We start from the raw sequence: 288358 nt of genomic DNA, 5'->3' as shown, positions 1-288358 counted from the left end.
TACATCTCCCAGCAATGAAGCTTGTAATCACTTTTCTTTCTTTTTCATGTCGATTAGTAAGTGAACAAAGTCAAGCAAGGAGAGGGCTCCACAGGAAGACTCTGGCCAGTCTACCATAAGGCAGAGACTGGATTTAGACTTTGCGTTCATGTATTACATTTTAGCTCTCTAATGTCACATGAGATTATGGATCATAATATATATGTGCACATTCCCACCTTCTCATAAGGATTTAGATATTTCAGGAAAACATCATATTCGCACATTGATTAAAAAATATGCTTATAGTTCAGAATGATATCATGTTTACACATTGATTGAAAAAATATGTTAAAAAGAGATTCCTATATTGAGTTTGATATGTCAAGTAAAGATGCTTTTTTCTCTCAAGAAATGAAGAGTATTTTCATAGCAAAGGGTGATACTGCTTTAAGAATCATTTCATATTTCTCTCCCTTCCCATCTGGGTGCAAGAGTTCATAAATGTTTATTAGGCATGAAAACATATGATATTTCATAGGAGGCTTATACTATGTGGTATACCAGAATGTCTATATTTTAAAGAGATTCATTTTGAATGCTAGTTTATTTGTTCTCTTTAATAAGCTTCACTTTTTAAGATAGATTTCTGTTCATCTAGTTCTGTTTTCAAGAAAATTTTAACCTTCATCCTGTATAAACTTATCTAGTAGGTATCCCTACCACCAATATTTCATTAGAAGCTTAACTCTTTCTGAGGAATATCCAGGGCCTTTCTGAAAACTAACAATACAATAAATGAGGAAAAGAAATATTTTAGGAGTTTTAAATCTGTTTTAGGAGTGCTGTCAAGCCAGCAATGAAACTAACACTACCTAAAATCCACAAGTTAATATATTTGCATGGTGACTCATATATAGGAGGATATTGTCCCTCATTAAACATGTATGGATCCCAAGATTTTCTTTCCTAACACTGATACCAGCTCTCTGGATGTAAAAGGCTGCATGTGTTTTGTTAAACAAAATCATTGAATTATCAGAAAAATAGGATGATTTCTCTAAAAATATAAATACATGTTATGTCTGTATTAAAGATGGGAAAAAAAAACTTGTGGTGGTTTGAAAGAGATTGGCCCTCAAAGGGAATGTCATTATTAGGAGGTATGGCTTTGTTGGAGTAGCTGTGGTCTTGTTGGAGAAAGTGTGGTACTCTGGGGCGAACTTTGAGGTCTCTTTTCTCAGGCTTCCCTCAATGTGATTGTCAGTAGATTTCCTGTTACCTGTAAGATATAGCAGTCTAAGCTCCAGCACCCTGTCTGCCTCCACGCCTGCATGCTCCCTGCCATGACAATAATTGGCTGGACCTTCAAAACTGTAAGTAATCTTCCTTAATTAAATGTTTTCTTTATAAGAGTTACCCTGGTCATGGTGTCTCTTCACAACAATAAAAACCCAAACTAAGACAGAACTGTGGGGGGCTCATTAAGAGATTTTACAGGAGAAGAATTTTAGTATGCTGTCTAGAGATTGTTCTTGTGATATTTTGGTGAAGAAAGTGGCTGCCTTTTGACCTTGTCCAAAGAGTCTGCCTGAGGTGAAGTGAAGAGCTTTGGATTAATTCTGCTGGCAGAAGAAATCTCAAAACAGTCTAGTGTAGATTCCGTCATATCATATGGTTTTTAGTGGTAATTCTAATGAAGATTTATAATTCTAATGAAGATTTGTAATAAGCAAGCTGAGCAAAGTAAAAGACAAAATGTAAATTTTGAGGAGAAAAAGAGGAGCAGGAAGTGAAATGGAGCTAAATCCAAGGAGATAAACAGGTTAAGAAAGGAATACAGGGAGTGGTGGCCTCAGGGAAAGGTCCAACCTAGCTAAGTTCCCAACTTGTGAGAAGGAACTGAAGGAAAGCTTAGATCTCTGTGTGGTGGGACACAACTTTAATCACAGCATTGGGAAAGCAGAGACTTGGAGATCTTTGAGTTTGAGGCTAGCCTGGTCTACAGAGAAAGTTTCAGGATGGCCAAGCTTAGGCAGTAAAGGACAGAAAGCTGGTGAAGATGTAATTGAATGAGGAGGCCATGTTCCAGTCCCAGTAAGCAGCAGAACTTGGCAGCGTCAGCCACATGGTTCTGACTTTACAGTTGAGCATAACAGAAAGTGGCCATAAAATTTGCCCCTAAGGAAAGCTGCTAAGACCAGGCAGGTATCAGGGTTTCCCTGAATGGAGACCTAATAAAGAGGCCATTGTGTGAAACTATGAAGTTGAAGTCTGGATTGCCATGGAGAACCCAAGATGTTAGAGATGCCAGAGTCATGGGATACTTGTCTAGAAGAGCTGCTAGCAGGGAGTGGAACCAGCCCAAAAGAAAGAAGTGTGTTGCAGTAAACCAAGCTAAACAGAGGTGGAGATTTGAAGAGTGTTTTGACATCAGATGTGGAGATGCACAGTTAGGAGTTTGCCTAAATGGTTTTTGGTCTTGTTTTGGTCCAGTATTTTATTGCTGTGTTCCCTTCCCTGTGTTTTGGAATGGTAATGTATATCCTGTGCCATTATATGTTGGAAGTATGTGATCTGCTTTGTGATTTTGATTTTTACAGGTGATTAAAGTTAAGAGATTTATATGCATATCAGAAGAGACTTTGGACTTTAAAAAAAGTTTGAGACTGTTATGGACTTATGGGGACTTTTGAAGTTGGACTGAATGCATTTTTACATTATGATATAGTTATAAGCCTTTGGGGGTCAGAGAGTGGAATGTAATGGTTTGAAAGAAAATGCCCCCCAAAGAGAGTAGCATTACTAGGAGGTGTGGCCTTATTGGAGTAGATGTGGTCTTATTGAAGGAAGTGTGTCACTGTGGGGGTGGGCTGAGGTCTCTTTCCTCAAGCTTCAGTCAGTCAACTTCCTGTTGCTTCTGAGTAAAGATATAGGACTCTCAGCTCCAGCACCACATCTGCCTGCCTGTCACCATGCTCTCTGTCATGATGATAATGAACTGGACTCTGAAACTGTAAGGGAGCCCCCCCAATTAAATGTTTTCATTTATAAGAGTTGCCATGGTCATGTTGTCCCTTCATAGCAATTAAAACCCTAACTAAGAAAACTAAGAAGGGAAAACTGCCAGGGAGGAAACAGGAAGCCATTTAAAAGAGCACTGTGTACTCAGCATGAGGATGAAGTACTTCTGGAAAAGGAAAAAAAAAATCACAGAAGTGGACAGACTTCACAGTCTTCAAGGACTGGCTTGAAAGGCCAAGGTGAATGGGTAGCTGGTGATTTTGTAGCATATGTTGGATCTCCTGGAACATGAATGTTCATCATAGATAAGAATTTGTCAGAAACACAAAACTGTTCCATTGCATGCATCGGCACTTTGAGGGATGAGGTGATTTGATGTATGTGAGGAAGTAGAAAGTTCCTTGAGCAGCATTTCCACGCAAGAAAGAGCTAAGCAGTATCAAAGTAGCAAGCAAAGAGGCGAGGAAGGGAGGAGACTCTGGAATAAGTATGAGCACTGATAGAAGTCAAGTTAAACAGGTGGTGTCAGAACACGGATTTAATATTTTAACAGATAATTTAATCATAATACAGAAAACTAGGATTACTAAGAAAAGAGAACTATTAGAAGACTCAAATTAGAATGATTCCACATCTACAATGAAGTCAGTGAGATACGTTGACTGTATAAGAAGTGTAGAGAAAAGTTATGGGAAAAAAAACTGATTACAAAGACTGTTGACAATACAACAGCCTATCAACATGACACTTGATGATCAACTCTCTCCTCTCTCTCTCTCTCTCTCTCTCTCTCTCTCTCTCTCTCTCTCTCTCTCTCAATCTCTATGCAACCAAAAGAGCAACCCTAAATTAACCACACAAAATATTACATAGAGATACTTGAAGATTGATTTTGATACATTTAGGTGATAAAACATGAGATTTTTAAGGGTTCAGATAATCTGTTTTCTGAAATGGCTGAACACAAGTAGGGTGTGTGACTCCACGAAGGTTCTAAACAGGTGAGCAAGTCAAGTGAATGAAACATAGAGGAGCTGTGCTAATAAAATTCTGATTAGAGATTGTGGCAGAAGTGAGCAGTGTATAAAGGAAAATGCCAACTAAGATTCAGAAATATGAATGGGTAGTCCAAGTTCTTTGTCTTTTTAATAATCTGTAGGTGCAGAGGCAAGATGTGCTGAATGGATGTAAATAAATGAAGTTCTGAGGCAGATCATGGATTTTGCCATTGAAGAAAATTGGGTTTTACTTTTGTTGTTGTTGTTGTTTTGTTTTGTTTTTCAAGACAGGGTTTCTCTGTGTAGCTTTGTGCCTTTCCTGGAACTCACTTTGTAGACCAGACTGGCCTCAAACTCACAGAGATTCGCCTGCCTCTGCCTCCCAAGTGCTGGGATTAAAGGCGTGTGCCACCACTGTCCAGTGGGTTTTACTTTTAAAGGAACTTTTTGGAGTAGCAAAACTACATCATAACATGCTAACATTTAAAATGTATTCAAGAAATGAGATTAAATGGAGGTGCCAGCCTAGAAAGGCAGGTAGATAATGCAGAGTGCAATAAAGGTACTAAAGAAGAGAGTGATTAGGAACAGGCCTATGAACAGAGGAAAAATGGTAACAATAATATGCAGCTCTACTATTGGAAGTCCTTCACATTTAACTTTTCTCAGTGTTGTATCTTAAAATAAATGAGGATCAAGTATGACTATAAAATTTTACTTTATTTTGAGTTTTGATCAAGGACAAATAATGACAGACTCATATTCAATGCCCTGACAAAAGAAACTTAAACAGGTTTACGTTGGCTCACAGTTTAGAGGTTACAGTCTATCATGGCAGGAAGTCATAGCCACAGAAGCTTGTCGTATTGCATTCACAGTCAAGAAGCAAAGCACAATGACAGCTAGTGCCTGGCTCAATTTCTCCTTTTTATACAGTTCAGAATCCCAAGCCAGGAAAAGATGCCTCAATTGATCTAATCTAACTATTCCTTCTGAGGAATGCCAAGAGGACTGTCTCTAGGTAATTCTAGATTTCATCAAGTTGAAAATTAAGATTAACCATGGCAAAAGGAGTGTACAGATCTACATTTGTAGGTGCTCCTGTGGAGGCCACAGGTAATCCTCCCCTCCTAGGGTGTCATTGTGAATTGTCATTTCTCAGATTCTGCTTACCTGATTGTTGAGAAATATGATTTTGAAAACAAATTTGAAAATTGAGGTTTTATTTTACTTAGTAAGTATAATGGGTCGAAAGTTCACTGAAACCAGGTTGATGAGTTCTTCTTTCTCTTTAAAGAGAATATGTAGAGTACATTGTAAGTAGTGTGTGTGCCGGGTGCAGTCTTGCATAAAGTGGACAGTTTACCTCTACTCTGGATTGGCAAATTTTGTCAACAGATCAGGAGATATTAGACAGCTTTCATAGTTCTTGCTTGACTTTGGCCCAAACCAATGAATCTGAATAGATTCATTGCTATCTCCCGTAATTCTTGATATATCCACAAAACACTTCCATCACTATTATGAATGATGGAGTCAGAAAAATGATAGTTTGAACATGGCAAAATCATGAAAAATAGAGGTAGGTAAGATCCAAACCATGGAAGAGCAATAGGCTCTCCCCAACTCTCACCAAAAGAATTTTCCAAATAAGTGGTTGGAATCAGAAGGTTACACAAAGATGTCACAGAATTAAAACATTGTTGCCTGGAAGAATTCAACCATTAACTGATGAGATCTTCAGATCTCACACTGAAAGTAAATATTCAACCACAGTGTACCTGCAGATGTTTTTGAAGTCTAATTGCATATCTCTATATGTAATCATATACCTCATTTGTTCAGTGTTGAAAAATCAGTTCTAGGTTGGCAATAAGTAGTAGGTCAAAATTAAAGCCATCATTAAAAAAAATCAGTGTATAGTATAGAAAAATATTTGAATGATAATGTTTTGAGCCACTTTTATCTATGAAATTTGAAATTATTTAGCCAAACTTTCTAGTATCAAATATATATTTGCTTTCAATGGGCATATGATTGACAAGAAAAGCAACCATCAATAATCCCTAACTGTCAATATGATAAACACCAAAAAGCACAAATGTATAGAAGGGGAACTTTAAGTGAAAATATCTATCATTTTCCTATAAAATTGATAAAAATACAGTGTGCCACTGTGCCTAAAGCTAATGCACTTTATATTGTTATGACAAATATTTATATTGTTTGCTTTAACCTACAAAGAGTCAGAGATTGCTTTTATACTTAGAGTCAGTATAGAAAATTTCTGAAAAAAAATGATGAATGGAACTCTACTTATAAAATTCATCACTTAATGGTGATATACTAAAGGAGCACAGATATTTATCTGCAGTTCAGTATTAGATACATATTTATACAATTACTATAGTTTTATATTTTTTCAAAATAGTTAAAGCTGAAAATTATTTTAATGTGCTTGGGCTCTTATGAAAAGATATCATTGGGCCAGGCGGTAGTGGTACACACCTTTAATCCCAGCACTTGGGAGGCAGAGCCAGGCAGATCTCTGTGAGTTTGAGGCCAACCTGATCTACAGAGCAAGTTCCAGGATAGGCTTCAAAAGCTACGCAGAGAAACCTTGTCTTGAAAAAAACAAAAAACAAACAAACAAATAAACAAAAGATAACCATTGACTGTGGATCTTATAAACAACAGAGATATATTTCTTAGAACTCTGAGACTGGTATATCCAAGATCAAATAGGTTGTTTTCAACACCTAGAGAGAACCTGCTTCCTGCACTATACACAGTTCCCTTAGGAGATGGAGAATGGAGATTTCTGGAGAAGCTTTAATAACTTCATGATCTGATTCAGGTGAATGATCTTCATGAGCTGATCATTTCCCAATGGTCCCACCTCCTCTCATCGTTAACTAGACTGCAGTGTGTGGATTCTGGGAAGACACAAACATTGAAACTGTATCAAAGAATAATCATGTGGATATTTGGAATATATTCAAGCATGCTTTTTCTTAATCCTTATATTTCATAGGCAGTACATTTATAAGCCTTAGAGTAACTCTTTCCAGCAGGATAAATACATTCTGGCAAAAGATAAGAATTCAAAAGAGAAAAAAGAGGGTCAATTAACTCAGTATCACTTTTCAAAAAAACTAAACTTCAAAATAAGATCTCAATTATTGCTCTACACTTCAATTTTGTTTTTATTTGAAAGTGCATAAAGGTCACTGTGCTAATGCTTCTGCCTTATAAGGAACCACAAGGCTTTTCAGTTACCATCACTTGTCTACGGATGTATAGATAAATTTTACGGTACCATAAATTCCAAAATATAAACTCAATAAAGGAGTAGAGGGCATGCACTCTGAGAACATCTGTCTTCTAATCTATATTGCTTCTATAGTCAGAAAAAAAAGACTGTTTAGCCTTCATTTTAAACAATACTAATTATTTTGACACAAATCTTTGGTTTATAACACAGTCTTTTCCTGCCCTGTATAGAGAAAATCTCTGTAGCCTAAGTTTTCAATTCCAAAACTAGAAAATTGGGTTTCTCTTGGCTGTAGCTATTTTCTCAGCAAACTGTGAGTTCCAAATCCTTTTATTACCATACACAAAATCTGAAAAAAAGCTCTCTGGAGTCTCTTCACATTTACAAAATCAGAGGAAATTTCTCTATCATTTATTCTTCAATCCATAGTCAAGCAAAGAAAGAGGGGTTATCAAGTATACATTAACTGTGCCATTCTATAGAAATGAAAATAATTTGCATTAAAATGTATATACTGCATTGTTTTGGAATTAACTAAAAAAGGCTTCGAATGATTACAAATTTCATCTGTGCCATAAAGTTACCATTGAAACTAAACTCATTCATAAAAAAGCAGCCTTTTTGTTTAACAAACTGTCATATAAACTCAAATGAGTAAATAATATTTACAGGACAGTGAATAAAATATATGAAACCCATGGAATTTAAGACAGTACTGTAACAAAGAATTTAAAAACATATTTGCAGAAAAATATGAAATTATGGAAGTGAGGAGCTGAAGGAGTCTTTTGATCACTTAATAATGGGTTTGTGACAAAGAAACAACAACTATGAAGTGGAAATAAATTGCTCCTTTCTAGTGGAAATTAGTGCAACATGGTAGCTTTTTAGCCCAATGCAGGTGCATAAGATGGTGTGCCACGAAATTTGCATTGTATTCATTCAGTGTAGAAAGCTTTCTAAAGAATATCATTACCTTAAAAATGAAGTTTATAATATGGAAAAGTGAACTTTGTTTTACTCCTTTAACAATTCAAAATAATATTAAAGATATAAAATATGCTGGTGCAGCATGCCCACATTTGGTTTAAGACTACTTACACAAAGAAATGAATTAATAAAACATTAGTGGATTAACAGCTGCCATTCTCTGTGCTTTCAACAGTACTCTTTTATTTATTTATTTATTTATTTATTTATTTATTTATTTATTTATTTATTTTTACTTCCTATCTTACAGTCTTCACAGTATCTTTACGTCCCATTTTTGGTCAAAGGATACATGAAAGCTTAAACACAAAGTAGCTATTAAATGTATACTTAATAACCTATGTACTGGGTGTCAATAAAACCATGAGCAAATGGGCTTGGTCCAACCATGACTTTCACTCATAGTAAATTACCGAGGCTCACAAAGGTTTCCTAGTGAGATCTGAACTTTCTTTAACCAGCAGAGCTGCATTAGAGGATTGCTTGACCACATGCGTGGTTATCAGGTGTTTGGAAGTGTCTGCACTTGGCTGTGCAGTATGCTTTGATCTAGCAAGGGGAGATCTTTTGCCCTGCCCCTTGGCATTCCTTTAAAAAGTCCTTTATAAGAGACAGAAGGTGCTGGTGGACAAGGATCTAGGCCCTCCCAAGCTATCCTGTGTTTCTATCTGTCTCTCTCCCCTCTATATTGCTATCTAAATATTTCTCACTTCTCCCTCCTCAAGAGTACCCTGGGGTAAAAGTGGGAGCAGATCTCCCACAGTAAATATAATTAAAAATTAAAAACTATTAATGACTAAAAAGCAAACAATTTCACACATATTTATCTTTTAGTCATCATGTTTGACTAGGATGCATACTTGCAAACGAATCCTTTAACATCTTTAGTATTGCAATTGTCTGCACATCAGTCCTTTGTGTAAAAAAAAAGTAACAAATCTCTATTGGATAATGTTGTTCATAATAAAAATAGTCCTATTTCATGGTGAACCAGATAGAAATTTATCATTTTCTTTGGAACAACTTAATATTACTTCACTGTATTTGTATACTCAATTTATAAATTCATTTATATTGCTTCAGTTTTTGTCTCATAAGTTTAACATTAAAATGAACATTCTTGGATGTATATCAGTAACATATTATAGGGCTAATGGTTTAGAAAGATTGTTGAGAAATATATACTGTAGTAGAATATTATTTTAAGATGTGTTACTTTTGCTTATATTGCATTTGTTTAACTCTGTGAAGCTTTGTTACTGTGCCTGTCTAAATCACCTGATGGTCTAATAAAGAACTGGCCAATAGCAAGGCAGGAAAAAGGATAGGTGGGGCTGGCAGGCAGAGAGAATAAATAGAAGGAGAAATCTGGGAGGGATAAAAGTCCATCTTGTCAAGGAGGCAGAGCAGGAGAAAGGATGATGGGGCTGGCAGGCAGAGAGGATATATAGAAGGGGAAATCTGGGAGGAGGGAGAGATATAGGAGCCAGAGAAGGAGGAGGGCACTAGGGGCCAGGAACCCATCTACGCAACCAGCAAGTCATGGAGTAAGAGTAAGACTTACAGAAGTAACAGGAAAAGCCTAGAGGCTAAAGGTAGATTGGATAATTTAAAGTTAAGGAAAGCTGGCTAGAAACTAAGCCAAGCTAAGGCCGGGCATTCATAATTAAGAATAAGCCTCCATGTGTGATTTATTTGGGAGCTGGGTGGCAGGCCCCCTGAAAAGATGAAAATACCAACAACAACAAACTGGCGTACCAACTTGGGGCTCAAATATCAATCTGGAGCGTAAGAAAGCTGAACAACAAAAAAGGGGCGTGTCTCCTTTAAGTTTCTGCCTGTCAGTGAGCCCTTGAGCAGCTAGTAGGAAGTAAGTAAAAAGTCCTGCCACAGTGCAAGCATTGGCACTCCAGAGCTCTAGAAAGGTTCAATGCAGTTCCTAGTTAGACAAACCTCCAAAGCCAGGAGTTTCATGCTTGGCTTTCCTGACCCAAGAGGTGGGCGGAGCCAGCTGAAAGCTGTGTGCTGAGGATTCAGGTGTAGGTTAGCAGTTCAAAGGTTTGCTCACACAGTCAAAAAGGGCAGAAGATACACAATAAAAGAAGTCAAGATGGAAAAACCTCTAAGCAGGTTACAGTGTGTTTAACAATGTGAGTAGACTTAAGAAAAGGAAAAGAATAGAGTCATAGAAAAAATGAATAGTTTATAAAGTCTTTAGAGAGAGTAAAAGAAAAAAGCTGCATAAATGGAAAATATACAGGTAGTTTGGATCCTGTATGTTGTGTTGATTGTGAATTTTTTGATTGTTGAAAAGCAAAGGACAGCTGCAAAGAGATCTGGAATTGAAGGAGGGACTGTTGACATAAACCAGCCTATATACTTTATGAATGCCTTAAATTTTTTAAAAAAATCAAAAAATGTATTTGTTAAATGGAAATCAAAATGCTTTGGAGTTTTGTTCCCACAAAAGATGAGAGGCTGTGGATTACTTCAGGGTTAATATAGGTCAGATTTGATGAGGTGAAGCTTCCTGAAACTTGACAGGTGATATCCATCAGCAAAGGTTACTGCTGGTCTTCCCAGGACTTGGTCAATGTCTCATAATTTTCTTTCTGGAACCCTAAAGATACTTTGTCCACAGACAGCAGGAAAAAGTATGGAGAAATCTATGCCCACATTCCCAAGAGTTGGGGGGTGTGGGTGTTTTTTGGTTATTTGGTGGGTTATAGATGTTTGTTATCATTTAGGGGAATATGGAATATTGACACAAATTTAAAGTTATTTTTGTTATACTGTATATATATTTCTACTCTTGTTTCAAGGATTTTTTTGTATATTGATAAAAATTTAAGGTTATTTTTGTTACAACATATTTTATATATATACATATATATACATATATATATGTTTCTATTCTTGTTTAAGGTATTGTACCTATACAGTTCATTTAAAAATGTAAGGTAAAGTTCTCATTTTTGAAAGCTATTTTTATAAACTATATAGGATAATCAGGAAACATAGGTTAGTGATTAGTCATTTATAACAATCAAAATTGTAGATATGTTAAGTATATTTTCTAGGTTAAATAGATCTATTTTAGATAGTCTTCAAGTACTTCAAAGACCTATAGAATATGGCATTTAAAAAATTTTGTTAATTTCAAATTTTTCATGACAATGAGACACATCTGCTCCTGGCAGCGCCAATTTACTTCAGAGAAATAGAGTGATGGTCTAAAAATTATAGTCTGTAATATGCTTCATTTTTGTTCTTTCTTAAGATACAGTTTGCTTATGTATGTGTGTTGTACATGTGTGTAAGCATGTTCCTGTGGGGGGAGTGTGTGTGTGTGTGTGTGTGTGTGTGTGTGTGTGTGTGTGTGTGTGCATGTGCTCATGTACCCATGGACCTTATGGAGCTGACATCAGTGTCTTCTCTGATCACTCTCCATCTTATATATTGAAGCACAGTCTTCTTCAGACTGCTCTGGGGATTCCCTGTCTGCTTCCCATGTCTTGGGCCACCACACCCACATGGTTTTTACATGTGTTTGGGTATTTATACTCCAGTACTCACCCACTAAGTCTGTTCCTAGCAGTTCATTCACTCTTATTCTTAAATAATATTTCCCATTTTAGAAATCTTGACAGTTTAAGCAATTGGTATAGAAACTATATGAGGAAAATGATAGATTCTTTGAAAATAAAATCAATCAATAAAAATAAAACCATAGAAGAAAAGAATAATTATTGAATGAATAAGTATCTGCAGTTAGTGAGTGGTCACACTCATAGAATGTCTATTTATAAGTGACATTCAGTTCTGGAATCCGTAGAACTTGATGTTCACTAATCTAATATTTAACACTTTACAGTATTTTGATACTTCACAAATAAATTTCATGTAGTTTTACAAGCCAGATTTATCACCCCAGGGAAAATGCAAATCACGAACTATTCTAATTAGTTTTTCAGTAGCTTTGATAAAAATACTATGATCAAAAGCAACTTATAGAAAGAGGAGTTTATTCGGTTTACAGTTTCAGTGGGATAAGAGTCCATCATGTCAAGGAGGCAGAGCAGGGAGGATTAAGCATGGGGACAGAGCAGGAAGCTGAAAGCTCAAAGCCTCAAACTCAAGCATGACACAGAGAAAGCAAACTGGAAATAAGGCAAGGCTGGATAATGCAAATCCTACCATCAGTGGTATACTTCCGTCAGCAAGGCTACCACCTAAACCTCCTCAAACAGCGCCACCAACCAGAAAAACCTGTTCAAATGCCAAAGCCTATGGGGACATTTCTCACTGAAACCACCACACAAACTGTAAGTAGGATTAGATAAGGACGATTACTGAGACTTTACAAGTGAGGAAAGTCAGGCTCAGGGAAGCTCAGAAATGTATACAAGGCCTGATAACCAACAAGTTACAGCATAAAGCTATACATAATGTATGATTCTATAAGCCACAGTGTTGTGTTCTTTCGTCATTAGTACTTTCTATTCTTTCTTTCATACACATTCAAACATGTGTTGAAAAGGCTTTAATGACTGACCATTCTGCTAACATATGTAAGAAAATAAATGAAAAAGGTACAGTTCTTCTGACTTATGGAGGAGTATAGTGTTGATGCATGAATGGACATACTAGAAGGTTAGCAACTATTCTCACAGAATTTGGTGCAGGGAACACAGAAAGCTCATGTATTCTGGAGAATACTGGAGAAAATATTTAAGGAGCGTGACATTAAAGGAACTATAATTATTACCCAGGTCAACAAAGGACAGACTGTTTAAAACAATCCTGGTCACATTATAATTTCCAAAAATGTAGAAGATGATACTTTCTGTATGAGAATGAAGAATACAGATACACAAACACAAACTAATTACACTGATATGCCCATCTTTAAACTTCTATTCTGTTTTACCTCTGTGATGATATTTATATTTATACAGATTATTCATTCACACATAAATTCATTTCCATAGAACAGATACTGAAAACCAATAAGTTTACATTGTACCTCCAATCACATCACAAAATTCTCTCCTTCTCTTTTTTTTGCATCATCCCCCAGGAGGCTGTATCAACAAGTACATGCATACCTGTGTTCTGCATCACCTTAAACACTTAGGACTGAGTCATTCAGAAACAAAGGAAAGGAAAGAAGAGGGAAGGGAAGGAAAAGAAAGGGAAAGGGAAGGGAAATTAGAAAAAGAGAAGAAAGTCCACAATTCATAAGAACACAACCTCCTATGTATTGCATGGAATGATCAAGAATAATGATTCTCAAACACAAAGGGAACTACAAAATTTGGTGGTTTTGAAATCATAGGCAATATACAGTTTTATGTTTGGAAAAGGAAGAAAATTGTTGTTTTAAAGATACAAACTATTCTAAAATAAGTTTTTCAAAACCTCTTGGATGAGATGTGGGCCTTGTTGTTGTGAAGAATGAATGACACATTTCATAATTACAGAAGTGGAGCATGGCTTTCAAATGCTGCCATAGAGGATGAGTACTTTGGCTTATACAGTCTACCTCTTTAGCTGACTTTGTTTATGAAATTTGTAGGATGAAAATAAATGACCTGTTCTGGTAAAAGGGGAGATGAGACATAAATAAATCAAAACAAGGACACTTCCTGTTTCCTTAAATTCTAAAATGTATTTGTTATAATAAGTACATGGGCATGTATGCATGGATACACAAATACACTCACACACATGTATATCTATAAAGATAGATACTATATATAATATATATTACAAATGTATATATACATATGTAATTGCAAAATCTCTCATACCAAGTAAGCACTAGGATACTTATATTAAAAAAATCTATGATTTAGCTCTTAGTAATTTTTTGTTATTGCCTTATCATTTTTTCAAAGTATGTTTTGAAGCATTTGAATATGCCAGAAATGCATAAAGTGAGTGGTAACAATACATTCCTTGTGAAGGCATATATTAATGCTTGCAAAGAACACATGCAGTACTGGGTTCAATTCTTATTAACACAAAAAAATGAAAAAAAATATACATAGTAAAAGTACATTAAATAATACTTAAGAGAAAACACCATAAAGTCATAGCATACTAGTTAATTTCCATTAATCAATAGTTAACAAAGATATTTAAGAACTGTGATGACCCTTTGAACAATGAATTTGTTTTTCTTTGTTTTTTGAGATAGGTTCTCACTATGTAGCTCTATCTGGCCTAAACTCACTAAATGGACCAGGTTGGCTTTGAACTCACAGAGATCACCTGCCTCTACCACCCACATGCTAGAATGTATCACCATAACTGGATCAAGAATTAAAAAGATGTTTCTTTTTTTTGGATTACAGTTTAAATACATAATTTCCCCTTGTCCTTGCCTCTCATCAAGGAAACTTCTCTTTGCAAATGATGTAGACAGTTACAAAAAGGCACAGCCAATCAACGAGCAGAGGAACGGGCTCGTTCCAATGAGGCATCTACACTATCATGCCTGTCCAAGGCTCAGGGACACAGTAGGAAAGAGAGCAGAGTGACTGTGGGAGCCAGAGGTTCAGGGAACTTTCCTTGAATGTGCTTCCTAGGAATGACAGAAGCTACATTTATAAAGTCATATAGCTACAAAATGAGGACCTAGAAATCACCCAATATTTAACCAAACAGGATTGAAAATTCATTATTTTTCAACCATAAAGTGAGGTCTAATATGATTGTTTAAATTATTTGAAGTCAATGTTGCTTATGAACCGTTAATTTAAAAAAATCTATTATATAGTAGTAAATGTGAACAAAATTTTATATTTTGAAAAAAAGAGTATATGTATATGTATATGTGTATGTGTATATATATATATATATATATATATATATATATATATATACACACACACCTTGGTAAAAATTAAACTTAATTAAAATATCATGTGTTATGGATTACAATTTATTCAATGTTTCCCTTTTAATGTTTCCTAAAAAACTATTCTTTTATTTTTCTCCATTTCTACAATAAGTGTTTATTAATTCTGTATTTTTATATGCTCAAAGGTCAAAATTTGCTTAAATAAAAGGCAATTCAACACCTTAGTAATCTGTCTACATAAGCACATATCTCATCCTTTCTTATTTATAATTGTTCAAAAGTCACCTGGAAAAACATCCTTGGACATGCTCAGTTATACTGAGGGTGGAGGAAGTCACGGAAATACTAAAATTTAGCACAAAGTAAATCTCTTAAATTTGACCTTTCAAATAAGAAAATTCAAGAGAAATAATAATGGTAGAAATTTTATCTTTGAGCAAATTAAAAGTCTTTGTTCAAGAAATTGTGGAATGTGTGAGTTTAAATTGAAGGAACATGGTGAATCCCTTTTGTCATTACATTCAAACCAAAGGGATTAAAAATGCCTGAAAGCACTGTGTCCTGATTTTAAGCATGACATTTTCCAATGTCTAGTAAAGTATTATATTACTTCTTAGTTCAACTCAAAACATATTGGACCAGATTGACTACATCTGTTTCTACATTTACTCTATATTATCAAGAAGATTGATTTGAAATGTGTAATGATTACTAAATAGTAGCATGGCTGGTGGTTACAGATAAATTGTTGCATTTTACTATTTCTTGTAGTTACAGAAAAGTTCAAAACGAATAGCCACATTATGCAACATTTCTTTCCTATCAGTTGTCTTAAGTATCTATTTTATCAACAGTCTCAGCAATGGTAAGAGATGTTGATATTGCAGTCCCTGGAAGACTGAGGAGAGCAACATGAAAAACAGCTCTGTCTTTCCTGTTCAGCTCTGGAACACTGAGCTGCCAGACAAGAACAGGACAGGACAGGTATCAGTGATATTCCCATTTCTTTCTAAATTTAGAAAATGTTCAATAAATAGTGCTTAGTAGTTAAAGAATTATTTTCCCTAATGTAAATAAACATTGATTTGAGATCTTATTTAAATTAGTATCATTTCTTTCTTATTGTTAGACATCTTAGTTAGGGTTTCTGTTGTTGTGACGAAACCCCATGACCAAAAAGCAAGTTGAGGAGGAAAGGGCTTGTTTGGCTTACACTTCGGCATTGCTGTTCATCACTGAAGGAAGTCAGGACAGGAACTCAAACGGCAGGATTCTGAAGGCAGGAGCTGATTCAGAGGACATGGAGGGGTGCTGCTTACTAGCTTGCTTCCCTTGGCTTGCTCAACCTGCTTTCTTATAGAACTGAGGACCATCAGCCCAGGGATGGCACCATCCACCATAAGCTGGGCCATTCCCCATTGATCACTAATTAGAAAATGCCTTACAGCTGGAACTCATGGAGGCATTTCCTCAACTGAGGCTCTTTCCTCTCTGATGAGTCCAGCTCTGTCAAGTTGACACACAAAATCAATCAGTATATTTGATTATGATAAAATAGATTTTTGCAAACATTTCTCTATTTCATAAGGTATAAGCACGGCATTATCTAGCTAGATTTTTGTGTATCTAACAAAAAAACATGACATCTCCTTGGCAAATATTATTTTTCCACAGTAGTAAAATATTATGCTGTTTATGATATTACAGCTCAAGCCTAGCAAGCTTTAAAGTCATCTTGACTGATATCCACAGAGGATGCAAGAGCCCTTTTCAACTTTACTTTTTTTTTGCTTGACATGAATTCAGTGTATATGCCCTGCCTATCCTGCTTTGGAGCAACACTGAATGTCCAGAGTAGACCGGAAGAGACTCCACTCCGCTCTGCCATTTCTGTAATGCTTATAAAGTATCTCACAGGGAGATAAGTTTTCCCTCAGACTGGGAAACATACACAATCATTTCCTTTATTTATTGCTTGGAGCAGTGATGGGTTGAAGATGCAAATGTGTGTATATAATGAGCTGCAACTGAGTCTATGTGAGATCTGGTCTGATGTAACTCTTGGCTTTGTTATCCTGCTATGTATTTTCACAGCAAAGAAGTGTCTTTCATAAAAATTGCTAGTTCCAGGAAGAAACTGAAAATTTTAAATATAAAGTAATAAATTTCATTACAGTTGTAGTTTCGTTGTATCTAAGCATACACAGAAAATACAAGTATTTTAGAAAATGTGTTACTACACAGCCTTATGAATGTCAAATCTGCTACATCCCCTAGGAAGCAGCTTTTAGAGTAACAAAAAGTCAAAACTCAAGATGAGGGAAACACTTTGCTTATGTGGTCTTACAGGAGGATGAATAGCGGTCTGCCAGAATCAGTCATTTTCCCATTTACCATGCATGTAGTGGGATCATGGTAAAGTGGCATCCACTTCATCATATCTGTACAAGACTACTTAGCTAGTTTGTCCTAATGCAACACAAGCAGAGTAGATGTGTGCTATTTATGGGCAAAAGCATTTAAAGAGAGTGGGCCATTATCACTTCCCTTCTACCAGATGTATGCCTTGATCTGTAAGCTTTAGCAGGCCCAAAAGGAGCCACAGAGAAAAGAAGCCTGATGGTTCAAATATCCAAGTAGCATGAAGCTTCTCATGGACCACAATGATATATCAAACTGACATGCTGATAGAAATTAATTATATTAAGGCAAATAAATTTCATGATTATTTTAAAATTATTGTTAATATAGTGTTAAACATGGTAGAGGAAAGGGTACGTGCAGCACAGAGAAGAAAAAGGATGAAGACGATGTCCTTGAATTTTTGCTAACTTGTCAACAAAATGATCCATTAAACAATGACCTCGTATGTGCTGAATGAGATGCTAATCCATATGCGTATTTTTATTCCACATCCAGCACTGCCACTTTAGGCAATTTCTCTGTTATTTGAGATTTTCTGTTCTGAAAATTTTTTCTCATTTTTCTCTCTGAAAAATAAGAATGCCCTTTATACTAATTTCATGGTTACTGCCTGTCATAGCACCCCCATTTTATATTTCCACTCACACAAGCAGTAATGTTTTCTAAGTTGTAAGGTGAACTAGGATTTGTCTGAAGGAAAAATTTGTGCTATGGAAAAAATATAGAGGTTGTGAGTTTTCCAGCAGGATTTTAGGGGTTTTTCCTTAATGCCTGCAAGATCGTGGAAAGGTGATTTAAGTTTCTCTGGCCAGGTGCTATATATATATATATATATATATATATATATATATATATATATATATATATATATATAATAAAAGTAAGGGTGAAATACTTCTTTGTGCTGCATTCTGCAACTGGCTGTGGCTAGCATGTCTAGCGGAAATGGAAAACAGTGCAATAGTGAGCTTCTGAGTGGAGAGAATAGCTTCTTCACAAAGTATTATCAAGAATCTGAGCAAAAATGTTGACACATAAATAACTTTTAATAGGCCATGACATTTCCCCATTCTTTCCTCGCTTATCAGTTTAGTCCAAAAACAATTGCCCCGATGCGTGGCAAGCACAGCAGGAGCACAATTTATATGAGACCTACTCCCCTGCCAGGGTCACATTCCTTGCTGATGATGAACTCACCAGGCAATGTCTCTATAAGAGACCAGTGCACCTTCCCTTTTGAAAACCAGATAAGGAAGGATTGTTTCACAATGATGAGCCCACAGCGAAAAGAGGAAAAGCTCAAGTTTTCAGAAATCAATCAGTTCTGTTGGTGCTTTCATAATGGCTCATATACTCCACACAGATGAAACAAAACCCAACTTTTAAAGAACTCTTATAGGAAAGACAGAAAGCCAAAGAAAAAACAAAAATGTGTGCATTATTGTAGTCATATATGTTAATATATTTATTAAAATTGATTGGCATGATTAGTTTCCTGTCACCAGTTTATCTTATGCTATTTTCTCATTAAGGTATTTAAAAGGGATTTCATTTAAATACAACATCAAATTTGTCAAAAACACAAATGCATGAAGATGTTCAGAACCTTAGAAGGTGAGAGTTATGGCAAGTAAAAGTTTCTAAGAGGTAAGGGCCTTCGGAATTTATTTTAACTTTCAGGGTGTGTACTCCAAGCTGGGGGTGTGTATTAAGATATTTGGATTGGTAATGTACACATTTCCAGAACAGACACCTATATCTGATTAGGAATGTATCAACCACTTCAATTTCACTTAAATGTTGCCCGATGTGTCATGTGCAAAGGTTACTATGTTTGCCTGGATGGATCGCCTTCAGAAAAGACTTTCTTTAGTGTTAGTAACCTGTATGTGATAAGTTGAAGTGGCACCAGATAACCCAGGTTGAAATCTTGTAATTATAAACTTTAGTTGATCAGGAAAATGTGACATTAAATCAATGCTATTATTTTTTCACATTTTTGTTCTATTTATAGGACTGATCCCTAACTTTATTTTAATCAGTATATATACTTCATGTGGAAGACTATTACATACTTATTTTTCATTTATATGAATTACTCAGTGTCATAACCATTGGCACTGGAAAACGGCAAATGAGAACATCTTGACAGTCATATACGATAGCATTATAGTTTCAGGAACATGGGCTTTGATGTCAGAGAGAATTTGAAGTCAAATCCTGTCATTATGAGACCAATAGCATTTTCTCAAATATTGCTTTTCTCAGCTGTAAGGTTTGAGTAAATTTAACCTTTAAAACATGCAGTTTCTTCAAACAGTGCAGTATTTTTTGAATTTTGTTTCCTATAGTCTGCATTTTAGTTAGCAAGTTAACCATTTTCTCTACTGGGTGGTTTTTTTACTAATTTTTTTTTTTCTAACACAGGCTTCTACTGTCCCAAATGAAGTTGCATAGTATGCATAGTACAACAACAGGTAGTCGACACATGGACTCAGGCCTCCTTCCCTAATGACTCAATAATATCCATGCTGGTTTTGTCTGTTTCTGTGCTGGGGTCATGACATTGGAGCATATTTCTGCCTGAGAGGATCTGAGGCCAAGGCCTCTGCTCTCCCCTGCCACTTTTACACCTGACCCTGACCCTTATTTACAAAAAGAACTTCAGTTTGCGGCCTGACTTCTACATTACCCTAGCCCACTTTTCTCTTGACTTCTTTGCCCTTGTGGCCTGGGTAACACTTCTCTACAGTTGGGTCCTGACCTTTCTAACCTGAACCAAATGATTGTAGCATGACTTTAAAGGATCACTCAGGTTGGACCCAAGAAGAAAAGAGACCTCTTTTTATTTTTTTGTTAACACTGTTTTAACCAAAAATTCTATCTCCATTTTAGGAAGAATTGAAACATGAATTTTACATTGCTAGTCCTTTTATAGACTTTATTAAGCTCACATGTCTATTATTTTAAGAGAAATATTATTGCTTTAATTTTACAATAAATAACATGATTTCATCATTTTTCTAAAGTTATAAACACAGTTAGAAAGGTATAGAATGCAGATTGTAGTCTCAGGATTTTTAAGTTTAGAAGCTATTGTTTTTATTCTCCCAATAATTATATTATGGATATCAGCTACTTGTATAATATGCATCAAAATAGGGAGAGACAGGATACCATTGAAGAAACTTGTTTCTTTTGCGGGGAAGAAATATCATCAGAAATAAAATACTGACAAAATGAACATACTGTTGTGGAATATAATATTGTTTAGAGAGAAAAATTATAGACACTAAAATTCCTTTATGTATTTTTATGGAAATGTTTTTGGGCTGATTGTTGACACAGGCCAAAGAACCAGTGTCAGTAAAAGTGAACTGTTTAGGTACACTGTCCCAACATATGGCACCCAGACCTGCCTGAGAGAAGGGGGACAAAACGTCAATTGTTAATGTAAAGAACACAATGCCTGAAAAATATGGTGAAATAAAGTTTAATATTTATACTGAAACCGAGGAAGATATACTTTGCATTGGAGAACTTGACAGTTTCTTTTTTTTTTTTTTTTGGATTTTTTTTTAATTTATTTTAATTTATTTTGCAATACAATTCAGTTCTACATATCAGCCACGGATTCCCTTGTTCTCCCCCCTCCCGTCCCCCTCACCTTCCCCCCACCCCCACCCCCATTCCCATCTCCTCCAGGGCAAAGCCTTCCCCACAGACTGAGGTCAACCTGGTAGACTCAGTCCAGGTAGGTCTAGTCCCCTTCTTAAAGACATATCAAAACTATTGTTTAACCTGATTGATTTGACAGTTCCTGTCAACAAAACTGAATTGATATTTATCCTATGAGCGTTAATGTGATGGAGACTTTCAGCATGCTTCTTATTTATGTTTGGATAATCTATAACTCAAATAACTTTACAATTATTTTTTATTGATTTTCTTCAGAATTTTTACTTGGAGTCATTAGAGCTCATTGTTAGGTGAAATTTAAAATATTGTGTATTTAATCAGTCTACACCTGCTCTATTTAGAAGCAGCCATGATGAGCTTTTTCCTGATACATTTCACTACACTATCCTAGGTATGCACAGGACAAGAACTTTAACAAATTCACCCCTTGTTTGCTACCACCAGTATGAGAACATAGGACATAGGAAGAGATTGCTTAATAGTTAAGAACACTTGCTACTCTTTCAGAAAATAGGAGTTCAATTCCAACATCCATGCTGGAGGGCTCTCTACCACTCTCATTCCAGTTCCAAAGGTTCTTCTGCTTGACAGCCAATTGCATATATGTACACACACACACACACACACACACACACACACACAAACACACACACAGGGGGTGAGAGAGAGAGAGAGAGAGAGAGAGAGAGAGAGAGAGAGAGAGAGAGAGAGAGAGAGAGATAAATCATTATTAAAATAAATCTATTTTAAATGAGATCTACAGTAAACCTTGCTTATGAAGTGAAAAAAATATTGCAAAGTGTGCTCACAGACAATTCGAAAATCTATATTTTCTGCTTGACAATCATAAACCTAATTGTAAGAGAGAACCTAGATGTGTTTCACGAAAGCTATTCCCCAGGAAAGATAGCACAGCACAGGCAGGATCTCATGGTGATTTCTAGGACCTACAACACTCCCTCTACACTCTTTACTACAGTCTAAGTCATGCTTTTGTGTGGCAGCAACTTTTCTGCACTTATTTCTAATTTTTCATTGGGTTAAGCACCCAAAACATTTATTTCAACTCCTTGAATTATTACCTGTCTTTAATCTCCTATTTCTATTGTTAAACTAGATATAAACAGTTCTCTTCCATTTTATTGTTTTTAGGACTATATATTACTGTTACAAATGCATAAAAGGTACCTAGGGAACACTTGAAGAATAAATGAATGGATATTTTGGACTAGCCTAGTAATATGCATATGAAACTATTAACTAGTGGTAATTTATACAGGGTTAAAATAAATATTAGTTTGGGCTCAAGTTTTTGGTGTTTACCTAGTCATCTGTTATACCATTACAGCTGCAAGTACAGATAGCAGCAAGGCAGTAAAGAAATCATACACAAATTGTGTAATGCTTTGGAATGCATCCATTGCATACTTTATATAACTTTATAACCTCATTAAACTTTCAAGGCTAAATAATTATGGCTCTATTTTTGCATTACAAATAAGATAGTGAACATCTGAATAGGATGGTTGGGTCTAAGCAGTGCACTAAGAAATGTAAGTAGATTATTGGACTTAAGGACCAGAGAGACTTGAGTAAATCTAAGTTTGCTGAAGCCTGAAGCTGATGTAATGAGGTAGAGGATTTTAAGTGTGCAAAGTGGAGGAAGTCTTGAATGAGTAAAGTCCTGAGTGAATGTGTGTTGTTGACAAGGTCACAACCATGTCAAGGACCCTAGCTTCAGACCCATGAAAGATAGAAAGCCTTCCCCCTGCTAGGGAAATGGTAAGGCTTTCCTCTGACCCATGTGTGAATGTCCATAGTCTGTGCAGAAAATTCTCCTTTAGACCCCTCCCCCAGCCCAGTTATTTACTGCCTTGGAGACTGCTCCCGACAGAGATTGCTCCTAATGAGATTAGCTGAACCTGCCCCTTTGATCCACCTGTATATCTGCCTTCTTATTTATCTTTGTGTAATAACCCCGTTTCTCTGTTCAACTGTGTATTATAAAAGTACTGAGCTCCCAAGGTGCTAGAGTTTTTCTGTCAGGTATCCCACTCTATATGATCCTTGCTTTTCTGTGTGTTCATGAGTCTGTCAGTCTGTCTGTCTGCCTGTTCTTCCTTCTCTCGCTGCCCCAGTCACGTTCAACTCCCTGGAGTGATGCCTGATGTGGAAGCTAAGAAAAGTAATTCAATATTGTGATTAAGAAACTAACTCTGGCCGGGCGGTGGTGGCGCACGCCTTTAATCCCAGCACTCGGGAGGCAGAGGCAGGCGGATCTCTGTGAGTTCAAGGCCAGCCTGGGCTACCAAGTGAGTTCCAGGAAAAGGCGCAAAGCTACACAGAGAAACCCTGTCTCGAAAAAAACCAAAAAAAAAGAAATTAACTCTGGTTAAATACTGCAGTGGTGAGGTGCTCCGTTAGAAAGAGTCCTCGCTGCACAAGCGTGGGGACTGGGGTTTGGATACCTAGTACTCATTTAAAAGCACAGAACAGCGATGTGTACCTGCAATCCTGGTGCTTGGGAGGGGAGACAGGAGGATCCCTAGGGCTCACTGGACAGCCAGTCCAACCAACAGTCCAGTTTGCACCCTTTCTCAAAACTTAAGATAAATTGATTGAGGAGAAAACCAATATCAACTTCTGGTCACCAGACACATGTGCACACACATCCACATATATATGCGCACACACACATGAATATGCACACACAAAAATGAAATGTTCTTAATGAGAGAAGAAATACCAATACATTGCATTTGTTGGGAATAACCAAATGCTGAGTTTTAAAACAGAAAAAAGTAACATTTTGTTTGACACTAGAACTTTTTACACCCAACTTAGTCTAACTGAATTGTAGCTAGAGTTTTCCTGCCTGGCCCACAGTCAGGACAAATCTCTCTCACCTGCCAGTCCCACAGCCGCTCAGACCCGACCAAGTAAACACAGAGACTTATATTGGTTACAAACTGTATGGCCATGGCAGGCTTCTTGCTAACTGTTCTTACAGCTTAAATTAATCCATTTCCATTAATCTATACCTTGCCACATGGCTCGTGGCTTACCGGCATCTTCACATGCTGTTTGTCATCATGGTGGCTGGCAGTGTCTCTCTGACTCAGCCTTCTACTTCCCAGCTTTATTCTCCTCCTTGTCCCACCTATACTTCCTGCCTAGCCACTGGCCAATCCGTGATTTATTTATTGACCAATCAGCAACACATTTGCCATACAGAACATCCCACAGCACTGAATAGATATTAGCACTGAGAAAATCAAAAGCACTAAAACTACTAATGTCTTAGCATGAATGCAGACAGATCAGAGATCAAACTACTAGGATTCAGTGTTTGTTACTACCAGGTACTTAAAATAAATTTGTTGTATTTCAACCTTTGGACACACGTCTTTTTAGCATATACTGCGATGAACGGTAAGCATTTATGTACAATGACCTAAACAAGGAAACACAATGGTTTCCTTGAGAAAAACGCTCATACTGTGGCACAGGCTGAACTAATGCCTTTTCAGTCAAAACATGATTTGTACATGGAAGAACAAATGATGGACACGTGATGCTCCCTCAGGGCCTTAGCTGATGATGTCTCAGACTAAAGGAAGATTTTTCCCTCAATATCTAGTCACTGGTAAGCTAGAACTCCCAACAAAAATGACTAAATCTTGCATCTACAGTGCAATCAACACTTAGGACTTCTCTAAGGAAATTTGTGATTAGTGATAAACATAATTATTTGCTATTGTGTAATAAAATAGATTTACCTTTCAAAGATTTTAAATAACTAAACAAACCAATATTTTCAAACAAAAATAAAATAGCATGTGATAGAAGATTCGAACAGAAACATATACCAAAGGTTTCTACTTCCCCATTGTGAGCAACATTTATGGAATTATTATCTAAAGTTTTAGGTTTAATCTCAAAGAAAATTTTCCATAATTATCTGTAAAGGCTATTAAAATTTGCAGATATGTAAGGTAGTCATAGTCTTATAACCAAATTTCTTTCTTTCTTTCTTTTGAGAAGAAAACGATTTATTCAATGTGGAAAAAACTTGAGTAACAATTAAGGGGTCTAATGGCTGCCCTAGTCTATCATCTGAGTCCTAACATGAGGTTTTGGTTTGAACGGAGGCTAGAGGTATGCATAGCTAAGCAGTCCTGTGGAGGGTGTTCCTACCCATCCCTGACCCGTACTAGGATAAGCCTGGTCTGCCCTGCCCCTTTCAGAGCTGTGTGGAATTTCTTCTTGTAAAACAAGCTCTTTCTTGGGCTAGCACCAGGTCTTGCACTTTTCCTTCTCTCAGCAGGCATTCCTGGGGAAATTTTCTTTCTCTGGAATCTATTGTTTCAATGGTCAGCCGAGGTGAGGAGCACAAGTGTGTCTTAGAATATCTCTTTAACAGAGTAGTTTTGGTTAACCTCTGTTTGTTTTCAGACCTCAGTCTTGAGGGATTTAGGCTTATATGGTCTCCTTCGTGTAAAAATTCCTGAAATAACCATGTTCCTGAAGTAAATACTTTAAGTAAAGTATGAGAAGCCCAAGTTAGAAGACTTTGAATAAATGTCCAGTCACCATGCACGAGAGCCATTTCAGCGTGCCGCATTGCTTCTCCATGGTAAACAGAACTCTTAGAACCAAAAGCTAGTGGAATCTTCAGTAAAATTTTTTTTAAGTATAAAGGCTCCTTAGACAAAAAGTTTGAGAACCACTACTATGAGGAAGACAGTGAGGGAGGAACCTGGTGTCAGTTATCTTTCCTTTTCTCTGATGCCAATATTCTTCTTTTGAGGAGCCAAATAGTGAGATACAAATGCCTTCGAGTGGGACTACATAAGAATGAAAACTGTTCCAGATCACTGTGTGACCATAATTGGTGTTTATAGTCCCCAGTGTTCCACTAACACACAAGTAACAACACCTATTCTGTAGACTCAGAAGTGAATATAAACCAAGTGCCTCAAACATTAAAGCTCTTAAGTATCGGGGAGTTTGAAAAATTCATAGAATTTCCCATACATTAGAGCATCATCCAAAATTTTATTTGATCTTAGAAAGTTACATCTCAGGACCTTTTGTAAGATATAAAAGATAAATAGAAATCTTAGCTAATCTTTATAAGGAGAAATTGAATTGTTTCTGTTCTTTCCATAGGAAATTCTACAAAAATTTTATGCAAAGAGCCAAAATATCCCAAGAATTGTATAAATATACATATTCTGACCAGTCCTTGAAATGTTTGTTATTGAGTTGATATGTAGAAACCATCTTTTAACTTATCATTTTAAGAGTTAGAAAATAGGATATCTGACACTCTTTTAAGTCCATCCAACTAAAAATAAGTAGCAAGTTTCTATTGAGTACTCTTGTTTGTTCTGTACCCTGACAACTGATACTAGAGACATCACCCTAAGAACCATTAATAACACTGTGCAAACATTGTATTATAGTCTGTGCAAAGTAAAAGTATATTTTCCAATGACGATAATGTTGGAATGTGCAAGAGATCTATGGTGCTATCATTTTGCAACACTGAATTCATGATTTTACTCTAAAGGGTGGATCATGTTTGTTGGATAAAGAAAGTGCCAACTAACCAAAACAATATGTGTATTCTATTACTCTTCCATTTGATGTTTAACAAAATGAAATGGTACCTACCCAAACCAAAATATCAGGTTATGTATCCAAGTGGATTTTGTTTATTTGAATCAATATACAGGATTGTGCACGTTTGTGGGTTTATATTGCCATAGCCACAGATGGTAGCCACTGAATATATGACATTTTTATATAGATGCACATGTTTTCAATGATGCTAAGCTTAATAATTTATGTATTTTTATATAGCCCATGAGACTGAAAGGCAGCCAAACAGAGCCACATCTAGAAATGTTGCTGATGTAAACTAAATTAACTTTAGCATAATACTGTACAAACAAAATGAGAATTAAAAATAAAACCAATGTATCCAATGCATCTGAAGTACTAGTCACATTCTGTGGGTCACTGAGGTGAAAAACTTCACACTTTTCCATTAAGGAAGTTTAAGCCTAGGGCTTCTGATGAATGCCCTAGTATACTCATGTTTCTAGCCCTAATGAAAAACCCTACAACCTCAAAAGAACTCTGCTGAACCACCAGTAGGGAACTATACTGTGGCAGAAGCAGAACTACAGCTACACTGAATGTTCAGAGTCCCTTAAAGATGTAAAATTTAAGTTAAAAATACATTATCTATAATTCTACTAACAAAGTACTTGCTAGAAACAAACAAAACACACTGTTTGACTTAAAATTTATATTTAGCTGATGTAATAATTTATATGGAAAAAGTAAAGAATATAATTATGGATCCCAAATGTATGTATTTTAAATCAATTTCTAATATTAAAGCTTAGGAGTACTTCAGATATATTTGGCATTTTTAAAAATTATATAAACATAGCAAAATCTTTTCACATGCTCCTAATCCCAAAAGAAAATATGTTTAAATCTTTATATGTACCTATAAGTTATGCATTATGTCATTAATACTGCTTCCTGACAAAATATGTCATAAGATAATGATGTTATCACTGTGTTTAAAATCATGACAATTACATTTTACGAAAACTGGAACTACAATTGCTTGATGTCTGAGTAGACTGCTCTGGTCATATGGAATCCCTACATTCATTCTAATATAGATTGTTATGAACTGTGCTTTTTAAAGTTGTAGAATAAGCCTATTATATTAAGGTATTCTTTTAATATTAGACAAAATAAATTTTGTTATGACAATATATTAGCCAAAAGAATCATCTGTTTAATGATCTATACAAAATATTATTTTATTAGGGTTCATTTAAAAATGCATCACCCACGTGGTATAAATTGATATAAAATTGCTAAAATTTGAATTGAAAAATAATTTTTAGAAAGCAACAAATAATGTGTATTTTGAAAGTATTAGTAGAGGTTTTAAAAGTGTGAGATTTTCATACCAAAAGAATATTCATTTATAATTAAACAAAAGTTCGTGGTTTTTTTTTTTAGATTTTTTTTTTTTAATTTTATGTGCATGGGTATTTTGCCTGCAGGCGTGTGTGTGTGTGTGTGTGTGTGTGTGTGTGTGTGTGTGTGTGTGTGTGTATACCAAATGCATGCTTGGTGCCATGGATCCCCTGGAACTGGAGTTACAGAAAGTTGTGGGCTGCCATGTGGGTGCTGGGAATTGAACCCAGGTCCTTTAGAGTGCTCCTAACCACTGGGGCATTTCTCCAACCCCCAGAAGTTTGTTTTAGTAATATAACATTCTAGTAAAAATATGTTCTTAAGTCTAATAGTGCAAATATTACACAAGAGTATGCACACACACTTATTTACAGTTTTTTTTTCACCCATTTAACCTAAGTTCATGTCAAAGCAGGAAGAGGAGACATGCGGCTATGATATTCCTATGCAGAGAAGCAATAACCACTGAGCATGGCTCCAGGTGGAACACTGGCTGGCAGGTGCCTACCACTGTCGGGATGCTGCAGCATTTCCTAGGAAGAGATAGCAGGTTCATTGCAGAAACTGGCACCAGAGACAACAGCAGTAGCAGATCGTAAATTTCAGGAACTACGTTCTTTCACCTTCAGACTCCTTTCTACGTGAAAGCAGATCATTAGACCTTGATTTGAGAAGTACCCTGCTTACAGAATAAGGAAAAAAAGAAAGAAAGAAACAACAACAATAAAACCACTGTACCTCTTAAGACACAGTATTCAGGAGAATATGAAGTAACTGGTCCTGTCATGTCTCATCCCACCCTCAATTTAGAGCCATTAGATCATGTTCCATTTGATTGAGTGTGCTGCTCCATCACTGTGTACTTCCTTCATCCTACCTAATCCTAAAAATACATGTTTCTCTTTTTCATTAAGCCATCATTCCTGAAAGCTCCTGTGACAAGCTCCTTATTGAAGTACATTTGTGTATTTTCCTCTTGTTATCCTGGCTTTTTTTAAAGGTGCATAGCTACAAACCTAGTAATGGGTGAAGGAAAGAACATTTGCCTCTCTATAAACGCATACGGGTCTTCCTACCCCCTCTGGGGGACTGCTCTTACATTCATGCTGCAAATGCTGCCCTAAAAGTTATTCGTGTCTTATACTTTATCTATGGAAAAATTCAGAAAAAGGATCCAGAAAACATAATTGCCATCACCAAGGATCACTGGGGGAATCAGAGAACAGAAACAGAAACAGGCTGTGGAACTGGGTCCCATTTATTTTTTGTATTTTTTTTTTAATCTAAGCTTAGTAAACAATTTATCTTTAGAAATATTTGGAAATCCCTTAAGAGGTTTTTTAATGTTGTTGTTATTAATCACATTTATTCATCTTTTTAGTTAAACAGCATTGATGACTGCTCTGTGAGACACTGAATTGTAGAGAAAATGGAACACAGTTTTGAAATTACTCATAGCATTATGTACCTTACTTTATAATGTTCATAACAGCTCTGATTTGACTTCATTGTGAGTTAACATGAAAATACCCAGTTCTTCAATAAACAATGAGTTGAAAGATTATTTTTTCTTACCACTTTAACTCTGACACTTACAACATTGTTTGATTCATAGTAGGTATTCAGTGTTATTCAATGACAGAATAAATGAAAACAGAGGTATTATTCTGAGTCCTGTTGAATACTATAGTAATTGTTTAGTCTAGTAAAGATAATAGCATTGGTTAAATTTTATAGTAGTTTCAGAAAAAACAAATTATATAAAGTAGATTTGGAATAGACTAGCTATATTTTTTTGATTTATTGCTCTTTGTTACATTAAATAGAAAAAATAGTTTCTACTTATAATTCTAAATAATAATCATTTGAATATAATATTCTTCTCTACTGTTGAATGTTTTATATTATTTGTGAAGGTACTAATATAAAATAAAATAGGACAATGGTATATGTATATATATATATATATATATATATATATATATTCCATTTCTAGTCTATGCTAGTTAGCTAGAATCACCACTGCTTGTGATTTTCCCATGGGAAATCTGACTACCCTAAAATGTCTGTGCACATATGGATGTTTTTCAATAGACTTCAGAATGTCAAATGGTGGTCACTCATAGAATCCATTAAAAGTATTAGCTAAATAAGAAGGAGAAATTGTACTTTATATAAACAAGATAGTTTAATAGAGGATTTTCCATTTAAAACATTTATGCTAAGACTACATAATGATTAACCAGTTTTAATAGAAGAAAAAGGCAAAATAATCAATAGTTAATCTTGCCAAGTGTAGAGACCCATATTTTGTGATCACAAAGGAGGTTTGTGGTGGGAATGACTTCAGTGTCTAATAGAATTTGCACAAAATAGATGTTCCTCAGAATACCCCATTAGCAAATGTGACCTTTGGCAAACAATGCTGACCCTCAGAGTTTTCATCAGTAGCTGAAAAGATTGGATCAATAAACTTCAAACCCAAAGCTCCACAGTGTTCCCTGATGCTTCCAGGCTTCCCACTCCAATATTGACATTCTCATATATTTTTGAATGGTAAACTTGAATCCATTGTAAATATTTGCAATATTTAAGAATAACACAGACAAATTTGATAATTGAAGCATAGAATTTTTTTTTAGTTTTTTAAGAATATATTTAGTTGATATCCATAAGAATGACTATGTCTACAATGCATGTAAAATGATCTGAGATTAAAAAAATACTAATTAATTATTATCTTAATATATTACACTAAACAGTTTGAATTTTACATACTATGATGGATGACAGTTTTATATAAAATATATTCAGTAATAAAATATGAATAAAAAGAAAGGTAGAATGAGGAGAATAAGACAAGGAGCTAATCAATGAAGAATACTAAATAAGTTTGCTCTTAAAAGCTTTGGGTGATTGATTGATGAGATCCACATGAGTAGATTTTGCACTGATGGTTTCTCAACTATTGTTACCATCCCTTAAGAGGCCAACTCCATAGTCACAGATGCCTGACTATGATCTGTTTATGGACTAGATGATGTCTGAAATCTGCAATAACTATAATTTACCAACTTAAGGTACTATCACATCACCAGTGGCAAATATATATGAAAGGGTTGGGGAATGGAAACAGCAATCTGAATATATTTTATGGAAAAAAATTATTTTGAAGAAGAGAAAAAAAGAAGTGGTGAGCTCATTACATATAAGACATTCAATGCTGAAACAATGCTGCCTGCTAATCACAACTAATCTATCCTGTGCTACTCATCATTATATTGGTAAGTTGGCTGTATGCAATGTTGCAGCTTTAATCCGGGGTTGCATGTGTCTTAAAGTGTGTAAAATTGTACTTGTCTTATGCTTAGCTCATAGTGCATGCTGTCTTCCTATACTAGTCTGATGCAGTTGCTCTCCTTCAACTGAAGTACCTACAGTTTTGTAATGATGTGTTGATTTGTCTCTGCTTAAAGCTCTACTTAAATAAACATACGTGTGAGGAAGAGAAGGATTTTGCCAACCGTCTTTGACTTGCTCATGTCTTCCCTTCTCACATTTCCCAGTGGCAGTGCGGGGAGAGACCTGATGGAGGAGGTGAGCATGAGGAAGCTTATCATCTTCTGCAAGTTAGCACCGTGGCTTCTCCAGGCTCCAATTTCCAGTTTGGGGATTTTTGAGAAAAGGACTTGCAGAACTCATGTTTTGGAAAAATGCCAAATGAACAAGTAATAACATCAAAATTTAACCCCAGGCTGAATTCAAATCTCACTTTCACAATATCAACCTCAGGAAAAACAAAAAAAAAAAACTTTTATAAAGCTTTACTTGAAGAAAAATTCAGAGAAGTTTGGTTTTCTTTATGTTTCATATAATAATATGCTAATTTCTTGATGATTCTTATAGCACCTCTGTTCTTATAAGGTTTTTTTAATCAAACTTGTTGATTTCTATGATAGATCTTGAGATACATTTTATTTTTCATAATTTAGTGAGAAATAGGGTAAAAGCATATCCATTTGTTTTGGCATAAATACAAAAAATTTTAAGTTAAACAATATTTTACAATTTACCTGGCAAATGTAATTATGTAAATTAAATGCTTGTGATACTTGCATTTGATAAAAAACATGAGTGAACTTTATTTCATGATACATATGAGATTTGAATCTGAGTAAACTATCACTTTACACAAGTGAAATTCAAATTTTGAATAACAGAGACTATCTCCTGAAGTCAGGGAAAGAAACGAGCTTTCCTCATCTAATTCTCGGTGGGCACTACAGTTAACGATTCTATGACTAATCTATTTTTCTTTCCAGGTAAACAATAAAAATAAAGGGTTTGTCTTCATGCTAGCTCCAGAAATTAAACTCTTACAGGGATCAGTAGATGATAATTAACACAGAGGCCCGCAACTGAACAATGTGAAAAGAATGAAGGACTTTGGGGCACCGAATCCCAAATGAATGTCTTTATGAAGCCCCTCCCCTCAAGGCCCAGGGATCTATTCGAGGAAGGGCAAAAAATTTGAAAGAGTCAGAGGTGGCAGATGATTCTGGAAACAGCATCATCCAGACACCACAGGACTGATACACATATGAACTCAGACAAGAAATGCTGTGCAGGGTCAAACCAAACAAAATCCCAGCACTGAGGAGGGAAATGGACATGGCCTCCCACACCTAAATAAGAAGTTATTTGCAATTGATATCTACTAGAGAAGGGGAAATCACTTTTCTCCAGTGGAGTATCACCAATATGTCAACCACACTCTAGGAGGCCCCATGCCAGGAGTAGTTAGTCAATACAGACTTAACTCTATGGGTTTTGTGTGGAAGGGATGTCAGATTTTTGTTTTGTTTCATTTTTTGTTTGTTTGTTTGTTTGTTTTTGTTTTGTGTGTGTGTGTGTGTGTGTGTGTGTGTGTGTTTTCAGCTTTTTAAGTTTGCTTGTTTTGATTTTTGTATTTGGTTTTTTTTGTTAAGTTTTTGCTTTTTACAGATAGGGAGAGAGATCATGAAGTTGGATAGGCAGATGGGGAAGATCTGGAGGAGTCATGGGGGAGAAATATATTGTATGAAAAAAATTTTTAAAATAAAACAAAAAATTTAAGTTATAAGTATGTATACAAAAACCTGTCAAAGCTGATATCCAATTGGAGCACTCTCCACTTGTTAATGATAAAAAGTGTAATTAATATTTTTTACAATATTAATATAATTGCTCTTTTAATTTATAATTGTGAGCACTGACAAGTATGAAATATCACTTAGGGAAAATAGCCTTAATCCTTGGATCCAGATATATGGTAACAGAGTAAAAGGATGGAGATACAGAGTGAGATCCAGGACAGCCAGAGATACACAGAGAAACCCTCTCTTGAAAACAACAACAACAGCAATAGTAATTGCACCTAGACCTTCAATTTTATTTGATATACATTTTTTCAATATCTCTTCAGAAGTAGAATGATTAGCAGCCTTCTCAGCTGATATCCCCAGAAACATTTATAGTCTAAAGATATATAATGTTGGTTTCTCCTACAGCTGGTTTTAGCTAACTGCTTTCTCTCCAGTGAACCATGGAATACCATTATCCGTTAACTGAAAATACTACATTGACATTGGGATATTTGTTGTGGAGCCTTTTTCAACATGGCAGTTGCTATTATACCTTCTTGACACTCTTGCACACACAGATGGCCAAGCAATTCTAAATCCAGCCCTCCTTTATGGTGTCTTGCTGAAAGAGAAGATGAAGAGCTAGTCACTAGTTAGCCTGAGCTAATGGCTGAGCAGTTTTAACTAATATAAGCCTCTGTGTGTTTACTTGGGGGATGCAAGAGAGAGAGATTTGTCCTGACCGCTGGCTGGCCGGCAGGACACAGAAAATCTTCTGACTATACAAAACACTCCCTAACTATCTGGGTATGATCCACTTTCTAAATGTAAATCAGAGAAAGTGAAACAATTGAGAGTCTAATTTCTAAAGGAAGTATAACCTTTACTGTATTTGTCCTACTGTTTGTGATTAGTATATAGCAGTGACTGATTTCCATTCCATAAATAATTCTTGTTCCGTTTAGACATGATCAAGTAACCTGTCATTAAGGAACTGTAGCAGAAATGGGATGTGCTGGGTATGATGGCAGTCTATCAGCCATGAAATAATGGATGACTGTGTAGATGCATCTGAAAAACAGGGTGCAGCAAACACGGAGATGGAGTCCATGTCACAGTCAGACTGTCCTCTTCCAGGACAGAATCAAGACATGTGCACATTTATGTAAGGAAATGTGCTGTCGATAATCTCTTCACCGTCTTCCAACCAGGGAAATGATCTTAAGCATCTGGGATTCACGCTTTAATCTCTGGAGCTTAAATCACACCATAGGCGCTTATGCATATTTAACAAGGATGAAGTCTTTAAGCATTAAATGGGTTTTTATTATACCCTCAGTTTAAGAGAAGACTCTACTTCATCCATCCCTCTGTCTCTCCTTATTCATGCATGCCATGACTGCACCCAGGGAGGAAGGAACAATTATTCTGAATGGCAGTGGTTTGGGACTTTCAGAACCAGTAATAGCCTGGGTGATGGGAGTGGTCCCAGTCTCCTTTAGAGCAACTGATACTGGTACTGGTAGTCATCATAGTGATGCTCCACGACTTCATTTTCTCTCCACAGTTACACCAAAGCACAGCTCTGCACCATCTCAGTGGAAGATCCATGCTCCCAGCCTGTAATTGATCCCATTACTACCATCACACAGTTACCGTCCACCTAGGAGACCACTGCCTCCAGCAGGCCTTCTGTCAGGCTTCTAGCATGGAGTTCAGACTTACGTTTTCTTTCTTTCCAAGGACTTCTTGGGTTCCTTGTTGATTTCCTTAATGTCCTTTAACATCATACCACCCACTAAGGAAGGCCTCAGTTAATGCAGTTAGCTCCTATATCTGGGAAAGTGATTGCCTTAGATACACATTTTGGATCATGGGGACTTTTCATACGCTCCACACTCTGTAGCCCTGTCCATTCTAGTGCTGTGGAACAATCCTTTTCTACACTATGAATATATATTATGCTCATCTGCTATTAAAATGCTGATTGGCCAGTAGCCAGGCAGGAAGTATAGGCTGGGCGACCAAATGAAGGATGATGGGAAGGAGAAGAGCCGAGTCAGGAATCACCAGTCAGATGCAGAGGGAGCAGGAGATGAAAGTGCCATGCTAATAAAGGTACCATCACATGGCAAAGTGTAAATAAAGAATACAGGTTAACTTAAAATGTAAGAACTAGTTAGTAATAAGCCTAAGCAATTGGTCGAGCATTTATAATTTATATTAGGCCTCTGAGACAATTATTTGGGAAGAGGCAGTATTTGGGAACAGGCGGGTGGCAGAGAAACGTCTGACTACATTCCAGTTTTGATGAACTCTTTCTCACCGGTGCAGGCACCTGCAGTCTTCCAGGTCCTCTATCCACTTTGTGATAGGAGGGCAAAAGAAGCCAAGTGAAATCTTCACAATGGCAGCTATTGCTGGCTGAGAAACACCATCTTCAAGATCTGCAATCTTGTCCTACTTCTGTCTGGATAAGGCTAAGTTTTTAAAATCTCTTCCTCTGCTTCCCTTTCATCTTTGTGATCCCTTGAGATGGCCAATACCTGTGTTATGAAGTTCTCAAATATTTTTCAGATATAATTTATAAATAAGTAACCTGACGCATTTAATTTTTAAGAATAAGAATTTTGGCAAGTGTTTTGATGCAAGATTTTCCTAACAGAGAGCTCTGTTTCTTCCTACATCCTTTAACATGTTGAGACTCAAGCTTGGTTGGATGGATAGAGAGGCTTCAGCAAGGACATTTAGAAATACAAGGTAGAGAAACATTGGTTTTCAGACAATGAAGATTAGGAAAGAGATGTCTCTGGGCCACCCAGCTACTGGTTCCTATCCAGGGAGTGTCAGACATGTGCTCGCTTTCATGGCTTGGGCCTCAGGTTAGACCAGTCTAGGGTAGAACCAAAGATGACTGTCCCAAATAAATGAATAAATAAATAGAAAAAATAAAATTAATAAAGTCAATGAAATGATTCCTAATGATATTCTGCAATACTCATAGATCAGTGCCTTGTCCAGACATCATCAAAAAAGCATCATCCAGCAGCTGATGGGAGCAGTGGAAGAGATCCATAGCCAAGCATTAGGTGAAGCTCAGGCAGCCTCCAGGACAGAGGGGGAGGAAGGATTGTAGGGGCCAGAGGGGTTGAGGACACCAGGAGAACATGGCCCACCGAATGAACTCAGCAAGGAGACTGAAACAGCAACCAAGGAACCTCCATGGGTTTATGCTAGATCCTCTGCATACACTCTGTGCTTGTTTAGCTTGGGTTTTTTGTTGGACTAAAGATATTCTGAGTATGTGTATTGGAGGGGGGGAGTGTCTCTGACTCTTTTGTCTGCTCTTGGGGCCCTTTTCCTCTGACTGGGTTTCTTCATCCAGGCTTGATATGAGGGTTTGTGCCTAGTCTTATTATAACTTGTTATGTCATGTTTGGTTGGTATCCTTAGGAGTCCTGCTCTATTCTGGAGAGAAACAGAACAGTGGATCTGAGGGAGACTGAAGGTTTGGGGAGGGATGTACTGTTTGAGAGAAGAATGAAGAGGAAAGAAAAGAGAAAGAGTGAGAGATAAATGGGGGAGGGAGGGAGGGATAGAGGAAGGAAGGAAGGAAGGAAGGAAGGAAGGAAGGAAGGAAGGAGATGTAATGAAAGTGAAAGAAACAGTTAAACTCATTCCAATTTAGACTTAAGGAAAGAAAAGTCTACCAAGTACGTCAGTGTGTAAAGAGGTTCTGTGCAGGAGGCTCTGCTCCACTCTGTATACCCCAGCTCACTTGATGCAGCTTGCTGCTTGTCTGAGTGAGTTCTGAGATCATACTTGCCCAGAACCATGGATTCCATAGACCTCCACAAGGAGTATAGAGACTGAAAAGACTCCTAAATAGCTCAAAATTCATGAATTCATGGTAAGAAGCTACGGATGAACCCCAGGATTTTCATATGCTTCTTCTGCTGTAGCCTGTACAAATACTATGACATTATGAAGAAAAGGGGGTAATAATTGTCTAGAGTTTCCTCTTTTCTTTTCTTTCTTTCTTTCTTTCTTTCTTTCTTTCTTTCTTTCTTTCCTTTCTTCCTTTTCTTTTCTTTTTTTCTTTTTTCTTTTTTTTCTGCCTAAAAGAAAAAGTTAAAGAATTATTAAGGTAACTCAAGGAAAAGAAGGTAGAAAGGGTGGTCTAAAAAGAAGAAAATAAAAATGGAAAATAATAAAGAAAAGAGAAGGAGGTGCCATTTTAAATAATAAATCATAATTACAGATATCTGTGAAATAGTTATATATATATATATATATATATATATATATACTTTTTGGATTGATTGAGTAAGCTGATTAATAAATCTATTATATCACCTATTTACCCTGTTTTCTTGTGAAAACACTCAAATATCTGTAAGTTAGGGATGTCTGTTTAGGTCAGTTGCATGTATTTAATTGGGTTATTGAGTTTCTCTCTTTCCTTTTCCCATCCCCTAGGAAATCATATTACTCTATCAATGTGCAGTGTGAATTTTTTCCATATCATGTAGGTTATCTCTATTCTTTTTACCTCATGGTGAAAACAGTTATTATATTCTACATAAATACCATTCCTAATATAAACATATTTTATCTCATAGGTTTTTAACTTTACAATGATGTAAAAACTACACACATTCGGTAGAACCCTTCCTTAAATTATGAACCCATTATCACATGCCCTTGATATGCTGGACTGCAATGGTATAGTCGGTATTCAGTCCACCTTGGGGTACCAGGCCCCTAGGGCGTGGCCTCTTGGCTAGTTTAAGACCTGGGTAGCATGTATGCAGGTCCCTTCTCTGTTTTGTGCATGCTCTTGGAGGGTAGAAACTGAATCAGGTTGTATGAAGCTGTGTGGGACCAGTTCTTAGCCTTCCAGGACTCTGTGACTGAATTTGCCATATCCTGCCTGCATTAATGAGTTGTTCCCCCCCAATATGATCCTTTAATAAAGAGTTCCTTTATCAGTAATCTGAGTATTGTACTTTCTGCATTACATCAGTGAGCACAGCTTCTGGCTGTAATGAATTAATGATCAACAAATAGGAGGGGGAATTCTCAATAATTTTAATTATGAGGAAAATACAATTGAAGGCATTGATGTAGCTAACACCTCATACTATAGCAGCTGTCACCAACAGGAAGCTGTTCAGGTTAATCACTCTCTCTGGCTCCTGATATTGTCAATCATTGAACTATTTCAAAATGTCTGTGCTATTTTAAGACCTAGAGACCACCAAGAAAAGCTATAATTGTGTGTTAAAAGTCTTAATGAGTTCAGAATAACAGCACGTAGGACTAATGTTAGAAAAAAAAAGTTGCATGAAGGCCACTTTCCGAGGCTAGAGGAATTAATAATGAGTCAGATAAAAAAACTTTTCTTTCCATGGTCTCTTTACTTCCAAAAGTTTCTACTCAGGCTACAGAGGCACCCTCTTAGTCTTATTAGCAAGGAAGAAGCTTAGCTTTGGGGTGGTCATGATGAGTAGTAACATGGCTGGAGCTTTCCTCTCATCACCACACCCTGAAAAACATAAGCATGCTGACTCCATAGCAATTCGACTACATAAATTTGGGTTGGGAAGGACTAGCCTTAGTTGTGGAAGTGTAACCAGCAGGTAAAAACTAGTTCATGGAAAAAATGATCTCTAAGTCCAATTAAATAAATAAATGACACTAAAAAGCTATTTGTAACTGGCCAACAGTGTTTTTCTACATTAAATTAATAGCTGTAATTTAAAGCATCTCTCTCTCTGTTGAAGCACTTTGGGGTGATACTCAGTCAATTTCAAATATTACTAGCCAGCTGGAAATGTCACTAGTTTGGGAGGAGTTAATCAGAGGTCAGTTAAATTACAGTCTATTTTGGTCTGGCAATAATCTATTCCCTGCTGATGCCAAACTATGAATTCAGTTTCTTAGGAGCCTGGATGTTTTAAAGTGTTCTTTATTATTCGTCATAAAAATGTATTTATTTTGAAAATTTACTTCTATTTTAAATCTAGACTGCACAGGATATGTAATTCTTAACTATCCCTCATACCTAGCTGAACCCCCCCCCCATTTTGTGAATAACTACTTATGCTCACATCCCTGTATTGTAGACTAGTTTAATACTAACTACTTATGCTCACATCCCTGTATTGTAGACTAGTTTAATACTAACTACTTATGCTCACATCCCTGTATTGTAGACTAGTTTAATACTAACTGCTTATGCTCACATCCCTGTATTGTCGACTAGTTTATACTAACTACTTATGCTCACATCCCTGTATTGTAGACTAGTTTATACTAACTACTTATGCTCACATCCCTGTATTGTAGACTAGTTTATACTAACTACTTATGCTCACATCCCTGTATTGTAGACTAGTTTATACTTCCTAGGAGGGACATTTTTGACTGAGTCATCCTGCAGTTCTGCACTGTTTGATAGTCCCCAGGGACTTGACACCACTGTCGTGCTCACATTTATTATTTTCTCTCCAATGCCTTTTTCCTGTTCAGTTTGTGAAGTCCTGTTTTCTGCCATCTACAAATTGCATGCTCTTTCGCATGCTCCTTTACTGGGGTTTACTTATGGAGACGCTTATTTCAGAAAAACTGAGAATCCCCATATTGCTCATAGCACACTGCCTATAGTCCTGCTTCAGTACTTTACATAATTCAGGTGCTCTGCTCATGAAGTAGTCTCACCTCCCAAACCTTCCCACCTACTCCTTACCTTTCTAGGTGCTTGCAGACTGCACATCCTGCCGGATCTTGATCAAACCCATGTTATTGCATTCAACCTATATACTTCCCAGTGCTCTCTTGGTGCTACACCAGTTATGCACCATTGTTTCTGCTCAGCAGCAACACTTCGTGTTTGCTTTTCCCTGAAATACTCATTTTTTCCTTTAGCACAAATCACAAAATGCTGTGGGATGTTCTGTATGCTGTGAATGTGTTGCTATGATTGGTTGATAAATAAAAAGCTGATTGGCCAGTAGCCCGGCAGGAAGTATAGGCAGGATAAACAGACAAGGAGAATTCTGGGAACTGGAATATTGAGTCAGGAGAAGCCAGCCTGCCATCCAGGGAGCAGCATGTAATGGCACATAGGTGGCAACATATAGATTAACAGAAATGGGCTGAGTTTAAGTGTAAGAGCTAGGCAGTAGTTAGCCTGAGCTAAAGGCCGAGCAGTTTTAATTAATATAAGCCTGTGTGTTAACTTGGGTCTGAGCAGCTGTGGACCAGGTGGGACACAGAAAAACTTCAACAGCAACAACAAAACTATAATTGCAGTTAATTCTAGTGTTCTTTCCAATTCGTGTCTGAAAAGAGATGGAACATGTATGATGCACAGATATATCCGTATTTCCAAAATAAATGAATATAGAAGCATGGAATGATTGTGGCTCTCTGAGTACCACATTCACATCTTTCTCCCTGTGTATATTACACTGTTTTCTCTCTCTGCATTATACTCTACACTCCTCACATAAGGTATGAACCATTGTTCTACATTCCTGGGGAAAAGATACAATAAAAGATTTTCACAAGTTATGTAGAATTATCTACACTTCAACCTACCTCTCAGTTCCCTAATTCTGTCCTCCTTCATTTTACTACAGGCGAACTGGCTCACTCTCAATAAGAGCAACTTCGGTACAGGACCTCTCTTTTCTATCATCCAGAAGGTCTCATCCAACTCTTCAGAATTATATTCTTTAGAATTTATAATTTTTAATCACTCATATAACTGATTTCTGGAGGTGGGAAGAAAGATGGTCATGTTCTCATTAGTTGGTGAACACCTCCATTGAACTCTCTCTATACAGCTTCTAATAACCAATGTAGAATAAATATTCCTGAACTCATCTTTTGCTTATAACTACAGGGGATGGAAAAGGCAATGCAAGTGAACAAACATATATTCTGAATAAGTAGGCCAGACCTAGAATACACTCGAGGGTTAATAATGCAATGGATATTGAATAGAAAGGCAGAAGAGATAGAGGCTATGCAAGACAGCAACAGTGTGGTTTTAATAAGTTCTCCAAGAAATTCACAATAAAATATGATGTCCAATGTAATGATGAAAGGTGCTACAGGACTTTTAAGGGATGATCAACCCATGGAGGTAGTGCTTTCATGAGTGGATTAACGGTGCTTTTTTGGCCATGTTAATTCTCCAAATAGTGAGGGTGAGTGATCCTTTTGAGTATAATATTTGTATTAATTCTTTGAAAACCTTATATATGAATACAAAGCATTTTGATAACATTCAACCCACACTCATTTCCTAACTCCTCCCATATCTACCCACATCCCCTCACTGAGTCTAATTCATGATGCTAATATGCCCATGAGAGTGGGGCCGTCCAACGGAACACAGGTGATCTTTCAGAGACCTCATCCTTCAATAAAACTTGCCCTCCCAAAGCAGCCATCATCTGACAATGCATTGTCAGTTAGGGATGGGGACCTTGAGCTCTTCCCCTCGCCGCGTTGATAGGTTTGCTGGCTTGGTCTTAGGCAGGTCCCATGTGGGCAATGACAGCTGCTATGAGTTCATAATTTCAGAGGGTCTATCATATTCAGAAGACAATGTTTTAGTCTGTTCCTCTCAGAGTCTAGATTTTACAGTCTTTATGTCCTCTATTTTGAGATGGTTCCTTAGGCTTTGAGGAAGAGAGTGTAGTATAGATGTCCTGTTTAGGGTTGAACATTCCATAGACATTTATTTTTGACTAGTTATGAGTTTCTCCATTAACTGCTGTACACTGATAGTCTCCTTGCATGCATAGATTAGATACAGTGAGAACTGGTTGTGTAAAAGAAGAACTTCCTCTAGAATTTCTCTCTCCTACATGTGTCTGCTTACTTTTCCTTGTTTCTATGTGATGAGGAATGCTAAACTATTGCAAGGTCATTCCCATTCAAACTCAACAACTTCAAAATGTAGAAAATGTCAAGGGCAAAACAAAAGAAAACCAGCCTACATAAGGAAAAAATTATTGTAATATTATACATGCAGAACGCACACATGAATGACTGAGGTTTGTCAAATACATCAGTCATATTCAATGTAATGGGTTTAAGCCACCTATTAAAAGATAAACATTTTTAAACTGGCTTACAGGAAAGCTTAATTTTATGCTGAATGCACAAAACAAACCTAAAACAATGTGACCTTGATAGGCTAGAAAAAAAGGGACAAAGAGATGTATATCAGAGAAAGATAACAAAGAAAGTACAGGTTGAAATCCTGTTGACAGAAAAGTAGAATAGGTTAAAAGACACTGAAGGTATAATTTATAGTGCTAAACACTCAAATATCTAATAAAATACGAAATTCATATGAACTAGTGAACAACTAACTCTAAATAGGAAGGACATGTATTAAATACCAAAGAGAAAGAAAAACCACTAAGACTGGGGGAGTTGAGCTCTATATTATCAGTGAACTAGAAATTAGGTAGACATATATGTATGGGTACACACACACAGAGACACACAGACACAAACACACACACACACACACACACACACACACACACACACACACACACACAAAATTCAATGCAAGTAATTCAGTCTCAAGTACACAAATGTCATAGTAACCAAACTCATATTTAATCAGTCAAGTGCCCCAAATTGATTTGAAATAATATACCCAGTATGACTTAATGTGAGTATGATAGATTGTAAAGATAACACAATTTAAAATGAAAGATGGCAAAAGAAAAATAAAAAAAAAAACCTTTTATTCAGAGAACTCTTTTTTTTTTAATAACAGGGCTAAAGGGAGGTTAAGTTGCTACCTTTTTTTTTTTTACATTCACTTATTATTTTGGAAGTAGCATGTATGTGAAGGTCTAAAGACAATTGGCAGGGGTCTGCTCTCTCCTTCCACCGTGTAGTTTCAGAGGATTATCCACTCAGCAACCTATCCGGACCCTCTCTTGAGATTTAAGATTTGTCCGTATCTTTTGGAATGTGTAGAAGAAATTAGGAAGTAACGCTGCAAAGTTTCTGTGAAATGATAATTTAAGCACTATGCGTCAGACACAAATCCCTGAAGTTAATGATGGAAGAGGAAACTGCACAGATACATAATTTTATATTGCCTTCTTAAATTTTTGTTGCATTTTACTTTATTTATTTGAGGGGCTTGTGAACATGTGGAGGTAAAAGCACACTTTCTTGGAACTGGTCCATTTCTCCCAGCACATGGGTCCAAGAGATTAACTACAAATCGGGAGGCTTGTTGGCAAGCACTTTACCCCTGAGCCCTCTCATGAGCCCTACACTATCGCCTTTAACATGATTTTGCCCACCTTTTCGACTTTTCTACTTCCTTTAGCAACTATATCCTCTCCTAAGAAGTGCAACTATAATAAAGTTAAATACAAGTTTCTCACTGCATGGATTACGATAGGCCTTTAAAGTAGATGTTTCTCTGACAGGATCAAAAGTAATATCTGGGAATAGACACTTTAGCTCAGAGAATGATAATTTTAATGAAGTATCAATTAAAAGAGAATAAGATTTGTGAGTAGTATTATAATGATTCATTATTATTCATTTAAAAGCAATCCTTAACTATTTTGTTAACATTCTGTGCAAATGGTAATTCAAGTGGATGCACATCTGTTTAATGAAACTAGATAGAAGAAATAATTTCATGATTACATGTGGCTTAGAAAAGCAACAGTGCTTCCAAACATTAAATTGATACTCTAAAAAATTGCCTTTATTAATTCATATCAGTAAGATCTAGGTGATTTCAGCAGGACTTTTCCAAAGCAAGGATGTAGATTAGGCATGCCCAGTGGCCCACTATTACACAAAGCAAATCCAGTCAACTGGTGCGATTTTAAATTACTTTAGTTTCCTGAATAATGATAACGCTGTCAATAATAAGTTACTTTTATAGATTGGACTAGGGATTGGGGAATCTGGCCTGGTCTGTACCCAGCACATTCACTTACTTACTAAATTACTCTATCACAGTGTGTGTACAGTCTGTTCTTTTGAACAGCTGAGGCCTTGCGGTGTGGTTGTCGGATGTCCCCCTAAGGCTCCTGTACTAAGGGCTTGTAGCTACTCAGCCCCTGACCATATCAGAGGCAGTGAAAGTTTTAAAAAGCACAGAATTGTGGGAAGCCTTTCAGTGCTTGGGGCCGTGTCCTTAAGGGTATTGTGAGACTGCCTTTTCAGTTCCTAGCCACAAAGTGGTAGGAACTAGGAAACAAATTAGCCAGGTTTCTGAAAAACAATGGTAATTTAAGCATAACATACTAAACACTAGGGGCTAAACTTGAAGTAGTAATAAGAAGTAAAACTAACTAAGCTCATGAGTTGGTTCTATCGCACACTCCTGCGGCACGTGGTGCCTGTTCACAGGCCCCAGCGAGGCAGAGGAGCAGAGGCAATTAATCACAGATGGGGCCTCCCAATCTAGGAGATAAAGTATTCCCCTTATCTCAGGTGTTTTGTTAAAGTGAAAGAAAACTTAACTAACACAGGCACCGTTTTCTATTAACTGTGTCCTTTTCTCTCTCTTTGAAATGGGATGGGTAGTCTTCTGTGTGATATTATAAAATATGATATATGATATTTTATATGATGTATTATAAAATAAAATATATGATACTTTAGAATCAGGGACTATAACACACTTGTTACATCCTTATTTAAGAATAAACTAGTGGGAAAAAAGGAAAGAAGGCAGAGAATGAGAATCACCACTCTCGTAATTGGTTTATTATATATTGTAGCGTTTTAATGAAAAAATAAGCATGGTTTCAGAGTTGAAGAAATAGTAGCAGCACAAACACAGTAGTGAAGGAAATCATGGATTGTCTCCTATTTGTGGAAACTGATGGTTCAACTTGGTCCAAGACAAACCTCACTGTATAAAGAGAGAAATTCTATCTAATACACTTATGTGGAAGGCATTTTGATCATATCTGTACAAATCTGGGGTTATTTTGGAAAATCATCCCATGTTTTCGTGGATACTGATTTCTTTGTGGTTGAGCAGCTGCTCATGACCTTAAACAAAGCAGAAGTTGTGGAACGCCGGCCTGCTGTCTGCGCAGACTTGCCAGTTAATGCACAAAGGAATAGTTTCATTCCGCTTGGGGTACAGGTATGTTTGGGTTTGGGAAATAACAGAGCTTTGTCCTTTAGTCTTGAACCAGAACAAATAAGCCACAAGAGGGCATATTTTTCTTCATTTTATCACCCTTGTACAAATAAGGATTACTTCAATTAGGTATCATATGGAGCCATCTCCACCACTGGCCTCAGATAGACTCTAAGTGCAAAAGAGTGATAAAATGGGAAGTAAAGCAGACGTGAAGGTATTTCTTTGCAAGTGGTATATAGAGAAATTATATTTTCTTAAACTCCTTCCTTGGGGATTGTTTATTGATATAAGTACCTCATTGCAAATAAAAACAAGGAATCATTTATCTAACTTCAAAATCCCTCCTTCTACAACATCCCACATCAAGTGTGGAAAACCTTTCCAGCTTCTGGTGAATTTCAAAGTCAAGGAGGTTTTTCTTTTCTGAGGTCTCAGGATTTGTGCCAAAGGGGCTGGGCTGTGTTTTTATTTTTATTTTGAAACACATTCCTGCTGAATTTAATTATTCACCACACCCCAACCCAGCTAAGTAAATATAACCCTAAGTTTCTGGCCTGGAAAGTCTTGAAAAATAGTTGATTTATTTTTTAAGGCCCTATAGCATAGTGAGACATTCTAGACAGGACCTTGGGGCAGGAACCTGAAGGAGCTGGATGCTCACTTGATTTCTCTTGGCCCTGGTCTCAGCGGAAGAGTTCTCACTAGGTGGTCTCTAAGATTGCTGCTCACTGTGATTGTTTATGATTACTCATGTTATAGAACAGTTCAGAGTGAGGACTTAAAGTGAGCTTCAGGCAGATTTACATTCCAATTAACTAACCATAAGTTATCTACTGTCCTTATCTGGTGAAGAGAAGCAGTTGTGTATGTATAATTAGTATGCAAAAGATAAAAGTTAGGTATGCTCTTCCTAACTACTAGCTAAATATATCCAATGATTTGATGATGTGAAAATCTCATGAACTGATAATGAGTGAATTTCTATGATCAAGGAAATTGTGTGTGTGTGTGTGTGTGTGTGTGTGTGTGTGTGTGTGTTTGTGTGTGTGTGTGTATTGGGGTGCTTGATGCTTACTAAGGAGAAATACTCTACAGAAGATAAAGTAGATGAGTCACTTTCAGCTTATGCCATCACTTGTTCTAATTAAACATAAATTATCATATGCCCCAGTTTCAGTCTTATCTTTCTGTGTTGACATGTTAATATGTGAAAGAACATCCATAAATTAGTGTTTATTATAATGTTTTATGTATGATCACGTTAGAACAAGTTTTATATACATGAGTACTAAATGACTTGGTTTTACACTCCATTTTCTATTAATTGTCTCTCGGCATAAATTTTCCAGTATCCTTTTCATGCCTTTTTCTTTTAAAAATCACTGAAGTTCCACTTGTTTTGGGGAGTACTTCTAGAGACAGTATATTTGATAAAAAAAAAAAATCACAATCTAGCCGCTTCTGAGAACAAGTCCAAATTATGAGATTCTGTTAGGTTGACATTATGAACCCAGTAATTATCTTCTGCATGTCACTGTACAGAGGGATTCTCCATATACAATTACTTAAACTGTTTTTTAAACACCTGAAAAATAAGTGTTTTTTTTTACCCTATATTTTCCCTTCAGCCTGAAGCAGAGCAGACACACTAGCAACAATTAGATAGTTCTAAATGATGATATACATTTTTCCACTGTATTTAAGGACTGTTTGTTGAATTCTGAATAGTAATCCCTAGACTCAAGCTAAACTGCACTATGAACCTTATATTTTTGCAAAACAATGTAAGTGACTCCCCTATCCTAAGTGTTATTGCAAAGATTCATTCAGATGGTGTATAACTCCATAGGACAAGGAGCCAGTGTCTTTTGATGACAGTAATCTCAGAATCTTGGAGCTTTTAACGCCATGCTGTTGGGATGCAGTACAGCTAACACACATTTTGGTGGAAAAAGTTCAACAATATTCATCTGCACTGTCCTCTTCAGTGCATCCGTACCCACAGATTAGCTGAGCACCTAGCAGGTTCAGGATACTCTAGGAAGAACTTGAAAGCTTAGTAAGCCACACAGCTGAAACCATTCACCATTATTTGGGACTCTGCAGTTGGTTCTGCCTGCTTCGTGATCAGAGTAATTAAAAGGCAAGAAAGCACAGCACCCAAGTCCCAGATGTTCTTTTCTCGTGATACATTCAGGAGGCTATAGTGTAGTATTTGACCTAAATTTTAAGTGAGGGTACTTCAAACTAAAACAGTTCAATGCTAATTCATGGGCATTGTATTAGGGTCTAGGGAAATAAACACACAAACAGCCAACATGTTGTGTTGCACGCAGGCACATGCCTAACTAATTATGATATAACATGAAAAGGGTTTCTCATAATACTGAAATCAAAGTGCTTTGGGAAAACAGGAGGGAATAATTAATGCTGTAGGAGCTTTGTGGAAAGAGTTGAAATGGTAGCAATGAGGAAGTGTCCTTTAGTGTAAGGACATCGAACTGAATGATTTAGACAGGAGGGAAAGGGGGAAATCCAGAGTTAATGGCAGTTCTAGTTAGACATAATATTTCAGCCAGTAAACCAACAAAGATATTCAAGAATTAATTAATAATTCTTAAGTAGAGAACTATTTACCATGAGTCCTCCAAGTGAAAAAGCACAGCTATGCTGTGGGAGTTATGAAGAGGTATTGGAGTTTTGATGAATAGTTAATGATGTAAACAGATAAAACAACACAAAACTAGAGTTTAAAGCGAGAAACACACTAAGGCTATGGTTAATTATGAAGGGAATGGCACGCTGACAAGGAAATTTCAGAAAGAAGTTGCTGTGGGTTGAAAGTCTGTGAAGATTTCAATTTTCCTATATGCAAAGAGAAAAATTATTGGTTTGGCTGGTGACAGGCAAAGTCAAAGTTCCAGAGACAGGCAGCATGGGACACAGTACAGAGCCTTGGTCAGAGTGAGGAAACCTAAGCCCCTCATTAGGCTGACTCTGCCACCAGCCACCTACAATGTGAAGTGACTCACTTAGATTCTGTGGTCCCCTGTTTTCTGCTGCTGGTAGGAGGCTGAATTAAGAGTTCTTTCATGCCCTTCATTTCTTCCATCACATTGCTTTCGTCTCCAGACCTTCCCCAACTAACACACAGGCCCCTTGTCATTTGCTAAGGTTGCACAGAAACCTTGCAGCGCCTATATTTAAACTCGGCACACAGGCGGGAACCGCCGGTTGTTTGGTTTCTATGGGACTACTTCAAGGGAGCTCTATGTGGCAACTAAGGTCATGGTTAGAAGTGGCATTCTATTCATGGTAGGATTTGTCATGTCGCTGTCTACAAGACTCAGTTGTACAGGCCCTTCCCATGTCCTTGTGGATGACTAGACACTAGCCTTTGCTTTTTAAGAATTTCATCAAAGTAAGCTATCTATACAAGATTTTCTTGGGATTTCACCTCTAAATTGGGGAGTTTTAGTTTCCACAAAACATATGCCCAGGGTTTGTGCTTGTATTCCTCCAAATTATTCTTGTTGTGTGATCAAGGTTTGCAAAACTGTACAAAAGAACAGGGAAAGGGGAGGTGGTGGAGGGGAGCAGCACATGCACCCCTCCACCTCAGGCCAGTTGGGAGGAAAAGGTGAAGATTCCATGTTGCAAAGCTTCCACGTGTTCCTTCAGGGGTGTCAGTCACCGAGGAGGACTAGCTCGCTCAACCCTTCAGGGCCACTGAATGAAGGCGGTAGTTTTACAAAGAAACACCTGTACTCTTCCCAGGTGGCTGGAATTTTTAGGGCGTCCTTTGTGGTCAACCATTGCCCCTGTGGCTTCTGCCTGAAGTCCTCAGGGTACTTTCTGAAAGAGAAGGGAATACGGGGCTCTCTAAATCACCCAGACCCAGACTGAGACGACACGGGCTGTTTTACTGACTGACAGAATCCTCCATCCTCCCTCAAAACACTCCTAGATCCGGCCGGAACTACCTCCAAACCCACCCTGGACTGCCTGGGGCAGACAGGGAAGGCCTGCGAGCGCTGGAGGGATTGCCAGCACATCGGAAGGGGCCCGGAGCTGGGGGAGGAGATTGGAGGGAGAGGTAATCCCTGGCGTTTAGAGCATCCCCTTTTTAGAAAGACGGAGTCTCTCCCAGGACAGCTGCTGCGGTCACACCACAAACTTAAAAGCCGCCCTCCTGCCTGGAGCGTGCCTTTCCTCACCACGCTCCCCGGCCCCAGCGCCAACTGGTGGGTCGCTGTCCGCGGGAGAGGCGGACGCTCGCTCGCCGGCTCGCCCGCCCGCCCGGGGGACAGGAGCGCCCCCTGCCTTCCCGGCCCGCGGTGGCCGCCGCCTCCGCTCGCCAGGGCCGCCCGCGCTGCGCGGCTCAGCCTGGGCTGCGGCTCCAAAGAACCCGCGCCGGTGCCCGGGGTCCCCGTCCTCTCGGCCCTCGCCGGCTGGCCCTCCTCTCCCCTGAAACAGCGTCAGAGGGAAGGGAAAAAGCGACGAGAGGTGCCAGCACGAAGGTGAGTCTGGGCTCGGGTCACCTGCTACTCCAGTGGGAGGGTGCTCTGGCGACTTAATGTTAAGCAGGGATGGTGGGATGAGAGAGTGATGACCGTGGATCCTAAGGGGTACCCCTCAGCGACGGGGGTGTGGGGACCTGTGCCGAGTCTGGGAAGGCTCCGGAGAGCGCACCCGCAGCAGCAGCGCCGCGGGACCGACTGGGGAGCCCAGGAGCTCCGCTTGCTTCAGAGATAGTGCGACGACTGGGGCGCAGTGCCACCACGCCGCCGAGCTTCAGGATCTCACCCCAAGCTCTGCCAGCCGCCGCCGCTCAAAGTTTGCTTCCCGGGGCGCCGCTCCGGAGAAATGCGCCCTCTTCCTGGATATCCCCTCCTGGGTCCCCTCCCTAGGCTGGACAGTCAAAGAAATTTAGGGACGTGCTTCCCGACTCCCCACTATTACAGGTTCATTCGCAGCCGCGTGGGTAGGGGCGGTCCCGGGGTGAATTAAGCAAAGTGCAACTGCGCCCAACTCGCCCCTTTTCCTTTTAGCCTGGGGGACACAGAAGATGAGAGCAAGCTGGCTGTTTCGGTTATGGCACATTGGGGAAGGGAGATACAACGCCTTTTTTTTTTTCTTTCAAAAAATTGCGACTGGCAGTCTGTTGGAAGTGCGCATCCCTTTTGCTAGCGCGGGGTGGGGTAGGAGGATTTGAAGCCAGATACCATTCACTAAGCTTGCTGGCTGTGAAATGAGGTTATGGTAAATGTTCTGCAGCCAGGGAAGCCTCTGTGGCCCCAGACGTGACCCCTATTGGGCATTTAACCCCGAGGGCACTACCTAGGCTCGCTCAGATTAGCTAACTGCTCTGGCAGCCTCGCGGGCTGTTTTATGAACCGATATTCCTTTCTGATGACTTGTGCTCAACCTCATGGGCTGAGTTGCTTTGCTTAAGTCCCGGCCTTTGGAGGAACTTGACAGGAGGAGGAGACACCCCTGTCTCTGGCAGGGCTATCTGGAATGTGGGGACTGGATTGGAGACGCATGCCTGGCAACTGGGGCTGCTGACCTCAGCCATTAAGTATTAAGGATGTCGGAGTTAAATTGGCAAACTTTGAACCATTTAGTGTCAAACCCTAATACAATGCAGTATCCCTACGTGGACTCTTCTTTCTCCACCCAAACGCTTTGCTCCACACCCCACCTCTAGCTGGGAGTTCCTATTTGCACCAGACAAAGAAGCAGCAAGTCCCAGGGACAGGAAAGGACCTAAAGTCTCAAGTTCCAAGAAAAAAGGATCTCTTGAATACGTGCACAAGCGTTGGGAAGATGGAGAACTCAATCTGGAGAAAGGAGTTTACCTGATAAGAGACCCCTGTCCCGGAGTGTCTCTGCTGCTTTTGTGTAACCCAGGGCAACTGCAAGAGCAATCAGAGTTGTCTCCATTGGTCATGTGGGAAGAAAAATGTGAAGAAGAAGGAAGGGAGGGAGGTTTATGCCATCACTCTGTGGAAGCCTTTCACCCTCGCTCTCTTTCTAAAGCCAGAAGATGTGCAGGAAGGATGAAAATTGGGAGTGATCAGCCACAGCTGACAGTTGCTTTAGCCCCCTGGAGTCCTGGGCTTTCATGACAGAAAACTAAGTGATGGCCTGGCCGGGGTTAAGAGATGGGAACAGACCTTGGCCCTTAAAAAGAACAGCCAGGAAATGATGTGCAATGAGATAAGGAAAGGATCAAGAGGTAGCTGAGAGACAATGAAATGGGACCGACATGGACTGCCAAAATTTCACATGGAATTTACCCACTTATGAAATGGAAAATTTCTGGAGAAGGGAAGTGACATTTATCAAACATCCATTGTGTCCATGTGCTCTGTACAGTGTTTTAATACTCTCAATACTGTGTAAATGGCCTCTTGATGATTAAAAAAGAAAAATTAATATTGTTCCATTTGGCTTTTATGTTGTTAATAAATAAGCATACTTTTAAAAATTACATTGATAGGAGAATGCACTAAATCCTCACTCTGTTCATTTTAGAGGCGACAATAATGAGCCCAAATGGTATTGATTTGTGTGATCAAGTATACCTTGGTAAGGCTCATCTGTTTGGGTGTGGGTAGATCTTCTTTCAGGAACCTGAGATAGCTTCCCGTGTCTCCACTGCAGGAAAGTCTTTTCCAAGGTCTGTGTGAGTAACCATATATGTGAAGAGCACGAAAGAAGTTGGTTGAAGATGAGACCAGAACAGCTCACCTACAGACCTATAATGCTTATAATATTAAAATTCCAAGTGTATGCACATAGCATATTCTAGAAATTATAATGGCTTTAACTGTGTTTTTGAAAGAAAAAAATAAGCCTCCTTATCCAACAGCGACTCTGAAGTTGAGAAGACCTGTTTTGATGGCGGGTCTTCCCTGTCCCACAACCTGCACATCAGAAGCCTCCCTAAGCCTCTGCTGCTCATTAGAAAGAAGGGTCAAAGTTGGACTCTGGGTAGGCTCCCTGTTGCCGACTTCCTGAGGGAGAAGGCTGGTGAGAAATGTCTTGAGACTATTAGGAAACTGATCAAGATAAGTAGAAACTCCAGGTGAAATGATAGACAAACATTGCTGGAATTTCCCTTTCACAGAATTGTCTTCATAGGCAAATTTTATCTAATGAACTTGTTCTCCATGTTGTAAGGGGAAAGTTGCACAAAGATAAACTGGTTATTATTATTGTTATTATTATCTTTCACTTCGTACGGGCAGGACTGCCATGTGTCTGAGTGAAGATTATTTTTAGTGTCAGGGAAAGTCAGGAGTATACACAATGGCAAAGGCCTAGGATGAAGGTCTGACAGGCCGACACAGTGCCAGAGATTTGAACGTGAGTCGATAAGCTGTACGGCTTCTGTATCTTCTTTCCCACACGTGGGGCATACTTTATTCATACTTGTAGTTAAATTAAGACAGAATCTTTCATGGTGCCCAGTTCTCATCTTTCATATGGTTCTCTGCATGGACACAGAATGTCAACTGTCATACAGTTTACAGAAATCGCCAGGCGTCTCAGTAGATATCTCCTAGGATTAGCAGCTCTCGTGGCTCCGCACTCATTCACTACTTTAACAAAGTCGCTGGGCTAAGTTTCCTTCATGTTTTTTATGGATGTGGACTATCAGTTCATCACTGAAAAGCCTTCCAGTGATTGCTACTGTAAGGAGTAGTAGTATATCTTCAGATTGTGTAAAACACCTTCATTATTTTGGGAAAAGCAGAAGTTGACTGAAATTTGGTCTTCCATCTAGAAGGTTTTCACGGCATGTTCATTGGAAATTACCTTTTAATTTAATAATTTACTTAATAAATAAGAATAGTGGAAGGTCTAAATTGTTATTATTAGCAGCAGTGTTTTACTATAACATGTGGAGCTTCATAGAGGTTACAAAGTCTTCGAGTCTTTCATGTGACAATCCCTGAGATGAAAACAGAGTAAACTGTCGCATTTAGGGATAAGTAGCAACAACAGTAGTAATGATGATTGACACTTGGCAATATTTCGTGACCACAAAATCAGAACCTTGGTTTTTAAAGCTTCTCTTCTTCTAGGAAACTTGGGCCAAACCCTCCCTTATTTTTTTGTCTTTGAAGTCCCATCCCTATTATAGTAAAGAAATCCAACTGTTTCTCCATGTTCATGTTGTTTATAATCCCTGACTAGGTCATAAGAATCTGAAGAGAAAGAATCTGTCTTCTCTTAACTTGGAATGTCTTTACATATAGCACAGAGCATATATCACATAACATTGAAATCTAATTCATTATTCTATAGATAGTGATTTAAAATATCTATAATCATGACCAAATGACTCTAGGTTCATATTTTATTGTCTCAACTTAGTAAAGAGATATTTTGTCTTGCATCTGAATTTTCCCCTTTCACTTAAAGTATTTAGATGCTCAGGGTTTTGTGATAACACAGTGACATAATTATCCCACAGGTAGGGAACACACACATGCACTTAAAAGAGTTGTGTACCACCAAAATTATTAAATTCTTGGACTTTGTGAACCTAATTAATTAGGAATGATTTAATCTATGTCATCTGTGAACATGTTAGTTTACTAACTTTAATCAGCCAAATATTTGGGAAAAAGGATAGTCAAGGAAATTTATTGTAAATAAAAATACATACTGATAAGCTGCTACAACACTTCAGAAGTTATTTTGAATTTTGGTAATGAGAGAAACTAATAATTAGACATTTTTTACCTAACAAATTATCACACAAGTGCTTATAGGAAGATTGCATGTACTAAAATATATGGCTCTTTTTAATTATTTTATACATCACTATCATTATTTAATAGTGCATTTCCACATTTACACTAATGTTAAACCATTTTAATAGTAGTAAACCAGGGCATGTTCAAGCACGTTACTAATCTTCTATCAGTGAATCAATTCAGTGTGTTCATTGAACTGTACCCCTCACTAAGGCATTCATACCACCCTTAAACAGCAAGGGAGGAGTAAGTAAAGCAAAGTGTGAAGAGACTCACTGACCCTGAGAGACTTATCCTCCGGATGAATCTGGTCTTCCTGCAGAGACCATCAGCCTTTAACCTGCATCACCTTCTGCTTTGGAAAAGAGGAGCTACTTCCTTTACACCCCCCCCTTGTTTCTTCTGGGGGAGAGTTAGTCTAGTAACTTTAGAAACTGATATTTCAATAATTAATGTCTGCAATGCTTTCACCAGCAAATCACAGGAACGTGGAAATGCTCTTCTAGTCAATCAAAAGCTATCCTAATGGAACACTGCATCCTAAAGTAGTAAGACAATAAAATACACACACACACACACACACACACACACACACACACACACACACACACACACGCACACACACGCGTGCGCACCATCAGGTGATTGACATTTTTCTGTCAATGAATTATGCACCTTACCATACCTTCTTTTAATTAAACCCTTGAACACTTTAAACAGACACTAAGGATTATGGTGCTGTTTGTAATCCAGATGAGCTTCCAAGCTGCCATTTAAATAAATGAGCTAAGTACATGTAACTACAACTATACTGCACAGCAGAAGTTACAATAGAACCTTTCTCAGTAGAGATATTGTCTGGACTTAGTAGAATAAAGGGACTAAGAAATAATACAGGCCATGAATTTATCTTTATCATGTGTTAACTTTTAAAAATGGGACTCAGAGAAAAGCCTCCTGCTAAGTTCATTATTTTAAAGTCCCTTAGAAGCAGTGCTCATGAAATCTTAAAAATGCAGTTGCCTAAACAAATCTTGCATGATGACAAAATCAGCTGACAGGCGAACACAGACTGGGCACATTTCATGAGTGCCTGCTCCTAGATGAAGATCTACAGGCAATCAGCTACTGCTGAGAAAGGGAGAATCAGTTTTCCCAAGGCTTTGAAAGTTCCCAAGTGAGGGATCCAATCCCAAGTAGTCACCCCTGAGCACATATGTTTACAAGCAGGACTAAATGGACTCAGTGGGTTGTGACTATGTGTGACTATGTGCATGTATGTATACATGGGTAGCATTAATTAAAGAAGAAGTCACGAATGTGAGAGGTAATGGAGGAAGTGGGGAAGCTGGAGCGGGGAGAGGAAATGGTGGAAATGACGCAGATAGGTTACTCACGTATGAAATTCTCCAATATCAAAAAGGCACAGCTGGATCCATGCCTAACGATGGAGTGATCGCAAATTAAATCTACAGAATCTAGCTTTTTATGACATGTATAAAACAAGCATAAGGTTTTCTTTCTTTTCTTATCCTTAACATAAAAAAATACGCTATATGTACTAAATTCAGATATTCTGAAGTTTGGTTTTTCTTATTATTGTTATTCCCAGGGGATATTTGGTTCTCATATATAAGGTAATTAATCTATGGAAGTAACAAGTATTCTATAAGGTATTAAAATTCACATAAAAGAAATAGTATTCTTATTAAAGGCAGCACTTTTAGTTGTGGGAACAATACACTTTATTTTAAAGACAGATAGCTGGGGCTCCAAATTATCCTATGATACCTACCAACTTCTTGAAGAGTAGAAACGATACTAATTCAAATTTACTTGTTGAAATAATATGTATAGTTTTAAGAGACTTCTAAAATTCTTATTTTGACAATTTTCATGACAGAATCAGTCCAAAATTAATAAATTCTAGGAAGCAAAATGTAGGAAGGTCAGTAATCATTTTTTCATAAATCTGCTGCATTCAAAGATATGTGCTAATTACTGTATCAGGTGTAAGTTTATATTAAAGTTAAGTTTTATATTTAACATGTAACAACCACATCTTGCTTTCTAATCCCATTCTTCAACAGAAAGAACCCAGCTTCTCAGAGATGTCACAGATCCTAGGACCACCTTTTAATGTCAGAAAATAAAAAAGTACTAAGCAACATCACACACTCACACACACACACACACACACCTCATGTACACGTACATGCACACACAAACCCACAGACACACTGCACATGTAAATACACACATGTGTGATCTCACACAAACTCATACACACATACATACTCACACATACAAACTCACACACATGTGCGTGTGCACCCCCACACACATATAATACATACACTCACAGACACATGTGCATACACATACACATACATTCAACCTATACACAAACTCACACACATACTCACAAACATACGTCTTCACACACACGTGTCTGCACAGCTACGTGTGTACACACACTCACCTACACACATGTGCACACACACATGTGCAAGCTTACATGCATTCATGTCCACACACATTCATATGCACAAACACACACATGCTCACACACATGTATATACACACAAATGATAGCTGTATGCCAAAAAGACACAGGAACCAATGGTTAGAATTCCCAATGATCAAAGTTCTGATGATATGAACAACAAAAACTGTAGTGATGGTCATGAAGCAAGTATAAAATAAATATCCATGAAATTGTATTAGTATCAATAATTTTTATCAAATAATAAGCAAAGGAGAAAAATAGGTTCCCTTTGCAGAAGAATTTCAATACTGAGGTAAGAAAGAAAAACAGAAGGGCCTTGGGGTGGGAATGATTTCCTTCCAAGAGAGCATGGCATGGAGAGGGGCAAAGAAAGACCGCACTGTGCAGTCATTAATTCTCATGAACACTGTCAACCATGTTGTCACATCAACAATGAGAGTCACAAATCCCATGGGTGGTGTGCACCCTTCATGTGAGTGGATAAAATTGGTATATTTTAAACTGGGCTCTTTCTCAAGTCTATAATCCCATGAGAGCCAGAGGGAGAACTTGAGACAAATTACACTGGTGGGACATTTAGAAATCCTCGCACCTGTCAATGGCATCAATCCCCAGGAAAGGTTGAGATAACATTATGGCCTAAAGAGTGCAATGAAAGTGTACGATGGACTTCTTGTAAAAAAAATGTGAATCAATTTGGAGCTCAATAATTGATATTTCTTTAGTGGTTTATTAGTTGTAGCAAATGTCCATACTAATGTAAATTATAGATAATGCAGAAAGCTGGTGAGTTTTAGGGAAATTGCTCTATTTTCTGAGTTTCCATAAATCTAAAACTCTTCTAAAGCATTATATTTAAAGAATACATTGAGAAAGCATACTGAAGGTGAACCTTCTATGGCCATAGGGTTAAGATTTCTCTGTCTCTGTCTCTATCTCTGTGTCTCTGTTTCTGTGTCTGTCTGTCTGTCTGTCTGTCTGTCTGTCTGTCTCTCTCTCTCTCTCTCTCTCTCTCTCTCTCTCTCTCTCTCTCTGTGTGTGTGTGTGTGTGTGTGTGTGTGTGTGTGTGTGTGTGTGTGTGTGTGTGTGTGTGTTTTTTGCTTTACATATGTCTGTGCAGGTGTCACGTATGTGTGCCAAGGAGTCAGGAGAGGGTATCACAGCTCCTGCAGTTACAGATAGTTGTGAAATGCCATGTTGGTGCTGGAAATAGAACCTGAGTCCTCTGCAAGGCCATTAAGTACTCTTAATGGCTGAGGCATCTCTCAAGTTCCAAGATCTTTTAATTAAATATTTGATTAATTTCTCTAATTCGGGTATCCTATTAATGCTGCTAGCTTTTTCTGTTCATAATAAAGATAATAAATCTTATCACCATAAAAACAAATACAGTGAATTAGTTATCCTTACAATTATCTCTCTTTCAAAGTAAGATAGAATGCTGAATTACCAAAAATCTAAATCACATTATTGTAGTTTGTCATGGAAATAAAACTTTATGTTAGCAATCAATGAATCAATCTTAAATATTTAAAGGGGTAAGGGTTTTTTCTCTGTATTTCTGCTGCTTGCTGACATTTTTGAGATCCATCATCATTCCCAGATGTCTTCAATGCTCGATAAAGGTTAGCCTTCCAAAATTCTTATCAAAGTCACTGAATGAATGCTTAGACTTTTCTCTCTCCTTCGACCTCAGGGAACCCACTCTGTCAAATACTTTAAAGATTATTATCCATCAAATTCTATATGCGTAATAACTATGCATGACTATGGTGAATGTAAAAGGGTTCCTAGGGAGTTTCTACCTTCCATAAAACTTCCTAGAAGCTGAGGCATATTTGTATTTCTGCTGATTTATAGTCAACAGCAAAGAGGGCTGCCATTCGCCAAAGGATCAATTATATTTATTATACGCATATATGTATAAGTACTCACATGTATATATTTTCATGTATTTGCATATTATGTAAATCTATATTATACATTCATACCTATCCATCTACATGCATGTATGCATTCACACACACACCTCTAAATATAAGTGTTCTTTCTTATCTTTCTTTCTTCCTCTAAGGAGAGAGATTCATATATAAAACTTCATCATTTCGCACAATGTTCTTGTCTAAATTTGATACATTTTCTTTTTTGTTGTTACTTTGAATTTTGTTTTAATGTGTGTTTTAAAGAGTTTGCTGTGTTTTCAAACATAATTGTCAAATGTGGTGGCACATTCCTGTAATTTCAGCCAGTTGAAAGGCAAAGGCAGGAGGATGGCCAATCTTGAGGCTAGCCTTGGCACCTTACTTACAAGACTGTTTCAAAATGGAACACAAAACACTCTCCTGGCGTGCATGAGGCCATAGATTCAGTCTCCAGAATCATAAAGTGAAGCAAGCAAGCAAATGAACAACACCGAACACCAAAGGAAAACCTGATGTATTGTTGTGCAGGAAGCTCCCTTTGCAGCTGACCCAAAGCCCTGTCATTCTGCCATTTCTATTGCTTCACTCTCCACTGTTCCTTCATATTTATAATTGTGAGTGATGGCCTGCTTTACAGTCTCTGTGAACTTGTGTTTTACCCTGGCAATAGTTGAAAATTGAGCATTTTTGTTTTTTACTCTTCTTCTTCTGGTTTTAGTTTACATGAGTCATAACAAAAACACACAAGAACTTCTCTGGGAAAAGTCTGATGATGTGGTAGCAGGATACATGATTGAGAGCCTACCTCTGGCGACAGCCCACTATGCCACAGGAGTGCTGAAACTTGTGAAAAAGACTGACATTAAATGACTAATATGACTTGGACTCTCATTGGAATTTCAGATTCAGGCTTTCCCTTTTGCAAAAGAAATGAAAACATTCTTAATATTTGATCTTGACCCATGATTGTACATGCCTGTAATCCCAGCACTTAGCATCTGGAGGCAGGAGGATCAGGAGTTCAAGCCCAAACTATGCTATATAGTAGATTCAAGGCCAGTTAGGTGCATGAAACCATGTCTTAAGAAACCAAACGAATAAAAGTTGTCTGACCTATGGTAACTTACCTCAGTCAAAATGAGGAATGAAACAATGTATCATTCTGATAAAAATGTCTTAAAGGTTTAATTTCAATAATGGTGACATGTTTAATTTGTATTTTGGATAGATTTTCATGTTGCTTTTCTTATCTCCTGTCAACATATTTTCAAGTAATTGATGGCTTCTGAATACTTAATTATAATCCAGTTAATGTTTTAAAAAATATCCTTATAAGTGAAAATAATCATTTCAAACATTATCCATTTGAAATTTGACTTTATATACCAGAGGACAAATTCTCTAAATGTTAATACAAATGTAGAGTTATTGATTTTGGCCTTGATATATTTTTTAATATAGAGTTGATTTTGGCCACATTACCTTCTGCCATTCCTTTTTGTTATATTTCTATATTATAACCTAGTCAGTATTTACATATTGTCTTTAATGCAGGTTAGGAGACAGTAAAAGTAGCCAGACTCTTTTGGATGCAAAGCTATCTGAATGATAAAAGAATATAAGACACATAATTTACATCTTAATTTGGGAAGTCAATTCAAATCAGGAAGCTTGTGTTCTGTTTGAAGTCAGGGCTTTTATCACCTGTAAAGTTGCTGTTCAAAAGCACCGAGGCCGGACCTACAGATGAGCAAATAATTTCTCCCTGTCTTTGGCTCAATTCACGTTTTGCAGAGCGGTGGGGATTGTTGTCTTAGACTTCTCTGTGATGAGGTTTGGCAGAGAACATTCATTGTTCAGGTTTTTAAAAGGGCAAGCTTTTGGCAGAAATAACTTGCATAGAAAAAGGAATGTTCTGCTTATACATGTGTACTCAATAAACCTTCAGAGCGCCTGGGCTAACATACTACGGGTTTGCTTACCCCACCCTCCACCCAGGCTCTGCACCCTGATTGTTTAAAAGCCTTCTTTTGTTGCATCCCTATCAACTCACTTCTTTTCATATTCCAGGAAACAGTATTTTTATTCATATTTCAAAAGCTGTTAGTGTGTAATGAACAGTCATTTCATATTCTGTGAACTTTCACTCCAGAATTATTAACGTAACAACTGTACTGCGGTTTCATTTCCCCCAGATTTTAGCAGTCACACAATCACGATGCCCATGACAACCACCAATCATCGTTTTGTATATCCAGAATCCTGTCTTATTTCCAATAGTCAGAAATGAAGACGCTGAATTACCCTCACAGTCTGGTGTGTATATACACCAGACTGTGTATGTATATATACATACATACACGAAGAGTGCTGCTGCCTGTGCACTTTAATAGGTATCAGGATGAGCAAACACAATCTTGTATATTCCCCAAGTCTATAAACAGAACAGGCCAAAACGCTTGGGCGTGTGATCCCTGTGTTCTTTCTATATGAGGCCTATCCCACATATTTATTTTCTATGTATTTTTCTCTACTTGAAGCCCATCTGTCTCTATTCCTCTTTCATCTTTTCATTATTTCAAGAAATATTTATTGACTGAATGTCTGCTACACATTGGGCACACTGTATGAGAGTCATTGATGGAACAAAACATAAAAGTATAGCTACTCTCCATAGGTAGACATTCACTACCGTGGACCAAGGCAAACTTTCTATCAAATCTAACACATGAGTTACATCTTTTGAGTCTTTGGCCAAGGTGGTCCCCTAAACTTTCGAAATACTACAGACCGTTTCCAATGCTGTTTGTTACTGACCACGACCTGACTGTAAAATCCTATTGCTGAGGGCACCGCGTACATATGACATAGATCATGGAGAAATCTAGCTGCTATTCATCTTGAAGCTTCACCACTTCTGGCTGATGTTCAGAGTGCTAGGAGGTGCTATATGGACTACCAGAGGAGAAACAATCTGCAATCAAATCCAGCTGAGAACTGTTGCCTAAAATAGCAACTTGCCTGAAAGATACACCCAGGTATAAGTGACACAATTGTTAGTCAGAGTAACCAACCACTTTTAAAAATTAGATTTAAGGGCTGCCTCATGAGATGGAACCATACACGCTTTGTTAATGAGGCCAGGCCAAGAATTGTAGGCTATATAAATCATGGGTCCAGGGGAGAACCTACTATTATTACTCTGCTAACTGAATACAGAAAATAAATTACTTCAAATGATGTAGCAGGAATCTTAGAGAGTCTTATTAATAAAACAAACCCAGAGCCAAGTATTGGGGTGAAGCTGGAAGGTCAGAGAGACAGAACAAGCCACAGCTAACCTCACCTGGCCAACTTCTTAGCTGGTTTTGTTTCCTCAGACTGGAAGCCTCTGTGTCCTCATTTCCGAATGGCTCTCAGCTGAACTGTGCTGCTAGAAGCCTGAAAGCTTAACCAGCCAAATGCTTCTAGTTTCTGGTCCTCACACTTTATATACCTTTCTGCTTTCTACCACCACTCCCTGGGATTAAAGGCTTGCTTTCTGGGATTAAAGGCGTGAGTCACCATGCTTGGCTGTATCCTTGAAACATGGATTTCTGCCTCTGGAATGCTAGGATTAAAGGCGTGTGCTACCACTGCCTATCCTCTGTTTAATATTGTGGCTGTTCTGTCTCTGACCCCAGATAAGTTTATTAGCGTGCACAATATTTTGGGGAACACAATACCACCACAAAATGGTGCAGTGTTATATCTATAGATCAGGGCAAGAAGTCCTATGGCCTATCCTTTAATTCTCTCATCGTCTTCCTTGCCCTCCACTATGAGTCATGAAGAGGCTATGTACAGAGTTTTCTTACCCATAATGGATTATTTTGGGTCTCAGGCATTTCACTACAGCACCACACACCTTAGCTCATCATCTGAGATTAGTCTTGGTTTATAAAAGAAGCTCCTTAGTGTTGAAAGAGAGGGTTTTGGAGTCTATGATTAGTATAATGTTGAGCTGTGTTTTGAAGTGTTTGAGAGAATGTGGTGCAATGGTTTAGATGATGAATTATGAGACAAACTCGTCTGAGTTCATTTACTAACTATGTCACTCACAAGGATGACATGATGTTTTTGTTTGTTTTTTTATTGCTGTCAAGAGACACCATGACCACAGCAACACTTATAAAGAAAACATTTAGTTGGGGTGGCTCACTTACAGTTTCAGAGGTTCAGTCCATCATCATCATGACAGGGAGCATGGCGGCACACCGGCAGATGTGGTGCTGGAGTAGTAGCTGAGAGTCCTACATCTTGCAGGCAACAGAAAGTCAACTGAGACACTGGGTAGTATCTTGAACATAGAAAACCTCAAAGCCTGCCCCCACAGTGACACACTTCCTCTAACAAGGCCACACCTACTCCAACAAAGCCACACCTTCTAATAGTACCACTCCGTATGAGATTATGGGGCCAATTACATTCAAACTACTACCTATGACTTACCTATTTCTCCATTTGTTGGGGTTCATAAGTCACACTAATCTCATATGATTATTTTTAGAAATAAATGTTTGTCTAGACAAACCAAATGCTGTATGGTACATTACAATTGTTGTATCACTTTGACTTGTCTTACACAAGTTGGACATATTACACATTTGTATAAGTTTCTATTTCATCTATATCTTTTTATATTGTCTTTTCTTTTATCTGATGAAATAATTGAAGGAACAGTCTTTTGGTTGCGAATTCAAGTACACAATTGGATAACAGAATAGTATTTCAAAACTACTCCTCTTCCCCCTCTTCCTTTTCCAACTCCTTCTCATGTTCTTGCTTCTTTTTGTCTCAGAAGTTTGACGACCACATTATAAACAATAGTATAAGTAAGATACGTGTTCCAACAGGAAGATGACTCCATACACATTGTTTCAGAAGCAGAAGTTAGTGATAGACACTGAACATCAAGTAACAGTGTCCTGAAGCATCCCCTTTTTAGTTTCCACCCAGGTTTAATGACATTGTACTGTTTTCCTTTCCACTGTTGGGTTTGTAGCATTGCCTATTTCCTTGATGTAGTTTTCCATCCCCAAATATTGGTACAGATCATAAAGATATCTACTTTATAACTCTGTATATAGATGTCCCTTTTCCCTCTAAATGTGCCTGCTCTCATTTCCATCCTTTTGCCCAGAATAATCCACTGTTTGTCCATTACTTTGTCCCTTTACATCTTCCTGTCAGGTATTGTTCTTGGGACCATTTCTTAAATGGTCTCAGTCTCATGACATTCCGGAATATTCTATTTTAGTATGCTTCATAAGAAAGTGAAAGGAAACAAAATGATCTAATCCACTGCTCATTCACTTGAGGACCTGGAAATAATCCCAGAATCCAGCAGTCTCATGCCCGGAGACTAGATGGTTTCTAGACCACACACCAGTGCTAAACTAGCCCTACTTGAGCTGTCTGGCTCTGAAAGGAGCACTGGAGGCTGCCTTTCTCTACTAAATGTTCAGGGACTCTGCAGGAAGCCTCAATACTGCCCTTCCAGAAACAAGTTACCTAAGGAAAGTTAAGTCCTCATCTGCCAAGGAGCAGCATCAGAGAGAGCTCAGAGATGAATCCCAGCCCTTCAGACCTCTGAAAACTTTAGTGTCCAAAGCATGGCAATTCTCTGGTGTAAAACTAAGCAGGAGTGGCAACATGGCAATCAATGATATGTCAATCAATGATATTTTCCAAAACTTGAACTTCAAGGTGATGGTAGATTCTGAGCATGTTTAACAGTGTTCTGAATAGTGTTCTGAATCACTTTGGGAAAATATTTTTGAGTTTCTCAATGTTACAGTGTTAGTCTAATCTCAAAATTATCACTTTTGCTTTGGAGTGCTTATCAGTAGAAAATGTACGAATAATTTATGAACCTATTCACAAAAATTAAAATGCTTTACAAATAGGGTAGATGTGAATTCTTTTCTAAAATTTTTCAAATAGCACAGACCCCGTTGCCGCATGGTTCTCATAGAAATATTCATTATTGCCCTCTGTTTACTGTGATGCTATGATGCATATGAACTGGGTTTTAATGTATATGTTTACAGCTATAACTCTTTTCCCAATTCATGAGCTAGAAACGAATTTCCTGCTGCATATAAAGACACTGCTGAGAGGCCTTGTCAGATAGCAGTTGTAAGAGTCTCTGTATACAATAAGGATCCCACTCGGAAAAAAAGGAATGCTGTGCAAAGAGACCAAAACAGAATCAAAAGAATGGGGCCAGGCATGGTGATTTATACCTGTACTCTACATTCAAGAGGTGGTAACAAGAGCATCAGAAGTTCAAGGCCATCATGGGATACATGGTACATGGTGGATTTGATGCTTTCTTGGGTTATATAAGTGTTTGTCATAAAAACATAAAGCAACCAGAAGAGAAGGAGGGAGAAAAAGGGAAGGAGGAGACAGAGGGGTGGGGATGAGAGAGACACACGTACCATGCTTAGTTCCCCTACCTTGTCTATTAGCAGTTGGTACAACTGGATAAATGAACATATGGAAGTTCTTGGTGGGTGGTATTCTAGGAAGTGCAACCTCTATGACTCTGCCAAGATACCCTGTGCATGCATTTCCTTCATTTGTCTTTGGTTTATAGAACCCTTTACATTAAATCAGTCAGTATATGGGCCCATGTTCCATTCATGGCTCAAGAAAAATTAATCCAACCCAATGAAGTTGTTGTGGAGAATCTGAATTTGTAGATGGTTGATCAGGATCACTGGAAAGAACCTATGGTTATGTGTATGAGATGACTGCATTCTTGGAAATTGCACCATCAACATGTAGGCTCTGACACTGTCTCCATATAGAGAATATCAGGAATGGACTTAATTAGCTGTACCCATTATGGAAGTGCTTGCTTGCTAGAGCAGAGAAGAAAGTCCTATAACTTCTCAGGTAAGAGAAGTGATTTGTTTGTGAATATATAGAAAAAAATTTAAAGGTTTTTATCTAGCCATGAAAAGAGAAAAGGATTTTATACATACTTAAAGTATATTTATATGTATGTTTATACATCATTTTTACATGTTCTACATATACATAATTAGTAGATACATAACCTTATACATATATATTTTATATGAACTTTATACTATATATATATATAATATAATATATATAGTAGATGACAAACTTGTACCCAAGGTTTTTAAGGATAATGTTTTTTGAGAGAAGCCAGAGAAATAAACTTTCAAAGACTGAAGCTGTTAGGTAGATATGATGGTACACACTTACAATCTCAGTACTCTGGAAGCAGAGGATCAGGATTTTAAGCCCAGCTTCAGTCACATAGCTAGCTTAGGCCTGAGCTACATGAAACACTGTCTCATAAATAAACAATAAACAAAAGACTGAAGACGTCAATACAAAGTCTGCTTAGTTTTACCCTTCTCTCCCTTCCCTCCAGTCCTTTCCATGGACCCTTCTTGCTCTCTCTCAAACTGGTTGCCTCTTTTTCATTTTTCTGTATCTATTCCATCATATTGCACCCTTAGAGTTGTCATGCCATGCTGGTCATTGTTGTGGTTCATAAGCATCTTAGGGGTAAGACTATTGGTTACTTCTCTCCCTTGGAATCCTTCATGGCAGCTCCTAAGTCTCTGAAAACCAGTTCAGGAAGAAGGTTTTCAGGTCAGATTCTCTGGCACCAATCCTCTGGCTCCTGGGTTTGGAGCCAGGACCAAAGTATATAATGTCTTTAGCAATAGAAACTTACCTTCAACATCTGGGAGGTGACCAAGTCCTACAGTAATGACCTATAATATTTTTGGAGTCTCTTGAACAACTTTGACCAACAACCCAAAAGAGGGCTTGTAGATGAATTACTAAACAGTCTTATTAATAAAAAAAAAAAAAAAAGACTCAGAGCCAGAAATTGGGGTTAAAGCCTGAGAGAGATCAGAGGAATAGGAAAAACCACAGCTAACCTCACCTTACCAATTCTGCAGCTTCCAAAGTGAGCTACTTCCCGTCTGCCCACACCCATATGCCTTTCTATTCTGTTCTCTCATTTGCTCTCATCAGCCCAGCTACATCACTTCCTCTTCCTGCCCAGCTCTGTCACTTCTTGTCTGTTTATACAGATGTCCAGACCTCTATGGTTTGTGCTGAGATTAAAGGCATGTATCATCATGCCTGACTCTGTTCCCAGTGTGGCCTTGAACTCACAGAGATCCAGACAGTCCCTGCCTACCAAGTGATAGGATTAAAGATGCCTGACTTCTATGTTAATACAGTGGTTGGCTTTTTCCTCTGATCCTCAGGTAAATTTTGTTGGAAGACCCAGTATATTGGGGGACGCAATACATCACCACAAGGGCTTCTCATGCCTGGTGTTGAGGGTTCTGTTAGATAGTCTGAGGCTCTTGGGGGAGCATTATTAGCTTAGATAGGAAAATTTCAATTTGACTATATATGTATATGCATACACTTAGATGTATATGTAACTTTAAGTGAACAGATAAAAATATGATGCCTTATGAATTTTCAAAAACCTTACTGTTCTTTTAAAAGACAATGTTACACTTTCTTGGTGGTATTTTATTTGTCTTTTAATATACTAGTCTGTGTAAATCTGATGAATTGTCTTTTCAAAGATATTTTAGGAAATGAGATAAACTATACTGATTTTCTATGTATTTAGTAGGGGAATCTCTTTTCAAATGATAACAACAGAGTTTTCCCAGAGGACCTGCCAGGATACATGTGGGGTTGTTAGGTAGTTTCAAAATCATTAAGAAGAGATTGGCATTGATCAAGTTAACAATTCTTGTTCCATATCTGTAGCCCAGGATTAAAAAGAAATGGGGAAGGTGAGCACACCAAGCTCACACTAAGTCTGACTTGGGGAATCCTGTACTTCCTTTCTTGTCCCCAATGGCTTCTTTCCTTGCTCTGTCTTCACTGACACACCACGGGATGAGAAGTATCCAATGTCGTCACTGGTGTGTAGCCAATGACGTCTCATCCCACACCATGGGATGAGAAGTATCCAATGTCGTCACTGGTGTGTAGCCAATGACGTCTCATCCCACACCACGCGATGAGAAGTATCCAATGTCGTCACTGGTGTGTAGCCAATGACGTCTCATCCCACACCACGCGATGAGAAGTATCCAATGTCGTCACTGGTGTGTAGCCAATGACGTCTCATCCCACACCATGGGATGAGAAGTATCCAATGTCGTCACTGGTGTGTAGCCAATGACGTCTCATTCCACACCATGGGATAAGAAGTAGTAGCCAATGACTCCCTTACCACACATTTAGTTTGTGAAATAATACCAAATTGGTTCTTGTAATAAAATCTTGGATCCAACACTGACCACAGTATCGATTCTGGATGGAATTTGTTCCATCCTCTCTGTCCTTTTAGGTTGATATCCAGCTTTTCAAAAGTTAATTCAAGCCTTCCTTCCTCCTTCAGTATCCCAGTCCAGAAAACATATATACTGAACATTTGCCTTGATACACATGCGAGCACCATGCACTAAATCACTTCAGTTTTAAACTACTATAAATGGGATTTTGTGTTTCCAAGAGGCTAAGGTCTTAGAGACACCTAAGATAAGTTTTTTAGGTAGCAGTCCTGTCTTGATTTTTAAAGAGATGTTTTCTAAAGGTTGAAATGTTATCTTCTGTATTGGGAAGTTTATAAACCATGGGAAATTTTAAAGTACTCTATTTTGCTTCCTTTCTTATCAACTAATTTTGGCTGTAGACTAGGATGCTCAAAAGATGCTAAGAGTCAAAATTGTGAAAGTCAAGGCAATCTTAGTTCTCAGAAAACAGAACCCCGGAAGTTATTTTATGCCGGCACACCCAACTCTTTGGAACTCCTCCAACAATGCACATTTTGCTGAACTTTGTTAGAATGATGGACTACCAGAGGCTTTTGGTTTCTATTTTCATTTTTTAAAGTTCTAACTCTGGAAATGACTGTAATGTAGGACTAGTAACCTGTCAATCTCAGCACACCTATTTGGAAATTTTTCTAGTTAGGAAATAATGATTGTAAAATTGTCTGAATTGATTCATGCAATTGTTGTGTCTCAGATTTTAAAAAAAAAAACATTCTGAGAGGCTGTCTACTCAAATTTCTTAATTCCATAGAGGACTAGGGATGTGCTGATGCGAATTTCTTCCTCTTGCCTTTCACCACCCTCTGTTCTTCCTTCCCGCTCCCTCTCCCTTCCTTCCTTCCTTAACCATGAATGGATAGCTTGTCTATTTTAAGATCAGTGCTGAGAATTCAAAGCGGAATAGCCCCCGGCTTGAGTAGGTTTTGATCTACAGCTGACACTGGCTGCAGTGTGCTCAGACGTACACACTGGAAACTCACATGGTAGAAGCTTCAACTGACGTCTCAGTACTTCTAGAAAGACAAACTTTCTGCTCCTTAGTGATCTCAAGATGTACTTTAGAAATGTGCCATGTTCTGCAGGAGTTGTTGAAACTTGAAGCCAGGTAAGGTTGAACTAATGCCCACAAGTCAGTGACTGCTTCCAGAAGAGTAAATTAACTTTCCTATGTTACATTCATGGATTGTATTCAGCTATGATCAATTAAAACAACAACAAATGATTACAATTAAATGTGTATAATTTATTAAATATATGACATTTTCTAATTATTCCAACTCTATGTCCATTTCTATGTTACATATATAGTTACATATACTGTACATTATATATGTTTTCATATGTTTATAAATTATTACATATACGATAACTTACATAGAAGATATTGTTATGCATTATAGGTTTAATGGGTTATAGTATAGATAGAAGGTAGTGATAATGTTTTGGAGAGTTAAGTAATTTCTTTTTTTAAGAAAAGAAAGGTTCTAGGGCAAAAGAAGAAATTTCTGTTGTGCCTTATAAAGCATATTTTTTTAATTACAGTAAATGGCAGGAAAGTACAAGCTGGGTTAGAGTCACTGTTCTGGTTGTATTCTTGACCTTTGAAATCGCTTGCTCCCTCGTCTGTACCATTCATTATGCAGTGACCTCCAGGGCAGCAGGCACAAGTCTGGCTTTTCCTCAGACACTGCACTGATACGCTCAGGGCAGACCCACACCTTAAGTGTTGAGTGCTTCTGTCACCAGACATGTGTCTCCGGTGTGTTTTGTGGCACTCTGAATAACTTAGGACATTCAGAAAGATTCTTCTACAAAACTAGCAAATGTGAGCTTGTCTTTGGTTTTTCCATCATATGTGAGTATACTCATTTGTATTGCTATTATCTACTAAATTTATAGAAATGTCTTCATTTCAGAACCTTACAGACAAATTGATTTGAATTTAAGTATCACTTACTATTAACTATTGGTTATAGAGTGTTTTTCTGTGTACCTTGCAGAAAAGATGAAGTTGTCTAGAGACTGATACTCAACTACATTAATCCCCACAGACCCCCAAATATAATGTGTAGAGTTTGCGTGATCACAGAGTTAGAACTTTTGTCACATAGCTGTTGGTTTTGTTTTTGTTTTCAAATGTACCACACATTGATGGACATATTTTTGTTGGTGGACTGTGGTAAAAAATGTAGAGAACACTTTCAAACTATTCAATTCTAATTTTCCTTTACTTCAAAATAAAAGGCCTCATCAAAAACAGAATTTAACTGAGCAGAATGTATCCACAATCTCCTCTCTGTAGCTCTTTGTCTCTGGGAGGTAGAGACTTATCTGAAAAGCTGATGCTTGTAATGTCTCATCTGGGTGTGAACAACGTAAAAGATAACACTTCCGCACAATATCATTCTTTCTTGGTATGGTCACCTTTAATAATAGAAACAAAAGATGCTTTTCCCAGTGTGCTCATCATAATCCTGCCAGGAAGCAGGTGTTCAGTCTTATTTTTCTTTGAAATCATATATTTATTTATTGCATTATGTCTTTCAGTTGTGGATATTTTCCTGTAGAGGGAAATTCCATCCTTCCTGGAATAATAATCTCCTAAATTTTATATGAACTTTAAAAGAATCTGCTGAAATGATAGAAAAACACACTCTTCTAGATAGTTGTGGTTTTATCTTATATCTGTACAGGGAGACCTTGACTGTAAAACTTCTGAAGGGTACTTTCATTACACAAAATAACCCAAGTGAATTTTAAAATGGCTATCACATTCTCACAAATGTACAGATCTATGGATATTCAATAACAGTATCAGCTCCACAGGAAATGATATTGAAAGAAGAAAACTTATAATAATTTGTCCAGCTGCCCTATCTTCTTCTTCTCATTCCTGCCAGAATGCCCTGTGTCTCTAGTACAGCCCTTCCGCTTTTGAACATTCTCCACATTTCCCGGGCCTCTTGGCTTCATTTCATCTGTGCAGCCTCTGGATCAGGCCTGGGAAGCACAAACTTTGAGCTCATTTGAACGCCTCACCCCTGACTTATCGATGCAGTTGTTATAAAACCCTGGGGTCGTTGGTGTCTGATCGTGTTCTGGCTTCGGATCACCAAGCAGGTTGTGGTTCACATGTATCTTAGAAATACCTGCTGCTTTACAGGCAGCCTTTACCAGCGAATATTTCTCTAAGACCAGTCCATCTGTATTTGTTTTCAGACATTCTTTCAACCGAAATTTGAAAAGAAGGGAATTGAAAATCTATATACATACCCCAGAACTCGCATCATCACTCAGACTTGCTATGGTCTGGTGCTTGGGACATAGTCAATAAGAACTTGCACAGAGCACCCAACTCATATTCACACACCTACTTTTATGTTCTCCAAGGACTTCAAAAGTAAAATGGCAAGTACAAACAAAGTTGTATTTATTTATTTATTTCCTTTTGTGACCCATTTAATATCTTTATTTCTGTAACTACCATATAACTGGTAATCAGAAGGATACAGACTAATCAGTCATCTCTAGTACAAGGAAGACAAGCTTCTTTAGCCCCAGTTCCCATCCAGTCTCTGTTCTTTACCAGCTTGCAGCTTTGAAAAACTATCCATGGCTTCCTATACCTGCATTTCAACATGAGAAAAATGACAGTAATAACAGTATTAGACAGCTTGGACACCAGGGGTGGTAAATGAGTCAGTGTGTGTTCACATTTCAAAATAATACTTGGTTTCTAGTAACCCATACTCAGTGTTAGCTGTTGGTATTACCACTTTCATTTACTCTTTATTTTCAGTTAGTTCAGAAAGTTTTTCTAACATTTTTCTTATTTCCGTTATCACTGCCATTACTATATTCAAACCTTTGCGATCTTTTGTCCGTAATGTTTTAATAGTCTTCTAACTCATACCGTTGTTATTTTATCACTAGACCTGTCTGATTTGGTATAGTGCATTCCAGAATCTTTGTCTTTGTCAGAAATGCTTCATTCAGTGTGCTTTTCATCTCACAGAAAGTTATACAATTTAAACAAAACTTGAAATGATAATGAACAAAATCCCGTCAGGCCTTAGCCCTTTGGGGATGGGGGGTGGGGCAAAGCTGTTTCTTAAGGGAGGGCCACTGTAGATAATTAAAAACAGACAACAACAATTAAGGTGTTGGGGAATATTGTTTAAAAGTGTGTTGTATTGTTTTCCTACTGCTTTTGTTAACAATGCAAAGATGTGTTTGAGTCAGCAAGTAGCTGACCGGAAGCGGTAAGGAGGAACCACGTGTAGCAAGGGTTTTTAAAGTGGGGGCTGAGAGGAGGTTTTGGGGTTTGGGGAAGAGGTCAGCAAATGGAGGTTAGCTACTAGCTATTCAGCCTCTCTGAGCAAGCAGAATTCCACCAAAACCATTGGATCTTTAGATTTAGATAAATTCCCTTAGTAGCTTTGAAAGAGTTGGTGCCTGAGGGAACAAAATCCCGTCAGGCCTTGGCCCTTTGGGGATGGGGGTGGGGCAAAGCTGTTTTTTAAGGGAAGGCCACTGTAGATAATTAAAAACAGACAACAACAATTAAGGTGTATATTTTCATGCAGATTTACATGAATATGTATGTGGGAGTTATAAAACGTTGTGCTATTGAACAATGAAAGTTCCCTCCACTAAAGTAATTAAACCTGATCATGTGACTAGCTATTGTGATTGCAAATCTTGGTTGTCAACTTGACACACCTTGGAAATAAGAATCTAAATCTAAAGGCCTCTATCAGATTGGCCTGCGGGCATGTCTGTTGAATAGTTTCTTGATTGCTAACTGATGTAGGAGGGTCCAGCCCACTGACATGGTGCTACACCTGGGCAGGTGAACCTAGGCTCTATAAGAAAGCAAGCTGAAGAAGCCGGAGAAAGCAAACCAATAAGCAGCTTTCCTTAGTAGTTCCTGCCTGGGCTCCTGTTTGAATTCCTGCCCTGATACCTCTAAATCAGTTCTTCTCAACCTGTAGGTCATAACCCCTTTGGGGGTGAATGACCCTTTCACAGAGGCTGCCTAAGACCTTTGGAAAACACAGATATTTACATTAAGATTCACACCAGTAGCAAAATTACAGTTATGAGGTAGCAACACAAATAATTGTATTATTGAGGGTCACCACAACATGAGGAACTATATTGAAGTGTCTAGCACTAGGAAGTTTGAGAACCTCTGCCCTAGATGATGGGATGTTATCTGGATGTGTAAGCCAAATAGACCTTTCTTCCCAAGTTGATTTTGATCATGATGTTCATCAGAGCAACAGAAAAATATGTAAAACAAACGTTTTTTTGGCACCATATGCTTTTTTTTTAAAGTTGTTGAAGTATGTAGCATGCACCAGTTGAAGCCCACAACATAATTCACATGCAGTAATATAATTTCATGTTAGGAAGACCATGTGTGGGTGTTGCTCCCTTGCAGCTCCTCCCACTCTTGGAGTTCTTTCTCATTTTTACTTAACAAATCTATGCTTATTCTGCTCAAAAAAATTGAAGAAGAAGAAGAAGAGAAGGGCATGTGCAAATGAGACAATCAACTTATTAGGGAATCCCCCTAGCAGGAGGGAATCACCCACTACCACCTTCACCACACCAAAACCATGGCTTTCCAGCAACTGGATAGACATACAAGCCCATTTTTAAAAGGCCACAAGATAGACCTTCAAATCCATCTGGAAGCATATGAAATGGCATGCCTGCTCCCTTGCTTCTTTTGCTTTTAAACAGTATTGTCTCTAAGGTGTCAAGAATATTTGATGTCATTCTTTGACCTCAGGTGGATTTAAAGGTGTATCTCATAGGCTTTTAAAACTGGCCTTGTATCTCTACCAAGTTACTGAAAGCCATGGTGGTTTTGGTGAGGTGAAGGTGGGTAGTGGGTGATCCCCTCCTGTTAGAGGGATTCCCTAATAAGTCGATTGTCTCATTTGCACACCACGGTTATTATTTGCTCCTACACAGGTGATGGCAGAATCTAGTGTAAACACCTTGCCTTGTCATGACTGGGCTGAGAACTAACTTTGCAGTCAGTCCATGCTTATCTTAGCCTTATGAAACCATTACGTCATTCTTTTCTCATGCCCTATCTCATACGTCTTTTGAAATATTATGTAGTCTCACACTTCAGCACCCTACTATGAAATTACCCTTGACTTTATTCACTACTCCCCTCTCCATAGGTCATGAAGCTTATTATTATCATTTCATTTATGTTTTATGTATCTTGTGTAGCACTTTCATTCTGCTTCAAGTTTGGCTCTTCATGAACATGTTTCATGCATGTTTCAGAGTGCATTATCTTTTTGAGTGAAAGACCACATTTACTCACCAGCTATAAATACAATGGAGTCAAATCTTACATAAGTTTTGTTTTAAAGTCAATATTTAAAGTTAAAATTATACACTGCCAAAAATGTCCTGAAAAGTTCCTAAGGCACTAGAGAGCAGGTATTATACATTATTTATGTCCCACTCTGGGGATTGCTATTTAGTCTCTCAGGAAAGTGCACTAGGAGTCTTCCTTCTGTACTACATCAAGTCACTTTCTTCACTCTAATCACAGATGCAGTAACTGGCTTGACTTGAGAGGCTGTGTTGTATGAAAAGATCCATGTGCCATTAAACAGAAAATCAAATGCAGCTTGAGGGGATGCTCAGACTGTGAGAACTGAGAATGAAGAAGAAAACTTAATTTTATTAAAAAAAAAAAAAAAAGTCTTAAGGTTACGTGGTCCAGAGACCAGTTTTCTGTCAGTGGTAGACTGCTTGCTTGGCATGGGTGAGGCTTTGGCTTGGTCACCAGAGAAGAGAATTTTTCTCAAATTCTGTCTAGCCACTTAGTGATCAAGAAATGTGGTTTTTCAAGTTTTGCAAGATTTTAGATAAGCAAACATATAGGTTGGTACACACAGACATAGACGGATGTGTGAGCTAAAAAATAAATAACCAGCTGACATAACTAATTTAGATCCTGGATGATGGGAGGCCATTTGATGAAAGAATGTAGATGCTCAGTTCAAGTCCTTCACTGAAGACATTACCATGGCTAAAAGCACAGCCTTTCCCTCCAACAGACATTCATTCAAGTCCATGCTCCACGTCTGCATGACTGAAAAACCTTAAACACTGGCTTAAGGGTTTCTGAGCATCAGTTTTAGCACAAGTTAAAGGAGACTAAAAAGAATATCTATCCTCCAGAGTCTAAAATGAGACCTGTAAAGTTTACCTTATAGTAGGCACCCCAAAGTTTGGCTCTTAATGCCATTGTTAATTGTTACATCCACAAAGTAAATATTTAAGAACTGGTGATGTGACTTTATTGGGAGATGAGAAAGAATCACTTTGCTTCTTTTGAATAGCATTCAGACACGAAATGCTTGGTTATTTATTTATTTGAATCAGGGCTGAAACACTTGGCTGTTTAAAGGCAATTCTGGGAATGAGAAGAAGGGAGCCTCTTTGAATGATTTTTAAAGATGAGTTTCTGAATTGAGTCTTTCAGGAATAAGTGACTTCTCTGCCCATTTTCCACAAATTTACATTTTTCATAGTAAATTCCCTCAGAGCTGATGCATTTTAAGTAACATCTCTCATTTTATTCACCAGTTTTTAAAAGTGAAGACTTTAATTCCCACTCCCCTTTCAACTCTCCTTTTTGGATATTTAAAAGAAATACTATTTTTGCATTTCTTTCCTCTTATATCCCATTTCACTCTTTCCAGTGTCGTAAGTGCTCTCATGACTTTGGAAATTACCTTTTATCTCACACTTCACTCTCTGACAAGCACTGAGCAATTTGTTTTAAGATTTTAATTCTTCTATTGAATCTGTAGCAAGTGGTACAACGTTCTGCTTTTCACTTGTCAAAAAACCTAAGACATGAGGGGATGAAATAGCTTTTCCAGATTCCTTCTGCCAAGGGCTGTGAGTGGGACGCGGACCAGGCAGTTGGATTAGGAACTTCGGCCCTCACTTGAGACAGCGGCTGGCTTTCATGGAGGGTTTTGAACAGTTACTACTTCAGTTTTCTGTTTGTATTGGTTTTATATCGCTCCATGGTTCAGGTATCTGTATGTCTCATTTAGAGTTTTGATATTTCCCCTTCAAGACAGAAATTCATATTTCTGAATGCACCCACCCTCCATTGTCCCACATGGTACATACTCCCTTGTCTCTGTTGTCATTGGCTCAACACTTGGGAAGTCCTCGGCCTCCAAACCCTGCTGTCCAATATCCAAGGCCTGACTCAGTCTCTTTACTCCTGTCTTTCATTTAAATGCTCTTTTCCTTTCAGCCAGTTCCAAGATGCTGTTTGCCTCTGCTAAGAATTTCCTCCCACTACTGGGACCTTCTGTTCAGCAGATTGCTCCTTGGCGAAGCAGAGAAGTTGTTGCCAAGTGTCTTTTTGCACTGATGCTTTTTTTTCAGTGTCTGGAAACCTGACAGGGTTTCCTCTATTTTTCCACATTCCTCCTCAGGTTTTGCCCCACCCTCCTGGAACACCTTCTCCGGATTATCTTCCTTTTCCTCTCAACTCCACCCAGCTGCACCTTCAGAGTGCCTGCTTGTTCTGAGCCCATCAGTCATTGGAACCTTCCATTAGATTTTTCCCATCACCTGTGGTATATCACTCTGTGGGAAAAATAGTCTTCCTGTGAAAACAAATATTTCCATAAACTGGATAATTATGCAAATACATTTAATTATTATTTTTGTCATATCTGCTTCTTTTATTACGTTTAATAACTGTGTGTATTAGATTTCCAAGAATCTCGTAGCAAAGCTGTGGTTTTGTGTATAAGCAGGATGTTGTCAATTTTATGCTGGAACTGTGATCGAGTTTATAAGTCCTGTAAGAATCAGTGTGGAGGGAAGATACCAGGTCCAGCAGGTGAAAGATTCAGGCCTTTGATGTTCTTGTTTTTCTTGTCACCTTGACCTTGGCTGCTCAGTAACTCAGTGGCTCCCCAGTTCCTTTGTTTATCCAGTGGAGAGTGACTGACTGATATGGGACTAGGGAAACGTGTCTTAGCAGAGATGAAAGGCATGTGCACATGTTTACGACTGTACACCACAAGTGCATATTATTATTTCAATGGCTCTCCAAGCCCCCAAATAAAAGTTTGTCAACAAGTAAAATATAAAAGTTAAATACGTGATAGATCAATATAACTGTTTCAATTCACTTTTTCTGTTGTGTATCTGGTGTGTCCCAAAATACTAAAAACTGTATTGTAGGTTTTAAGAAAAGAATATTATATGTTACTAGGAATATGGGTAGCTATTAACCCAAATATCATAATCCAAAAGTAATACCTGAATGGGCAGTTCAGGTTCCTTCCGCGGGATGGACAATGCAGAGTGATTCATTGAGGAAATCCAATGGCTCATGAGTGCATGCAACCACAAGTGGTAGTGTGGGTGATTTCTGCCTGGGAACTCTCTGCCTTCTTCTTTGACTCACTGGCTACTCCCACAGATAGGTGCTTCAAGGTTTTATATCTACCCACATGTCTGATGAGGTACTTGATTCATTTATAATTCACTATTTTAAAGTACCCAACTACAAACCCACATAAAGAATTGTTGAGAGTGATATTAAAAGGGCCTACCTCCCTATTTTATGTCATTTCCTTTCGAAAAATGATGCCCTAATTTACCAGCTCAGGTTATTAAGTAATAAATACTTTGCATGAAGAAACTATGGGGAACAAAGCCAAATTTTTCTTTTGAGTGGTGAGTTTGAATGCAGTGTCCTATTTACATCCTCTTATTTTTCTTTTTACTGTGTTTGCTTCTGAACACTGGCATCAGATATTGTTGTGTGTTGTGTTGTGTGGCTTCATTTTATTCATACCAGCATATTACCCTAATCCTTCTTTCAGCTCCGTGTCTTCCTCACATTAGGAGATTTATCACTTACATCTTCCCTTTCATAACTTCAGAGTTGCCTTCGCTTTTTTCTTTATGCAATTATTCTCTATAACCCTTTTCCCGATACCAGATTAAATAGTATGTTTCCTACAAAGTGTGCATATTGTTGATTATTCACAGATAATTTCTTTGCCCATCAACTTGTTGCTCAGCCATGCTTTGCTTGTTTAGTGCTTTAATCTTTCATCACAAATCATCTCTCTCTGCATCTAATCATTCTTCTCTCCTGCCTCTGAACTCCTTCCAACTTCTCGGCACTTCTGGGATAATGAGGTGCCACTTCTGAACACCAGGTGCAGTCCCGCCATTCCTGCCTAGGAGGGAGGGTCCTATTGCTTCCAGTGCTGCTGAGAGGCTTGAGGCTTCTTATTCCCAGAGGTACTCATTAGAGAGGATGCCTGTCTCTACAGGTATGGCTAAGCATGGCTGCCACACTCTTCTCCTCTTCAATGTGCCTTCTGGCTAATCCCTTTTCTAGAGTAGAAGCCTCAATTCAATTCCTATTCACTTACTCCCTCTCCTACCCCTCCTCAATCTCTTTCTGTGTGTGTGTTATTTTTATTTATTCAGACTTCCTGACTCAAATAGATGTAACTCTGGTCATTCCCAATCATTTATCTTGATCTGGTGCCAATGTCCTCTGAGTTCTGCCCTACTGATAATAACCATCTTTCCATTCTACGTACACACACACACACACACACACACACACACACACACACACACACTTTGTAGGCATATCAACTTCATTTGCTCCTCCCTTTGTGTGTGTGTGTGTGTGTGTGTGTGTGTATAGTGTATGTATGTATGTGTGTATGTTTTAAACCAATAAGTACATTATAGTATTTTACTTGAAACTTTCTATCAAAATTGCTCAGATAATTGGGCTGTAAATTTTTTATGGTTTTAGATAGTAATAGTTCATATTTTATTCATGAGTGATATTGTTTGTAGAAAGGCAGGATTGGTGTGACATCTGAGGTAGGCACTGTGTAAGTAAGGCTTGTGGTTTGTGGTTTTGTACACTAGTTCGTCTCTCTTGCATTCTTCCTCTCCCTTCTCTCCCCCTCTTGCTGCTCCTTTCTTCTAGCTTTATTTTTACTGAGATTCCCCAAGTCTGCAAACAGTCACAGAGAATGAATGTAGCACCTGTGTTATCTATCCCAAAATGATTAGTTTTATAGCTAAAATGAAGCATAATCCTTTTGTCACTTTAATCCCATTTGTGACAAGTGCTGAGTTTAACAAAATGATAGTTAAATAAGACAGCCTTTTACTCATGAATGAAAGATCAACCCTTCAGTGAAGTCTGAGAGCAGATTGAGAAGGACCTTGGAAGCTTGAAGTGTTTTTCTCTTCGATGGATGAATCACCCAGCTCTCCCGACAGTGTACCAGAATAGTCCTAGCAAAGCACCTTCACCTTTGAGTGTGGTTTCTATGTGACTGGAAGTCTGAGGTGATGGAGGATGGAAAGGATCTAGGAAAATATTGCAATGCAAAGGTCTAGGGATTTGGAAACAAAAGCATAGGAGGGTGAGAGTTGGAGGAAAATTTGAGTCTTGTCCTATAGACTAGATTCCAACTTTAAATTTTTTTTTTTTTTTTTTTAGAAAGTGGTTTGATTTAGTCTTACCACCTTGAGCAGTTTCATAGCAAATCAGGTCTCCTGATCATCCTTCTGTGGCTTTCCAAATGGACCACTCATAAAGGGTAGGAGGAAAAATGCAGCTCTCATAACCCCCATATTTGCTTTATGTACTTATAGTTATGGAATTTGGAGATAAAAGATAGTTACTGCCAGAGTAATCATATGTTAGGGTCTAGGATAAGTAGGGTAAAGGAAGGACACAAGACTAGATTTCTGATTGAAATGTAGGGTCTGGCAGGGAAAATCTGCCCCTGAGATGAAGGGGAAGAGGAGGAGGAGTGAACATAGCAGACACATGGGAGGTCAGATGTGAAAGAAATAAATGTAAGTGGATTTTAGAAGAGTGTAGCTGATGGTTTTCTGATCTTACTAAAATAAAATGCTAAAAGGTAACACAAATTGCCGTACCACCCGAGACCGAGGGAAGGTGCTGGGCACCGGCTGGTGCACCTGTCGCCCAGCTCTGGTCAGCACAGCCCCACCAGCTCATTGTCTGTGCTTTCCTCTGATCATGGGAATACACAGATATGAAATGTGGCCTTTTGTTTATGTATAAATCTTAGAAAATAAAAGTTAGATGTGAAATTGAAAGGTAGCTTACGACTTGTCAAAAGAGTTAATTAAGCATGAAGGTGTTAGAATGAGCACCCCATGTCTGTTACATACAGGATCATGTTGGGTAAAAAAAGGCATAGAAATGAAGACTGAGAGTCTGTTTAGAGATAGAAAATCACACATGTGTGTACACACAGACACACACATATACACAATGCATCTATCTGTTCAGGAACTTACTCTCGTTTGGAGAAATGAATTGAAAGTCTGTTAGGACAACTAGAATCTTTCATTTAGTTATTCTCATCCTTCCCTGCTAGTGTTTTACAATAATGTCTTAATTTTTAGCTTTTTTAATGTGAACAGACTCTGTTTACTAAGTGCCAAGATTTTAGTATGCCTTTATTCATTGAAACAAATGAGACTCAAAATTAACATTATGAAAAGAAGAATGCAAAACCTATGACCTATTATTTCAGTCTGCTAAAATAGCAGGTTTATGCCAGCGACAGTGAGACTTCTTTTTTATATTTTTCTTTCAAAGTGGCTTTTATTCATGAAGTGTGTTAGTCTCTCTGAACAGTGACCTACTGTGTTTATCTTTATAAAGAATAAAATAAACCAGTATTCGGAAGCACTTCCATTTGGGAGCTGTCGTGCCAAGTGTTAATGGCATTGCTATTCTGCACAAAGTCCATTTAGAACCACTCTTTACATGGTGAGCTCTTGTAGAAACAGCCATGAAGCATCCAGAGTCTACACAGTGTTCGCTTGGTCTACCTAATCTCGTCTTAGTATCTGCCATATTAGTGCTTTCTTAAAAGCTGCCAAGCAGGCTGACCCTTTGCTAGTCAGCGTTTTGTGCACATCTCTACTCAATAGCTGTTTACCAGGGAGAGGAAAATGTATTAACTGGCCAGCAATGGCAACTGTTCATAAGTAGTGCGCATTCTAGAAATGCTTCAGCGTTGCATGGGGATTCTGTCAAAACCATAGGTCTTAAAGAGACTTGTCTTTAACAAAAGAGACTTTTTTGTGTTCTGGAAAATACAATTATTTATTTAGTTTGTTAAACAAATTTCTCACATTCTTTGGACTACATTGGTTTCCCTATCATCTTCAGAATCACTCCTTTCTCACTGGCATCTGAAATATTATGTTAAAGTGTGTTTTGTCTACTTTTAAAATTTCATAGCATACATATACTTAAATACAAACACTGATTCACACACATGCACACACACTCATACACACACACATGCCAGGAGATTAAATGTCACTGATTTTCAGGAAAAAATTCAACATAATTTAATTCTATGTGTATCTATCCTTAAAAGCACAAGACTAAAACAATGAGCCTTATTTAGCTGTAAGTCATATTGTTTATTCAGATCTTTACCGGCTGAGAATTTAATTTTTGCAAGTTAAGGTGACATCGTTCTTCACAGAACTCTAGGGTTTTTACTCAGTACTTTATGAGAGTTTCAGAAATTACTCTGGTAAGATTAGATGTTTTCATAATTTTGTTTTCTTCAGCTAACCGTCACTATAAATATACATCTACAATTAAATAAGATATATAAAAAATATCCCTACTTCAGAAGACCATTACTCTATTATTATTCCATTCCCTTAAAAATAATAAAATTGTGCCTCAGCTACTAAATATATGGGATTCATTTACAAAAGATTAATTAGCATGACCCTTTGTACCTTCTCACCGAATCCTGTTTCCCAAGGATTCATGTATTCACACATGTTTGCTTCTTGTCAGAAATGCATAAAATTTTACTATGACTATGGTAGGGATGTAATATGTACCCCAGAGAAAGACAATAAATATCAAATTACCCACCAGAATGATTAAAATTAAGAGCCTATCCTGGGGCTTGGGAGAGACGGCTCAGCAGTGTAGAGCAGAGCACTTGCTGCCTTGCAGGGGATCTAGGTTCACTGTCTGGCATCCACATGTAGCCCACACTCTCCTTACCTCCATTTTCAGTGAATCTGATGCCCTGTTCTGATTGGCATGGGCACTAGACATGGGCATGGTACACATACTTATATGCAGACAGAACACTCATACACATAAAATAATATAGCCGAACCTAAAAGGAGACCATATTCCAGTGAGCACTACATTTACCATTTACTACATTTGAAATGAACATGGTTTCAAGTAATTTTATGTGCAATAAGATATGTATCCATTATTATTACCGTCTTCTAATAATATACTTTTGAATAGTAATATAAAATAAAAGTGTTTGGATCATGCTAAAATATGTAGAAAGAAATTATTTTTGTTTTAATCACATGTATTGGGAAAGGATGTACAGATATGTGATTTTTAAAAGGTACAAATGGGCTAGCCAGTTGGCTCAGAGAGTAAAGAATGACATGGATGTTTGAGTTTGACCCTTGGCCCACATGATGGAAGGAGAGAAACATCTCCTGCAAGCTGTTCTTTGACCCAGCATGCCTACCATAGTACACATGTCCCCACACACACAAAATAAATAAGCACTAGTTAATAAAAATATACAAAAGGGTTGATTATAGTATCCTCACATAGGAATCTGATAGCTTATTGCACACTTCATCTTTTCTGTATCACAAGCATCCTTATGATAAAATTTTGAGAAAATGTTTGCCTCATAAGAAAGATGAGGTCATTTTTAAGGTCACTCATCCTGGAAAATGTGAAGGGAGTTGAAGGAAATAATGTGGCACAGTTTTGTGCCAGAAAAATACAAGGTAGTCTGTTCTTTTTAAAATAAATACTCTTCAAAATTTAAAATAATTGAATTTATGTTTAGGTTTTAGCCAAATGCCTTTCAGATTTACACACTTTCCTTGCAAAAAAAAAAAGATTTTACCTTTTTCTTTAGATTACATGTTCAATCCTAATTACTTTTTACGGTTGTCTATTATGTAGGACTAACCCAAAGTTATCACCTTATGTTGTAATGCTGTCAAAGGGCTTATTCTTCTTCATAGGGCTCACTGGAGCCTTCATGAAGTACTCTTTATTCTACACTCTAGCTCCCCAGGAAAAGGGAAACAATCTTACTGCTGTATTTTAAATCACTGACATCCTGACCATGACTTCATTTGCAATAAAAATCACAAACTGTGCAAGTGCATTTTATAACTCCCCATTTTTTTAAGTTTTAGTAAGAAAATGTCTGGTCAACTTTAGTAAGAAAATGTCTGGTCAACTTTGTGTATACTCCCCACATAGTGGAGGCTGTGTGAGGTTGAACAGGCTATCAAGAGTACATCCCACAGCTCATTCTTGGAGTTTTCCTTCCACTGACATCTCCATGTTTTATTCCTTCATATTCTTTTAGTAAAATATTTAAGCATTCTATTGAAAGTCAAGTGCTTTTAGCTACTATAATTTGTTATTTAAGTAATGTAATGTCCCTGCCAGCCATAAGAAAACATACATGAACAGAAAATGACATTAGCTTTTTCTGATGTTTGTAATCTTGGAGCATCCTTCAGTTCAGCAGGCACAGACCTCTGGAACACTGGGTGTTACAAAGGATCAGGATGCAGGCACTGTAGAGTAGGAAAAGGAATATGTATTTCTTTAATGATTGTGTTTTGACTGAACTACCAAATTCCCAGACATTTGGCCAAACATTGCTCTGGATATATCTGTGAGGGTTCTTGTGGACAAGATTAATGTTTGAATTGGTAGACTAGAACACATTGCCCTCCCAAATGTAGGTGGATTCATAGATCTCTCTGAAGAGCCAAGGAGAACAAAAAGCCAGGCACACCATGAGTAGGAGGGAATTTCCTTTTGTCTGAATCACTTGTGCTGGAATATTTATACATACAATTTTCTTCTTCTTTCTCCCATGTGCATGAACTCAACTATTTCATCTTGGGCCTGGAACCTGCATAGTTCACAATAGAGCCATATTTTGGCTTCTTGATCACAAGAAATCAGACTAGGACTGATCTACATGTCTGTTCTCCTGGACGTGAGATGCTGGAGTTAAATAGCTGTCCACTGTCAGTTCTCCCAAGTGTCTGGCTAGCAGCTGCAAGTCCAGGGAATCTTGTCAGTCTCCACAGTCATGTGAGCCAGCACATTGCAGCAATCCTCTATTCTCTGTCTTTTTTCAGTACATAGTCAAATAAGCATCCACTTGTTTCTCTGGAGAAATCTGGCTAATGCAGTCTCTTTGGACTGGGATATAGAAACAGATCCCATGTAATTTGCAGCACAATTTTTGGATGATCTGTGTCATATCACATGCAAAATTTTTCTAGATATGAGCACTTCAAGAAATCCTGAACACAAATAATAAGTCAGTCTTTTCTGTATGAGTTTACTAATTATTTGAAACAGTAAATTTATGATACAAAGTGGTTTCAATGTTCTTTGGCTTTCTAAATAAAAAACATGAAGGTATTTTTATTAAGTTCAAAATCACGTGGACATAGTTCACTAAATATCAAGCAGAATGGCTCCTACCTTCTTGGCAGTGCCTAGTGTTTAACAGTGGAAGAGTTCCCTTGTATAAGCCTCTAGACTTTCACTTATATCCCTGTGGAAATTACTGATTAAAAACTGTGATCTCCCATCTTGTTTATAGAATAAGAAAATATACCATATAGATAACAAGTACATGGTAAGTTTTAGTCATGGCATACATTGACATGTTTTGAAAACATACTCTGGGTAGGAATTATGCTAATGAGATTATCTATATGTATTTGAAAATATGTATCAGCTACATAGCTTTAGCAATCATCTATCATTATCATATTATTACCAGATACAGAAAATTAGCATTCTATGCTCTGTCAATTTCATTTTTTCAGTGTCTTTCAGTTTTCTTTCATTGTAAAGTTGTGATTAAGCTTTGAAATATTTATTCAGACTGAGGTCATTTGCACATTTGCAAATTTGCCTTGCATGCACAATATAAACAGTTGTAATACAAATTAGGTCAGGAAGAAATATACACATTGTTTTTCAAATCTTTTAACTTGGTGATATAATATCAATTTTAGGTACAGATTCTCTCATATCACAGAGAATGAGCCATTCACTTCCAATTTTGTTTTTGTTTTCTAATAATAAATAAAAAGAAATTCAGCTATAACTTATAGCAGTAAAATGTGCCTAACATAACAGTTAAGTTAGACAAAACTTATAAGATTTAACAGCTCTTACTCTGAACAAATAAATGAATGTCCTAAGATGTAGGTACAGGTGTAAAACTGTACTGAGAGATTAAAGTGACAATGAGCAGTTAGTAAACCACAGGGAACCTGAAACTGATACAGTGACTATAAAAGCAATGTGTATAAAGTCAGAAATATGTTCTTTCCTTTATATATTCAAGTACAGAATACATAAGATAAGGCAGCTTTATCTGAGAAAATAAAGTGGACAAGTCAAGGCCTATGACACGTTGATAAGAGAAGTTGTGTGGGAACAAGAACCATGGGTTATTTTGTGAAGTGAAAAACAAAACAACTTTTATTCTTTTTATAGACACTCTAGAAGTATGGAGATTCTTGTAGGGACTTTTAATTTCTCAGTGTCTTTTTTTAAAACAACCTAATATAAAGCTTAAGATTTTCTTGAATGCTTCAAGAAAAATGTGATAAAACCAAAAGGAAAAATGTTAATGCCCCAAACTGCAGTGTTACAAAACATTCTCTCTCTCTCTCTCTCTCTCTCTCTCTCTCTCTCTCTCTCTCTCTCTCTCTCATGCACACACATCACTTTTAAAGTCTACCTTTATATTCCCAATAGCGAAACATACTCATATCTTAAGAGAACTTTTCTTAATTATTTTATATTTTCTGAGATGAATTAATTTCCTTTTGTTAAGGTTATTACTATACTTTTGATTGCTTTGTTTTGTTTTAATCTTGGCATGATAAAAATATGTTTTTCAAATAATATATATACACACACACACACGAGCGTAAACTTGGCAACATTTACCTTAGTTATCTTCAAGAATGAATAAAGGAATCAACATCGATGGTACTGGGCCAAACAGAAATATAGAAAAATTAGAAATGGTTTTAAATAACACTTTTGTCACTAGGCGGTTTGTCATCAAGTTTCTGCAGAACTCTGTGTGTTTAATGTTGTTTGCCTTTCCTGCTCACATCCTGAATTATTTGTGATGTGTTTGTGTGAGTGTCTGGAAACACAATTGTGATCAGAGTGCTAGTTAAACATTACGTTGCTTAGCAATTGAAGAACATTCAAGATTCATAGTAAATTTTCATACATTATGAGTTAGTTAAGTAGTTTAAAACTTTAGAAACATTGTTTGATGAAATATTTTATTTGTCTCACATACATAATGAAAAGAATTTACAGGAATAAAAATAACAGTGTTCACCTAAGAGCAGTCAATGTAAGACAAGTCAGCCCTGGGCTCTTTCCAGTCGAGCTTAATTGTGGCACCACAATGAGGACATTGTTATCCCAGGTTTTACCTACCTGGTGCACTCATACATAAACACAGAGAGTTCCAACACAGAAAAGCCTAGTGACTATTAACTTCGCCATAAATCTAGCATGGGCTGCAGAACACATAAGCACAAAGAAGACATCAAAATGAGCATTAGAATTAGGTAGGAAGTTCACTAGTGTATTGTATACACAAAGTCTCCTTAGGGGTTGACTCGATGAGTGATCCGACTCGTGCAGACATTTCTCTTTTATTTGCACAAGGATGAAAAGGAAGGACTTAGGAAACATTTAGAATGATTTCTCAGTTCCTAGAATTCAGCAGTTCAGTTATTTGCTTCCATGACATAAGCAGGCCAACATGAAAGTACCAAAAGGCTTAACAAATGTTGATGTCTTGGTAACCTATTGAAAAACACAATATTTTAATTAATTCTTAAATTATGATTTACTTATTAACAAGATGTTTGTGTCTGTGTGACATGGTGCAGCTACTTACATTTTGGATCAGATAGAAGACTGTGAACCTCATGACCTGTTCAAATAGACCTCCAGGAAGTTCTTGATTTTATTATCTCCCCTGCTGAGAAGACACCTCCACATGGTTAGGATGACCTGAAAGCAATGTGGTACTCACTGATGTAGAAACTGAGGTAGCCTGACCAGATCATGTAGTGTCTGACTGACCAATATCCAACCTTGCTTTTAACTTGAACACTTATAATATCTCACTAGACACTAACAGAATCATTCATCCCTGCTGAGGTGTCTTTGCATCAGTTTTAGATTGATGATGTAGACTATTCGCTGCTACTCTTATAGTCCCAATTCTTAACTTGTGAAGCCAAAAGGCTCATGCCAGCAGAGTACATGGGGAACACTGTAAAGCAGCCATACAAGCCCTGAACCTTAATGTTGAACATTTGTATCTTTTAATTTTTCTGAGTCAAAATAAAACAAGTGTTTCTCAGAATTATATAATATAATAATCTCTTCCTCCAGGGTCGGTAGAGGTGAGGAGAGGATCTACAAGGAGTTGGGGGAGGGGAGACACATAATCCTAACATATATTGTATGAAATAGTGTATGAAATAATTTCAATGAAAATTACATACAATAAAAAGAAACTTGACATCAACCTAGAAACAGTCTACAGGGGTGGTACAGGGGTACAGTCATCATATCGTCAGACAATGGGAATTGTGATTTTAAAATTTAAACCAAATTTTTCCAAGTTTCTGGATTCATGGTTCACTCAGTTAGCTACCTTTGTTAGCAGTCAGTGTGAGATGTATTCCGCTGAAAGGATTTACCTTCTCATGCCTGTATCCTAATGCATGACCTTGCTGTGCTCTAAAGAAGGAATTTTGAATGAGTTTCCATTTTATCTAATTTTTATATTTCAGTAACCCACTTAGCTATATAAACATAGTTTCCCCTTAAAAACAAATATCTTATAGAAATGTGTATTTACTCTCAGCTCAAGACCTTGGTGGATTTTCACCTAGATTAATAAGAGAACTCAAATATGAGAGTCTTAAAACTAAGTAGTGTTTGTTATCTATTGCTTATTCAATAAACCATGAGCACTAGGGACACCTCACACTGAAAACTCGGAATAGAAGACTCAAGCAGGGTAAAGGGATGGACAGTCAAGAAAATCAACTGACTTTTAAGTATAAAGACAAACAATGGGATGGCAGAGTATAAAAATTTCAAAATACTTCAGACAGTATACAATACTGTTAATTGTTAACACTGATACTAACTCTCAGAGGCATTCTTGTGACTTTACATTCCAAGTCTGACATTCATTTCCCCATTTATTCATTCTAAAGTGGATTTACAGTACTCCACCTTGCTCACACGTGTTGGGATCACTAAATAGACCAAGCTATGATCTCAGTTACAATGGGACCCTAGCTAATTTTAACCACAGAGGTATTAAGTTTCGTTTTAGTTTTTAAATTTAAATCTTTTTCGCCCATCAGGCAGTAGATGGCTGAGGTAATGGAACTCAGTACACAGGTCTAGAAAGATGGCTCAGTAATTAAGAGCACTTGCTGCACTTGAAGAAGACCAACCACATTATGATTCCCAACACCAACTTGATGGCTCACAAACACTCTTAATTCACCCTCTACTGACTTCTGAGGGCACCAGGGACACACATAGTGCACATGTATACATGCAGGCCAAGCATTCACACACATAAAATAGAACTGATCTTTCAACTGAAAAAAAAAAATATATATATATTATATATATATATATATATATATATATATTATTACTGGGAAGGATTGTGTGTCTATGGTGTTGTGATATTTGTTAAAAGACTCCCCCAAATCTGTATTTATATAAATGAGCTTCATATGAATGAAGGCTCCCTGGGGTTAACAAGGACATATCTGTATTGTAAATCTCAGACTCATTCTTATGAATTCATATACAATACAACACTCAGAAAACAATCAATTAAGTGGTACATGATGAATAAATAATATATAGGAAATTGGAAAAAAAAAACAAAGAGAATAACTGACATGAAAATTGAAAGGTAATAGAATAAAATTCATTTGAATACCCAGATATTAGAAATGTGTATGTACATTGGTACATACATAAATATACATGGGTGTATGCATGTTTGCATAATTTAATTCTGAATTGACTGCTGCATTCTTTCTTTCACAGTCATTGGAAAATATTTTCTGTGTAGCTGGAGGCATGCCTATACGTGATGTGTTTGCAGTTAGAAACAGAGATGACTGTAGGCAGACATCCTCCTCCCTCAGGACCAGCACTGTGAGTGGGCAATTTCATACTGTGGTGTGCTCTGAAAGGCACCTGTTCAGGCACCTGTTCTTCACCAAGGACTGGACTCAGTTCCCTTCCATCCTGCCTCCTACTTCCTCTGCACTGCTCTACCAGTGCGCTTCTCTCGGACTTTCTATTCCAGAGGCGAGTCTTTGGAATCGCCCATAGCAACGCGCTGATCGACTAAGTACCTCCAGTGATTTTATAGGCTGCTGACCATTGATGGAGTGTGGTAAATTATCATTAGAAAGTATCTGGAGGTTTCATTTTGCCATTTTCTGCAAATATACATTTTAATGGTTGCTTCTTATTTTAACCCTCCATTTCTTTCGTCTGATATCAGTCACTAGGCCAGTATTTTTCCTTCAAAAATGTGACTAAATTTTTGTCAATGTTATGGCATATTATTTTAAGTGCACAGCTATTAAACAAGTTAAAATATTACTATATGTGAAGTGTGATGCTGTGTGTAAATATGTATATGTGTGAATGTGCACATGCACGCACAAACAGACACACACACACACAGAGACATACAGTGAGCAAGTAAGGGAACAGAAAAAGAAATATGAAGCAGTTTAACTATTTCTAAAAAATGGTTTATTTTTATGTTTTTAAAATCCTCTAGAGTTTGTATTTGTGTAATAAATAATATCTTATTGTAAATGTCTTATAATCCCCTGCATATATTTTAATTATTAGATTACAATACATTTGTTGCTGCATACATTTCTGTTGTTTTGCTTAGTGAGAAAATTTACCTCACCATTTTCTGCTCCTCTCATGCTGGTTGTTACAGAGTACTTTTAGTACTTCAACTATCTTATAAGGAACCTTTTAGTAAACAGCAACTTTTTCTTTGGTCATATAGCACTAACCTATAAAAATAAAAGTAGCCAGCCACTTATTAATAGAGTCGCAAGTATTGATTTTATATGATATTTAAATAATAAATATTAATAATTATTATATACCAATACTAAAATACAAGATATGCCTATATCTGCCCCATGTCTCTATGTTGAGATTACTTATATCTGCCCCACAACAGGGCATTTTCTGTCCCTGAGAGGAAGTTAAAGGTTATTGTTGCCCTAATTTTTAATACTCAATATTGATCTTTAATTTACCATTTTATTATACTATATGAGTTAATATTTGATTTAGTTATTTAAACAGTTTAAATAATTTTAGTTTTAGTAAGTTTTGTATACAATATATTTTGATGACATTCTCTCCCTGTCCCCAACTAGTTCCATATCTTCCCCACCTCTCTACCTATCAAATTTCATGTTCTCTCTCTCTCTCTCTCTCTCTCTCTCTCTCTCTCTCTCTCTCTCTCTCACACACACACACACACACACACACACACACACACACACACAAAAACCACACAAAACATAAAATAAAAAAACAAGCAAACAACAACAAAACACTTTTCATTTTGGTATGTAAACATTTGAAGCTTCTTTTAAACTTAAGTTTAAAGTGTACTCAATCTCTTCTTTTAATTTTAAATTTTACAAAACCTTCTACAGATCAGGAATGTCTTACCAAATCTAAACAGTCCAAGCTGGACATAGTAACAATCTCCTCAGCAGGGACAGCTGCAGCATTACTTTATTGCCTACACCAAGCTGAAGAGTTCCCTTAGTCTCTGAAGAACTTCACCTCAGATAAAACCAGATCCTTAGACTGGAAGCAGAGAGAAGATGCAGGATAAGCGAGTAGGAAATAGACTTCGGGTTTAACAAAAATTGAAAAAAGTGGTGCTCAGAGAAAGAATAAAGCTTGGGTGTGGGATTCTCAAAGAGCAGTTGCAATCGGTGTCTTAGGAGTGGACACATCATCATTTTGGTGCCTCTTCAATTAGATCTGAAAGACTTACTAAGAAATATTTTCATCTTTATTTCTTTTCCCTTCTCCTATAGGGTGGCTCTAGACATGGAATCATGGGTGGGATTACAGTCTGAGAAAGTCAGAAGCCAATTGGTTTGCAGGAAAAAATTAGACATGTCCTTTACTGTGAATGGCACTTTCAGCCAGATTTCTACAAAATTTGAGGCTAACAGTTGGGAAGAGAAAAAGGCCTTCAGCAAGTGATGACATTCTTTATAGTGCAGTGTCAAGAGTCTCCATACAGACTCTACCTGAGGGGATTCGCTTCTTCCCATGACTTCATAGTTTTCTAGTATACCTCAGCATAGCCTTATAATACCACTCAGCGTCTGGAGGGATGAGGCAGTGGATTGTGAGTTTTAGGTCAGAATGAGCTATACAGCAAATTCCAATCTAGGTTACCTTACATAGAAAATTCTTGTTATACACACACACACACACACACACACACACACACACACACACACACACACAAATAAATGAAAAATAACATTTGCATGAAGAAATGCTAAAATTATAACTGAGGCTGAAAATGGAAAATGACTGACTGATCGTTTTCATGTGCTATTTCGAGGGGTGAGGGGTGGCTCAATGGGTAACTGCTTGCTGCTTAAGGATGAAGACCTGAGTTTGAAGATTCTCCAGCTGAAACCCCTGTGCTGATGGGCAGAGATGGGTTCTTTCAAGGGGCCAACCTTGCCAGCCACTCTCACAGACATGAAGCTGGGGTTCCTAGACAGACTCTCATGGTGATGATGATGGTGGTGGTGATGGTGATGGTGATGGTGATGCTGATGGTGGTGGTGGTGATGGTGATGGTGATGGTGGTGATGGTGATGGTGGTGGTGGTGGTGGTTATGGTGATGATGATGATGATGATAATGATGATGTTGATGATGATGATGAAACAATAGAGGAAGACACATGGTGTCTGCCTCTGGCCTCCATACATGTATATACAGGCGAGAATACCTGCATGCACATTTTTTACACACACACACACACACACACACACACACACACACACACGTAAGCAATTGAACTAAAAATATAAATAAAAATAAACTAAAATAGAAATGATAATTTGGATTCATTACATGACTTAAGACAGAAATATTTCTTTGATCTATGACTTTTTGCTTCTCATATTTTAAACTTAGTAAAACTTAAAATTACACATCTCACATTACATTTTACCAGGAAGTATGATATAATGTCATGTACTGTAGTATACTATATTCCTACTGTGTATTTATGCTACTTATTTATTTTAATCTGTAGACATCTGCTTTTACTAGAGTTCTGATTTAATTATTATCATTTACTTTAGAGTTTATAGTCGGACGCTTCATTTGTGTGGTCTGCATGTTTATGGTCTCTCTGTCATTTCAATTCCATTTCTAACTGCAAATTGTGTCCGATGGGTACGAAGAGGCAAGTCCTTGTCTTGTGACTCAGTGGTTCCTAAGATGAGCTTGCTAGAAATCGTCTTCGCTTCATGCTAAAGGAGTGTGAGACAAGTCTCAAAGGGAGAAAGAGTGGTCTAGTTGATTGGAGTAGACAGGCTTTTGGTGTCACTTTTCTTAACCAAGGTGGCACTGTCTTAACTTCTGTCACTTCCCAAGAAAGACATCTCAGCCCATGGGCATGGTTCAGAAAGAAACATTCAGGAAAAGAATGTATAAGTTGTATATTTATTTTGAGAAACTATCACCCAGCCGAGATAGAGAGGTTAGTCTATTCACATCATCTTGTGTGTGGGAATCTTTCCAGTGAAAAAGCAAAGAAACCATAAAATTAAAGAAAACATCTACAGAGCCCTCAGACACTCAAAAATGCCATCTCCTTTTCTTTTCTTCTGGAATCTCTCTTTCCGTGGAAACTCGTTCTGAGATCTCTAAAATAAAACAAATATCAAAATCCTGTTTTTTCCTCCTTCTTTCTAAAATTTGCCTGCATCTGCTCTTGAGGTTCAAATTCAATGCGAATTGGGGGAAATGCTGCATTACCGTGGAGAATGATTAAATTAAAATGGGACCACCATGAACTGGGTTCCTTATTCCCTCGATGTGATCTGTGTCTTTTATAAATAAATTATGACATCTTTAGAAATTTTTTTTGCTAAAGAGTTTAAAATACTGCTTTAGTTCCTAGTCTAGAGAAAGAAATTGGGACTTTAAAACAATCAAAGTCATATGAAATTAACTGTCTGATTCCAAAGTTACAGATAAAACTAAGCACTTCCAAAATTCTTTGCTAGAAAGATTTGATGCAAAAATCTATTATATTAGTTAAAAGAAAACAACTACATAAACTCCGATTGAATAAATAATTTACTTAATTTTTAAATGGAGGAAAAATTTACCCAGTAAATTATTCTTTTAGTGATACTGGTGTGTAATTGCTTAGAAAGTCTACCACACAACAAAACAACTCAAAGGTACTGTCAGCTTCTATATTCCTTACAGAACACATAGCTTTCTTTTTTTACCTTCCCATCTTGTGGTAAGGGTTCACTATTAAATTTAAATAGTGTATGCTGAAACTCTGTTTAAATGTGTACTTTGTATTCTTTTCCAGTTCTCTTTCTTTGAGAGCAAAGTGCATTCCACACATCATAAATTAATACCGAGAAATCTGAATGTACCCCAATAGAGTCTCTCAGTGATGTCTGGAAAGCCAGGCCCTTGTTTATTCTGTGTGTGGCCACTTTGGTTATTAGTGGGGGTAACACTGGCCGCCTTGCCCCAGATTTATGAGACTTGGCAAAGGCCTTGAGAAAACAGAGCCCAGTTTGTCTCAGCAGAAAACATTATTAGATACTAAATAAACATTAATTTAGGTAAACTGGTTCTCCTCAGTCCAAAGGAACACGTTCTTATTCAGATTTCACTCTGATGGATGAAAGGTTGCATGAGGGAATTTCATTATAGAAACCACAAAGAAGGTCCATTTAAGTAATAGCTAAAGCTGTGTCCCTAGGACACCTTCATGGTCCTTTCTGGAGAGCAGTGGTCCTCTGCCAGGGATGGCATGCATCATGTCCTTCTCCCATGGGGGAAAGATGAAGGAAACACTCCATCTTTTCAAAATAGCACAGAATACCCAATAGTGCAATGATTGATTTTCTCTGGATTCTCTGAATCTTTGAGAAATAAAGCATATTGTGCATTTAATTAACATTTGGTTCTGAAATAGATTATGGACTGTGACAATTTTGAGACTGAACATGAGGAGGTTAAAACACTCCAAAAAGTAACTTGAACTCTCTCATCAAGAAGTGAATGTCATAAAAAAGATGGAAAGTGAGTGGCTGATTTGTGCTTTAGGTTAAAAAGAGAGAGTTGCTGCAAGGACAGCATGCCATATCGCATTGGCTCCTGGGCTGGAAAAACCAGCTGTGAAAAACATTTGGAGATCATCTTGAAAATTAATGTAGACGAATTATTAAACAATAAAAATAGTTAATAATAATAAAGAAATAAATTAAAGCAGGTTGCTAATTATAATGTTCATTCAATTACTACTGTAAAATACTGCTGTAAAATATATCTACATGTATGCATGTGTAAGTGAAAACACCAGAAAAGATACAGAAAAATTGCACAGCAACAATTTAAATTGGACAATGGATGAAAATATATCTTTATTTTCTTCTTTTTGTGTACCTGTAATTTTAACCCCTCAGATTCAGATTTGCTTAGAAGTATCAAACTTGTTTCCAAACAATATGAAACTGATCAAAATTATTTCTTCTCTTTGTTGTAATGGCTCTCAATAAATCTCAAATTATTTTTACAGTACCAAACATACAAACCTTTCTCTGAATGAATGACTATTCTAAGTCCTCACTATGACTAATAGTTCTATACAGTTATTCATTATTAAGCCATTCCCATGAGGGAACCAGAGGAAATCTGGGTTAAATGGATTTTGCTGTTAACAGGGAGTCCTTGGTAATTAAAACTGGTTGATAATGTACCTGCTTTGCATGCTATAAGCTATGCACTAGAGGGAATAAATAATAGATGTCAGAGTCAGGAAATAAGAACTAAGAACTCTGCTGTAACCTGTCAGAGAGGATTGGTGCTGTGGTTGCTGAGTGTGATGGATCTTTTCCATTTTGTGTGTATCACTCATTAATATTGCATCTTACACTATATGATGAAACCTGACAGTTGTGTTTTCTATTCCTTACTTACTGCTCTGTAAATTGCATGAGATTTCTCCTCATGTGCTCCTTGTGGCGTCTACAGTACTGAGAATGGTTTGGAGCAGTTAAAAGATGCCCAGTCAATATTTTCTCAAATGGTACATAAATGAATTAGCATTCACAGTACTGGTTTAATACTTAACCTTTAAAAAGTTTGCATTTATTTATTTGTTTGTTAAGATGGGTGTGGCACCGCAGTTCATGTGTAGAGAGATCATGGGACACCTTCTTGGAGGTGATTCTCTCCTTCTAGGCCAAGAGTCCTGGAAACTGAACTCAGGTCGTCACCCTCAGTGGCAAGCACGTATACCTGCTGAGTCGTAGCTCTTGCCCTGTTGCTTTAACAATAGCTCTGGTAAAGGGAATATTTTTACTCACACTGAAAAAATAATAAAAAACTGTTCCTATGAGAATGAATTTTGTCTATGCTAATACTTTCATATGCATATTTAAAAATTATAGGACATTCATTAACATTAATCTATAATAATATACTGATTGACTGACATTGTTTGCAAGATACAAGTTTATCTGATTTTTACTTGCTTTGATGTTTCTTGTTTTTCTGCTATCCAAATAGAGGTTTAACCTTCATCTATAGAAAAAAGTAAGTGTTGATTAAGTACATGTGCTATTTTATTTTGGGCATAGTTGCTTGTTAAAAATACTACTTGTCATTTAGGATGTATATATTAGTTTACAGAAGATAATACAATAATACCTCAGAAATCTGAAGATGACAGTTTCCTATTTCTACAACTCTGAAATCAGTGACACCGTTAATCAATGACATGTCATAGTTTCACTAACATCCTCTTATCAGTAAATGTAAAATGATGATGATTCATACTAATGTGGTATCTTACATTAAATATAAAAAGATACAATACATAATATGAATTTGATTTTTTGGGAATTACTTTTGGAATGATTAAGAGCTTTTTCTTTAAAAACAGCAGTAATAATACTTTATCAAAAGTAATAAATATAGATTAGTGACATTAATTTTAAGATGTTTAAGATTTAAATTTAAAGCATTTACTGACATAATTGGATCTTTATTTTTTAAATGGTATAAGATAGATATTTATCTGAATAGGAATTGGTACTTTTGAGTAATCTATAATTCTTAATACTGATCACAGACAGTGATCAATGCTAACATCAAATATTACTTGTATATTAATAATAGTAAACACATTGAATAAGTTAAGTTTATCACTTCATTTTCCTCCTCCGATCTCCTATGAATACAGTGCACCGCACACACCTGATCACTTCCTCCATCACCGGCAGCTCTTCTGAGTCTCAGTCATTGGTGTTTGCTCTGCTTTTTAACCTTTAACAAGGATCAGTTCTTGTTATTATTCTTTCAAGTTCCGGGACCCCTTCTCCTGGCAACCTCACCTGATCTGTCCTAATGCTTCCTTAGGGGTGATTACTACCAAAGTTAGGCATCTAGTATGACTGGTGTCCTCTTGCTCAACTTTTAACTTAGCTGCCTTCTCAATACTTTCGACAGGATATCCAGTTGATAGATAAAGCATATCTAAAATCTCAGATCTTAGTCTTCCTTCTATCTCCTCTTAACTGGTCCTCAACGAGAAGCCTGGGTCTGAATTCTCTATTAATATTGTCAACTCTGTCTTTATATCATATAGAATCTGCCCTTTACTTTTGCCTCCTCTGTAATTAATGCTGCTTTATCGGCCATGTAAGGAACTTCTCCAGATCTTTATTCCAGCCTAATGTCTTAGTTAAGTCTTTCTCTAGGCATCTTGTGAAACTAAAACTTAAGCAAAAACAGTCCTGAGACTCTTTGCACAACTTTACACATAGCTCTTGTCACAATTTGGATATGTGCTTTGCTTACTGTGTGATCTCTGTATCGTTTATGGGAGCAGTACTGGAGTGGGGAACATTGTTTATATGTTTTATCTTCAGCATCTATCTAGAAGAGTCTCTATTACACTTTGAATTACACACACACACACACACACACACACACACACACACACACACTTGAATGAATTTAGAACTGCCAACATTCCTGTCATTGAAACTATTTCTTTTATGATATTTTCTTTCATTTATAACTTTTTTTGTAAAACTTATTATGTGGCCCATGTCGGACCTAAGGGTCATAAACTATGTATTTTGTTTCCTGTATCCCAAAGCTCATGATAACTCCATACAAAGTATTTGTGTATATCTTTGTTCAGGACGTATTTTAGAATATTTCCATAGCATGAATTTGAAGATGATTAGTTTATATTAGGTTAGATATTTTCTTAGAAATTTAACTGTTTACAAAAATCTCATAAGTGATAGTGATTACAAAATAACCTCACCACAGTATTCTATATGGAATTCTGCACAGAATCAGGCTGCAGTCATCATGATGCTAGATTTAAAAACTGGCAGCCATGAAATGCATCTGTGTTCTGCAGGTGTACCCTTCCTGTCTGAACTTCTAATCAGTTCCCAGCTGATTAGCACTATCAGATTTTTTTCATCTGCTCTTGGTATCCACTTATTACTTAGTGTTCTAACTATAGCACTATTATTCACATTGCTATTAGAGCACATGCCTGTTAAAGACAGAATATCATTTCTAATTTGAAGGTGAGACGGAAACAGAGCACTTTATTAGGTGGTGTTGAAATATGTTTGGTCAAGAGGGATCAGAGTTTGCAAAGATTAATCTAATGTGCTAAATCATATTCTCTGATCAAATGAAAGGCATTGAAACTCTACATTCTAGTAATTGGAAGACAAACATTTGTGTAAGGTTGCCTTCCTATTGTGGAATACCTGAGAAAATCCAATTAACAGATGGAAAGATTTACTTTGGCTCAGAGTTTCAGATTTCACTTCATGGTCAGTTGGCTCAGTTGTTTGGGGGCCTACAGTGGAACAACACATGGTGGCCTTGGCCCAGAGGATCTCCTTACATAATGACAGCCTGAAAAGCAGAGGAAGAAGAGGGTCTGGAGTCTCATATTCCTTTAAGAGTATGTTCCATATGATCTACCTCCCTTTACATAGGCTGTATATACTAAGGGCTGCATTACCTCCCACCTGCATCACAGAATCCCCGAGACTAATGCTTCAACACCTGGCCTTGGGCAGCCTCTGTAGACCCAGATAGCATAGTATTCGGTAGCATACTGTGTTGTTAATGTTTTTATTGCAGTTTAAAAGAAGAAAGAGGATTACAAAATGTACACAAAGTTTAAAGATAGCTAATAAGGAAATATCCATTTTGTGTGCTATTAAGAACACTGCAAAATACAAAGCTCAGATGAGGTGCCAAAGAAACTGAGAAACTGTCTTGGAAAACAAAAATAAATAAATAAATAAATAAATTTAAAAATTACATATTTACTAGCCAAGTGGTGTTGGTACACACAATTTCCAGCACTTGGGTAGCAGAGGCAGGTGAAGTCTCTGTGAGTTTGTAGCCACCCTGGTCTACAGAGCAAGTTCCAGAACAGCCAGGAGTAGACAGAGAAACCCTGTCTCAATGAAAAAAACAAAAAACAAAAACAAAGAAAGAAGGAGGAGGAGGAGATGAAGAGGAAGAGAAGGAGGAGGAGGAGAAGAAGAGGAAGAGGAAGAAAAGAAGAAGAAGAAGAAGAAGAAGAAGAAGAAGAAGAAGAAGAAGAAGAAGAAGAAGAAGAGGAGGAGGGAGGAGGAGGAGGAGGAGGAGGAGGAGGAGGAGGAGGAGGAGGAGGAGGGGGAGGAGGAGGAGGAAGAGGAAGAGGAAGAAGAAGAAGAAGAAGAAGAAGAAGAAGAAGAAGAAGAAGAAGAAGAAGAAGAAGAAGAAGAAGAAGAAGAAGAAGAAGAAAGACATCATGTAGGTAATGGGGTCGATCAGTGAATATTCTTCACTCAGAATTTTTTTTTCAATTCAACAAAGATCTTTCTTTATGTAGGAACAATGCTTCAACAACAGAATGTTTTCCTTGACACAGGGAATTAAATTTTGGTTTAGAAGTGAAATTACTTAAACTGTCCACCAATTTGAAATGTTGACTGTGTTCTGTTCCCAGCTGTTTGTTAGCTCCCAAACAAGTACAGTGGCACCTCAGACTACAGTGGAGCCAAGCAGCTTCTGTGCAGTCCTAATGTGTGTCTCCATCCATGCCTAAAGTAACTGGCTCCAAGTTCACCAAGCTTAAGGTTTGTTTTTAAGCAATCAAAGTCTCATAAAAGCGATAAAGTGATTAAGACTTGATAGGGATGATCTTTAACCATTTAGTTCATTTAAATGGTAACAATATGGTCCCTGTTCTCCTGAGTTCCTCAGAGCCTCTGACTCAGCTACTGCATGACCACAGTTGAATCACAGACATCTTGTTCTCTTTACAGCCTTCTTGAATGGGGAACAAATGGGAATGGACACAAGCAATTTAATTTATGAAAGTGTCAAGTGTAGTTCACACATCACTTAGAATTCATGAAAACTTATTGATTTCTACCAACTCTGTGGGAGAAAAATATAGCATCTATGATATACTCTGCTCTAATTTGGGACTAGTTCATTCCTGACATGAAGAAGAGGGATGTTCTGAAAGGTAATATATAATTTTGCCACATTCCTACCTCTTTCATAATAATATAAGTGGAAAAAAATGCAGATATTCCTTTCCAAAGAAAGGTTATTTGCAATGTTAAAAATAAGTTTGTATCATTTGCTATGATTTCATAACAGCTTTTCACTTGGTCCCATATATTACCAAAAAGTCAAAGCAATTGTTCAGTAGATGAGCATGTAAATCAGAAGTATCTTGCTGAACATCTGTTTTTGGTTGGTTATGAATCCTTTGGAAGATCTTAGATTAATAAATTCATTTGAAAGGATTTATTTTTGTCTTTTGTAGAGTTATTTTGAATAATTTTAGTTTACTCTTCAACAATGTCATGTACATATATAGCACATTTTGGTGATATTTGTCTCCCCCACCCTCCTTTATCCCCATCCCACATCCACCTACGTCCTAACTCATCAACCTCATTCCCACTTTCAGTGTTTCTGTTCTATTTTTGTTTTTACTATGTGACCCTCTGAGTTTAACCATGCCTGGCAGAATGGGCACAGTTGTGGAGCTATCTACGGAAGCATGAATAACTCATAGCTATATCACCAAAGATAATGACTCCTTCTCCTTCAGTAGCCCCCACCTTTCAATAGCTCCCCCCAAGTAGGGCTGGGGGAGCTGATGGTGCTAATGGAGCTCTTCCTCCATCTATGACTGTATGTTTATAGGCTCAACTGTGGGCCGACAACTGCAGTTTCTGTGAGTTCATGAGTTCATGGTCATGTTACATCCAGAAGACAGCATTTCAGGTCTTTGATTTCTGTCATGCATAAACCACATTGTTTATATAATACATAAATTACATTGTTTCTGTCTGTTGTTCCTCAGTGTTCCCTGAGCATTTAAAGCTTTAAAGCTGATGCCTCAACAGTAGCTTGTTCTCATTACCTTCACCATCCAGGAAGCTCTGCACTAACCAGCGTTCATTGCAAAGAAAAGCTTCTTTGACCAAGACTGATGATATAACCAGTCTATGGTTATAAGGATAAACATTTAGATGACAATTGACAACATATCCATTTAGTAAATAGGAGTTTCCTTTTCCAATTTCAGAACAAAAATGCTCATTTTATTACACGAGAGAGACGTCTCAGTGGTTACAAGGACTTACTGCTTTTGCAGGGGCCTGGATTTGATTCCAGCACACATGTGGTGGTTCACAACCATCTGTAACTCCAGTTCAGGATTTCACACCCTCTTCTGACTTCCATGGCACCAGGAATGCACATGCTACACATTCAGGCAAAGCACTCATCACACAATATCATTTTGTAGCTAAAAATCTTGAAGACATAGATAGTATGCAGTGGAAATGGTTTCAGCAATGCTCAGAAACTTGGAAAACATGAGGCTTCTCATTCAATCCTCAATATGTTCTATTGTTTATAACGCAAAAGCTCTCAGAACAATTCCTTCTCATCATTAATTATAGTTTATCAAGTTCTTGTAATAAATTTTGATGTTATCAGGTAATTAAAGAAGATCATATTTTAAAGAAATTTCCTATATCTTTCTATTTCCATGAAGTTTAGTGTTTACTGAGTCAGAAGAGTGGATGCTTATTATGTCTCCACGTTATTATTTGGTGATTTCTTTACATTAGTTAAGTTTTTGTTTTGAGGTTAGTAATTTTCTATGAGCTATTTGAAGTAAATAAAAGAAAATGTACACTTTTGATGTCCAAGCATCATCTAAACATTTTGGTGAGGTAAGAGGTGCCTAAAAGTCAAGTACATATTATGACTTGTGGTTTAGTGTTCTTAGTGGATTTCTGAGTGTGTAAGCAAGTGGGTCTCTTATTCTTGTGTCTTCTCTCAGGCTCTTTCTTTTGATTGATTTTTTTCTTGTCCAAGTTATGATAATTTCTGTTTTATCTGGTTATATTTTATTTTGTCATATTTTTTAAAAAATGAATGAATGAATGAATGAAAACCTGACCACGAGGATAAGGTTAACAACTGAACTGTTGCTCATACATTCTAAGAGAGTGAAAACCAGTGTTCTACAATGGAACGACACTGGCACTCCACCACAGCAGAGTCTTCGTGTTCAGGAGCAGTTGACCTATTCTGTATTATGTTCTCCACAGTTATTTGTGCTGTTATTTGGCTGCTGTTTGATGGTTTTTTTCTTGTGTGTGTGTGTGTGTGTGTGTGTGTGTGTGTGTGTGTGTGTGTGTGTTGGGGGGAGGTATTTATTTTGTTTTCTTGACTTGGTGGGTTTTGTTGTATTGGGCTTTTGATTTTTGAGAAAGAAAAAGTGTGGGTAGGGATGGGGAGATGATCTGGAAGGACACACTCACAAAAAAAGTGAATTTTTTAAAAAAGGAATAGATTAGGCCAGGCGGTGGTGATGCATGCCTTTAGTTCCAGCACACGGGAGGAAGAGGCAGGTGGATCTCTGTGAGTTTGAGGTCAGCCTGGGTTACAGAGTGAGTTCCAGGAAAGGTGCCAAAGCTATACAGGGAAACCCTGTCTTGAAAAACCAAAAATAAATAAATGAATTAATTAATTAAAAGGAATAGATTAGGCCTGAGATTTGTTAGTTAAGGACAGTTGATGTTAAAACTAATCCCAAATTAGAAACTTAAAAATAAAGATAGCTGATTCTTAGGGGGAAAAACGACTCAAGATACATGCAGCTTTATTTGATCTAGTTAGGTCCCCAAATGCACGTTGTAACTAAGAGCATTCTAAGTTAAAAATGTATTTAGTATATTTAACCTGCCTAATAGTCCAGTATAGCTTGGCAACATAGCTCAAGGTAGTGCATTGCTTCTTTGCCTCTGGGATTGGTGGTGGGCAGGGAGCTGGTGCTTGCTGCCACTGCCCAGCATAGGGAAATAGGATCATGCCACAGACGGCTCATCTGGGTAAAGATCCAAATCCTAAACCAATGCACCTTTCTACTGAATGCTTAACACATGCATGTTAAAAAGTCAAAACTTGGCCGGGCGGTGGTGGCGCACGCCTTTAATCCCAGCACTTGGGAGGCAGAGCCAGGCGGATCTCTGTGAGTTCGAGGCCAGCCTGGTCTCCAAAGCGAGTTCCAGGAAAGGCACAAAGCTACACAGAGAAACCCTGTCTCGAAATACCAAAAAAAAAAAAAAAAAGTCAAAACTTGAGAAATCCTAACTGAAAACATCACAAGTTGAAGATCGCTTATGAGAATTTTCCTAAATTATTGTAGTAAAGAAAACCCTACTATAGTTGTCTCGACAAAGACTGAATCAGTGCTTTGACCTGAAACTTATCCAGAAATGCTTTTTGGATGAGATTTGATCAGGGAGAGTAGAACATCCCCACAGGGAGAAAGAAATGAACATGATTTGGATGGCATGCATTCACTGACCATTTTGTCTGGAACAAGGAGTGCATGGTGAAGAACAGAGAGAAAGCAATTTATGTAGTTAAAGAAAGAACTTGGATTTCAAGCTGAGGAGTTTATATTTCAAATTAGAAATGCCATTTGGAAAGAAAACACTTAAAATATCTGGAAATAGTAAGCACTCCTTGGATTCATGTATATAGGCACAGTCCAGAATATCAACTGTAGTGACCTACATATAAGAACACATCTCAGCCTGAGGCCTGGCCTTGAAAATGGAGGAATGAGTGACAGCAAGCTGTGTACATCATTAAAGGTGACAACTTTGATAAAGAGCTTACGTTCCCTCACCATCCTTCCTGAGGTGTGTATGTGCATGCACAATTGTTAGTTGCCTCTTTGACAAAGACAATTTATAATAAATCAGAAGCAGGTTTTCTGTAAATCACTGTACTTGTTCTAGTAACATCTATCTCAGAGTGAAGCTGAGTTGAAAAATTAACCTCTTAAATCTTTGTGGCTAGTATATATTAATCATTAAATAATTACAATGTTTTCTACATAGTAGCCATGTGATGTTGATGGTATGTGTCTGCATAACACATTTGTATAGACGCTCCCCAACACTGGTAGTTAATTACATGCCCCAAACTCACACACATGCCTTGTATGAATTAAAGTCAGGCCTTCAGCAATGTCCTCAGTCTCTTAACCCAATGCTCTTTTTTACCACAGCACACATGATACTTGCTTGTCTATCTTTTTGTCTGTAATAAAATTGGACCCGAGAACCTCACATACGTCCAAAAGTCATGTTGTAACAAGGTCAAGTTGTGTAACAATAAAAACCAATACAGAGAACCCCGCCTCCCCCCTATTTCTGTTCCCGGTTAACATAAAATTTTTTAGCAGCAGTAAAGTATAACTGGCTTTCTAACCAGAATGATTTTATTTTCCATCATATTTAAAAGAAAAACACACAGCATAATTGCCCTAAACTCATAAATGTCATAAAAATACAATTTGTAGATTATAAATTCTCTAAAAATGTTACTTTCTAAATTTTCAGTACTGTGATTGGTAAGCTGAGATAGATGATTTTTATTAAAATATGCTTATTTTAAGTGAATTATATGTAACAGTTTGAAAATCCAAGTTCTGTGATTCCTGACTACAGATATAATCATAGTCCCTGAAGGTCAACCCTAAACAGGAATGTACCTGAGGGTTTGTTTGTCAAAGGAGAAGTTGAATTTTACAAGGTAATCTCGTATAACAGTTTTATTGAAGAGTTGTATGCAAGTTTGATTTATTGGCATGTGAAGGATAAGAAGATAGCTTTTCTTCATTGTTTCAGAATCAAGTATTTGTTGGTCTTTTTTCACATTCCAAAAGATGCTTTGCATGCACTGCTACAGTCAGCTTCACATTCCTTCTTGCCCAAGACAGCAATAATCTCTATATCGCTAGGTTTCCCCTCTAAAGTGCTTGCATATTTTACCACTTAGACACTGCTCTCCCCATCCCTTTTTAATCTGGATGTGGTTTATTTAGAAGAGGTCTGTTCTGTGACTGTAACAGGAGTGGGCATTGCAGACACAGCTCATATGCTTGATGAGTAGTTCCCAAACATGGGCATGCTTTATTCTTACAGACAGTGTTATGTTTTCTCTTCTTGATACAAATAACAAATGAAAAGAAGAAAAAAAAGAACAGAAAGACAATTGTAAACAGTTACAGCAAAATACAGTTGTCTGGAGTAAAATTCTCTTCACTGAAATCATGCTAGTAGGAAAGATAATCTTCACAAAAGTTCTCATATTGCTAGGTGAGCACTTTCTGAATATCAGTAACAAGTACCTGCAAGATGTCTTGGCAGGTCACACAGCTTGGGAGAGGAGTTTTACTAACGTACAATACAGGTTAGCCAATGTCTTGTGCTTATTTGGATACACTGAATGGAAAGAGATTTTATAGCAAAACTGTCATTCCTAAATTTCAAAGAAATCTTACCCAGGAAGTGAATAAAACTGGAATTCAGTTCCTATGCAAAACCACCTGATCCTAATGGTCAACTTGTTTCCATTCTCTCATGGCCTTTCTCTGCATACAGAAGGCTCTTGGGATGTTCTCAAGTGAGTGTCCTTCTGAAAACAAATGAGGATATTTGGAATGTCCTTAAGACACACACACACACACACACACACACACACACACACACACACACACACACACACACACAGAGAGAGAGAGAGAGACAGAGACAGAGACAGAGACAGAGACAGAGTCATCACTCCAGTTTTGGAGGTTTCTGAGCCTGGTATCCTTCATAGGTCATTTTTCTCAGTAAGGTTTTTAGGTCTCTGCTGTAGATTTAGCTGCTTCTCCATTGATCACAGAAGTGATACAATGAGACTGGACGCTTTCTGAGGACACGCCCAGCTCTTCTGTGGGTGTGGAACTCAGTCATCACAGATGTCTGGTATGCCTGTGGTCTAAAGAAAATGAACGTGGGCTGGTGATATGGCTCAGAGGATCACTCTTGCCACCAAGGCTGGTGAGATGGCTCAGAGGATCACTCTTGCCACCAAGGCTGGTGAGATGGCTCAGAGGATCACACTTGCCACCAAGGCTGGTGAGATGGCTCAGAGGATCACTCTTGCCACCAAGGCTGGTGAGATGGCTCAGAGGATCACTCTTGCCACCAAGGCTGGTGAGATGGCTCAGAGGATCACTCTTGCCACCAAGGCTGATGGCCTGAGCTATAGAGCCACATGGCAGATGAAAAGAACTAACAGGCTGTCCTCTGACCTCCACACATGTGCTCTGGCAGGTGTAGATTCAAACACACACACACAGACACAGAGACACACACACAAATAAAATATCATGTTTTAAAAAATAAAGAATATATGCAATGGAGATTATGATTTTTCCAGAAATAACAAAGGCAAATTTTGTGAAGTGCAGAAAATGACATAAATATCATTTGGAAACATTTTTGAAAACTGATTTGGGAAACTCGATGTTTTTAGTACTCCTAAAATAGTATATAACCGTTATAATTAAAGCTAAAGTTATAAGTTTGTATCAACTTCTTCAACTATTATACTATCCAAACAAGCCTGTAGAAGCACCTTCAGGATGGCTTCCTGCCACAACAGCTTCTAAATTTTTTTTTTTTAATTTTTCGAGACAGGGTTTCTCTGTGTAGCTTTGCGCCTTTCCTGGAACTCACTCGGTAGCCCACTAGAACTCACCAAATAAGTTTCCATCAAAGATATTTAGTGCGCCCAAGTTAAACATTTTTAAAATGATATTTCTTTCTGACTTTGCCTTTATTTTTTTCCTAATTTTCTAACATTTACATGCAATAAAGCCGATAGTATGTTCCTTTTGTTCGGATTTAATTTTGGCAGTACATGTAGGCCCTAGAAAGAAGTTGACAGAAAATGGGTATCTGACTATTAATGCAACAGGGCTCTTATCTCATTGTGCATTGAAAACAGTTTTACAATGTAAGATGAGAGCAGGGGATTTAATGCCAAATGATACAAACACATCTGTGCATGGCAGGGGATCACGGGAGTTTCCAGCTTTCCTTTTACATTCCACAGCCACTCAGTACCGTTAGAAAAGTAGTTACTATTATAGTATGTGTAACAAATAGAGTGATTTAGCCAATGTTACAAGCTATGTGCCAGACAAGGGATGAGGTCTCCCCCTATTTTAATCTCCATCACATTTAATAAGAGCTGATGATCCACTTTTCTAAATAAGAAGTCTGAATTTAGAGAAATTAAGTACAGTCTATGGAAGGATAAAGCCTGAGGGGGTGAAGCCTCAAAACAGGTTTTATACCCAGAGATTAGGTGACCAAGGTTGGTTCTTAGCCAGCAGCCTGAGTCACCCATAGACAACTCAAGAACTTTGCCTTAGTTATAGTAACACATAGCAAAACTAGATGAGTTTGATGACTAAAGACTTTGAAAGACTAACTGGCAAACTGAGTTCTATATATTTCTTTATTTATTTCTTTATTTCTTTATTTCTTTATTTCTTTATTTATTTATTTATTTATTTATTTTGGTTTTTCGAGACAGGGTTTCTCTGTGTAGCTTTGCGCCTTTCCTGGAACTCACTTGGTAGCCCAGGCTGGCCTCGAACTCACAGAGATCCGCCGGCCTCTGCCTCCCGAGTGCTTTGAAAGACTAACTGGCAAACTGAGTTCTATATTTTAAAGTCCCAGCTCTCATTACTCCTTCGATCTTGTAGTCAATGTAAGAGATTATGTAATAGAAAGTGACTATAAACTCTTGGGTAGAAAATACATATATGCACAATCTTGTTGGAAACAGGGAAATCTATGGTGGGCTTTTACATCCAGTTGTTAATGTAATTAACTGAAGAAGGCTATATGGCTGCAGCGAAATGCTGCTCAGGAACTATGAACAGCTAGGGTGCTAGGAAAACGTTGACAGCTCAAATTTCCCTGAAGCACACAGCTTCAATAGCCATGGGCAAGAAAACAAGTGTCAGGAAGCAGCAGTAGGCTTCTGAAGAGATGTGAGGCGGCCGATTAAGAAGGGGAATTTCTGGCACACATATATTGTCACAGGACTGCGCACCAACACATTCTGCACATATCACCAACACAGTGGTCAATTCAGTGACATTTACATAGAAATATGCTAGTACAAGAAATGCTTCCTCGGGTGTATTAAGACAGTGCACGTAAAAGAGATAAATTTAGCTTTACTTATGAATTCCGGTTGGTTTTTGTTGTGGCAGAGTCTAACTATGGAAGCCAGGAGGTCCTGGACCTTACTATCCTTTTGCCTCAGCCTCCTCAGTACTGAGTTTGCAATTATACTCTCCATCAGTTCAGGATTCCCTAAAGGACAGTGCTACAGACATATTTAAAGTGTGATCTTTTCAATATAAAGGTACATATAAATATAATTTGAAACATTATCAACTACATGATAGTATTTAATGACTTCACAATAATGCGATTTGGAAGGATACCATACTCTGACAGTTTTGTTTTATCCCTTAATCAATACCACTAATTGAATTCTGTATTGAATGCTACAGGAACATTCAATACTTATACATAAACAAGAGGAATTTAGTATGTGGTTTTGATATTCCATACTAGAGAATATAACAGAGATATATTATGGTGGACTAAGGAATGAAATAATTCTTGGAATATGTTGAAGGAAAACATTAAACTTTTGTTAGGCTACCCAGTCACTTTGAAAACTGTTATAAATAATACTTGGAAAGTTTTTAGATCTGAAATGGTTGTAAATGTTATTAAAATATGTTTAACGTTTAATATCCCTAGCCATCTGAGAAATGCAAATGAAAACTACACAGAGGTTCTATATCACCCCAGTGAGAACGGCTGTCATTATGAAAATAAATAACAATAATGATGGTGAGAATGCAGGAAAGGCAAATTCTTACAGTGCTTGTGGGAATGTCAACTGATCCAACCACAACTGAGATTCTCCAGTCTAATAACTGAAAACAGAACTACTAAATGACCCAGTTAAGCCATGTCTTGGTATACATGTTAAGAAATCTAAGTCAACGCACCACAACATTATTGAGCTGCCGTGTTTATCACAACAAGATTTCAGCCCAGGCAGCAATCAACAATTTCCTGGAATAAAAAAAAATGTGGCTTATATACACAATGGAATTTTACTCAGTCACAAGAAGTGAAATTACATCATTTGTTGGAAAAAATGCAAATATCAATCATTATATTAAGTGAAATAAATAAGTCAGAATCAAAAAGACAAGTTTCATATCTTCTCTCATTGTTGATTCTAGAACATGTGTGGATATATTATAAAAACATTATTTTGCCCTACTATATATTAGAGTTTTTTCTTTTTCTTTTTTTTTTTTTTTCGTTTTTTTGAGACAGGGTTTCTCTGTGTAGCTTTGCGCCTTTCCTGGAACTCACTTGGTAGTCCAGGCTGGCCTCGAACTCACAGAGATCCACCTGGCTCTGCCTCCCGAGTGCTGGGATTAAAGGCGTGCGCCACCACCGCCCGGCGAGTTTTTTCTTTAATATATAATCCTAATATGTTAATGAAGTTTGCCGAACTTACATACACTAGTGTGAATTTCAAAGTATATTTGATCATAAAACAAACAAAAAACAGTGTAAGTGAAGTGTTTTACAAAATTTGATTTTGAGAATTGGATGTTCAGGTCAGAGGTCATTTTCTAGCATGAATGATGGTCCTGGATTTGATCTCTAGGATAACACTTAAAAAGTTATTGGATTAAATATAGCTGTTTTAACATGGTTATGTTTATTGCCAGGAAAATATCTTAATTAAATATACAAAATAATTCTATACATATGTTCAAAGAATCTACAAACAGTAAAATTAAAGTGAATAAAGTTATTAAGTGACATTGTAGTTAGTGATTTGCTTAAAGAGAACTGAAAACAAAGACATTTAATAAGAGTTCACGAGACAAACATGGATCGGTTTCAGAAGTCAAAGTTAAGAGATGGGCTGGTAGACAGGATCCCTTGTAAGGGCCAGACTGAATTGTACAGATGATGCTCTAGCTGTGCTTTTGTGCACTTTGGGCTGCATTATACCCATGTGTTTCATAGTCTACTGGATCATTACTTCTCCTAGTGCCTTTTTTGGAAAGGATATCAAGAGAAGCTTAATTCTTTATGTCGTTATTTAAGTGTGGAAATACTAAATAAATTATGTTGTCTTCAAAGTGATTATTCTACTTTTTCTTTAAGTTTTATCCAAAGTTATTATTTTAGTAGGGTTTTAGATACTAGCATTTAATTGATGAATTAAATGTATTTTAAATAGTTGTCATTTAAAGACTTCATAGTCAATCGTGTCTAGTTATGCATTAATCAGACTTAACCATTATTTCCACTTTCCCATCTTCAGTAGTAGAAATAGAATTAATTTGTCTGCATAATTAGTAGAAATAGAATTAACTTGTCTGCATAATTATTTGTTTTATTGATATCAGAACAAATACTTTTTTTCTATTTGTTTTTACAGTATTGAATGTTATCTAGTGTTTTTGTGACAATTATATTTTAAGGCCTAATGATTTGTAAGCATATTTTCAGATTATTATGAATTGTTTTAAACAAACATTGTTCTTGTTTTCAAATACTTTTCATTGAAAAATTAAGATAAATTGAATATAACCCTTCTAAATGACTAACACTAATGTATGGCTTACTTACAATGGTATGCAGTGCTTTATGCTATGGATTTTTCATTCTTATAACAAGTACATTAAGTATTCTGGTGATCCACAATTTCAAGCATGGTGAGACACCTGAGGCTAGGTTAGTATATAACCATAGATAAACAGGAGGCACGCAGCTCTGCTACTGACATGACCCAGGAGAGTTATACAGATGTTAACTGGTGATATTCAAAACATTTAGGTCAAAACAATTTATTAATACCATCATATTAGGTTAAAAAATAAGACTTATGGTATCAGGATAATTTAAAATGTGAAAATTTGTTTCAGAAATTGCATGTAAATTTTATTATTAGAGCCAAGCCAATAAAGAGATATTGACTGGGTCAAAGTTTCAGGAATTTGGAATTTTGGTAGATCATCTGGAGCACAAGGCAGATTTCTGTAATAGATAATTGAATCCCAGAGACCCTGCTCCAATCAGGAACATTTTCAAGATTGCACTGGAATATTTATCTAAGAAAGATTCAGTTAGAAATACAATAGTATTGAAACAATCACATTTGTATCATTTTAAACTCAGATGAAACCCATGAACATATGTCTTCATCACTATAATTATGAACAATGATCATTAAATCACCATTGCTTTTAAGTACCTCTCTGTATAATCACTGATTGCTGAAATCAGCATGATAATTAATAGTTCTGTATTGTGACATCTGAAATTCAAATCTGATTTGAAGACGTTTCAGAACTCTACAAGTGACTTTAAGTTCCATTAGAACACTGCTTATGTTGCATTTGAAAGATAATTCTATATGTTTTGATCATTGCAACATATGTTTGAAACATGTATATTTCTATACTCAAGAGCATTGGGTATTATCATAAGGATGTTTGCAGCTGAGTTAATTTTTAATCAAATGTATATATACATACATACTGTGGCTTGCCAATTACCAAGCACATGATGTCACATCATTATCATTTGATAACCCAGAGAACACACTGTCTATTTTCATCCCCAGATAGTGTTATGTTTATGAAGTTAATTATTTGAATTATTTTTCTTATGGAAATGGAGCACTTCAATTGCTAAAAAAATGTTTATTTCCCAAAGATATTTCTGGCTATGAGGACATGGCTTCAGGAATGTAAATTCATACAATCTGAAATGCTATTTTGTTGAGCATGTTTTTATAGAAAAACATACTCCCAATGCCCTTTAAAATAAAATACCACATTTAAGCCATTTCATAATAATAACACAACTACGACTATGATGTATCTTTAGTAAGAAAAGGTTTAGCCCATCTCTACAAGTGATATGCATACTAGTTTAGTGCACAAAGAGCATTGCATATTATAATAAGGATGTTTATAAATAGGGTTACATTTTAAAAATGTAATTGAAATTTAGATGATTTTCCAGATACTACAAGAATACATTTTATTATTTAATATTTACTTAAAATTACATATAATGCCATGAGGTGTAGACTATCTAAGGAAACCCCAATAGTAAGCATAAGAAACCTTCTTTCGAGTTTGTGTGGGAGACTGAGAGACTTCTAAAACAAGACAGACTGTTATATTGACCTTGCTTGCCTCCCAGATGTTCAAAGGAAGTCCCTATTACTGAAGATACCACACATTTTGGACACAGGGCTTAGAAGATTTGAGCTGGATTTAACCTGAAAGCCTCCTTGAGGTCTAGGAAGCGATGAGCATTCCTACCCAGCTGTGGAATCCATAAGCCACAACAAAGATTGGTATGGCAAAATATCTAAAGGTGCAATAATGGCACTCATATTTTGGCAGTAACTATCAACTTTCTAACTGACTTAAAGCCCACTCATCAGGAAGAAGAGCATGCTTACCCAGACCAGTGAGGTTGGGGATCTTAGAAAAAAATCTGCTACTGTTAAACTTTACCAGACCAGCATAATTTCTAACTTCATTCTAAATACTTTATACCCACAGACAGTTATAGCTCCTACCCCCATCAAAGAAACTTCTCTTTGAACAGACAGAGATCATTCCATAAAATCACAAGGGGTGAAAATGCACAAATCAGGTGACCAAAGGGTGGTCAACCAGAAGGGTCCATCTCCAGTACAGCTACACTGCCATGGCTCAGGGAACATCGTGGAGGAAGGATGGAAAGACTAAAATCAAAGATCCAGAACATCTGCTGTGAGATTGTGTCTCCTAGAAATGACAGGAACGCTATATTCACAATAACTCAATGAGATGGCTGCCTAAACAAGACCTGAAAAATGACAATACCAGTAGACCCATGAAGTTGTAAGGAGAAAATTTCATAGGATCCCACCCGAGACAAAGAGCTACAGATATCTGATGATTGCTGAGAAATGGAAAATTAGTCTTTTCAGCAATGAACTCCCTAACTTGTTATTTAAGTTATATATATACATTTATTTAAGTTTTATATACATAAAAGCAACACCAAATGGACACAGTGGGTTCTACTAATATATTTATGCATATGTGTAAATGCATGTATGCACATATAACAATATTAATAAAAAAGAGGCCCTAGAGAAATCTTGTCTAACTCTGAAATGATAGATTTTATTTCATTATATTATATTTTATTTTGTTATCTTTTTTCCTAAAAGAATGGATGAATGAATGGATGGATGGATGGATGGATGGATGGATGGATGGATGGATGGATGAATGAGAGAAAACCCAGCTACTAGGTGAAAGTTAACAACTGAACTGTCATTTATACATGCTGGGAGAGGGAAACAGCAGTTCTCTCCAAAGGAGCGACACTAGGCAGATCAACCGCTCCAGGACAGGCCTCATGTTCAACATACAATGAACTCCACAGGTTTGGGTTTTTTTTTTTTTTTTTTTGGTGTGTGTGTGTGTGTGTGTGTGTGTGTGTGTGTGTGTGTGTGTGTGCTTGCACTTTCATTTGGTCACAGTTTAGTGGTTTTTTGTTTGTCCATTTTTTCTTTGGGAGCATGTTTTTATTTCATTTTCTTGGTTTTGGGGTTTTTGTTGTTGTATTAGATTTTCATTTGCTTTTTAAAAAGTAACTTAAAATTGATTGGTGAGGGAAGTTGAGAGGATCAGGAAGGACTTAGGGGAGGGGAAGAATATGATAAAAAATATATAAATAAAAAGAATAAAAGGAAAAAAGAAAAAAGAGGCTCTGAATTTGAGAGAGAGTGAAAGGGACTGGAAGGAGATAAAGGAAGTGGGGAAATGATGAGTTGATATTTTAATTTTTAAGAAGTTGTTGTCATGTGAATTCAACTCATCATTAGATATTCATGATGTCAGTTAATGCATAGTCTACAGAATTCTAAAGTAGTAAGATATTTCATGTATTAAAATGTACAGGTATTACTTTTAATTTCTGGTGATTATAGTTTCTTGTCTCCTGACTTGAGCCAAAATATGTAAAGGTAACATTTTTGCATTAATAAAATATGGAAAGCAATGATTTTTTTTCTCTCATCATCCTATATGCACACATGCAAACACACACATACACCACACAGATGCACACACACACACACACACCTGAAAATTAATCCTGAATCTAATTGTTCTAGTCTTTATGTCTTCATGTTTGAAAAGTTACTGTATACTTCACTTATTATTCCTTAAATAGAATAATTTTCAGTATTAACAATTTATCAGATTCCCTTAATGAGTTCAGTAACAAGTTGTTATAAATAAATAAGTCACATCAATGAAATTCACATAAAATTTTATATCTCTTGTTACTCAAATAAAATTTTTGATGAGTTACCATCCATATAATACGCTTTGGACCTTTTCTGTTCCTTGGGGAAATGGCACAGGCTTTCCTGAGTGTTAGATTGTGCTCTTGGATCTCTGATTTAGTGGAACAGTGTGTAAAAATCTCATAATCAGAACACTCCCCATTGGCTCCACATCTGAAGATTCCCAAGAGTGTTGTTTGTCTCCATGAACATCTGGAACAGATTAGATGCAGCTAATTGGCTCCAGGTCGAGCTTGTTACAGACAGTAGCATGCAGTATAACCTATGCAATTCCTTAAATCCACCCACTTTGGGTAACTCACACCTACTTCTATTTATTCATAATTCCTCCCAGATGTACAACTTTATACACATGTATGTGTGTATATGTGGACACTCACATACACATGAACACACAGAGAGATAGCAAATATCATTGCATTAGTAGAGAGGCTATCAACATGTATTCATAATCTATGAAAATGAAAGATTAAATATTTAATTTAGAGGATTTTTGGAAAGAAAAGAATGATCAGGAATAATAGAGTGTAGAGAATGCATTTAATAGTAGATATTATTCATTTTTTTAAAAAGTTCTAGACTTTCCAACTTTTTTTTTTCTGTATTTTACTCCTGCCCTATGGTATATGTTTCAGCACGTGGAGGCACTTACCAAAATGTCATCACAGTAAAGCAAGCAATGCTTTGATTTTTAAGTTCTTTAACGTTATGAATGAGTGGGTTTATGAGAAACAGTATGGCCACTGTTCCCCGAAACCAAAGCATCAATCTTTTTAACAGACGATGTTGGAGGCACAGGGCATGTCTTAGCGATTAATGACCAGTTGGAGGAGTCGCTATCTCAATACGTAGCCAAGGGCCATTAACCTCAACTAGTCATTAATTTCCAGAAAGTGTCCCAAACTGAGGTCATTATTGCTAATAAAATGCACATATGGTGTGTCCTCTTTCTTGCTCTGTATGTAAACACATATCCCTGTTACACACACTGCTACACGTCAAAAAGAAAGCAGTTCTCCACATGTCTTGAATTCTGCAGTCCTGAACTTCATGAGGATTTGAATCCACTCAGTTCATTTGTCCACTCACTTCTCACTGTTTTCAGAGGGTGTAGGTAACATTCTTGCATCTCAAGGCTTTTGCTGAGATGGAACATGACACCAGAAATCTACTCACAGGTAGACAGAGAGAAAAGTGAAAGAACTGTGGGGATGAAATGAGACAGGCCCTGATGGGTATAATGGGACCAACACGTATTACCAAGTAAACAATGAAAAGAGGAAATCAATGCATATGTTAGTAAAAATGGCATGAGATAAAGAGTTACAGTTTCTCTTTGGTACCCTCCTCATCAAGTCCCACTGGATTATATTCTAATCTTCTTCCCTCATAACCATCTAGCAAAGTTATCTTGCTACCCAATTAGCTTTTCCAGAGCCCAGGTACGGTGATGCACACCTAGTATCTAGGAATCTAGGAGTCTGGGCTAAGAGGGAAACCTGTCCATCTTGAGAACAATCTTGCTACATAGTATCCATGGCACCAGCAACGGCTACATAGTAAGACTCTGTCTCCAGATAAATTCAGTAGAGACTGGATAGAGCTCACTAGTTCAGAGTGCATACTGCTCTTGCAGAGGACCCAAGTTCAGTTACAAGCACCCACACCAGGTAGCTTACAATCTGTCAATTTAGCTTCAGGGTTTTCTGGCCTTCCTCGTACACACACATACACACACACACACACACACACACACACACACACACACACACACACACACACACACTTCTGAGAGCCTCTTTGCGATCCTGGGAACTGTGCTAACTTGTAAGCTAATTGCTGCAAGATCCTTTTGGCTAGAAAAACTCACGAGCTTCTGGGTTTTCAGATTTCTAACCTAATTCAAGGGTCCTCTCCCTCCTCACCAGGGTGGTTCCTGAATCTCCGTGCTGACACACACACACACACACACACACACACACACACACACACACACACACACAGAGTTTTAAACAACTATTAAAATTAAATAACCAATAATAAACTTGTGGTAAGTGTTGTCAAAAACAGCTAATAAGGTGAATCTACAAGACAAAAATACATCATTTTCAAGAGCATAAGGACAAGCTAAAAAGTTGAAAGACTGCATTTATTAGACACTGAGTAGTTAAAAATATAACTCAAATCTGATTTGATATTTTTAACAAGTTAGCAAGAGGGAATCAGCTTGGGCAATAGTATAAATATGCTTTCCCACTACATAAAACAAAACAAAAAACCCATCCAACTAACCAAACAAACAAAAACCCCATGGACTGGAGAAGTGATTTAGTTGGTAAAATGAGGACCCAAGTTTGAACCCCAGAATCACAGCAATAAAATAAAAAAGCCGAAATGGTTGTGTGTACTTGTAACACCAGGTCTGGGGGATGAAACCCTAGGATTTACTGGCCAACCAACTTAGAGTGCTCAGTAAGTTCCAGGCCAGTGAGAGACCCTGTCTAAACCAAAGCAGGTAGACAGTGTCTGAGGAATAATGTGCATGATTCCCCTCTTCTTCCACATGCTTCACCACATATATGCACCTGTTCCCAAGTGAACATACACACACACAAACACACATTCCTCAAACATACACATAAATAAAATATTGAATTTTGAGAGCAATTTCAAATGTATTATTTAAATAATGTTGACACATTAGTATGTTATATTAATATATGCATAATTATAAGCTGAAAAACAATTTTTATAAGTTGCTGGTGATTTATCATTTTACATTTAATAAAATTTCTGTGAAAGATGTAAGGATGTCATTTATATGGGCTGTGGTGTGCACGTGGAGAGCAGAAGACAACTATCAGGAGTTAACTCTTGCCTTTCACCTGCTCAGGCAGGCTCTCTTATTGTTTCTCCTGTACCCCAGGTTAGCTGGTCCATAAGATTCTGGAGAGTCTCCTGTCTCCTTCTCCCATCTCTCCATAGGAGTGCTGAGTAGAGATGTGTGCCACAACATCCAGATTTTTATGTCGGGTCTGGGTATTAAGCTCAGGCTTGTGTTGCAAGCAGTTTTACCTGCTAAAACATGTCATTATTCCATTTTTACATCTTTTTTCATCAGAAGGCCATTCCTTTTTTATTAGTCAGGATTCTCTAGAGGAACAAAACTTATTGAATGAATATATGTATGGGATTTATTGGAATAGCTACAGGTTGTGGTTCAGCTAATCCAACAATGGCTGCCTGATAACAGAAGTTTCAAGAATCCAACAAGCATTCAGTTCATGAGGCTGGAGGTCTCAGCTGTCTTCAGTTTATGCCAGAATCCTGAAGAGGTAGACTCTAATGTCAATAAAGAAATGGACTTGCTAGCAAGACTAAGAACAAGCAGGCAAAGAGAGAGAGCTTCCTTCTTCCATGTCCTTTAGATAGACTGTCTGAAGAAGTTGTGGTCCAGATTAAAGGTGACTCTTCCTACCTTGAAAGATCTTGATTAAAGGTTTATCTTCCCACCTTAAAGATCTTGATTAGAAGTGTGTCTTCCCGGTTCACATTATTGCATTCAGAAAAGAATCCCTCCTAGGTGTGCCCAGTCATTTGGATTTTAGTTAATTCCAGAAGTAGTCAAGTTGAAACCAAACATAGCCAGCACTCTTTTTATCTGTTACGTTGTACTCACTCGAGTAAAAACTTCAGGAAGTGTCAAGTAAACGTAAATAAAATAGTGCTAAGTACACATTTAATAAAATGTCATTAAATAAATAAATATAAATGTGATTATTCATATGCAATACTCCATAAGAACTAAATCACATATTATACACAAGGAATAACTATATTATTTTATACATATTTTGAAAATAATGAAAGTAATTTAAAAATATAATTTACTCATCATATATTGTAAAAATATAAAAGAAAATTTACATACAATTGAAATTAATTCTCAGGGCATAAATAATTTTTATATTATTTTATTTTCATGGATGGATTTTACCTTCTGAGATTTAAAGTAGCCTTGACATTGAAAGTCTTTGACAGACTGGACTATATCTTACTAGCATAATGCTTTTCTAGAATGAACAAGGTCAAACCAACAAATAAAAGTATGGCACACACTTTAGAATCCTGAAAAGCTGAAAAAAAAACCTTAATTAAATATTCTAAAAATAATACAAATATGCATAAAATACTTATTCTGAATATGCAATAATTAATAATACCACTTAAATATGATTCACATTTATTATGTATGAAGCTATTAACATGAAACACCAGTGTTATCTGTCTAATAATTATAAAAATCAGGCACTGCATGAAGAATACCTGCTGGGCTCCAACCTAGCAATATCTTTTCTGTTGACTGTTGACTAGAAAAACAGATGGTACCTTAATGGTAATGCAAGAGAAGTTAAGACCGCATTATAATTGGAAGATAACTGGATTCTAAACAAAAAATACTTAGGCCTGACGAAGGCAGCCACTAGATTAAGTCCTGATCAGTTGTTTTGACTCATCTCTTACTTAACCATGTGGCATTGGAAGAATTATTTGGCTATGTACCTGTTTTCTCAACAATGAAATTATTTAAAGAGTTATATTTCATAGCTCTCATTAGTGTTAAATTATTTGGATTATACAGACCGCAGAATACATCTGATATATCTGTTTAACAAATGCTACATGTGACTTTTAATTTCAGGTTTACTTTGAAATATGTTTCTATTTTCTATGTATCATAAAAAAGAACATCCAGTCAGCTTACTGGATAGTATAGTTAGTAACAGCATAGTTAGTAACAATCTTCTTCCTCTTGTAAATTTTCACGTTTTACAATGTAATTTTCTAAGTAAACTTGCCCTGTCAGAGGCAGATTCACCTGCAGTCAAGGCAGAGAGCATGCTTCCAGTGTAACTTCTGTACTGTGGCCCTAACTTAGTCTTATCAAATTTCACCAACCTAAACATCTGTAAGGCCTTGTAAAGCAGAACTGGGGAATGCTGTCTTTTGTCTCTTCCCATTGGAGGATCCTTTCCTTTGGTGGTGTTGTCACTCACAAGTAGAGTTCTCCAAGCACTTCTAATTTAGGAACAGACTCATGAAGCTTTGGGGGGAAAAGTAGTTCTCCAGAGATAGGCACTGAAAACACAAACAAAATAAAACAGCTTGAGGAGAAGAAGAAAGTTATTCATTAACAAAAGAGTTGAATTTCTACTAGTGCATTCATTCTGCCAACAAAAGACAAACTTGAATTTTATTACTTAGCTCTGAATCAGTCTCTCTGTAACTTGTCTGTAAAAATAAAGCAAGAGAAAAGAGAAATTATCTTTGAAAAATGTCAGAAAGCTATTGCTAAGTCTAGAAGAATCTAAGATATTGCCTTGCAGTAGTGTTCTTATCTTCTTTTTATGCTTCTTAGGTTGAGTTGACAGTGTTTGAAAGACAATATTATCATCATGAATGCTAATAAAGATGAGAAGCCAAGGTCCAGAAGTCAAGATCTTCACCTTCTTCATGCTTGGATGATGCTAATCACAACTGTGCTGTTTCTTCCCATCACTGAAACATCTAAACAAAATATTCCACGTCTCAAGCTAACCTACAAAGGTGAGTACATAAATATTTTAGTTTTCACTATGATATCTGAATGTCTTCTTTGAATACCTATTTCTTTTATTTAGAAATGTATATTCACCTCTAGAAAGTTACATCGACAGTACAGTATTGAGAACACAGGTTACAATTATTTACCTTTGAGAAGCAAAGGATACTTGAACTACTCAAGTACATTTTTCAGTTGATATTTATAATGATTAATTTAGTCTACCAGATAGCATTAAAAATCAAATGTACAATAATAGAAAGTGTAACAAATTCTATGTAAATGCTACTAATTACTGTTACTACCACAAGCTAACATGTATTTTGAACAATAAGAAGTATAGATGGGCTATAGCTTACTGGCATAAAGCTTTCCTAGCATGAACGAGGCCAAACCAACAAAGAAAAATATGTCACACACTTTAGAAACTTGAATGGCCAATCTCCCTTAAGGTTCATCTAAAAAGTTTCACAGTCTACAATAGCTAAGATACCAATTTTCCAGGTGTTGAAGTGGGAAATATCAATATGAAAGGCATACAATCCAAGGATATAAATAAAACAAAATCTAAGGTAACTGTTTTTAAAGATTTAAATTAATATCAATGAGTAATGTAAAAGGATTATGTTGTAGTTATTCATTGTGTGGGTGTTTGAATCTGTGTATAGTTTTTTCCAAATTTCATGTCTAAAGACTTTATTTCTTTTTCTTTCCTATGATTTACACTAGGCTTCTTATAATGCATTTTAAAAATTCTGCATGTAAAGTCAAACAACTTTATTCTGAACTTCTATTAAAATTAAACTGATAGCTTTAATATCTTCTGTTTTTTAATTTGCCCTTCCTCCAGTGAAAATTAATGTTGATGGTAAAAGTTAATTGTTTTTCAAATGGTTTCCTCATACTTCTTTACTTTTGCAAACAAAACCTTAATATTCTACTTTTTTCACATTCTGTGTGTTGCTATGTGTATTGGGATGAAGCACAGAGGTAGAGTGCTTGCCTAGCCTGTGCAGGACCTTGGTTCAACTCCCAGCATTAAAAATAAAAAAATGGAAAAGATGAAGGAAACTGTTGGCATTTGGATTTTATGTTTCATGTGTTAGAGAGCTGAAAACTTTTTTATTTTCATATACTTACATGCATAAAGCCATTTAATTAAAGTATTAAAAACAAAGGATAAGTCTTTCTGTATAAATAATAAATCTCATTGTGAGGTATAATTTATTAGAATTTTGATTAACTAATAATCAAAAGCTACATTTGAGAATTATATCAATAATTAATTACAGATGATTTTTTTTTGTATCTTTCCTCCAAAGCCTGTTGGCTTTAAGTAAAGTGCTGTCTGAAAATAAAAAACAGAGCCAAGGATTTTAACCATGGTAACCTCATACTTATGATCTTCCTTGCTGAGTGCTGAGATTATAGGCATGTATCACCAAGACTGCTATACTCTTTGTGAGACCCCTTTTATGATTTGGGTTCTCTTCATAACTATGTTGAACAACAGGCAGCAGAAATGAGAGACAGGATCAATATGAACATTATCCTTTGGAAGGCGTGGGACAGACAAACATTTTAGGGGTGACCTAGTATAGTAAAGGTCAAAGATGCTGAGGTTTATAGGAGCTTTGATCAGCCAGAATAGAAAGACTTTACTAAGCATTTTGAGCACTCAGGTGACATTTTACAAAAGGAATATTTTGACAGCTGGGTTACTTATGCCTGCAATCCCAGTCTGAATGATGGTAAATTTAAGCACATCTCGTGCTATTGTAGCAAAAATCTGCCTTAAGAACAAAACAAACTAGATAGCTAAATAATAGGAAGATGATAGATAGATAGATAGATAGATAGATAGATAGATAGATAGATAGATAGATAATAGTTAGATAGATCGTTGGACTATTATATCTATAAAGAAAAGATATACTAAACCTGCCTCAAATGTCAAACTCTTCTCATAATGATGATCTACAAGTAAATAAAATAAACAATTTCTCAAGTATGACACCTCAGCAACCAGACCCTCAATTTGACAACTAGAGTCTCCCTACACTGAACAGTTACTATGCATGCGAAGACCCTGGGGGTTGGGTAATGGTGGCTAGCAAAGCAAACTTAGTTGAAAGCGGAACTTGAGATGATATGGTCACTTACTTTAACAGATAAGGACCACAAGACATCTGCTGTATCATAAGACAGTCTATCAAAATAAAGCCACAGCAAAAAAAGTTCTTGCGGTGGTAGGGAAAACCTCCCACCCCGGTTTTGGAGACACTGTGTCTCTATGTAACTTAGGCTAACCTCGTATTCATGACCTTCCTTGCTAAGTGCTGAGATTGGACCAAGATGGGCATGCTCTTTGTGATACCCCCTCCATTCCTTGGGTTCTCTTCATAACTATGTTGTGACAGCATCTTTAAAACGTTGGGCTAGAAAAGATGGCTCAGCAGTTAAGATATCTGCAATTATGAGGACTAGGTTTTGGGTCCCAGCACGCACAGTAACAAATCTGGCCACCTTGAAATTATCTGTAATCACAGCTCTGAGGCGGGAGGATTGCTGAGGCTTACTGTTTTCTGGACCAGCTGCAGTGAAGCCACAGCTTCAGCCAGAGACCTTGCCTCAAAGAAATAGGGAGAGTGGCAAAATATGACATCCCACACCCTCTTCTGGTCTCTAAGTACACAATGCCTACTCACATATAAATGAATACAAAAGACTCTTGGATGTGCTTAAAACACATTTTAATGTTTTTATTCTGACAGCACCCATTTTGTCAATCAATATCATTTGGATGACTACCGATACATAACAGCATGCCACCATGAAACTCAGTACTATGAGCAAATGAATCCTAGTTCCATGGGTCAAGAGTTTGGTGAAGGTAGGCTGTGTAGTTATGACTCTAGCTTACACCGTCAAATGTTGACTGGAGTGGAAACATCAAATGTCTTGAGGATTGGCTGCTGGTGTCTCTTTCTTCATGTACAATCTGGGTTGTCCTGAGGAAGCTCCTCCACCCGTGTAGATTGGACTTCCGCAAAACCAGCTCAGAGCTCAAGCATGTGCATTTCAACACACATTATAGAAGCAGAAAACACATGTTTCTTCCAGGATAGTTTTATTTGAGATGTGAAAATTAGATTTGTTTTCAAGAGGGGATTACATAACCTGGACTTCCCAACAATAGTAAGGTCAAATTCAATTATACATAGTAATATAGCAATATTATTATGACTATCTTTGTGAAATATAGTGTGCTACAGTTAGCTGTTATAAATACTTTGTTTTTATGAAAGACACTTATACAATTCAGTAAGGAAATGAAATGAAATGAAACAATACTAGAATAGCTTAATATGCATGTATCAAAAATGATTTCCCAGGGAGGTGGTGGTGCACACCTTTAATCCCAGCATCCGGGAGGCAGAGACAGGTGGATCTCTGAATTCAAAGCCTATCTATCTACAGAGCAAGGTCTAAGTTCTAGGACACAGAGAAACCCTATCTTGAAAAGCCAAAAAACTAAATAAAAAAAAAACTAGTTTCTACCTTTATACTACAGTATATACAAAATATATAATACAAATTGGTTTATAAACATAAGCAAAGAAGTGTTGAAACTGTATCATAGAATGACATCTTTGCATCTTAAAATAAGCAATGATTTCTTAGGCAAGACACTAAAACTAATAACTATAAGCATTTTAAACTAAGAATCAGTAAAATTAAAACCAAATTCTATATATCAAAGGTCAATACTCAGGTCACTTTAAATAATGTGGTACTTGCTTTTGGAAGTTGCCAATTATTCAGCACCATAAAGACTGAATTTCTGAGTATCTTCAGGGGACTCTACTCGCACCCCTGTTTGCCTTTTTTACATTAAATACAGGTGTGTAGAAAGAAGGCAGTTCAATTTCCTCAATAACATTTCTTAAAAGTGGCCTCTTCCTGCATTAAAGGAAAGTATAGGACACAAATTTACTGTACCTTGGTATCATTTTGAGGGATATTGCTTGTACACCACACTCTCGTTTCTCAATCTCCAGCATCAGTTGGCATTGATCTTATATTTTGTTGTCCTTTTATTTCTCTAAGAAGTCTGATAATTTATTGAAATCAGCTGACCCTTTACTATGCAGAAATACTATAGACAGACTAAAATTTCATTCCTCTGCCTTAATCACAAGGAAAAAGTAGAGAGACCAAAATCAGCAAAATGAAATTTTTTTTTTTTTTTTTTTTTTTTGGTTTTTCGAGACAGGGTTTCTCTGTGTAGCTTTTCGCCTCTCCTGGAACTCACTTGGTAGCCCAGGCTGGCCTCGAACTCACAGAGATCCGCCTGGCTCTGCCTCCCGAGTGCTGGGATTAAAGGCGTGCGCCACCATTTTAACCTGGGTTTTAAAACTAGTTTTAAGAGTACAATATCAATCCATAAGTCATGCCTCCTCAGCTGTGCAGTATATAGAAGCCTAGGTATGTGACATATATCATATATGTCATATATGTGTCAGGTATTGTTCTAGGTCAGAGAAAAGTCACTGTCCACTTCAAACTTATTTTCTCAATGCACAAAGAACAGGGGAAAATACTAAAAAACATCATTCCAAATAATTGTAAGTTACAGGAAGACTATGCAGAGAATGAAAAGGCCCAATACTCAGATTCCTCATGCCCACGAAAGTTTCCAAGTCTGGGGAAACCATTGCTTCCAGGAACATTTAACTGATAACATATATGAGGTGCCTGAGCCTAAATGCCTTGTCCCAGAGAAAGAAGCTCTGAAGAGAAGAACCCAGCTGAATGGTTGTGTTTGTTGAGTCTAGGGCCCATGATGCCATCCCAACTGCCACCTGGAGGGAAAGACAACATATCCAGGAGCACAAATATCAAGACATTTAAAAAAATACTACCAGATGTTACCACTGCTTCTTTGGTAAATATATCCTTTTCACTAACCCCAAATACTAGAACCCAAAACTTCTACGAGTTTTCATTAACAAGCAAAACGTGCAATCCTCTGTTGCTTTTTCACCTGCCATTTTATAATAGTGTCTTTGACATATTTGATGGAATGGCACTTCGTTTTATAAGAAATTTGAAATGCATAAACACATACATTCAGTTTTTCCATTTTTATAAACTAATTCATTTAGCTATAAAGTGCATCATGTGTCTCAAGTAGAAATTTCCTTCCAATCTGGCACACAGAACCTGTTCAGTTTGACTCATCCAATAACATGTCTGTTTTTCTCAATTCACTGTGAAAAAAGCAGTAAATGGATCAGATTCTGAAACCACAGGACCTAGATCTTGACTGCTCTTATTAGATGTGAAATACTTGGAGAGACAGGAATATCAGGAATTCAGGGCCAGTCTGTTCTACATGAGTTCCTGACTCACAAATGAAAAAAAAAAAAAAAAAAAAGAAAGTGAAGAAGAGAAGAGAAAAGGAGAATAGAAAATCTTTAAACATGCTTTTTGAATACCATTAATTCGATAGATGCATAAACTAGGATAAATGTATTTATTCACGACAAAGAAAGTTGGCACTTAACAGGTGTGTTTGACTAAAGCCATATTACACATCACATCTTTCAGTATGAAGTGGAAGATGCAGCAGTAATGAACTTATGTTAATATAGTCAGTGTAAATGTATGTACAGTTTATTTGTAGAAAAGAACATTCATTTTAAATGTTAAAGTAAGAAACACAAGAGGTGAAAGAATGGAAGACACAGTGAGGCTTCAGTCCTTTCTCTGACATGTACTCTCTGAGCACTGTCAGAACGGTTGCTTGCTATTCCTGGTCCAGATATCCACCCCCCCATGATTGCTGGGTCTCTTGGACAGTAGGTTCTCCTTGAGGACCAATTTAAATAACAGTTGTGTAAACAACTCAGATGTTACCATGGGATGGAAGTTGCCACAAAACTGAATATAATGTGTCTTTGAAGACATATATATGGCACACTTATGGTCTTAAATACATAATGGTATTTCAGCATTTTGGGCAGAATGTTGCCATAGACAGCATAAAAATCTTTTTTTTAATAAAAGCATGCAGTTAATTCCCAGTCTGCAAACTCTCTTGGATAGTTTATCCATACAAAAGGAATTTAGTTCCCTGAAGCATTAGATGACCTGAGTTAGTGGCAGGTTTTACATCTTTAGTTTAAATGAAATCGGTTGTTTACTGCTGTAACAATTAGCTGTAAGAATAGCTTAGTGATGTACAAATCTCAACAATACAGTATTGTAAAAATGCATAAATTAACACCTTAGGATTAAGAGTTTGAGTCTCTGTGTAAAAAGGAAAGAATCCAGCCCTTTAAATCGAGCAAGCTGAGTACAAAGGGGCCTCAGTGTTTTCCTGCATTTCTGTTGTAAGTGGGGTTCAGACATCAATAGATCTGCATCATCTGGGCACATCTGGCCTGCCCCTCCTTTTGAATGACAGTCTGTGTATTAACCAGAATCACAGCTGACTTAAATAAAAGGTAAATCCAGAAATACAGTCCTCTAGATGGCTTTGTTTCCCGTGTTCTTCTTCCCTTTCAACATGAGCATGTGGGCCATGAGCATGTGGATGTCACCACAGGCATCTACAGTTTGGATTCCAGATGGCACGGTACCATCTCTACATCATTAACAGTCTGTAACAAAGTCTGCCTGGATGAGGAGAGATCTACAAGCTAAGCATGCATCAGTCTGAAAAATCATTAGTTATAACCTTATTATACTTTTTCATGTGCTGAAATACAGCACCAATTTAGACATTACTCTTGCCAACATGAGATGCTAGGGTCTTTTATATTTGTGTGTGTGTGTGTGTGTGTGTGTGTGTGTGTGTGTGTGTGTGTGTGTGTATACACTCACGTGTGCATACACCAGAGTGTGCTTGCCAAAGTATGTATGTATATGGAGGTCAAGAGAAAATTTACGGGAGTCATTCTGTCTTTCCACCATGTGAGTCCCAGGGATCCAATTCTGGTGATCAAGCTGGATGCCGAGTACCTTTCCCTGCTGAGCCATCTCTTCAGATGGGTGGAAGGAATTCATGGAATAACTATGGAAAAATGAGATGTTCTAAAGAATTTCAAATACAGTATGCAATGGATCTTTGAATATTTGAAGAAATTTTAAGATATTTTGGGTTAAATACCCATAGTGTTAGAGAATTTTTACCACAAAATTTATCTAATTTGTAATTTTTTGGAAAATTCAAAAAGGCAGCATCATATGATAAGGATTGATATGACATGGGGCAGAACAAAATATTTTTTGAGTATATTTAAGAATTTAGAAAAACAATGTGAATCTTAGCCTGACCATATGAAGAATAAATATTTGAAGAGGAGAGAAATTTGCTCTTTGGACTTTCAATTTTCCCTGGATATTGGTGTCCAGGATGTGAAAAGGATGTAGAAGAAATATCTATATATTAACCAGAATATATGAAGAGTAAAGAAATAAGAAAGAGAAACTAAATCTGAGTAGACAGTTGGGTGTGGAGACATGGTTGTATCCCTGGAGTTATTAAGGTCAGAAGGATGACATGTTTAGAGGTAAAACTGTCTAAGAAACAAACTAAGACTTACAAGAGGTTGTGGGGCTTTGGGTGTGCTTGAAGTCATTGACCGATAGCACAAAGTTTATGGGGCATAAACAACTTGTGAGAAATAGAAAAGTATAAGTGGGAAATACTGTTTTACTGCTTATACTATGTAAATACTGCCTATTGGAGCAATGCCCTCTGGTAGGCATGCGTGAGAAGAATGACGTCAGTCTCCTGACTACCTCTCTACCAAGATCAGAGGCCATCATCTGGGGACAACCTGGGGAAAACTCTCATGGATGATTGAAATCTGTTCTAAATGAAAAGCCAGTGTGAAATTTTCCCCAAATCAGTGGAAATGTAAGAGCAAATGTTACAAGTGACCAGCATGATAAATGAAAACCGGACATATATGTGGCAAATTATTTTAACTTTCATAATAGCAAGAGTGAGGACATGGTTTGAAAAACTTCCAGGAAAAACAGAAGGCATGTTCAAAGGCTTGGGATACAGATGGCTTGAAATGTCTCAGCTGTGACCAAAGGCTCACATATGACTTGATCATTGTTTTTGATGCGCATTCACCTACTTTTAAGAGAAATTGATGTTTAAAATAATAAGATTTATAAAATATGATCTCTTAAATAACAAATATAGCCCTGTGCTCTCTATTTTGAAGTTATGCTACTGTGAGGAATCTTCTTATTTTGTTATATTTGCCTTACAACTCTGAGCCAAACGTATTACAATGTAGATTTTAGAGTTTTCCTTTGATTATTTCATGTACGTGGCTGGAGCACATCCACATTCACTAATGAAGTGGAATTTTGATTTTAAGCACTCCTTGAAAATTGAAAAATTCTAAAAGCCTTGAAGGAGCCAGGTAAAGAATTATCTTGGTAGGATCAGTTTTCCTCAGGAGTTATCCTCTCAGCTACCTATGAGGGAGTCCACACCATAGTAACATTGCTTCCCAGGGAAGTACTACTTTTTCACAGTACAATGGGGCATTATCCTTCACAGCAAGATTTGAGGAATTAAAAAAAAAGACTCATTTTTGAAACTATATATTTAAACATTCATAAATCATGACTCTCATGTGCTATAGTTTATATGAAGTATCCACAATTAAAATCTAGCTTCCCTAGTTATTAAACCTGTGAATTAAAAGTAAGGACATGGATAATGTGACAAAGTAAATTTGATATACTCCTACCCCACATGCTGTCCTGATAGGAACATAGATCAGATGATATAATAATTCTAATAAATGTTTCCCTAAGCAAAATCATCTCCTTCATGTTTGCCATATTTAATATTCTAAAGCTAAAGAACAGAATTCTGCTCAGCATTCCACTGCAGAAAAAAAGTGAGAATTCAGTTCTGTCAGTCTTTCTTGTTGGGCTTGCATTTACCAGAAATATTTATGGTATCTATGTTGCCTAGCAAAATGTCAATATCCTGTACATCCAGAATTTTGAAGTAGTTCTTTGTGGGATTTTAGGTTTGACTAACATTCTTTCTTTTGTATTGTTTGAACAGTTGGCTGTATATAACTAAATACAGACATGTTGATTGTAATTGGCATTTTTATGTAGATAGTAATTAGTTACTTGGTAGCCAAAAAGCTTTGCATTTGCTCTCAAGACTCTTGAAACTTGATGAAAGTCAAATAGAACCACTATCAATTAATTTCTGTGCTGAGTCAAAGGGAATGCTTTCTCTAGGAATAAAAACTGGAGAAATAAACAAGCACCTGTGGATGCTGAAGGAACTAAATAAACCATAGCACTGGAGGCTAATGAATATTTTTAAGTAATATTTTGCTGACTCTGCTCAATTTCTTACCCAAACTTTGCTTGGGGGTGGATTGATAGCCAAAACCTTTCTGGATGAAAAATGGGAAAAATCTTTGAAGTAACCTCATAGAAGAAATTTTAGGACAGCCACTAAGTCAATATGTAGAGCCCAAGCAATTCAGAATTAGGAAAATAGTTAAATGTAGTATCAATGCAGAAGTAGGAAGCAAGCTAAAAAAAGTATATACAAATGATGTAAATACATTTCATAGAAGACACTATACATGCTCCCATGCTTAAAAGTCCTCAGTCCTAGTGATTTGACAGTCTTCTCCTTGAAGATAAAGAGGAGAGGGTAGGGCAAGGATTTATAGCGAGCCTCTTGGGTTGGCAAAGAGCGGTGACTGGGCGTTCATCTGTATCTATTTTTAGATGCAAGATTTCCTCCTGCAAAAGTGTGGTCCTTAGATTGGCTGGGGTGAAATATGACTTTCTTCAAAGCTGATTTTCTTTTTAAGTGATGAATCTCTACCTTTCAAAACCTTGGTGTGTGTGTGTGTGTGTGTGTGTGTGTGTGTGTGTGTGTGTGTGTGAAACCAAGTGAAGGGCTCTCTTTAAAGGGTGTGCAAAGCCATTTTCCAGCCATGCAGACTTATGAGAGAAACTGCCAACTCCACCCAGTTCAGGATCTCTGGCAGTAAATTTAATTTTTCAAGGGTTTAAGGTCATGTTCATTTAGCACTCGAAAACTGAGGAAGTCTGTGTTGCTTAATCCTGAATTTATTAGCTTCAGTATTACTCACCACTCCCTTCCTTTGAGGGGGTAAAGAGGAAGAATGGAGACCATCAGGTCATATGAACTTTTAGGCTGAATGAACAATTGTATTAAAGGACACTAAAAAGGAAATACAGAGAATTCTTTGCAAAACAAGCATTTATTTCAGTCAAAAACAGGAATTACCCAGTCCTTCACCTGCCCTTCACATGGAGGAGCACCTGACCATTTCGCCCGAGAAGAGTCCTTGTTGCAGGACTCCAACACTAAGGGAAAATCCATACTATGGAGCCCACTGATCACATCCATCTTAAGTAGATTGACACCCTGATAGTCATACAGGATTACTAACAAGATCTCCCATATTTATGATTATTTAATACCTTATTTGTGTTTTCCCCAAAGAGCAAGATGTACCTATTTTAGGATCAAGAGTGGCATTCAGAAGTGAGTTCATGTATTATTTGACAAGTCATGTATCTTAACAAAATTTTAAAAAGTTCTGGTTCCATGGTACTCAGTCACACCCAGAGACAAGGAGAAAGGTGAAGTAGCATTATTAGGTTTAGTTATATTAGGTTAATTATAGAAAACAAGTCCTTCCCATTTCACTGCTAATGATACTTCATGTTTGACTAATTTAAGTACACTTGTCACAGTGAATTTTCCTTTCAGCTATGGTCTAGCTTTCCTTCTCTACCAGGCTGTGCCTTCCACATGGCATTGTTGTTACACAGAGGTGTCTTGACCATGCTCTTTCCAGCAGAAGAATGATGCTCAGGGAAGTTCGAAATCAGAGCTTTCGAAATCAAATTTGATAAGAATACTAACTTTCTTATTCTGACAATTTTTTCTTATCACATTTGTTCCGATATAAAAAGTGTTGATAAAGTCAACAAAACTCTCTTTTGAAAAATACACATAATGTCACATGACGCATGTAAACAACCTCAGTAAGGACAGGCAGGTAAAGACAGAAGAGTTAAAAATTTTATGGTCATCTTTGAAAACGTGGTGGCACCAGCCACCCTGGGCTTCGTGAGACCTGTCTCATAAAGGAGCTAGGTAGGGAATTAACTCTGCTCAAGTACGAGGACATGAGTTCAGATACCCAGAGCACACTTAAAGCCGGATGTGGTAGCATGAATTTCTAATTCCAGTGCTTCTACGGTTAGACGGAAGGCACAGATGGGCCCGGGAAGCTTATGGACTAGCTAGCCTGAAGCATACAGCAACAAACAAGAAATCCAGAGAAGGCAGAAGTCAAGAACCAACAACTAAGGTTGCCCTATGACCACACACACACACACACACACACACACACACACACACACACACACACACGCAGAGAGAGGGGTTGGATTTTAAAAGAAAATAAGGTGGAAAGAGAGGGAGAAGGAAGGAAAGGAAAATACGTATATACCCACAGACGGGGAATTGCAACTCCTTTTCAGTGCTTCTGATCCTCACAACCCCTTCCTGATTCTCTATAATGGGTTATAGACCTTGAATACCTCTGGAGTCTTTCTATCAAATCCACTGCAGAAGATAAGGTCTATCCTTTACAAAAAAAAATAGACAAATACTGATATATTTAACCCATTTATTTTGGAGGTAATTAGATTATAGGCTTTACAAGACTACATTTCTAGCACGAATGTGAGCATTTGGGTATCTGGGTGAAATTCCAAACCTGGAAGAGGGTGACGGGAGAATAAGACTGCACTGACAGAAGGAATGATTAGAAGCTTCGCTGGATCAGCTCAGAGTTTACATGGATCAAAGAAGCCACTTAAGGCCCCAGTGTAAATGCTGCTGGCATCCCAAGCAGGGTGACCCTGAGTACTAAGCTCACAAGAGACCTCAGCACGGGGCCTGTGAAGGGACACACTTGTCTTTTCACTAAATGCAGAAAGGGAAGAAATCCTGACAGAATTACAGGGCTTACAGATGAGAACAATGCTTGACAGTTACAACCCTGAGAATTTCCAATTTAGGTGAAAAAATAAAACTCAGAAGTTTGCACTGAGAAGAGCCAAGTCTCCATTTCTGATTCCTGAAGTTCACGGTGTGGGTCAACTCTAGGTGTAAAGATATATTCTTTAGAGTTGTTATTTTCTAGATTTTAGCTGATGATCCCATGGAAACAAGAAATAACTTTGCTAGGTTTGGCAAAAATGAAAAAAAGATAAGCTTAGTAAGAGGAACCTGTCCCAATCTCTGTCCCAAGGCCCTTTCCTAGTGTCTGTCAGTGTGAGAAATGTTCCTATGTCATGCCTTAGTCTAATTATTTTATTTGGCTGCAGAGATTGGTGAGGCATGCTTTAATCACATTGATGCTAGCACTGTCACAGAGCAACATTAAATCATTTGGAAACCATGATACTTCAGGTTAGTCAATATTTTTGCAGCTGTTTTCTTGCTGTTTGTTTGAAACCAAACCAAATAGAATTTGTTATGGTGAAACAGAATACAGCAAATGAATATATCAACTTTATTTTTCTCCTTGTATAAGTAGAGGCACAACAACCTTTGAAATACACTGTTCTTGAATGTCTACCTCCTTCCACTGGCATGAGTGCACTTCATGGACTCTCCTTGTTTTAGAAATTTCTGGATAGTCTTCCTGACGCCACCAGTTCCCACCATCATCCATCCTGAGCTCTGCAGGCACACTTATCTCTCTGACACTCACTTTGAGTCCTTGCCACTTCCTTGAAAAATAAAATGTGCATGGCTTCCAGTCACCTCCATAATAGCCCAACTCCCTTGCCTGACATCACTGCTCTGGGCTATCTCGACACTGTCTGTGTGTCTAGCTTCACTTCTTGTGGTCCCACATATTTTCCATGTTTAATAGACTGAATTCCATGCTGCAGATGATCACTAAGCACTTAATTTTCTCAGGCTCTAAGATAGCTACTGGAAACTTAAATACAAGTAAGACTGATCTTTTCATGAGTTGAATACATCACAAGAAATAGCAACAACACAGAGTTGTTCTACCCATCCCCACCCCATAGGAAATAATTTCCAAGGCAACCAGAATCATGAAATTGGCAAGGATAGTGAAATATACATACATTTTTTTCTTTCTAGGCATATATGCCCAAAAATTTATAAAGGAGGAAGAGTATAGGTCATAATAATCAATAACAATAAATAGAATTATAACAATAAACTTCAATAAAAGTTGCATATGTGTAGTCTCTACCAGACTATCTTATTGAATGGTACTTACCTATCTTGTGGTGACGTAACAAGTACAGTGTTGGCCTGATATGATGAAGACATGTGAGTGGCACAGGTATTGGGGTACTATGCAGCTCTAATCTATTCTGACCTGATGATTCATCAGGAGCTCATTACTTTAAGTGACCTTGAAGCCATATGATGTTGGTTAAGTAAAGGACGTAGCAGGGGGATGCTGGACAAGGGATGGCTCAGAAGGAACATTTGCACCTCTCCTAGAATGTATTTGATATGTGTTGTGTTTTATTTTCATATAAATACATTTTTAAAACAAACACCCCCATATATGTGTGTGTGTGTGTGTGTGTGTGTGTGTGTGTGTGTGTGTGTGTGTGTGTATGAATGTATGTATATGCAGTGATCCAAGAGTCTTTGCTGTCAGGATTCTCTAATACCATAATGTGAACACCTGGCTCAGTGATCACATAGGTTATATAACTTTTGTGTAATAAATATTCTTTTAATGTTATCTGAATATCATAAATTGACAGCTATATTTTAACCTTAATTTTTCTAGTTTATTAGAAGATATGATAATGTGTTTCTTTAATAAAAACTTGTTTGGCCCAAAGTAGATGTTAATGTTAATATTTGGAACAACAATATTTACTAACATTTTCTCATTTATGAGTCATAACTATAAGAAATGCTATAAATTACCTCTTCTACTTGTTGAGAAAATTATATAAATTTGGAAGTGTTATGATTTCTTTGCATAGATTTTACATAACTATTAAAAAGCCCAACTCCCTTGCCTGACATCATCATCCCTGTAGTAGTTGATCAACACATAGCATGTAGTGTGTGCCAACTATTATTCTAATGTCAATTTCACACTAATTCCTTTGTTCTACAAGCAGACAGGATGTGCTATATACTTTCTATTATCTTCACTTTGTGTATTAGGAAGCTGACACACAGAAGTCAAGGGACTTGTCCTAGGTCACTAAATCACACTGCCAATGATTTGTCAGCCACAGATAGGACCCTGGTGCTTTGATCCAACTCTTGTACTATTGTGCTATTACTTTTTATGCTAGGTCATGTTGCATTTTGTAATTTTCATTGCAATCCATGTTTCAGAATAACCATTAGTTTTGGAAAATTGAGGTCATGAGGGTTTATATCACACAAAATACTAGTTAAGTGAGAATATATTCCTGGGAATCTCTTCAAATACTTTTGATTTTTTACATTTCTACTTTTACTAAGGGAAATCCCAAGGAAGAAACAGATTTGCCTGATTGATTGAAAGTTTGTGTGTTCTTTTAAGAGGCTTTAATCATGTCTGTCCTAGACATTCCCTTGATTCCACTGTATTCTTCTCAGTTCTTACAACCAGTATGGAATGTTCATTGGAAATGAGCCAAAAACATAGGACCTTGGCATTTGGAGTTGTAAAATTATATTGCAATATTGTACCTCTCATATGAAAATGATATTTACCTCAATAAAAATGAGCATAGATTTCAATGTCCATCTAGTGTGCACAAAATGTTCAATATAAATATTAATGAAATAGTCTTGTTTGATAACTACAGGCACTTAATATTTCTGATTGTGCTACACCTTATAACTTTTTCATATTCGAAATTAAAATTTTCAATCTATTTTAGAAATTGAGCAAAATAACAATTATTCAATGGAAAGTAGAGAAGAGAATTAATAGTTAATTACTTCAAAATTATCAGCTTTTTAAAAATTTTCATATAATTAACCTCAATAAAGTGATTAATTTGTTATCGCTACCTTATTAGTGATCAGTATTCTAGGATTATAGAAACATAAGCTACTATTGTAGGTACTTTGGTTAAAAGAAATGTATCACAAAGATCTAGTATACTTAGAAATGTCTGCAACGATTGTTGCAAACCAAAAGAACTGAACCTATAGACAGGTCACAAAGAGAATGAAACTAGGAAGTACAGTATAATTATCTTGTTTGACATGATAGAACATAACTGCAGGATATGCATTTTCACTTTATCAAGATGAAATGCTTTCATTTGTGAAGTTAGAGTTGTACTAAGTCATTCAAAGGTCGCATCCAGCTTTCCATTTTTGATTCTATTTCTAGTTTCAGGCTGTTTACAACTTTATCTGAAATATACATCTGAACATGAAATATACATCTGAAATAGTAAGAAAGTGTGCATTGCTAGGAGAAACGATCTCACGTCAAACTCCCTGATCTTTGACTCTTCCAGTCTCCATAATGGTCCCTGAGCAATAAGTGTGGGAGCTGTTTTGCAGATGTTTCCACTGAGACTGTGCTTCACAACTCTTCCTTTTGATTCATTATGTTTTCTACCATGACTTTCTGTTGCAAAGAATACCCAGGCTCACCAACATGACTGCCTAAACATGAACAGAAGAAGGAAAACAGCAGACATGCTAGAGTGGGTGGGGAACGCCCAGGAGGCCTCAACTTACACGAAGAACTACAGACAACTAACCAATGCTGAGAGCAGAATAATAGTCTTTCCCAGGGAAGAGCAAACCAATTTGTCATCCAATACTAAATGATCAGCTATGAAAACATACATACAAGTAACATTATCCAGACATAGACTGAGCAGGTAGTATTTATGTATTTAGAAATGTATATACGTTAATAAGTTACATACATGCATGTAACAGTAAATGAAAAAAAAGGCCATAAACTTGAAAAAGAGAAGGGAGGGGTATATAGGAGGGTTTAGAGGAGAGAAAGGGAAGGAAGAAAAGATACAATTATACTATAATCTCAAAAAAAAGAAATTAAAACTATAGTGAGAGTACAAGCATGCAAACAGTGTGCCAACCTGAAGCCCATCCCAAGTGGGAGGAAGAGGTGAGGGGGAGCTGGCTCAGCGGTCCTTTCAGAGCTTGAGACTTCCTTCCCAGCCTCCGCGGCTCAGAACTGCCTGTAATTCTAATCCCAGGAATATCTGTCACTGCTGGCCTCTGAAGGAACTGCACACACATGCACACACCCGGCCCCACACACTTAAAAATTAAAGATTAGTCTTTAACTTGCTACATTTTTAAAAAGGTGTTTTATGTTCGTGAGTATATTGCCTGCATGTGTATTTGGGCACCATGGTGTGCCTGGTGCCTGCAGAGGCTAGAAAGGAGAACCTGATCTCTTGGGACTTGTAGTTACAGGAGCTTGTGGGCTACCACATGGGTGCTAGGAACCCAATCCACATTCTTCTGCAAAAATAACAGGTGCACTTAACACAAGGTCATTTTTCCAGCTCTCCAAATAAAACTTTACTTACAAAAGATTTTTCTTTCAGATCTTGAAAATAAAATATATATATATATATATATATATATATATATATATATAGAGAGAGAGAGAGAGAGAGAGAGAGAGAGAGAGAGAGAGAGAGAGAAGTTATAGACAAGATGGTGAACTTCCTTTGTTTTTTGTTTTGTTTTGTTTCGAGACAGAGTTTCTCTGTGTGGTTTTGGTGCTTGTCTTAAATCTTGCTCTGTAGACCAGGCTGGCCTGGAACTCACAGAGATCCACCTGGCTCTGCCTCCCAAGTGCTGGGATTAAAGGTATGCGCCACCACTGCTTGGCAGAAAGTGAACATTTTAAAACACCTGTCTCATAAGGGTCAGATATCCAAACTGTAAAAAGACCTACCAAAATTCAATAGTAAGAAACAACGTAATTTTTAAAAAAATAGAATCAAACGCATTAATATCCAATAAGGACATTAAAATAGCAAATAGGCATATGAACTCATACACCATACCAGTCTCATCAGAGAAATTCAAAGTAAGACAACATAACAATGTGTGCCTCTTAAGAGGGCCACATCTACAATGCTAACAGCATCAATGCTAACAAGAACAACAGGAACATGCATCTATCACTAGCAAAACAAATTGATTCAGACATCCTGGAAAGAAAGTTGGACAATTTCTAACAAAACTAAATATGTAACCAGACAATTGTTTCTTGTGCTTTACTCCAAAGAAATCAAGAATTTATGTGCACAAACACCTTGTATGCATGTATTTTATTTGTAGCAGCCAGAACTTGGAAGCAACAAATTAGCCCTTCCTGTGGGTAAAGGGATGAATTACAATATAAGTAGACAATGAAACAGTATTCACAAAAACAAATATCACATGCTTTTAACATGAATGATGGAGGACTATGTAGGGAGAGGGAAAAGACCAAAGGATGGTAAGAGAGCCACAGCATGAAATAGGTGAATGTAAGCAATGTAAAATGTGAAATATGAATGAAAATGTAATAATAACCCTATTATTTTTCATGCTAAATAAAATTTTTAAAAAGTGCAAGGGGAAGAAATGCCATGATATTTATGACACAGCTTTATACATTGTTGATGCAACTGAGTTTATCATTTTTTCAAATATTACTAAAGGGAAATGCTTTAAATTATATTTTATGAACTGCTTTTGCAATATTTTGTATTTTATAGTTCAAAATGTTATATTAATTTTAAAATGTATTTCAAACACAGAATAGAACCAGTCAAATATTTAAGACAAAGTATCTATTTCTGAAGGAGTGTATATTAGAGTCACTCCAATGTGTCAACACTGGAGCTTCCACGCTGCATAAGTACGTTCACAAAGTGGATCAATATGTGTATTTGGGCAGGTAAATAGATTTCATACTAAGAATTTTCCCTTCCTTTCCCTATTTTGACTTTTCTGTAGACCTGCTGCTTTCAAACAGCTGCATTCCCTTTTTGGGTTCATCTGAAGGACTGGATTTCCGGACTCTTCTTTTAGATGAGGAGAGGGGCAGGCTGCTCCTAGGAGCCAAGGACCATGTCTTCCTGCTCAGTCTGGTGGACTTAAACAAGAACTTTAAGAAGGTCAGTTTATTTATATACATTATTGGTGGAGTCACTGACTTTCTTCTGTGCCTTATGCCTACTTTGTATTAGTGACACAGTGTCACCCAGGAGGTCTTACATGTGTCAAAACAATAGAAGACATTTAAAAACATATTGCCTCTGACAAACATTTCATGCTTTTATGGATTTCAGTATATATGCATATTTTGGGTCAATGAGTATAATATTAAAGCCATTGAAAACATGAATAAAGGCAGCAAAAATTTGTAATTATCTACTTATGTATTAGAAAAACAAGCATCTGTAATGAAGATATGGCAAGTGAATTAATCAAGAGTAAACACATATTCTTACCTGAACATGCAACAATAAAATTAAAATTTTAGTAATTTTTAATTACTAAGTACTCCTTTGCTCCAAAGCTGTGGTGGCATCTTAACATTGTTTCTCCACACTTTTATTTCACATCTGAATAAATTTCTACCAAGAACTAATGCTTCTGAGCTAATGACTCATAATGCTCCAACTATGAGCTGATTAAGAAGTCTTATCATTTAAAGTAAATACAGAGAAAGAGAAAGGTGATGTCTGTGTAAAAGTCCCCAGCAACCATAACCCCACAGACACCACTCTGAGCAGTTCATATAACCAGAAATTTTTGTAAGAACTAAAGACTCCCAACAAGTAACCATGAAGCCTGGTTTTAATATGATAAAAAGAAAATACATATTGAAGAAGGCTTAAGAAGGAAATACTTGCTTGTATTACCTGCCCAATCAGCTAACCATGTGGGAGAGGTGCCTCCCACTTGAGTCAGGGAAAGAAAACTAAGTCCAGGCTACAGCTTTGATTAGAACTAGTGAAATTCAGAGATGGGCAGAACTTTCGAAACTATCTCTTGCCTAAACCAATTGTACAAAATATGGAACTGTGTCAACTCAGAAGCTTTCTCTGTCATCTATTGCCAATCCACAGATGGTGGAGCATTGATGGTGACCTATCCTGCAGTAGGGGCATTAAAGCTCGTAGAAGGTTGTTTCTTTGGCTCATTTCTGGGCCCATTTAAATGAGAACCAGACTGGGCAAATTATAAAGACCACAGAATGAGGCCAAAGCTCAAAGACAGGCACTCTAGGCCTGCCCCCAATATCCTTTTGTGAAATATATGCCAAGGGATAGAATCTATTTGGGGTCTGCATCAACGCCAATCTTTTAATTGATTTCAAGTATCTACCCACTCCCCAATTTTTGACAACACAGGTCTGAAACTATCAGACTCAAGTATGACCTAGCTCAATATGAACATTAAAAGATGAGAAGTGGCTTGTTGGTGGTGGTGCACACCTTTAATCCCAGCACTCACAGAGGCAGAAGCAGGTTTATCTCTATGAGTTCAAGGCCAGCCTGGTTTACAGAGTGAGTTCCAGGATAGCCATTACACAGAGAAACTCTGGCTCGAAAAAACAGAACAGAACAAAACAAAGCTGACAATTGTCTGTATTACCTTAACCAAGTGGTTCTCAACCATTCTAAAGCTGCGACCCTTTAATACAATTCCTCATGTTTTGCTGAGCCCCAACCATAAAATCATTTGTTGCTACTTTATACCTGTAATTTAGCTACTGTTTCTATCCTAATGTAAATATCTGATATGCAAGATATCTGATATGCAAACCCAAAGTGTTCACAGTCGACAGGTTGAGAACCACTACCCTACCCCAAGTTGGGAAAGATCAACTAACTATCCCTAAGCAAGGTCTCCAAGACAATACCTCCAGAAGTATCCTATATCAGACAGAAAGCAATGTGCCATTGAAATGGACTTGTGTTTTGCTCTGTACTAGTTATAATGTGGATCTTAGTATACTCTTAAAAAAGTACACGTTCTTCTGACTATGAGATTTGGGCATTGGTCAGCTTAATATCAGTTTTAGTGGCCAAAGGACTGCCTTCCCCCACACAACCCCAACTTTTACAACACAGAGAAAGACTCCATTCACAGAGGTAAATTAAGATAATTAACACATGGCTTTGCATTGGAACTCAGTGCTAGGCTGTGCAGGTCTTAATAACACTTAACCCCAGCCCAGTGTCAACAGACTTTTGAAAAAGTGCTAGTATGAAGAGCAGGCATGAAGCCCTAATCTAGTGGAGTTTTATTCTGTCCAGCATCACTTCAGTAGGCATGTGGGCTTTGGGTCCTGTCTCCACACCATGGGCTCTGGATGTGATGGAGTCCTGTGGCCACACACAAAGCATAGTTCCTGGAGGTTTTAACACAGTGATGTTTCTCAGCAAATTGGGCATAATCCCACAATGTCAAACCACAAGCAGGTGACAGTGGACAAGGTATATCTGAGCCACTCCAAACCCCAGGAGAAGCATGCGGAAATGGACTACCATTCTTTTGAGGGCACTCTGGCTGCTAGTGAACAAAACAATACCCAAAGCCCAGGTGCACTTGGGAGGGGATTGTCCTTTGTGCTAAAAGAGTGACAATACACACACAGCAGACACTCCAAACATGAACTTAAACACCATCTAGTGCTAAATTAGCAGAAGTGACTACAAGCTTGAAAAATAGAAACGTATCTTTACAGACAAGCCTAAGCAAAGAAAGACAAATTCTGAAGACTAACAAGTATCTTTCTTCTGACAAATGTCAATACTTAACAAATTTTAAGACGTTTAATGAAGCTATGACCCAACAAATGCTCAAAAAATATTAGCTAGGATTAGTGAACTCTCACATTGAAAAGTTATAAAATGGCCCTACTAAGATCTTACCTATTAGCAATTACTTTAAATTCAAAGGGAATAAATTCTATACTTAAAAGATATATAGTGCTGGATTAAATGTAGGACAGGCTCAACTATATGTTGCTTAAAAGAAATTCAAATTACCTCAAAGAAATATGTGGATTAAAATAGATTGAAACTAGAAAATCTAATTCTATGCAAATAAAGTTCAAGAGGAAATGGAGGTGGCTATACTTACATCAGATAAAACTGACTTTAAAAGAAAAGTAATAAATGAGACAAGAAAGGTCATTACATGATAACAATGAGTTCCACTCAACAAGAAGAAATGGAATTCTAACTATGCATGCATTTAACATCACAGTATCCAAATATATAAAGCAAATATCAATAGACCAAAGAAGGAGATAGACTCCCAATCAATGATTGTGGGAGACCTTAATGCCCCGTTTTGGCAATTCACAAATCATTCAGACAGAAAATGAACAGAAATTTAAGAGTTATGGTGAATTCTCAGCCAGACAAACATCCATAGAACATTTGATTCAGCATTCATGCTTATGTGTTCTCATAAGCACAGCGAACACTCAAGTGTGATAATAGACTACTGGAAGTCTCAACACGTTAGGTGAAATTAAAATCTTATCAATAAATATTCTTTTCTTAAAAAAGAGAAAGCTAGAGACATTACACTATCTAAGTTCAAAATTTACGGTCAAGTTAGAGTCATCAAAACACCATTGCACTGTCGTAGAAACAGACAAATGGACCAATGGAAAAGAACAAGCTAAGCCACTACAGACAATCCACGGGTCCACATTCAGCTGCCTTTCAATAAGGTGTGAACTTCATCTGAAAAAGGAAACCTTAAGCTGTGTAGTGGTGACACACACCTTTAATTCCAGACTTGGGAGGCAAAGGCAGATGGATCTCTGTGAGTTTGAGGCCAGCCTGGTCTGCAAAGTGAGTTCCAGGCAGCCAGAGTTGTTACACAGAGAAACCCCAACTTGCCCGCTGACCCCATAAAAAAGAAAACATTTTAATAAAAAGTTTTGAGAACTTGGATGTGCACATGCAGAAGACTGGAGGTAGAAACCTATCTCTAGTTATAAAACTCAAATGAATAGTTAATTACAAGACATTAAAAAAAAAAAAACTAGGTACCAAAAAAAACTGTTTCAGAATATCAGAAAAGACAAAGACCTTTTATATCTTTAGAACAAAACCCTGAAAGCACAGGAAGAAAAAGAAAATTTAGAGAAATGAAATTATATCAAACCTTTTTCTGAACAACAATATAAATAACAGTCAAGGAAAAGAGAAAACATAGGAATGAGAGGTCCTTCAAACTATAGAGAAAAGTTAATGAATAATAATATTCTGAATACATAAGCAACTCATAGTTTAATAACTATAAATAAACAAAATTAAAAGTGGGGAAAATATAGGTAATACAGCTAAGTGGGAAAGTGCTTGCCAAATATGTGTAAGGGTATACACTCAGTCCTAAATACTCATAGGGAAAAAAGAAAGAGATCTCAAAAACAAACAGAAACATGACTAACTGGGGTTAAAACTGTTCAAAATCATTAATTTTCAGAGAAATGTAGAACACTCCAGTAAGACTAACTCATATAAAGCATAGTTAACAATATGGAGAAAAAGAGAAATTTTGTACAATATTGATGAGAGTGCAAACTGTTACAGTTATTATTGAAAACAGTATGGTGGCTAGGAAACATTTGTAATTCCAGTTCAGAGGATATGGTATCTCCTAATGCTCTCCGTAGGCACTACACAAATATGGGGCACAGATATGCATGTAGGCAAAACACCAACACACATAAAATAGAAATAAATCAATCTCTTTAAAAAAATAGAACTAACTTGTGATCCAGTAATTATCTAAAGGGAATCCATCTGTCAAGATAATATCAGCCCTTCCATGCTTCTTACAAAACTGTTTACAATAACCAAAAAATAGAAACGCGAAACCAAAAACTGTTCAATGGATGAAGAAAATGTGGTATATATACACAATAGAAACTTTTCAGCCATTGAAAGAACAACATTCAATCACTTTCAAGAATATAGATAGAATTGGAGATTATTCTGATAAGTTAGATAAGTGATACAAATAGATACAACTAGTGCATGATCTTACTCAAAAGTAGAATTTAGAAATTATCATGCTTGAGAGTAAACTGTAGTTATCAGCAGCTGGGAGAGTAGGGAAAAGAGAAGAATAGGAAAAGATGATTCGTGGGCACTAAGTCATCAGTGGATAAGAGTTAGCAGTTCGGATGTGTGCTATCACAGACCGGTGGAATTGCATAAGGCAGTTATAAACTGTGTTTCTGCAATTCTAAAAACAAAAACAAAAAAGACAGGTACAGTGATATGCACCTTTAATCTGCATACTCAGGTAGCTGAGGGAGGACAATGGTAAGTTCAAGGTCAGCTGTGAGAAATTCACTGAAAGAAAATGGTAGAGGAAGGTATTTTGAATGTTACTACCATAAAGAAATGATACATGAGGAGACAGAGAGATTTAATATGATTTAAATATTACTTAATTAGTACATGTGTAAAACATAAAATGGTATTTTCCTCATTTTTAAATTATCATGTTTTGAATGTCAATTTCAATTAAATTTAAATGAAGTCTTTAAAATCACAAAAGAAATGCATATTCAAATCCAAAATACAATTTCCATTATATCCTACAATTTAACCAACAGTACTGAAAATAAAAGTTTAGGTATTATCAATTAGCATTTTCTAAGAGTTTGCAAATATTATCCACAGTGAAACCTATCGATTCCAAGACCAGAGGGATTGAAAATCGAAAATGCAAAATGTGTGAAGTATTCTTAACCTGTGAGGCATCTGTAATTGTCAGTTTACTTATCTTCACAAACAGTAGAAGCCTTGTAAGATTCAGGTAAATCAGAGACAGTATGAGTTCTGTTTACAAGCCATCATCCAGAGATGCTGAACTACCTTATTGCATTCACATGTAATGACCAGTCTTTGACTCTTATATGAATTAAATACGTTTTATGACGAAACACTAGTGACTTGGCTATTTGAATAAGGTTTGTTCTTGAGATTTTAGTCTACATGCAAATGCTTATTTGCTTATGTACTGTTGTTACTTGATGAACACCTGAATATAGGCAGACTTTCCTTTGTTTTTCACTCTTCTTTTTTGGCTTGCTTGGTTTTGCTTCTTTGAGATAGAGTCTTACTCTGTAGCTCAGGCTGACTTACAGCCTTGATGACCCTCCTCCTGCTGGCACCTCCAGAAGGCTGGCATTCCAGGAGTGGGAACAGTAGTTCTATACATTTTTGGTATCTCGTGAGAGAAAATGAGTTGCTTTTGTTTTTGTTTTGAATGTTCAAATTTGCTAAGTGTCTTTGAAAGAAAATGTCTATACATACATTCATGGAAGCTGTGTTTCTACAAGAAAAATGGAGAGCTAAAATACTGCATGGAGTTTTTCCCAAATTCTCTGAATTCATTAAATAATAAAAGACAATCTTTTCAAAAGTACACCTATCCTGTAGCCTATGTATTTATTATTTAGGGTAACATGAAATAAAAATAGTAGAATATGTGCTAGAATTTAAAGTGTGCCCTCCACTCTAACACTGTGGTTCCACTCTATTTTTCCTTAAGGTTATATTTTTTTTTAATCAGGAGTTTATTTTAAAAGTATTCATGATATCTGGTAACATCTCAGTTATCAGTAAATATCTTGGCAGAAGATGACACTTTCTACAAACAAAGCTAAAGAAAATGTTTTAAGTTTGCATTTTTGCTTTCATACAATCTGGTTTAACAATGCATTTTCCCAAATATGACTTGGTTTAGTATAATAACAAAAAGCAATTCATGCTTTTAAGGGAATCTGTTCTTGTTCTCTTCTTTGCCTTCAGGGATTGGAATAAAAGGTTCATTTATCTGAACTGAGTGTATTAGATCATCGCTTAAAATAAGTTGCGATAGCACAACTTCCTTTTGTGACTATTTTAAGCATAACTTTCTTTGGCGATATTCCATGCTCAAAATGTGCTAATATTTAATAAAGTAAATGTTTATAAAATATATAGTTCTCTTATGACATTCTTGTAATAAATGATTATTTGAATGCTTTATTCAATTAGAGGTTTTCCACATAACTGAAATTTTTTTGTACCTATCTAAAACATGTAATTCATAAGAGAGTCCTATATGCATTAAAAACAGTTTGTGTTTATGTAGGTATCCACCATTTCAATTTGTATAAATCAATCCAGCGGTAAAAGGTACTCCACGGTAGCCAGCAAGTGTTGAGATATAGTACTTCAGCAGTGTTTAGACCCATGGGTTTGCATTGGCTCAGTGCCCTTCGGTAATGATCCAGACTACTCTGTGAAGGCAACCACACATGTTGGGACTCTGAGGGCTGAAGGTGTCCTTTGTGTGCTTTAGAGTTAGAGCAATCTACAGCACATAATTGAGTTATGAGTGTCTGGTTGTTAATATTTTCCCAAGGGAAATTGAAAAAGAGTCTGTGCAAAGCTCTCAATTGAAGACGGCAAAATTTATCATATAATGTGAATGTCAGCATCATATACTAACAAGATTGTGCCCACTGAAAAGTAGTCATTGTCATTCACAATTACAGAAGCATTTGTTGATTACAGTAAGAACAGAAATGCAACAATTATATAAAAATGAATTAGGAAAAACGTGCTTAATGATTCCTTTCTTTACTCTTGGTCAGGCTGGTTTTTGAGCCAAGTACAGTGAATCGTGAAGATGTCAGCTTAGGTTTTTGGAATATTTTTCACTACCTAGAAAATAAATGTTATGAAAATTGTTTTGTCTTCTTTTAAATGTTCTGGGATTTAGAGTAAAAAGACTCTGTGTTATTTTCCTTTTTTGCTGTGGGGGCAATGATTATTTCTGTAGAGAATAAAATTCAGTGCAAGTATAAATGTAATATGTGTCATGGATGTGATGTTTCATAATTTAATCAGGATTTTCATAAACTGGTCCTTCAGTAAGGGGTAAACCTGTGTATTCCTTCTAGGACAGGTTTTGAAACAGATAATGCACATTGAGTTTTGTCTTACTTCAACACTAGATCAAAATGGATATTTAAAACCACCTAGAAGTGACCCTATTTCAAGAGAAGGACATAGACTTGTACCAGTTGCTTAGCTCTTGTGCGTATATGTGTGTGTATTTTGTTACCCCGGACACCAACACTGAGATAAGATTTGTTTATGGAATATTAGTGACTATTTCAATTCAGCACCAGGGAGAGGGAAACATCAGTAGCAAAGATGGGGTTCAGTTCCAGCAAGTGACTCAGCTGGCAGACCCAACCGAATGTGGTAAACCTTTCAATACATCCCACTAACAGTAGTGATATAAAATATCAATCAACCAAGGTTTTATTATTATTATTATTATTTTTCTCACATCAAACCATTCATCATGGCCACTGGAATTAAAAATTTTAAAAATTGTGTCTCTGTTGCTGGAGTTTTCTCCAGTCCTGCTTGGCCCATGGTCAGGACAAATCTCTCTCACCTGACAGTCCCACAGCCGCTTAGACCCAACCAAGTAAACACACAGAGACTTATATTGCTTACAAACTGTATGGCCGTGGCAGGCTTCTTGCTAACTGTTCTTATATCTTAAATTAACCCATTTCTATTAATCCATAAGTTGCCATGTGACTCGTGGCTTACCAGTATCTTACGTGTTGCTTGTCATGGCAGCGGCTGGCAGCGTCTCTCTGACTCATCCTTCCACTTCCCAGAATTCTCTTCTCTGCTTGTCCCACCTATACTTCCTGCCTGGCTACTGGCCAATCAGTGTTTTATTTATTAACCAATCAGAGCAACACGTTTAACATACAGAACATCCCATAGCATGTCTCTCCACTGTGTATGCACCTCTATCTGTCTGTTGCCTGGGAGCTTAAGTCAGCAGTTTCTAAGGCTCCCAACTCATCTTCACCCTGTTTCCAATGCTTCTCTCCTTAGTTAAGCTCCTCCTTGTTACTTCAAGTGTCTGTCTCTTCTCTCTCTTGCTTTCCTCCATCCCAGTCTCACTCCTACCCCTTGTCTCCCTTTCCTTACACAAAACCTACCTCTATTTCTTCTAAGTAACCTGTTATTGCCTTGCAAAATGAATAATCTAGTCACAAAGGTTTGCCTTTACTGAACGTTCCTGTGACTCCTCACTTTGGTTCGTCTCTCTTAGATTCCTGAAGGCATTCATCCTGATGTAGTCTCTTGTAACAGATGGCTCCCAAGACTTGGCCTCACCACCAGCTTATGATTTCCATTCACTATAGCATTCCATGAGTTTATAGGAGTGCCAGGTGTCTTATCTTGTGTAATTATTAAAACACTCCTGTAGATGAACTTCTAAACAGTCTTAGTAAATAAGAAACACAGAGCCAAATATAGAAGAGATCAGAGAAATAGGGAATAGCCACGACTAGCCTCAGCTTGCCACCACACTGTGGTTTCCCCAGCAAGAGACCTTCTTCCTGTCTAAGCTGAGCTTTTATTGTCTTCCTGTTCTGTCTTCTCATCAACTCTAAGCCCAGCCACATGACTTCCTCATCACTGCCTGTCTATACAGACCTTCAGGTCTCTATGGTTGGTACTAGGATTAATGGTGTGTATTGCCATGCTTGGCTGTGTCCTTGACCACCCAGAGACTCTGCCTGCCTTGTGATCCTATTAAGGGCATGTGATACCACTGCCAGACTTCTGTTTATGGCTATTTGACCTTTGATCTTCAGATAACTTTATTTATTAATATACAAATAAAACATCACATTTCTGCACAAATAAAATATCACCACACACCCCCACCCAAGTATATGCTCCTTAAATGTAGGGTTCTTTCATATTGTTCATTCTGCCTTAGAAATTGTTCATATCTGTGCTTTTCTTAAAGGGAATAACTAATTTATGTACTGCACTTAATGAAGAAACTTGCAGCTAACAATCAAAGAACTATAAATATATATAGTTAACATGCTGTGTAAGGCAGCCTTGTCTTGTTTTTTCAAACTCCCCACAGTTTTGGATTTTCAGTGCCCAGTTTGTTGAGCAGTTGTGTTGGGGCCCATGGCGGTGCAGGTTCCTATGCCCAAGTGCCTGGTGGAAGCAGCTGCTCACTTCGTGGTTACAAAGAAGACAAAGTATGAGGAAGAGAGCAAGGAGCTCTCTAACACTCAGCTATGTCCCTACCCTTCAGTGTGTGAGCCAGGGTCTTACTGTGAAGGTCAAGCTGACCTTGAAGCCACCTTGCAGTCTTAATCAAGTTCTGCTCTACCAGCAGTGTCACTGGTTGAGGACTAAGCATTTGGACACATTGCAGATCTGAAGTATAGAATGAGACTAAAAAAAAGGAAAGAAAAAAGAAAGAAATCTTTACAAGATACATTTATCCTAGTAAAAATATTTCCTGATAATACTAGAGTACAGAGCTTAGTGGCTATGGCGGTGGTACTCAGCGATCTACTGAGGTCCCAGTTCTTCCTGTCTGTCAGATATTATTGATGTCAACACTCTCCTCATGTGGGTGCAAGATGATTTCAACAACACAAATGGTTCACAGATAGATCAAGATACAGAAAGAGGAGAAAAGATTTATATGTATTATGGTCCATTTATGGGATAGCCTTGGTGTTAGCATTATCTTTACCTTGATACAAAATTTGTACAACAGTATAAAATGTTCTTATTCAAAGATATAGAACAAGAATGGACTTGTATGTGCTGTGGGTAATAATATTTTGTTTTATGCAGTAAATATTTGCAGTATAGGTGACATTATTTGTAAAATTAAAATAACCAAAAATGACTTGGTAAAATAAAAACATCTTTGGATGTCACTGAATATATTTTTAGCAGAATTTAGATGGGACAGTCTTACTTGTATTGTTTTGGTTTTAGTAATCTCGGGTCCTGAAATCACGGCTGCTCACTACATGGATAAAGCTGAAAATGTTTTATAAGTGAATGTACTTTGAATATTTTTTCTATTATCCTTTATAGGACACATTTTTCTCCATTTCTTATACCCACTGAGCTTGTTATTAGAATGAATACAAAATTCATTCTGTAGTAGAATATAAAATCCAACTTTTATATAAATGTTTTCATGATCACCAACTTCATTAATTTTAGTTAAGGATGAAAGACATAACATAATTATAAAATATTAGATGTGCTGTGGAATGTCTTTCTGTATGCTGTGAATATGTGTTGCTCTGATTGGTTGATAAATAAAGCTGTTTGGCCTATGGCAAGGTAGCTTAGAGGCAGGCAGGAAATCCAGTAGAGAGACAGGAAGAAGAGAGGCAGAGGCAAGGGAGACACCATCCCACCATCCAGGGAGCAGCATGTAAAACACACAGGTAAAGCTACAGAACACATGGCAACATAAAGATTAATGGAAATGGGCTGAGTTTAGTTTTAAGAGCTAGCTAGCAAGAAAATTGAGCCATAGGCCATGGCCATACAGTTGATAATTAATATTAAGCCTCTGAATGATTATTTTATAAGTGGCTGTGGGACCATGGGGCCACAGGACTGGACAGGACACAAGAAAACTTCTAGCTATACAAATGATACTTAAATATCTAAAAGGAGAGACAGCTCATATATCACAGGAGGAATACAGAGAGAAGGAAAAACTCCATCATCCTTAGATTTGAACTAATTCAATATAGATGAGAGATTTTTTTGAAATAATGGATATTGGTTAACTTTAAGTGGTTCATATTTGAAATTGGATCTTAAAAAGTATTTTCTTTTGTTCAGTTAGGATAGGGAAAATATGTTTAAGAAATAAAATGTCAAAGGATCTTGCCTCTTCTATGACTAGACTTTCTTGATTAAATTAAGGGAGCTGAGATTTTCTTCCAAAGCCATCAACAGCCTGTCCCATTTCTACAGTCAGAAAGTACAGAGAAGAACATCAGTGGAGAGGAGGTCAACCATGCATGGGCAGTTTATTACTCTTCTGTAAAAGATGCAGTAAGAACATGTTGCATTATGTGAAATTTTCCAAACAATCAATAAAAGTCTTTTTTGGGGGAAAAAAATGATGTATTTGGATGTCAAGTTGACAAGATGGTTAACCTTGATGGCATTTAAAATCACCATGAAAACAAATTTCTGGGCATGCCTGTAAGGGATAATCTAGGTTAGGTTCATTGAGGTTGGAAGATCCATCCTAAATGTGAACAGAGCCATTCCATGGGCTGGGGTACCCAAACTGAATAAAAAAAGAGGAATAATTTAAAAAAGAACATGTTCAGCATAGACATTATAATAATGACCATACTTGGCATTTTTAAAAGAGCTTAAGGAACTATGGTTTCTAGACATGTGTTATCGGTTACTTTGACTGTAAGTGAAGATTTTCTTCCTTCTCAGTCAACTTCATTCTGTACTAGTAATGATTTGCAGGAGCTCTCTATGTATAAAATTTCAGTAGTAATATAAAAAACTAATTCTCTCCCTTCATTTCACTTCTCTATTTTTACATCATCATGGCTGACAGTAGAATGAAATATCTAAAAAATTATGTTTAATTATGTAAATTGGTGAGACTCTGAAGTTAATGAATTTGGGACATTTTTCGATCTGAAAATGTTACGTGTTTTGGACCCAGTTCAAGCCTGTAAGGGTAGAGTGAGTCTCACTCTAGATGTAGGCAAGTGTAAAGGAAGGGTCTATTATATTGCACTACTGGAGGATGCCACTTCCTGTCTTCCGGCCTTGTCAGAAACTTAAGGTTGACTTCCCTTCGTAGACAGCTTTGTTTAGATTATGAGACTGGAGTATTTACTTTTCAAGAAGCACAAGGATGACTGCAATGTTCCTCTGGTGTGAAGCTTCACCATGAGACGGATTATATCACTGAGAGTCTTTCACTTCTAGAGTTTGCACTTGACCTTCTTGAACTAGACCTAAGATAATCTCATTGACAACCCCCCCATAGAAGATTAATTTTTTTATTATCTTAAAAGTGTGTCTGTCTTTCTTTCTGTCTGTCTGTCTCTGTGCCTTTTTGAAGGTATGTGTCTGTGAGAGCAGGTGCCACGTAAGTCAAAAGATTCAGATCCCCTGGAAATGGAGTTAGGGACAGTTGTGAGGTGCTGGATATTGGGTGCTGGGAATTGAAATGAGTTCCTCTGAAGGAGCAGTATGCACTCTTAACAGCTGAGCCATCCATCCAGCCTAAACTTATAGTGTGCCTCCCTCTTAGGGAATAGAAACCTCTTCTCCCATGCCATGTGTGGGATGCCCAACACTGTGCTAAGGAGGAATATCACTTCCCCTCCTTTTTGTTAAGCTGGAGGCCACTTTCATTTAACATTAAGAGAAAACAACAGGGTAGACGAGCTGGAAATCTCAGCAACTGCCAGGAGGAGATGAAGAAGAGGAAGAAAAAAACAACCCTTTTGAGTTAGGGTCCCAGAAAGCCAGCCTGTTCAGCAGTGGAGGCTAGCACAGCTCTATGGGAATTTGCCTGGGGAGAGCACTTCTGAGGAGGAATGATACAGCCCAGAGTGCTGGTGTAAGCATGCTTCAGCTATTGGAAAGAGACATAGAGAGAAAAAAAGGGGGGTATTAAAAGGGAAGATCTGCAACCTACTTGTAACATTCCACTTTTAATCATGGCTTCTATCTGTTTCATGGGAAGCCTTTTACCATGCCTTTGGTTGATCCCGTGGGCAGCCATCAAATGTCTGTTCATACATGGATGTGTAGGATAATACCAATTTAACCACCAAACATGTCCACTCATTTCTCCATCACTTACTGTCTGCTCCCTTTAGACATTAACACACAGGAAAGCTGGAGAGCAAGAGCTTTTTGAGGATCCCCAAGACCCTTCCCCTAACAAGTTGTCAGAGGGGCCTTGGAGCACCAAGTGAGCTTGCTCGGACAAAAATTAATTCCTCAAGGGGAAACAATAATTTCAGATCCCCAGTTTCCAAGTCTGTTATTGTTTGGACATGGATGGGATAATCTAAATGAGTCTTGCCTATCAAATTTAAAGATTTTTGCATCTTTGAGCTACACTTCACTTAAGATTTTGCCTCAGTTAAAATTTCCCTTTGATCATCAAATTATATGTCCAACCCAAAAAATAAGATCTCAAAAGAATGCTCTTTTAACTCCAAAAATGTCATGGAAGAGTTATTGTACATCATTCATGAAGTATTCCTATACTTCATACTAATAGCCTTGTTATTAACCTCTGAAATATTAATAGAATCTATCGAATACATTATTCTTGTTACTATCTTGTTACCTTTGATTTACCTAGAATTTTTGTTGGATTCCAGCAAAACTGTAATTGGGAATTTGTTTAAAGAGAATATAATATACACATTGACCCATTTTAAAACAATCTCCAGAATTAAATTAGTTGCTTTATTTGGAAATAATGCTTAATCATCTTTAACCTTTTATCCAATTAATTTTAAATTGTTTTCTCCTGAAACTGAGATTTTTAAAATTAAATATATATATATAAAATGTTCAGTGAATTCGAATTGATGCAGTAGTAATCCAAAGTGAATTGACCCTTGGCTTTTTAGCTAAGATAAAATGTAGAAATAAAAGTAACAAAAATTTCTTAGGTTGGCTGATTGTGCATGCTTATAACTCTATTACTAGGAAGCTTGAGTCAGGAGGATTCTGGGTGAATTAGGTAGGCCTCAACTAAATAGTGAGACACAGTTTACATACACAGATACACACACACACACACACACACACACACACACACACACACACACACAGATAGAGAGAGAGAGAGAGAGAGAGAGAGAGAGAGAGAGAGAGAGAGAGAGAGAGAGAGAAGGGGGAGAGGGAGAAAGAGAGAGAGAGAGAGAGAGAGAGAGAGAGAGAGAGAGAGAGAGAGAGAGAGAGAGAGAGAGGGAGAGAGAGAGAGAGCAAAAACAATTTTAAGTAAAGTAAAAAAGCAAAGCTTGTTAATTGGATCCCAAGAAAAACCTAATACTTAAATCTCCACTTACAGGATTACAGGCAAATCAGTATAGAACTTAATTTTTTTCTCTGTAAGGCATCTTAAACTTATTTTTTTATGTAAAGTATTTTTTCTTTTGGAAAAAACTGCTTAATGTGACAAAATAATAAATGTGCTCTTTTTTGTTTAAAAAAAAAGATTTCCTGTGATTTTCAAAGTGAGAAGACAGTGTATCAAAACAACATGTTTTTAATCCTTCCTCACAGAACTTCTTGTTTTTGTTAAACAAACTTAGACAATTTATTTTGCTAAAGTGAAGCACTGACTCTGACAATTATTTAAGGACTTAATCTTTGTGGTTATTGAACAATAACAACAAACAAACAAAACCAGAATCTTTCAGAATGAATTACTGAATTAAAATTAAATTACTTGAGCTAAAACTTTTAAACTCTAAAAAAATCGAAAGTTTCAATTAGACTATAAAGTGATTCTAAGCTTATCAATATGAGAGACTTTTCTTCCACATCCCAATGACGATGTAGCTTTTTTCTTGGCCTTACTATCCAAAGTGAGTAATTACAAAAGTATTGATGTAGCTGAAGTTCATCAAACTATGCCCTTACTTTTTAGCACGTATGAAATAACTGAGTTTGTAACTATAAATCTAGTGCCTTTGCTGGAGTGCTTAAGCACCCTTCTATGCGAACATGAAAAGGGCCTTTGCTATTTCCCCTTCCTCGGGGAAGTTTACAACTAAGTTCTATATGAAAGGATCCTGCCTTGCTTTTTTTGTGCTCGGTATAATAAGAAATTCCTTTATAAATAAGAATGGCCTCTGACTGGAGTTCTATTCACTCCCTCTGTGGCTGCACAAAGCTGCTGCACACAATGCTTCACTCTGTGAGCCTGTTATGTACAGAGAAGAGAATTGGAGTAAATAACCTCTTCACCTAAGGTTGTTACTGATCAAAGAAAGACACCAATATTCTTATTTAATACATAAAATTAAGAGAATATAAATCCTTGGAACCAAGCAGATAGCATAATATATGAAGTTTTTATATGAGACACTCTACTTTATCCATGCTGTTTAATCTCTTCCCATTGCCTACTGAGCACAAGCTGTCCTGTAATCAGAGCTGCAGAACAATTGTCCCGTTCATGGATGTGCTGGCTCCTTAGCTCAGTGCCGATATGAAGGTCCCATCTGGTCACTGTAATGGACTGTCAGACGGGAGGCAGACGATTCAGACTCCTGCCAGAACTCTGGCCAGAACGCCTATGCTTCCAATTCCAAGGGAAATTTACCAAAACCAATTCTTCAGTGCTCAGTATGTGTACATTACAGGTCAAAAAGAGGGTAGGAAGAAGTGATGCCCATTCCACTTGCCATCACTAGTCACCAAACCCCAATAAGTCACAGATTCCATAAGAAGGCAATGGAATATAACAGTATAACTTGAAGAAAATATACAAGAAAGGCTTAGAATAAAGGGATCAGCAAGGACTGAATGCACGTAATAGACTCAAGTTATGAAAGCAGATATAAAGCTATTTTTCTGCACAGCTTTGGAATGACCTGACTGATGTAATGGGACCTAAAGAATCCGCAGGCATACCTACAGAGAAGCTGTGGTAGGGTGGGCTGTGTGCTGTGATGGATATGCCGCAGCAGCCTGAAAACCCAGTGCATCCATTATATACAACTGAAAGAGAGGCAGGCTTGCTAAAGTGCTTCCTGCAGGAAAGCAGTCTCGGGCTGCAGTCCTATGGGAGGAGGAAGCTGTGGTTGATATACACTCTGCATATACTGTCAACGTAAGTATTCTGACCAGGGAAAGGCTCAGCTGCACCATAGATCTGAGAGGCATTCGAGTCCTTGACATGTCAGTGCTCATGTCAAATATACACATTCACTCAGGACACTATCTGCTCCACAGTCATGGATATTTTGGGTTTGATGGATAAATGCTTAAAATATCTTCACTACTGAACGTGTAAGATCTAACATGAAGTTCCACAGCTCCATTCCGAAGGCTAGTCTAACTTCATAGTAGTTCACTGAGTTGTAAAGAAGTTAGATCTGGTTGTTTTGGGTGTGTGTTGCTTTTTATTTATGTGAATGGTTTTCTAAATAAAGTTTATAAAAATTTTAGAAGTTAAAAGGAAGAAATAAACAGTATTCCTTATAGATTTTTAGGAAGGCATGGACAAGAGTAATTGGGCTGTAAGTGGAACATTACCAAACCATTAGTGTGTTTCTTAGAGTTTATTTTAATTTGTTTGTTAGTGTTTTTCTCTCTTTCTTGCAACACATACTTTTGATGATCTACTACTGTATTCTTCTCCTCCTCCAGATACTGCAGGTACTGTGGAGAATAATTAGGTCGGACTGTCTGTTTTCACAGTGCATCTTATTAGATGAGAAAATAGTTGACGAAGAAGAAAAAAAGGGAACAAGTATTTTTAAATTGCTTTATTGTTTTAAATTGTGGTGGGATTCCTGGGAAGCTGCTTATGCTGGTCAAGGAAGAAGGGACTATGTTAGGAGACTGACAGCTGTTTACACCAAGATCATCCATAGAAGGTTAGATACCCAGCAGTAGACGAGCTCGGCCTGGATCCATCTTGTGATCTGCAAGTATTTCTGGGAAATCCTATACCTCTGCCCTGACATGTAGGTTAAAACGGAAAGAAGAGAAACTAACTGAGGAGTCAGACTTTCGGTCCGTAACAGTTCCTCCCCATGGCAATTGTGATCACTCAAGCTTTACCTTCCTTCGGCAGTGCCCACATTTTGCTTTTCAACATTTATGAGTTCAGGTCCACCTCAGTGTCTGCTTAGGACCCAGAGTGGTCACTGTTCTATTTACTGCTCAAATCCACACCTCATTAGCTCAACATTTTCCCAACTTTGTTACAATCAATCATACGTTTGCATCCTGCCCTTTGATACAAATGTCTGCAGTCTCTGCGGTTCTGAATTTTTGTCTTTAATTAGGTTTTATGAACACATTGCAACTTCCTCTCTGGTGTCCTATTCAGTCTTTCGGCCTATCTGAATTAGGCCAAAGGACATTGGACCAACCTTATGCTTGCTAACTTGAGTCAATTAAAGTGCCTCTTAAAGACGAAATAAAGAGCAAACATAATTAGGATTTCCTTTGGATGTTGTTATAAGGACTTATCATTATTTGAATGTTTCTGTAATTTCCCTAACATTAACTACTTAAAAATAAATTGGGTGACATTTTCACCTCAGTAAATGACAACTGTAAATGAATTAGATGAGTTGTAAATAAAAGATACTAATGAATCTCATATTTATGAATGAAGCAATAATTGTAGTATTTTAGTTCTAAATTCCTTGACTAATTTTTTCACAATTAAGAAAAATACTAAAGAAATTTAAAACTAAAACTATTGTTATGTTATATTCATACAAGTAGAGCATGGGTTGTATTTTCAAATCATGTGTGAAATTATTAGTAGATCTCTTTTAAGATATATTTTAAGAATAATGTGAGTCTTTGCTAAGTGAAAGAAATTATCTGTGAATGATTTTCTATGAGAGCCACCAGTAAAACAGGCATGTGTGCTTTGTTTTAGCCTGCTTAATGCAACTTTTAATATGCTAGGATTGTGTCTGAGTACTAAGCACAAGAAGATACAAATAATACTTTATTACTAATAAAATTAGAGAGCAGTAAGAATACTGATAGCCAGTGTTTCAAACCCATTCACATTGCCTAACCATAATAGAACTGACTTTTATAAATAACATGCTATTATATCCTTAAACATGATTCTGTTAAATGAGCTGTTTTGATATACACTCACTGAACTATTTATTTAAGATTCTCTTGACCTTAGATATAAAATGTTAAAACTTGAGACTATGTGAATATATATTATCATATTCTTCTTCTCTCTCTCTCTCTCTCTCTCTCTCTCTCTCTCTCTCTCTCTCTCTCTCTCTCTCTCACCTCTAGCCTTGATTGGGCTCAAATTCCCTATGTAGTTTATCCTCCTGCCTCCACGTCATGACAGCTGAGATACACGCATACATTACTATACCATACCAGACACACACACACACACACACACACACACACACACACACACACACACACAGAGAGAGAGAGAGAGAGAGAGAGAGAGAGAGAGAGAGAGAGAGACTAGAAAATATGAATATCAGAGTGTTAGTTTATTTATATATGTATACATGTAAATTTCACTTCAAATAATTATTGAGACATGAAATACTTATTTGAGCGTATTTTTGGTGTTGCTATGTAACTATGCATGTTCAGCACACCCTATTAGTGTATATATGTAAGTACTTTTGGTCTCATTAGGTTTGTATATAGACTGGATTAAGGATATTTCTGTTCTTTAAGTTATTTACTAATTACCACTTACAAGGAGCCAGTGTGGTGACACAAAACCAAATCCCAGCTTCAGGGAGTGAGGACCAGGAGGAGCAGGAGTTACAGACGACTTTTTGCTAAATGCCAGTTTCAGGTGGATTATTCAAATGTATAAACATTTCATTCTAATGAGTACAAGACAAATAAAAGAAAATCTCACTCAAACTCACAATTAAGATGGCATCTCTTAAATACTACCATCATGCATTTTTTTCCAAGAATAGTGTGATTCTGAAAGACAATCAAATTCCTTAAGGATTTTTATTTGTTGAAGTAATTATGTTTGTGAATCCAAAATTACTGACATCATTTTGTTAAAATAAACCAAGACATAATGTCAATAGATCAATCTTCAATATTTTGAAGACTGGACTATTACTTTACAACGAAATGTCTTCTTTGTAGCCTTATGTTAAGATCTTTGTGCCATTGTGCAAATAAATCAAGGATAGCTTTTATTTTTATCAAATACTAAACATTGTGGGACTGAAGGTGAATGATGAAAAGAATGTGTGGGTTGAAACTCTTATGTTAGCAGAGATTAGAAAAATTATTGAAAAATGGTTTCTGTGATTCAACAAATTATCAGTGCTTGCATGACATATACCAGCAGGTCAAAATCAAAAAATTCTTTGAAGTTGTAATTAGCTTTATTGAATCACCAACTAAGTGATATAACTCAATTTATAATTGTGTGATTCATAGTTAATTGCCAAAAATATGTAACAAGTGCACTAAATCATGTTTTAGAGGTTATGTTCTTTTGCAGAAGCAAAAAAAAAAAAAGTGCAGTTGGTTCATCAGCATTTAACTCCCAAACAAAGTTAAACTATTAAATTAAACAAGACCAAAACACAGCATTAGATATGAAACTATCGAGAGCAACTATTGGAAACAATCACTCAAGGGTGGTGTTAAGAAGACAGGACCACCAGCACTCCTTAGTTCTCTGTACCTTTAGTGGCTTCTTCCTGAACACTCTGTTCGCCGTTCGTCTCCGATGGGAACGGGGTAATTAGGCTGGCAGACCTATCCTCCTGACTAAACATGAGCACGCTCTGACTGACATGTACGCCGCCTTCATACACGTGCACACAGTGTACAAAAGGAATAGCACCGACTCCGTAGTAACCTTGAAACTTTCATTTCGAGTGCACAGAGACAGTTACTACCTTAACCATTCAGTTTACTGGTTTTATAAAGAAAAATAGAATTCCATGATTATCTTTGTGCTCTTTGGAACTCATGCATTTGATATAAAATTTATATATTTGCCTTTCTTTTTAATATAATATTAATATCACCAAGCTACATAGGTCTGAACAAAGCTATAAATATTTGTAATAAATTTCTTCCTAAAATACCAATACATCCTGGCCATTAATGAAATGAAAATAAATAGACTGATTTATTGAAGAGATTCAAAGAAATATTAGTCTAAACTAGTGATCAAGTAAGTGTCAGGAATTATAAAAATAACATATTATGGGCATATATCTTCTTTCAGACTGTGACAGGCTGCTGACCTTTGTGAAAGTGATGATTAGCTTGAGGAAGCAGCTTATATAGTATTTCTGTTCTTTGGGGTTTGTTTTTGTTTTAACAACAGCTCCTCATATAGCCATGGTTAGCCTGGAGCTCACTGTATAGACCCCCAAATGGTCTTGTACTCACAAAGGTCAGCCTGCCTCTGCCTCCCAAGTGCTCAAGTTAAATGTGGGAGCTACCATGCTGGCTAGAACACTTCTGTTTGTAATATGAAGAAGTTTCAGAAATTGTTGCATAACAATGTTAATATAGTTAATAAAACTGCTATGTGGGGAAGTTGGTAATGAAACTGCAATAAATAAAAATAGTTCAAAACATGAGTTTGAGTTTCACACAAGGTGAAACAAAGAGAGTAAATTCAAGTTACGACTTTTAAAGGAGAGAAAAACACCTAGTACAGCATTTCTCTACCAATTAATAAAACAAAAAAGAATTTAAATGAGTTTGTCAAATGTCTTGCCAGCTCCAGCGTAGTTTTTAACAGTTGTGCCTGTATTTAGAACATCATGATTCAGGGGTTTTGACAGTCTGTTGCCTTTCTGTTCTTATATGGTATATTTTATGTTTCTATTCATTAAAATAGCAATACTTCTTTTAAATTATACATTAATTTAAAAACACACACAAATGCCCATCCTCATCACAAGCTAGAAAAGCTCACATATCTCTTCTAGTCATCATCTTGAATGAAAGTCTATCCCTCCTTCCTTATCTATCTGCCTATCATCTATCTTTGCATCTATCTATCCATCTACCATATATCTATCATCTCTTTCTTCTCTCCCTTCCATCCTTCTTCTTTCTCTCCCTCCGTTACCTTCTCATCCTCTCTCCCTTCTTTCTCCCTCCCTCCCATCCATGCTTGCTTTTTACATTCCCTCTCTCCTCCCTCTCTTCTTCTCTCTTTCTCTCTATCTTGCTCTCTCTCCCTCATGCCCTTTTCTTTCATTGATGTTTAGAAACAGTGTCTTATGTAGCCCAGGGTGGTATCAAACTCACTACCCTCTTACATGGACCTCACTGTTGCTGAGATTATAGCATGTAGTAACATGCCCATAGCTTGGATAACTACTTTATTTGCCATGTCTATTTCACTTTACTTGTTTTTACTTTATCCTGAAAAGATTCTGATTGTGTAATTTGGGGCTATGTTTCACTTGATAATGAATTACTAAGTTCCTTCCATATTTATTTCCATGACTTTCATTCACTGATACTGGGTTGCTGGCTATTCCCTAAAATTATGTGAAAGGAAAATGACATAACTTCAAAGCATTTCTGAGTAAATGGCTTTCCTGGATCTCAATGTGACTGTTATGTCACAGTGAGTTCATCATTGAGCACATTGCTTGCTTGCCCATTGTTCTGCATACACCACTGATTGGTAGATTACAGAAATAGTCTCTAAATACAGCAGACTTTCTTTGTTTTGAAATATCAGCTACTTCACTGTATTTGTCCATTAAGAAAGGGTATTGGGTGCCATCTTCTGTTTTTCTTGGCTCAGAGATAATATATTCCAGATTGCACTATGGCGATCATATCATAAAACACTGGTGACGTCTAAATACTTTGTATACTTCAAGCTTAACCAGGTCCTTCATCATACTACCATAGAGTAGGTTTTCCTTCAGCTAAAACATTTTTCTGCAGATATCATGTGGAATATAATAAAAAGAGTGTGGACACAGTGCAATGTGTCATCTCCACCTTCAGGGCATGGTGCTTGTTTCTTCTTGCCACAGCCAACAGAGATTGTCTGCTCTGTAAATTATAATGGACTGCCTCAACTATCTCAGCCCTGCTTTGCAAACTCATCCTGACATAAATCAAAACTGTTTAAAAAGAAAAGAAACAGATAAACAAAAATGCATAAAAACATTTTCTGAAACATAAATTAGTGCTGCCAACCAAAAGGGGAGGGTGGGGTTCTTCGTCAAATGAAAAGCTCTTCAGCCCTTTGCCCAAACTACCTTTGGTGCATGATGGGTAAGATTCTCAGATTTGGTGACATGAAATTCAGATCAGAATATCATGATCTAGATTTGTGCCTTTTACAGTTTTATTTAATGACTATGTGATTAAACTTTTGATATGAAAATGAAGAAAGGAAGTAATCTGTTTTTAGGGATATTGTGATATTTAAGTAAGCTATAATTCTAAACTATTTAGCTTTTTGACAGATGTGTCTGAGCTCCATGCATGCTAAACGGGATGAACAAATTGACTGCAGTCCGGCATGAGTGACAGAGAGCTGCTTCTACCACCTCACCACACATTTCTGTAGAGAACTGACACTTGGAAAAACAGAAAAAAAAAACAAACAAAACCAAACCATGATAACTGCAAGAAATGCTAACTTGAAGTTCTGTTGACATCACAACAGTAACATACAGTCTTTTGAAGATAACTTGTTACTATATATATTCAAATCAAGGAAGTTAATAAAATGGATGCCCCTTCACAGTTTCATTTAGAAAGTTCTCAGAGGGGTTTTGGAAAATATTTATGTCTGACTCCAAGGCTTGGTTCGATGTTTATTCTTCAGTGTTACCCATTCTCTTTTCTAATCAGAATTAGATGTTTTGAATATGCCTATTCTAATTTACCTTCACCTGTTCTTTCAGATTTATTGGCCTGCTGCTAAGGAACGAGGGGAACTATGTAAATTAGCTGGAAAAGATGCAAATGTAAGTACGAAACTTTAAAATTACCTCCTCCAATCGGATACTAACAGTGCAGTAAATGTTTATATTCACTTTTATTGAATAATAACATTAGTATGCTTTTACTACTAGACTAACATTCTCTGTATAGATTATTATGGTAAACAGGGAATGGTACTTCATACCTGTAATCCCAATATTTGAAAGTAGAAGCAGGAAAATTAGGAGTTCAAGAGTAGCTTTTGTAATACAGTGAGTTTGAGAGTAATCTGCACTACATAAAACCCTGTTGGAAAATTCAGACAAATAACAAAAAGAAAGATTAATCTGATATGAAATATTTCTATCTTACAAAAAGAAACACTAATATTTACAACAGTCCAAAGGTAGAGGAACAATATATTCTAACATAATAGCTCTAAATATTATTTTCTCTAGGAAAACTAGATAAGAAACAAATCAAAATAGTCAAGTATAAGCCACCAGGAAAATTTGTATTTCTATGAATCTATTCTTTTCACTTGTGTGTATTTATTCTGTAAATGTCAACAGAATCATGACTTAGCATCATAAATGTGCAGCTGACACTTCCTTTCTCTGAGCCGAGGTTAAACTTAGAGCACACATAGGACTTTCTGTGAGTGGTGACTTAGAAATGGCAAGGGCGGCTGAGAATGAAAGGTGAGGGATTCTGGCATAAGAATTACAGGCAACTTACCCCAAAATTTACTCATTGCACAAAATGACTCATAAAATATAAACATGTGGTCATCATAGAAAATTCTAGGAGGGTATGGTGCCTCGTGCCCATAATACCCTCACTCAGGTGTCTGCAATAGAAGGATTGCCACAAGTTCGAGACAGCCTGAGGTACAGAATGTGATCCTTCTCTGAAAATGAAACCACAGATGGAAAACTCAGGTTTAAACTGCCGCATAGCCCATTGCAAGTCCTCAGTCAGATGGACCGAACTGCCTGTGCTTGCTAAGTTCTGCCTGGATTCCTTAGGCAGTGTATGGCTTGTACTACAGGCTTTTCCATTGCTTGGTCAATTTTATCTGCAGCAGTGACTGAACACTGATCTCCTTCCACTGCCTCCTTCCTCATCCACATGCTCAGATCTGGCTAGGTATTCTGTGTTTTGTTTCACGAATTGTTAGAAGATCTTATTAATAAAAACAAACCCGGAGCCAGGTATTGGGGTGAACACTGAAAGATCAGAGAAACAATCCAAGCCACAGCTAACCTCACCTCGCCAGTTTCTCAGCTGATCTGTTTTCCTCAAACTGGAAGCCTCTGTGTCCTCATCTGAATGGATCTCAGCTAAATTGTTGTTAAAAGCCTAAAAGCTTAACCAGGCTCTAGTTCCTGGTCCTCATGCCTTATATACCTTTCTGCTTCCTGCCATCACTTCCTGGGATTAAAGGCCTGTGTCACCATGCCTGGCTGTTTCCAGTGTGGCTTTGAACTCACCGAGATCCCGATGGATCTCTGCCTCCTGAATGCTAGGATTAAAGGCGTGTGTGCCACCATTTTTTCGGCCTCTGTGTCTGTCTAGCGGCTGTTCTGTTCTCTGGCCCCAGATAAGTTTATTAAGGTGCACAATATATTGGGGAACACAATACCACCACAGTGTTGGCCTTGACTTCCTGTACTGTTTTGATGGAGGGAAACATTCTTTCTGAGCAAAGTCTATATATCCTGAACTTCACTGAAGATGAACAGAGGTCCCAATCTTGGGCCAAAATGTGAATATCTTGTGGCTCTTTTTTTTTTGCAATATCCTCTAACAACAATAATATTGAGGGTTAAGCTGTGCATTCTTTTCATTTTAATAATGACAAATAGTGTCCTTTATGTGAAAGCAAAACTAGATTAAAAAGTAAAGATGATTAATGTACAGCAGTATAACACAGGATACCAGATGCACTGAGAAACTAACAAGACTTAAGAACATGAGTCAAGTTGGCTCACTCCATTATTTATTTATTTATCCAGTAAGGAGAGTTAAGTAGCATAAATAAGTCAAGTAGGGTGGTGCTGCCTATAATACAGCTACTTGGAACCTGGCAGCAGGGGTATTAGAAATTGGTGGCTAGCTGGGGTATTTAGTGAGACCCTATCTCAAAATAAAAAAAGGGCTAGAAATCCAGTTTAGTGGCAGAGCACTTGGCTAGTATGTGTGAGCATCTAGCTTAAATCTCACAGGCTATTAAAAATAAATCAAACAATAAAACAAAAATATAGAGACTATATGTGTATAACACATAGGTAAACCATAAGTCTGTCTTTCAGGACCTTTCTTTCCAATACAGGACAAAGGTCTGACTCCCATGATCACTTTTTTGTATTAAGTGTGCAAACCACACTAGTCAAAACAAAACAGAGTAAGTGGGCAGTCATACCTCATTTTACATCCTGTTAGCATCAAATGTGATCTTTTTGAGGCACATTTAAGTTAACAGAAATACATCAGGAAATGTTAGCATCAAGTGCAATGGAAGATACTTTTACATTGACAGTACTAGAAAAGAAAGGGATTACACTCTTCTGATATATTCCTCTTCCTCCTATGCCATGAATGGCTGCTCAATATCTCCACACTGAGCAAATGCCCATGGATGAAGAAAGAAAGAAATTCTTTATTGAACCTGTGGGTATAAAATAACTTGGTTATAACAGTTTTCAAAATTATTTGTCAAATAAGCCATAGCGACATGGCAGAACCACTGTGAATTATTTTACGGTTTGTGAGTCATCTATGTCGAGTACTTGATAAAGAAGTAAGGAGAGAAAATTGTCTTCGGTTTACTAGGATAAGCTAACATCGGTTTTCCCATGAGTCAGAGGAGGGTGAACTGTGCATGTCAGGAGGTGGGGTTTGCTTTGTGTGAGTGTTCTCCCATCAGTCTGTTCACTAAGGTACAGGGTAACTTCCCTGCTTCCCCTGTTCGGTTAAGACAAGTGGAGATCAGCTCCTCCGGGGGCGCCATCCTTGCGCCCACTATCTGTGAGCTAGTAATCACTTTTAATTTTTATGCATGTCTACTGCTAAGCATGGATTAGAGATTTTTGGAGCTTTTCCCTGTTTTACAGAGGTCTATATAACTTGATGTTGCATCACAAAGGCAAGAAGGGTTGTTGTCTTATTTCCAGTGCATCCAGTTTTATATCGGCTACCTTTTTTAAAGAACTAGGCAGTGGGACTGGGACCTGTACTCAGTGCATGAGTTGGCTGTTTGGAACCTGGGGCTTATATAGGGACACTTGGCTCAGCCTGGGAGGAGGGGACTAGACCTGCCTGGACTGAATCTACCAAGTTGAGCTCAATCATCAGGGGAGTCTTTGCCCTGGAGGAGATGGGAATGGGGGGTGGGCTGGAGGAAAGGCGGGGAGGAGGGGAGAACAAGGGAATTCGTGGCTGATATGTAAAATTAAATTAAATTATAAAATAAAATTTAAAAAGAAAAAAGAAAAAAAAAGAACTACTTCTCGTGCCTTATAGTTATAATCTCATTTAATCCCCATTTTCTGATGAGAGGACTAGTCCCAGAAAAAAACAAATGGCTCATTCATTATCAGTCACATGCTCAATGTGAAGGCAGAAACTGAATCCAGAAGTCTGGATACTTCCTCTATGCTCCTAACACTATAAAATCTACATAATAGATCAACGAGGTTTATTTTTTCAATTCATTTATCTATTTAATATCATCATACATTGATCCTCATTGTGAACAGTATTGCATTTCTTTGACCAACGGAAAACAGGCAAATCCGTGGTTTCATTGACTTCTTTTCTTGCCTCTACATGACCTTCTCTTTCCCTCCTTTCTGGTAATTTTTACCCACTTCCAAAGAGTATGTTTAGGATTAACAAGTGTTTGGAAAGACTGTTCATTTACAAAACGGTACTATGTAACTGCAAAGTAGTGAATTATTTACTATAACAAAAGTTAACTAATTGGGATGGGGAGGGAATAGAAGGTGGAGGGGTGGGAACTATTACACTCCCTTGAACAATCATCCAGTTTAACCCAAGGAAGGGAAGGGTGTCAGGGAAGGGCCATGGTTTGTTTTTGTTTTGAAGAAGGATGTTAAAAGAAAGACACAAAGGAAATGGTTTAGTTTTGTCTATAAAACCTGAATTAAGCTGCTTAGTATATGCAAAAGAAAGCAGAGATGAGGTTAGCCTGGGATATCTGTCAGGTTAGCCACAGATGTGCCAGCCTTGATAGTGAGACATTACAGAGAGGAAAACCATCTTCCAGCTATAAAGCTCTACAATTATATACTCTTCTATTTTTACTTTTTAAGCAAGTCTAAAACTAAATGTGTTTATTGTAACAGTTTAATAAGTTCTATGTGAGACAATCAAGGGTCGCTTATGAGTATATCCTTCTCGCCTGTAGTCACTAGTAGCAGGTGACATTGCAATGTACATTCTTGTAGTTTATTTACTTACTAATTTTCAGGATTTCACTGCATACATAGTCTCTTCTAAGAGTTGTTGTTTTTTTTTTTTTTTTTTGCCACTTCACTGAGTCCCATAGCCTTTCCCATGTCACAAAATTTTCAAAAGCAGCTCTGCATTCCTTTGCACATCATTTCATGGATGTTCTATTATTAGAATCTTGGTATATTCCCAGTATTTCCTGTTACAAATGATCCTGCATGTGAGAACGCTCACATATAAATATTGAGGAGATCGTCACCTACTGAGTAATCTTTTACCAGTTAAGGATGTAAAACTTCTTATGTCCATAGAGTGAAACGGACCTGCAAGTAGCCGATGATACACTCTAAGGAGGAGTCTATGGGTAAAAGATGTATTTTCCTGTGTCCTGGCTATTGGACACACCATACAGTGAATATACAGTGTGCATGCATGGAAGTGTAAAATAAGTATATCTAGCTTTGCTAACAAAAGCAAAAAATACTGTGTTTTAGCTTAAAATTCTTTAATTACAAGTAGTAGGTATTTTTATAATTGTAAGATTAGTTCTTTTAATTGCTGATCATTGATTGCAGTCCCTTGTATTATAGTGTTTGCCATTTTTACTGACTATTTATAGATTTATAAACCATAGACATGTATGCATGTTTGTGTTATTGACATGAGCTTATGTGACATCCACTTACATGTGTTACAAAGGTTATTTTTACAGTGAGTTTCATTAGTAGAAAAATATTCACCCGTCTTAGGGTTTTATTCCTCTTACAAAGGAAAACATTTAATTGGGGCTGACTTACAGTTCCAAAGATTTACCCCATTATCATCATGATGGTAACATGGCAGAATACAGGAAGACATGGTGCTGAAGAAGTTGAGAGTTCTATATCTTGATCTGCAGGCAACAGAAGGACACTCTGTATCACTGGACATGGCTTAAGCATATATGAGACTTTTAGGCCTGCCCCCACAGTGACACACTTCCTCCAACAAGGCTACACCTACTCCAACAAGACCACACCTACTCCAACAAGGCCACACCTCCTAATAGTGACACTTCCTATGGGCCAAACATTCAAATACATGAGTCTATGGGGGGTCATACCTATTCAAACCACCCACATCACCAGTTATCTTGAGGTCTAGATTTTAAATATTGAAATAGGTGTCTCTGTCATTTTTCCTTTTAAAATGTTTTCCTTTGCTATTTTACTATAACAGGTTATTTTCTTAATATATATTTGCACTGATAAATTTTGTTTTTAACAAAACTGTGTGTTTGGATTTTAATACATTTATTTGGTAGGAATTTGCTTAAATATCTTAAGGCCTAAGCATTTTCTGCATGCTGGGTTGCATTGAGAAATGAATCAGGGGAATTATCACAAAAAAGTAACAGAACAATACCAGTGTGGTTGTCCGTGGTTTTAATCTCCACACTTGGGAAGCCAAAGTAGGATACTCTGTGATTCAAGGCCAGCCTCAGCCACATGGCAAATTCAAGGTCAGCTTGAGATACATAAATCTCAGTCTCAAACTGGAAAAAAAAAAAGCACAATAACAAACCACTTGAGGAAAACAAACAGAAAGTTCTATCATGATATTGTACAAAATACATTTAAAAATAAAACTAGACCTTAAGTAACTGGGGAAATACTCAGTGATGTAATATTTATGTATCATGTGCAAGTTCCTCTTAGCTTTGGGTTCAATTCCTGGTATTGCCAAAACAAAGCTAAACACATCAAGGACTTCTCAATTATGAGTGCCTTCTGATTGCTCATAAAAATGACTCAACTTAGCATTTGTGAGTTGTCAGAATTACACATTAAGCTGTGCTGCATTTAATCTGAATGTCAAGATTCTAAGTTCCTCTGGTTTGTCGGTATCGGGTTAGTTACCCTAGTAGAAAGCAGAATTTTAAATTTTCATCAGCAGACTTCTTTGCAAAGATTAATTTAACTTTATATTTATCTAACTTTTATGTATATGTATGCATATAAGGTGCAAAACATTAAAAGCTATAAAAACGCCTGAGAATTAAGTTTCCATTAGCCTGGTGAGTTGGTCCGACAGTCAAAGTCCTTTGTGCCAAGCTGGAGGGAGGACTTAAAATCAGCCCCAAACCCACATGAGAGGAGAGGACAGACCCAATGATCTGTCCTCTGACCAATGTATATGCACTGTAGCCACAGGTATGCACATTGATATCCACGCGCACACACACACACACACACACACACACACACACACACACACACACACACACAAATTGATCAAATAAATAAGTACAAAAGTGATAATAAAATAATAATAATAATAATAATAATTTGATGCTTATTTCTTGTTCATACCCCCACCATATATACTTTCTAGGAAGGGCAGGTTGGTTTGAGTGAAAAGGAATTAGATGAAAAGAAGAAGAAGAAGAAGAAGAAGAAGAAGAAGAAGAAGAAGAAGAAGAAGAAGAAGAAGAAGAAGAAGAAGAAGAAGAAGAAGAAGAAGAAGGAAAACCAGGGAAATCCATTGCTTTTTCAAACTACATCATTTACATGCAACAACTGCCATTGTGAGCAGGGGCTGACAAGTGAGCCAGTTCAGGGAAAGTTTAAAAGGCCGCTTCTCAAAGTTATCTTTCTTCATGCCCCAGAGAACTATGCCACCATCAATAGCCGAGCAAGTCACTGAGTGAATTAAACCAAGTTAATTATTGATCATGCCACTTAAACAAAACTTTGAAACTTTGTGCATAAAAAAGAAAGCAGCATATAATCTCTGAGATTTAAAAACATGAGGACATGAATTAAAAGGACATTGTAAAGTACATTCATTAAGGGTTGTTTGCCTTAAATGTCTGCTGTAGGCAAAATGTAAAGTCAGAGATCTTATCTTTTTATAATGGAATCACAGCTCTCCTTCCCTTTGGCAACTAATGCTGCTCCTTAGGGCGCTGCCCTCTGCCAACACCCCTACAACATTTCAGGGATGGCATTTTCTGACCTATAGCAGGTAATTCAGGACTCCTGCATACCATGTTGTACTTCACGTCAGCCTAACTGGAAAGTGAATTCTAAAATGACTCCTAGAAAAGGTAATGATGGGGAATGGTCTAGATAGGATTCTGAGGGCTTTTGTTCTGTGATCATTAAAATATCACATACACATCTTAAACTTCATGCTGGCCCCTACTTGCCTTTTTCAATAGTGCTGCTGCCTCACATAGACCCATATCATCCTGATTTTATAGTTTATACCCAGAAGGGGTGTTGACCTATTTATTTATGCAAGTATTTCTTTAAGATCCTTCAAAATTTCATCTAAATTCTGTGACTAGGTGGTAAGAGGAAGCACTGGATAGATAAAGTGAGTGAATTCGCCTTATTCTAGCCACACAATTTTCATCTCCTGCCTCTGTACCCTTGCTGGTGCAGAAAAAAAAAATCCAAGTAACAGGATGAATATGCGGAAGCAAAGTAAAGGCTGGGGGTCTATAAACCTCCCTCCCTAACCAGACGCCATGCTGAAAACTTATGTGGTGATCACAAATGGTTTTCTACGTTCTGCACTGGCTTTCCTCCTGTCACTATGTCTCCACTGATCAAAATCGTTAGTCTGTTTTCCTTCGGAATCCATCCCTCTGAGTTAGTCACCCTAGTACTGGTGTGTCGGTACAAACCACAACTGCTCTCCTTTTCTTTTTGTAAATACGATTGATTTATTTTTGTTTTATGTGTATGCATGTGCGCCTGCTTTTCTGTATGTACACTATGTGAATGCAGTTGCCTATGGAAGCCAGAAGAGGATGTCAGGCCCCCTGGAGCTGGAGTTACAGGGGGTTGTTGATGTCTGTGGCAGCAATATAGAGACAGAACCACGTAAGAGTCTGACCTTAGTAGTGGGACTGTGTTTATTAGCACACGAAACAAAAGCCAGCCTTTCTCACCCAGAAATTGAGGCGTCTTCCATGAGTAAAAGCTGGTTGTGACCCTATATAGAGACAGCTGAGGGGTTTAAGAGTCAGGAAATTGTTGCAGCCTTAAGGGTCTACTTGTCTCTCCCACAGCCTATTTTGGTAATCATTTGCCTAAAACAGGACAGATTATCCTTTCTGGGAGGAAGGATAACAGTTGAGCAAGGTCAAAGCCATCTGTAATCTTGTATGAATCCTGTTTTACAACTGGAGCACTCTATTAGTTGTGAGTCATGAGATGTGTGTTCTGGAAACATCTTCTGTATTCAGGATCTCCCACTGCCCAAGAGTGACCCTGCTTTATTGGTGAGGAGTCCCTGGCCAGGCAGGAATGGAGAAACTGGATTTTTTTCCCGCAGTTTCTTACATTTTAATTGAACATTTGCCTGCCTTGTATACAGGAGAAATGTCTAGAGTGGATGCAAAGAGTTCTGTGGGTCTGTGGGCTCATGAATCATGCATTTATAGTTAAGCAAGTGTTTCCATCTAGGCATGGTGTCCCACAGTTCTAATCCTAGTACTTGGCAGTCTAAGGCTGGGGGCTGCTCTGAACCTAAAGGGAACCTTATTGAATTCTTGGCTGCCCTCGACTACACTGTTGGATTATCTCTCTGAAATTAAAGAAAAAAGAAATTGCTCTCAACAAGTTTGTAGAGCTAAAGGTTCACTCACAGTAGGTAAACTTCATATAACTATAATGACCTGAATGAATGGTCTAAAAAACAGAGATTTGCTATTTACTAGTAAATCAATTATAGAAAATAATCTGGAAGACAGTAACAATGTAAAAAAATTTTTAGATATAAGCATGTGCAAAAAAGAATGTCAGTCTTTGACAATTTGCTGGAATAAAAATGTTCATGAGAAAAGTTGAGGAAAGGACCAGCAGGAAATAATCTAATTTGAAAGGCTTTGCAGTGTCTAAAATGAAGGGGATTCTATGGTAGGGATGCAGATGGAGTAAGCACACGTATGTCCAGGGTTTCGCTTGGTGGACTTTGGACAGTTGGTATTACAGATGGTAGGACTTTCAGAAGTTTGGTTATGTGTTCATATCAGAGGAAGAGAGATTTCGTGCTCTGTGATAATTTGTGTCATTCCCAGTCTGTGTATATCCATTATCTGGGTCTCACTGAATACAAATATAGACCTTTGTGTCTTGATACTTTAATTAGCTGCAAATGTATAGTTTCAAGATGTTTTAAAAATCACTCCTTCAGCCACCATCTCTTATGTGCTTTTCATTTTTTAAGTCAAGTGTTCAAACCTTTTTCATAAATCTGTATTTTCTTTTGTGGATAATTGATGCATTCTCAAAACAAGGAAAATGAAGGATTACCTTTTAACCCTATACCAATGTTTCTCACTTTTATACCCAATAGACAGAATGTGCAAATTTCATCCGAGTACTGCAGCCCTATAATAAGACCCACGTTTATGTGTGTGGAACTGGAGCATTTCATCCACTATGTGGATATATTGATCTTGGAGTCAACAAGGAGGTAATGAAACAGTAGAAAATATAATTTACTATTATGCCTGTCCCACAAATTATACAAATTTGAGTAAACATAACTTATGAGATATATAAGAATTCATGTTTCTAAACATTTTATAAAGTATACATTAATACATTTTACTCATCTAATACATGTTTTCTATTAAACCTGCTTCAATGAGAGAAGTAAAATTTACAATATAAACTATTACAAGCAATTGTTTTTATTGATGCTACATGTACCTGCACTTTCGATTTTAATGATATTTGTATACACACATATTTACATATATGTTTATAAATTATAAAGCTGTGAAATGCATTTTACATATATGCTCTTATAGTAGAATTATATTTTATAAATAACTTCATTTTGTTCTTAATATATGTGTTAACTGAAATATGTATTAACAACAGTGGACTCTAAGTAAATAGAATGCCAGTAGTTTTCTTGACTCTATGTAGACTTTCACTCACACTGAAATCATTGGGTTTTCTGGACTAAACTAATGGGATAGAAATAAAATAATATATTAGTTAAAATAAATTTATTTCAAATATCATTGAGCATTTCTAACAAATGAGAAACATGCAGATTCCAGAATTTTAACTAAAATGAGTTTTTTCAAGTACTCTGTGTCATAGATTGTCATGAACATTACATGCATTTTTTTCTGCACTAGAAATTCACAAGCATGAGGTTGGTGCCATTGTAATCCCTTATATATATGTTAGTAAACATGGTTTCTTGTTGGTCTCTCATAAACAGTCCAGCAGTGAGTTGAACCAAGGCAGTGTCTGTCCAAAGCCAGCACCCCCAGCTGAGCTTCAGCCATGTACGCTATACTGTTTCTCTGTGGGCACCATCCTCATGTTTATGCATGTATTTCCTGTGGATAACCATACACATGTGCAGTCTTTGTGCTCGAGAGCAAAGTCTGGGCTTATGAAAAGGGTTTCTTTATGTTAATTTAATGGATGCACGACAAGATCAAACCTACAACTGTGGCCAGACAGATTTTCCTCTCTAACCGACTCATCTAACCAGCCTTGACTCAACTGCTTGAAAGTAAAGCAGCCCTGGTGGTCAAGTTTGGAACCACTCAGAGATTTGGCAACTGAATCCATCATCATTCTTTGTTGCTGGTGTAATGCTCTCCCGCCTGGCTTTGATAAAGGACAATATATAACGGTAGCACAGGGGATAATTACATGAGCACCCCACAGCTTGGGTGTGTATTTAGGCCTGAGGCTAAAGGCCGAACTCACAACCTGCCCAGGGAAGCAAACAGTGTTCTCTAACTCTTAAAGTCAAGCTCCCTGAAAGGGAATTTAGATATAGCTAATTACTTAGCTTGGGACTTGTCAGGAAGGCCTGGGCAGTCCAATTTGCAAATTTTCAGAATAAGAGAATTATGAGAGTAGAGGGATGCTGAGACTTGGCACTTTGAGCTGATCTGGAGAGCAGGCAACCTGCTTAATTATGGCTCACTAATTTTATGTTTCATTAATTTTAAGACATTTTATTTCTAGAAGTTGACAGACCCTTTCCATTTCAAATAGATAAACTTACTTGGAAAGAGAAGGAGAAGAGGGAACAGTACATGCGAAGTGTTGGAGGAAGCCTCCCACTGGGGTCAGCCAGTCAGATTTTTTTGGCACAATGAGAGGAATAAAGAAGTAAAGTTAACATGACCCCCAGGGAGTTGGCAGGGAATTGGAAGGTGTCATATTTAGTGGGATAATACCAGTGATAAGCTTGTGGGGAAAGTGATGAGTTAGTAATTGCACATATTGCTTTTAATCATGGCACTCCAAGAGGGTGACTGGATCTTAACTCAGAAGGGAAGTCAAGGCAACTGTCAACCGCTTCAACAAGTAGTTTCCAGAGTTAAACTTCCCTCTTTACCAGCTCCATGACTTTGTGCACATAACATAAACTTTCTAAGCTTGTTTTTATTCAGTAGCATGATAACAAGAAGAGCAAATGCATATAGAGTTATTTTAAGTATCAAATAAAACAGTTATTGACTACATGATCCTCACACATATGTTCTCACAGAGACTGGGGCAGCCCACGGATCTGCATCAGTTAAAGTCCTGGAGCTGAAAGGGGAAGTGGACTCTTGCCTCCATCCCTAACCCAGAAGCTAACTCCAGTTGAATAACCACTTGCAAATGAAAATTTAGTTTACTCCAAGGGAGTCTCATTGGGAAAACAAACTACTCTTAAGGGTACACCCCATGCCCAGCAGTAGAAGGCTAACAGAAAATGAACTCAAAGGCATCTTTGGAGATTCCTTGTCTCATAATGTCATGTCAGGGCTTTTCTTAAAAAAAAAGATATTCTTATTTTTATATAATTTATATATATATATATGCATACATGCAATTTATAAAATAGCATGTATCTCTATAAGTATATCATGATATATAGTACATAATATAGTACATATATTGATGTTCTATAACACTGAGAATGTTTTAATGACTGTCTATTAACTGCATTTGCCGAGCATGGTGGTGTGCACCTCTAATTCCAGTAGTTGGGAGGTAGAGGTAGGAAGGTCAGAGAATGTCAAAGACAGCATCGCGTCTGCAGCTCAAGGTCAGCCTGGGCTAGATGAGACCAGCTTCAAGTCTAAAAACACAAAAGAAAAAAAGAAAAAGAAGTCAAAGTAGAGCTTGCCCCTCTAGGGCTAAACAGCTCATCTTCAAATGGGGTGTGTGCTGAGAGTCAGTGTGTTTTATAGGGTAATTAATTAGTCTTTTCCTGTGGGCCTCTTTTCTGTTTACTCCCCTAACAGTGTTTTTTTTTAAATGTTTTATTATATTTCAGTGCGTGCGTGTGTGTGTGTGTGTGTGTGTGTGTGTGTGTGTGTGTGTGTGTGTGTGCAGGCCATTTACATAATTTGGAGCACGTGTAGAGGTCAAAGGTCAACTTTAGGGGAAAGGGCTGTGTCTTTCCATTATGTGGGTCCTGAGGACTCTTGTCGGGCTTTGCAACACTTGTGGCATTGAGCCGTCTTAACTGCAGAGTCATCTTCAAGCATCTAACAATGTTTCTATATGTGCAGTCCAGAGAGGAGTGTTTTAGTAACTAAACTAAAGGGATTATACGAAGCATATCCTACAACATGGCCGTTTAGAAACTTAGAGTCTCATGCAAACCATGTTGTCTTGAGAAAAGCATTAAACCATCAGTTAGTTTCATTTTCTTTCCCTGGAGCTAATTCGGAAAGACTTGCTCTCTTGCTGTGTCCTTCTCCAAGAGATATCAGGAAAGTTCTTGTCCTCAGCTCCCGCAAATACAAAGACTGGAGCTTCTCTTTGCAATTTAATAGTGTTGCATTTAAAAACAAAGCTCTACGCAACTGTCAGTTTATCCAATACTATGGCATTCTCCTAGATGATCAGAATTCGATTTCCCTTTCCAATATTCCATTTGATGCCTTAGAGTCAGCAAGTCTGTTTAGCCAGTGGAAAATAGTGTGCTTTTAATGATTAGTAGACATTTGTGAAGGCCACTATCTACAGCCCTCCCCCTCCCTCAGCCCAGTCACTCCCCAGTCACAGTTGGGAAGCATAGTGCATTCTTACTGAGGCTTTTTTCTGTGTCTAAGGTCCACTATAATTCTTCCTTAAGTGACCTCAAGTAAAGGCTGTTGGGTCTGATCATGTCACAAGATCACATTGAGACTATATATCCACAAATGTTTAAATCCATGAGTTTGAAATTCTGAGATTGTATAAGTTCCTAGCCATAGCTGTACGACACTGAGCCAAGTACAGAGCCCTTCTGCCCTGACAGTTCCATGTGCAAAACTGGACTTATTGTTAATGTAGTTACACTGAAGATTTGGGGTGAGAATTCAGTAGACGGTGTGTGAGCAAGTGCCTATATCTTTATTAATATCCTTTTCAACTATTAGGTGTCATTATTTGCATTAAACCTGTCTGTTTTAATTTGATGGAATAACAATTTCTAACCAGCCTCATTTAAATTGCTGTTACTACTTTTTAGTGAGACAGTAATTACTATTAGCTTTGTTCAAAAGAAGAGGAAAAGATCTCAAAAAAAAAGAGGACAGCATAATTCAGGAATTAACCTGGTGTCCTCTGTCCTTTCTGCTTCATGGCCTGCTTTCTATATAATAGCAGTGTGTGGTTCTTTCTTGATGTAAGAGTGACCTGCTCTAAAAGGATATGCTGTGCAGAATGCTTGCAGTGTGGGTTTCTCGTCCGACACACTGGCTGAGTCATCTCCCTAGCTGCTGGAAGGTGCTGTTGCCGTTGTTATGAGACACTGGGGATCATGGGGCTGTGTTCATTATGCATGCATATTTTTCTTGGAAAGTTCTGCATAAGATGATTTTCCTCTGAATATCAAAAGTCTGCCAATGTCATTCTGTCTGTGGCCACTATTATAAAAGTAGATGCTTCTGCCAAAATAACTATGTGTCTTTTGTGCGCAGTGTTTTCATAATAGTGAAAATATTACAAGAGGATTTTTTCACCACATGTGTCAACATCCCTAAAAATGAACCGCCTATTTGAGGACACTTGTATGTCATTAAGCATTTTTAAAAGTCACCAGTCTTAGATAATTTGGTATAATAGAAAATGCTTAGTTACACAAATAATAATTATCATGCTGAAATGCAAATACTACATAACAAAATTTTGGAGGTTTTGTTTTATTTAGTTTTTGACACAGAGTATTACAAAATTCTTTGTGTATCAAAAACTGGTCCAGACTTCCTGATTTTCCTGCCTCTACTTCCCAGGTACCGGACTCACAGGTATGAACCACCATGCCAGAAAACAAATTTATTTCTTAAAAGTTAATTTGGAGGTTGGGAAATGAATAATTGGGAAAACACTATCGCTGCACAGGTGTGAAGAGCAGTGTTCAGATCTCCAGGACCCACAGACACCCACACAAAGCTCTGTAATCTCAGTGCTTCCTGCTGTGAGGTCAGAAGTGGAGGCAAGAGCATCTTCAGAAGCTCATGGCCCACACTTTGTCTCAAACAAGGTGGAAGATGAGGACCAGCCTCTGAGATTATCCTCTGACCTCCACACATGTTGCTCAATGGAACATACAGTCACACACAGACACACACAGACACACACACACACACACACACACACACACACACACACACACAGGGGGGGGGGCCGGTTTAAATAGTGGGAGAAGTTCTGGTTTTATTAGCCTAAGTAAGTTATTAAACTTGTGCTAAGAGTATGACTCAGCTGGTAACATGCTTCTTGTGTGAAGATCTAAACTCAGGTCCCTACAAACTGCTTCATGCACAAATGCTGCACTCATACACATGTCTGTGATCTCAGCACTGACAACATGGAGACATGTGGTCCCTGAGCTTGCTGGCCAGACACTCTAGCCAAATTTGTGAGCTCGAGGTTCAATGTGAAACACTGTCCCAAAAAATAAGGTAGAGCACAACTAAGGAAGTCACCTGTCATAATGTCTGACCTCCACAGTTATGATCACACAAGTGTGCAAGCACCCTTGTGAATATGTGCACACACATGCTAAAATAGACACACACATACACGATGTACACAAGAAAAAAGGTAATTTTTGAAAATACTGGTATTTCGTGTTGTATTTTTACTGACAGTGGTCGAGACAAAATGCATTTTGAGCAAAGTGTTACTTCAACTTGAACACTTGTGGAACCTCTTTGGAGAAAAGAAACAAACCTCAGCGTGGACTCTTGCAAGATGCAAGGGTGCCTAAAGAGTTAAGTCACAGCACGACGCCTGCGCTGTGTGCTCAGTTCATTTTTGTCCAGTTAATGAATGGGAACCAATTCTTATCTGCTCTGTTCTTGCTGACTGTGATACATTTAAAAACGTCATTGTGTTTCTTACCACAGGAACTCATATTTAAACTAGACATGCACAGCTTGGAGTCTGGCAGACTGAAATGTCCCTTTGATCCGCAGCAGCCTTTTGCTTCAGTAATGACAGGTAAGATCAGTGCAAACAAGTCTTCTGTCTGAGTGACTTTCTGAAAAGGCCTGTGTAGACTGAAGCACATTTTCTGACTGAATTGAAGATAATTTTGGATTAGCCCTTCCCCACATGTTGGTGCCAGTCTCTATATGAGCATCATCATCCATGAAGTGAAGGCGGTGGCAGCATTCCTTCATGTCTGCACAGAGGCTTTCTAAACAAACGTCTGACTGAACTCTCGCTAATGCAAATATCCTACTTCTTTGTTCGAAAAAACTTTTACCCACCTGGTATTTTTCTAATACTCAGCTTTAACCGTTCTTTACTCAGAAAGGGTGTCTCATATAGCAATTCTTAAGTAGGTAAATGAATAAAGGTATAAATACAGTTATATAATGGCTAAGCATATAATGTCTAAGCATCTTTTCTCCCATATTTCCATTAACTGAAATGTGATGGGCTTGTCTTTTTCTTTCTTTCTTTCTTTTTTTGTTTGTTTGCTCACACGTGTAGCCCTTTTTATTGGCTTTGTATTTGCCTGTATCTTAAATTCTCATAGAAAAGACTGTCTGGTTGAAAGAAGATAGTGCTGTATTGTCTAACTTGTGCTTTGAAGACCATCAGCAGGATCCCTGAATCTTAAACATCATAAATAAGCCTTTCTCTGGATGGTTCATGATTTTAGTCTCTTCTTATTTAGCTCATCTATCAAATGTTTGAGTGGATGGTAAGAGTGAAGCACCATGACATTTTAATTTCCACATGGTGGGAATTAGGAATTTTGCTTTGAAGTGAGTGTCTGTTTTGAAATTATACAACCCATGTTCATTTCTTCTCAGTAGATGCCATAGATGATTTTTGTCTGTTAAACAGTATTGATGCATCCTTAATAAAAAACAAAACAAAACAAAAACACATTGTGGATGTGGATGACCCCTCTTAGGAATCCCTGTATAACTCTGAAAATAAACATGACAGTTTTGAAATGTGGATGTGCAGATCAAAATTATGGCTAAAACACACTTTGTCTGGCAAAATATTGACGTGCTAGCAATATAATATATTTCAAATGATACATTGCTTCCTTTTCTCTTAGGTTCCTCGTAAGCTTTTCATTGACATTATCGTTTGTTCCTCTATGTCTTAAAATTTTTAATTCACAATAAAAAAATTCGCATTTATCTGATATGTTTGAGAAATGTCTTTCAATGGTGGAGATGGCATGCTACCTGCCCCAACCTTGTGTCACTGGGTTTCACTTGAGTTTTGTTTCCTTTAGTCACTGGGTACTGACATTGAGGCTGGATCATTCCAAGAGGGCCAGTGAATTGCTATTAGACATAACAGGGGATTTAGAAAGTCTTTCCATCATTTCACATTCAGAGAGAATTTGAAGACTATGCTTCCAAAAATAAGTTACATTTCAATGACAATCTTGTTTTTGTCCATTATGTAAGAAATTGAAATGACCTATGCAGATTAGCCATTTTTACTGTATGTTTTTGGGTGTAACCCAAAGAAGCTTCCTGTAAAAGTCTCTTGAAATAGCAGAGTCTGAGCTCTCAAAAGTACAACATACCATGCTGCAGGGAGAGCCTCCTTCCTGCCTGCTCCCCAGTGCTCTGACAAGCAATGCAAACAGAGGACATTGATCTCTGAAGCCCTCCCACTTGCGCCTCTTTATCTCTTTCCCTGGGTTCCTGCTCTTTCTTCTTCCACCCCTATGTTTCTGTGCTTCCTCTCTCTCCTCCTCCTCCTCACCTTCTGCAGCTTCTCCCTGATTCCACCTCCCACTCTCTCCTTTCTCCTCTCCCTTCTCTTCCTCTCCTCTCTATTATCCCTGCTTCTCTCCTTGATGAGACACTCACTTCATTTAATATAGAATCCGAAGTTTAGGATGCAGCAAGAGCACAATCTTTCCTTTGTTTATCAGAGCTTTAGAGACATGGTCATCTCAAGGAATGCAACATGTTATAATTACAAGGAATGACCTCAGCGTTGAAAATTCCCTTTCAGCAGGGGCTGGACAAAGAAAAACTGTGGTCCCCGAGGTTGTATCAGTGAAGTAAATAATAATTAGGCCATCTGTTCTCCTTTGGACATTGAATTTCTAATATTGTGAGAGTTGCTACAAAAACAAACTCCTAAATATGATGTTTCTCTGCTTAGTATAGATAAATGTTAAAGAGTATATCTAAAGAGGAGTCAGTGCATGCCACCCCGGTTAAATCAGAAGCTCTCAGCCTGTGTGAAGATTCAGCTTTCTAGGCTCTGCTTATCAGTTAACCGAGTTACTTCTCCACCTAAGCTAATTCTTCAAAATCTGGGAACTATGTGATGCACATGCTCTGGTGTTGAGTGCTCACACTGGGTGTCCTGTGGACCGCTGGTTCCGTCATCTCAGCAGTCCCGTTTGCTTTGCTCCTTGCAGATGAGTACCTCTACTCTGGAACAGCTTCGGATTTCCTTGGCAAAGACACTGCGTTCACGAGGTCCCTTGGGCTGACACAGGACCACCATTACATCAGAACTGACATTTCGGAACACTACTGGCTCAATGGTTAGTGATGTTTCTCTTCTGTTTGTTTTGATTTTGCTTTTGGAAAAGCAAGGAGCTCATTATTATGCACTCAGATGGGTTTGGGGAGAGCTGATTTCGTTCAGCACTTAAAAATACATTTGAAATGATTTCACATCAAATTAGACAAATCTCCAGTGTGTGTGTGTGTGTGTGTGTGTGTGTGTGTGTGTGTGTGTGTGTGTGTGTGTGTGTGTATGTGTGTGAATAGCTGATATGTTCTATATCCTTGGCACTCCTTGTGCTATAATAAATGTGTTATTTTTTAAGGTTCACAATGACATTTGAGACATTATCACTTTAACACTTTATTTTTAAGGATGAGTAAAGTGTAGATGTGAAAAGTTCAGTGAGTTGATCACAGTCTCACAATCTCTCAGCAGCAGAGCTGGCTTTATGCTGGCAACCTGGATTCTATGTTTTAATTACCAAGCTTATTTCTCAATAGAAAGGAGATAGATAGCAATGCTAACTTCTTTGTTGTACTTTAATTTCCACATAAAATTATATATGTTTTAATAATTATATACACTATGTATAGACCAGAGCAATTAGCACTTTCCATTTCTTATCATGTTCTAGCATAGATAAATTTAATGTTCAATTCTGCTGCTAAAATTTATGTTTGGTTTTAAGAGAAACAGCACTCCAAGATTTTAAAATATTGATAATAATATTGGTTTGTTTAATTATTATTTTATTTAAATATTATATGGTATTTGTGGTTTTAAATGCTGGAAAAAAAATCCCAAAAAATTTATGTGGCTACTTCAAGGACTAATACAAGACAATTTTACCCACTATCTTGCTTTTATTCCATTTGCCGGGTGGGGGGAAAACCCCACAATTTTATTTAAACAATCAGGTCACGTTTACTATTCCCACCAAAATTAGTGAGTTTAGCAGAGCAGGCCCAGCCAGAGATTTCCTAGGGACTATCTTCCTATCTGTGAGTGACTTTTGAATAGTGACTATATAAACAAAAGGATAGACACTTTAAAACATTCCTTTTGTCAAAACCTGTAAATCAGTTTGTTTACACAGTAAAGTGATTTCCAAAGTGGCCAAAAAGAAAAATCTCCTAAAAGTTAATGGGTTTTTGGAATTACTTGATTTGAGAGCAACTTCGTAGATTGCCCCTTTGACACCTGCTTAGATAAATATTCTTGGGGTTTTAAAATAAAGCATAAAGTTGCATCTCTCTATTTAGGAATGGCAAATGTTCTCAAAGGGAGAGTCTGTTAGGAGATAATCTAGTCATTCTTGATCATGACATGTCCATAAAGAAGTCTGTGTGCAATTTTTTATTTGCCTAAAATGCTATTATTGTTATTGCTATTTAAATAGAATTACACAATGGGATACCTATCAAATGGCCTGGCATTTCCCTAATAAACAACTTCCAAGACTTTTGCATATGGAGTGCTACTCCACCCAATGCACCTACTTAGACAGGCAGAGGAAGGTGGGTGAGCCCAGGGACAAGGAAGGTGTGCTAAGCATAGAATGTCAGCATAGTGAACAAGAAGGCTGAAAACATTTTCCTGTTTTCAAGGAAAGTTATTGATGATTTTACTTTTTAATAAGGAAAAGTGTGTGTGTGTTTAAAAGACAATGGTGTGGATAGGAGGAACAGTCCTTTAAGAGAATGAATATAAATGAGAGGGAATAGAAACAAAGGTAGCAATAGTTAGGAGGATATGATTATTTATGCCACCAAGATGACAATCCAGATTAACCATCATGCTTGCTCTGGGTTTTGGTCTTTTAATGACCTTTCATTTTATCTAAAAATCTGCAAGTAATTTTTTAATATATTGTTTTTCATTTCAGCTGCCCCTCAGTGCCAGATTCCTGGTGCTATCTCTCTCAATTTTCTGAGCTTCCTCCACCTATTTACCTTGTACTTATCTTTGATCCCTTCCTCCCCTCTAACTCCTTTATCTAATCTGTCAGTGAGCACCTCCTCTTCCTTCAAGCCTGCTGTTGACCTTGCTCTTTCCAGGGCCACTGTCTCCTGCAAGGCCCATTGCCGCATAGAGATTTTATTGCCCCCATTTAATTGTTTACTAATTACCTTCACTTTCATCTCTTCCTTTTCATTTTTTAGATAACATACATGTTAGGCATTATCTTGGACACTTTTACAGTGTAATTTTGTTTAATGACTCAATCTTAAGAAAATTACTATTTGCTTGTGACTTTCAGATACTTGGATACTTAACTAGAAGGTTCACGTAAGATTGAAACTAAAATGTATCTGACTGGCTCTGAATGATAAACTCTTTCTAGTGTATGTGACACAGGATTGGCTGCACAAGCAAGAGCCCATGCTCTTGTAGTGTCTTCACAGTCCGTCCCATGTCTACGTTCCGTGTAGGGCTAAAGCAAACCAAGGAAGGATGTGGGTCTAGCAGCAACAGCTAAGACTGACAGAGAAAATGTGTTTAGATCAGCAGCAGTGGGAAAGACCACCGCAGTCTGGGCAGAACTGTGTAAGTATGAGCAATAGGTCAGACATTTGCTGAGCGAAGGAAAGTAGAGTTCAAGGAACACACTGCTTGCAGAGACCCAGCCAGGACTTCCTTGGTCCATGGAAATCAAGTCAGAGCAAAGGAAGAAATTATAGAAACTGTGTAGCACTCCTAATAACGAGGAGAGAACTGATGGATGAAGGCAAAATATTGGCTTTGTTAGGGAGCATTTCTATCCTCTGTCATGAGAAATGGCCATTTTGTACACACATTCAGAACATGGCCCAATGACAAAAGCTAGTGGGATTCCTGGCTGAGTTAGGAATGTAAAGACTAGAACACAGATGAATTGTTTTAATTGATGGGAATGAATGTTAACTTATAAACTACTTTTTTTTTTAACCTCATACTTCACAAATTGAGATGCAGTCATCAGAGGGATACATTCAGGTCTTCTAGCTTGCTCAAAATTGGAACATTGACTGCCTTTTTGTAGTAGTTGTAGGAATAAAAGCAATTTCTGAATTAACTCTGGATCTGGCACAGAATGCCTAGAGACATGGGCTGTTCTGTTCAAGATTCAGACATCCAGTATGATAAACACTAGCCACTAATAGAGATTTAAATTTCAAATAGCATTAATAAAAATCAAGCAGAGCTGGGCATGTGCCTCAGGAGTGTAGATCCACCACCCACAGAGCCTAGGTTCAATGCCTACCACTAATGCATTTGCTTTCTTATTTTTTTCTAACCATATGTCAGCAGTTCAGTGGTCATCTCATCTGGAGAACAACATCATTCTGAAGAGGATAAATATAAAAAATTCCCATCAACGCAGAAATGTCTTTAGATATGACCGGTTTAAATTATTGTTGCTTATTAATATATGTACACTCTCCTACAATTACATACAGCAATGCATTTGTGAATTTTCTTTATTATTTGCATTGCATGTGGATGTGAAACTTGCTGTTGTGGTTCACAAGAGTACTATTGGGTAAGGAATGATGGGTAATCAATTATCAAGTAGCTCAGTGCTGAATGTGGCTTCCACTCTGTACATGTCATGACATCAGTGTGTCATCTCCGTCTTGGGAGCTACATTGAGGATCCTGCGTCAAGCTCTGCTTTCTCTGCTTGCCTCTATTTTCAGTTCAGATTCTCACTTTTTATATGCATGTGGTAAGCTAAATTCTTTTAAACCCAATACAACATTTAGATTAAGTAAAATATAAAAAGGAAATGTAATAATTCATTAATTTTTAAGATATATATATATATATATATATATATACTGAACAATTATTTTTAACATGATGATCATGAATTTTTTTTCAGTAGATTTTAGCTGCTGGACCACTTAGGGAGTTTAAAACCCTTAAATGCACACCATGTTGTGCCCTGCGCCCCACTTGGCAGCAGCCAGAGTGAGAACAGCTAACCTCTCATCTGTTAAGACTCTCCTTAGGACTGCCTGCAGCACTCTCTCATGACTCAAGAAGCATGATTCCTCAGTGCTGAGTTCTTCCTTGAGATATGAAGTCCCCTCTTAAATGAGCTACCAGAATATAGAACAACAAAACTGAAACCCTTTGGGCAGTTCTAGGTAAAGTTCAAGCTGATCCCATTCCCCATCAACACAACTTTTAAATACATCATAATCTTTAAACACAGAGACAGGGACATGGATGGAGAAGTCAGCGTAGTTGCTCAAACAGGGTTGAATTTCTGTTCGAATCTCAGGGTGGAACTAAAGAATGTCACCACTTGGAAAATGAAAAGGAGTAATGAACCTTGGATGCATGTGGTTTTGTTTTCTTTCTGGAGTAGCTGGGAACTTTTGTTTTAAATTTTCATTTTTACCATATTAGAGGGGATTTTAATTTAAAGTTTCTGTTGAGACTCTCTGTTGTCTGTGAATTCTCCCACATGGAAGGAGAAGTTAAAATGACTAGAAGAAGACATAAGAAGAAATAAGAGGCAATTAGAAAATCACTGTCAATTAAGTACTGGGGGAGGTGTGATCACCCTGTGGAAAAGAGGCTTGTAGGAGAAAAAAATGCTGTGTTCTGTAGGCTGAATTTTTGTCATCTTCAACTCTGGCAGTTCCTCATGTGTCATGCTAGGAGTTCAGTTGTGAAAACACATAGTTTCAAATGCTGTCCCTTTTAGGACATGTGTTTTAAATGCCAGAGGGAGGGGTGGTGCTGTATAATAAAGCCCAGGTGTCTAGTGCTATGATTTTAAATGGTTGAATTCAACAAGCATGCACTAATTAAATGATAGCTATTTTTACCCAAATTTGGCAGCAAATCAGGAAAGAATTTCTATCATAAAATGCTAACAATAATGTTCTAAGACAAGACCTCAGTGTAATCTACAAGAAAGAAATGCCCTATTCCCAAAACTTGTACTTATTTTTAGCTTGTAAGTATGTTTATTGTTTAAATCACAGAACAGAGTACTACTTGATACTCACTCTTTTTTTCCATAATTAGATTTCTTCATATAATAAACATTTGGCTTCGTCTTTCCCACCATTCCCCTCAAAACCAGTTTTCTTCCAAGACTTGTAAAAAAAACCACATTTAAGAACTCAATAAAAATCAGTGATGGCTGAATACCACAAAGTCATGTATGTTGCATGGTATATGTTATCTCACAGCTAAAGGATCAGCGCTTGCAATGCAGTGATCCCCTCCTCCCTTGGTGTCATACAGATTCTTGAAGTGTGGGTTGATTTCACACTTCCTAGTGGTCGTTTCCGAGGGTGCTCTCTGGCAGCACCTTCATGTTGATATTCCTTTTCAAAAAGGTTGCCCAGTGCATGCCCGCAGCACCGTCTCACCATACGCCATATGTCTGAACTTTCTTCAGAACTTCTGCATCCGACTCTTCTTTCCACACTGTTTGTTTTTGTAAAGGAAGTGATTGCCAATTGGCTCAGATCAGCTCAGGTGATCATTTTCCCACCTTCCCATCTGCTCCTCTTCAAACCCTTTTTTAATTAATTAATTTGTTGATAGAGGGCATCATTCTATAGCCCAGACTAGCCTAGGACTTCCTATGTGGGCTAAGATTGCCTTGAACTCATAGCAATCTCCCTGTATCATCATTCAAAGTGCTGGGGTTACAGGTTGGAGTAAGCATGCCGAGCTTGAAGGATAATTTATAAACAATTTTCTCCTTTCATTTAGTCTTCCTATTACTTTGTACTTTTCTGTTTGAAATTATGAAGTCTTCATTTTCTTTCTAGAGAAAGGATTGTAAATTTTGAGGGGTTTTTTTGTGGGGTCGGTTGGTTAGTTTGTTTTTGTTTTGTTTTGTTTTGACACAGGGTTTCACTATGTAGCTCTGGCTGTCCTAGAACTCACTATGTAGACCAGGTTGGCCCCAAACTCATAGAGATCTTCCTGCCTCTTCCCAAGACCACTCCCTACCTCCCATACCTGACTACAGGGATTAAAAGTGTATGTCATCACACCTGGCAAGAATGTGAATTTTGTACAACTGTATAAATATCCCATGATTTTAAGTTTTCATTATAAATTTATGTCAAGGAGCTAGAGAGATGGCACAGCATTAAAGATCATTGGCTGCTGTTCCAGAGGATCTGGGTTCAGTTCCGAACATCAACATAATAAGTAGCTCACAATCAAAGGCAACTTCAGTTCCAGGGGATCCAAGGCCATATTCTGGCCTCTGTGTGCAGCATGCATGCAAGTGGTACACAGATATACATGCCAGTAAAACACCCATGCACACAGTAGAATAAAAGAGAAGAGAATGAAATAAAATGATAAATTAAAATTAAGAAATAAACTAATGTCAGTTACATAGATCCAAAAATATAGTAACATTTCAAGAGTCATCATGATGCCTGTGTAACATTTCAGTGCTACAATCTATTATGCTCCCATGAATGTCTGTTTTAAGACCTTGTACTTATCTAAATAAAGACGGCCAATCATATTTCAATGATTTCTAAATCATTTGTCTTGACCCACTTTGAGCTTACCCTAAGTACTAAATATTTACTTACTCAGTCCTTGCTCTCTCATTCAGTCATACATCTAGTAGGTCAAGCTATTCTCTTTCTCCATCTACAGAGTGGTCATATCCATGATAATGACTTGTAAACTCAGATGATTAAAAGCATCTCATAAAGGGTTGTTTTCTTTTAATGTCCACATCTCTTAACTATAACTGGAGATTTTCAACTAGTTTGGCAGCACTGCATTAGAGACTGTTAAAGCATTCTGTAGAGTATTATCCATTCTTGATCTATGTCTATAGAAATGCTATCATTTTCCACATTGGTGCTCCTTTTTATTTCCCTCTGCTTAACAGGGTTCCAAGCTGTCCTGGAACTCACTCTGTAGATCATGCTGGCTGCAAACTCACAGAGATCCATCTGCCTCTGCCTGATGAGTGCTGAGATTAAAGGCATACGCCACTACTGCCCTACTATTGATGCTCCTTTTAAAGCAACTGGAGCATCAGAAGTGGTTTTCTTAGCCATGTCATTACATATGCAAATATTTACCTACTTCAGATGAAGACTGACATCAGTTCTTGCTGATTAATTATCATTTAATCCTAGAAGTCCTAGGCACTAGTAGTATTTATTTTCATTAATTTGTTGATGTCTTAATTCCGTGTATAGAAAAAAGCACTGTGATGTTTTCCAGTATCTGTTGATTTGTTTGTCTGAGTGCCTGTTTGAAACAGGGTTTCCGTAATTAAACTGGTCTTAGACTTGCTACTTAGGCAACAACATTCTTGACTTTTATCTCCTCTATGCTGGGATTGGAGATGCTATGATGCTTCTTTAAAACTAATATTTAAATAACAAGTCAAAAGAGTTCATTTGCTAGTAAAAGGGATTGTTTTTACTTTGCTTATGGCCTGAAATTGCCATTTATCAGCAACTAGAATGTGTACCTGGTAGTGGGGAGACCAAAACCCTGAGTGGAAATGTGATTAAGCCTTGCCAATTTAAGATAAATCCAAGAGTAAAAATTTCCAAGTCTTCTCTGCTTTTCTAAAAATAACTTTCAGGTAATACTCTGGGTCTTGACCAAAGCTGGATTGTGAGGACTATAAGAGTCCATTGGGAAATAATAAGGAATAAAGAGAAGTCTGTGCAGGCATCTCTCTCTTCTCCTTTCCTAGGTCAAAAAGAGATTAGATAGGAAACCAATGGTTGGTTAGGAGAGGCGGGGCTGATAACAGAACTACTCATTACTTGATGTGTGCACGTGTGCCTGTTCACATGAGTGTGTGCACCTGAGTGTGTGCGTGTGTGTTTTGTTTTGAGCCAACATTGGTCTTGCATTCCTGACCTACCAGTCTCTGCCTCCTAAGTGCTGGGATTACAGGTGTGTGCCAACGTGCCATTTGAAGAAGACTACTATGAAGCTTACTTTATGAGACCTTTGGTCAATTGCCATCCATTTTCTGGAGAATAATTTTTTTCAGAACTCCTGGGATACATGAAAATCATAGACTTGGGAAGAAAGCATCCAAAACAATGTGATGTTTTATCTCCTTTCTTCTGCATCCTGAGTGTCCAGTGTTTTGATTCTCCAAGGTGCCTCGCATATTCTATTTAACTCAATTGCTTCCTCTAGTGCTCAAGAACCATGCTTATTTTCTTTGTTTTTATTCAAAACATTACTTCTGAGCCAAGTACAGATTTGATATCAGGCTAACTTACAGTTAAACAAAACAACAACCTGAACTGCTCATTTCTTTCTAAACCAGGTGTTCGGAAACTTTATCTGATTCGGAAGTAGCACCAAGGGGGTTTTCCTTTGGGCTGCAAGGACATTGTCCCTGGCCACTTAACAGGGCTGCCTTTCTCGGTTAGAACAGACAGGATTTGTTAACTTTGAATAACTTTATGGCACTCCTGCAAGGGTGTGATGTACTCAGGTTTCCCAGACACATTGTGCTCATAACCATGGTGCTCACCATCCTCACTACCTCCATCTTAACAAACCACTCTGGTCTTTCCCTTGCTTTGTGATTTTTGTGGTACTAACCCTGGTGATGGGACCCAGACTTAACACATGTTTACAAACTGCTTCACCACTGAGGTGTCTCCAGTCCTTGTGTGTTTTCTTTTTTGGAGACAGAATCTCACTAAACTGCAGAGTTGTGTCTTGTACTCACTGTGGTGTATACCTTGCACTTGTGTTCTAGCTTTAGCCTCCAGAGTACCTGATGTTACAAATCTGTGCTACCAGGGCTAACTATAATTCACATTTATTGAATGTCAGACACCAGCAGTTGCTCAGTGCTTTTGTGTGCATTAACTCACTAGTAGATATTATTCAGTATTACTAGACAAATAACATTAGGCGCCTCGTGTTATGTGTAAAAAAAAAACCTGACACATAGCTAGCCTCTTGGACTTTTGACTAAGATCATGTGTACAAAATTGCCTGAGATCACCTTTACAATATAAACACAGAAAGTGGATCTCTAGGGCATGTGCTGGAGATCACCTAGGCTGTATTGGTTATCTTTATCCCACCTCTGGTGAATTCACACAGTACAGTAAAGAATATCACAATTTTCATAATCAATGTCATCTTGGGTTTCCCTACGTTCATTAAAATCACATGGTTATTGTAAAGAGGTAGTCTCTTCATAGAGAGGACATAAAATCATAGAATATTTAGATGCGAAAAACTTTCAAGGTAAGTTATCTGCACTTCATTTGGTCAACAACCGACCATGTATTGTGCAAATTCTAATTTGTCTTAAAAAAAATTCCCAGAGTCAGAGATCATTGTGAAAACTGAAAGATCAGAGAAACAAAACAGCCTACCACTAGTTCTTATCTCTACGAAATCCTCAGGCAAAAAGGAAGGAGCTCCTGTCTCTTCCCGCCTTATATTTCTTTTCTCTGGCCAGCCATATCACTTCCTGTCTCAAGCTCCCTAGTGCTGAAATGAAAGGCATGAGATCCCAAGTGCTGGGATTAAAGGAGTGTGCCACCACTGCTAACTAGTGGCTGACTTTGCCCTCTGATCTTCAGACAAGCTTGATTTGCTAGAGAATACACAATATATGTGCTGTATACAATACAATCTCATAAGATTATATTGCCTAGTGACATCATGGCCAGTTATATTCCTGTAATTTCTATCGTATTTGCATAGTAATAATGAAATCATTGAATAATGCATTTCTCAGAATATATTCTTCTGATTATATGGCCAATGACTAATTTAGTGGAAATCACTAACAGTTGTATCCCCCCAATCAATTTTTCACCCACCCCTGAAATTCCTCACAGACTTGTTCAATCACTATTTGTGCTCCCACATGCTCCCACACTGTACCATGTTTATCTGCACATCTTGTTTCCTACATTCGACTCTCAGATCACATTTTGAAAATTCTGCTAGTTGTTTCATATACAGAAGACCCAGAGGTGATTCTGGCTGAATTATCTTATTGTTTTAACTTGTAACTCTCTTTATTTTCCAAACAGGAGCAAAATTTATTGGAACATTCCCCATTCCAGACACTTATAATCCAGATGATGATAAAATATATTTCTTCTTTCGGGAATCATCTCAGGAAGGCAGCACATCTGACAGAAGCATTCTTTCAAGAGTTGGAAGAGTTTGTAAGGCAAGATTCATTTATTTTTTTCTTAAGAACCGTGTCTATGTGCATGAAGTAATTCATCTTCAGTGCTGAAGAAAAGGGGCCATTCATGATTGATAAAGTTGTAAGATGAGTTCACACTTCTATAAATGTGTAATTTTTGAGGTGCAATTGTGAAAAGCAAAAACAAGTTATTTTCAAATAGGGAATTTGATTTTCAGTTCTTGACCTGCTTCCTCGGCCTTGTGCATTGTTTGGCACTCTGCTGATGTCTCTGTATCACTCACTGATCTTTTCAGTAAGATCACTCACTGTCCTGGCCTCCAAAGAGAAAATGTTCTCATGGAGCATTAGACAATCTTACCTTAAAATTGAATGATCACTAGAGTAACTTAAACAGTAACAAAATCATGTCTGTATTTTTTTTTATGGAATCTTCCCTAGCCTGTCGCACACACAGGCATCGTTTAAAGCAGGTCCTAAGATACCCTACCGGCTTGTCAGTTCATGTCTGTGTTTTTCTAAATACACACTACACATGTAACAACCATGTCTTTTGTTTGGACCAACTGAGTTTTAAATACAGTTATATCTTCTTATATTAAATACTTCCTATACCATTAATCTAGATTAGGTTCTGAATGAAAAACAAAGAAGAAAAGATAACTAAAAGCATAAAATATTTATCTTAAAGAAAACTCCAATTAGTCCTGAATATTATTGTTTTATGTAAAGTATACTAACCACATTAACTGTTTGAGACACTTACATTTTGTTTCATCAAGGCTTTTAGTTGATTGACTATGGACTTTATAGACTAGAGACAGACAGCATTGAAGCCAAACTCTCGATGTCTGAATGTGTGTGTTCTTCCTTCCTTTGCCTCTGCTGAAATGACTTTCTGGAGGAGACATAAATCAGTTATGTGCAAGAGCCATTAAGTTAATAAATACCTTCTTCAGGAATCTTTCCTCGGCCTTAAACAAACTTTTCATTTTCTTCCATATAAGCCTGTCACTTTTTGTTTCATTCTATACCCTGGGGCTTCTGAACACTTCCAGGGACAGGAATACAAACCATCACCACACTTGAAATTGCTAATGACAACATGTCTTTTGAATGAAGCCAACTTGTGAGCCCAGACCATTCTTTACCTCTCCTAGCCAATAATGCTGTCTCTCCCACTGATCCTTTTCTCCCACAGGGCACAGATTCTCTCAAAGGCATCCTCATTCTCTCAAAGTCCAAAAATCTACGGTCTTCTTTTAAAGCCTCCTGCTGGCATGAATGGCCGTGCCTGGAGCGCTCTTAGTGTGTCAGTTTACTGAAGCATGCCATATAACAACAGCATAATGACCCCAAAAGCCAAGCAGGAGATTGACACTTAGTGTAAGAGAAGTATGTGAAAAATGTCAGAATCAGTTTACAAGCAGTAAATGCATTTCATGAGTCTTCTTGAAAACTGTAAGACAAGCGTGCTGCTTGAAGGGAGGTTCAGTGCTTATTTCTTAATGGATACAATCCATTTTATTGAAATTTATCTGTAACAAAGTAAAGGTTTTATTCTGGTGTAAATGAGTCATAAAGATAGATGAATACCTCAACCCTTGTCACAGTTATAAATTTCTATATAGAAGCCACAGGCAGGATTCCAAGCATTAATCATGGAATGTTCTTTTTAAGCTGTGAAAAAAACATCCTGCAAAAATGAAAAGGCAGAAAAAAATGCAGTAAATGAGTCTTCCCAACTTACAAAGCCTCTGAGACTACACAGCAAGATTATCCTATCACCCTATAAATTATGAGATTAAATAAAGATGTGATGGATGAGCAACACAACAGAGACTTTTCACTCAGTGTGTCTCATCTCTTAATCATTCTTTTAACTGGGTGACATCTTAAGACTGCTCACTATCGCTATGATCTATTGGTCAAATGCTCATGATGTCTGGTTCTACATGCTTTCTTTGCAATTTAATTACAGCACATCCAACTCATATTCATTGTTACTTTCTATGTTATTTTCACATAAAGGAATTCTTCTGATATCATTTCCAATTTATTCTTTTTGTTGATATTTCCCTTAATTCCAAAATGTCTTAATATTATTTCTCTAATTTTTCTCAAGTAATAATAAAAGAGCATCTTTATCGTGAAAGAGGATTGAGTTTGATAATTATAAAAAAAATAGTCTAGAAGGAAGATGTCATAGTAGACAGAATTAAGAGTAAGCTGTGGAAGCCCTACTGACTTTACCTGGTTTGCCCCAATAGCCTGGCAATCCTTGCTCCTGCCTGCTCAGCTCATGTTTCCCACAGTCCATATTTAGAAACACAAAGGTTTTATTCTTGCTGCCATTGTTTGCTCTCATATTTAACTAATACTTTGACACAAAAAGGAACTGTTGACAGTTTAAGAATTTTCTGCCTCTTTTGTTATTAAACTTGAAAAAATGATATTATATTGACCTGGAAAATGTGTTTTCTTGACTTTTTTGGCATAAAATTATTGGTAAAAAAAGAGATTTTGGTAATAGAGTACTCTCTCTCATATACACACACACACACACACACATATATATATATATATATACACACACACATACATATAAAAATTAAAGATAATTCAAGAGAAGAGCTGATATGTTCAATATTATAATCCATTCATATATTATCTTTGAATATTTTACCAATAACAACAAAATGTGACTTCCCTACAACACTTACTATACTGCTGATAACTAAGTTACCCTTTCTCAAAAAAAAAAATCTCAAAGTACACTGACATGTAGTTGGAAGTTTCTCAGGTCCCACCAGTCCCCTGCAGTCCCTTGTCCTGCTTATAAAATAATCACTCAGATGCTTATATTAATTACAAACTGTACGGCCATTAACTCAAGCTTATTACTGACTAGCTCTTACACTTAAATTAACCCATAATTCTTATTTTTGTTTAGCCACATGATTTGTTACCTTTTCTCAGTTCTGCCTTGTCATCTTGCTTCCTCTATGTCTGACTGGCAACTCCTGACTCAGCCTTCTTCTTCCCAGAATTCTCCTTGTCTGCTTCTCCTGCCTATACTTCCTGTCTGGCTACTAGCCAATCAGCATTTTATTTATCAACCAATTAGAGCAACACATTCACAGCATACAGAATGACATCACCCATCACTGAGGGTAATGCATATAAAAGATATTCATAACATGATATGACATAAATAGGAGATATGAGAACACTAAGCTATGAGTGACGTTTAAAAAAATCATATGAAGAGAATGATTGAAATGAATCCTATGATGTGAACAGGACTATGCTACATAGAGGAATGGAGAAAAGCATTCCATGCAGCATTTGTCAGGGTAAATCTTGTTCATAGAATGCTGAAATGTTGTATCCAAAATTTAAAGCATGTGTCAGGGGAGCAATGTCTGTGTTGTAAATTTGGTGATAAGAAGTCTTGCATGTTAGCAAGTGAGAACATGATCCTAGGTAATAGTGAGTTATTCAATATTTGAGGTACAGAGGGACAAGATGGATATATTTAGCTCACATTTGAAGAATGCATCTGGATTGAGAAATACTTGTGATTAGAAGTTTGTCATATCCAACATGGTATGAATAAAGACATGAAGGACTATTTAGGACATATTTCAAAGAGAATCTATTTGTATAGACATAAAGTGCAAATAAATATCATTATCTTATTGATAGATCAATACAGGCTAGTGCAATCCATGCTCATGGTCATGTTCATATCTGTAGTATTTAATGCAGTAGTCACATGCCTTTATGTTGAAATATGACTATCAAGGTGAAGAACTGAATTCACAATGCTTCCTTGTTTCCATTCCCGAAATGATGTTGACCTCACCACATGATGTGTCTCATAGGCAATGTCATCCTAGATGATATTTGTTGTACAGATAAGTACTCCTATATTCTTGGTAACTGGGTTTTAGGAGACAAGATATGGGTCTTGACAGTGCAGAAATGGTGCAATCTTTTATGAGAGAGGAAACAGCCTGGATGTTATATTGGGACATGCTGCAGCTGATGTGACTCTGGAATGTGTTAGCATATTCAGCTACTTAAAAGTATTAACTTGAGGCTCTCTAAAGGCTCACTTCTAGAGTTTGAAAGCTGCAAAGATATTGTTTTGAGTCATGGAAGTAACTGCAATTGATCAGAAATATTTGTAGGCAAGGTTAAACACAAAGATGGAATCCAAAGGGACAATAACAGTTTTAAGAAAGATGTAAATGTCCACAAAAAATTGGAGAGACTTTGTTTTCTGGTGTGGTAGGATGGGTAAGAGAATTACCATCAGTCATGGTAATGGTGTTTTAATAAAAAATCACAGTTGCTACACAACTGTCTCCAGGTTCTGGCTATCACAAATAATGCTGCTATGAACATAGCTGAGCATGTGTCCTTGTGGTATGATTGAGCATCCTTTGGGTATACACCCAAGAGTGGTGTATACCCACTTGAGGTCTTGAGGAAGATCGATTCCCAGTTTTCTGAGAAACCGCCATGTTGGTTTCCAAAGTGGCTGTACAAGTTTGCATTCCTACCAGCAGCTTATCCTTTCTCAGCAGAGATGGAGGAGGAGTGGATGGGGAGTAAGAAGGGATGTGGGGAGAGGAGACAGGAGGAGAGAATGGAGGGGAAACTGTGCTTGGTGTGTAAAATGAATAAAAAAATTTAATAACAAAGCAGTTGTGGGTGGTTACACATGTCCATAATCCTAGTAGTCGAGAGCCTGTTGCAGGCCAATAAAATAGAATGGAAAAGAAAGAAAGTATGGGGGTGTGATGGGAGGAGAAGAGAAAATAAAGAACAGGGAAATCAAAGCAGTTTTCAATGATGTTACAATCTAAAAAAAGTGAGGTCTATTCACAATTTAAAAGCCAGGATTTGACAGTCAGTGTATAACTGATGACCACTGCTTAGGGGATAGAAACATTCAACTTGATATGTACCTCCTACCCTCTTCTCCCTTTCTCCATTTTTAACCTACATGATGTGGATGCCCACATCTTCTATGACTATTGTACCTAAATCAACAACAACATAAAAAAAAAATAAGGATTAAGTGAGAGCATTGGATTTACATGTGACATATGCTCAATTGATTATTGACATGGATTTCTGGGTGTGAGCACATAACCTAATGTAGGAGACTTACATGTGAAGAATGTAAAACCTAGCCATAGTACTTGAAAATGTTCACTGACACATATCATATATCATATCCGTAGACCTTTGGAATCTATTCAACTTCATATCTCTTATGAGCTGAGGAAGGTGGCAGTAGTGTCCTGTGGGTTCACTACTGAAGTATATTGGCAAGCAATGGCCTTGTATTATGTTTCCACTTGTTTTGTTAAACCGAAGAAGGTGTTTCACTTTGGAGGCCAGGCTGGCCTGGAACTCATTGTGTAGTCTACACTGACTTCAAACTCTCACAATCCCCTATATCTCTACTTTCTGGCTGCTGGGATTTCAGATGGGCGACATCATGCACAGCTGGTATTTAGTTAGTTGTAAATATAGAATCTACTGTTATTGCTCTAACTTAAAAAAAAGATTTATTTTCTTATTTTTATTTATGTGTAAAGTGTTTCTGTGTATGCTACATATCTGCAGGAACTCACAGGGGCCAGAAGGCCGTTGAATCCTCTGGAGCTGTGAGTCACCTGAATGGATGCTGGAAATCACATTCTGGTCCTATGGAACAGCAGCAAGTGCTTTTAACCACTAAGTCACCTTTCCAGCTCTCTGATTTGTTCTCATTTTTAAAAATACTTGTAATTTGTAAGTGTATAATATTTCAGAACACAATGTACCATGGAACCATATCTGGTAAAAATTTATTAATAAGAGCTATAAATTTTAGATGAGAGATGTGGAAGGAACAGATATCAATTAACAGAAGTTAATTTCATACCACACTATTAATCAATAAGAGCTCAGGGGAATACCTTTATTTGAAAACCCTCTTTCAAAATAAGAATGATTTCCATCATGCAAGACATATTCTCTAATGAATTATCTTTTTGTAAGATCGTGACTTTCTAGTCCAACTAGTTATCAATCCTTTCATATTTAAAGGATATTTAGACTTAAATGATTCATAAAATCCTTGTTAAGCTCTATTTAATTCTTCAATCTTGTTGAACTGTCAATATTTTGAAGTACTAAGTGGGCCATCTTCCACCCTGGTGAATTTCTCTCATTCATGGTAAATTATTTCTGTCTCCATGGTGAGGAATTAGGCAATGACTGAATGCTCAGTCACAGCAGCATGGGGTAAATTATGGAGACTTCTGTCTATTTACATTGCAATTCATTCACTTTCAGATACCACTGTATCTATACAATCTCCCTCTACCCCAGTGCGCGCACACGCGCGCATGAGTGTGTGTGTGTGTGTGTGTGTGTGAGTGTGTGTGTGTGTGTGTGTGTGTGAGTGTGTGTGTGCACATGCACCCTTAGTCATGTGCCAGTCCCTTTAGTGAGGCTAGCCGGCAGTTTTGCACCTCCAGGCTATTTTGATTACTCGTGGATTCCCTTCATTTTTGGAAGCATTGTGGCAGGCTCACTTATGCAGCCCACTGCAGGTTCCAGCTGCAGGCAATGCCAGTTCTTTTTGTTTTGAGCATTTCCTTTTGTCTATGCCAGGAATTCAATTTGGATGGCCCTTTCACATAACTTGCCTAGGGGTCTCATTAATAGCTGTTTGCTTCAATCCCACTTGCATTGTCTATTTTGATATATGGCCCTATTTGGACAATCACTGCCTTTGAAGATTTGTTTTTTAAGCTGATGACACTCTCTGTATTTATCGATCTCCACTGAGCTGCTGTTTTTGTGCTTACTTTTAGCATGTCACTTACAACCTAAGTGAGAGATTTAGTGCCCAGGGTTCCAGATGTGCTTTCGTTGCACCTCCATCTGTTTTCCTGTCAGAGGAATTCCTGGGAAGGGATTTATAATGTTTGCTGTAGCTTTTAAAGCAAAAATTAGGAAGCCTCGGTACTACCTGAAAGCACGCCTACCTGTACCCAACTGAACCTGCTAGTGCTTGGAAACTTAAGTTCTTTAGCATCACGCGTTATCCACGTCCTGCATCTCCATCTTTCTAAGTTCTTTAACATCCACGTCTTGCATCTCTAATCCTCTTTCTGAGTTTCTGAAGCAGTGCGAGAAACTCTCTCCCTCTTTGCATTGATGTTCTCCTATGGCAAATTGTAAGCAGTTGCCTATAAATATTATTTAAGAAACAAATAAGCAAAATGAAATAGAAAGAAAATGTTTCCTTGAAAATCTCTGTAGACATTTTATACCCAACATGGTATAAAACTAGGTGTGGTGGTGCATGCCTGCAACCCCAGTTCTTGAGAGATAGAGACAGGATGATCAGAAGTGCAAAGTCACCCTCTGCTCCATAGTGAGTCCCAAGCCAGCCTGAGCTACATGAGATAATTTCTCAAAAAGCAAACAAACAAGCAAAAACAACAGCAACAACAAAACCTGTTCAGTAGTAATGGACTTATTTTGCAGGAATCCAGATTTTTATCAAATCCATAGACCCCCAGAAAAATAATATGCTCTAAGAAATTATGACAATAAGGGTTAGAGTTCTAGATTCACCTTTGATTAAAATTTCAGTATTTGCCCAGTGTTGTTCAACTGTATTATGTGCGAAGAGGGGAAGTTCCCGGAGCATTTAAAACCAACACCTCTCCATGCTCTCCTCTCCAGTTGCTGCCTTCAACAATATCTATTCTTGTATTATACTTGGAATTAACAAAACTGGCCTTGTTCTGAAGTGTGATGTAAATTTTCTAGTATTTTTACAATGAATGAAAATACTATTCTACCACTGATGTTGTCTCTTGGAGGCAAATACACAGGTCATCTATGGAGCATTGTTAAAAAGTCAGCATATAACGTTGGGGATACAATACCTTTGTGATTTTCACTTAATGGATGCTCTATTTCAATGTATCATATTCTTCATCTGATTTGTCATTTATCATAAAAAGCTCCATCTAGCAGGCTGTACATAGCCCTGTGCTGGGATATGCTGTCCAGTGTTCTAAAGAATGTCGCTGGTCAAGGAGATCATGGGTTGCCTGCACAGCAGCTGCCCGGTTTACTCCTCTCTATGCCTTCTCAGGCTGCACTGAGCTATTTCTACGGACAGAACTTAGTGTTCGAAAACTTAATTAAAGGGCCTATGTGTTTCTATGTAAGTGAATAAAAATGGTGAGGATAATCCCAACTCAAGATGGCAGACTTAAAAACTTAACTGTAATCATACCATTAGAGAAATGCAGTGAAACCTGGAAGAAGGTCCCCAAAGCCTCCTTTGACATACACCGTGTACACTGAAATATATCAACGTTTAGATGGCTCAGCAGATAAAGCCACTCACCACCAAGCTCGAGAAGCCAGTGGCTGAAGGGGAGAACTGACTTCTTCAAGTTGTCCTGTGACGGTCACATGCATGCTGTTCTCCCATGAGTCTCTGCCCAGAAAAAAAGAAAAGTAATGTTAAAAAATGTACCAATGCACTACAAAGAATAGCCTTAATGAGGATATTTCCATATTTCCATACATTGAGGGAACTAGTGTGTGATAGTGAAGATCTACTCCCACCCAAACAAATGAGAAAACGTTACTCTTCCTGTTTTCTACTCTAAGGCTTCAATAAGTTGTAACTGTGGTTTTTTGTGATGGGTTCATGGGAAGAAAAACAAAACTGTTCTCAGTGCTAAAAAGGAAAACACTGATGTAATAACAATTTTCATAAGAACTGCCTCAGTTCATCTTCACATGATATCATACGTGGCCATCCTCTCAGGTGAGTTGTAGAAGCAAATGTTGGAAGTCTCCTGACTCACATAGAAATGGGTGAGATGCCACATGAAATACAGAATTATTTTTTGTCTTGGGAGACTGCTGTTACAGAGACATGTATCTTTAGAAAAGGAGCCTTGCCGGGCGGTGGTGGTACACGCCTTTAATCCCAGCACTCTGGAGGCAGAGCCAGGTGGATCTCTGTGAGTTCGAGGCCAGCCTGGGCTACCAAGTGAGTCCCAGGAAAGGCGCAAAGCTACACAGAGAAACCCTGTCTCGAAAAAAAAAAAGAAAAGGAGCCTGTCAGAGCAACCCCCCTCTACCAACATCAGATCTATTGGCACCCCCTCTCTACTACTTCCAAAGACACCAGAGGCTTTTCTAGTACTTAGGATCTCAAGTAAATTCCAGGTAGCTTGACAGCCAAGAACCATTCTCCCCACTGACTAACAGCTGACAGCTGATATACCTTAGAAGGCAAAACAAAGATGTATAGACACAAATTGCTAAGAAAAAGGGCAGAGAAGAGAACCAGCCACTTGCCTGTATGACACATATGTGACTCATTGAACTCAGTGAATTTGAGACTACAGAGTCTTCCATGCTAAGCAAACATTCTACTAACTCAGCATGTCCCCATCCCTGGAACATATAGCTTCAATACATTCACAATTGCCTTGGTGATTTCACTGATTTTCAGGATTCAGCAGTACAATTTAAAATCAATGAATATATTTCCTTAGACTTTTTTCCCCCTAAACATGTGTGAAAATGATATTATAAGGTGCTGAGAGGTCTTTTAAAGGAATATTTTACACAGATAAAACTGTTTAGTGTATGAACCCAGTACTGTGATCGTAAGGTCACAAGAAACTCTCAGTAAACACTCTTGGGTGACAGCCTTGAGCTACATTATAAACCTAAATTTTCTTGCACAAAAGAAGTATGGTCTGTCCATTAGGCTGTATCATGACTTAGCCTACTCATTATTAGGTGAAAAGAACTGATAATCTGTTGTCAAAAGCCAAGCAAATGACACTCTCCTTACTCACCAACCAGAGGGGGCACCAAAGTTCAGGCTTGTTTACCTTTTTCTCTTTGGTGCTTTCATGTGCATCTTTGTGTAGAGGATCTAACAACAAAGGAACCATGATAAATAGAGTGGAGGCACACAGAAGTGGCTGGTGCCCATGAGCTGCCGATTCTGACATCTCAATAATAAATCTTTTGTGTTGGGGAAACTGCTGACTTCTGTAGAGCTTTACAAAAAAAAAAAAAAAAGAAAGAAAGAAAAAAAAGATCATGAAGACGTGACGATTTAGTACAAGAGTGATTACCTCCTTTTAGCCCTCTTCTGGTCTCAAAGTTATCAGATGGGATTTTGTGGCTTTGCAAATAAATACAGGAGCTGAGGGCTGGACAACAAAGTCAGACAGATACTTCCTTGCAGAAGAAATACAAAGTCTAGTGCGCTGAACTCCCCTGCAGTGCTCCAGGTTTCTCTGAGAGTTGCTGTCCAGTGCTCCAGTGCTCACTGAGAGCGTTGTGCCCAAACTGTGCTCACTGCTCTGAAGACAGCAGGTAGCTTTGACCTGGTTTGTTCTGTTTGTTTGTTTTTATCTGGAGCTCCTTAAGGAACTAGACAAGACAGCTGGGTAGAGAGGCAAGAGCAGTCAGAGATTATTCCATTTAAAAGATGGCAGTGTTTATTTATCAAGTTAAAAAATAAACATTCCTTTTTTAATCAACAAATTCAGAGCTAGTAGGTTAGAATTTTTTCATGTTTACCACAAGTAAGAATTGAAAATAGAATAAGGAAAATGTTTGAATATGGACACTTATTGACATTTTATACACCAGGATATTTAGAAAAGAATGATACTTTCTGAGATGTGAGCATTTTGTTTTATTTTATTTTATTTTTATTTTTATTTTTTTATTTTTTGGTTTTTCAAGACAGGGTTTCTCTGTGTAGCTTTGCGCTTTTCCTGGAACTCACTTGGTAGCCAAGGCTGGCCTTGAACTCACAGAGATCCGCCTGGCTCTACCTCCCGAGTGCTGGGATTAAAGGCGTGCGCCACCACCACCCAGCTTTTAAAAGCCATATTTAGATAAGTCTGACGTCATCTTCAGAGACATCAGAATCAACAAATAGCTATGTAGAATACCGTTTGAGCAATGACACTTAAATAATAAATATACACAATAGAAATTTAAGAGCAGTTACAGACATGACTGTTATTTGAATGGCATTATATAGAGTATGCTATGTGGTTTTCTGACAGACAAATGTAATTATTTCATTTCTTTTCCAATTGCAGTCCTTGAGGACTTCTTCATTGTGTACTTAATAACACACAGGCACCTTGGCCTTGTATGAAAGCCTTCCTTGGTCTTCCCCTAATTTACTTTTCTAACATTTTCCTTCACTAGTTTAATTGATCCCAGTTCTCATGAAGCAAGCTTTGTCTTGGTTCTCCCTGTGTATTTTGGATTGCTCTATCTGTTGTACTTTTCTGCTAATTTCCAGCCCCCGAGACATTTCTGCAGCTCATCTTTACACGTGTGCCCTGACACCAACTGCCATTAAAAAGACATAGCATCAGATCTGCCACTTCCCAAACACCTCTCCTCATTTCTCAGTGTGCAGAAACTCCAGCGGAGGCTCCATCTCCTTGGCTCTCCAAACCTTTCTAAAGAATTTTACCAATTTCATTTGTAATGCTAGTTATTTCTTAACAATTAAACATATATTTATCAAGCACCTGATTGGCGGCACTGTAAAGAGTATTCTAATTGGTGAAGGCACTAAGAAGTTGACTTCTGGTGCTAACTTAAAACATCTAAAAATTAAATGCTATTGTAGATTTGATTATTGTTAGGGTACGCAGATCACCCTACCAATGACCACCACTCATGTATGCAAAAGCAAGAGCATTTATTTCTCAGGAGAAGAATTCCTGCATTCAGGGGTCAGCCACACAACAAAATGACAGTGATCCCCAGAGAAATTCACAGGCTCCTTTTATAGATTACCAGGAAGGAATTAGGTCATCCTAAACATGATTGGCCAAGTGAGCAGCAGCCACACTAGTGTGTTTCTGATTGGCTGGGGCTGTACGTGCTGAATCATGCCTGGTATGCAATACCTCCCTGGCCTGCCTTATCAGAACCCTAAACTTTAACAGAAACTGAGACCTAAACAGAAACTGAAACTCAGGCTAGGGCCGGGAGAAGCCCACCATCGTGCTCCTGTGGCCTCTCAATTACCATCAAAAGGCAGAAATCCTAAACTGCATGCATGACAAACAAAACAACAACAACAACAACAAAATCATCCCAAACCCTCCTGTTTCTCCTGATTTTAAGCACTTTATGTGTGTACCATTATGTTTTTATTGTGTATATGCAAATACATATGAATATGTATTAATATATGAAACCCCAAGCACATACATACTTCCCTACAGATGTATTCTGTCATTCATAATAGCTTGGAATCATTTAAGCTTTAAAGGAAAGACATCTTTGCTGGGTAGTGATACACACATTTAATCCCAGCACTCAGAAGGCAGAAGAAGGTGGATTTCAGCTAACTCAAGCCAACATTTTCTACATAGTGAGTTCCAGGCCAGCCAGGGCCATAAAATGAGACCCTGTGTCAAAATTTTAAAAAGAAAAACAAGTGAAACAAAAATCTGTGAGATGTGGTTATGTTTTATTCATTAAGTTCATGAACTCTTTTATTCAAGATCAGTGCCTTTGAAGTTTAAAATTATCCTTTAGTTTATATTTGTTTTTTCTTATAAATCTAAAATAAATCAAGAAGAGAATTATTGTTAGTACATTTTGCTGATCAAGAGCTATGGCTGATCAACAGGAAAGAATGTAAGAGCTGAGTAAAAATGAGAATTACATATAGTGTCCCTGTGTGCTTGGACTTGAGTTCTCTGAAGCAAGGAGGCTTGTTGCTCTTCCTTCTGTGTCCTCCTCCCTGTTCTGAAGGATATATGTACATATGTGTGCATATATGTTTATATATATTAGATATGGATTCAATATTCTTGCTTAGAGTAGTCACTCAGACATTCTCCTTTGATTTAGTCTAGATTATAGACATTAAGCAGAGAAGGTAGGCACTAGATATTGAAATACCAAACTTGTCAATTGACTTTTCATTAACTTTCTAGAATTTGGGATGAGGAAAAACAAAAGATTTAGGAAACATAGTTGAATGTAAATAGGTTAATGGGAAATGGATCTAAGAATAATTTTTATTGAAATGAAATGCTTAATGTATGCATTCCATGAATCATTTGCATTTTATTTATTTATGAGCACAGAAAAAAGCTAGCTTATTCAAATGCATTTTTTAAAATCTTAAAAATTTAGTGTATAAAAGGACATAATTCTGTTTATTCTGTTTATTTGATATGGATGTTTATGTTTGGCTCAGTGTTTAAAACCATTTTAAATAAAAAACTTCTGAGAAGTAATGTATGGAAATGTAGGTTAATATTTAAAATTATTTTCATATGTATGTATTTGTATACTTATGATTCCTTGATGTTTAATTAGTACTACATTAGCTTGAGGAAGACTATTTCTTTTTACTTTATAATGAAGCCTATTTCTAAAACATGAAAATATTCTTAAATACATAAATGATACATAAGTCATTCTAACGGCTATTGAACTCAAGTTGTCTGGCACTATACTAAATACATAACACAAAATTTTCCATTTGATCATCAAAATAACCGAATTTCAAGACGCTAATCATATTTTATCAATGACAGAATAGAGATGTGTTAGTGTTTTATAGGTCACGGAACACAAACTTGGCAGACACAGGATTTGATCCCAGCCTGCTTTCATTACTGCAGTCCTGCATGCATCTCCTCATCCACCAGAGTTAAATTGCTTGCATTCATTTAACCATAAGAAAACATTTACGGTTGAGTGGCAGACTAACTTTCCATTATTGAGTAGTTGAAGTCAATACTCAGACTCCGTGCCTTGTAAAAGGTAGTATTAATGAGATACTACCTGTAATGCCTACCGGGTTTAGTTAGTTGTAGATTCCTACTAGTAACTTTTTAACCTTTTGTTTCCCATTCTTTCAGAATGATGTAGGTGGGCAACGAAGTCTGATAAACAAATGGACTACTTTTCTTAAGGCGAGACTGATTTGCTCAATTCCTGGAAGCGATGGGGCAGATACTCATTTTGATGAACTCCGTAAGTCACGTGTCATGTCCCTTGCTCTTAGAACAGTCCTACTACCTAATCAAGTAATTCAGCATTTATTTATTTTAGTATCATATACACAAATACCTACACAGACAAATAAGCACAGCTTGGAATTGTTCTTACTGATTGACCTTCGCTCACACAGAGCCCGTGTTTTGCTCTCAGTCTGAATGCACAGTACAATGAAGTATTCCTGTATTTGAAAGAACCTCAAATTTAATAATGGGAAACAACTACAGTAATCAGAAGATGTGAGCTATGAGACTAGAAAGTCTGCATGCAATCCCCTTCTTCCTTTTTTCCTTGGTAGGAGCAACAGGTAGGAATAGCCTGGATTCCTTGTTCCTAGGATGCCCTCTGCTGGGGAGGATGGAAGATTTGTTGACCATGGTGATCGGACTTAAAAACCTCTTCAGAGAGGCTGCAGATAGATTTCTTTTCATTTCTTCTTTTTTATTCCTCTCAAATCTAGTTCTGGAAAGATTTTAGTTGCATATAAGGTCAATATCATTATCTTCTAATTTTATTTTCAAGTGGACAAAATAATTAAGTCTTCCAATTACTTCATCAGTATTTTATGCTTTACTCGTATTGAAAATAAACATACCCATATCTCTCATCATCCTGTAAAGCATTCTGGTACTTCATGACTATCAGTGCTGTATTCTGTGCACAAGTAGTTATTTTCATATTGAAACACTAGGCTGAAGCCAGTACAGCACCACATGTTTTTAAACTATTAGGCAAAATCTTCCTTTACTCTTTGGTTTCCATTTTATATGAAATCACATATTCTTAGTTGGAAATAGTCATGGAGACTGTCAATTGAATCATCTCACTGACGCATACCACTAAGAGGTTATGTCACATAGCTGGTGAGAAAGCTTTTACCCTTAATTCCTTAATGCTGTAGTGATTCATCTTTATTTTGGACAGTGCTTAGAGTTCTTGAAGTATTATATATTATTAAAAAGCAAATGTAATATTGAAAAACAAAAATATGGTACATAATTATTTTTCCGTTAACAGAAGACATTTATTTGCTCCCTACAAGAGATGAAAGAAATCCTGTAGTATACGGAGTCTTTACCACAACCAGGTAGGTTGAACACAATCCTTTTTTTTTTAATTTTTTTTAACATATGAAGAGATTTATTATAAGGAATTAGTTACAGGATCATGGGTCTTTGCTAGACAATTCCAAAAACCAAAAGGCATGCCGCTGGGAAAAGGCCGGGAAGTTGAATTTTGAACATGGAACAAATTACTTCAGTGGCAGAATCTGAGGATAACTTAGCTGGGTTTTATAAGGTTTGTGAATTTATTGAATCACGCTCACCCAGATTATCAAGGGTAATCTCCCTAAAATCAACTGATCATGTACTTTGATCATATCTATTAAATACATTCATTGAGTAACTAGCTTTAAGACATTAGCCTGGTGCAGCTGACACACCCAAAAAGGCCACCACGGTGTATGTGGTTTGTCTGTGGTGGACAATGAGGACCTTTGCTGCCACGCCAGACTCTCATATCTGACCAGTCTGATGACAGTCCATTTTCTACTCTCCTACCTCAAGCTTGAAAAAGAGTTTTGTTTTGGTTTATTATATATATTTTACTTTTATGTGTTTGTGTCCATGTGTACACATGTGCAAGTGTGTGTGGATGCCCACAGAGTCCAGAATAGGGCATCGGATATTTTGGAGTTGGATTTACAGGCAGTCGTGAACTGCCTGCAGTGGGTGCTGGAAACTGAACTCTGGGTCTCTGCAAGAACAGCAAGAACTCTCGTCCCCCAGCCATCTCTCCAGTCCCAAAGAGAATGCTTTCAGTCCTTGAAATTTTTCCTGTATATGAGTCAAATAGTTGTTTCCTTGTCTGGTTCACAGACCTTTGCATACTAATACTCATCCACTGAGCTTCATCTCCAATCCCAAACTAACACAGTTAGAGTAATTGCAATTGCCATCGCTGTGACCAAACACCCAAAAGAAGCAACTTTTCAGAGAAGTAACTCAACCTTCGAAGATGTAATCCATTATGGCATGCCACAGGAGTTTGCTCACACTTGGAAATTATGAAGCACAGCAAGACTAGGGCCAGAAGCAGAGCTGGGCTATAATTACCAAGGCCTCCTCCCCAGAGACCCACTTTCTCTGTCAAGGTCCCACCTCCCAAAGGATGCACAACCTCCCAAAATAGCAATGCCAACTTGGGAACAGTTGTTAAAAAAGCAAAAACCCACATGAGCCTGTTAGGGGTACTTTATCTTCAAACTATAACAGTAGCTAGTTGATCTTTTTAATTTTCCCTCATATTTGCATAGCACACCTATTTTCCTCATTTGATCTGGTTTTTGTGTTTGTTCATATGCATTCTCTTTATACCAGCATGGTGGCCACTATGCTAATTACCACAGAAAACATTCACTCAGTCCCCAGAACATTCCTCTTATTTCAGATTCATCAATGACTCAGCTGAGCACATGCCGCTGCACACATGAAAAACGTATCTCTAATATGAAGTCACAGTATAAAATTGTTAGGTATAAGAAAAGAGCATACGCATGGAATGTTCATAATCAGTGCTTTCCAGATGTGTGACTAGAGAGGTGGGACTAAAGAAATGCATGAATGAAGGACCAAGTTGATTGACAAAACAGTGTGGAGCACTGTTGACTTAGAACCTATCACATCACAACCCCCTTGTCACCAGAACAGGTAGATGTGGCTGCTCTGAGAGTCCACTAAACTACTCTCTAGGATGAGTGGCTGATTCCTATCCATGAGGCCGGACTGAAGCCCATGTTCTTTCTATGCCTGTGTTCGTGTCTGGTTTCTGCATAGTGCTGCCATGTGATATCAATGAGATTCTGTGACTTCCGTGAGTTTAAAGCAGCATCTACAAACCTTTTATAAAGGTGTGCTCCCTACTGTCTTCATCCTATTTAATTTGATTACTTACTTTTGACTCCGAAGCACACAGACGCTTCCCTTGAATGCCTAGACTACTTCTAAGTTTTGCATATATCTTCCCTTAACTCTTTGTCAATGGGCTTCGACATTAGGATGAGAGGACCTGGAGGTTGTTATTGACAATGAAAGAAATGACTCTGGTCTCTCCCTTTGAATAAGTTCCTATAATTTACAGTTTATTTCTTTCTGTGGCAAGATCCTCATAAGCTGGAATTTTCTATGGATTCAGAATACATTGAAAAACAAAGACTGTTTGATTAATTGTGAGATTTAAGATGGAAATATTTTATTATAGACATTAGGGAGACTTCCCAAGAGCTACTGTTTGGGAATCCATTTTTCTATTAGTGTGTAATAAATACTGAAAAAAAAAATGCAAGAGGAGCAATCGCCTGCATTGGCTCAAGTATCTCAGCTCTAGTTTTCTTGGCCCCTTTCCATGCAAAATCTTTCTTTGAAGTTGAAGTTGATGTGTGTTCCACACACAGATGTAGATATGTGCCAGGGAGACAGAGCCCCAAGATACTTCTTTTTTCCCTTTTCCTATCAAGTTTCTGCCCACCCAGAGTGTGAAGTTACAGATCAGCTCTCTGTTCCTGGTGTTCTTTGTTGTTTTATTTTTAATGCTGCCCTGAAGACTGAGGTAATTTTGGAATGCATGCCATATCCTTTGTCTAGTGAAAAGACATAATTAAACTTTAATAATGGTGCATTATTTCTTTATTATAAACAAGCAGATATGTGATTATTATCACAATATCACTTTCCTCTTATCTGCGGGCTTACCATTACCTTCTGATTCTGATGTCTACCACTGACACCATTCCAAGAACATTAATGTTCGAGCTTCTCATGTTAAAGAGTCCTTAGCTTGTGTAAAGCAGGGGTGATGTCACTTGGTCAGAAAGGGTCATCTTAGTTTTAAGAACAGGCCTCAAAGAAAATGTATTTTGCTTTCCAGAAATAAAGCAAGAAAGAAATACCTGAAGGGTGCTAACGATTGTTCTCTGTGTTGTAGAGTTTTAGAATTCTTGTGAAAATTTTAGCTGCTTAGTATTTCTGCTGAAACCACATGATTTTGAGCACATTAAGTATTAAGTAGATTACTATAATTCATAAGCCCAGTTCATGAAATGAAAGTTCATTTCTGCCTTAAAAAATGTTTAAACAAAATCACTTGAACAACACATTCAGTATCCAAACTCGAGGTGTACACTTACTTTTAGTAGACTGATAAAGGCTAGAAAGTGGTTAAGTCAGCAAACACACAAACCTGGCAACCTTATTCTATCCCCTCAACACACTGTTGAAAAGAGAATCGAATTTGCTCCTCCCCCAGGATTACATGTCATACACAAACACAACAATAATAACAAATAAAAAAAAGAAGTTTCAAAAAGACAGATAAATGGTATGGTTTTTCATGTATCTAAATAATTACTGTTTTAAACACAAATAATATAATTTTTCATTTTCATTTTAAGCTCTTTGTAAGTATTATGATGATTTCAAAAACTAAACAACATGTGAGTAAGCATCATACTTAATCATTTCTATCTTATAGTTTTTCTGAATCAGTGGTTCTTAATATGTGGGTCATGACCCCTTTGGGGTCACATAAGATGTCGTGCATATCAGATATTTACATTATGATTCATAACAGTAGCAAAATGACAGTTATGAAGTAGTAACGAAAATAATTGTATGTTTGGGGGTCACCACACCATGAGGAGCTGTATTAAAGGGTTGGGAAGGTTGAGAAGCACTGCTGTCAGTGTAGACCTCCCCTCTTTCCTGGGGGTCCCTGATGATCCACCTGACAGCCCTCTCATCCCTTCCTTCTGCATGCTTCCATTACCTATCTGTGAAGCAGCTGTCATCAACAATGGTCAGTCAGAATTACTTGCCTATAACTCCTTCATGACATAGGCACATATTTTGGCAATGCCTGTCAACTAGAATGTGCCATAGATTTTTCCACACAGCTCTGGGGTGCAGAATGTGCTCAGTGGGTGAATGACTGGATGGTGTTCCTTTCTTTCAGCTCCATCTTCAAAGGCTCTGCTGTCTGTGTGTATAGCATGGCTGACATCAGAGCAGTTTTTAATGGCCCATATGCCCATAAGGAAAGTGCAGACCATCGTTGGGTCCAGTATGATGGAAGAATACCTTATCCCCGACCCGGGACGGTATGTACCCAAGTGAATAACTGAATTAATTCCATATTCAATTCCTAATTCTATTATTACCAACCATGCCATTTCTTAAAGTCACATATGCTGTCGATTTGGAAATAACTGTTATTTGTTTATAGTGATATATTAGTATTTCCATTATTCAAATGAAGTTAAAAAAATTTTGAATGATTATTTTAAGTACTAAGGAACACACTGGACTATATTGTGATGGTTGCTTTGTGATGGCATTACAATATTTAGCTCAGATATTTCAATTTAGTTGTCCAGAATGCAAATTTTGTAAATTAGATGAAAATGCCAACTGAACAATTGTTTTGCTTCTACATCTCTGCATATATCTTGCATACATCTCTAGAATTTCTTAGCGTCTGGTTCTTCTTTTAAAGGCTCTATTGTTTAAAGTAATTCATTTAAATGATCCTCTTTCTTGACATGCATTTGTTTTTTCTTTATTCTGTTGAACTTTGAAATAATATGCAATTCTTAGAGTGGAAGAAATTCTAAATAACCCGGAGTACAAGACAATTTGATGGCGTGTACCTCTAACGTCAGCAGCCTGGAGGATGTAGTAAAAAGATTTTGAATTTGAAGCCAACCCCTAAACAGGCTAGAAAGGGAGGCTACTGGAAGAAGGAGGAGGTGGAGGGCGGGAGGAGGAGGACTCGTCTCCGTCCTCATTTATTTTCAAAAGTTGTAAACCACATTTAAAGCCAGATGACAAAAAGTAAAATGTATTTTACAATTCATGAATTTGCTAAAAAAGAAAAACAGGCTTGGGAGACAGTTCTGGTAGTTATGGGAGCAAGAGGGTCTGTGCTTAGGTCCCTTGAAACCAGAACAAAAGCTGGATGTTAGTTCCAGCACTGGGAGGCAGAGGCAGGCAGATCTCCAAGTTCTGAGTGCAAGGCCAGTCTCGTCTACAGAGTGAGTTCCAGGACAGTCAGGGCTACACAGAGTCACCCTGTCCGGCAGATGAGGGGCAGGAGGCGGGGTGGGAGTGGGAGTGGGGTAGATCCTGCAATACATGCCTATAATCCCTCCCACTACTATGGAGGCAGAGAAGAAGATCCCTTGGGCTTTCTGGGTAGCCAAAGTAGCCAAATGAGTTTCAGGATCAGTGAGAGATGCTGTTTTCAAAAATAAGGCATAAATCAATTGGAGACACTGATGTTGACCCTGGCCGTCACATGCAGGTGCACAGATACGAATACAAACATAGACATGAGCTCACACCTATACTCACAAATAACAGAAGGGCACACTTCTGTCTGTGCTTTATGATTAGAGATTCTTCCAAACACACTGTCAAGGAGGTTAATGTACTATATACCTATTTAAGAATAATTCTAAATATTTCCACCAAGACATCTAAAATACTCATCAAATTCTACTTAGTATTGCCTATTTGTGCTTATTCTTAAGAGGAAATAGCTGTTGGTAGGACTTTCTTAATTAACACCCTGACGTCCTGTTACATAGTGTAACTAAACTTGTATGTATTACTATGCAACTATTTCTATTTTCTATCATTTTTCTTCGGTATAAATTTGTTTCCAGGTTGTTCTGCTTTGATTATTAGGTATTCATTATTCTTTCATTTTTTAATCAATTAATTTATTTTGGGGTAGTTGTTATTTTGTGCATATTTTTATATTTATATTATCTACGTCTGACATCAAGAGGGAGATGCGAAAACACCAGAGAGAATCTCTTGAGAGACCAAAGAAACTATTACTTCATATCTAGATGGGAGATGTTTCCTATGTCACTACATGGGTGAAGGGTTTCGTTCAGGAGCCTGGGTGATTCTCAGGCAATTGCATCACTAAGAAACCCCTCCCCCCTCACCTGTGATATAACTGCTTGCATTTTTAAGTTTGCAGTGCATCACCATGCAGCATAGAGCTAAAGGCTGTATAACAGGCGTGTACAGCTCATTCGTCTTGGCTGAGAGGATGTGTCCAGCTGTTTCTTCTGCTCTCTTTCCTCTCCCCCCTATCCCTGATAACCACCACATTGATCTTACTTTAAGTAAATCCCAGACTTCTGTGAATGGATTGCTCTACTCAGCATCAAGCTAAAAGCTCTTTCATCTGACATATGATGGAATTTCTTTCCTTTTTATGGTTAATGTTATAACAGTGGTGTGTGTGTGTGTGTGTGTGTGTGTGTGTGTGTGTGTGTGTGTGTGTATACATACTCATTATTCACACATCCGTCAGGCTGCATTTAGTTGTTCCACATCTTTGCTACTTTGAATAGGATTGCAATGAACCTAGGAATGATCACACAGCTTTCAGGTACTGATTTGGATTCAAGTCATTACAGTCGGATTTTTGTTTGTTTGTGTCCCCCCTCCCAATCATCTGGATATTATAATTGGAATGGTTTTGAACTAGGACAATCTACATTAATTACAATAAATAATTTTCATTCACAGCCACAGCCATTGAATCTTATCATACCCATTAATTGAACACAATTATCAAAATGACTGCACACCGACATTGCTTTGTAGTTATAACGTAAGTGAAAGAAGCTGCAGTGAGGCTTGCTGTCTCCATTTGCTCAGTTACTGTCTGAAAAAGCTGGAAATGTTGCAGAAGGCTCACAGAATGCTCATTATATATGTCACTTTTAAGCACATAGCCATTTCTCTGAAATGGCAATTAGTAACTCCCACAAAATCAGAAAATGCATGTAGTGTTTTTCATCAGTGATAAAGGAAACACAATATGTCAAATATACTGGTCTACTGCTGCACATTCAAAATAGCTATAACCAAATTTTGAAATGACTAAAAGGATGCACAGGTTTTTAACTTCTTCGTTTCCTTACTTAGCCAGTCATTTCCAATGATTCTTACTATTTTATATTTGCTTATAATTATCATCTTGTTTTTACATTGCAAATATTATATTTACTTTTGATTTATTTAAAAATAAATTAATTTTAATTGTAATGCTGACGTTGAGTTAGAAACATCATGTATCTGATGTGAAAATCTATTACACAAGTGCTTTTACCAAATGAACTTTACCACTTTAAGTAACTGCATTCATAAAATCAGTGAAATTAAGTTTCACAGACTATCAAGTGACTACCCTTGTAAAATTTGAGAAAGTAAGAGTTAGAATGAGTGATAGAGACATCATAACTCACCCTCAAATTACACTGGAGGAAACTAGTGTCCAAAATAATTAAATAGCATACCCAATCTCAAATTACCCAACCAGCAGAATGAAAGGGGCTGCTGGGTGGAGTTTTATGGCCAGTCCTTCCTTTGTCCTTTGATATAATATTTACCTCTTTCTTAACATTCCCCCATAAGTTTGCCTGCATAGCTTATCCAAAATTATTTATATTTATTTTATATAATCTTCTGCCACAGTCTCCTATCTGTGCTTATTGAAAGTAAAAAACTATACAGCTATATTCTTCCTCCAATTCAGAAATCTTATATAAAATTATAACTGAATATTCTTTATGACGGACATTTTCATAAATACTTACATGGTGCCTCACTACATTCTTTTGTTGTTGTTTTGAGACAGGGTCTTATGTAGTACAGATGAGCCTCAAACTTGCTATGTAGTCAAAGATGGCCTTAAACTCCTAACCCTCTTGACCCTCCTTATCCTTACTCCCAAGTGCTAGGATGACAGCTGTGTGCTAACACACTCAATATATTTCATACATTCTTAGAACATAATCATAGTATTGATTCATTAGCATAGTTGTGTGGATGAGGAAAATAACAACTACCATTCATGCATGTTCATGGTCTCATGAGTTTTAAAGTGATAGACTTTATTAAGTTGGACTTACATTATATAAAGAGCTACATATATAGAGCTCTTCTAAGTGTTAAGCAAGACAACTAGAGTCTTGAGTTGTTTCTCCAGGGCTTGGTCTGTCCTCACATGCGTATAATGAAGCTCTGTAGTCTTGCAACACTTGACATATTTATTTTAATGTAGGGGAATGTTTCTAATGTCAATGAAAGATTTGCTGAATATAGAATTTGCTTCCCATACATTGGTTAGAGTCTTTGCTTTTGTATTTTCTGTATCCATGTTATTTTTATGATTGAACACTGAGTTGATATCCCAGTAGGGACCTCAGTTAAATGCTTACAGGCTTGGAGTCATTCCCATCTCGTTTAATTTTCTTGGTTTTGGTAGAATGTTGTACCACTGTGGACCAATGCCAAATCTCAATTCCTAGTCCACGATACTCTAAGTTAATAAACCTACACACTCACAAAGATTTTACCTAGGTGACTGACTCTTCTGCCCTCTGGTGTCTGAAGAGAGCAGCTGAACAAATCAACAAGTTCAGACGAATTTTTAGAATCTTTATTTTCCTGTTCGGTTAGGTGATGTCAGGTTCTGACTGACATAAAATATCAAAACAAAACGAAACAAAAACAACAAAGAATGGTACAAATTAGACAAGAAAGACAAACTGGAAGCAGGCTAAAACTAATAGTCTGAAAAATATCTCAATCTCAGGAAGATTTGTAAAAGATGATTTCAATTTTGAGAATTGATCTATTAAAAATAATTTAATACAGTTTTAGCAAATAAAGATATTTATTTTACAGTGTTATTCTGTTTTGACAAGGGTTTGTGTGTGTGTGTGTGTGTGTGTGTGTGTGTGTGTGTGTGTGCTGTGTTTATTTTGTCTGTGTTATGTGTACAAATGTGTATATGCACATGCAGCTGTGCTGTGGGGTCTCCTTCTCTACCACTCTCTGTATATGATTATTTTGGAGGCAGTCTTTCTCAATGAACCTGGAGTCCACTAATTTGGCAAGACTATCTTGTATCTTCCCAGCAAGGCCCAGGCATCCTCTGTCTTTGGGCCTCCATTACTGGGGTTACAGTTGTGTTCAAATGGACCTGGTTTTTCATGTGGTTACCAGGGATTGGAACTCAGGTCCCCATGCTTGTGTGGCTAGCGTTTTATGAACTGAGTTAGCCTCCCAGTCCTGATAAGGCATTTTCATAACTTGCACATTAATGTAAAATGCTGCCCAATGTTTACTCAGAAGTAGAATTCAGTTTTAAACCATTCTTCTCTCCAAAGCTGAAAAAAACATCTGCTTTTACAATGTAGATATATATCAGAAACATGTTCCACTACCTTTAAACTATTTTGCCCTAGTTTTCAAATTTTATAAAAATAGTAATTCACTTTTAATTCCTTTCCAAATGACTACTGCTTTTACTGTCAACTTATTCTGCTTCATTTTGAATTATCAAAACAAATGATTATTATAAATCCTCTGTTTTATTGATAGAGACTAATGGAGTAATAGGTAATATCATTGATTTGTATAGCCTTAGTTTTCCAGATGGACATTGTTCAATCATAAGTGGTGTGCACACTGTGAGAATTTCTTGGTTTGAAAGTTTACAGTAGAGTTGTGCCTCAAGAAATACAACTTCCTAAACCTGAAGTTTCTGCAGAGTCTGACAGAACAGACATCACGACCACCCCATGGCTAACTAGATCTAGGCTGCTTCTCCAAAAACAGTGAGAGGTAACTTACTTTAAATCGGCTTTCACCTTACCCACTGGTTTTAAAAGCACAACCTCGGCTTTTAAACTGGGCTCCCTAATTCTCAAACTACCTACTATGTTCAATAGTATTTTGATTTTTCTATTACAGGAATTCCTCTAAAGGAAAGGGATTCTGAAGGAGAGGGGAGTAGGGCTCAGAAAGTTCCAGTTCCTTGTATTAATTTATAGTTTTTTATGCCCTAGTGGCTATATATATAGGGTCTTTCTTTGTCAATCTATTTAGGACCGAGGCTTAGAGGAATAATCAGGGGGGTGAAATTCCACTTACAAAATTTTCATTTTCAAATTATAATACAAATTGGACTTTTTAAAAATCTAGCACCCACAAAACGCTGTGTGCTCATTTCTCCGGTTTGCACAGTTGAAAGCCCAGTTTCCTCTTATTAGTCACTGCTCTGATTTGTTTATGAGGAAAACGGGGCCTGGAGGAAGCAGAAAGCAGCCAGCATCACTGAATGGAGAACCTTTTCACAGCTCTCTGCTGCCTTGCCACAACAGTGTTCTCTCACTGGATAAAAGACCATTTTTCTTCTCTTCTTATCCATTGCTTCCCGCTGCTGTCCTGAAGGCCCTATACAAACACCCGGACCTGCCAAGCATAACAGAGTCACACCTAGGCCAGGGCAGCCAGCTGGCTGCTGTGGGCAGCACCCTGACATCTCAGGGTTTGTCTAGGAGGGCTCTCTTCTCTCTTCAACTTTTGCGATATATCCAGCAATGTGTTGGTGTTTTAAGTCTGACTAAAAGCTTTCTGATGTATCCTTTTCTTCTCTCAATGTTTAAACTGTCTTAAGAGTTTTTGAGAAGAGAAAGGAAACACAGTTAACCAATTCGAATTCCTGCTTTTCATAGGTGGCAAATAAATGCTAGGAAAACACAGGAAGAAACAAAAGATACTTTGTGGGGTAGGATGGTTAGCTGAATTATGACAACCGTTACAAATTTAAATGAATATATGCATACCCCATACTAATGCCTGGGATATACAGCTTCAGTGGGAATCTTCAGAGGAAAATTAGTAACTGCATATGGCTTTTCTTAGATGTGGTATTTCTTTACATTTTTTTGTTTGTTTCTTTGCCCCTTATGGGACTTTCTTTCCTGCTTTACCTGCGTAGCTGCTTGGCATCCTCAGTTGTGTGTTACCAAGGTGAACCTTCCCTGGGTTGAATGTACTAAAACAACACTATTTGGCCCATCCTGCCCTGCCTTAAACCTCAGGGAGTAATTACACTCCAAAACCTCTTTTCGCTTGTGTGAGCACAGCTCTGAGGACCCGAGATCACTCCTAGCAACCAGGGGCCAAGGGTCTCAGCAGAACACTGGCAGCATGCCACAGGGAAATCTGCCCTAAGAAGAAAATGTATTTCCAAAAAACTTTCTGTAGCTTTCAATAGAAACCAGGTTTCCTTTTCTCTTCTCTTTTTATCCCTTAGATTTTATTACATGCGAATCTTTCAGAACCTATGAGAGGCAAGATGGAAGGAAAACTGTCAGCTGCATGTTTACTAAATGATTAGATCTTAACTTGCAATGTCTTACAAAGAAATGTATAATTGTTTTAAAATTTGATACCAAAAACTGTGGCTTGGATATCATGAATTAAGTCCTTTGAAATTTTGTCTGCTATGTACCTGCAGATATGAAGTATAAAGAGACTGTTTTCCTTCAGCTGAAGGGCTCTTTCCAAAGTGTGAGGTAGGCAAAACCTTGCTTTTAATGACAAATCAATCAGATTGAACTGAAGGTGTTATGAGATATGAGCCCCTTCAGAAATGGCCACTGAGTGAGACTCAAATGTGCATCTGTAATCGGCAACAAGCTCAGTATTGTCTGTGCCTATATCCGTTTCAGGTCTGACTCAATCTACTTAATACAGGGCTCCTTCCACTGTCGAGCTGACAGATTCTCTTTGGATGAAGGGGAAATGCACAAAGCGGTGATGGAGCACACAGATTTCGATCCTCAGGCCAGCCTCCAGTGGCAGGTGTTCAAATGGCTAATGATGCAGGCCATACCTCTTTCCTACAGACCCGGGACAAATAGCTAGACATCAGAAGAGGATCAGCTTCTTAATGAAAGACATTTGTAACAGATAGATACTCTCAAATTAATTAGAAAATCACTAATGGGCCTTTGAAATTCTCAGTACAATTTCTGTGTTGGGCACTCTGGGTCATTATGATTTTATTGGTTTGAAATTTGGAGTGAGAACTGTCCATTATCACTTACTCCTGGATCTTCAGCTAATAATGCCCCTCTTGACTTCCGAGGAGGAGACTCTGAAGCACTGGTATAATCCTAATTAGTGTCAAATTTAAATGGTTTTCATCAGTAGGAACTTTATTCCATGTCATCTTTTTAGAGAAATTTAAGATTTTTGTTTAGTTTTTTATTTTATTTTGACAATGTCATGATACTTTTATAGAGACTTTCTCTGGTATCATTCATTTTATTCTATATGCTTGTATTGATTAAATACAGTTTTTATTAAAAAATATTTGTCCACTAAGATCTGAAATGTGATGATGTTATCCTACTAAAGGCAGCTTCCTAGAATACAGTTTTTGAAACATAAATTAAATTTACAATATAAAAGAGTACATATCGCCGGGCGGTGGTGGCGCACGCCTTTAATCCCAGCACTCGGGAGGCAGAGCCAGGTGGATCTCTGTGAGTTCGAGGCCAGCCTGGTCTCCAAAGCGAGATCCAGGAAAGGCGCAAAGCTACACAGAGAAACCCTGTCTCGAAAAACCAAAAAAAAAAAAAAAGAGTACATACCTTGTAAAATATTCAAATTGTAATGTCATTCCTTCTTTATTTTGGATAACTACATACCAAATTCAGTGAATTTATATCAAATTGTGCTTGATATAAATTAAGTGTGACCACCAGAGGGCAGTTGATGCTAACTCTTTGTTTAATATGTGCACCCAGGAAGCGATTTTAGGCAGGAAGGGGCCTGTAGTGTATACAAAGAGCCTAGGCTTAAGGAAACAGCATGCAGGATGGGGCACAGTTTAATTTTTATAGCATCTGTAGCAGAAATGGATAATTATAATTTCAAACCATTCAAATTCTTTTGGAGATAATTTTGTGACTTGTTGATCTGTTCCAACTTTTAATGAATGTGGTTAAATTGAAAGGGAATTTGTAGTTAAATTGGAAGGGAATCCTAAATTTATTTAAAATTACAAATAAAGTTTTTCTGTACATTCTTGTGTTTATAGATCATTTTCACGAGAGTTTCTTCAATGCAAGTTTCTAGTACCGTCCTTAGAAACTTTTGGGGGGTAATGAGATTTGGTCTCACTCTACAGCATAGGCTGGCCTTGAACTCTGTATTAGTTTTGGCTGTCCCTGTGCCTGGATGATCCTGCCCTGACCCTGGTCCAGAATTGCAGGGATGCACCATCACGCCTGATTAGAAAAGTTAATTTTTATTGAAAACAATAATCTTTTAAAGAAAGTAAGATTATACTGAGGAAACTTCAGAAAATTCAGGCAATGTCACATAATTTTGAATTTTTGTTTGTTTGTTTGAGACAGGGTTTCTCTGTGTAGCTTTGTGCCTTTCCTGGAGCTTGCTCTGTAGACCAGGCTGGCCTCAGACTCACAGAGATCCGCCTGCCTCTGCCTCCCGAGTGCTGGGATTAAAGGCGTTCACGAAACCCAGATTTCCCTCTAGGGAAGGTAGACTGCATTATCGCACGTTGGTGATTCCACTACGACTCTGTCATCTATTTATATTTTCCATAGCATGCACCTCTCAGGTGCATATGCAGTGCGTTTATTCCTGTACACATTTCTTTTCAGTGTCCAAGCAAAACCTATGACCCACTGATTAAATCCACCCGAGACTTTCCTGATGACGTCATCAGTTTCATAAGGCGGCACCCGGTGATGTATAAGTCAGTGTACCCAGTGGCGGGAGCGCCAACCTTCAAGAGAATCAATGTGGACTACAGACTGACGCAGATAGTGGTGGATCACGTAGTTGCTGAAGACGGACAGTATGATGTCATGTTTCTTGGAACAGGTACCCTCAAACCACACTTTCAGCCAAAGAAATTGAAGTGTTCGTTAACGGTTAAAGAAAACAAAAACTTCCAAAATATTTATCAGCCAAAATCAAGTAAACATCGGTTAATGCCTTGCCAATGTTTCCTGAAATTGTTTAGCTCGTGAATTTTAATGATCAGAAATAAATATGTATGTATATATTTATATTTATATGTACATTTATATATTCATACATTTTACACAAGAAATTATTGCCTTTGGTGATTCTCAAAATTAAGAAAAACGTTATGCAATAATACTGTTCAGGTGGCAATAAAAACAGCATGTAACCTCAGAACTTCACCCTGTATTTTACACGCTACCTAATAAACCGAGCATTTCTGCACTAGAAATTAATGAGTTTTAAATACTAGATATTTTATTGGAATAGGTTCTTAAGACTGTGAAACAATTTTATAATTATTTAACTTTTAAATACTACAATAGTTTTGTAGAAATTAAGCTTATTAGGAAAGATCGTGTCGTAACTAGGACCTTTGGGCGCCAGCTGTCGAGCCTGATTATGTTACAGATGGCAAGTGCAAACCCCCGATAATCTAAGGGATGCTCCATTTCCGAGACTGCAGGGATGACTATTTAAGGGTCAGAACTTTAATTAGTATGTTATTAATTCTCATGAGCTAAATTTAATTTGCACTGGACATCCAAAGCTCGTTCATAGGTCCTTCAGCAATTCACTACCATAAACAGCACGCAGCCACTAGGTGGCACTATGTAACCTTTCCTGGGGAAAATGTGACTTTGAAAAGTAAATTTTGCATTGTAAAATTGTATTTAATAGTTTTGAACATCTTAGAGTTATTTTTATTTTATTATTTTAACTAATGTTTGAATTAGTCATATACATTCAGTTACAAAAATACTGTGTATTTTCCCTTTATAAGTATCTGCTCTAGAAGGGCAATGTTGTATACAGTAGGCTTCATTTTTCACTACTTAATTTGGGCAACTTTCTTGGAAAGCATCCAGAGAAAAATGTGAGCGAAAATTTTGGGATTTCTAGGAATATGCATTCAACTAAATATTGGAGTAGAGACAGTGGCATTATGAGTCCATGTTTTTTTCAGACATTGGAACAGTTCTCAAAGTTGTCAGCATTTCCAAGGAGAAGTGGAATATGGAAGAAGTAGTACTGGAGGAGCTTCAGGTGTTCAAGGTGAGAGGGGACCCAGGGCTCCAGATAGACTGAGACTGCACAGTGCTATTCGTGGACACTTGGTCTTTTCTCTGTTCTTCCCGGAGAAGTCTTCCACTGTTTGAATGGTCTAAGCATTGGAACAGGTCATAAGCAAGTGGCAAAGCACTCACTTCTGCTGCTGATCACAACACCACTGAGAGAAGCCATGGGGTCGCCTCTCCTTACTGCATTCTCCAAGGGTAGCCACGCTGAATGAAAGCCTGGGATCTCTTACGACCGGGATGCTTTTCTACTTTATGAATGTTACTTTGCAATGTTTCCCCAAATGAATTGAGAAAACTGGAAAAGTTGATGAATCATGTGTAGGAGTCTTGATTTACTGTACTGAAAAAAAATAATGATAACAAGTTATGCAAGCCACAATCCTCTTACCTCTCAAAGGGAATTAGGAGGCCTGGAGGAAGAGTTCTTTGTTTTAAATTCTGCTTTTAACAACAAATACATTTTAGTGTGGCAGGCACTCTCTGTAGCTACTCTGTGGTATTTAGAATTATTTCATGAAAAATAAGACATTAGAAATAATGTTATATTTCTTAGAAAATATGTTCTTTCATGTTTTTGTTTTGTTAAAAATGTTTATTAAAAACTGTTTCCATGTAAACATCCATTGCCTGGAAAGAACGAAGTCCTCCACTGTGAAGGGCTAAAGTTAATTATCATGCTGGGTTTTCCAGGATCCTGTTTACATTGTGATGATAATAGTGGTCAAGAAGTTAACAAGAACAAGACCTGCTATCTGGCCCCTTCCAAAACAAAATCCTGGGTGGTTCCTAAGGGAAAAGTTGATGTCAAACATAAGGGTGAATGAACAGAGGCTTAGCGAGTTTCCATCATGTGCACACACATAAATGTATGATAACAAATCTTCTCCAATGGGTCTTAGAGTCAAGGATTAATTGTTATCTCAGTGGCCATCGATTTTCCTTGTTATCCTCCCCTTCTTCTATCTATCTATCCATCTATCGTGTGTGTGTGTGTGTGTGTGTGTGTGTGTGTGTGTGTGTGTGTGTGTGTGTCTGTGTGTGTCTGTGTGTGTGCTGAAGATGAAACCTGGGGCTTTTCACATGCAAACAACTCACCACTGGCTTACATCGCCAGACTCCCTTTCTCTCCTCCCCTCTCCTCTCCTCTCCTCTCCTCTCCTCTCCTCTCCTCTCCTCTCCTTTCCTCTGTTTTTTCTTCTCTCTTTTCCTTTTTCTCCTCTTCTCTCCTTTTTCTCCTCTTCTCTACATATGTCTCTTTTCTTTCTTTAACAACTTTATTGAGGTAAAATGCAATTAAAAGCAAAACAAAAACCCAAACATAATTTAAAGGGAATGCCCATGCTTTTAAAATTAAGGACAACAAAAAAATTATTGGAACAAACTTTTCAACTTCAAATTTTCTTTAACAGATTTTCTTAACTTTCTAACATCTATTGTTTGTCAATTAGTACATAAAAGCAATAAATGAATAAGTACCAGATAGATAATAGATATGTAAGATATCTTAAAGAGTTGCCCTGCCTTTTTTGTTTGTTTATTTGGTTGGTTGTTTGCTTTTTTTATTCATGCTTGTGGTCTTATTAGAAATAAAACCTGACCCATATCATGAAACTGCACATACTGATATCTTGAGGCATCACGTAAGGAATATTATCATCAACAAACAGAACCATAACTTTTCAAACTCTGCTACTTAAACATGTTTTGAATCTTTGATGCAAGTAACATCAGAGTGGAGCAATAAATAATCATGGAGATGTTCTTGTCAGCACTAGAATGAATTATATGCCAGTATTAAGATGCAGATTTAGAACAAAGTGAAAACTTGTGAATAACTAGGAAGCATTTTCAACACAGCACTTCCTCACCCAGTTAGCTAGGTTCTCTCTGATAAAATACCTCAAGCATTTTCATCATGTCTATTAATGTAGAATCAATATACACTGCAAAAAAATAGCAAGCAATAAGGTCATTTTCTCCTCTCAGTGGGAGTCTGGACAGCCAAGCTTGACATAAGATAAAACAACATACTGGCTAATGTAAGGCTGTGAATGTTTTTTACTGACATTTTGTTTTGTTTCTGTTTGCAGCACCCAACAGCCATCTTGAATATGGAGTTGTCCCTGAAACAGGTAGGTACTTTGTAATTACTGTTTAACAATTAACTTCAGAAGTCTCAAGTTCCCTGAATCAAAGTTCATTTGCAGAATCTATTGAAACTGGAGACTAGAAGTTAAGTCATTAATAATGCAGAAAGAAAAGGTTGCCTGTTTCTCCTCCGATTTATTGGCACTCTTAGTTTCAGCCTTGCCTTGGGAGAATGGAGAGAAACATTAATGGAATAGTGAATAGTGTGTGCTCCTCCCTTTTCCTCAAAAAAAAAAAAAAAAGAGTGGGTGTCTGTTCTCCTGAGATTGTATTTCTGCTCAAGTCATAAGACATATATTTAAGATGCCAATCACAAGCATTGAAAAGGTATTTTAATTAGGGAGTCTAGGATTTCAAAGATGAACCATGGTACACAACACAGAAGTCAACCTTCAACACTTTACTCAATAACAATCTCTTAGAAGCAATTTTCTCAACTAGAGAACTCTCGTGTTTGTTATGAGTTTATTTAATTCTACTTGCTTAGTGATACTTGGGGTCAAACCCAGGATTTTACACCTATTAAGCAAGTTACTGAGTACTTTTTTTGGGACAGAATCATATTATCCAACTCAGACACCACCTCCTGAGTATTATGTTTGTTGACAGTCATGAACAAAAGCTGGTTTTCTTTTTTTCAGTGCTGGGGATTGTCCCTAGGCCATTAAAAATATTAGACAATCACTTCACTTCGTCTACCACTGAACTATATCCTCATCCTGCTGTGAGTTTAAATAGAATGCTACATGTCAATGTTTTAGGCAAAGCAATGTAAGTGTTAATGGTGGCCAATTTTGATAATCATGACTATATATAATACGATTTAACACTTTTCTCATATTATAATCCACATCTTGATACAGTAGATTTAGACTTACCATTCCATTTCTACATACACCCTCAAGATTTAAGAAAGCCATTTCAATGGAAGAGATCTACATGAACAGCCTGGACATGAGTGGGGGTAATGAAGGGCAAGGGTCGAGGGAAAGAGAGCTTGGGGGAGCAGGAGATCCCAGCTGGATCAACAACAGAGAGGGAGAACAAGGAATAGGAGACCATGGTAAATGAGAATAGGAAGAAGCAAAGTGCTTGAGAGGCCCACAGAAATCCACAAAGATACCCCCACAACAGACTGCTGGCAATGGTCGAGATACAGCCCGAACTGACCTACTCTGGTGATGGGATGGCCAAACACCCTAATTGTCGTGCTAGAAACCCCATCCAACGACTGAGGGATCTGGATGCAGAGGTCCATGGCTAGGCCCCAGGTGGATCTATGGGAGTCCAATTAGCGAGAATGAGGAGGGTTTATATGAGCGAGAATTGTTGAGACCAAGGTTGGATAAAGCACAGGGACAAATAGCCAAACGAATGGAAACACATAAATTATGAACCAATGACTGAGGGGTCATCAACTGGATCAGGCCCTCTGAATGGGTGAGACAGTTGATTGGCTTGATCTGTTTGGGAGGCATCCAGGCAGTGGGACCGGGTCCTGTGCTCATTGCATGAGTTGGCTGTTTGAAACCTGGGGCCTATGCAGGATCGCTTGGCTCGGCCTGGGAGGAGGGGACTAGACCTACCTGGACTGAGTCTACCAGGTTGATCTCAGTCCTCGGGGGAGGCTTTGCCCTGGAGGAGGTGGGAATGGGGGGTGGGCTGGGGGGAAGGTGAGGGGGGCCGGAGGGGGGAGAACAAGGGAATCCATGGCTGATATGTAGAACTAAATTGTATTGCAAAATAAAAAGAAAAATTAAAAAAAAAAAGAAAGCCATTTCAAAATATATGTCCCCAATTAAGGCATTGCTACAATTAAACTTGATAGCCCAGTTCTGAGAGGAATGTCTAAATGGGTTTGTTCTGAGGCCCTTTCACTGATTTGCTCATTCAAAAACATTGATAGCTTGAATCTCTGCTATCGTGCTTCGAAGATACGGAGAAGAATGAGTGACATAGCATGATTCTCCCCTCCAGAAGCTCTGAGCAGAGCTGACAGAGGGAGAAGGCCACCAACAATGCAGAGGACTAATTGAAGCATCTACCAGAAAGACAAAGGACAGAATGACTTGAAAAGGAGCCAGAAAGACCAGGGGAAGGGAGGGAAGGGAAAGAGATAGACAAACTGTCATGAATGATGTAGTTAACCAGATAAATAAAAGAGGGATAGCAGGAAGGAATAAGAACGTGAAAAGTAAGAGTCTACACCTGTTTCTATTAAGCGTGTCTGAAATTTGACCTGAAACATATGTGTGCTTAGGGTAAGAGGAAGTGAGAGATGACTCTGAAGACGTAAGCCTGAGTATGTAAGACTCTACCTGTCCTCATGACACCATTACTGTCCTTAAGCAGGAGAAAGTCACGAGAAGACCATCTGTTTAGAAAGCTCTGTCTGTGGAAGAGGGAGTGGGCCCTGTGCAGAGGTTGGGCTTATGAAAAAAGGCTGGCATGAGAGGAAGTAGTTAGAACCTTGCAAACAAGAAAAGCAAGCCCCCAGCAGTGGGAGGGGGTGGAAGCCATTGGAGCTCCAGGGATGAAGAGGAAGGTAGTGATGGTGATGAAGGTGATGGGGAAGGTGTAGTCATTTGCCATAAGCATTTCAGAGAATTGTGGAAAAACAGAATTCTTTGTGTTTAGTGACAAGAAAGTCAACAGAATTTAACAGGCAATAAAGTACAAGGCAAATTTCTGTAAGTTGAGAACCTCTGTGCTTTTTATCGTAGAGTCTATTTCTGTGAGGTTCCTCCTTAATTCAAAGCTGAGAGCAGTCCCCTAGAGTTGACCATAAGTTCTTGAGAGCGGAGACTGAGACGTACTCACCGACACTATTCTTCCTTCTGCATCACCTCTGTGCAGACACACACATGGATGTACATGGGGAGTACTGCGTGAACTTCGGGACTAACTTTCAAAGTGTCATTTATTTGCTGTTTCCAGTATCCTGCAGCCTTTGCTTTGTGATAGGGCATTGCTCAAGTCTACCTGGTGATGTCTGCATAGAGATACTAAACATCTACTCTCTCAATTGTAACTCATATTCCTTCAGGGATCGCTTCATCTAAAAATAGTGTCAGGACTCTCTTTTAGTCATTCCTCATGTTGACAGGCATGGCAGAGGCATGTCATCAATGTTACCATAATTATCTGTGCTTTCTAGCGCCTACCAAAGTATAGTTTCTACTATTGAGAAATAATTTGACATCTTAATTCCATAGTCTAGCAGCTGGTATTTTACCTTCTTAAATTATTGCCAAGCCTACTTTAGCTTTCTAGAATGTTGTCTGTAGTTTTTGTTGTTGTTTGTTTGTTTGTTTTAATTCTTTAGGGACATGCCACCCAGCTCCATATAAATACACGGAGACTTATTCTTATGAATACTGGGACTTAGCTTGGCTTGTTTCTAACCAGCTTTTCTAACTTAAATTGGCCTGTTTATCTTTAACTATGTTTTACCTCTTGGCTTTTTATCTTTCTTTATTATTCTGTATATCTTTCTTTCCTTCTTACTCTGTGGCTGGCCCCTGGCATCCCCCCTTTCTTCTTTTTTCAATCCTCCCTCTTCCCTCTCTTCCCTAGATTTCTCCTCCTATTTATTCTCTCTGCATGCCAGCTCCACCTATCCATTCTCTCTCCTGCCTACCTATTGGCCATTCAACTCTTTATTAGATCCATCAGGTGTTTTATGCAGGCAAAATAACTCAGCTTTACATATTTAAACAAATGCAACACAAAAGAATATATCACATCTTTGCATCATTAAACAAATATTCTGCAGCATAAAAGAATGTGACACATCTTAAACTAATATTCCATAATAGTTGTCCATTTCAGTATTGACATCTTCAAAGCAGAGTCCGGCTGGGGTGGAAGACATTGATTTGTTTTACCCTTGCTCACAATTCTGCACAAGCGTTAACAGGTAGCAGGGCACTCACAAATGGATTTAGAGCTATAAGACGATATTACAGAACAGTTGTCTCAAGACTAATGTGAGCAAAGGGGCTGATTCATTTTCTCTGCTTGATTTGCAGCAACAGTTGTACGTTGGTTCCTGGGATGGATTGGTTCAGCTCTCCTTGCACAGATGCGACATTTATGGGAAAGCTTGTGCAGATTGCTGTCTTGCCAGAGACCCCTACTGTGCTTGGGATGGAAATGCTTGCTCAAGATATGCACCCACTTCCAAAAGGTCAGATCTCTCCTCCCTCCCACATGAGTTTCTCACACGAAGGCCTTGCTTATAGTTTAAGCTAAAGACAAATAGAAAACTTGGCCTGTGGAAGGAATATTACAATTAAAATTGTCAATCATTTTATATTAAGTGAAAGTTGGACGATAAAACATGTTATGAAATTGTGGAATGTGGAACTTTAAAAAAATCTGATAAATTATTATACATTATTTTTAACAGCCAACTGTGGTAGTTTGTGCCTGTAATCCCACAACTCAGGAGGCTGAGACAGGAGTATTGCCATGAGTTCCAGAATAGCCTGAGCTACATAGTGACATCCTGTCTACCTCCCCAAATTGTTCTTATTAGCTACTTTTTTTCCACATTCCTGCCATCAGACTTCTAAATATGCACATATTTGCTTCTATTGCTTTGAAAGTCATTTATAAACAATTATGTTTATAGATGTGCAGACACAGCCCACAATACATGAGTGACTTGATTCAATTTTATTTTTACTCTAATAACTATAATTTGCCAATTTCTGTCACTCAGATAAGCTGTTTCCTCGACATTGGTAGCTTTTTATTTTAAACAGAAATATGCAGGAAAGCTCAACCATTGCATTATTCTACACACACAAGTAAAACTTATCCAGAGTTATAAGATAGACATTTTGACACTATTTTAATAGCAAAACAATTATAAGTAATATGACTGCCTATCAATAATACTCATGTTATTTTTGGTTGTGAGCCTAGCCTTTAACGGCTGAGCCATCTCTCCAGGCTACCAAGTGAGTTCCAGGAAAGGGGCAAAGCTACACAGAGAAACCCTGTCTCGAAAAACCAAAAAAAAAAAAAAGTTTGAAATAATACTCATGTTAGATGAGTGTTTTACCACCATTGTTTTTGAATGTATGTATTAGTAACATTATTTTCTAAAGTGTCATTAAAAGTGTGTGTTCTTCTAGATTAAATTGTCAACAAATTATGTGTGCTTTTGGTTATTTTCATTTTTAGGTTATTTTTTGAACTTCTGATGTCTTCTGATGCTCTAAGTGAAGAGCATGTATTAGTTTCACTATCATGTGGACATTATTTTATTTTAAATATTTCACTGATCTGTCAAATTCTAAACATTAGGACACAAAGGTTGTAGGTACTTACTGTACATCTGCACATACTGGTTAAAACAGAGACACATTTTATATTCTGTCTAGTCCATAAATTAAACATAAGTGGGTAAATATGATTATTAGGAGTTAAAAGTTGCAAGCACTTTATTAAACTTTTCTGCCCAGAATAGACTCATCTTAGTGAGTCTTTGGGGAATTCTTTCCTAGAAGCTGAAAAACTAGTGTTCATTACTTGGCAATAAATGTTCGCTTTGATTAATTGATCTCGTTCCTGAAGAAGCCAAGATTTAAAAACATTCATGACCTTATGTTCCTTACAGCATCATAATTTTTTTCTTCCTGTATTTCCCAAGACTGTATCTCTGATCTTACAGACATGCCACTGTGATGTGCTCCCTTACCTAACATAATGTCCATCAAGAGGCTGCAGATGTGTACAATGGATGACTCTTTCCAAGGTTGTCAGCTGGGCAGCTTTGCCCCTGGGGAGCAGCCCAGCCGCTGAGAACGTTTACTGCTGTTTCTCTGATCTCTGAAGTGACAACATGGACTGGGGAGAGTAGCGGGGATGGAGGGATCTAGTGGGTTTCACAATACAGTTAGATAGGAATAAGAAATGCAGGCGTGTTGTGCCACAGTGTAGACTGTAGATACTAACACTGAACTGTACAGTTAAAACAAACCAGAAGGGATTTGGAATATTTTTATTGCAAACAATTTTTAAGGCGATAAATACATTTAACCCAATTTCAACATATCACAATTGTATGTGTACATATCAAAATATTATGTACATGTTAATATGTACAATATTAAGGTTTTTATGTGCAAATTAAAATGCTTTCTGTTTAAAAATTAAAGATAGACTAAGATAATGAAGCTATATTAAGGTATAAGATATACTGAGATTGAGTAGAAATGTGGCATTTCTTTTTAAATAGATATTGATTTCTCTTAAGGAAAATGTGACATAATGCAAAATCTCTTGTACTATTTTCACAATTACCAGTATAGCTACATGTTTATTGATAATAGTAACATATATGCCATATTGAACTTGTAGTTCTGTTTCCAATTGAATAAAATGTGTACTAGAATGAACCTAGACACAATGAGGTTTCTTTGTTTATATGTACTTTCCTGCTCACTGGAACACTTTTGTCTTCTTCTTTTTTTTTTTTTTTTTTGGTTTTCAAGACAGGGTTTCTCTGTGTAGCTTTGCGCCTTTCCTGGAACTCACTTTGTAGACCAGGCTGGCCTCGAACTCACAGAGATCCGCCTGCCTCTGCCTCCCGAGTGCTGGGATTAAAGGCGTGCGCCACCACCGCCCGGCCACTTTTGAATATTATGATTTTGACAGGCAGGAGGGGAAGAAGAGTTATTCCTGTGTCTTGTGTATAAACCTGGATCTTAGTCATGTTCAACCTGTTCTGTTGAATAATTTGTCAAGTTAGGGAAAAAAAAAAACCAGTAGTTAAATGAAATTCTTAATGCAAAACAGGATTTGTTGTGTTGGGACTTTTCTACCTCAAGAATTTAAATTAATGTTTGATTGATGGGAACCCTGACCTGCATTTAGGTTGCACAGTAACACAAGCAAAGTTTGCATCTGTCAGTGTTAGCATGAGACACAGCCTTTCTATATTCCAGTTACACTTGAAGATCTAATTAGCTTAATCTTCTATCCATAGGCGAGCTAGACGGCAGGATGTAAAGTACGGGGACCCAATCACTCAGTGCTGGGATGTAGAAGACAGTAAGTATGGACTTAATGCACATTTTTTTACCACTTACAATGCTAGTCTTCCTGTGTATTTTTAAAATTACTATATGAATCTAAACAACCATATATATGACTATCTCATTTTGTATAATGCTTTTATTCTGGAAAAGCAGCAGGAATTTTATAAACCAATTCCCTGTCTACTTGCCTAAGTTAATAACCTTTTGTTAAATCATGATTTGTTTCATATGTCTTTAAATCCCTGTGCCATAGCATGTTTCTTCTTCTTCTTCTTCTTCTTCTTCTTCTTCTTCTTCTTCTTCTTCTTCTTCTTCTTCTCCCTTTTTTTTTTCAAGACAGGGTTTCTCTGTGTAGTTTTGGTGCTTGTCCTGGATCTCACTCTGTAGACCAGGTTGGCCTCGAACTCACAGAGATCCTCCTGGCTCTACCTCCTGAGTGCTGGGATTAAAGGTGTGCACCACCACCTCCTGGCCACATGTTTCTTCTTTAGTGCTTTATCCATCCTTGTAAAGTTTGAGGATTCTGTTAGAGACAAAACAGGATTTAGCCCCAACCATTTGAGAATCCTGAGGAAACTCAAAGACCTCAGAGGAGGGTCTGTTAAAAAAATTTGGTGCTTATTAGAAAAAAAAATGTAGGTAGTCTGAACTTTATTTACATTCACTTATTCTTGTATACATTCAAGCAGTAAATGTGCATTAAGTAAGTTCCATATGTACTTAATAGATCAGAGTATACTGTGAGACAAAGAAATTCCTTAGAGTGCTTATGCCCTTTGGAGATGTCATAAAGTACAATTACTAGTATGGGAATTTAGTAAAAGGAGAGATTACTAAAGGCCATGTTGATCAGCAGAAAAGATTCACGAAACAGAAGATCTTGAAAATCTGAATAGGGGAGAGGTAGGATGGTAGAAAGTAGGTTTGGTGAGTGAATTTGAAAATGGGAAAAATTGAATTTAAAAACTATAGACAGCTTTGAGATTGTATTTATTGTCGTGCCCCCCCCCCCCCACCCCTGCAACATACTTTTTTTTCTTCTTCTTCTTGGATACGGGGCCTCACTGTGTAGCCTGGCATGCTGCCCTGGGACTTGATAAGCTGTGTAAACCAGGCTGACCTTTAGCTCACAGAGATCCTCCTTCTGAGTGCTGGGATTACACACACACACACACACACACACACACACACACACACACACACACACCACTCCTGAGGGTGAGGAAAAGAGGATACGTTCTTTCATCACATTGCTACTGACAAAAGAAGACCTAACTCTTCATAGTTTATAACTGATGGGCCAGCAGTCATTTCTTGATTGGAAAACACGGTATGTGTTTTTAACTCCTAAGTTCATACTTCTACAAAGGAAGTTCTGGTATAGACTAGGGTGTATGCCTTTTTATTCCAATGTGACTGTGACTCACTGTTATGTCTATTGTTCAGTTTAGTGAACATAATTGCAGGCTATGAATTCAGTCCTTTACACGTATTGAGGATGTGTTAATGAACAGAACACTATCTATGCATTCCTGGACTTTATATTCACATGTGTGTTAGGGAAAAGAACAAACATAAAACAGGAAAAAGAAACGCTATGTCGGATGACGACAAGTGCCATAAAGAAGGTGAAGAAGCTACAGTTGTTCCCTCAGGCACTCACAGTAATTGCCTCCCTTTGCCATATCCCATTCCTGCTGTAAACCATTGCACAAGAGCTCCTTAAATCATCATCCCGCCTATTCCCTTTCTGTGGAGGTCCCTGTCAACTTCTTCCATTTCAAATCCAATAGACAATTTTTATTTTTGATTTTTTATGTAACCTGCAATTCTTTCCTCTTTGAAACACTTTGTTCTCTAGACTCACGCTTACCAGTAAGGAAGTTTTGTGAGCTTCTCTACACCCTTGTTAACTTGAGTCAATAATGGTAGTTGATTAATATCAGAAAATCATCAGACACAACAAATCAAGCCTACTTGTGCTCAGAGAGATAGTATTCTGCACACTTACACTGCTATGGCAGTGTGTCCTTCTGGTCGATCTTTTTCTTACCTTGCAGATTGCATCTGCTGCATTTTCTCAACTTTCTTTTCCATTTTCTCATTGTATGTTTGTTTTTGCCTGCATGTAGCAATAGATTCTCCCTGACTTTCAAATTCATAGCTAACTTTCCTGTCCTGTCTGTTAGGTATGAATGCCTACATTCCTTCCTGCTCAAACACTGCGCTTGAATGTCCATTTAGCATCTGCAGTGAATGACTGAGAATTTTTGTCTTCAGGTTCTTCAGACCACCTCATAATAGTAAACACTGCCATCATTCGCCCAGCTGAGAGGCAGCTAGGAATCTTATTGGCCCCTCTTTCTTTCATAGTCTTGTCACCGAACTCTTGATAATCCTTCTGACTCTAAGGCCGAATTCCACCTCTTCTTCTTGCAGTCACTGACAAGGAAGCTGTGGTTTCTCTTCAGTAGCCTCTTCTCTAGTTTCCCTGCAGCGACATTGCCTCCTTGTCATTCTACAATCAACTCAATATTCTGAGTAATTGTTTTTAAAACTCCAGTCAGATTATGGTGCTGCCATACTAGAAACATTTTTACTGGATTCTTAGATAATTAGTGAAAAATCCCCTGCTTTACCCTGGACTATAAGACCATGTTAGACTCTCTTGTGCCAGGCCACTGTTAACCCCCCTCACCTTCTGTTCACTTATTTCCCATGATAAAGGGGACCAGTCATGTCCTTCTTTGGTCTATTTGTGTTGCTGCAACTAGCAGTGTGTAGTCTTTTCAGGAACTCACACACATACACATTCACATCCTGCCATTTTATACTGATACAGCGATTCCTCAGAGACACCTTCCCACCGATCCTATCTGCAAACTTTTCTGCTTTTCTCTCCAATATTTATGTTAGTCGTTTTGTATGCTTTATTTTGGGATTCCCCTGGGTTCATAACCTTTAGTCCTTTGCTGATGCCTAAAATACTAAATTGGTTCATTTGTAGAATGGAATATCTGGATACATGATGGAAAAGTTCACATTTGACCCAGGCTGTGCAGTCATCATTATGTCTCCTTGGTTAATTTGAACTACAGATTTTATATACCACATGGGACACAAACTTTTAGTACTCTGGATAGAATGTATTTTAGATAGAGTAGCTGAATTAATAAAATATCTGAGAACCTACTCCTTAGGATCTTATTAACTGACATACTAAATACATGCTAGGTAAAGAGTATCTCCAAAACCAAAATGGTAGACCATGTAGATAAGGTCTCCATTCCCAGTCAGACCATCAACCTTGCTCATGTCACACAATTTCATCACGCTTGGACTAGTCTGCTTGTTTCCCTGATTGCAGACATCAAAATTTCTAAATATTATCTGCTCAACTCTGTGTACCAATTTAAGTTAACACTCTCTCACTCTCTCTCTCTCTCTCTCTCTCTCTCTCTCTCTCTCTCTCTCTCTCTCTCTCTCTCTCTGTGTGTGTGTGTGTGTGTGTGTGTGTGTGTGTGTGTGTGTGTCTGTGTCTGTGTCTGTGTCTGTCTGTCTGTCCTTCTGTCTCTTCTCAAATAAATTGATGGGTCTGAAGGGAATGACTTAACAGTAAAACGCACTGGCTTCTCTTCTAGATAAATTCTCAGCACTCACTTAGCAGCTAACAACCATTTTGTAATTTCAGCCCTGAGTGATCTGCCACCTTCTTCTGGCCTCTGTGGGCATTGTATGCATGTATACATACAGGCAAGCAAAACACCAATACACATAAAATTAAAATGAAAAAATTTTTTCTGAGCAGTGGTGGCACATGCCTTTAATCCCATCACTTGGGAGGCAGAGCCAGGCGGATCTCTGTGAGTTCAAGGCCAGCCTGGTCTCCAAAGCGAGTTCCAGGAAAGGCGCAAAGCTACACAGAGAAACCCTGTCTCGAAAAACCAAAAATAAAAAAAAAATTTTAAATGTATAAATAAATAAACACTAAATTATTCTTTTAAAACTAACAACAGTATGACCTTAAAACATTGAAAGACAAAAAGTTATCTAATGAAGAGATACAATATTAATAGTTACATATTGTAAATTGTTATTTCTTTAACATAATTGTAATATGGCAATAAAGCCTAAAATGATGATACAGGTGTAGTTTGAACATCACTCTTTTGGACAGTACTGATTCTCAGGTAACAATATTGTAGCATGAATTTCCTTTCTCTTTAATAATGTGTAAGTTTCTTCCCTGGTGACATCTGTTCTCAATCAGTCTATTTTCCCATTGCTTTTAAAATCAGGCCAAGGTTAATCTCCAAAGCTATGTTTGCTTTCTAGGCATTAGTCATGAAACAGCCGATGAAAAGGTGATTTTCGGAATTGAATTTAATTCAACCTTTCTGGAGTGTATGCCTAAATCCCAGCAAGCCTCTGTTAAGTGGTACATCCAGCGGTCGGGAGACGAGCATCGCGAGGAGGTAAGTGAGCATCAGCAAGGATGCTGTTGTCAAACTGAAGTCAAGCTATTCCTTCTGCGAGTTGCACAGCCTTGAGTGCCACAGAGCACTCGCCTCGCTGTTAGATAAAAGGAAAGTAGAGTTTATACTAACAACAGAGGTTGCAATTGTTTGGGGGTAAGAACAGGCCAATTGAATGCAAACGTAGCATTGATATATATTTTTAAAATATAGTCACATGAATTTTTTCTTTCAAATTTTATTTCTTAAAGAATTTCAAGACAATTTCTGATTATAGATGAGAACACAATATTTTCATAATCATATTAACATCACTAAATTTTAGGTACTATTGAGTTTAATCTAGGTCACAAAATGAAATCTTTCCAGAAATATCTATTTCTATTATATTGTATCATAAGAGGAAATTGGATAAGTATTTGGACATATGCAGATTTTCAGTTTTTTTAATGTATTAATTCTTAAGTAAATGGAGAGAAAAGTAATCTTTATTCTTTTTTCCTGTTAATTTTCTTAACACAGACTTGAGATTGAAATATGTTATGAACATTTTATGACATAGATAAGTCATATATGTCACAGAACTTAATGAGATTATTTTAGGCAGTCAGAAATATTAGATTAATATTGTCAATATTATGAGGAAAAGGCTATATTGTAGAATTGATTGTTGTTATGTTTATTATTAATGAATAAAAAGAAGCAAGAAAAAGGGCTTGAGAGATGATTGAATGGTTAAGAGAATTGGCAGCTCTTCCAAAAGGCCCAGATTCAGTTCTCAGTACCCACATTGGATGGCCCATAACTGACTGTAACTCCAGTTCAAAGGGATCTACCATCCAACACCCTCTCTGACTTCTGTGGCCTGGCATACACTCATGGCCATACATATATACATAAATAAAAGATGCTGAAGAATCTAATGCTATTTTATTAGAATTTACAGTTCTCATATTACATAAGAGACATGGGTGAGTGGAAGATTGAATGCAGAATTTAGAATAGATATTTTCAGAGTTCAAAGATGCTCCTGAAGCCCTGGTGGACCTGATATAACTGCCCTCAAATATTCAGAACATATTGCAATCACAAGTCTGTGGTAAGAAAATTAGCAGAAAAAATAAAAATAGTCATCACTTTTCTCTCTGTTGACTGAAGTTTACTACATAAATACATGAAACTGGAAATTTGCATATGTCTGTTGACTCTGTTCTCTGTGATGTCACATATCAATAAACCTTGACATCATTAACCATAAATTCTAACTTAGGTAGGGAATATACACGTTCAACATTTATTTTATATCTGTCCTATCTTTCTATTTTTCTAATCTATATTGAACTATTATCTGATATAGTAATGATTATTCTACTTCAAAATACAAGCCCTTTTCTCTTTATTCAAGAAATATTGAATGCTGTCTATATTTTAAGAAGCATATTTAATTTAATTACATTTTATATTTTAATTTTATGTGAGTTGAAGCTACTTTTAGATTTTATAGCTAATGGGGTGTGATTTTTCTTTTTATTAAATATAATTACTTAGAGAGTTATTTGTCCTCCATTGCAAATTATATCTGACCTTTAGAATAAAAAGTACAGTACTGCTTGAGGTATTTATCCCTCCTACTGCAGATACCTGGATTCTTCATTTTTCTGAAATTTCTATGTGTTGTTTTAATGTACCTTACAGCACTATATCACATATCATGATGGTACCATGCTCCATGAATTTCAATGGAGCAGAAATAATGCATTTATTGAATTTTGCTGAAGAGTATGTTCCCTGCAATGCTTCAACTGGTTTTTTCATCTGGCTTTGCAAATGGCAGTTTCCCCTTGTCCAGGACCCGCAGTGCTGCTTCCTGAGTTGAGGAACAGAGCAATATCCCGGCTGCGCTTGAAGCATGTTGCCCTGCAGGATACCCTTCTGTTCCTCACTCTAAGGTCGCCACTTGGAATCTTTCCTTTGCTCATAAAAAGCCCCGGGGATGGACCGTTGTCTCCTGGGCTACAGTTGCTGTCACCAGGTTATTCTATACCAGGAGGAGCCGATTTCCTCACCGAGCCACATCGCAGCTGGGTGCTTTGGGGAGGTCATGAGTCAGTTATCTGCTGACTTTCTTAGAACGCTGGTCTTGAAACTGATGGTGTTTATGCTATAGCTAGCAAGTTAATTGGCAGTCCCCGAGCTTCTGTTGAACTTTGGGGATAATTTTAACGAAGAAAAGAAGTGATCCTTCATGTCATTTGCCATGCTGTTTTTTCTTGGTGGAGTTGAACGTTTTAAAAGCATCTTCCAGTATCTGCATTTTCCATCTGTAGGTCTCTGTTTTCCTTTCGTTCTTTTTGTTATGAAAGCAAATAAATGGTTTTAAACTTGCAATAACATACAAAGAACCGTGAGACCACTTAGTGCAGATAAGCATGAGTGATATTTTGGGTTTATTCAGTTCCAGTACTCATCATTGCCCTGGGAGGATTTTTGAGCTTCCTCCTGTTGGTGGTAAACACCACGCCTTTGTCTCTCTTTCATCCAACAGAGTCCACAGTAAGCAACGGAAACTCTTAAAATCGCTAATGTTTTCTGATAATAAAAAGGAATCCCTTTATATCTAAATATTTAGTTTTCTATTTAGTTAGGACAAACTCCTGAAGATAAAAATGTTGGAGACGTTGGTCACTATACTATTTGCTTGCCCATCATTGTCCCCATCGAGGCAGATGCTCCTCACAGAACAAGTGTTACTGTATATAAGATTTAAGAAACATTTAACAATTTGGAAACACACACACACACACACACAAATGTGTTAAAATTTACTTCCATTAATAACAGCATGTGTGAGCAAATGTTCTCATATTTCTTAGCTGTGTGTTTCCCCTCATTTTTTGGGGGGAAGGTGGGGAATATCTTAGGCTTCCATCATTTGGGTAGTGGGTAGCAGATTCACTTAAAAATACTTTCCTCACAGAAATTAATAATGTAATAGTAACACATTCTAAGTAACTTAATTGTATATCTTTTGTTTCTTTCAGTTTTTAATTTTTCTACTAAAGTGTTGTATTTAATATAGCAAATCAACCTATTTCTAAGTACATAGTTTCCTAACTATTCTGCTTAGAAACTTCTCACACAATAATAATCTCCAAACTATTTATACTTACACCTTATATTTTTATGTTTACAATTATTCAAAATAAACAATTATTCCAACAGTTATATATAAATATATAAGTTTCATTTCTTAAAAGAATGAGCCAGTTACTTTAGTAATATTTTTCCTTTTGCTTTTTGCCTAAAAATTATTATTGCTTTTTTGTTATATTAATGATTGTTTCATTATGTAGCATTATGCAAGCATAATTGGAAAAGCCTAAAATACGCATTTAATTTTTTTCTTATAGTGTTTTTGCTTCCTCCCATATTAAATTAGAAAAATAGTCAGTATTTAACCTTAAATACAACACATTTTTTACAACAGGTTTATAGACGTTCTTATTTTTTCATGATGAGAGCATTTTTCCTTGTTTGATACCAATTCCCTTCTGGTAATACTTTCTCTTTTCTGGAGAAAGGAGTATTCCTGAAGCTGTAGTTTCTTCTAAGACATGAGGAATGCTTTAGGCCTTCCAGCTGCTCTTAATAAAGAATAAAGCACCTCTCGTCTTCACCTGCTATTTAGTATCTAAATGACTTTCATCATTTCTTTGTCCATCTCATTTGAAATGAATTGCCTTTCACTGAAGAGCTCCATTTAACAATGCCAAGCTTATAATCGTTATCACACTAGGCAAATGGATGGCTGGCTCCCATTGAAGAACGGTTTGGGTTCTTCAGTTTAAGGAAGTTTTGGCTTTAGAACTTCTAAAGTGGAGAAAATTGCATGAATTTGAATCAGTGGCCAGAAATGATTTCTCTGAGAGGAGCTCGACTTTCCCAGTTGTCTCCACTGCTGCTTCACTGTGAGCCATAGGCTGAGGGTGTGCTTGTCCCAGCACAAAATGGAAGCATTACAGAGAAATGATGGAAAGTAGTCAAATGCTAATCAACTACTTAACTTCTGGGTCACAGATTTTTATCTGGAAGTTGTAAGAATCCTCTAAATGTGTGAAATCAAAATCTGATTTACTAGATTCCACTGCACTAGAGCTATATTTTGAAATTTTGGAAAAATAAATAAAAATTCATTGAACAACCTGATAGACCTTAGGTAAACTCATGTAGATCAAAAAATTTTAAAGCACATTTTATGACTGTTGGGAAAAAAAAAAAAAACAAAGAAGAGATAAAGTATTCCATGGAAGGAAAAAGAAGGTGAAGGATCATGTCCTAGGAAGGAAATGCCAGGTGTTTATGCAATGCACAGTCCCATAGGGATTTAACTAACATGAAAAGGAGGCAAGGGAACTCGGCCTCAGGACAGAGCGTCATCAGCAGGATACAGAAAGAGAAGGAAGGACAAAGCTGTGATGGGGTGTTGCCCATCGCACATGAAGCTGCAGTCATAATTTCTTCCTGTTGAGAATTAAAGAAAACAAGAGAAAGCACCGAGCTGGCACACCGAGCCGGCACTGTGACTGTGTCTAAAGGTCACATTGAATGTAGCCTGAGCAACAGGCAGATACAGAGCGCAGCAGTACCTGTGAGATGTAGAGTTGTGGTAGAACTGCAGCTAGCCACGTGTCATGCTGATGGCCTCAGGCGTCTTTGATGAAGGGAACTGCAGAAACTGCAGAAATAAAACCTTCCATACAACACGGCAGCTATAATGCTGCTGATGCCTCACATTTTAACTTCCAAATTTACCATGTGCTACTCAGAAACTGATGGGTGGGGGAACACTGGGTAGGCTCAATTGATCATAAAAGGAGCCGATCAAACAAGAAACCAGCATCTAATTTATAGAGCCCGTATTTTGAGATCAGATGTATTTATACTTTTTAAACAATTACAATAGCATTATTTAAAAGGAAGGCATGTATGTTCTGTGTTAAATATGAGACTGCTGTTCTTGTTCAACAGTGTCCCTTTAGAAATCTACAAGTACACATACATGTTTATTTTAGGCAGGACGCTCCTGCGATTTGAGAATATAAATTAAGGTGAGTTTGTATTACAATAGCATTTTAAGATGCCTTGGCTTTTTCATTGTAGCCAGTGGGGGGAAAAATACATCCAGCTCAACAAATGGTCTAAGGAAAGGATACAAAACAAGCAACCAAGCCAAGCCTGATGGTGTGGACTGAGGGCAGAGCAAGGCAGGCCTGGAGACCATTCAGCCTCATTAACCAAGGATCTGAGCTGTGACCTGCCTGTGGCCTCAACTGGTTCCCCGCCAGCTGCACTTCTCTGGCACCGAGGGTGGTTTGCCACATACTTGTTAGTTAACTGGGCTGGTAGCCAAAGATGTTTCTTTCCCTTTTCTCATATTTCCAGAATAAGAGAGATTTTTTCCTACATACTTTTCACATAAGAATGTGAAGTAGAGTCCACCCACTGTGAGTAAATTTAATTTAGCTGTCTTTATGCCCCTTTCATTTCCATCAGCGAGAAGTCTCCAATTCCGGGACAGATGTGTACGCTGGGCAGTCTTCCAGGTGCCCTTGTTGTGTTGCTGTTCTGCTTCAGGCCTAGCCACGCAGCAGCAACACCCCACCTCTAAGCAAGGCCCTTGTGTTGGTAAACATGGCCCTGCTATGTTGAAGATAGCTCATTATTCGCTCCATTTGTGAGCCAGGCAAACTTACCACTTGGATTGTCTCTCCGTGTCACTGCTGCAAAGAGCTGAGCGTCACATTTCAGGGGAGGTTCACTTTACTCATTGTCCTTTCTCACACTTTCAGTCACATTATCATGTTAGACAGAGTCTTCCCAGCTATGGCAAAAATTTCCACACATGCGGCAGTCCAAAGGATCACTTGTACAAGTCAACGGTGATAGGGAAATTAGCTTTAAACAATACTAGCTTTCTCAGTACAGGCCTGCTCAGTTACAGCTCTGATGTCCAAAGCCTTAGCCATGTTTTTCCAACTCATCTTCTCGTTTTCACAGACTATGCAGATCATTGATTTGGTGATATGTGGAAGGCAGAGCCATATCACTGTCCTCTCTATCACAGCTAGTACACACTCTGAGTTCTTCTTAACAGTGACTATTCGTAAACTTCCTTGCAAACTGTTCATGATCTTTGGCCATTGACTTCCATCTGAAATATCCGCACAGGCTGCTTGATAACCTCACTTTTGCTTCGTTGTTTCTCACAGCATTTCATTCTTATTTCTACACTGGAGAGGAAAACTAAATATGTTTCAAAGTTCATTTAGACTTAATAAGATACAAATGTAGGGAATTCTGGGTATGGATTGGGGACTATTTCTTCAGCTGATTTTTTTCCATCTTCAACTATGGCTGACAATGTTATGTTTGATGACAGAAAGTTGAAGAATATATCTTTTAGGTTCATCTAACTAAAACTATGTGGTCTGTTTTCATTTGCTTGTGGCTCTCTGTTTCTAATTTATTACCTACTTTTTTTTCAACCTATAGTTGAAACCTGATGAAAGGATCATCAAAACGGACTATGGGCTACTGATTCGAAGCTTGCAGAAGAAGGACTCTGGGATGTATTACTGCAAAGCACAGGAGCACACTTTCATCCACACCGTAGTGAAGCTGACTTTGAATGTCATTGAGAATGAACAGATGGAAAATACCCAGAGGGCAGAGCACCAGGAGGGGCAGGTCAAGGATCTATTGGCTGAGTCACGGTTGAGATACAAAGACTATATCCAAATCCTTAGCAGCCCAAACTTCAGCCTGGACCAGTACTGTGAACAGATGTGGTACAGGGAGAAGCGGAGACAGCGCAACAAGGGAGGCCCAAAGTGGAAGCACATGCAGGAAATAAAGAAGAAACGGAATCGACGACATCACAGAGACCTGGATGAGCCCCATAGAGCCGTGGCTACAGAATTTTCTATTTAATTTAAAGAGAAAATTATTTACCTGCCTGCAAAATACTGTCTTGTTTTGTACATCCCTCATGGCAATTCATACATGCCTTCCATGGAGTCTCATTAAGGCACAGAATGATATACTGAGTAAGACTGTCTATGGTAGATATAAATTCATCTAAACCAGCTTTTGAGAGCAAAACTTGTATCAGTAAAGTCAAGAACTGTCCTCAAAATAGGAGCCTTACATTTATATATGTTTTGAATTTAATGTCACATATAGAAGTAAGCTAAATTAACATCTCCAGGTCCAATGGAAGGTGCCTTTTCCCCAAGCATATCCATTAAACATGGAGTTTATCATGCAGTTAGCTATATTCTTATAAGCAGCTAAATCATTTCTTTGTAGAACTGGTGACCTTAAAGCGATTCGAGGAAAGGCAGAAATTAAAACAGCTTATGTTAATAATAGGAACTTTCTCAAGGAGTCATGAGTCCACACTTAGAGCCAGGTATGAGAATTTAGAAAGGTGTGTTCCTTCTTTCAGGCCACAGGCTACATCTAGTGCACCTCAGCAGTGATTTTATGAGAGGCTATTAATGCTCCCAACAAGGTTCCTTGTGATTGGTCAAGAGAAATGGGTTCACAGATAGAATCTGCTGCTTAGTGGTGTATTCTAGAATACAGAATGCACAATTCCTGTTTTAGTAACATGCGGAAATATTTTGATATAGTGAGAGTGGTATGATGTGCACCGTCTCTCAGCTGGGACTTAGGAGATGGGCAGAAGGACAGCCATGAATTCTGGGGAATTCTTGTATTGCACGAGAAGGAAGGGAACCACGCACAAACTAGATAGAATGTAAGGGAACTGTTTCCACTGGAGCATAACTATCTCCTAACTTGTAATGTATCAGCCCAAAACAATCCAGATAGAACAAACCGTTAGCAAAAGCTCATGGGAAAGTAAAATTTGTAAAGAATCATGGGATGGCAATATTTTATTTATAACCAATATATTTCTGTGTTCTCTTTTTTCTAAGTATTTATCATATTATGTATATTGTTTGCATTTACATCTTTATTGGATTATAGTTGAGTAAATAGGAGAAAACCATATGTAATACATACAGAGATAATTAAGTAGATGACCAAGGTGGGGAGTGGGGCTATATATTTGTTGAATGAATGGATAAGTGCAAACCTTTGATGACGGGAAGGGTTAAATTAACTCTTTGACATCCTTTTCTTTACACAAATGTTCTGAATTTCCAAGGTGATACTTTGTAGTTCAAGCAGCATTGTTTTAGCAGTTTTACAGCAAGTAGGTCTGCCACGGGAAGAGAAAACAAACAGAATTAACATAAATACCATTTGTGTTTCTTTAGCATGTTTCAAATTCCACTTTCCCTCTGAACAGTGCTTTCCTGCCGGTCTCCAGTCTCCGCAGAACTCACCTTTCCTTTCTCCAGCACAAAGCCCTTAGCCTTTCTCTGTTGGGCCCTTTTCACACTCTTTATAGTGTGAAATGAACAATTAGTCACTTCCTCACAAAGAATGCAGCTTTTTAGAAAACCAACAGACGTTGCTTGTTTCTCATGCATTCTCTGAAAGCAGTCTGTGTGAAGCCTGTGTGATTAAAGACCAGTGTTACAGAGTCAATCTCTTCATTCTATATAGCGTCAGGATCTTACATTCATCTCATCTGCATTGGGGACTTGTCTCAAAGGCATCACACTCATCTGTGGGGGCTGAGTACAATAATGAATATCTGTAGATGCTTCACCCTAAGGAAAAGGAAAAGTGAAGGAACTATTTTAATAAGTGAACCAGAATGAATTGCATTTCCAGAAGAAATACATACAAATACTTGTGTCATGGTTGGACACACAAGGGGCCTCATCTGTTTGCAAACTCACAAACTTGCAGGAATCTCAAAGCAAGTCCGAGGAGGCATGCTTTACTTAAAAAATACTTTCAAATAGCTGTGTCTCAAAAAGTAATGCTCAAATATGGATGGCGTTGAAAACTTACACAAGGTTCTAATATTTGTATTGACTTCTGAACATTAATTTTATCTAGATAAGAATGTCTAAACCATTTTCTAATTACTTAGTTCAAATGTAATTTTTTTCTATCAACATTCTGTAAATCAATTTTATGCCCTAGGTTTAAATAAAATTCTGGCTGCTTTGGATATAAAACTACTAATGATGAATAAAATATATTATAAAAACTATTAGTAAAATAAGGTTACATAATAAAAGTGGGGACTAAGGTTTACATGTATTTTAAAACACAAATTATACCTAATCCACACTTCATTACTTGTTCAGAACACTTACAAAAGTGTGCATACTCCTAATTGACAAATGCAGTGTTTTTATCTCCTTAGCACTGAAGATGAGCAGAATCTGTACTGAAATAAAGAAAAAGCAGCATATTGCTCAAAGTTTCAAATATTCAAAAACCCCAGATCTCTCAGAAGAGATTCTAAAATACCTATTCATTTTTATATATTTTTCTTAGTCTTCAATATACATCTTTAACTTTCTTGTGTGTATTTTGCTGAATTGGTATTCCAGTCATTTGTGCTGCTAAATGGCGTTGTGCCCATCTGCATTCATTTGCATCTAATTTATTGGGAATTTTAAGAGTTTGTTTAGAAATGGATAATCTAAATAATCAATTCATGTAAAATTCTTCTTTTTTTTTCCTTCCCAGTGAACTCAAAATACTACATTCACATGATTGAGTAAACATTTCAGAAGACACAGTTAAATTATTTAAAAAATGCTAAGTGGTCATAGGAAAAATGAGCAATTTGCAGAAGCCACAACAAGTCTCCAGGTATCATTCAAATTCCAGCATCTTTTGTTCAAAGGAAGACTTCCTCACACAATGCTGCCATGATCTGGTCACATATTTGGAGCTTTTCTTTGTTCTATAACTTGACTCTTCGTATATTATTACATGCTATTCCTACTCAGTGGCTTCAGTTAGAAGGTAGCAAGAGGGACTGCTTCCTGGAATAACACAGCCAAGCCCACGTTCCCAGGACACCTAGTGTCATTTCATTCACATGAAAAAAAATAAAATTAAATATATATATATGGTGTGTCTCCCACATTTCCCTAGACAAAAGAGTGAAATCAGGAATCCCCTCTCTTCAGAGAGTGACGTTTGTAGCCACATTTCTCACATTTGTCGTGTCTCTTTTGTCACAGTGTGTTTTAACTGAAAAGCCTTTGGGGGGATGGACTTTTTTAATAGAAATATATATTTTCTCATAGTAGATGATTACAATATTACAATTTTCAGTTTGTATGTGAGGTTAAAAAGGCATAAGATTTAAAATTCTGAGATTCTGAAAATCAAAAATTTAGGTACAGAAGAATGTACAGGTTTTGTAACTCTTGCTTAATTACTTTGTGATGTAAATTATTTATGAAAAGTTTAAACATAACTTTTTGGGAAAGAAAAAAAAACTTGTCAGAATCCACAGTTAATTTTAATTCTAGCACTGTCAGTGGTAGCAAGCAATGATGAATCATTCTACTTTTAAAAAATGTAGTCTTGTAGTATAACATAATTAAAATTGTTAAATGTATATTTTGTTTGTATTATAATAAAACATGAGCTTCAGTGTTTGTTCTATTATAAACAGTGTTGTATGTATGAAATTTTTCTTTTATTTGAACTTTAAATATGGCAAGCAAATTTTCTATAGTAAATTGAACTAAACAAAATAAAATAAGATATTCCTAAAGGTTTTCAATAGATATTTTTTATTGTAAGTATGGAATAATTTCACTTGTGAAACAACAAAAAGCATCTCTCCCATTTGACACAGCTATGTAAGCTTTATTGTGATATAATTTAGATTGTTTTCTTAGGGTAATAAAATTACCAGAAGTAACTGCTATCTCCTAAGTCAAAGTTTAAACTATTCATCTATGAGTCAATATGGATATATATTAGTATAATTTTTTAAAGAAGTTAAGGTGAGGCTTTATTATAGCTTCTCAGATTTGTTTCCAACTTGGCATACTCAGAAATTATATTTTACTTTTGCAAGTATATGATAGTACAATATTTCCACAAACATCTGGAGATACTATGTGGAAAACTGTAAGTTTTTGTGATGGTCCTGAAAAACTTCAAAGGAGTTAATAGTAACAACTAATTTGTAAGACCTTTGACGTAGTCTGCAAACTACCGTAAATGAGGTAGCTTGTCAGCATCAGCATGTTTTCCTCAGTGCTTGGGGGTGGGTGTCCATGACATTCAAGGTATTGGTAGTTTCTGTGGCTGGCCAGGGCCATATTGCCTTCCCATTGTGTTGTCATTGGATGGAAGAGGCAAGCAAACTCTTTGGTATACTTTTAAAAAGGCCCACATTCAGTTTTCAGGACTCTATACTCACGAGTTAACCACTTCCCAGAGTTTCCTACTTCATAATACCATCAATTCGGGGTTAGAATTTTAGCCTCTAAGTTGAATTGGGGTGGAAGGGAACTTTTCTATGTAACAGAATTCCAGGTCCAAAATCAGGCACAAATCACTGCTGTGAATAAAACACAAGGGTAATGACTGAGAAAATGAAGTGATGACTGAAACACGAAGATGTTTGCATATCTTCTAGCAAGAAGAATCAAGAATGAGTTATTAAGTTGAGAATGGGAAGCCTCTGTCAGACCACCTGCTACTCGTATTGCATGGCATAACTCATTGAGAAACCCTTACCCAGAAGACAGAGTTATAAATAAAGTGTTCTTTCAGGAATACAGAAGCTTATACAGATATACTAGTATACATTGGTTTTAACACACATCCTGAAGAATGATTAGGTAGTGTTCATGGATGAAAATGCACATAATCTAAGAATCAAATTTCTTCAAGTCATATATAACTTGGGGAAGCTTTCTCCATGTGGGAGAATGATTGGTAGATATTGTCAAGAATGTATACTGCAGGATTAATTATAAGAACAAGGAGGGAACAATCTAGACGCTCACGTCAAGCAGAACACATAAATTGAAATTCTGTCTCAGAATGGATACAGGCGTTTAAATAATGTGCTGTGTGTATCAACAGAAAGGTCTTAGAAACATAACTTCAAAGGAAAGGAACTCAAACATTTCAGGAATGCAAACAGAATTTTACAATATTTATCAAGTTTAAAAAAGCAAATGATATTGCTTATGAATATTTACACTCACATGTAAATATTCATATGTAAGTAGTAAACATAAAAAAATTTCTGGTGAAGTTAAGCACTTAATTCAAGCCAGAGTTTCCACTAAGATGCAAAGCAGAGGATGAGAATATGGGAAGCTGTAACATTTCCAGTAACATTTAAATTCTTTAAAAATATCTAAATTCAACACAGTAAAATGTTGAAACTTCACTACATTGGCTATTGGGTAAAAAATCTAGTCTGAACACAATTCTATGTATTCAAATAGCTCATAATAGAAAGTAGATTATACATGTAATAGGAAGATGAACAGACAAATGGTAGATAAGAGGTAAAAAAATCAATAAAAGTACAAAAACCTCTACTGTAAATTCTAGAATGTTCCAGAAAAGGGAAAGAGGAAGAAAGCTCACTTCAGAATGCTTGTAATTGCAGCTGTGGTTTTGGAAACACAACCTTACAGCTTGAGTTATTCTTTCAACTCAAAATTTCCCTCTGACACCTGGCTATTTTAAACATGCATCAGTTGGGACCTCAGTGGCCTCAGGGATCCAGACCCAGGATGAGGCCTTTTCCTAAGTACCACCCTATTGTTATGGAATGCTTAAGGTGGGAAGAACCCAGGACTACACATTTAATAAGCTGTAAGAATCACAAAGATGAGTTGGCCGGTTTTAGATTCAAGGCTGATATTAAGTGCAGAATCACTTCTCTTTGGTTCACATAGTAAATACAAAACAATCCATGCTCTTTATGTAACTCAAAGGGTGAAGAAACGTATCTGTGTCTTGTTAAAGGTTTAAATGGTTTTTCAGATTAATATTTTCTTAAAAAAGGATTCCATGTTGCTTTCTCCTTATGATTCATAGAAAGCATTTTATGTGTAGGAATAGGCCAAATATCCTAAAATTTGCACTTTGTAAATTTTCTGTGTTCATGGATCCTGTTGGTGAGAGGTTCACAGACACAAATACACAGTATAACCTCACATGTTCAGGACATATGCAACAAAGTAAGAGGAAACTGAAAACAGTTTACCACATGGGAAGTCCTTGTCCAGAATAAGGAAAGGGGTTATTTCCTGGCCACATACTGCTAAGCTTTTAATATGTTGAAACAAATTACTATTGAGCAATTATCTCCAATTACTTAATTATATTATAATTACATCCCTCTCTTATTGGTTGTTTTGCTATTGAAAAATAAAGAAAAACTGTGACTCCCTCATGGTGATCTGTGTTTGCTATAGTGTTGCAGGCGTTCAGTGGCTGGAGGCAAAGCTGGACTTGAGAAAAACTGCACTGTGTTCATGTGCTGAAATTACAGAGAGCTACAGGGCAACAATTTGCTAAAGAATTGTCTAATGCTACATTTAATATAATCTATACATAAAGACATTTTGGTATTTTTTTAGCATGTGACATAAAGAGATTTTATCCATCGACTTATAAGAAATAAACATAAAATGGTGAGAATGAGCCCATGATTTCCATATTATGCAACTCAATGGATCACTCTTTCACTTAAAAATAACAGGAAACACAGTAGGGAAACTTGTCAGGGACAGGAGGTCACGGACTCTTAAGCCTGAGATGTAAAGAGTGTTGCTCAAAGAGTGTGATTTATGGGTTAGGTGTTCATGGTATAGAAAATCAGGATTATTTTGCTGTTACTGGTTTCTAGATAAAACAAACAATGTAAGAGGGGACCCATTCAATAGAGGCAAATAAGAATAAAAACGTCACTGATCAAAATGGGACCTAAATTACAGTGCATCTACACGTAAGTCATTTACTTTTGATATCTCTAAATGCTTAAAATGTAGGAGTTTTCCTTTTTTTTTTTAAATAACAGAAACTGAAATTCTTAGAGAGTGTGTCTCTATTTTACATATCTACTTCAATTTCTAGCAACAAATGACAGTTGAACCATGAGGCAAAACAACAAAGAGGTTTCTTCAATACTATTAGGATTCATAATTTAAGAAATGACTAAGAAAAAAAATCCACCAAATGGAAGCATTTTCTAAAATTCTTCCCGCATGTGCTCCTTTTTAAATCAAACTGGTAAATTGATGAAAGTCTATTTTCATTTTGAGTATTCACGTGTTTTAAAGAAAACAATTATAAAATGGTATTCCTGTCTTCTTTGGGTTCTCCCCTTTGATTCAGGTGAGCCCAGGGCTACAAACTACCTTCAAACTGATAGACAAAGGTCCACATGACTTGTAATGGGTTTTTGTTCAGACACCGGCACTTAAAAGCCGTCTTTGAAGGAGGCTTTGTAGCTTGAAATTCATGGCACATTCAAGCTCTGATAGATTTTTTCTGACAATCCTTGGTTAGTATTTTGAATTGTTTTCTTTTTGGTCCTAGTATTTTCTGGTTTGATTTACCTTCAAGGGCACATAAGTTTTAAATAGAACTGAGTGGGGATGCTGGGCAGGAAGAAAGTGAATGAGAAGGCGCCATGGCAGCCATCTGGCTTCCAGGCACCATTTGGGATATATGAATTTCAGTATGTCAGTATCCCCTGACACAAACGACATGGTCAGTGGTCGGTAACTCTCTCTACATACACAAACAGCAGGTGCCTCACTCTCATGTCTACAAAAGAAACAAGGGGCTTCTTGTATTAAAGAGAAAATCTTGTTTAAGAAGGCCAGTCTAAAGCCAAACAATAAAAAGAAATAGGGTGTATTTGTGGATAAATAAAAAAAAAAGTAGAGAAAGTAGTGTCCCCTTAATGAGAAATGTAGCTTTATATTACAACACTGGCCTCCTGCCCCGCCAAATTTCCTCCTCTAAAAGTCTGCAGACACGTGATGACGCTGGGCTTGTTAGGATAGCTAAAGAGTCAGAAAATTAGAAAAGGAGACAGATTCCAAATGCTACAGTGGAAAAATTTCCAATCTGCCTTTTCCTCCTTCTCAAGCATCAGCTTTCCTTCCTAGATAAAACTGAGCCAGACTGGCCTTACAGCAAGCCTTAAGGACACTCAGCTTGCTCACAGATCATCACAAGATTACAAATCGAAGAAGGTCAGGGGCTTTAAGCTGGTTTCAAAGTCCGGTGAGCTGGTGACAGTAGGTGGAATTAGAACTTCCTTCCCTGCTTGAAGCTAAGGAAGCTGAAAGGTAAGCTGATGTAAACACACACGCAGGTATTATTCCTTTCTACCTTAGATGTATTGTGAGTTCTACGCCACACAAGCAGCTCCTAGGAAAATACTAGGCAAATCGAAACAATATTAAGATTGTTGTCTGGATGAAAGGATTCTGTTTTGCACCCCGGAGGAATTTTGGTTTCAGTAAATACTGAACAGAATGAAAGGCTGAGGATCCAGTTTTCTCTTTCCCAGTGTGTCCTCCTCCAAGGTGTATCTGTTCACTGACATTCTATTGCAGGTATTCATTTCTACCTCTTTTATCTTTCCTTTGGCACCATTATCTAGGATAATGTTCAGAGTATAAATTCTCTCTGAATCTGATGAACTGTCCTCAACTTCCCTTCTGTGTCTAAAGGGCACTCTCTGTCTTTGGTTACAGAATTTTCTTGTGACAAATATTAAACTGGTCCTTCAAATTCCAGTTCAGTTCCAAATGAGAACCAGATAAATCTTTGTAGCACTATTTCTCATACAGTTATCTTGTATTGTGTTGTCTCAAAAATACAGTTGAATTGGGCATATTATTCATATATACATATTTTCCAGGGTAAATAAAAAAATAGAGTTCATTTCTTTCACTATGTACTATTAACATGCATTATTTCAGGTAAGCTCTATTGTAAAATATTAGTACTAGAGAGTTTAACTTTATTTTGAACCAAAGCGTATGCCTGCAACTTGATAATAATCAGAAATAAGCTTTTGATTCTCACTTAGAAACAAACATTCCTAACCATTCATAAAACTTGACTCTCTTTTCCTTTGTTATTCTATAAGGACAAAACAACCAGCAAAATAATTCGACCTTTCACATTTAATATTATTTAAAGTTTTAAACCTATTTATAAGGCACTGTTTTGTATGCAAAGTATAAACATTACTTAATTAAAAAACATAAAATTATTACATTCCAATATGGTAAGACTTATCCATGATTTATAGGATGTTGACATGTACCTGGGAAGCCAAAGAAGGAGTTCCACACTGCACATGCTTAGACAATTCATCTTTATTTTCAATTTAATCTCACCAGAGGAAACCAAAGCCTGTAGAGAGGCAAAGTCTCATGCCAGCTCAGCAAACTGGCTAAGGTTCTAGTTTGTTCCAGCCTGTCCACCCCGAGGACACTTCATGAGACAATGTGAATAAGATGGTGTCCCAGATTATAAGGAATAAAGGAAATTAAGAGTACTTAATTCTCATTACACCAGTGAGCAAATACAGATGTTAATGAGTACAGAGACACAGGGACAGTGCCTTCATAGTGTTATGTATCTTAAAGACAACACAAAGATTCCCTTGGACCAACAGGAGAAAATTACTTTTATTTAAGGAAAATTAAGAAAAGAAAATAGAAAGAATATTATAAGTTTCAAATATTAAATAAAACAATGTAAATGTGGTATAAAATGATACTTATAACAAACAAATAAAAAACATATACTCATCAGTTAAAAAATGAAGAATTCAGGATGGGGTTTAAAAATGCCAGCAAGAAATTATGCACAAGAGATAAACTGAAAAAAAGAAAGAAAATGGAAAACCATATATAAAAAACAAGTAAAAATCAATAAAAAGGAAATTAAAATCTGGTAATAGTATGATCACTGTGTTTAGACACAGCTTGGTCAGTTCAGATCTGCATAAAAGACTGTAAAGACAGGGGCTGGAGAAATGGCTCAGCAGGTAAGAGCACTGACTGCTCTTCCAGAGGACCTGGGTTCAATTCCCAGCACCCACATGGCAGCTCACAACTGTCTGAAACTTCGAGATCTGACATATAAAATAAAAATTAGTGTCTCAACAAGACTGTAAAGACACAATACTGGGGCCATGTTTGAAACAATTGTTTCTCCGATACTATAATGATTGTAAGGCTTTTAATACACAGTTCTCTTTCTACCTCTATTTTTTTAAAACTTTTCCTGCCGGGTGGTGGTGACACATGCCTTTAATCCCAGAGGCAGAGCCTGGTGGATCTCTGTGAGTTCGAGGCCAGCCTGGTCTACAGAGTGAGATCCAAGACAGACTTCAAAGCTACACAGAGAAATCCTGTCTTAAAAAACAAAACAAACAAAAAAAACCAAAAACTTTTCCTAGTGATGATGTTTTAAATGTTTTGTAAGTGAAAGCAATGAATAATCACATAAGGATGAACATATCTTCTAAAACTATATGTATTATATACCATAGGATCAGAGCAAAACTGGTAAGTTTCAAGAAAAATAGATGGATCTTTTAAGTTTTGTTGGCTAATAGAGCATGTTAATCATAGGAGTTTATAGTACAGCAATGAAATAAATATAGAATACAGTCAAGTGAATAATGTAGCACACCACTATAACAAAAACAGAGATAATACATTCAAGCACACAAAAAAAGATTTGCAGAAGTATATAACATATTAACCTATAGAGAAAAATCCTAAAAATGTCAGACCAATATCTACAGATTGTATTTCTTACTATAAAGTAATATACATTAGAAAGTATTAAAATAGTTTAAAGACTTAATTTTGGGAGTCATATGCTAATTTGCTAAATATTCCTGATTCTTAAATATTTAAAAATTAATAATCATTAAGAAATACTTATAATTAAATGTCAACATTTAAGAGCAAAGTTTATGAAACAAATTTGAAGGATAATTTAATAAGAAACAAACATTTAAAAATATAAATGATAAAACTAATATAAACAATAAATATTCAACTCAGAAGTTTTTTTTTAATATAACATGAAATATAATAAGGTAAAAGAAGAATAGAACTCAAAAGTTGAATATATACAATACATTAGTTAATATGTACATTATACACTACTGTATGTATATTGAAACGATTTATTAAATTAGCTGTTTTTGAAATAGCAACAATTGCTGAATTACACCTGAGAAGCTGAGAAGCTGGAAGATAATTGCTCAGTCCTGGAGGCTGGGAGCTTCCACAGTCAAAACAACCCCACAGTGGCTGTGTCACAGAAGAAAGATCAGGAACCCGGTATTCACTCAGTCCATGTGTTTGTGTGCCTAGGCAGTCCAAATCTGATATTGAAAACCTAGGCTTTTCCTAGTTTTAGGCAGCTATGAAAGGTTAGAAACACTGGTTCTGATGTCAGCAAATGAATCACCGTCGTCATCATCATCACCATCATCATCATCATCATCATCATCATCACCATCATCACCATCATCATCATCATCATCATCACTACCACCATCACCATTATCACCAGCAGCAGCAGAAACAACAACAGCAGCACTCAAAAGACAAACTAACCAAAAGGCAGAAGGGAAGGCCAGACCAGCACAAGGCGAATGATCCTCCTTTTGCCATGTTCCTTTTCTTTGTTTATAAGTCTGGGTTGCTACCAGCAGCGGCTGCCCACATTTGTGGTGGGTCATCGGACACCCATTAAGACAAGCAGAGTAACTCCTCTGCTGAGGCCACCACTCAGGCCGTTCTTCTCCGTGGTGAGTTGACACTAAAACCAACCAGTGTTTCTGTAATCTCAATTTATATTTTAAGACTGGATTTTTTGTTATTGATAACATTTTATAAACATTCTTAAAAATAACTCGCAGATTAAAGAAATCACATGCCAAAATTAACTTGACCCAAAGTCTATACATCTCAGTGAAGTTCCGGTTTGAACAGTGTTTCGGAAGCTGAGGGGTTTGGTTCACACTGGATTAAAATCTTAAGTGAAGTGTGGTTTGATTGAAAGATGTTTAATTTGACTGTATAAATGAGTACATATAAAGACAGAGCTTGAAAAGTGAATACTTGAGTAGTGCATGACTTGATAGCCAGTGCTATTCAATATTGACTTACAGACCTTTGTTTAAGGTGTGTGATTTATTTCCCTCCTAGAAATGTGCTGCTGTCATTATTTCCTTTTTTGATTTTTCCCTTCAATAAAGTAAGTTTTCACAAAGCTTGAAAACCACACCAAAACAAACAAACAAATTTCACATATATCCTGTGGAATACATTTGCTCACAAATGATGAAATTCTGTTTCTTTCAGAAGCATAGATGTAAGTGGAGGTCACTATGTATGTGAAATCAGGCAGGGAAAGAACAGCAAATTCTATAGTGTCTCGGTAACTAATGTGTGAAATGTAAAGCTGATCTCATGAGAGCTGGGAGTAGCATTCTGTTTGCAGAGCGGATAATCGGGAGAGGGAGGCATAAGGAAAAGCTGCCCAGTGGGTGTTGGGATACAGTTAGATGTCAAGAGGCTCTATTATGGCACTGCTCAGAAGAGTGTCAAAGATAACAGTAACTACTGCAGAGCCTGAAAAGCTGGGAGGCAGTATTTGTTTGTTTGCTTTGTTTTTACCATAAAGGATGATAATGTCTAAGAAGCTAAATGTTTATAATGTAAGTGTGATAAAATATGCACCTGTCAAAATATTATGATAACCTGTTGACGTGAACAATTTTGATGTTTTAATCTAGTATATAAAACAATTGAAAGAATAATCGATATAATACCTTTTACATCAATGTTCATATTATGGTTTCTGATTTTGTGGGGGGTTGTGTGTGTGCCTTCACATGTATATGTGTCTCATGATTCACCTTTTTCCCACTTTTTTTTTGTTTCACCTTATTCTTGTTTATTTGTAATTTTATTTGCCTGTTTGATCTTTTTAAAGAGAGAAAGCGTTGAGTTGGGTGAGCAGGGAGTTGAGGAGGATCTGGGAGGAGGCAAAGAAGAGGAAATTATTTTTATTAAAATAATAATTTTTGAATAAAACTAAAATTTTACTAGAAAAATAGAAGACATAAAAATTATCTCAAGAAACTAAAAGTATGAATAGAAAAATTTAATATATCAGATAATTTTTTTTTCAAGCCTTCACTGTCCTGGAACTCACTTTGTAGAATGGGATGACCTTAAACTCAGAGATCTGCCTGCATCTGCCTCCCCAGGGTTGGGATTAAAGGCATGTGCCCCCACTGTCCAGCTTAAATTTAATTTTTTACCATGTAAATTATCACTTAAGGTGTTTTTCAATCCTGATTCCCAAAGTATACAATAGAAGAAATGAAATATTGAACTCCATAGTTTTGTTAAAAACAGATGAGACCCATAAAATATTAAGTTACAGTAATAACAGTAATACATATTGAAAAATAGTTTTGCAAAATCAACGAAGGCCGAACCTGTGATCATTCATCAATTTCACTCCTAGAGCCGATCTGTAGACTTGCAGATATGGCTGAGTGTGTAAGGTACTCACAGTGAAGTGAGAGGACCTGAATTTGGAACTTCAGGACCCTGTTAAAAGCCAGGGTGGCTGCTTGAACAACTCTGACCTAGTGCTGGGGCTTTGGATACAAGAGGATAACTGGGTTTACTGGCCTGCCAATCTAGCAAATCATCAAGCCCCAGTTTTAAAAGTGGCCCTGTCTAAAAAATTCAGTCATTGAAGATGAGGCAGGACTTGAACCTCTAACCTCCTCATGGACTTAACACACAGCAGTGCACACATGTGCACACAGGCAAACATACAGGCAAAGCCTGTGATTCTAGTATTTAGGGGGCTGAGGCAGGAGAATCACCTTGAGTTCAAGCCCAGTTGAGCTACATAATGAATTCAAAGCCAGCCTGGCCCTGAGGAATGTGACCCTGCCTGTGCTGGTTAGTTTTTGCTAACTTGACACAAAGTAGGATGACTTGTGGAGAGGAAACCTCCACAGAGGAATTTCCTCCATCAGATTGACCTCTTGGTATGCGTGCGGGGTATTTCCTTCATTGCTAATTGGTATAGGAGGGCCCAGAACACTGTGGACAGTACCATCTCCAGACAGGTGGACCTGGGTTGTAGATGAAAAGTGGATGAGGAAGCCATGGTGAACAGACAATGAGCAGCACTCCTCTATGGCCTCTGCTTCAGTTCCTGTCCTGTATTCCTTCAATGATGGACTGGAAGATGTGAACCAAATAAACTCAAGATACTCTGGCCAGTGTTTCTTCAGAGCAACAGAGAAGAATACTAGCACATTGTTTGTGCACACACTTATGCAAGAAAGAGAGAAGGAGGGGGAAGGGAGAGAGGGAGACAGAGAGGGAGGGAGGGAGGGAAAGAGAGAGACAGAGACAGAGACAGAGAGACAGAATGAGAATGAGTGGAAGACATTTCCAGGTATGTTCACAGCAGTACAGTGTGCATAGTCACATATAACAAACAATAGAAATTTCTTTGTATGGCTAGAAAAGTAATTAAATTGCAGAATATTAATCTCCATGGATTTCTAAACATAGACAAGAATGAACAAACTATAATTACACTAAATTGACCAAGCTTCAAATATAATGGGAAAAAGATAAGACACAAAAATATTCAGCAATTAAATTTCTATTGAAAATAATAGGAAAATAAATTTGAAGTCATCTTAGTTCATTCTTGTACATAGAAGGAAAAATCAGAAAGTAAGCCAAGAATTCTGGGATTCTAATGTCCCATCTCATATTGGGGGGGCAGTTTCAGAGGTCCGTGCAATTTCTGACCATTGTCACTATACACTAACATAAGTAAATAAAAGATGAACAAAATTACATTTAAAAAATACAAATAAATTGTTGTGGAAGTATGAGGACTTTGGTTTGATGCTAGAATCAATCAAAAGGTCTATCATGGTGGCCTCCATGATACAGGGTAGAATAAGTGAACATTGTATACATGCTTTAATCTTTTCCAAACTAGTCTATAAATTCAATGCAATCTCCATCAGAATAGGAATGGAACACTTATAGTGAGTTTCCTATATACTAAAGAACTAAGTTAATTTACAAACAAGACAAGAGTCTTAACTTAGAAGACACTGGATCATATTATAAAGCTATATGATATCAGCTAGCATGGTTCTGAATAAGGTAGATGAATGGATCAGTGTAGCTTAAAGTGAACACAGATCATCAATACAAAATGATATAACAAATGAAAAATTGTGTAACCAAAAGCCAATGAAGAAGATTATAATGGGATGAGGTTGGAGACCAGATGACTATATAATGAGAATAAAGTAGTGTTGTTGGCATTTTCTTTGGGCTGCCAATCAGCTTCTCAATAAAGACACAGAGACTTATTATTAATTGTAAATATTCAGCCTTAGCTTAGGCTTGTCCCACTAGCTTTTTTAACTTAATTTAACCTGTTTCTCTTCATCTACACTTTGCCTTGGGGCTTTGTGTCTTTCCTTCATTCTGTAGGTTTCTATTTACGTGCTTTTTCAATGTCTGGTTGGCTGGACCTTGTGTCTCCCTATCATCTCCTTTTCTTTCTTTCTTGAGGCTAAATTCCTTCTCCTACTTATTCTCCCTGCTCAGAAATTCCATCTATACTTTCTCCCTTACTATTGACTGTTCAGCTCTTTATTAGACTAATCAGGTGCCTTAGGCAGGCAAGGTAAAACAGCAACATATCTTTACATAATTAAACAAATGTAACATATAATTACATAGTTAAATAAATGCAACACATCTTCACATAGTTAAACAAATATTCCACAGCAAAGTAGAATCTTTATTTAGTACTATAGACCATAATGAATGTTAGATGGTTTAATGATCTGCTTGAGAAAAGTACCCATAAAAAGATAGAAGAGAATATATGTGACCCTGAAAACTTAGCTGGATATGTGGCTCACATTTGTAAGTCCAGCCTTTGGAAGGCTGAGGCAAGATTCCATGGCCAATGTAGACTAAATCATAATACTTTGTCTACATATAAAGAAATGAAGAAGGAGTAAGAAAGTTTTCTTTAGAAAATGTCCTAATGACAGGCTTTTAAGGAAAGAGCCAGTCAGTCCCATTTTAAGTTAGATTTTACATATATTGTCTGAGGTCACATGGGAGCAGTGGCCGGGTCTGAGTCCATTCTGGAGACATTTATACCCAGCCTACCATCCTTCTCACCTAAAAATGTTTTAGTAAGTGCTGACTCTCGAGGCTGACACTTAACCTCTCTGCTGGAAGAACTGTATACAACATTAACACAGATAGAGGTCTGTACTTAGATTAACTATGAGGGGACAAACTCAGACACTTACATTCCTCTTCAGTTGTAGCATGTGTTTATATTTGCCTCTTGTGTCTGTTTTGTTTATATTGCTGTGGTAAACATCATGGCCAAAAGCAAGTAGAGGAAGCAACTCGCAGGTCACAGTCTATCACTAAAGCAAGTCAGGGCAGGAATTAAAGACAGGAACCTGGAGGAAGGAACTGAAGTAGAAGCCACAGAGGAATGATAAGCAGTGGCTTGCTCCTCCTGGCATGCTTAGTATGCTTTCCTATGCGTCCCAGACCACCTACCCACGAGTGTCAACATACACAATGGCCTGGATGCTCAGACATCAATATTTAATGAAGAAAATGCCCAACAGATTTACCTATGGCCCAGTCTTATGGATGAATTTTCTTAATTGAGGTTCGGTCTTCTCAGATGACTCTAGCTTATATCGAATTGACAAAACAAAAACCAAAACTAACCAATACACACACACACACACACACACACACACACACACACACACATATTTTATTTTATTTTATTTTATTTATATATTTTAGCTGAGATGATATCTCCTTCTTCAGCTTCCCTAACTCTGGAATGACACACATTCATCACCTTTTCTATGTATATATAACTCAATGATTTTTCTGTACCATTTTGTTCCCACAGATTTAGAACACAAAATATAGAGCACCAGGTAAAATATTTAAAAAACTGTTAATATTCTAGTTAGTTTCTCATTTACATTTTTGAATTTGCAGCTATCTCCTAAACATTTAGTAGTTTTTTTAAAAAATATTATTTTATAGGTAAGATCAATTGTGCTATCCAGAGTGAATATCAAGTAAATATCAAATAAAGGTTCCTTGCCAACTCTGAGAGGATCTGTTGGTTAAATGTTATTGCTCTTGTGACTAGAATTAAAGAGTAACAGTAACTGTAGAAATTAAATGAATTATGACTCTACTTTAAGGTCTATTATACAGAATACCTCTGCTGGAGGCTTGGAAAACTTGATTCCACTCTCAGTTTAGGCATAGATCACTTTCTGTCTAGGAAGCCAAGTTTCTAATCAGGATGCTTGTCAGCAATGGCATTAGTGGGAGCAGGCTGTGCTTTTCTCAAGAACATTGTGCACATATTCATGTAAGCATTTCTGTCTAACTGAGCTACAGGACTGGGAAAATTCAACTGATTACACATAGAAAAGTGTATTTCACAAGAAAGTGGCAGGCCGTTCACGTAATGAGTATTTTTAAACAATTGACTTGAGGGAATGCCTTGTTCTGAGACTAACTTACTAGAGCAAAACCAAGAAAAGAAATGATACAAGGATGGTGATGAATCTCTAGTAGGGAGGATATGTGGCAATATTTCACCAATATTTTAGTGTTTATTCCAAAATCTCCCCGACACTGTTTTATCTAATAAGAATGTATTATCTATACACATTGTGAATTAATGTTCTTTATAATCATCTGATATTAGAAAACTGAGCAAAGCAATAGACAAGTATATTAAACTATGTCTCCACTTTCCCATTGGGCTTCTCTGGGAGAAGTTCCCACATCTCTGCAGAAGTGGAGACATCCCAAAGGCAATGGACTAGACCTACTTCCCATTGGCCAGCAATCTGCTCAGAAGCAGACTCTCTGCTCTAAATTGTGTGTGCACAGGGCTATGTGGGCACTTACAGTAAAGGTTTGTTCACTGTTCTGATCTACTCTGCTGTGTGTGTGTGTGTGTGTGTGTGTGTGTGTGTGTGTGTGTGTGTGTGTGTGTGTGTGGCAACAAATGAATCTGCTCAGGCAAAGGATCAGAAATTGCTTCTATGTTCAAATCTGAGTTTAACAAGAGTTTGACAGAGGTTTTGTTCCAGTTTTCCTTAGTATCATTTTTTCCATCTGATCCTTGTGGTTTCTTCTAACAGTTCCCCAGTACACAGTATCTTTTCTGGCTCTTCCTCCACAGTTTACCAATTTGCAAATGTTCAACAAGGTATTCATTTGGTTTGTACATTCTGTCTTAGTTCATTTGGCCCCTCAATAATCAGATTCTATGGACTCTGCTGCTAATGAGCAGTTCACAGTAAATTCTCCCACTTCTGGAGAACGAAAAGGCCTGACTCAAAAGTGCCAGCATATCTGTTGTCAAGTAATGACAGATGTCCTTCCTCGTAGGCACCAATCTTCTCTCTGTGAGTAGGCATAATATGGGGCAAAGGCATTCTCAGGCCTCTTTGTAAAAGCATTAGTCCCCTTCATGAAGGCTATGTTCCCATGATCTTAATCACCTCCAAAGATCCCACATTGACAATCCCCATGATGGAAACTGGGTTTCAGTATATTTAGAATTCAGAGAGAACACAAACATTCTCCAAAGCTCAGACTGTTATAAGTTGAACATGATTACATCTATTGAGGTGGATCAGTTACATGTGGTGTTGTCCACCATATTACCACACACACACACACACACACACACGTATAACATGATTTCATCTAATAGGTGTTGTGAAATGTTTAACATAGCCAGAATTCCAGTAGAAGTAAAAACAGGGGCCTACGTCAAGAAAGTGAATTGCTGAAATGAAGAGACTCCATTTAGACAATCAACAGAAGGAAGAACAGCCATGCTAAAGGCAAGGAAGAAGGAAATGAAGGCTGATGTAGGCATATTATAAACATGAGACTCTAGTATTTCAGACAGTCATGTGGAAAATTATATCAAGTTTGATTGAGCTTTAATGAATACAGACTTTTCCTTTGGCAAGCATATTTAACTTTTAGCCCAAAGACATCACAGAGAATATCCATGAGTACGGCCAAATGCAAATTTGTAAACTTAATTAAAACACTGTGAGATATTTCAATTTCTTTTTTTGTAATGAAGTGTACAGTTGTCAATGATGACCTTTGTAGATGATAATGTGTTCAGGTCACAACATCAAAGCTTTGGACATGTCAGCTAAAGAAAGAAATAGCCCACTGCTAGAAGACCAAGAAGAAATAGGTAAAGTCAATTTGTGAGTCAAATGACTGATTCTCAAATGTACATTATAGAGGCTGGAGATTGTGTTGAAGGCAAGAAAGAGGAGGAAGATGTCTACAGCCATGAGTACAGATGGCAGACAATCATGCCTCCCTCTTTTATCACTGTTAGATGGACAGTTGTTTTTAATTCCTCAAAGAATTGAGCTAAAGAGTATCAATGAGTAGCCTGTACATCCACTTACATTATCTTAAGTTCAGTTCTTATAACAAGGGGAAGATTTCTAAGATCAAACTCAAAAGATTGATTTGTTTCACATTTGCAGTTGTGTTTCTTTGAACTATTTCAGTAAATGGTGCCACTAATGCTTCACTTTTTCTCTTTTTTCTTTTTTTTTTTTAGTTTAGAAGAAAGGGGTTTAAAGTTGTTCCACTTAGTCATGAATATTTCTCTCCCCAAATACCAACCTTTGGACACCAAATTCCCTTTAACAATTCATGTTGGTGAATGCCCTAACTGTCATCATAGAGCCTTCATTCAGTAACTGATGGAAGCAGATGCAGAGATCCACAGCCAAGCACCAGACTGAGCTCCAGGGGTCTAGTCGAAAAGAGGGAAGAGGGATTCTATGAGCAAGGGGCATCAAGATCATGGTGGGGGAAATCTACAGAGACAACCAAACCAAGCTAGTGGGAACTCATGAACTTTAGACCAACAGCTGTGAAGCCTGCATGGGACTGGACTAGGACCTCTGCATTTTCGAGACAGTTGTGTGACTTGATCTGTTTAAGGGGCCCCTGGCAATGGGATCAGGAACTATCCCTGGTGCATGAACTGGCTTTTTGAAACCCATTACCTATGGTGGGACACCTTGCACAGCCTTGATACAGGGTGGAGGGGCTTGGACCTGCCTCAACTGAATGTATCAGGCTTTGCTGACTCCTCATGGTAGGCCTTAAGTTTTCAGAGAAGGTAATGGGAGGCGGATTGGAGGGGAGGTGGGGGAGAGTGGTAGGAGGGATGAGAGGGAGATCTGTGGTTGATATGTAAAATGAATAAAAAATTTCTTAATAAAAAATAAAATGAAAATTCTGATATTAATGCTGGGTACTAAACTATGTCCTCTGAAAGAGCAACAAGTGCTCTGAACATCTGAGCCATCTGTCTGGCTCCCTTCTTTGTTTTTTTAACCAAATCTATATCCAGCCCTAAACCAGTACCGATTCGGCTCTTTATAATGTAGTCACATATGCAAAAGGTATCCCTAAAATGGGTTGGTTCAAACAATACATCCTTCTGATCAAGACACACTTTCAAAAGGAGCCTAAGGAAGATAGATGGTTGAATGCCGTGGGTTGGCAAGGGTTGGTAAGCAGTTAACCATCAAATATACTAGCATGTGAACATGATGTCAGTAATCTGCACAAGATGGTGGGCAAACATTCAAGTTTTCAGGACATAAAACCAAAAGGGGTGTGATGAGTGGTGTTTGGAGAGACATGCTCAACAAGCAGTGAGTCATAAGAGCAACAATTCAAAGAAGCATTCTGTCTAATGAACTTCTCCCACTAATTTACATCCGGGAGCAGCAGTGTAGAGAATTTACTGCCTGACTGGGTGGAGATGGGGAGGCTGAGTTGATGATAAATTTCACACTGGCCAGCTTTGTCAGAGGGTGAAGCCTTCAATTGTATCCCCCAGGGCTACTGGGGTGTTCTAGCTGTCATCCCATCATCTGTGGGGTGGAAGAGGAAGTCGGACTGGCCACACACAAATCACCAAGGGAAGACTATCAGTGTATCGGTGTGGTGCATCCTGCTTTCAGTGAGCATATCCAGAAACTTGGAACTCTTCCCTCCCGGACAAGAGTCTTAGTTGTTGCAGAACAACTGAAATAAAACATCACAAGGAAATTCCCAAAATGCTGATTTTATTTTCTGCAAAATATCTTAATTTTTAGTAAAAATTCTTGTTTACAGCTGTAGTTCATGGATCTTTAGAACAGGATAGGAAGGGGTGGTAGAAGCAACCCTGACGAGGAGCTTTTTATCCCATTTACTAGTCAGGCTTAGACATTTCCAAGATTAAAAATGAGGAGATTTTCAAAAGAGGGCAAAGACTTCTCTATTTCTCATTAGAAATTTAAAACATAAACATGATTCATTTTTCATTCCCCAAAGTAATGGAAAATCTGTCAGGTACAGATTTTTCAACTTCCCCCTGACCTGTATTATACCTAAATGTATTCTCAATTATTTAAAACATGTCTTGAAATTTTAGTCTGTCTACTCATGGTCTTGAAGTCATCCATTTTAGCCATTTGAAATTTCTCATTTTCAGCATCACTGACTAACCCTCTGATTAGAGCCTCTACAATCTTATATTTCTGAGGTGAAGTCCCTATACATTGTTGCACATTTTTCTTCTTTACATTCCTTGAACCATAGAGAACCCATCCAACAGGGATATTTTGTTCCGTCTTGTTTTGTTCCCACCTCCCAAACTGAAGATTGGTGTCTCCAACTGAATGAATTTTACAGTTGAATTGAATAAACATGTCTGTTTGTTGTACACAATTATTTATAGTTTGAAACAAAATCACTACATATTTATAATATACACAAACTAAATTAGATTGTATATGCATATCATTACAACACTAAATGACTAAAACAAACTAAATTTCACACCATTACCTCTCACATGTGTTTTTTCTGTGTTGACACCATTAAAATCTAATCACCAGTTTCAAATATACAATACATTATTATGAACTATAGTCACCATGTAGTACAATAGTTCTCTTGAAATTATCCTGTAGTGAGGTACACTATTAATTTTCTGTCATCAATATCTTCCCAAGTCTCCACTTTACCCATACCCCTGTAACAACACTCTACTCTTCGCCTCTATGGAGCTGGCTTTTCTTGATCTCCTCTACAAATGGCATTGTGTAGCATTTGTCTTGCTGTGATCCCTTATTTTCACCATCAGCACAATGCCCATTAGGGTTATGCATGTTGTCACAATGACAGGTTTTTTAAAAGGCAGAACAGCATCACATTATTGTATACCTACCATACTTCCTCTATCTATGTATACATTATAGATATGGGGTGATTTTGTGCATTTATTATTATAAATGGTACTACAATAAACATGGGAGTCAGAACTCTTTTTGACCTCCATCCTTCATGATCAGAGTACATGAAGTTCCCTACATTGACACCTCCCTGACACACGTGCTCTCTCTTCCCTTCAGACTGCCGGGTTTCTGAGTTTGGCTGTCAGAAACACAGTTGATAGTCTCAGTCAGATTAAGCACTGTCTTTTCTGTGAATTCTTCCTGTACTCTCTGGATCCTAAGAGACTTTGTTGTCTTTCCCCAGAATATCCTTACGTGAGTTATAGTGATTTTTTGTTATTGGGAGGTTTGTATTTGAGAATTGATCTACTGGATAAAATTTATTTGTGGATCTTAAATCAATACTCCCAACACTTTTTCAATTAATTATGGCTATATGGAAAAGCTTGTTCTGGCATGACCATGTGTTCAAGTGTCCAAAGTTAACAAAATAATAATAATATATATATTAGCTAATATATTCAACAAAGACATACATGAAAATGTATTGACTGGCAAAAACACATTATTTTTACTAAAAGTTCCATAAACACAATCCTATGCTGCCATGGTCCAGTATCAATACAGTGTTCACAGTGACTTTATAGAATATTACTCTGACCAACAGTGCAAGTTAAATCAGTATTTATTTTCATGTTCATGTATAAATTTTTAGTTGTTGCTCTATTCTTTGGGTTGTCTACTGCCAAGGCCTAAAGAATTTTGAAACACACAAGATACCTAATAAACATTCAATAAGAGCATGTGTGTGTGTGTGTGTGTGTGTGTGTGTGTGTGTGTGTGTGTGTGACAGAGAGACAGAGAGAGAGACAGAAAGACAGAGAGACAGCGGAAAGAGGGAGGAGAAAGAGAGAGAGAAAGACAGAGAGAGAGAGAGAGAGAGAGAGAGAGAGAGAGAGAGAGAGAGAGAGAGAGAGAGAGAGATTAGCATAGAGGCAGACATGTATCACGACATGAGTGTGGAGATCAGAGAACTTTTGAGAGTTGGTTTTGCTTTCCATTGAGATGAAACAGGATTTCTCTTGCTATTTCTACTACATTCTGAACTCCAGTCCTGTTGTCCTTCCTGCCTCCAGGCAATTCTCCTGTCTCCATCTCTCATTTCATACAGAAGTGCTGGAGATACTGATGTGTACCTCAGCATCTGACTTTTATGTGGGACCAACTCAGATGGTCAGACTTCCAAGGCAAGAGCTTATGCCTTCGGAGACATCTTCTGGTGAAAATGTTTGTTGAACAAATCCTATGAAAATGTGTACATACCAGAATTAGAGTGGATGAGAGCAGGACTCCTTTTACTCTGAGTAATAATCTCTGAAGAAAGAACAAGACACGAGTTTTAACAAACAGGAAAGGAAGAGACTCATAAAGACAGCCTGAAAGAAGCCCGTCTTCAGGATGTCAGTGCACTGAGAAGGGGGCTGGCCTGCAGGAATGAAGGAAAGCACTGAAACAGGAAGGACCTCGCTTCAAGGGTCTCTGAGTTCCGGCAGACTTAGAAGAAGTGACGAACATGGCCTCAGGAGGAGCACAGACCACAGTCACTCACATGTCCTCCGGTAACATGGAACGTGAACATCACGTCTCAGGCAGCAGCACACCTGACTGATGTCCGTGGTCTGCGCTGCCACCAGAGACCATGTTGAGTCCTGGATGTCTGTGGTCTGTTCTGCCACTGGAAATCTTGTGGAAGGCCGTGATCTGCGCTGCTGCTTGCCATTGTGGGGAAAGAAGCTTCTTTTGCAGTGGTATCGATGACTGCAGACTCACAGTTGAAAATGAGAGCCAATGAAGGCTTCTATGGCAACGCCTACACCATCACCACCTGCCACTACCACCACACCAGCCCAAAAGAAACAATCTAGACAGGAAGCCACTGAAGAGAGTCCCTTAAAATTGTGATAAAGGTGCAACAGTGTATCTTTTCACGGTTGATGGCTTCTGGCAGGGATGCAGTGGGCTGAGAAAGACTCAGTTACCTGTAAGGGGCTGGCCACCTGGAACTTGACCATGCTCCAGTGAGTTCAAGGGCGACACAAATTGGATCTGGTGTCTTTTTTCTCTTTTATTGGGAAGGGCACAAAGATGGGCGAGCTGAGATGGAAGAAAGGGAAGCGAATATGATGGGGAGCATTGTATGAAATTCCCAAATAATCAACAAAAATATTAACGCTGGGAAAAATAAATAAAAAACAGTACAAAAATATGTTTAATGCAGGGCAACAAACAAACCTTATCTCCCTTCTGATCGACTTAAGGATTCTGTTTTCTCATCCCTTATTTTATATTTCTTATGTTCAGTGAAAATTGAGAAATTATTCCAGTGTAACTTGTGGTGTCCTGGGCTTACTGATCAAGATCTTGTCTCCTGGGAAACTCCTCAGTCCTCTAAACCAGTGGGGTGACAAACGTTTGTCCCTGCATGTGGTTTTTAATGTGAGTTTTAGAGATGGGACTAAGGTCCTCATGCTTGGCACCAAGCACTTTACCCCTACTGAACCCTCACCCCAGCCAGCCAGTCTGTCCTTCTGCCTGGCTGCCTTCTCCCTCCTCCTCCTCTCTCCCCATCACTGAAATTCAGGGTCCTGCAAAGGCTAGGCCAGTGCTCTATCACTGAACCACATTCCCAGCCTTTCCCATTAGTTTGCTTAGAGCAGGGGTTCTCGACCTGTGGGTCATGACCCCTTTAGAAGCTGCTTATCATAATTTACATTATGATTCCTAACAGTAGCAAAATTACAGTTATGGAATAGCAGCAACATGTTTTTATGGTTGAGGGTCACTGCAACATGAGGAACTATATTAAAGGGTTGTAGCTTTAGGAAGCTTGAGAAGCACTGTTCTAAATGAAGACAGCTGTTAACCCTATGTATTAAACACTTGGAATTTAATCATGATATATTTTACTAAATGAGACAATGTGAACTATGTTTAGTGATCATCCATTGTTCACAAGAAATAAAACATCAAAGCCATGTTTCTTGGCATTCACTGTTTATGAGGACAGCAGTCAATATGGCATCCCCTTTCCTTACAGATCTCTGCAGAACATCTCAGAACACTGAATACAAATACAGTTGTGTGGGTGGATTTTTGTCTTCCTTTTAACTTATGGACTCAGGACTCACATCAATGGGCCTCCTCTATATTGACTCTTTGAATAATTAGGTCATCCCAAAGAAAGTTTTGGAATAGGTAAAGGCTAAACATTAAAGTCTACACATAGCTGGGTCCCACAAACAGAGTACACAGAAGGAAAACCTTCACAGCAAGGGGAGGAGGGACTGTTTAAGGGAGAGATGAGATGGGAGAGGGGGGCTCTGGCTTCTCCTTCTTGCTTGCTACTAGGTTTGAGGAACTGGGAATTTTAAAACTGGAAAGTTCTATTCCTAGAGCATAGTTTATAATATTCAGCTGCAACTTTTTTTCTTTTACCACAAACATGAATAACTATATTCCTTTAAAAAGAACTTGACAATAATTCTTTGTGAGATAATTAAATTAATGAAAAATTTATCTTGCTTTTAAAACCAGTCCCTAGTGCCGGGCGGTGGTGGCGCACGCCTTTAATCCCAGCACTCGGGAGGCAGAGGCAGGCAGATCTCTGTGAGTTCGAGGCCAGCCTGGGCTACAGAGTGAGTTCCAGGAAAGGCCCAAAGCTAAACAGGGAAACGCTGTCTCGAAAAAAAACCAAAAAAAAAAAAAAAAAAAACCAGTCCCTAGTAATAGCAATAATAAGACTCTGGTGCATTTTATACTATCTTCTGATTGGTTAAAAAAAAAAAAACTACTTAATTTACTACACAGTTAAAAAGATCTCCAAAAGAAAGTTCAGATGTCTTTTGCATAAGCATGTTATTAGTTTTCCTCTGGCTCAGTCTGTATCTGGTGCAGTTACAGCCTGGTCTTGTTTGCTGAGCCAAGGGCTCCTACAGCATTTTCACGGCTGACACTTCCCTCAGGACTCTAGCATGCCCTGCGTCTTATGAAAGGTTTACTTTATTAACAGCAAGTGTGTATCACCAAAGCATCTTCAGTCAATACCTGATTCCAACTGCACAGTGGATAAGCAATAGATTCAGATTCCTTTCAGGCATTTTATTTATATAAATGAGTGTGTATTTGTATATATAAAAATAGATGAACACAGATGAAAGGAAAACTTTTCAGTTTCCATTTATTTCTATGACTATAAATTCATTCATTTATGAAAAAATGTTGTTCCTTCTAGAGCAATAGAGAGACAGGGCAATTTTCTGGGGCTACAAATGTTTAACCATGTTCATCTTGTGCTGTGGTGCATGCTCATGTGAAGTATATAATGTATTGGAAAAGTTAGCCTGAAAACAAGTCCTGAAAATTATTCTAAGAATAGACACTTACAGATTAAGGGTATATCACTTAGCTTTTCTCTGCCAGGTTTCATTCATACACATGTTGGTATAGTGTGTCCTTAACCATGCATTACAAAATATTCTAACAGGGAAGTCCAATATGCATGAAATTGAAAAAGTGTTGACTAGTAAACTGAGGATCTGGGAATCTATATTTTATATTGTATATTAAAATTCACAGTTCCTCCTGAGAAATGAAAATCTAAGTAAATTGAAGATATAATTAAATTTTGGTGATGACTACAAATTTAACAAAATTAGCTGAAGATGGAACTTTATAAAATTTTTAAAAAAGAAAACATTTACAAGCTAGAAGATCGCCAATATCTACCCAGTTTGAAAGCATTTATGATTGTAGCTTTAAAGAACCTGTATGACATGTCACTTAAAATGAGAGTAATTCTTATCACTCTCATCCAGTTAGTGAGTAATAGCAGAAAGAAGAATGATCTTCAGTTATTTTGCTTTTACTGGGAATTAATGGTTCAGAAAGTGTGGGGTCCCTCTATTACTTCTGATGTGTTTTTCTGGGCATGTCATTAAAATGCCTACATTCTTTACTACACCCCAGTTGGAGTCAAAGGTCAATCAACAGGATTTTCTTTCTGTGAGAAAAAGGAGGCAGTTTGAAGAATGAGATTAGATTATTTCCTATTGACTAAACCCTTCCTTTAGAAAGGTCACAGGTCTTACGCTAGTTATATGGTGTCTCTTGGAGAGACCATGTTTGAATTGTTGGGTTGCATCATACCTGAGGCTTTTCTAACCAGCAGTGTTAATAGTCTTTAAGTCTCTTTTCTAAGTCTACATTCTTCTCACTTGGAGGGAATGAAACAGAGTACATCTACCTCTGAGAATTGGGAGTTTACGAAATTTTCCAGAAAACATAGATAATAGAAGATTATTTAGATAATGCTAAATGATCTCATTATTTTGTAATAATAATTACTACAAAGCCATAGATATTTACATGTAAAAATTTTAAATAGGCTGGGCGGTGGTGATACACACCTTTAATCCCAGCACTCGGGAGGCAGAGGCAGGCAGATCTTTGTAAGTTCGAGGCCAGCCTGGTCTACAGAGTGAGATCCAGGAAAGGCACAAAACTACACAGAGAAACTCTGTCTCGAAAAACCAAAAAAATTTTTTTAAAAAATAATCATTATTGAAAATATTTAATTTCCATTTTTATAAATCATCTATATTTCTCTAGAAGAGAAAATTCCCTTTCCTCCTCACTAGTTTTAATGGAAATTACCAAGACAACATAAAAATAAAAAGCAACAGTCCTACTAAAAGTAAAGATATTTGTGAATGAAGACCTTGCAGATATTCTGTAGTTTGCTCTTGTCTACACTATGGGTAAGTTTAAAGAATAGCATAAGGCAAGTATTTGATATTTTCCTGATATTATTGTTCATTTGGAGGAAATTCTGAAAAAAAAACCTCACTAATATCACTTATTCAAAAGATAAAACTATAGGGAAAAGGTAAATTGAGTGGGATCACCAATCCCAAAAGAATATACTTGGCATACTCTTGATTGTGTGGTCAAGCACACTAACAAAAGTCAGTTAGATCCTCAGTAGGCTTCACAGAAAAATCTCTCACGTGTGAAGCTTTTGATACTGATATTTCTTTGCTCTCCAGTTGAGACAGTTGATACAGCACAGTGTGTTCACAGCATCTGTGTTTTCTTCCTGAAGTTTTCAGAGAGAAACCCAAACCAATGTTTGACAGGATCCAGCCATCCCACATTTCCCTTGATTAACAGTTGCTACTCTCAAATGCTAAAGGACCTCTTCAAGAAGAGGTGTGAGCAAACACAGAATGCTAGCACACAAATAAAGATTGGGTATTCAAAAGATAACTCCTGGGCAGCTGACTGATGGTAGCTAGGTCTAGTATTTCCAAAGAGCATAAATAACCCCTGATGTCTATAAACCATAACCAGACCTAGACACTTGAGGGCTGGGTGGACAACAGCACTACTCTACACTTCTTCTTGAAACAAAGGAGAGAGAACTACAAGAATACAATCGACTTCAAAACTAGAAATTTTTCCTTTTACAAAATGACAGAATATGTTTTGTAGGTCAATGACAGCTCTAGCTTGCTCTAACAATTTGAACACTTTGATTAAAAAAAAAACGGCTAACTGCTCTACCACTGAACTGATGTTCCTGACAGCATTCAATAAAAAGAAATCTTGCCTCCTTCACCTTGTCTCGTAATAATGAAGATTACAAAAAATACTGGAATAGACTTTACTGGTATTTTCCAGGTGTCCCATGTGTCTATAGCAAAGGAAATAAAACCAACAGGTGAGTTTCTGTATGTCAAGGATGGACACTGCTGTGAATGATTAGAGGATGATCCTTATGAATTACTTTCCGAGGAATATGTAAAAATAAAACTAACAACATAAAACATCACAGGGGGAGAAAAGCTTTGATCTTAATGTTCCTTTTTAAATATAGACCTCAGCTGGGTGGTGGTGGCGCACGCCTTTAATCCCAGCACTCGAGAGGCAGAACCAGGCGGATCACTGTGAGTTCGAGGCCAGCCTGGTCTACAGAGCGAGATCCAGGACAGACACCAAAACTACACAGAGAAACCCTGTCTCAAAAAAAAACCCAATAAATAAATAAATAAACCAATAAATAAATAAATAAATATAGACCTTTAAGAGAGTATGTTTGTCAGAAATTAGGTGAAGGGACTACTTGAACAAAGATAGAATTCATGACAAGAAAAATGAGGATAGTAAAATGCAGATATTCAATCTACAGGCATGCAATGGTTGAATACGTTCAGCCTCAGGAGTGAATTCAACTTTCATGCCTCTTGCCAAGGTCTTGTCGATGAACCTGCATCTACCCAGAGGAACGGAAGCATTTTGACTGCAATAGCCCCCTTTATCCAGCAAGCACAAAGGCCAAGCAGGGTAGTGTCAGACTTGAAAAGCAGTCTGCCTCAACTGTTTTCATATGCAGGGCTAGTCCTTCCCATGAAATGGGACACAAAATAGGCAGGTGCTCAGAATCTCAGCTAATCCTCATTTGGCCACCCCATAAGGACTGAACAGCTTGAACACTACAAGTCAATATACTCCACAGCTAGAAACTGCAATGCTTAACCTGGTTACCACCCATTCTGTAATTCTGTAAGCCTGCCATGGCATGAAAAAGGCTCTGCTCTCCCTGAATTAAAATAATGCAGATATTCCGACAGTATCTTTTTCCATGATGTACCTAGTTCTGAACTGAAGATCTAAGGACCTAGGCTGCGGCCTTGATTTTTCTATATTTACTGTGCCATGCAGTACTCTCCTAGTTTGTTTTCTCTGGTAGGATCTTACAGCTCTTCTAAAAATCCTTCTGCATCTTAATCCATAGGATCACCAAGTTTCAAACACCTTAATTATTGGTTTAATTGTCATCATTATTACTTTAACCGTCATTACCATTAATCACTACCATCATTACAAATGCATTGTGTCTAAGTAACTGAATAACTACTGAGTGTATGTGTTAAGATAAAACTTTAATAATGACAATGTAAATATGTGGGCGTATGCACTTCAGGTTAATTGTATGAAAGTACTGATAATCTCTAGTAAGATTTTACAGTTTAGTTGTACCAAATCCAGGAGTAAACTTTTTTTTTTCTGGAGACAGGGTTTCTCTAGCTGCCCTGAAACTCACTTTGTAGACCACACTGTCCTTAAACTCATAGAGATCTGCCCCCTGCTACCTCCCAAGTGAATTTTTTAAAAACCTCCTCAATAATTTCCTTTTACTTTGTAATTCCTTGTGTGAATCTCAACAACTTCAACGTGTGTCAAATTAAACCAATTCCATTTTCAACTTTCACTTTGAATTTTTTTCTTCAATTTATCTTTTAATATCCAAATTGAGCTTCAGGTTTGACATTTTTGTGTGTGCAGAGTGAGGAAAAGAAACAAAACAAATAAAATTAATATAAAATGAAAAGGGAACTAGGATTTGGTTACTCCTTCCTATCCTAGCCTCTTTTTATTTCCTCTTGTTCTGGTTAGTTCTGCTTTCACAATAATTTTTCATCCCAGCTCCTGACATCTCCATCAGAGCCTTCTAAATAATGTTCATCCTTTATCTTTCCTCTCTCTTCTATGAAGCAGTTTCAAAGGTATCTAACCTCTTCATTATTTAACAAATGTCACCCTATGTCCTTATGGTCTTATTCAAAATGAAACCATGAATATCAGCAGGAGCAAGAAGTCTGAAATTCGTGATTGTGAACCAGTTTCAATATGTTTACCATAGCAAACAGCAGAAATGTGGCTAACTTAATCAAAAACGGAATGAGTGTCTTGCAAAGATATGGTAACCTCATTGACTTGATACAAGTCCTTCCTGAAGCAGAAACCAGTCTGTGATCCACTTATGTGTTCATAACTAGAAATGGAGTTTACTAAAATAGAAAACGTATTCATTTTCCCAAAGCTTAGTGTCAGCACATTGATTCAATGCTGTTGATTTTCTTTATTCAATTTCTCTTCTAGATCATTATTTCAGTCACTATTGTTATTGTCCAAATTCTCATTCACAATATCCCCACCATAGTGCTTCAAACAGAACAGCTGAGCCAGTAATCTAAAGTTCGCTCGTTTACGTTTTGTTGGAGTAAATCTTCTCCTGAAGGGGTTTTCCCCGTTCTCTGATCTATTAGAATTTTTCCTCCTTACTTAATTTGAGCATAATCTGGGCTAACATCATTCACATTTCTGAAGTTTATCAGACTTGTAACTCAAGGGCAATGTCAACTCCAACTGTGTTTTTAAAAACACTAATAGTTCAGAGATTGCGTTTCAACATAAGCATGTTAAGCCTGCTCTTGGGAAAAGCTATTGAAGTTCACATTTCTTTTTCTGGATATGACTTACTCTACAACATTCCCCACAAGTGTGAAGTCTCAACTAATTTTACCCAAACACTTTCATCTCATACATCTCTCTCTACTTGACTGTTTCAGGAAAAGAGACCATACAAAAAGATAAAAGGCTGTTTAAGCTTCCAGCTTCTTTCTTGCCTTCCCTTGAGAACTAGTGCACAGAATCATAGAGATGCTGTTCCTTTTAAAGATAAAAGGAGATACTGTTTCCCCACATGGTAAATAAATCACAATGAATCCAAGACACAGAACAAGATGGACATTAGCAGGATACCCAAGAGTGAGTTTGAAGAGTGTGAGGATCAGCCAATTGCACCCTAATGTCAAACCAAGATCAGTGGAAATAATCATTCTGATGTCTGACAGATGAGGTCAAAGGGCAGAATTTAATGCCTGCATAGTCTGATTTCCCAGTCTCATTGAGCAGGTGCTTAATAAGGCATGATTATTTGTTATGTTTTAAAGAGTTGAATGCAAAGTAAGATGAGCAGTGATTCCTGACTCTGGTTCTGGTGAGAACATTGTAACCTTTTTGTTAAGGACAATTATGTGGAGGTCATTACTTTGTCAGAGCTGATTTCTTTCCCTAAGAAAAATATGGAATGCAAACATATCAAGTTTCAGGGAACTAGTAATGTCACAGATGACTCTTCCATGATTACAAAGGAGGACAAGGATGAGGTCAACAGAAAGAGTCCTGAATGTCTGGGTGATTAGACAGACATTTCGATGCAGCGTCTCGTAGGCAACCTGTGGAAACAGAGGGAGGTATCCAAGCATCCAGCAAGACTTCATCCAGGAGAAGAATGAGGACAAGAGGGAATCGGAACAAGAGTGAGAGGAGACAGAAGAGAATGAAGATGTTTACACAACAAAAGCTCTTCCTATGGACTGGGGGACTTGAAATAACTAGAGTGTACTTACTCACAACAGGCATGGCGGCAGAATGGGAAGTTCTGCTCAGTAAGCCCTTTCCTTCTTTGTATTTTGTTTTTTCTTTCTGGCTCATGAATTTGTGTGAATTCATAAATTTGACCCTTTGAAAATTCAACAGTTCGAAAGAAATGGGCAGAGGCTTGCTTTCCAGCTTCTACACTGCCTGGGACACTGTGACTACCCCTTAACTTCGCTCTATTTGGTACTAAGGTGACAACACACAATTATAAAATTTCCAGTGGTAATCTTTGTGGAAAGCATTAGGAATAAGCCCAAGGTAGCTTTTCATTAATACAGCCTCTTACAGGCTGATGTACATTACTGTTTTATATGTAAAACTTTGTACTAGAAGAATGAGACAAAAGAGTCATAGGGTATGATGTCGGCCTTTATGGTGTTATGGGAAAATGAATAGGAAGATGAAGCAAGAATATTTGTTGAGAGGTTCACTCACACCTAGAACACCGATCTCCCAGATGTCTGCTAGTAAGTACTGCCATCTCATGTTTATGCCTTTGTGTATTTTCCTGAACCTCAAATCTGTGCTGGGATGTGACTCACTTTAATACAATCAGGCAAATGCTCTGCTGTACAGTATAACAGGCCTTTAGCTCAAAAAAAAGTGCCAACATTTTCTATTACTGAATTTTCAAGAGCCTGAAAGAATAAGTAACAAATCTAGCTACCTTGTTGAACACACATGGAGACAGCATGTGAATAAAAGGAGGCCCTGGGAATACAAAAGAGTTAAAAACTATAAGGTAAGTAGGGTGTACAAGGCACACAGGAGTTAGAAGTTATAGGGGATATAGGGACAACAGAGGAGGTGGTAGTGTCTACAGAACAAGAAGGAATTCAGGGAGGTCGGGCACATATGGATGTCAGCACCCAGCATATAGCCAGTAGCTCCAGGACAACGAGCGTCAAGTTGAACATCACAACCTCAGCATCTCTAGTTCACCTTGGGCCAGAGACACTGAGTCAGGAGGAGACTGCAAACTGACAGGCTTAGCACACTGTTTGTATTTGAAGTCTCTGTGTAGGGACTAGTCTGTTGTACAGTAGTATATAACTGAAGTCAACAAGACACACAGGTGGAGTCCTTCCCTGAGCTCACCCATGGGCATCAGTACGCACTGCCCACTTGAAAAGTGACTCAATGGCTGAAATTGCATTTTGAATTATATGTAATTCAATTATTTTTGTTATTTTGGTTAAACAACCTTGCTTGGATAATATAACTTCCATTAACAGTTGTACTTTGTATTGTGTTGTTATCCTTCTGTCAGAGGTGTGTCCTGTTGGGTATTTCATATAAACATACCTCTAGAAAAAAAATCAAAAGGCATTTTATTAGTGATTACAGTCTGTTATATGCTGCAATGGTGACAAGATTGTTATATTGGACTAAATAGAATAAAATTAATTTTACTTTTTGAAATGTAGTACTTAGAAAACCTTTAATTATACACGTGATTGCATAAGATTTGTTGTAGAGAATGAAACAGAAATGATTACAGTGCATTTGTAAAAGCTCTTTTAAATATTACATTCCCCTTGCAAGCATAAATACACAATACCCCCTATTATTAAAGCTTGACATCAGTATACCTCATATGTTACAACGAATGAACTATGCTACTTCTAACTGTTTGTTTATTGACTAATTTCTTTTCTTTATTTTAGGATCTCTTCATGGAAACAATGAAATGTCTAGCCACTGTGTCTTATTTCTTTGGAAGGAATGTCGACAAATTATAATAAGAAATACTTAAAGGATGAATGAGATAGTTGTGAGAGCTGAGGAACAGGAAGTGATCTGAAACAGCCAGTCATCAAATAAAAAGATAACTACTTGATGACCACAGTGCAATAAACTTGGGTTCACATTTGGAGGAAAGATGGAATTTCTATTCCTAAACATTAAGAAAAATTAAGTAAGAATCAAAAGTAATAGAAAGGATTGGAAATTTTGCAAAGGAGGTGTGAACATGGGCTAAAAAAATTCTTACACATATGTCTTTCACCAAGTAATGCAAAATTCAACTCAAATGAAGATATATATTTATTAGGACTTATATATGCTAGTGGAATAAATAACTGATACTTTGAAGGATTTAGTTTCTATCTTAATATTTTTATCATTAAAAATAAAGAATAGGGCCAGGCGGCAGAGCCAGGTGGATCTCTGTGAGTTCGAGGCCAGCCTGGACTACCAAGTGAGTCCCAGGAAAGGCGCAAAGCTACACAGAGAAACCCTGTCTCGAAAAAAAAACCAAAAAAATTAAAAAATAAAGAATAGGATGTAGATGAGGCATAAAAGAAATAAAACAATATATAGGTGTTTGTAAGGGCTTAAAGGTAGCATACACATCCACTTGAAAATTAGGAAAGTTTCCAAGAATGAGATGGTATCCAAAGGAAAAACAACCAACCGCAAGGGTGATATGATAGCATGACCTAATAATATTGTAGAAAGAACTCTCAGTGACTCTGGTTCTCAAATGTTATTTGTCACTGACCCCAAGTTGATTTGGCTTGGGGATCAACTCAAAGCCAAGAAAAATCATAAAAACATAAACTATAAAGGAAAGTATTAATTATTTTGAGAATTAAAGCTGCCAGTCAAGCTTTGTGTGGAAAACCTAGATGAAAATCAACACATGAAAAGATTGTTTAGTAAATCCTACTTGAGAGAACAGGGACAGATGTTTCTGTTGGTTCCATGCAGAAAGGCATTAACCTGGAGAACTTCGGAACAGGCTGCAAGAAACGAAAGTCAAAACATATCCCTAGGTCAAAGTGTTAAAAGGGGCAAGGCCGGCTTAACGCAGGTTTGAGGACGCAGTAAACTTCCAGGGACTCCTGGGAAGACTGTCATGTGTTTAGCCGTATTTTTTTTTCCCCTGCTCTGTTTCTGGTTAGGATGTCAGCCATACCACACTCATCACTCATCTCTCCTCTTGTGGGGCTTCCAAAGTATTTGTCACCCAGAAGACACACCAAAATGAGCTTGTCCCACACAATTGAAGAGGTGAGTGTGGCAAGACGAGAAAGGGGAGGAAGTTAGAAGTGGATGGAAGCAGTGTGCTTTAAATTGTTTGGATTCTAAAAAATGGAGAACTCTTTCCTCACTTGAAATGATATTCTATTAAAAGCCACTTCACTGCTCATGAATATATATATATACATATATACATATATGTATATATATACATATATGTATATATATAAATGAGTATTTGAGAAAGCTGCAATGTCTTTTACAGTGGTACTGTGCTCTGCTCTCAATTAAATGGAAAGAATTAGAGACAACTGCACAAAAGAGAGGCTTGAGGTGCCTGTGGTTAGGAGGCTTGGTCGGTATTTATAAGTAAAAAATGGAAAAGAAGGCGTCATAAACGTAAACTGGGGAGGTCCAAGGCTAAGCCAGTCACAGTGCGGTCTCTGTGGACGGAGTTAAACCCCTTAACAACTTCTCTGTTTTATTCTCTCCATCTGTTTTACCAGACTATTGGGAGGATTATTTAGTTAATGTTGAGGACTATATTTATCAATTCCACCAAAGGTCTGCTGTTTAATGATGAGAGAACTCTACACGATGCAGTGGGACTATCACAGGGGTGAGCAACAGCATTATTTTCAGCTAAGTCCTTTAGAGACCCACAGGACAAAACACGATATGCAGTTCTCGGAGCATTTGGAGTTGAGTTTCAATAATTATTTCTCCCTCTAACTCCCTCAAGTCAATTGTGTTTTCCACTCTGTGGGTTCGATGAGCAATTTGTTTTTTATGACGGTGGGATTTTTGAGCGGTCGCAACATTATCCGGAAAAAGATTCCTCTAAATAGAAATTACAGCACACAAGGTGCTGGGAGGTGGTGACTTAGTCTCCGTGAAGCTGTGTGAGGGAGTCCTTAGCTTTTACAGCTTGCTCAAGAGCTTTCCTTTCTCCTTTAGTGAAAGAAACAGTCCAGTTTTTAGTAATTGGATCCTGCACCAGACTGGAAAGTCCCCGGTCTGTCCCATCTAAATGCAGCTTTCTATAGGCTAAAAACAAGAGAAAGAAGAATTTGATATAATAACGTCGAGGAGAATCTCTCCTGTAGATTAGGCCTCACACAAAGTCTGTTTCCCCCCTAGGTATCTGTAATAATTTTCACACTCATTAGAACATATGAACATGGCTCAATGTCCTTTAACCTACCTCTGATTCATTCTAAAGCACAGTCAAGCTCTTGTAACCTGAAATGCAATATGATCTTCCTTTTTCAAAGAAAGGACCACAGGGAAGAAGAATATTCCGGGACACCTTTAACCTGTGTTGTTAGCTCAATCCCATAATAAAATCAAGGAAATAAAGTCTCCGTGGAAAGGAAATCTCATTCTGAGGTTAATCAGTTCTTTTAGGCCAATAGAGATCATCTGGGAAATTACCTCTGTCCTCTGATGTGACAGCATCATCGTCCCTCACAGCATGGTCTAGAAATGCTCTCCAAGCACTCGCCAGTGCCGCATTATTCGGAGGCTCAGGCCCAGCTTTGGATAAGTCTGAAGACATTATTAAGAGGTCATTTAGATCCTGGGCCTGGGGCTAGGCTCATGTGCCTCACTCAGGATATTGGCACTTTTCCTTCTTTAATTTATGTTTACACAACAGTGGCTTTAGCTGAGTTCAGATATTCTCCCAGAAATCTGGCCTGGTCCCTTTGTGGGTTTCGTTGGTACCCTCCGGAGTATTTCTGTGCATTGTAGTTCTGATCCCAGGCTGAGATGGGATTTCAAACATTATTGGAAGGAGTTCTATTTTTATAATTTGTATTTTGTGTGGCAGTCTTGAACAGGAAAACACTCATTTGTGGTCTTTATTGTCTTTAGAGTGTGCCTGGAACAGCTTCAGAGTGGGGCTGGTAATATCTACATGTAATTCAAGGGCTTAGTATCATGTCAAAATCATAAACAGAGTTAAATCTCTGATGGTTTATAATGTGAAGAGTGGCATAAAATATTAATTAAGAATTATCAAGGACTGACAGGATATTTTTACTTAAAAACATACCATGTGTGTATGTGTGTGTGTGTGTGTGTGTGTGTGTGTGTGTGTGTGTGCCATGTGTGTTCAGAGGCCCTCCTCCAAAGACCAGAAGATGGCGTCAAGTCCTCTGTGACGGCAAGTAAAAGTAATTGTGACCTTCCTAACATAGGTGCTAGAACCTGATGGTTTGGGTCAGTATTTTATCAGAGTGATAGAGACACAAACAGGACACATAGGAAACATTTACGTTCATGGGGTTCAGTCATACAAAGCAAAGGCAGAGTTAGGAGCTTCTTAACGTCCAAGCATTATTCAAAGTGCTTTCTTTTTAAACTGACAATATTATATTTTATTGTGTGCAAAATAATATTTGGTATAATTTACACATCATAGAAAACATAACCAAATATTAAAGAAGTGTAATTCTTCACATGGCTAGCGTGTGTGGTGAGACCTTTTAACAACCTCTCCTTGAATTTTTCAAGAATACAATTTAGAATTAGTCACAGTTTTTGTGGAGACATAGAGTTTTAAAAAATTCACTCCTGCTTTCTAACTAAACTGTTTCTCTCCTTTAACACTGGTATGTCTATCCGAGCCACCAAACTCCCATTCACAGGAGGCCCAGTGATCTTTGTTCATCATTCCATGCTCACTTTGTCAGGTCAGCAGTCTTCATTGTCTACTTGTGAGTGAGTACACACTTTATCTTTGTGCCTTTGACTTATTTTACTAAGTATAAAGTCTTCTAGGACTTTCCATCTTGCCAAAATGATATTTTCTTTGTTGTAATGGCAGAATAGTATTTCAGTAGTATATAACTACAATCTCTTTATCCATTCATTAACTGATGTGAACTTAGGTCAGTCCCATGTCTTGCCTATGGATATTTTCTCTATTGGTGATGCTGCTACAGTAAACATGAGATGTCATATTAGAGTGCTGATTTAATTTCCTGTGGATGTGTACCCAGTAGAGTATTTCTTCTTTGCCATTTGAGGAACCTGCATCCTGTTTCCTACAATAGCTGAACTAATCTGTCCCCATCAACAAAATTTAAGGGTTTCCTTTAATCCACAACCTCCCAACTCTTGTTATCTTTAGTCTTTTTGAATAAAGATCTTCTTACTGGAGTGAAGTGATAGTTAAGCCATTTGGGTTTGTGTTTTTCTGATGGCTAGTGATTTTGAGAATATCTTTTTCACATAGCTTCTGACCATTTATATAGCTCATATTTTAAAATGTCTGTAGTTATCATCCATTTTAAGTTCAGTAGTTTGTTGTTGATGCTGTTGTTGTTGTTGAATTGTTTGTATTCCTTACATATTTTGGGTAATAACTTCTTTTTTTTTTTTTTTTTGGTTTTTCGAGACAGGGTTTCTCTGTGTAGCTTTGCGCCTTTCCTGGGACTCACTTGGTAGCCCAGGCTGGCCTCGAACTCACAGAGATCCGCCTGGCTCTGCCTCCCGAGTGCTGGGATTAAAGGCGTGCGCCACCACCGCCCGGCTGGTAATAACTTCTAATCATATGACTACTTTGCAAATATTTTCTCCCATTCTGTACTGTGCCAATTTACTTTGTACATTATTTGTTGAACAGAAGGATTTAGTTTGATGCAATTTCACTTGTCTGTGTTTGATTTCTTTTTAATTTGGGGGTTATGTCAAAATGTCTTATTCAAATTGTTGTAATAATGATTTTCCACATATTTGTGTGAGTGTGTGTGTGTATGTGTGTGTGTGTGTGTGTGTGTGTGTGTGTGTGTGTGTGTGTGTGTGTGTTTCATGGTTTTGGTATCCCAATTAAGTGAGTGATCTTTATCTGTGCCACTTTTGCATGTGATGTGAGATGTGTCTGGTTTAATTTATGTGAGTGAGGCAGACCCAGTCTTTGCTGCATCATTTATGATTGACACGCTCTCTTTACCCTGTGTGTGGGGCACCTTTGCCTACACTCAGCTGGTTATCAAGTAATGGATGTATTTCTACACTTGCTGTTCTGTTTTGTTCTTCTATGTGTCTGTTTTGAATTTGCTTTTGTCAGCAGCATTATGCTTCCATTACTATAAGTTTATTCAAGAAAATGGTTGTTGTTTGCTATAAATCCAGTGGGAACATGTTCAACCACTTATAAACCAGGAGATGCTACAGGTAAGATGCCTTTAGTTCCTCATGCACAGAAGAGAGACACTGTGTGGCTGCAAATCCTACAGGCAGGGGATATGACATGGCAAGTCCTCATGCACAGAAGAGAGATTGTGTGACTACATATCCAGCAGTAGTGTGGTACTACATAGAGCTTATGTTGGGTAAGGTATTGAGAAATGACGATTGTAATTGTTTATTAGCTTCTTCCATATTATCTTAATTGTACCATATTTGTTTGGAATTCTATTCCATGATGGCTTTAAGTCAACAGAAAATAAAGTGAATATCTTCAACATCCAGTATGCATTTTCTTGTTTCTTATGAATTATACAAGAATAGAAATAATATCAAGAAACTGTTAGCTGACATGTTAAAGGATTTTTATTTCTCTTGGTGTACTTTACTACTGGAAGAGCTGTATTAATCTTTTATCTTAGTTCATGTCAAATCTGAAAGTAATCTACATTTAGTTGAATACATCCACCATACCTAGAAGAGTATTGTGTTTACTATGTATCTCGGCACAGAGTCAAGTTTGACATAACTTGAAGTTTTCAAATGTACCTTTCCAGGGGAGATGAACACATCATCGATGTGGAACATGAAAATGAGTGAGCATGATATAGACTTTGACAAGGAAGAATAAGCATAAATGAGAAGAAAAACAAGAGAAAACTGACGATAAGAAGTCCAGAAGGCTTTCTGCCCATTAAACACTTATCAAATAAACCCTAACATACTCCTTGTAAAAGTTAAGTTTGTTACTTTATATAGGCTTTATATGCTGAGGATTTTGTTTTGAATATAAGTGCTATTTGAATTATTATTGCTTTCTCATTCTTTTTAATTAAGAAATGAACTTCCTGAAAAGATTTTCTAAGGATAAGAGGTGGGAATCTCTCTGAAACTATTGGTTTCTTCTTTGCACAATGTTTGAAAGATGTCATGATTCAATTGTTGCTGAAAAAGTTTCTGTTTGTACACTGGAAACAAAATAACACATGGACAGACCATATTTGACAATAGAACCAAACACAACAGGTACTTTTCCATCAGTAGGAAAGCAAAACTACCACATCAATACAAGTCAGCTCAGAACACAGAGCATGAGGCCGTTACACTCAGCTTCCTTAAGTGTGGCTCTGCCTTCAACTCTTGGTCCCATGCGAATCAAATACAGGTTATACCAAAAACATAGTATACTCCACTTCTTGTTTACCTAAAATTCAGCTTTCTTCTGCTGATGCTCTACAATCAAAGATTATCTGATTCACTACATAGCTGGCCACTGTAGTGACTACTATTGAGTCCTCGCCAAACCCAAGTAATGGGGGCTGATTCTCCATAATATCAAGCTCTAAAAAACTAACTTCTATTCTCGTTGGGTATTATCTGGTCCACAGTGTGGTTTTCTGGCGTCCAACGTGGTGGCAAGAGTTTCCACCTAAAAACTGAGAAAAAAGATTCTAAAACGGAGCTAAAAACAGTTCCTAATTGTCTCTCTCAAATGAGCGGCAGCTGCCAGTTTGAGCTACTTGTGGGTTCCTAGCGTGCATCCTCGACCTGCCCCTGCCGTATGACAGGAATGAGGCGTCTGCAAGTGGCACATTAAGCTGCATGGTGGATTTAGACTTTGCAGGTACAAAACAAAAAAAGAGGTTTCTGGACTACATGCTGCTTGGATAAAAGCATAGACCCACAATAGCTCCCAGAGCTGGTGGAAAACCACCGCCATGTTGGGAAGCTGAGGTGGGCGGAGCCAGCAGTCACAGCTGCTGCAGTTTAAGGCAATAGGTTCACAATAAGACAGATTCAGATGTAATAGTTTAAAATGTGTGTAAAATATATGTAGGCTTAAAAGAGAAAAAAAGGTGATATATGCAGTTATATAAACAAATAAATAGTTTTAAAAAATAAAGTCTTTAAAGAGACAGTAAAATTAATATAAAAAAATAAGCCACGTAAAGATGAATATTACACAGAGAATCCGGATTGTGTTGTCTTTGGGATTTTTAACTGCAGAAAAACATTTGATCATAAAAGATGTTGAGTTAAATCAATATGTATATTTTAAAGGTACCTTAACTTCAAAATTTGGATATAAGGATATGTTGCTTTGGAAAGGAGACTCTGCTTTTGTTTCCACAGAAAGCCAGAGGCTATGGATTTGTTCCAGATTAAGATACATCAGGTTTGACCAGCCAAGACCCCCTGAAAGGTCTCCAATGACACCATGGCCCAGATGATACAACATCCAGAATGGTTTGAAGGCAACTGGCTCAGACGATATACCCTCATGGACTATTCCATAATCCTAAAATTTTCTTTGTGTCCCCATAAGATACAGCACCCCCCTCCAGCAGGAAGTAGTAAGAGAAGCTACGCCCAAATTCCCAAATTATATGTAATTTTACTTTGTTAAGGTTAAAACCTTCCTTTTGGAAAAAAAAAAGGGGGGGGGGAAGTGCTGTGGGATGGTCTGTATGGCAAATGTGTTGCTCTGATTGGTTGGTAAATAAATCACTGATTGGCCCGTGGCCAGGCAGGAAGTATAGGCGGGACAAGGAGGAGAATAAAGCTGGGAAGTGGAAGGCTGAGTCAGAGAGACACTGCCAGCCACCACGATGACAAACAGCATGTGAAGATGCCGGTAAGCCATGAGCCATGTGGCAAGGTATAGATTTATGGAAATGGATTAATTTAAGCTGTAAGAACAGTTAGCAAGAAGCCTGCCACGGCCATACAGTTTGTAAGCAATATAAGTCTCTGTGTTTACTTGGTCGGGTCTGAGAGGCTGTGGGACTGGCAGGTGAGAGAGATTTGTCCTGACTGTGGGCCAGGCAGGAAAACTCTAGCTACAGTTTTCTTTTTGTGAGACAGACTCTTGTATAGTGGAAAGTTGCCTCAGTAGACAGATTGTCCTGCCACATCTCCTTGGTGTTGGAGTTGATAGTGCTGCAATTATAGGAATACACCATCCTACCCAAGTGTTTACAATATAATTTTGAACATGAGATTATATGCAAGATATACTTAAAAGCTTATTATCACAATAATTTCTTCTAATTGTAATTACTCCTTGGTATAAATAAAGACATACCTAGGTAAGGTGAGAGTCTGATACATCAGTTATATAACCTTAAAGACACTAAGAAAAATAAACCTGCAACAATGGGGAAAACTTTCAATAGAGTACCACTGTACAAAATATTTCAGTACATTATAAAGCCTGAAAGAAACACCTTGCTTCTGGAGAATAACAAGGAAACTTGACAGCTAGAAACAGAAATATTTGCTTTCTACAGAAAGCAACAGCAATCTGCTAAGAAAACTAGAGGATGCACTGTCACAAGGAAGACTTCAGGAAAAACTGTGATCCAACACAATGTTCATCTTCTTTAAAGGCATCAGAGAGCTGTGGAGGGAAAGAACTCTTGAAAGGGTCAAATTCCAGGCACTGGGTCAGTATTTGCCTCAACTAACAAGAGGCATACTATCTCCAAGTAAATCTACATAGGAAAGAGAGACCCAGCCGTTTTTTTTTAGCATTTTATAATATAATTGAATATTTGAGGGGCTTGAATTTATAAAGGATTTGCTGAGCAAAAATATTGCCTTGACCTATAGAGTATAATCTCTGTCTCTCTCCTACAGCAGACAGGAGAGAAAGAGACAAAGCCTTGAGGGAATGTGAGTAGACACTGAGTGGACAGCAACTTTTAATCTTGAAGTATTTCCTATTTTTGGAGGAAGCCTAGAGGCTGAGAGAGTTGAGAATTAGGCTTAGGATAGGAAAGGGTGTTGCTCTCAAGGCAGTCATTTGGACAATCCCATAAATGAAATAGTAACTGCCAAAAGAACACACTTTGTAAGAAACTCGCAAACAAGGAGTGCTAGTTGGTCTCAAAACTAAAAATTGAGATGAACCATGCTGAAAGAACTGAATTCCCACTGTCTCTCAGGGAAATGTGGAAAACTCATACTAGAACTCAAAGGCAGTGTGAGAAACTCTTACCAGAATCTCTACTGAAGTTGGGTGTGGTGGGTTGAGACTAACATCAGGATTGAGTGAAAAGTAGAATAATGTCACAAAAACCACCTGAGCCTGGCCTAGCTCAACACAGACTGTATTGTAGTCATGAGCATACATGCTTTCTGTAAAGATTTAGCTCAAAACAGACTGTACTGTGGTCATGAGCATACATGCTTTCTGTGAAGACTTGATCTGCCTTATTATCTAGCATGCTGTTTCTAGTTTCCAGCACCAATCAAATAGTCCAGAGAAAAGAATGGCCACTAGAACATAGACCTGCAGCTTTAGCCCCAATCTCATAGTCTGAACCAGACCATGCTTTCCTGTGGTTCTATCTGAGATGGAGCTAAGAAGTTTGTGCTGTGATCTTCCATGTTCTTTGGCACATACTCTATGCAGAACTAGATCTTGTGATGTGACATTTCCCTAAAAGCACATAGAAAGTCTGATCATTCATTCATTAATTAATCTGAGACTCCTCTGGGTGACTGCTAGGGGATTTGGTCCAGAGATGAAGTGGGCCCTTGGGCCTCCCTGTACTATCCTTCTCATGACAGCACTCTCTCTGTTTTATTCCTGAGTGTGCTCTTTCTCTCTCCTCTCCTTCCCCCTCCCATGTCTCTCTTTCCCTCTCTTACTTTCTTACTATTTTCTCTTCTTATTTCTCCAATATTCTAACTTTTAATGAGTCTTCTTTCTAGGCTTTAAAGGCCCCATCATGTTTAGATCTCCAGGTATCGCATTGTTTCTGTGTAATGTTCTTCCCCTCAACTCAAAACCCAATCCTGGCATTGAAATGTTTTCATTCAATGAACCCCACTGAAGGAAATTGCATGTCAGTTTCCCTTGTGGGCCAGCTGCTGCTTTACCATAAAAACAAATACTAAGGCAATTCCTAAAATTATCTTAAAAGTAAGAACTTTAAAATAACTATGATTTCTCTCTTGCTAACAAACAGTAAAATCATATATTCACAGTAGAACTGATTTCTGTTTTGAGCAATTAGATGCTCATTGTAGAATTACAACAGCAATATTTGAAATTAATGACTTAGTAAATAATGTATCACTGAGATATGCACGGCATTAGGACTGAGTATGCATGCCAGCAGTGGAGCAGTTATCCAACATACAAAATGCCCTAGGTTCCAACTCTGACATTAGGAAATAAAAATTTAAATAAACCTTGAAATAATCACAAAAATTCAGTTTATCTGAGGACAATATAAGAGAAGGAAGTATAGACTGATAAAATGTCAGCAACAGAAAATTTGGGCCTGATATCTGATTTTGTTTGGCCTGTGAACTAAGAATAACTTTGTAGCTTATTTGTATTAGATTTTAGATTTATTTGGAAGCATTTAGAATGATAACAAAACAGCATATTTGCATATATATGCTGCAACAGAGACAAATGAAGGTGAAGAAAACTACTTACAGTCCCACATATAACTAAATTGTGCTGCACACCATTAAGAATGTGCTGTACATTTATGTTCAAATTTACGACCCCCGTACTATACCGAGAAATATTAGTGTTTACTGGAAATACCAACAAGACAGGCTGTCTCAAGACAGTTGGTAGTGTGTCAACTATACAAAAAAAAAAAAAAAGACACAGAACATGGTAATAAACAAAACAGACAAAAACCAAATAAACAAACAAACAGCACTCACATAGTCTTAGACAGTTTTGATTTTTTTCCCTTTGAAATTTGTAAGTTATTTACAGGAGGGTTAAATGCTTTATTGACAAGAAAAATAACTACACTAGAACCAACTTACTCATCATCAATCATCATCACCTTCTTTACCTTCTTCCCCTTCCTCATTCTCTTTGTCTTCTGTCTTCTTGCTCTTTTCAGCCTTGTTGATTGCATCAGGGTTTCCTTTAGCTCTGCATCAGCATTAGCCCTTTCCTCTTTTTATTGTGCCCAGCAGCCCTGTTTTCATGAGGTATTTGTCACCTGCCCCACCTCTCTCCCACTTTCTTCCCATCACCAGTGGGATTTCCTCCATGTTCTATGGACCAAGCTCACAACAGAAGCTGAAGAGGCCCCTTGGGTGCACTGAACCCTGACCTTCTGTTTGTTTTCACCCTTTCCGAGGGAAACCTGTATTTCCGGTTCTCATTGATAACAAGCCTCAGCAGCCTTTGCCATGTCTTTAAATTTTCCTTCTTAGCAGGCATAGCCTACTTCACCTCCCAGAACACTTCTTTAAAAAGCCGAGAAGTTGATTGAAGCATCTGTCTTTGCTTCCTGGATTCCTCCAAGCAAGTTTGCACCCAGAATGCAGAAGAAGACACTTAGCCTCTGGGCTTCTAAGGATCTCCTTTGTCTTTCCTGATGCACATAATCACCAAGTGCAAGTCAGGCTCTGACTTGCCCAGGGCTGTCCCTGTGGCGCTCAATGTACTGTGGAGGCTGTGAGAGCAGGAGCCAGATGCAGAGCCCTCATTCTCTCCCCTCTGCTGACATGGTATTTCCAAATGGTGAAAAAAGGTATTAATAAAGTAATATATTTGAAATGTGCTATCTTTACACAAAGAACAAGATATTTGGAAGGGGGAAGATAAAGAATTTCAAATATATATTTTTTTGTTGCTAAAATTTTGATCCATGTACATATGTCTAAAACTATTAAATATTATGTTGTAAAGTAGAGCCCAAATAAAAATGGAAGTAAGATAAAAAATAAATACTTTCCAATGATACCTTATACTCACATTTTCACTAAATCCTCACATCAATCCTTTGGCTCAGATTTGAGAAAGTGGAATTTCATGAGATTGTCTATGCTTTTCATATGTTAGCCCAGACCCTCTGTAAAAGCTACATAGAGCAATCAGCATTAGTCTTTAGTCAATATATGATGGTGTGTTGTTGGTTGTTTTTAACTCTTTATCCTCTTTACTTTTTTGACTCTTGTGGGGGGCCCACTGCCCAGCTCCCAAATAAATCACACATGGAAGCTTATTCTTAATTATAAATGCCTGGCTTTAGCTTGGCTTGTTTCTTACC

General features: G+C 37.4%; 1 protein-coding gene across 1 annotated transcript; it reads left to right on the top strand.

Moving 5' to 3' along the window:
• Nucleotides 1-49708: 49708 nt before the first annotated feature.
• On the top strand, nt 49709-244972 carry Sema3d (semaphorin 3D). Its single transcript, XM_052720847.1, has 18 exons — nt 49709-50085; nt 120106-120293; nt 138374-138534; nt 161919-161981; nt 171763-171882; nt 177785-177878; nt 180295-180423; nt 190423-190565; nt 204536-204650; nt 205692-205761; nt 209685-209829; nt 219244-219466; nt 220578-220666; nt 222783-222824; nt 226872-227029; nt 229841-229905; nt 234228-234367; nt 240920-244972. The coding sequence occupies exons 2-18, from the start codon at nt 120143-120145 to the stop codon at nt 241355-241357; spliced, it is 2346 nt and encodes a 781-aa protein (XP_052576807.1). The 5' UTR covers nt 49709-50085; nt 120106-120142; the 3' UTR covers nt 241358-244972.
• Nucleotides 244973-288358: the final 43386 nt, after the last annotated feature.

Source organism: Peromyscus californicus, unplaced genomic scaffold, assembly GCF_007827085.1.
Source record: "Peromyscus californicus insignis strain IS unplaced genomic scaffold, ASM782708v3 Scaffold_6__1_contigs__length_162567912, whole genome shotgun sequence".
In the NCBI taxonomy this organism is placed as follows: domain Eukaryota; kingdom Metazoa; phylum Chordata; class Mammalia; order Rodentia; family Cricetidae; genus Peromyscus; species Peromyscus californicus.
This window is presented reverse-complemented; position numbering and strand designations above follow the sequence as displayed.

Excerpts from the sequence above, each read along its gene's own strand:
- Sema3d (XM_052720847.1), top strand. The coding sequence starts at position 120,143 with ATGAATGCTAATAAAGATGAGAAGCCAAGGTCCAGAAGTCAAGATCTT. Across the intron at positions 180,424-190,422 it reads GGAACACTACTGGCTCAATG|GAGCAAAATTTATTGGAACA; the intron begins GTTAGTGATGTT and ends TTTTCCAAACAG. Across the intron at positions 190,566-204,535 it reads GAGTTGGAAGAGTTTGTAAG|AATGATGTAGGTGGGCAACG; the intron begins GCAAGATTCATT and ends CCATTCTTTCAG.